Below are 225105 nucleotides of genomic sequence, written 5' to 3' on the forward strand. Positions count from 1 at the left end.
AGCATCATTTCTAACCAGTGCCTGGGGAGGAATCCTTAGTTGCGACTAAGGGAGTGAAATACCCTTGATGTGCCTTACTTTGGTGACACTCTGGCATTCACAGAATTGGTGGTATTACTGCATTTACTTCTTTTTGTCCCTTGATGTATGGAAGTGTTAGTTGCTCCGTCATGTCTGACTCTCTGTGATCCCGCCAGGCTCCTCTGTCCATGAAAGTCTCCAAGAGTACTGGAGTGGGTTCCCTATTTCCAGGGGATCTACCTGACACAGGAATTGAACCGGTGTCTCCTGCATTGCAGGCAGATTCTTTACCAGCTGAGCTACCAGGGAAGCCCCCTAAGACATATATATATATATATTCCTTATATATATATATTCCTTATTATTATATGACATATGTAAATATTATATATTCTTATATAGGTATATATTTTACTTATTTTACATTATCTGCTAAAAGGAAATGAAAGCTGAACGCCGAAGAATTGATGCTTTTGAACTGTGATGTTGGAGAAGACTCTTGAGAGTCCTTGGACTGCAAGGAGCTCCAACCAGTCCATTCTGAAGGAGATCAGCCCTGGGATTTCTTTGGAAGGAATGATGCTAAAGCTGAAACTCCAGTACTTTGGCCACCTCATGCAAAGAGTTGACTCATTGGAAAAGACTCTGATGCTGGGAGGGATTGGGGGCAGGAGGAGAAGGGGACGACAGAGGATGAGATGGCTGGATGGCATCACTGACTCGATGGACGTGAGTCTGAGTGAACTCCGGGAGTTGGTGATGGACAGGGAGGCCTTGCATGCTGCAATTCATGGGGTCGCAAAGAGTCGGACACAACTGAGAGACTGAACTGAACTGAACTGAAGAAAGAATAGCAAATTAGTTGTTTTACCCTTAATTTTGTTTCACTATTTTTGTTATGCAAAGCAGGACCCAATGCAGGTCCAGCTGCTTCCAAAACGAGGTCTTGGAATGGCTCTTATTTGCTCCCTCCTAACGCTTGTATCTTCCCTGCCCATCTCATGCCTACCCAGCCTAGAGACTTGAGGGTCACCTGATGCAGACCAGGCTTGTTGCCCCAGAGTCCTAGTGCCCAGCAACAGGTGGGTGATTAAGAACTGATGAGACTCAGTTCTTCTCATCCAGTGGTGAATGTTTTGGAGTTTCAGCATCAGTCCTTCCAATGAATATTCAGGACTGATTTCCTTGAGGATTGACTGGTTTGGCCTCCTTGCCATCCAAGGGACTCTCAAAAGTCTTCTCCAACACCCAGTTCCAAAGCATCAATTCTTCAGTGCTCAGCTTTTTTTATAGCCCAACTCTCACATCCATCGGAGAAGGCAATGGCACCCCACTCCAGTACTCTTGCCTGGAAAATCCCATGGATGGAGGAGCCTGGTAGGCTGCAGTCCCTGGGGTCGCGAAGAGTCAGACACGACTGAGCGACTTCACTTTCACTTTTCCCTTTCATGCATTGGAGAAGGAAATGGCAACCCACTCCAGTGTTCTTGCCTGGAGAATCCCAGGGACAGGGGAGCCTGATGGGCTGCCGTCTACAGGGTCACACAGAATCAGACACGACTGAAGCGACTTAGCAGCAGCAGCAGCTCACATCCATACATGACTACTGAAAAACCTTAGTTTGACTAGATGGACCATTGTCAGCAAAGTAATATCTCTGCTTTTTCATATGCTGTCTAGGTTGGTCATAATTTTTTTTCCAAGGAGCAAGCGTCTTTGAATTTCATGGCTGCAGTCACCATCTGCAATGATTTTGGAGCCTCAGAAAATAAAGTCTGTTACTGTTTCCATTGTTTCCCCACCTATTTGCCAAGAAGAGATGGGACCAGATGCCATGATCTTAGATTTTTGAATGTTGAGTCCTAAGCGAGCTTTTTCACTCTCCTCTTTCATTTTCATCAAGAGGCTCTTTAGTTCCTCCTCAATTTCTACCATAAGGGTGGTGTGAGCTGCATATTTGAGGTTACTGGTATTCCTCCCAGCAATCTTGATTCCAGCTTGTGTTTCATCTAGGCTGGCATTTCACACAGGGTACTCAGCATATGAGTTAAATAAGCAAGGTGACATCCAGGAGCTCTACAGATACATTGAAAGGGCATGGAGAATATGGTCATCCTGGTAATCGAGGTGGTATGGTAAATGACCCTTAATGACATCATCTGTGTGCGTGCCTTCCACCCACATCCCCCACTACCACAAACTCTACACCTGTTACAGAATCTAAGCTCATATTGCTTGCCACATGACAGGGCAAGAAATTGAGAGAAAAATTGTTTGGGCAATGAATAGAGACTTTATTCAAAATGCCAGGAGACTGAGAAGATGGTAGACCAGTGTTCCCAAGAACTCTCTTCGCAGGGCTGGAATTCAGTCTTCTCTGATAATGAAAGAATGGTGTAGCTGGTTACTGGAATCTTCTTGATGCCTTTCTTCTTGCAGCTTATCCAGGTAGGTCTGGTCACAAGGTTCTGATGTTGTTGTTTGCTTGCTCAGTCGTGTCCGACTCTTTGCGACTCCATGGACTGTAGCCCGGCAGATTCCTCTGTCCATGGCATTTCCCAGGTAGAAACATCCAGTTGGACAAATGTTATTCTCTTTCCAGAAACTTTGTAAATTTATTTTTTAATTGAAGGATAATTGCTTTCCAGAATTTTGTTGTTTTCTGTCAAATCTCAGCATGAATCAGCCATAGGTATACATATATCCTCTCCCTTTGAACCTCCCTCCCATCTCCTGCCCCATCCCACTCCTCTAGGTTGATACAGAGCCCCTGATTCAGTTTCCTGAGCCATACAGCAAATTCCTGTTGGCTGTCTATTTTACATATGGTAATGTAAGTTTCCATGTTACTCTTTCCATACATCTCACCCTCTCTGCCCCTTCCCCATGTCCATAAGTCTATTCTCTATGGTTCTTTCTCCACTGCTGCCCTGTCAATAAATTCTTCAGTACCATTTTTCTAGGTTCCATATATATGCATTAGAACACGATATTTATCTTCCTCTTTCTGACTACTTCACTCTGTATAATAGATCTTAGGTTCATCCAGTTCATTAGAACTGACACAAATGCATTCCTTTTTATGGCTGAGTAATATTCCATTGTGTATATGTACCAGGTTTCTTTATCCATTCATCTGTCAATGGACAATTAGGTTGCTTCCGTGTTCTAGCTATTGTAAATAGCGCTGCAATGAACGGTGGGATACATGTGTCTTTTTCAATTTTGGTTTCCTCAGGGTATATGCCTAAGAGTGGGATTGCTGGGTCACATGGTGCTTTTATTCCTAGCTTTTTAAGGCATCTCCATACCGTCTTCCATAGCAGCTGTACTATGGTTACATTGTACATACGGCTGTACTATGGTTACGTTGCCACCAACACTGCAGGAGCGTTCCCTTTTCTCCACATCGTTTCCAGCATTTACTGCTTTTAGGCTCTTTGATGATGGATGGCCATGCTGACTGGTGTGAGGTGACATCTCACTGTAGTTGTGATTCGCATTTCTCTAATAACGAGCGATCGTGAGCATCCTTTCCTGCGTTTGTTAGCCATCGGTGTGTCTTCTTCGGAGAAATGTCTGTTTAGGTCTTTTTCCCACTTTGATTGGGTTGTTTGTTTCTCTGGTATTGAGTTGTATGAGCTGCTTGTATCTTTTGGAAATTAATCCTTTGTCAGTTGTTTCATTTCCTATTATTTTCTCCCATTCTGAGGGTTGTCTTTTCACCTCCCGTCTAGTTTCCTCTGCTGTGCAAAAGCTTTGAAGTGTAATCAGCTCCCAGTTGTCTACCTTTGTTTTTATTTCTATAACCTTGGGAAACTTATGCTAATTCAAATAAATCAGTCAGAAAGAGAAAAATACATCATGATTCCATTTACTTGGAAATTAGTTTAATTTGGTCAGATTCATAGAGGCAGAAAGGACTGTGGCTGCCAGGAGCTGGGGGCAGGAGGAAAAGGGTAGTTAATGTCTAATGCTTATAGAAGTTCAGGTTGTGGGGTAGGGAAAGGAGTTCTGGAGATTGGGTGCACAAAATGTGAATACAGTAAGCACTGTTCGATGCACACTGACAAAGGTCATGGTGGTATTTAAGGCTGTGTGTATTCTGCCATGATTTATTTTTAAAACATGTGCCCTGGCCCTGGGCTGGCCCTGTCTTAGAGGTGACACTGCCCTCGGAGGGTGTGTCTTTGGAGGACATTATTGACTAGGCCCTGTGGTATAAAGGGAGGAGCACAAATGGAGAAATGAAACTTACCTGCCTTGGGTGCTGGGGGGCAACAGGGCAGGCGTGGCAAGAAGCCGTGCCTGAGCCTGTGCCAGCCGGCTGACCAGGAGCCAGAGCAGCCTCTGTGTCCTACCTAATTGGAGATGACCTGGATCTGGGAGACCCTTAAGAGTGACCTCATCCTACCCCTGTGAGGTCTGAGGTGGCTCCTGTCTCTGCTCTCTATGGTTTTAGCTGTCATCCTGGCGGCAGTGTGGAAACAGGATGCACAGCCAAGGACTCCTCTATCTTTCTCACAGACAGAGTTAGAAGGTCAGAAGTGCTCTCCTGATTTCTGAAGGACTAGGGGGCGGGCACCTCTCTGCTGCCCCAGCCCTGCTCTCTGTGCTATGACAGTCTGTGGGCTACTTCCAGCCCACCCTGCTAATGTGCTCAGAAAACAGTTTTGAAGTTAGTGATGACTTTGCTTGACTCCCTGACCTTCAGAATCCTGTCTACCTCTTAACACCCCATCTCTGTCTGATGCTCACTGCCCACCCAGTCGAGGTCTTAGGGTTCAGAGCACCCAGGTTTGGGACAAAACCCGAGGCTCCCAAAGTCACATGGTAAAGGTGGGCTTGAGCCCCCTCCCCACACTAACCTCTGGTCACAGTGACCACAGCCCTAGATGCTGTGGGTGGAGTCCTGTACTCCCTCCTCTCCCGCACTGCCCAGGTCCCTGTTTATCCTGGTTGATAAGTGTCTGGGAATGAAGAGCAGTGTGGCAAGTTCTGCACGGAGTGAGTCTGGGCCCTCTAAGCGGCTGTATAGTTCCACCATGGATGATATCTAACCCCGAGAGTCCAAGGAGCAAGTGAGTCAGTCTCTTTCCAGCTGTGGTTTCTCCCCTACTTTGCTAATGGGACAATGAGAGCCATGGGCTGGTCTTGGGCAGGAGCATGACTTTCCCTCTCAGAATCCTCTTCTTGCATATGTTTGAAATCCACAGTCCTCCATTTTATAAAACTCACCGGGCTTCCCTGCTGGTCCAGCATTGAAGAGTGCAACTTCCAGGATAGCAGACACAATTCGATCCCTGCTCCTGGAAGATCCCACATGCCATGGATCTACTAAGCCCGAGCACCCCGACTACTGAGCCCTCGCGCCTACATCCGTGCTCTGCTAAAGAGAAGGCACTGCCACGAGAATCCTGCCCACGACTCTTCCTGCTCTGAAGAGTAGCCCCTGTTTCTGCAACTAGAGAAAGCACGTGCACAGCAACAAAGACCCTGCACAGCCAAAAGTAACTAAATAAATAAAATGCTAAATAAACATTCACCTGCAATTCTCAGGAACTTTATTTTCCCTGTTCCCCATGATTGGCAAGTTTACAGTCGAAACATTTTCCCTTGGTTGACATATGGCACAGAGCCCTAATCTCATATCTGTAATAACCGAGGAACCAGTGCAGGTTGGCGGTTAAGAGCAGGATCTCTGACCAGTGCCTGGGTTGGAATCTTTACCCGTGACCTTCGGGGAGTGATTTACCCTTGTTGTGCTTTAGTTTGGTGGCACACAGGCACGTACAGATTAGATGCTATGACTACATTTGCTTCTTTCTGTCCCTTACCCCTAGTGGAATAAGTCTCATGGAAAGTGTACATTTGTCAGTCTCCTTCTCCTGGGGCTGGAGCTCAGTAAATATGATTTGAATGACAGAATGAGTATGGACAAGAAAGGGGAAGTGACAGTGAGTGTGAAGCTGGGCTGGGGTGGGAGGACAAGGGGCAGGAAATGAAAGAAGGGGCAGAATCAGGGGTGGAAGAGGGCACTGCTTGGGACAGGTGACTGTCCTGGGAATGGGGGCCTTGTCCCTCCTTCCAGAGGAGGATAGGAGGGACCAGAGGCAGGGCGCTGTCTGTCCCCCGCCCCAACCCCTGCTTAAGCTTTAGGACAACAACTCCAAACATTTCAGCAAATCCTGCTGCAGTTTCCCTGAGACACTGCGAGATGCTGTCCATGGGGATAAGAGTGGAGAGTTTGCAGGAGTTGGAGAAGGCAATGGCACCCCACTCCAGTACTCGCCTGGAAAATCCCATGGATGGAGGAGCCTGGTGGGCTGCAGTCCATGTGGTTGCTAAGAGTCGGACATGACTGAGCAACTTCACATTCACTTTTCACTTTCATGCATTGGAGAAGGAAATGGCAACCCACTCCAGTGTTCTTGCCTGGAGAATCCCAGGGACGGGGGAGCCTGGTGGGCTGCCGTCTATGGGGTCGCACAGAGTCGGCCACGACTGACTCGACTTAGCAGCAGCAGCAGCAGCAGCTTGGTGTCACTTGGTATTGGCTCCACTTCCCTGGAGAATTCAGGGCATGAGAGACACCTGCCACCTACAGAAGCAGGCAGATTCGTTTCTCTGAATTTCCTGTCACTGGATGGTAGCTAGAGGAAATTAAACTAGATGAAATTAAAAGATGCTTACTCCTTGGAAGGAAAGTTATGACCAACCTAGACAGCATATTAAAAAGCAGAGACATTATTTTGTCAACAAGGTCCGTCTAGTCAAAGCTATGGTTTTTCCAGTGGTCAGGTATGGATGTGAGAGTTGGACTGTAAAGAAAGCTGAGCACCGAAGAATTGATGCTTTTGAACTGTGGTGTTGGAGGAGACTCTTGAGAGTCCCTTGGACTGCAAGATCCAACAAGTCCATCCTAAAGGAGATCAGTCCTGGGTGTTCATTGGAAGGACTGATGTTGAAGCGGAGACTCCAATATTTTGGCCACCTGATGCAAAGAGATGACTCATTGGAAAAGACCCTGATGTTGGGAAAGATTGAGGGCAGGAAAAGGGAATGACAGAGGATGAGATGGTTAGATGGCATCACCGACTCAATGGACATGAGTTTGGTACACTCCGGGAGTTGGTGATGGACAGGGAGGCCTGGCGTGCTGTGGTTCATGGGGTCGCAAAGAGTTGAACACGACTGAGCGACTGAACTGAACTGAACCAAGATGGTAGCTAGAAAGACACCTTATGGAACAGAAAAGACTGGTGCCTTCAGAGTACCTGTGACATTACAAATTCTTGAACACAGGTAAGAGAGAAGTAATCTACTGAGAGGAAAGGAAAACAAAACCTTTGCATTATTAGAATTCCCAAAGAGAGTGCTTACGGAATAATGTTTTAAAAGTCTTCAACAAGGAAGTCAGGGCACTTCCCTGGTGGTTCAGTGGTTAAGAATCTGCCCTCCAGTGGAAAGGACACAGGTTTGACCCCTGGTCAGGGAATTAAAATCCCACATGTCAAGGAGCAACTAAGCCAAGTGCCACAACTACTGAGCTCGTGGGCCTCAACTAGAGAGTCCGTGTGCTTCCAGTAAATGTCCACCTGGAACAACAAAGACCTGAGCAGCACAGCTAAGACCCAACGCTGCCAAATAAATAAATAAATAAATATTTAAAAAAAAATAGAAACTCAGCCTTGGGAGTTCCTGGAGACCCAGAGGTTAGGACACTGTCCTTCCACTGTAGGGCACACAGCTTCCATTCCTTGTCTGGGAGAAAAGCTTCAGCATGCTGAGATGTGGCCAAAAAAAAAAAAAAAGTCAGACTAGAAGAGGTGATTCTTAAAGAGAGAATTGTTTACTACCAATGAATATTTGAGAAAACATTCAATCTTGCTGACAGTAAAAATAATTTTAAAAAAATTAGCTGTGTGTGTGTGTGTGTGTGTGTGTGTGTTCCATGAATCATTCAGTTAGAATTTGGCTGCAGATATCAGGACTCACTCCAGCTAACTGAAGCAGAATGTGTTTTTACACAAGGAATTCCATGCCTATAAAAGCACCCCAGGATTGGAGAAGAAGGTTCAAGGTTGAGTCTCTGGGAATGAACACCCACCCGGGAACATTGAAGGACTGGGCCACCAAGCATGCTGGGACTGCTGCCTTGATCAGGAACCAGAGACACTGGGAAGCCACTCAGGGACCAAACTGCCTTGTATGTCATGTCTGCAGATAAAACGATGCATCTCAGTCAGGTGAGAGCTGGATTCTGACTCCACTGCTGCTGCAGAAGACCTAGTCCTCGATACTGTGCTTGGCAGCAAAGCAGCAGCCCTGTCTCCCTGCCTGATACAAGATCCAGTGCCTTTGCAGAACCGGTGTCGCCAGAGAATCTGGGGAATAGGGTCATTACTCTCTGTCCTGGGGGTTTTCAGCAGGGGGTGAAGCAGAACTGAGTGAGGACGACCCCCACAGCTGCTCCAGAGAAAGGAAATAAAAACACTCGGTGTTGGCTCGGGGCCAGGAAAGCTGAATGCTCCCGCCTTGCTGGGGGGGATGTGCTCTGATACCTCGGTCCCAACCGGCAACACAGAAATGTGTGATCACCGCTGTCACTCCACTCGATTCAGAAATACTCTTTCTGGGAATTTATTGTAAGGAAAGAGTCAGATATGTGCACAAAAATATCTGTACGTGATTGATTTTCATGGTGTTATTCAGGACAGCAAACCTTTAAAACAGGACGAAATCAAGGACTCATAATTTTATGCCCCTGAATAGCAGACATCTATGTGGCCACTGATGCTACTGTCAAAGACCAGTTCACCAGTAAGTGAAAGAAGCCTGGGAGAGTTGAACAATAAAGAAAGCTGAGCTCCGAAGAACTGACGCTTTTGAACTGTGGTGTTGGAGGAGACTCTTGAGAGTCCCATGGACTGCAAGGAGATCCAACCAGTCCATCCAAAGGAAATCAGTCCTGAATATTCAATGGAAGGACTGATGCTGAAGCTGAAACTCCAATACTTTGGCCACCTGATGTGAAGCACTGACTCGTTGGAAAAGACCCTGATGCTGGGAAAGATTGAAGGCAGGAGGAGAAGGGGATGACAGAGGGTGAGATGGTTGGGTGGCATCACCGACATGAGTTTGAGTAAGCTCCAGGAGTTGGTGATGGACAGGGAGGCCTGGCGTGCTGCAGTCTATGGGGTTGCAAAGAGTTGGACATGACTGAGCGACTGAACTGAACCAAACTGAAAGAAGCCTGAGTTCAAGGACCCTCACTTGCACTGGTTCTGTCCAGGAGATTCCCTGAGAACAATTCTGCAGTTTGCTAACATTGCTATCATTCAGTTCAGTTCAGTCGCTCAGTTGTGTCTGGCTCTTTGTGACCCCATGAATCGCAGCACGCCAGGCCTCCCTGTCCATCACCAACTCCCAGAGTTCACCCAAACTCTTGTCCAGTCGGACAGGACTGATTGACTAACACTTTCACTTTTGGTCACAATTGAGTGGAAACAGACCTGGCTTCCCGTCATGGATATCACTGCCCATTCTTATAGAGTTCTTGGCCCATATCCGATCACCAGTGGCTCTACAGATGCCCTGCACCCTGTCTGATAAATAAGAACCCAGTAGGGACACTCATGAAAGGTCACAGCATCTTACTTTTACTTCTTATGATTCTTTGAAGAATTTTGGGAGGCAGAGGGCTTGTCATTTGGGGGACTGACACCCTGAGGCCCTGGAGGGTCGTCTCCAGCATGGGAACCGCTCTCTTCTTCAGTACTGGATCCTGGTGGAGAAGGGGCCTTCTTTTTTGAACCCCACATCCAAGCCCCAATTTTTGCCCCAGCAGAGCCCAGGAGGATGTTGGATGATGTGGAAAGTCCAGCTGCCCCTGGGAAAGAGGACGAGATTAGAGCACAAGGGGACAGGCAGGCCCAGCAGCCCTCAGCAAGTCTGTGGGAGTCAGAAATCCCAGGACCATCTGGAGGCCCAAGAAATAGACATCCCACCTTTGTTCCCTCCTCTACTTCCTGATACCCCAGGATGTCTTGGGGGGAGGGGAAGCTGCACATGGCTGCCCAAAGAGGAGACATGAACTCTGATGGTCAGTCCATCAGCGGCAGGACAGACCCTCAGAAATGACAGGCTGCCCCTCCCTCCACAGCACCAGGCTGGGCCCAGGGAGGGGCCCTATCTATAGGGTTGAGGAGGAATGCCCGCCTCCTGGGCTGCACACCACTCATCCCACCAACCATATTCCCAAGTAGAAGAGGGGACAGTGAGGGTAACACAAAAGACCAGGGGCCCTGATGGCCACGAAGCTGGAAGAAGCACAGAGGCCTCCTTCAGGCTTGGCCTCTTGCCTGAATCCTGAGCTGGTTTGTCACACCCTCCCCATCCTCCTGCCCGGACACCTACCCACGGACTGGAGAGTGGCCACCAGGCTGCCGGCGGCAACTCCACCCCCATTGGCCACGGCGGCCGCTGACATCATCTTCGCTGCGATGGAGGAGGTGGCGATTCCAGCCCCAGTGAAGCCCACAGCACCCAGCACCGCGGGCACAGCCGCCACGGCCAGGGTACAGGGAGACAGGAGATTTGGGGTTGGCCCCATGGGACTGACTACCCAGTTCCTCCCTGACACCTTCCTGTGAGATGATGTGAGGGATCCACTTTGCGCTCCTGAGAGCCTCGGTCTCCAAGGTAAAGGAAGGTTGTAGATGTGGACACAAGTAGGTAGATGGGACCCATATAGGAACCTGAATCCCAGGCCTGTTTGTGCCTCACTTTGGCACTGGATGAGCTCCAAGGATTATAAAGCGGTTCTGAGGAATCCACACAACTCAGCTCACACATTCCCTACAAGCCTTTGGAGAAAACCCTGCCCCAGCTTTCTGGGGAGAAATCACAGATTCAGATAGCTCTAACGCCTTGCCTGGGTTCCCACAGTCTGCACTCGGGAGAAGCTGAGATTGGCAGTGGGTGATGTGAATGGCTTTGCTTTGGTTCCTTATTGGCAAGGTTCTTGTTACCTCAAGAATTCCACCTCTGACCACTTCTACCCCACCCCTACCACCCAGTTCTTGAGGCTCAAGGCAATCTTGGACTCGGTCAAGGCCAGACTCTCCCAGGCGCCCAGGGACAGGGGCACATGGGGCCTTGAGTTGCTTTACAAAGAGACTCACCTCCTCCGATCACGGCTGCAGCAATCTTGCCTGTAGACAGAAGGAACTCCAGTGAATAGCCAGCATTTGCCTTCCCCCCTTGTCCCTGCTGCTGTCCCAGTGGGAAGGGTCCCCTGAAGTCAAGATCACAGGACAGAGCAGTCCCTGTGTGGCTCTCTCCGCTTTTACAGGAAGTCTGATGTTCCGGGGATCAAGGAGATAGACAAGAGTCCTGAGCTCTGTGATGCTCCAGATTGGGAGCGGCACCTGCCTTGAAAGCGTTTCATACAGCTCTTTAACTTCAATACCTTCAATATCATTTTCAGACACTCACACACACAGACACACACAAATCAGAGAAGCATGCTGCTTTTATTTGCAATGGAATAAATTTGACTGTTCTGGTTTGTTCATCTTTCAGACACCCTATGCCCTTCCCAGGCTATAGCTGGAGTGGAAGCCCCCCCTCCTCCAGGGCTCAGCCTATTTGTGACTTTCTGCACAAAGCATCCCTGATTCCACCATCAGGAAATGTGTCTCCTGCTTTGTGGCTGCCTCGCTTCGATCTCTCTGACTGCCACCCTCGTGGGCATCACCTCTCCTTGTCCAGGATCAGAGATGGGGGCAACACACAGAATGAGACACATCTGTTGGCTGCTGGGTACAGAGAAGAGTGAAGGTGTTGGGGTCTCTCCTAGCCCCCTGTGCCCACAGGTGAAAGTTCATCTCCTTCGTGTGGATGAGGAGGCAGCTCTCGTTGATCTGGCTTCTGCTTCTATCCTGGAGAATGAATAAAAGCCATGCCCAGCCCTCAGCATTCAATCTTTAGCCTGCCACATCTAGGAACATCTTCCAGGACTCTGCCACACATTCCCAATGTTCCTGAGCCACCTTCACCTAAAGACTCAATGTGAATCTACTGTGCTCCTGCTGCCACAGAATTTTCCACAAGGCAGTATGATTCTGTATCATTTCTGCTTTTTGAGTGTTTTAAAGTCAAGTATAAATCCTCCTTCTCTGCCGTCTCCCACCATGCCAAGTATAGGCTTGGGAACAAGGAGGCCTTGAAGGAGAATATCAGAAAAAGAAATATGAATGGAGTGCATCTTTGTGCATGCAAAGTCGTGTTATGATCTGAATGTTTGTGTTCCCATAAATTCACATACTGAAACCTAATACCCCATGTGATGGTGTTAGGAGGGGAGCTTCTGGAAGGTGATTCGGTCTTGAATGCAGAGCCCTCTTGGTTGAGATGAATTTCCTAATGAGAGAGACTCCTCCAGCCCTTCCTCCTGCCAGTTCCATTGTTCCTCCCAGCATAGAAGCTCACAAGGATGGCTGTCTAGGAAGTGAGCTCTCACAACACACAGAGTCTGCCAGTGTCTTGCTCTGTGACTTCCTAGGCTATACATGTGAGAAATAAATTTCTGTTCTTCTTAAGACACCTAGATTATGGCATTTAGTTATAGCACCCATAATGATCTACATCAAGACACAATCCACACAGTGGAAAGCAACCTAGAGAATGGGAGAAAACATTGGCAAATCATGTATCTAGTAAGGGACTAATATTCAAGGTATGGTAGATAGAATTCCTATGACAGAAAACTCAAAGAACTCAGTTTAAGATTGGGCAAAGAATTCAATTAGACAATTCCCTCTGTTCAGTTTAGTCACTTAGTCGTGTCCGACTCTTTGCAACCCCATGAATCGCAGCACGCCAGGCCTCCCTGTCCATCACCAAGTCCCAGAGTTCACCCAAACTCTTCTCCATCAAGTCGGTGATGCCATCCAGCCATCTCATCCTCTGTCGTCCCCTTCTCCTCCTGCCCCCAATCCCTCCCAGCATCAGAGTCTTTTCCAATGAGTCAACTCTTTGCATGAGGTGGCCAAAGTATCGGAGTTTCAGCTTTAGTATCAATCCTTCCGAAGAACACCCAGGACTGATCTCCTTTAGAATGGACTGGCTGGATCTTCTTGCAGTCCAAGGGACTCTCAAGAGACTTCTCCAACACCACAGTTCAAAAGCATCAATTCTTTGGCGCTCAGCTTTCTTCACAGTCCAACTCTCACATCCATACTTGACCACTGGAAAAATCATGGTCTTGACTAGATGGACCTTTGTTGGCAAAGTAATGTCTCTGTCTTTGAATATGCTATCTAGGTTCATCATAGCTTTCCTTCCAAGGAGTAAGCGTCTTTTAATTTCATGGCTGCAATCACAATCTGCAGTGATTTTGGAGCCCTAAAAAATAAAGTCTGACACTGTTTCCACTGTTTCCCCATCTATTTCCCATGAAGTGATGGAACCAGATGCCATGATCTTCATTTTCTGAATGTTGAGCTTTAAGCCAACCTTTTCACTCCTCTTTCACTTTCATCAAGAGGCTTTTTAGTTCCTCTTCACTTTCTGCCATAAGGATGGTGTCATCTGCATATCTGAGGTTACTGATATTTCTCCCGGCAATCTTGATTCCAGCTTGTGCTTCTTTCAGCCCAGTGTTTCTCATGATGTACTCTGCATAGAAGTTAAATAGTCAGGATGACAATATACAGCCTTGACATACTCCTTTTCCTATTTGGAACCAGTCTGTTGTCCCATGTCCAGTTCTAACTGTTGCTTCCTGACCTGCATATAGGTTTCTCAAGAGGCAGATCAGGTGGTCTGGTATTCCCATCTCTTTCAGAATTTTCCACAGTTTATTGTGATCCACACAGTCAAAGGCTTTGGCATAGTCAATAAAGCAGAAATAGAAGTTTTTCTGAAACTCTCTTGCTTTTTCCATGATCCAGCAGATGTTGGCAATTTGATCTCTGGTTCCTCTGCCTTTTCTAAAACCAGCTTGAACATCTGGAAGTTCACGTATTGCTGAAGCCTGGCTTGGAGAGTTTTGTGCATTACTTTACTAGCATGTGAGATGAGTGCAATTGTGTGGTAGTTTGAGCATTCTTTGGCATTGACTCTCTTTGGGATTGGAATGAAAACTGACTTTTCCAGTCCTGTGGCCACTGCTGAGTTTTCCAAATTTGCTGGCATATTGAGTGCAGCACTTTCACAGAATCATCTTTCAGGATCTGAAGTAGCTCAACTGGAATTCCATCACCTCCACTAGCGTTGTTTGTAGTGATGCTTTCTAAGGCCCACTTGACTTCACATTCCAGGATGTATGGCTCTAGGTGAGTGATCACACCATCGTGATTATCTGGGTCGTGAAGTTCTTTTTGTACAGTTCTTCTGTGTATTCTTGCCACCTCTTCTTAATATCTTTTGCTTCTGTTAGGTCCATACCATTTGTGTCCTTTTTCGAGCCCATCTTTGCATGAAATGTTCCCTTGGTATCTCTGATTTTCTTGAAGAGATCTCTAGTCTTTCCCATTCTGTTGTTTTCCTCTATTTCTTTGCATTGATCACTGAGGAAGGCTTTCTTATCTCTCCTTGCTATTCTTTGGAACTCTTCATTCAGATGCTTATATCTTTCCTTTTCTCCTTTGCTTTTCGCTTCTCTTCTTTTCACAGCCATTTGTAAGGCCTCCTCAGACAGCCATTTTGCTTTTTTGCATTTCTTTTCCATGGGGATTGTCTTGATCCCTGTCTTCTGTACAGTGTCACGAACCTCTATCTATAGTTCATCAGGCACTCTATCAGATTTAGTCCCTTAAAATATTTCTCACTCCCACTGTATAATCATAAGGAATTTGATTTAGGTCATACCTGAATGGTCTAGTGGTTTTCCCCACTTTCTTAAATTTCAGTCGGAATTTGGCAATAAGGAGTTCATGATCTGAGCCACAGTCAGCTCCTGGTCTTGTTTTTGCTGACTGTATAGAGCTTCTCCATCTTTGGCTGCAAAAAGTATAATCCATCTGATTTCGGTGTTGACCACATCTGGTGATGTCCATGTGTGGAGTCTTCTCTTGTGTTGTTGGAAGAGGGTGTTTGCTATGACCAGTGCGTTCTCTTGGCAAAACTCTATTAGCCTTTTCCCTGCTTCATTCCGTATTCCAAGGCTAAATTTGCCTGTTACTCCAGGTGTTTCTTGACTTCCTACTTTTGCATTCCAGTCCTCTTTAATGAAAAGGACATCTTTTTTGGGTGTGAGTTCTAAAAGGTCTTGTAGGTCTTCATAGAACCGTTCAACTTCAGCTTCTTCAGCGTTACTGGTTGGGGCATAGACTTGGATTACTGTGATATTGAATGGTTTGCCTTGGAAATGAACAGAGATCATTCTGTCATTTTTGAGATTGCATCCAAGTACTGCATTTCAGACTCTTTTGTTGACCATGATGGCTACTCCATTTCTTCTAAGGGATTCCTGCCCACAATAGTAGATATAATGGTCATCTGAGTTAAAATCACCCATTCCTGTCCATTTCAGTTCGCTGATTCCTAGAATGTCCACATTCACTCTTGCCATCTCCTGTTTGACTACTTCCAATTTGCCTTGACTCATGGACCTAACATTCCAGGTTCCTATGCAATATTGCAGTTTACAACATCGGATCTTGCTCCTATCACCAGTCATGTCCACAACTGGGCATTGGAAAAGTATGATAGATTCTAAGAGTAACTGGTTAAGACTACAGACTTCTTCCAAATTGTCTTTCCTCTTCCGCCTTCCCTTGTTTCTGAATGACATTTTAGTGCTATTGGCATTTTAGACTGTAATTCTATATTATATTTTTTAGAGTTTTCTCTCCCCAATTACTTTAATCTCAAGCCCCTAAATCCTAGATCAGTCCTTGGTTATAATTTATATTTATCAATATGGGGAACTGTTCCTTAGGTATTGTTAAGGAATTTGACAACGCAGAAGTAAGGGAAGACACTGTTCGGTGTTTTAACATGTACATATGTTTTTATTTTGCTTGTTTGTTTTTCTGGTAAAATGTCACATAAAGTCAAACTTGCTATTTTAATTACATTTAACCACATGTACATATCTTATTCATTATTTAGTTTATTTCTTTTTGGCTGTGCTGAGTTTCATTGCTGTGCAGGCTTTCTCTAGCTGTGGTGCTCAGGCTTCTCATTGTGGTGGGTTTTCTTGTCTCAGACCATGGGTTCTAGGGCACATGGGCTCAGTAGTTGAAGCTTGGGGGATCAGTTGCCCCAGGCATGTGCGATCTTAGTTTCCTGACCAGGAATGCACCAATTCTCTGACCAATGTCTCCTGCATTGGAAGGTGGATTCTTAAACACTGGACCACCAGGGAAGTCCCTGTACCTGTGTTTGTAATGTATGGTACTTGGAGCAACTTTGGAAGTCTGGGCAAAACTCTAGGTAATTTATGATGTCACAGACATAAATTACTTTTGCCAACTGGGTGAGAAAACAGAGTTTTTCCATACCATGGCCACTCAGACCACTTTGGATGTCAGACGTGTGGATTCCTTTACAAGAAACTCTAGTTGTCTATGGATAGAACCTGGGTGTCCTGAAATTTAACTTGATTCTGACAAAAACTAGAGTTAACCCCATGGGTTAAGGGCTCAAACCCACAAGATTGCCACACTCAGTGGTTCAGATGATAAAGAATCTGCCTGCAATGTGGGAGACACAGTTTCCATCCCTGGGTCAGGAAGATCCACTGAAGAAAGGAATGGCAACCTACTCCAGGATTCTTGCCTGGACAACTGCATGGACAGAGGAGCCTTGCCGGCGGCTACCATCCATTGGGCCACAAACAGTCGGACATGACTGATCGACTAACACTTTCACTTTTGGTCACAATTGAGTGGAAGGAGACCTGGCTTCCTGTCATGGATATCACTGCCCATTCTTATAGAGTTCTTGGCCCATATCCCATCTACCCTGGCTCTACAGATGCCCTGCACCCTGTCTGATAAATAAGAACCCAGTAGGGACACTCATGAAAGGTCATAGCATCTTGTTTTTACTTCTTATGATTCTTTGAAGAATTCTGGGAGGCAGAGGGCTTGTCATTTGGGGGACTGACACCCTGAGGCCCTGGAGGGTCGTCTCCAGCATGGGAACCGCTCTCTTCTTCAGTACTGGATCCTGGTGGAGAAGGGGCCTTCTTTTTTGAACCCCACATCCAAGCCCCAATTTTTGCCCCAGCAGAGCCCAGGAGGATGTTGGATGATGTGGAAAGTCCAGCTGCCCCTGGGAAAGAGGACGAGGTTAGAGCACAAGGGGACAGGCAGGCCCAGCAGCCCTCAGCAAGGCTGTGGAAGTCAGATATCCCAGGACCATCTGGAGGCCCAAGAAATAGACATCCCACCTTTGTTCCCTCCTCTACTTCCTGATACCCCAGGATGTCTTGGGGGGAGGGGAAGCTGCACATGGCTGCCCAAAGAGGAGACATGAACTCTGATGGTCAGTCCATCAGCGACAGGACAGACCCTCTGAGAAATGACAGGCTGCCCCTCCCTCCACAGCACCAGGCTGGGCCCAGGGAGGGGCCCTATCTATAGGGTTGAGGAGGAATGCCCGCCTCCTGGGCTGCACACCACTCATCCCACCAACCATATTCCCAAGTAGAAGAGGGGACAGTGAGGGTAACACAAAGGATCAGGGACCCTGATGACCACGAAGCTGGAAGAAGCACAGAGGCCCTCCTTTAGGCTTGGCCTCTTGCCTGAATCCTGAGCTGGTTTGTCACACCCTCCCCCTCCTCCTGCCCGGACACCTACCCACGGACTGGAGAGTGGCCACCAGGCTGCCGGCGGCAACTCCACCCCCATTGGCCACGGCGGCCGCTGACATCATCTTGGCTGCGATGGAGGAGGCCGCGATTCCAGCCCCGGTGAAGCCCATGGCGCCCAGCACCACGGGAACAGACCCCACGGCCAGGGCTGTAGGGAGAGGATAGATTTGGGGTTAGCCCCATGGGACCGACTCCCTAGATCTCCCTGACACCTTCCTGTGACATGAGGTGAGGGGTCCACTTTGCTCTCCTGAGAGCCTCGGTGTCCGAGGCAAGGGAAGGCTGTAGATGTGGACACACGTGGGTAGGGGGGACCCCTCCAAAAACCTTAATCCCAGGCCTGTTTGTGCCTCGTTTTAGCTGTGTTCCTGGGAACCTCAGGAGTCCTCCCTGGGCTTGAAACAAGCAGGGGTTTGACGGGGAACTGGTGTCTTTCACGCAAGCACAGGCCCACAGTATGAGGACAGAACTGCTCTTCTGAAAAGGTGCTGGGTGGAGGCTTCTGACCTCTGGCCCAAGGCCGCTGGTGAGGATCCCCCTGGGTCCCTACATCTCAGATGGTGCAGGCATAGAACCTTCTGCAACCTGGAACCTTGTATGTCTACACCGTCCACATGGTGGACACACGTGGCACTGAGCACTTGAGACTGGCTGGTGTGACAGAAATGCTTGATTTTCTTTGATTCCAGCCACCGCGAATGACCCTCACCAGTGGATGACCCTCACCAGTGGATGACCCTAACTGGGCTCACTGGATGGGCTCCAAGGATTACAGAGCAGTTCTGAGGAGTACACACAGCTCAGCTCACACATTTCCTATAAGCCTTTGCAAGAAACCATGCCCCGGCTTTCTGGGGAGAAATCACAGATTCAGATAGCTCTAATGCCTTGCCTGGGTTCCCACAGTCTGCACTCGGGAGAAGCTGAGATTGGCAGTGGGTGATGTGAATGGCTTTGCTTTGGTTCCTTCTTGGCAAGGTTCTTGTTACCTCAAGAATTCCACCTCTGACCACTTCTACCCCACCCCTACCACCCAGTTCTTGAGGCTCAAGGCAATCTTGGACTCGGTCAAGGCCAGACTCTCCCAGCCGCCCAAGGACAGGGGCACATGGGGCCTTGAGTTGCTTTACAAAGAGACTCACCTCCTCCGATCACGGCTGCAGCAGTCTTGCCTGTAGACAGAAAGAACTCCCGTGAATAGTCAGCATTTGCCTTCCCCTACGTCTCTGCTGCTGTCCCAGTGGGAAGGGTTCCCTGGAGTTGGGATCACAGGACAGAGCATTTGCCTTCCCCTACGTCTCTGCTGCTGTCCCAGTGGGAAGGGTTCCCTGGAGTTGGGATCACAGGACAGAGCAGCCCCTGTGTGGCTCTCTGCTTTTACATAGTAGCCTGATAGTCCAGGAATCAGAGGAGGATGGACAAGAGTCCAGAGCTCTGTGATGCTCCAGACGGGAGCACAACCTGCCTTGAAACGGTTTCATACTGCTCCTTAACTTTAATACCTTCAGCATCATTTTCTCAAAAAGAAAAAAAAAATAAGTCAGAAAAGCATGCTGATTTTATTTGCAATGGAATAAATTTGACTGTTCTGGTTTGTTCATCTTTCAGACACCCTGTGCCCTTCCGAGGATATAGCTTGAGTGGAAGCACCCTGTCCTCCAGGGCTCAGCCTACTTATGACTCTCTGCACAAAGCATCCCTGACTCTCCCATCAGGAAATGTGTGTGCTGCCCTGTGGCTGGAGCCCCTGGCCACACTGGATTCCAGCAAGCCTGTACCACACTGAATTGCTCAGAGCTCTTGGGTCTGGCAGGGACACCTGACTGCAGCGGGGACTGGGGTGTTCGGCAGTAGAGACCAGGTGTTACAGAGATTTCCGGAACTGTGGGAGTGAGCTCAGCCAGCTCCCCAGGAAGAGGAGCCTTGATGCCAGGCAAGGAGGAAAAGGTGCAAAATCAGCCTTGGGCCCCCAGTCATTTCTGGAAGGTTGTAGTTCCTGGCTCACCAACACCTCTCTGTCCATCAGGAGCCCTGACTTGTCTTGAGGGCTTCTATTTCTGCACAGATGAAATTTCTAACAACCTGGTCTTTCAGTTCTCACCTCCCTACTTCCAAGGATCTTAGACTCTATGCCACACACACCCAAGGTCATACCCTATACCTATGCTGCCTGCTATGGGAAGCACTAGCTATGTGTACTACTTAAATCTTGAAAGTGAAAGAGAAAGTCGTTCAGTCCTGTCTGACTCCTTGTAATCCCATGGACTATACAGTCCATGGAATTCTCCAGGCCAAAATACTGGAGTGGGTAGCCTTTCCCTTCTCCAGTGGATCTTCCAACCCAGGGATCGAACCCAGGTTTCCCACATTGTAGGCAGATTCCTTATCAACTGAACCACAGTGAATTACAATGAAATAAAGATTACAACTCCGTTTCTGGGTCACATGACCCAGTTCTCATTAGTCAAACATGGCTACTGTCTTGGATCACACAAAGTTCATGGTCATCACTGCAGAAAGCTCTATTGGACAGTGGGGCCCTAGATCTTGTCACTGACAAACATTGCTTCCTCCCTGTGATCAACTTCAGCACCCCTCTAGAAACTCCCAGCTCCTCCTTTCACAGATTCTGATTTCAATATAGCCTTCAACAGTTCCTCAACCGCAATGAAATTTTTGATCTCTGTCCAGACACAACTTGGAGATGCTAGGGATTCGGTTCCAGGTTATTGCAATAAAGCAATTATCAGATGATTTTTTTGGTTCCCCATTGCATATAAAAGTTATGTTTATAATATGCTGGAGTCTACTAAGTGAGCAATGCCCTTATGTATTAAAAAATGTGTATATCTTAAGTTAAAAATACTTTATTGCTAAAAATATGAACCAACTCTGCCAACTCTTGGTTGCTACAAGCCTTCAAATAGTTTAAAAAAAAAAAAAAAAAGGATATCTGCAAACTCCAATAAAATGAGATTTGCCCACATTAGTTTCCTGAGGCTGCAGTAACTAATGACCACAAGCTCTGTTCATTCTCTCATGTTCTCCCAGTTCTGGAGGTTAGGGGTGTAGGCAGAGCCCGGCTCTCTCTGAAGGCTCCGGGGAGGATCTTTCCTTGACTTTTTCAACATCATTGTCTAGTGCTTGCTGACAACTCCTGGCTTGTGGCTGCCTCGCTCCAATCTCTCTGACTCCACCAGTGCCACCCTCGTGGGCATCAGCTCTCCTTGTCCAGGATCAGAGATGGGGGAAACACACAGAATGAGACACGTCTGTTGGCTGCTGGGTACAGAGAAGAGTGAAGGTGTTGGGGTCCCTCCTTGGCCCTGGTGCCCACAGGCGAAAGTTCACCTCCTTAGTGAGGATGAGGAGGCACTTGTTGATCTGGCTTCTGCTTCTACCCTGGGGAAAGAATAGAAGCCATGCCCAGCCCTCAGCATTCAATCTTTTGCCTGACAAATCCAGGAACATCTTCCAGGACTCTGCCACATATTCCCAATGTTCCTGAGCCACCTCCACCTAAAGACTCAATGTGAGTCTACTGTGCTCCTGCTGCCACAGAATTTTTCCACAAGGCAGTATGATTCTCTATCGTTTCTACTTTTTGAGTGTTTTAAAGTCAAGTGTAAATCCTCCTTCTCTGCCGTCTCCCAACATGCCAAGTACTGGCTTGGGAACAAGGAAGCTCTGAAGGAGAATTTCAGAAAAAGAAATATGAATGAAGCATATCTTTGTGCATGCAAAGTCATGTTATGATCTGAATGTTTGTGTTCCTGTATTTTCACAGGTTGAAACCAAATACCCCATGTGATGGTGTTAGGAGGGGAGCTTCTGGGAGGTGATTCGGTCTTGAAGCCAGAGCCGTCTTGTTTGAGATCAGTTTCCTTATGAGAGAGACTCCTCCACCCCATCCCCCTGCCAGTTCCTTTGTTCCTCCCAGCATAGACGCTTACAGGGATGGCTGTCTAGGAAGTGAGCTCTCACAACACACAGTCTACCGGTGTCCTGATCTGTGACTTCCTAGGCTATACAAAAGTGAAAAATAAATTTCTGTTCTTTTTAAGACACCTAGGTTATGGCATTTTGTTATACACCCATAATGATCTACATCAAGAGACAATCCCCACAGTGGAAAGGCAACCAATAGAATGGGAGAAAACCTTGGCAAATCATGTATCTGCTGCTAAGTCGCTTCAGTCGTGTCTGACTCTGTGCGACCCCAGAGACGGCAGCCCACCAGGCTCCTCCGTCCATAGGATTTTCAGGCAAGAGTACTGGAGTGGGGTGCCATTGCCTTCTCCATCATGTATCTAGTAAGGGACTAATATTCAAGGTGTGGTAGATAGAATTCCTATGAGAGAGAACTCAAAGAGCTCGGTTTAAGATTGGGCAAAGAATTCAAATAGGCAATTTCCTAAAGAGATACAAATGGCTAACAAGCATTAGGAAAGATGCTCAAATTCAGTCATCATTAGGGAAATGTAAATCAAAACCATGAGATACCACTTCACATCCATCAGGATACTTACTATTTAGAAAACAAAAAAAAACATAAAACAACAAGCCTTGGTTAGCACGTGGAGGAGGGGGCACTCTTGTGCACTGTTGGTAGGAATGTAAAATGGTGCAAGAGCTGTGGAGAACACTATGGCAGTTCCTGAAAACATTAAAATAGAAAATCATATGATCCAGCAGCAAGCCGATTTCTGGATATGATTTAAGGGGTCTTGAAGAGATATTTGCACTCCGTGTTCATAGCAGCATTTTTCACAGTTGTCAAGAAGTGGAAGCAATCTAAGTGTCCATGGATGGATAAATGGGTCATCACCACATGCTAGAGGCCACAAGGGAATACCATTCTGCATTAAAGAGGAAGCTATGTCGTATGGGTGAACCTAGGGCCTTATGCTAAGTGAAATAAACACTGACATGGAAATTAGATTACCTTACTCAAATTATAGAAATAGAAAGAATTGTGGTTTCCAGGAGCTGGGAGCAGGAGGAGACAGATAATTAATGTTTAACATGTACAGAGTTTCCGTTTCGGGAAATGAAAAGAATTCTAGAGATCAAGTATACAACAATGCAAATGTAGTTAACACTATTCAACCTACGCTGACAAACTCTCATCTTGGCAAATTAAATTCTATAGTGTATTATCACCTGATTTAAGAAAAAACATAGATGTACCTTTGGTGCCCTGGCACTAGGCTGTCCCACATTAGAGGTAACTCTGCTCTTGGAGGGTGTGTTCTGGGAGGACATTAGTCACCAGGCCCTGGGGTATCAAAGGAGGAGCACAAATGGAGAAATGAAACTTACCTGCCTTGGGTGCTGTGGGGCAACAGGGCAAACATGGGCAGTGAACTTTGATTGGCAAGGAGCCGTGCCTGAGACTGGGCCTGCCGGCTGTCAGGCATCTAACCTGAGCAGCACCTCTGCCCCACCTAATTGGAGATGACCCGACACTGAGACACCAGTAAGAGTGACCTCATCCTACCCGTCCTTAAAAACAAACCTATGAAGGCCCAGAGAGGGCAAGTGACTGGCTCTGGGTCACTCAGCAAGTCAGAGGCAGAGCTAAACCCTGAAGTGTGGTCCCTCTGATTCTAGAGCATTATTTATTTCATCTCCTGGACACTGTGGCTTTTTTCTGACAGTGTGGCAGAGAGATTCCATCAGGAAGACTGTCCTTACACTGCCAACTTAGCAGGTAGAGCTGAGCAGTGGGTGTGGGGTGAGGATCTGTGGATTGGTGCTCAGAGATACCTTACCTGCATAATGGTAGAAATTGCTGCCTTTCGACTTGGGGGGATCTGTGGGGTCAGAGCCAGAGCCATCTGGCCCCTGATGTGGCCCCTGTGGTGCCTTCCCAGGAGAAGAGCCATCAGAGGCCTGGTTGGTTGACTGGGAAGGTTCTTCTTCCTCTGGAAGAAAGAAATAATGGGGGAGCACACAGCGGGGTGGGCAGCTGGGGAACAGACCCCACACAGCCCCCTCCACCTTTTCCTGAAGACCCCAGAATCTCTGATGTAGGGAGGGGAACTCAGGGGAAGCTGAGCTGAGAGGTGCCAAGGGTGCTTGGAGGTGAACCAGGGAGAAGACAGAGAGAGGGAGGCCCAGCACCAGTGGAGAGCTGGGGGTCCTGACTGCACAGAGCAGGAGGCTGAGGCCCAGGGGGAAGAGCCTTGATGGGCCCAGAGCACCTGGTGGCAGCACCAGGCCAGAACCCAGGAACCCCAGGCTCCGGGCCACCCACCCTCGGGAGCTTTCCCAAGGGCACTCACCTTCCGGCAGCAGTTCTGGCAGGAGGGGGCCCAAGGCATAGCCTTCCCCGCTCTCTATGGCTCTAGCTGACATCCTGGAGGCGATGTGGGAACACTGGTTCTGGATCCAAGGACACCACTGTCTTTTTAGAAACAGAGTGTGAAATTAAAACTGCTCTGTCTGATTTCAGGCTTTCCTTAGAGCTCAGATGGTAAAGAATCTGCCTGCAGTGCAGGAGACCCTGGTTTCATTCCTGGGTTGGGAAGATTCACTGGAGAAGAGATAGGCTACCAACTCCAGTATTCTTGGGCTTCCCTTGTGGCTCAGTGGGTAAAGAATCCACCTACAATGTGGGAGACGTGGGTTCAATTTCTGGGTTGGGAAGATCCCCCGGAGAAGGGAAAGGCTACCCATTCCAGTATTCTGGCCTGGAGAGTTTCATGGACTGTGTAGTCCATGGGGTGGCAAAGACTTGGACATGACTGAGCGACTTTCACTTTCACTGCCTGATTTAGGCTGCACTAAGGTTTCAGGGGGGTATCTTTCTGCCGTTCCAGCCCTGCCCTCTGTCCCACTGCAGCCTATGGGCCACTTACAGCCCACCCCCTTAATCGGCTCAGACCACAGTTTTGAAGTTAATAATGACTTTGCTTGGCTCCCTGATCTCCAGAATCCTGGCCACCTCTAACACCCCATCTCTGTCCCCTGCTCACTGCCCACCTGGTCTAAGTTTCAGGGCTTCATAGTAACCTGGGTCAAGACAAGACCAGAGGTTCCCAATGCCCCATGGTAAAGGTGGGCTCAAGCCCCCTCCGCACACTCAGCTCTGGTCACAGGGTCAGCAGTCCTGATAGAAGTGGAGAGGGAGGCTGAGAGTGGAGTCCCTTTGCTCCCTCCCCTCCCCACCTCCCAGGCCCCCACTTACCCTGCTTAGTATTATTGGGGATCAAAGAGTAGTGTGTGAAGCCCGGCCCAAAGTGAGGCTGTTGAGAACTCCAGCAGGCTAAATAGTCCCTCCCTGGATTACCTCTGACTTCAAGAGTCCAAGAGGGAAGTGAGTCACCCTCATCCCTGGCTTGTGCCACGTAGACCTCACCTTTGCATGCTAATGGGAGGATGAGGGGCGGGGCTTCTACAAGAACATGGCTTTCCCTCTCAGAGTCCCCTTCTTGGATATGTGAGGAATCTCTAGTCCTCCTTTTTATAAAACTCACCTGCAATTCTTGTGAACTTTATTTTCCCTGCCCTCCATGATTTGCAGGTTTACGTTACTAAACGTTTTTCCTGACTGACAAATGGCACAGAGCCCCAATCTCATATCAGTAATAACGGAGGAGGCAGAACAGGTTGATGGTCAAGAGCACCATCTCTGACCAGTGCCTGGGGAGGAATCCTTAGTTGCGACTAAGGCAGTGAATTACCCTTGATGTGCCTTAGTTTGCTGACACCCTGGCATGAACAGAATAGGTGGTATTACTATATTTACTTCTTTTTGTCCCTTGAAGTGTTAGTCACTCTGTCGTGTCTGACTCTTGGTGACCCCAAGACTGTAGCCTGCCAGGCTCCTCAGTCCTTGGGGATTCTCCAGGCAAGATTACTGGAGTGGGTTGCCGTGCCCTACTCCAGCGGATCTTCCTGACCCAGGGATTGAACCCAGGTCTCCTGCATTACAGACAGATTCTTTACCACCTGAGGCACCAGGGAAGCCTTTCTGTCCCTTATCCCTGGTGGAATAAATCTTATGAATAGCATAGATTTGTCTGTCTTCTCCTGGGTCTAGAGCTCAATAAATATGTTTTGAATGGTAGAACAAAGAAGAAGAGGAAAGTGAGAATGTCAATGTGAAGCTGGGTCAGGGAACAAGGGGCAGAAAATGGGGGAAGGGGCAGAATCAGTGTTGGAAGAGGCCTCTGCTTGGGACAGGCTGGGGTGTCTTGGGAATGGAGGCCTTGTCCCTCCTGCAAGATGAGGACAGGAGGGGCCAGAGCCAGGGCCCTGTCTTTCCCCCACCCCCACCTCTGCTTAAGCTTTGGGACAACAAAGCCAAACATTTCAGCAAATCTGCTCCAGTTTCGGTGAGCCGCTGCGGGACGCTGTCCATGGGGCCAAGAGCAAAGAGACTGCAGGAGCCCCTCCTTGGTGTCACTTGGTGTTGACTTTCCTGGCAGAATTCAGGACACAAGAAATATCCCCGACCTGGAGAATCAGGCCGATTGGTTTCTCTGAAATTCCTGTCACTAGAAGATAGCTAGAAAGACAGCCTATGAAACAGAAAAGACTAGTATCATCCGATCACAGGTGACATTAAAAACACCATCCATCCCTGTCTCTTTGACCTAAGGGCTGTGGTGGTCACCCTGGGTCACGGTCTGGGACCCGGTCCCATCTGGGACGCCGGAGGAGCTTGAGAACTGACTGGGTTCTGGATGCCTGGCTCCTTCATGATGATACCTGGACAGGGTTTGGGGACCAGGCCCTGAGGGCACCGCCAGCTGAGATCTGCCTCCTCAACCAGGTCTGGGCACTGTGGGAGGACCCTGATGGGGTGCTTGACCTGGGCAGGGTAACCTACCCCTTCATGTACCTTCTCTCCTCTTAGGCAGGGCCTGAGCCTCAGAGGGCAAAAGTTGTACCTTGGGACCTTGCTCTTCCTGCTTCCTTGGCAGGACAGAGAATAATCTTTGTTTGGTGGAGATTTACAGGAACATAGTGCCCTGACTGGGACCTGACCTCTAGAACAAGGGATCTGACATCAGGAAGGTTACAATAATCAACTACACCCCTCCCTCGTTTTTCCTAGAAAAAGGCTTTACTGAAAGCTTCCAGATTTCTGGATTTTTAAGGCATGAGCCACCTGTCTCCTTCCTGGCCCTGCAAGAAACAGTCCTCTGCTCCAAACTGACGTTTTGATATTGTTTGGCCCCACTGTTTGCTGGGCACACGGACATACATTCGGTTACATGACCTCTTCCTTGGGTTCTATAATTCGCCAAAAGGCTCACAGAACTCAGGAAAGCACTTTCCTTACTATTACTGATATACTACAAAGAGTATTAAAGGATGCAAGTCAACAGCCAGATGGAAAGATACCTCTGATGAGGTTGGAGTACAGGAGTTGCGGTCCCTGTGGAGTCTGGGGTGCATCACCCTTCCAGAGTGTGGATGTGTTATTGTTTCCCAATTGGCAGTTCTCAGAACTCCATATTTTAGGGATATTGATGGAGGCCCCATAGTGTAGGTGTTATGGAATATTAGCTTCATTTTTATCCCTCTCCTCGCCCTGCAGGATTGGGGTTGGGGCTGATCACGGCTTGGTCTTTCTGGTGACCAGCTCCCATCCAGGAGCCCAGCTAGAATCACCCCATTAGAACAAAGGATGTTTCTGTCACTCAGGAAACTCCAAGGAATATAGGAGCTCTCTGTAAGATACACCTATCACTGGTACAAAGGTTTTAGGAGTTCTGTGTTAGGCATTAGGGTCAAAGATCAATATATATATATTTTTTTCCTTATTATTTCACATCATCATGATATTCCATATTACTTCACATCACCTTCTGCTAAAACAAAATGCCAAAATTATTTCCCTTAAGAAAGAATAGCAAATTAATTGTTTTACTACTAGTATTAATTATTTTAGTAATCAGAATTAGATGCAGGTTAAATACTTTGTGATAAGAATATATGGGTGATGTAGTTTCTGCTTTACTTGCTAAACATTCAAATAATGATAGATTTAAAGGAAGTTCCCAAGTTCGTGCAGAGGGGTTCTGGGGATCCTTCACCCAGTTAACTCCATTGCTTATATATTATGTAATGATAGTATAAGCGAAAAGCTAGGAAGCTAACACTGGGAGAAAGAGTGTTTATGTTATTTTACTACATATGTAACCAATATTGCCTCAAGATACGGAACTATTCCATCACCACTGAACCTCTCTCTAACTGAAGCCTCACACTGAACCTCTAACTATCTCCCTAGCCCAGCTTTCCTTATCCCTTGAAACCACTAATCTGTTTTATATGTCTATAATTATGTCATTTTAAGAATGTTATATATTGCATGATGGGCTTTTTTTCATTCAACATAATGCAGTTTAGATCCATTGAAGTTGTGCGTATCAATAGTTTGTTCCTTTCTATTGTTGAGAAGTATACCATGATATAGATCCACAGGGTTTTCCCCCCAGTTTTATTGAAACATAATTGATGTATACCATTGTGTAAGTTATAGTGTGCAATGTGATTTAATACATGTATATATTGCAAAAAGATTATGTACACTGCCGTTTGTTTATCCATTCACCTATCTTGGTTGTTTCCGGTTTTTGGCTATTAGCTATTAAAGCTGCTATGAACTATCAACAAATGGCCCCTGACCAGGTCAGTACTCTTTGTAACTTTTGGTACCAGGTTCAACTACAAAAGTGGAGTTGAAGAGTCTGTTCTCAGCTAGAATCAACTGCTTACTCATTCATTCATTCAACAAATATCTATGGCTCACAAAGTCAGTCAGGCACTGATTAGACATTTTGGGGGGATGGATGCCAAGATAAATCTGACAGGATTTCGTGAGGAGTTTGCAATCTAGGAAGAAATATAAGACAAGAAAAATACATCTCTTTCTCTAATACAGAGCCACAAATGCTATTCAGCACAGCAAAAGCTCTGGGAATCCTGAAGAAGGAGATGTTGAGACAAATTCTTAGCCTGAATTATACTTTATTCAACTGTGGTTACATGTTTGAAACAACATTCTTCAAGGAAATTATTATGAATTTCAAGTTAATTCAATCTCAATGCTTTTATACTTTGAACCACATATTGAGCTAAGGGTCACAAAGCTGGTTTTGAGACAACTTCCTTGCCAGGTCTAAGGCTCTCCAAGCAACTTACTTTGCAGAGTGAGGAAATTTGACAGCTATTGTTTTCTTCTCAGTTTGAAACCAACTCAGAAAGAATGCCATTTCAACATTGTATCTATAATAATCAGGAAAAGTTTTATTATGAAAAAATAATGCACACATAAAAACTTAATCTGACGTCAGACTTTCCATCTCATGTGTCATTCATAACTTCTCCCCTTTCCCCAGCTTACATTTGATTCAGGCTCTCATGTGGAGAGGTTTCAGAAGGGGAAGGGAGACAGAATCTGCTCCTCACTTTTCTTTCCTCTACTTCCTTCCCAAATGGCTGCTTTTGGCAACGTCAGGGTCAACTGAGTAGAGCCATGAGACATAAAGGTGCAAAAAGCTATTTTACTTTAGGTGGTACAGTATGTAGAGGCCTCTTGACTGTCCAATAGAGCTGTCTCTGTCAGGGAGGACATCCAAACAAAAGCTGCCCTTTTCTCTCCAAGGATGTTTTGGTGGTTAATTTTATGCATCAGTTTGACTGGGTCATCATGCACAGATATTTTTCACACATTATTCTACATGTTTTTGTGAAGGTGTTTTTAGATGAGATTAATATTTAATATCTAGACAGCATATTAAAAACCAGAGACCTTGCTTTGCCAATAAAGGTCTGTATAATCAAAGTGATGGTTTTTCCAGTAGTCATGGATGGATGTGAGAGTTGGACCATAAAGAAGGCTGAGCGCTGAAGAATTGATGCCTTCAAACTGTGATGCTGGAGAAGACTCTAGAGAGTCCCTTGGACACCAGGGAGATCAAAACAGTCAATCCTAAGGGAAATCAATGCTGAATATTCATTGGAAGGACTGATGCTGAAGCTCCAATACTTTGGCCATCTGAGCTCATTGGAAAAGACCTTGAAGTTGGGAAAGATTGAGGGCAGGAGGAGAAGTGGGTGACAGAGGATGAGCTGGTTGGATGGCATCACTGACTCAATGGACATGAGTTTGAGCAAACTCTGGGAGATAATGAAGGACAGGGAAACCTAGCATGCTGCAGTCCACTGGGTCACAAATTGCTGGACACGACTTAGTGACTAAACAACACCAAACATTTAAAAAATATTATTATTATTATTATTACAATTTTGCGGTGTGCTGGGTCTTCATTGCAGTGCACCGGTGTGGTTGTTGCTCCAAGGCATGGGAGACATTAGTTCCTCAACCAGGGAGTCAACCCATATCCCTTGCATTGGAAGACACATTCTTAACTACTGGACCACCAGGAAGTCCTAAATGACATAAACATTTACATCTGTGGACTTTGAGCAAAGTAGATTCCCCTCCACAGTGTGGGTGTGCCCCAGCCAAGCAGTTGAAGGCCTTAATACAACAAAAATTGACTTTCCCTCAGCAAGCAGGGATTCTGTGAGCTAATTGCCTTAGGATGCTTTCCCCGAGTCTTCAGCCTGCTGGACTACCTCAGCAGATCTTGGATTCACTCAGTTTCCACAATCACTGTAACTCAATTCCTTAAAACAAACCTCTCTCTATATATGGTATTCTGTTGATTCTGGGTCTCTGGAGAAAGTGAAATTGAAAGTGTTAGTCGCTTGGTCATGTCTGACTCTTTGCAACTCCATGGACTGTAGCCCACCAGGCTCCTCTGTCCATGGGATTTCCCAGGCAAGAATACAAGTGCAGTTTGCCATTTCCTTCTCCAGGGAATCCTCCCAACCCAGGGATCAAATTCAGGTCTCCAGCATGGCAGGCAGATTCTTTACCATCTGAGCCACCAGGGAGAACCCTGACTAATACAGATGCTTTTGTTAGTTTTTTGGAGGCCTCCACTGAGAATCGCTATGTATCTTTTGGACCCCATAAGACAGCCCCCAAGTACCACCTCTGGGACCCTACTTCTAGCCTCTTTCTGGGGAGGTCCCTTTTCCCTTGGCCACCAACCGGCCAAGGTTTGTCAAGGTTCTGTCACGACAACCCTGCAACGCTCCCGAGCTGGGTAGCTGGCCCAGAGGAGACAGGAAACTGTCCTATTATGGAGGGATATGCAGCCTTTCCTCCTCACTCTGCCATCAGGGACAGCTCCAGTCTCGTCATCACTTCCTCTTCAGGCACCACTTAGACACAGACTATGCCACCTAGACTCTTGGGGATACATTGGCAAGTGCCCCCAAGGAATGAGTTAAGCTGTGTCCCATGGTGGCGCTGTGAAGGCTCACTTGACCTGAGCTTGGTGAATTCCCTCCTTGAAACTTTAGGACTTCCCAAGGCCACCAGACATAGAGACAGTCTATGGGAAAAGTTCTTGAGAAACCTGTATGCAGGTCAGGAAGCAACAGTTAGAACTGGACATGGAACAACAGACTGGTTCCAAATAGGAAAAGGAGTACGTCAAGGCTATATATTGTCACCCTGCTTATTTAACTTCTATGCAGAGTACATCATGAGAAACGCTGGACTGGAAGAAGCACAAGCTGGAATCAAGATTGCCGGGAGAAATATCAATAACCTCAGATATGCAGATGACACCACCCTTATGGCAGAAAGTGAAGAGGAACTCAAAAGCCTCTTGATGAAAGTGAAAGTGGAGAGTGAAAAAGTTGGCTTAAAGCTCAACATTCAGAAAACGAAGATCATGGCATCCAGTCCCATCACTTCATGGGAAATAGATGGGGAAACAGCGGAAACAGTGTCAGACTTTATTTTTCTGGGCTCCAAAATCACTACAGATCGTGAGTGCAGCCATGAAATTAAAAGACGCTTACTCCTTGGAAGAAAAGTTATGACCAACCTAGATAACATATTGAAAAGCAGAGACATTACTTTGCCAACAAAGGCCCGTCTAGTCAAGGCTATGGTTTTTCCAGTGGTCATGCATGGATGTGAGAGTTGATCTGTGAAGAAGGCTGAGCGCCAAAGAATTGATGCTTTTGAACTGTGGTGTTGGAGAAGACTCTTGAGAGTCCCTTGGACTGCAAGGAGATCCAACCAGTCCATTCTAAAGGAGATCAGTCCTGGGATTTCTTTGGAAGGAATGATGCTAAAGCTGAAACTCCAGTACTTTGGCCACCTCATGCGAAGAGTTGACTCACTGGAAAATACTGATGCTGGGAGGGATTGGGGGCAAGAGAAGGGGAAGACAGAGGATGAGATGGCTGGATGGCATCACCGACTCAATGGACGTGAGTCTGAGTGAACTCCGGGAGTTGGTGATGGACAGGGAGGCCTGGCGTGCTGCGATTTATGGGGTCACAAAGAGTCGGACACGACTGAGCGACTGAATTGAACTGAACTGAGGGAAAAGTTTCCAGATCACCAGATGGTCTGGTGATCCCCACATGGAAAAAATGATTACCTACTGTGGAGCTGACTTCTCTGCATGTAACAAAAGACCCAGTTTAGCTTGATGACTGGAAGCAGGCCCACCTTCCCCAACCATCAGTGAGCAATAGGCGGAGGCATGAAAACCTGGGGAGAACTGAACCTCCAGTACAGACTGGTTGAGTTGTAAAATGGTAGTCGCTCAGTCCTGTCCGACTCCGTGCGACCCTACGAACTGCAGCTCGCCAGGCTCCTCTGTCCATGGAATTCTCCAGGCAAGAATACTATAATGGTTGAGGGGTCGGTTAAATGCTAAAACGTTTGCGAGGTTCCAGGCACACAGCCGATACGTAATACAGTGCGCTGAAACTAAAGCAAAAAGACAAGAAAACTTGCATTCCCGTGCATAAGCTAGCACAGAAGTCTCCTGGAGGAAGCAGGGCAGACCTCACCTGTTGCGCTTGCTGGAGGAGGACCTACAGTTCAGTTCAGTCGCTCAGTCGTGTCCGACTCTTGGCGACCCCATGAATCGCAGCACGCCAGGCCTCCTTGTCCATCACCAAACTCCCGGAGTTCACCCAGACTCACGTCCATCGAGTCAGTGATGCCATCCAGCCATCTCATCCTCTGTCGTCCCCTTCTCCTCCTGCAAGCGCAGGCTAATTTCACGCGCGCCCACAATCCGGCAGTCAGCCGCGCCGCAGCGAATCAAGTGCGGCGTCTAGAATGGGGGCGGGACTTCCTTCGCTGCGCGCACGCGTGCCTGCATGCAAGCCCCGCCCCGGAACTGCGGCGGACGCTGCCGCGGCACGCCGGTGCTGCGTGTTTGGAGGCGTTTGCTGGGCGTCTGAGGGGGCCGCGGCAGGGTAGCCTCGCGGTGAGTGCCGGAGTCGGAGCGGGGCTGGGGGCGGGCTCTCGCGGTGGGCTCCTCCAAGCCCTCGGGTTCTCGGGACCAGAGAGGGGTGGCCGCCGGCCTTGTCAAGCGCCCTGGCCGACCCTGCTCTGGGGGCCTCTTCTAGGGCCTCCGAATCAGCCGAGCGGGCGTCAGGGCTTGGCTGTTCGGCTTCTCCGCTTGGTGCGCCCGTTAGAGCCTGAGACGAGGCGCCGGTGCGGCGCCGGGCCGGGCCCCAGAAGGAGGGACCCCCTGGCTTACCCCGCGAGTCACACTCCGCGTCCTCGCCCCGCTTGTGCCTGCTCCTCACGCCTCCCCTCGGTTGGTGAGGGTAGTCTGTGATCGCGGCGTCGCGGATGCGGGGTGGGATTGGACCTTCCCTGCACGCTGGCGTGCTTTGCCCAGGGCGCGCGATGCAAAGCGGTTCTGAACGTGCGCCACTTTTTCGTCATGGCGTGACAATCCAAGGAGCCGCAGGCTCTCTCATCCCCATTTTCCAGACGAGGAACTGAGACTCGTGGAGATTAATAACGGCCACCCCAGACCCAGAGCTGACCAGTGGCGCGTCAAGATTCGAACTTAGGTCTCCCTTTGTTTTCCACGGAAGCTATGATTTTCCTCTGCCTTTCTGAAAAAGGGAGGACGTGGATCAAGTTCCAGTCAAACGAGTTGTGCATCAGTGGTTTTTAAATTACTTAAAATGTAATGATTAAAGCTGGCTGGGTTTTAAGTCACTTGGCAACAGCCAGAGTGGTGACACAGGCATTTGACCTCTTGGGGTAAGATTTGAGAGGGAAGAAAGCTTTGTGCACTCAGTAGAGCCGACCTCCTCACGCACCCTCCAGCGACCGCCCCTCTTAGATTCTTATTATGGCTTCAGAATGGCTTGGTGTGGTAGGCTTCACCCTCCACGCTTTAGGTGAGTTTATAGCAGGTAAATCCCTCCCACCTTTTTAAAATATGAACACTCTGAGGTTCAGAGAGGATTGAGCAGGACCTGCCAAGGGCACCCAGGCGGTAAGTATTGGGTCTGAAATCCAAACTGGATCTAGTTCGTCTGTCTTTGCTACACCTCCTGCGTCCTCTCTGTTGTAGGCCTCTCTGTTGTAGCTGCGTGCTCTTAGGTATATTTCTTCTCTTCTGTGATCTTCTCCAGCTGGACGCATCAGTGTTAGAGCCATCTTTGTGTCCCTACTTGTTTGTAAGACCTGATAGCTGCTTAGGAAATATTTGTTGCCTTAGAATCCTTTGCTTCTCAGTTGCCAGTCTAATGGAACATTTTTTTCCTTTTCAGCAGCCATGAAGTTGAAAGAGAAAAAATCAAGACCGAAGCCAACAAACTGTGGCAGATTTCAGAAGAAGGGAATCAAAGTTGTGGGAAAATGGAAGGAGGTGAAGATAGACCCAAATATGTTTGCAGACGGACAGATGGATGACTTGGTGTGCTTTGAGGAACTGACAGATTACCGGTTGGTCTCCCCTGCCAAGAGTTCCTCCAGTCTCTTCTCAAAGGGAGAGTCCAAGAAGAGAAAGGCACAGGCTGTTGGAGAAGAAGATGAGGAGGGAGAGCCTGGCTCTTCAAAGAAAAAGATGAAGTTGAAGAAGAGTAAAGATGTGGAAACTGAAGGAACCAGTTCCCAGAAAGCGTTTGAGGTCAAAGATACTGAGCCAGCGCCCCAGGGAGAGGGCACAATTTGTCCTGATCCAGAGGTAGGGGAGATGGCATCCGAAAGCCCGGCCCAGACTGTACCAAAAAAGAAGAAAAAGAAAGGGAAAAAAAAATCAGAGCCTTCCCAGGGTATTTCTCCAAAGGTGCCCAAAAAAGCAAAAACGTGGATGCCTGAAATGCATGATCACAAAGCAGATGTATCGGCTTGGAAGGATCTGTTTGTACCCAAGCCGGTTCTCCGAGCACTCAGCTTTCTAGGCTTCTCTGCCCCCACACCAATCCAAGCGCTGACCTTGGCACCTGCCATTCGTGACAAACTGGACATCCTTGGGGCTGCTGAGACAGGTAAGGGCATTCTTATCTGGCCAGGGCGAGATTGCTTCTGGATTGAGCTTGTGGCCACTAACAGGCTGGATGGTTGGGAGACTGGGGAATGTTGGGAACATGACCACAAAAGCACTGTTGCATGAAGACTTTAAGAAGTCCGCTAGCTCTGGGTTGAAATGGCTCACTTCCTGAGTGGTGCCCTGTGCAGGTCACTTTATTTCTCTCAGCCCTGTAGACTGCATTATCAAATGGAGGTAGGTAAATTCAGTACCTACATCTTTTGCTGTGTGCTCTGTACTCAGTCGTTCAGTTCTGTCGGACTGTTTGCAACCCCATGGACTGTAGCCCTCCAGGCTCCTCTGTCCATGGGGTTCTTCAGGCAAGAATACTGGAGCGCGGAGCCCTTCCCTTCTCCAGGGAATCTTCCCAACCCAGGGATTGAACCTGGATCTCCTATACTGCAGGTGAATTCTTTACCACTGAGCCACAAGGAAAGCCCTTTTTGCTATGTGGGTTAAGTGTATATGCTTACTAAATTTATACATTTACACAATAGTAAACTGCTAACAAAAAACAATAGTAAACTAAAATTTACACAGTACATTGTAAGTAATCTGTGAAAGTGAAAGTCACTCAGTCGTGTCCTACTCTTTGCGACCTCATGGACTATACAGTCCATGGAATTGTTCAGGCCAGAATACTGGAGTGGGTAGCCTTTACCTTCTCCAAGGGATCTTCCCAACCCAGGGATCGAACCCAGGTCTCCCTCATTGCAGGCAGATTCTTTACCAGCTGAGCCACCAGGGAAGCCCAAGTGATCTGTAAATGGTAGTTTTTTTCAATTCTTGAACCTTTTCTGCATGACTCGGGGGTAAAGTGGGACTAAGATCAGCCCTCTGGAGAGGTAGATCTTCATCAGTATAAAGAAGTGTCTAATTCTCAAGAGTTGTCTACAGATAAAAAGGGCTGCATTGGGAGTTGGTGGGTTTATTGGCATTGGAAGGTTTTGAGTGTGTGATAACCATTGGGTAGATTTTGTAGGCAAATTTGGGCAGGCGGTGACTGTTGAACTAGGCATTGTTTAAAGGTCCCTCATACCCTGGGCCGTCTGCGGCTTTCTGAAGCGATGCTAGGTTGACACCATGGGAGACTAAACTGTTGATGGGGGTAAGGAGCAAACAGACCTGAAACTAGTAGTCCAACTGGACCAACAGTAACCATTAGAAATAACATATGCTATGCAAGCCTCATGTGTAATTTAAAATTCCCTAGGAGCCATATTAAAAAAGGTTTTTTAAAAAAGTGAAGATTAAATTTAACAGTATATTTAACCATTACATAACATTTCAGTGTTAATTAATGTAAAATTATTAATTAGATATTTTACGTTCTAATTTTTATACTGTTTTCAAAATCTGATGTGTATTTTGAACCCATCTCAGTTTAGAGCAGCCACATTTTAAGTGCTTGATAGCTGTATGTGGCTAGTGGCTAAAATATTGTATGGCATAGACCTGTAACCAAAGGAGGGGTGGCTGCTCGCTCCTCAAAAGCCAATGAAGAGGCCAGGTTGGTGGAAAGGAAAGTTTGCTTTATTTTGGATACCAGCAATGGGGAGTGGGGGAAGACTCCTGTCCAAAGGCTGGCTCTCCCCCTGCCACCCCTGCTCTCCCATGACAACCAGTGGGCAAGAACTTTTATAGACAGAGGGAGGGGGCTTCATGCAGAAACAGCACAGTCAGCTCTGACAGACATCTTGAACTTGGTCATTGGTAGTCTGACCAGCCTCATTTTGACTGTTTTAAGTTCAGTTAATTTCAGCTCCAAGGTCTGTCTGTTTCAGTTTTCTTGAGGCCAGTTCTCAGAAATGTGGCAGCTTATACACTGGTGGCTCAGGGTAAAGAACCCATCTGCCAATGCCGGAGATGCAGGTTTCATCCCTAGGTTGGGCAGATCCCCTGGAAAAGGAAATAGCAATCTACTTCCAATATTTTTGCCTGGGAAATCCCATGGACTGAGGAGCCTGGGGGGCTATAGTTCAAGGGGTCACAAAAGTAAGTCATAGTGAGTAAATAACAACAACGTCACGGCTACAGTCTGGTCATCATGCAGTTAACTTCTTTCATCTGGTGGGAGTTTCAGTATCTACAAGACAGCTCACAGGATGTGGCTCAGAATATTATCTGTAGCCCTCGAGAAGGAACTAAAGGTCCTTAACTGTGTTTATTGACTAAACTGTTATTATTTAGTCTTGTTGGACTGCTTTCCTTTTTTTCTGCATTTTCTCACTTTTCTCATTAAACTTACTGTTTGGCTCAAGTTTTTCCACAGATAAAAGGCAGGCAGAGGGTATGATGGGGAAGAACTATTGGGTCCTGCTCTGTTTCAGAAATAGACCATCTAGAAACTTTGTGCCTTAGATTTCTGCAAGAGTGGTCAGGAAACTTGAGGTGAGGTCCTGTATAAAAGTCACAAAGATGGAAGAGGGAGGAAGCCCCAGGAAGGGAGAATGGAGGTAACAGTATTAAAACATTTCTTTAAAATACATCATGCAGTGTGTTACATGCATTATATTGATGAAAGTTCTCACAACCACTCTGAGATGGATGCCATTATTATTCCCATATTACTGAAGAGGAAACTCAGCCTCACTGAGGATAGACAGAGTCCCTAAAACTGCCCCACTGAAAGCAGTAGTGCTAGGATTCTAGACCAGATCTGTGTGTGTTCAGCGCTGCTACAGGACTTGGGTATGTGCAGAGAGGCCTGGAGGCAGAGGCCAGGTGTGAGCCATTGGGTCTAGAGATTGGCGTGTGGGCTTATACCGCAGGTCCTCTCAGGCTGTTTCTCTTGAGTGCTGTGGATCCACAGGTCCAAGTCTCAGAGACAAACTGCTGTAGACAGACTGCTGCCAATGCAGGTAATGAACTTACCCATCACCCCCAAAAGATGTGAGGCCCCGTAATAATCCCGCCTTCCCTGGTCCGCTTCTTGTCCATCCACAGATAACCTCTAATAGTCTTCTTATCACTATAGATTAGTTTGCATTTTCCGGAATTTTAAAATAGATCCTACAAATATGTATTTTGGGGAGGGAGAATCTTGCGCTTTAACTCAGCATCCTTTGAGACTCAGCCGTGTTATTGCCAATACCAGTGGTTCATTTCTTTCCCTTGATAAGCGGCATTCCACTGAATGGATATAGTGCGGTTTGTTTATCTGTGTTGATGGATGGTTCTGGTCTTTCTAGTTTTTGGCGTTCACAAGTAAAACTATCATAAATATTGGCATATCAATCTTTGGATGTATGCTTTGATTCATTGGCTGAATACCTAGATGTGGAATGGCTAGGTCTTTTGTAAATGTAACTTTGAGGAGTTTTCCAAAGTGATTGTACCATTTTACATAATCACCAACTTATGAGTTCGAATTGGTCCATGTCCTTGCCAGTGCTTAGTGTGGTCGGTCTTTAATTTAATTTAGATTTTAAAATTTTTAGTGTTACTTCCTTGTGGCTTTAATTGGTATTTCCAAAGTGACTAGTTAAGCAACATCTTTTCAAGTGCTTAATTGTCATCCATGTCATCATCTTTGGTGATACCCGCTTAGTTCTTTTGCCTGTGTTTTAATTGGGTTGTGGTTTTATTATTGAATTCATTATATATTGTAGACACACCTCCTGTATCAGATATATGGTGTGCATTTTTCTCCCCTAGTTTGTGCCTTATCTTTTAGTTCTCTTCTGAAGAGCAGGAGTTATTATTTTGGTGAAGTTTAAATGATCTTTTACAGATTTGCTTTCCTGAGAATCTTTTGCCTAACACAAGATCACAAAGATTTTCTCCTACGTTTTCTTGTGGAGGTGTTACTAGTTTAGCTTTAGGTTCTGTGTTTCAGTCGGATTGTTCCTGTGTTAACTTCTGTGGTGAGAAATATGGATCATAGATTTGGTTTTGTTTTGCATATGGATATCTAATTACTCCAGCATTGTTTGTTGAAAAACTCTTTCCCCACTAAATTGCCTTCACATCTTTTTTGAAAATCAGTAACAATATAGGTGTGGGTTTATTTCTGGAGTCTTCTCTTTTCCATTGACCCATTTGTCTATCTTTACTGTTTTCCCAACACCTCACAGTGTTGGACAATGTAGCTTTAGTGCAAGTCTTAAAGTCAGGTAGTGTAAGTCCTCCAACTTTGTTCTTTTTAAAAGTTGTTTTGGCTATTCTGGTGACTGCAGCCATGAAATTAAGCGACGCTTGCTCCTTGGAAGGAAACTATGACCAAACTCGATAACATATTAAAAAGCAGAGACATGACTTTGCCAACAAAGGTCCATTTAGTCAAAGCTACGGTTTTTCCAGTAGTCATGTATGGATGTGAGAGTTGGACTATAAAGAAAGCTTAGTGCCGAAGAACTGATGCTTTTGAACTCTGGTGTTGGAGAAGACTCTTGAGAGTCCCTTGGGCTGCAAGGAGATCAAACCAGTGAATCCTCAAGGAAATCAGTCCTGAATATTCATTGGAAGGACTGATGCTGAAGCTGAAACTCCAATACTTTGGCCACCTGATGTGAAGAACTGACTCATTGGAAAAGACCCTGATGCTGGGAAAGACTGAAGGCAGGAGGAGAAGGGGATGACAGAGGATGAGATGGTTGGGTGGTATCACTGACTGAATGGACATGAGTTTGAGTAGGCTCTGGGAGTTGGTGATGGACAGGGAAGCCTGTCGTGCTGCAGTCCATGGGGCCGCAAAGAGTCGGACACGACTTAGCGACTGAACTGAACTGAGGCCCTTTGCATTTCAATATGAATTTTAAAGTCAGCTTTTCAGTTTCTTCAAAAAAGCCAGCTAGTATTCTGATTAAGATTGCATTGGTTATAGAGCCAACTGAGGATGTGACATCTAGACAGTCTAGAATCTTCCAGTCCATGAATGCAGTATATCTCTCCATTTTTTTAGGTCTTTGCTTTTTCTTACTGGTGTTTGTAGTTTTCAGTGTATATACTTCCGTTAGCTTTATCCTTTACTATTTCATATTTTTGATGTTTTTGTAAATAGCAATTTAAAATTTCCTATTTCTGTTGCTAGTAAATAGAAGTATGCGTTTATTTATATTGAGGATGAGATGGCTGGATGGCATCACTGACTCGATGGACGTGAGTCTGAGTGAACTCCGGGAATTGATGATGGACAGGGAGGCCTGGCGTGCTGCGATTCATGGGGTCGCAAAGAGTTGGACACAACTGAGTGACTGATCTGATCTGATCTGATCTGTATCTTGCAACTTGGTATGATTAACTGGTTTCCTGAAGATTACATAGGATTTTCTACAAAGGTGATTATGTCATCTGGTCTGGTTGCCTTTTGTTTACTTTTTTCTTATCACACTGGCTAAAACTTGTGGGCACCATTGCTTTGTCCCTGTTTGGGGAAAAATGTTCAGTGTTTCATCATTAAATATGATGTTAGCAGTAGGTTTATCATATTTAGCTTCTGTCAGGTTGAGAAAATTCTCGTCTGTTTCTAGTTGGAGAAAGATTCTTATCAGGAATTGTGGTGGTATTTTTTTTTAATGCCTTTTCTGCATATATGGGATGCATACTTTTTTCATTTTCAATTTGTTGATGATGATAAACTGAATTTAGTTGCAATATATTATTCCATTTATACATTGTTGGATTTGATTTGCTAAAATTCTGTTGATGGTTTTTTTAATTTTTCTTAATGGGATATTTGTAGTTTTCTTATAATGTCTTTGGTTTTGAAATCAGGGTAATACTGGGCTCAGAAAGACTTGAAGTATTCTCTTCAGTTTTCTGAAGGAGTGTGTGTAGAATTGGCATTTTTCTTCCTGAAACATGTGATAGAAGTCATCTCAGAAAATGGGCAGCTCTAAGGAACAAGGTACTATAAGCAAGAACTCAGCTCATTTTACTCTGAAAAATCATCTGTGAGTTTTTTGAGGCCTGTGATAAAAGCGTCTTCACATAGAGATCACTTATTTGCTTCTGCCTGGGGCATTGTAATTTTGGAATCACTTTAAATTCTCAGCCTGAGGTATTTTGTTTCATTTTGTTTTTTGACGACATAGATGGGCTCCATACACATTCAGAGGCTAGTTTGAAAATGTTCAGGCATACACAAAAGCTTTAAAGTTTCCTTGAAAACTAAGAAAACTTTCTTTCACTACCTCCTCCTTCACCAAAGAAACGTTTTGGAAACGTATTGTACAGATTTCCATTTTTTACCCTTCAGTTTTACGTTCCTCCACAACAGCAACAAAACACTCACAACCCACATCTCACCTGCCTCTTTGGGTCTCATTGTTTGGACATTTGTCTCCAGTTACTGTTGGCCTCAGCTCAGTGCCGTCTGTCGGACGCGCCCTCAGGTGCCGAAGTATACGCGTGTCCTCTGGGTGCAGCGCAGTTGGGATACCGGCCTAGGGTGGAAGGAGCTTTGCATTGGTCAGGGTGGCACTTGGCTATTTCAGGGTCCCTTATTCCGAGTAAGAATAGAACCTCAGGCAAGAGTGTGTACCTTTGTTGATTCACACTGCTTTTGTTTTTTTGTCCTGCTTTTAAGGAAGTGGGAAAACTCTTGCCTTTGCCATTCCAATGATTGACGCAGTGCTACGGTGGCAGGTGAAGAAGAAGCCTACCCCAGCAATAAGTGACACAGGAGCTCCACCTGGGGAGGCCAGTAATGAGGCTGGAGCTGCGTCTGGAGCTTTGCCTGATGAGATTGGAATTGAGGGTGAAGCACCTCCCAGTGCGATTGGAGCGAAGACTGGGCCACCACCCAGCCAGGCAGGAGCCAGTGCTGGAGCTGCCGCCTCAGACCCGGGGCTGCCGCCCCGTGGCGGTGATGGTCACGCTGGTGAAGGACCTTCTTCCCTGATCAGGGAGAAGCCCACCCCCAAACAGGAAGAAAACCAGGTGGAAAAGCATGATGAAGAGCAGACTGGAAAGTTGAAACAAGAATTGGGTGGCCGCACTGCGCCGCCGAAGCGTCCTCTGCTTGGACTGGTTCTGACTCCCACTCGAGAGCTCGCTGTTCAGGTCAAACAACACGTCGATGCTGTGGCCAAGTTTACAAGTGAGGTTTAATTCATTGAATAAATGTTTCCTGAAAGGATCGCAGTGGCAGGGGTGGTAGAGGTGAATGAGCTGTGCGTCCCGCCCTCTAGAGGGAATTTGATTTGCCAGAGAATTAAGCCCGACAGAAAACTGTTTGAGTGACACATTCTTAATTCTCCCAAGGATAACACATAGCTAACACTGTTCTAGCTGCATTAAGCAATTAGTTACCTTACTGAATACAGTGGATACTTGGAGGGGTTTGGCAAACCACCGTTTAGGGGGTGGTTTGTTTGTTTGTTTTTCTGGTAAATAAAGTGCTGCCACACCCATGTATTTGCACATTGTCTATGGCCACTTTTGCACCACCACTGAAGAGTGGAATAGAGGCAGTAGTTGTGACAGAGACCGTTGAGCCCACACACAGGGCCACAACTGTTGACTGTTAAAAAAGTGTGCGGACTTCTGCTTTAGGGCATTAGCACTTAATTTTCTCAGGGAATTCCTTGGGAAAGGCTGCATAGTAGGGGTTTCAAGTTTATAGTAAAAGGAATGATTCTTTACTGAGCTCTTACTTTGTATGTGAGGCACTTGACTAAGCACTTTGCCTGCATGATCCTTTTTGTTCCTCCCACACTGGACACCTTGAGAGGTCCTCCACTGGAGAGGAGAAGAGAACACTAGGCATTAGAGGAGATTGAGATGAATCTGGATTGAGGGGGACGGGCAGGAATTCCCCTGGGAGAAGTCACAGCTGCTGGTCCCATCTTCCCAGCACTGCAGTGTGCCACTGGTCTGCTTCTCCCGAGCCTTGGATGTCACCATGCCTGGGTTCAAATCCAGCGCTACTGTTGCGGGTGAGGGAAAAGAGTAGAAAAAAATGAAGTTGGGGGAGTAGGCCGAGCCTAGATCATAGCAGACCCAGTAAGCCCTCCAGTAACGGCATCAGCAGGCCAGGCCAGCTCTTAGCACTCCCCTGGAGAGGGGAGCTGTGCCGCTGACTGGCAGCCTTTGCTAATCTGGGGGCACTGGTGTCCACGGTGGAAGAAATAAGCAATCAGACTAACACTGTCCCTCGTGTTGTGTGAACATAGGCATTAAAACCGCTATTCTGGTTGGTGGAATGTCCACGCAGAAACAGCAGAGGATGCTGAACCGCCAGCCTGAGATCGTGATCGCCACTCCAGGCCGGCTGTGGGAGCTAGTTAAAGAAAAGCACCCTCATTTGAGCAACCTTCGGCAGCTCAGGTGAGAGTACCTCCCTTTTCCCCCACCCCTTGTTCTGAAGTGGGCCTGAGGTGACTTGGCACACGGCGTCCTCCCTGTCACAAAGTGCCATCATGGGGTACTAAGCCTTGGTACTAGGTACTAGGGACTTGGCCTTTAGAAAACCAAGCATGTGTGAAGGAGGTTAGTTGAGGGCCCTGGTGGAGGTGGTGAAAGTGGTGTTTGTCTTGGGTTGGCTGGGTGGGGGGTGGGCACGGGTAGAGTATGCTGTGGTGACTCCTCTTTCCTGCTACTAACCTGGTGATCACGGGTCTGTCTGGATCTGTAGGTGCCTGGTGATCGATGAGGCTGACCGGATGGTTGAGAAAGGCCACTTTGCTGAGCTCTCACAGCTGCTAGAGATGCTCAGTGATTCCCAGTACAACCCAAAGAGACAGACCCTTGTTTTTTCCGCCACACTGACCCTGGTACATCAAGCTCCTGCCCGCATCCTTCACAAGAAGCACGCTAAGAAAATCGACAAAACTGCCAAACTTGACCTCCTCATGCAGAAGATTGGCATGAGGGGCAAGCCCAAGGTCATTGACCTCACAAGAAAGGAGGCTACGGTAGAGACGCTGACAGAGACCAAGATCCATTGTGAGACTGACGAGAAAGACTTGTATCTGTACTACTTCCTGATGCAGTATCCAGGCCGCACCTTAGTGTTTGCCAACAGTATCTCCTGCATCAAGCGCCTCTCCGGGCTCCTCAAAGTCCTGGATATCATGCCACTGACCCTGCATGCCTGCATGCACCAGAAGCAGAGGCTTAGAAACCTGGAGCAGTTTGCCCATCTGGAGGAGTAAGTCAGGCCTGTGCACAGACTGGCCACTGGGTCCAGGTTGCCAGGAGGGTGGGAAGCTACCTTCTCTCTTGGGAGCCTTATTAGTAGAAGGTAGCAACGGCACCCCACTCCAGTACTCTTGCCTGGAAAATCCCATGGATGGAGGAGCCTGGTAGGCTGCTGTTCATGGGGTCGCTAAGAGTCCGACACGACTGAGCGACTTCACTTTCACTTTTCACTTTCATGCATTGGAGAGGGAAATGGCAACCCACTCCAGTGTTCTTGCCTGAAGAATCCCTGGGACGGAGGAGCCTGGTGGGCTGCCATCTATGGGGTCGCACAGAGTCGGACACGACTGACGTGACTTAGCAGCAGCAGCAGCCCCCAGCCTTTTTTGAAATTTTGCACAGCATGAGGCAGGTTCACTCTCATCTAGTACATTTATTTTTAAAACATATCTCAAGTGCTTTTGACCCTCCTCAAACTACACATACATTATGAAACATCATCCAGTACATATTATTGAGTGTTTGTTTTGAACCTGCTACTGTTCTGCTGCTGCTGCTAAGTCACTTCAGTCGTGTCCGACTCTGTGCGACCCCATAGATGACAGCCCACCAGGCTCCCCTGTCCCTGGGATTCTCCAGGCAAGAACACTCGAGTGGGTTGCCATTTCCTTCTCCAATGCATGAAAGTGAAAAGTGAAAGTGAAGTCGCTCAGTGGTGTCTGACCCTCAGTGACCCCATGGACTGCAGCCTTCCAGGCTCCTCCGTCCATGGGATTTTCCAGGCAAGAGTACTGGAGTGGGGTGCCATAGGGCCTGGTAATAGAAGAGTGCATAATGCAAAGTCTCTGCTCTCAGGGAGTTTACATCCATGTGGAGGGAAAAGTAAGTATATAGCTTGTCAAGTGGTGCTAGGTGCTAAGAAGTAAAGTTACATAGGGAGTTGAGCAGACTGTGGGTGTGTGGTCTGGGAGGCTTTTCTCATAAGGTGAAATTGGAGCAGAGCGTGGAAGAAAGTAAGGAAATGTGACTATCTGAGGAAAACCATTCTGGCCTGAAGTATGCTAAGCAAAGACTTGGAGGCAAGAGCAGATCTGGCATGTTTGAGCAAAAGCAAGGATATCTGCCTGTGTGACTGAGGGAATTAAGTGAGAGGGTGATAGGAGATGAGGTCACGGACCTAGAATATGACCCTATTTAATTCACTTAAAGTAGTCTGTGTTATTGCAGAGTGTGGCTTTATTGATTGTGGCCAGTGAAACCCAGGTTTGGATCCTGGCTCCACAGCCGAATAGGCATGTATGTATCTTGGGAAGTTAGTATCTCTGAGCCTCAGTTTCTTCGTTTCTCAAAGGGAGATATGTACATAATAGTGTTATCTTGTAGAGTGTTAGTAAGGGTTGTAGTATTTAGAGTACTCGATTGTGGTAAGGAGTTGATTATGATAGCTATTAGTTGTTATTAATAAGCTTTCTCTCTCTACCACAGTTGTGTGCTCCTGGCAACAGATGTGGCAGCTCGGGGCCTGGATATTCCAAAAGTCCAGCATGTCATCCATTACCAGGTAGGGACATCGGGGAATTTGTGGGCATCTCCCAGCATTGAGCAGGGAATTTTTAAAGCAAAGGTTGAGGGAGAGAACAGGGAAAAGGAGAATTGTTGGTCCCAAGGCCTCATGCAGCAGAGAATACCACTGGTGTCTGGTGACCAACTAGCTGCTTCCACTTACTTTGGTGAGATTTATTCTCCAGAACCTCTTGACATTGTCTGGTGTCAAATAGGCCCTCTCTTTTTGACTTGGGCAGGCTACGTAATACTGGCAGGTAGGAGTCTTAGTTTCTTCTGTGAAGTGGGCGTAGTAAAGTTTAGCATGTAAAATGATTACCCTGCAAGAGAGAAAAGAGTGTGGTGGTTAAGTCTTGCAAGGTGAAATAGGTTATTATGTGTGAGGAGTTCAGAAAGCCAGGCGGCACTTCCTAAGTCTTAGCTGCTGTTAATGCGGACGTTAATATTCGTGCATGAATCTAGCAAGAATTAGCAGAGAGTGGTGGTTAGGAGCATGGGCTCTCAAACCTCACTTCCAGCCTTTGAATGCTTATTGGCTGCTTCTCAGTGGGTTAGCTTTTGGCATGTTACTGAGTGTCTTTGGTTTCAATGTCTTTGTAAATTGGGAGTGGTGAGGCTGCTACCTACTTCATGGGGTTATTCTGATTAAATGAACTAATGCTGATGGGTCACCTAGCACCATGTAAGTACTCAGTAACTGGTGTAATTATTTCTCCTTTTAAATCCTTGCTTTCTTTTTTTTCCTTTAAATCTTTCACACTTTTAACAGTCTTTGAGGGTGCCAGTTCAGTTGAGCAAATCTTTATTCCTCCTCTTTTGGGGAGAGTCTCGGTCAGTCTGTGGGAAGTATCCAGATGAACAAAATACAGTTCCCAGCCCCTAAGAAATATCAAGTCCACTAGAGGAGGTTAGATGCCTGCAGCCATAATTTAAGGCAGAAGATACTAGAAAGTGGCAAAATAAAGTTGGACAAAGAGATAACTTCTGGTGTGGGAGGTTAGGTTGGAAACTGCTTTCTAAAAGATGTTTGGCATTTAGGGATGGAGAGGATTCAGGCATGTAGAGGTAGGGACAGAAGGAGGAGAGAACGTGTGGTAGTGGGCTGTTGCCGGGCAGTGAGAAGAAGGGGTGTGTGCTCAAAGAGGAAGTGAAGGATGTTTCACTTCCCGCACCATCATGAACCATGGGTTAGGCACTGAATTAAATTTGCCCATTCTGGTCCATTTTAGTTCACTGATTCCTAAAATGTCGATGTTTACTCTTGCTGTCTCCTGTTTGACCACTTCCATTTGCCTTGATTCATGGACCTAACATTCCACATTCCTGTGCAATGTTGTTCTTTACAGCATCAGACTTTACTTCCATCACCAGTCTCATCCACAACTGGGTGTTATTTTGGCTTTGTCTCAGCATCTTCATTCTTTCTGGAGCTGTTTCTCCACTCTTCTCCATTAGCATATTGGGCACTTACCAACCTGGGGAGTTCATCTTACAGTGTCTTGTCTTTCTGCCTTTTCATACTGTTCATGGGGTTCTCAAGGCAAGAATGCTTAAGTGGTTTGCCATTTCATTCTCCAGTGGACCACATTCTGTCAGACCTCTCCACCATGACCCATCTGTCTTGGGTGGCCCTACAGGGCATGGCTCATAATTCATTGAATTACACAAGGCTGTGATCCATGTGATCAGTTTGGTTAGTTTTCTGTGATTGTGGTTTTCATTCTTTCTTCCCTGTGATGGATAAGGATAAAAGGCTTGTGGAAGCTTCCTGATGAGAGGGACAGGCTACAGGAAGTCTGGGTCTTGCTCTGAAGGGCGGGGCCATGCTCAGGAAATCTTTAATACAATTTTCTGTTGATGGGTAGGGCTGTGTTCTCTCCATATTTTGGCCTGAGGCCAAATATAGTAGGGGTAATGGAGACCTCCTTCAAAAGGACTTAAGCCAGCATGCTGCAGCTCCCAGGACTGTTGCAGTCAGTGCCCCTGACCCCACGGCAGGCCACTGCTGACCCATGCCTCCACTGGAGGCTCCTGGACACTCACCGGCGAGTCTGGCTCAGTCTCTTGTGGGGTCACTGCTCCTTTCTCCTGGGTCCTGGTGCACACAAGGTTTTGTTTGTGCCCTCCAAGAGTCTGTTGCCCCAGTCCTGTGGAAGTTCTGTAATCAAATCCCCTGACCTTCAAAGTCAAATTCCCTGGGGGTTTTCAGTCCTTTTGCCAGATGCCCAGGTTGGGAAATCTGTTGTGGGCCCTAAAACTTTTGCAACAGTGCGAGAACTTCCTTGGTGTAATTGTTCTCCGGTCTGTGGGTCATCTGCTCAGTGGCTCTATGGTGGGGCTAATGGTGACCTCTTCTAAGAGGACTTAGGCCACACGCCACACCTCCCAGGTCTGCTGCATCCAGAGCCCCTGTCCCTGTGGCAGACCACTGCTGACCTGTGCCTCTGCAGGAGACACTCAAATCCTCAAAGGCAGGTCTGGCTCAGTCTCCGTGGCGTCTCTGGGTCCTGGTGTGCACACGGTTTTGTTTGAGCCCTCCAAGCATCTCTGGCAGGCATGGGATTTGATTCTAAACACAGTTTTGCCCCTCCTACCATTTTGTTGGGGCCTCTCCTTTGCCCTTGGGTGTGGGGTATCTTTTTTCAGTGGGATCCAACATTGTCCTGTTGACGGTTTTTCAGCAGTTAGTTTTGATTTTGAGCACACAGCCTCTACTCCACCATCTACTGGGTCTGCCTGGAGCGCTGCCCTGGGAAAGACACTGAGCGTGGCCTGGGCTCCATGGAGAAGACTGCTCTTGATTAGTGGTGTGTGGCCCGGTGTGGGGGGCAGTTGTCCACTCCCACGCCACGTTAGCTGTGGATGACACATCCACTGTTCCTGCTCTTTATCGGGATGGCCATGAGAACCTGAACCAGGCCAGGGGGCGGGGCCTGCACAGTGGAGGGGCCAAACCTGGGGACAGTTTGGATGTGGGACCTAGGGAGAAGGGCTTAATCTCTCCACAGGGCTGGCGAGGTTTCTAGCTGACTGGCTGGGAGGGATGAGAGTCCTGCCTTGGGTTGTTGGCCTTGAGGGGACGAGCGGTGTTTGGTGACAGCCACATGTTAACCTCCCAGTTCTTCATTGGTAGGTCCCTCGCACCTCAGAGATTTATGTCCACCGAAGTGGTCGGACTGCCCGTGCCACCAATGAAGGCCTCAGCCTGATGTTGGTTGGGCCTGAGGATGTGATCAACTTTAAGAAGATTTACAAAACCCTCAAGAAAGATGAGGACATCCCACTGTTTCCTGTGCAGACAAAGTACATGGATGCAGTCAAGGTAAAAAGAAAAGCTGGAAGCGCAGTGCTGACGAGGGGAGGGCTTGTGCCCCTCCCTGACTTTGCCGTGGGATTCTTGGAGTACCGCTCTTGGAAACTAGTTCCTAGTTTTGTGTAAAAAAGAAATGGGAGGGCACCATTCCTCGAAGGAGGAAGGAAAGGGTGAATGGCCAGAGTGAGGAGCTTTCTTCATGAGCCCTTCCTTTGCTGTGCCCCGGACACTTCCACCATCAACTGCCGCCCCCCGCTGGCCAGCGCAGCGAGCGTAGCTGGACGGACGGACTGTTGTAGGGAAGTGGGGTCAGTGTGCCTCACTGAGGCAGAAAACGAAGGTCTGTCACATCCCTGAAGCAGATGCCTGTAGTTCCTACCTTTGGGGTTTTACTTGGTAAACATTCACTTGAGTGAGTGCTACTGACTATGGGCTGTCTATCGCGTGTCGGGCACCCAAGCGGGGTGGCTGCTTTTCCATAGGAGTCCACTGGCTCGTGCGGCAGGTTGAAGTTCAGGTGCAGAGGAAGCACTGTGGGCGGGTGGGCGTACAGTAACACGGGTAGGGGATTTAGTTTCCTCCAAGCCTCCAGCAGGCAGAGATGTGAGGAGATGAAGAAGGGATAGAATTCCAGGAATTGGGGGAGCAAAAAGCAAGGAATGGCTCCAGTTCTGTTGGCTCCTCTGGTTCAAAAGGAATGTCAGTTGTATGGGAAAATGAGGTGGGAGATGAGGCGGACAGATGGAGATTGCAGAGAGGCTTAGGAGCCACCGTGCTTCCCGTGGCTCTTCATCACAAGATCTTTGCCATTTTTTTTTTTTTGGTGTTTCCTGTCACTGCGGTCTGAACCCAGTATGCATAAGGAGAATCGAAGTGTTTTGGGAGGAGGATGACAGGGGGAGGCAGTCCTGTGACAGGTTTGTTTTATCCCTGTAGAGTGAGAGCTGGGCCCTCACTCTGCTGTTGGGGTGTTTCCAGGTCTCAGCTCGGCTGTGGAGGTCAGCCATGGTGTCTGGGAAACAGGTTTCCCCTTTGAACACATGTAGATTGGGAGTCTGACCAAGGTGGGCTGCCAGGAAGAGGGGCTGTTAAAGTTGGCTTGGAAAGCTGGCTTTTGAGGTTCATGTGTACACACTCACCAGTCGTGATTACTTTAACCAGAGACCAAAGAAATGCTTTTTGATGGGAGCTGAGGTGCCTCTCTCTGAGCACTGACGTCAAGAGCTTTTTTAAAAACACAACTTACATGAGCCTTTTTTCCCCAGAGGCCTGAACCCTCTGTCAGATGAATACTTTCTCTACCTTGCCCCTAGGAGCGAATCCGTTTAGCTCGACAGATTGAAAAAGCGGAGTATCGGAACTTCCAGGCTTGTCTGCACAACTCTTGGATCGAGCAGGCCGCGGCTGCCCTGGAGATTGAGCTGGAAGAAGAAATGTATAGGGGTAAGGAGCCAGATGGGCTTGAGGAAGGGTTCATTCAGCTTTTAGCTTTGGTTTTTCCCTTCAACTTCTGTCTGTTGGAGCCTCCCCCACCGCCGTGGGCCCCCTCAAAACCAGCAGGATGCCTCCTCCTCCTTTGCGAGAAGCCCTGATCTCAGATGAGCCTAAAGCCCTCAGCCGTTGCCATCGTGTCTGGAGGCTGTAGTTCCATCCCTTGTGTGGAGAGATGGGGGAGGTCAGGGCAGGCTCTGAGGCCAGACTGCAGGTGTTTGCTGCCTATTCTCTTAACTAGCTATGTGACCAGGTCAGGTTACTCAACTCTGTTGTACCTATGCTGTCCTCATTTATAAAACCAGGGCATAAAGTACCTGCCTCATGGGGTTGAAGGACAGGGTGGCCCTGAGTGGTTCTCCTAAACTGTTGGAAGTTAGCCAACACTGGCCTCTGCAGAGAACCTAGGAGCCCTGTCTCCCCAAGAGGTCCAAAACATTTTTTCATCACAAGTATTATCCATCAAGGGAAAGAAAATGCTCCTATGCTGCTGCTGCTGCTGCTAAGTCATAGTAAATGCGATCTATTTTGAATTGTGTTTCAAGGAGGAAAAGTTGATGAGCAGGAAGAGCGTCGGAGACAAAAGCAGATGAAGATCCTGAAGAAGGAGCTGCGCCATTTACTTTCGCAGCCGCTGTTTAAAGATGACCTGAAAACCAAGTATCCCACTCAGTCGGGCAAGCTGCCCCTGCTCACGTCTGCCCCAAGAAAGGGTGAGTCCGCGCTGAGCTGCCTTTCCAAACAGAAGAAGAAGAAAAAGCAGCGGCCGCAGGAGCAGCCACGGCCGAGCACAAGTACAGGCTGACCGCCCCCAGGCCAGAGTCAGCTGGCAACAGCACCGTGTCTGTGCTCTCTGGTTGTATGGGAACCCTTCCGCCTTGGATCTCACCCCAGTGTCCGCTCTGGTTCCAGAAATCCCCCTCTCTTCCACGCCACCCCTCACAGCAGGACAGACCTCATGGCAGATTTGTGTTGTTTCAGAGTACGAATTCTGTGTGCCAGCTTATATATTTCTGCATTTCAGTGTTTACAGGCTTCTTATATGTGTAACTTGATTTTCTCAATTAAAAACAATGGTCAGAACCAACGTGTCACCTTGAGTTTCTGCCAGAGCCGGGGGGCGCCGTCCAGGCCTCGGGCTGCAGCCTGCTCACAGTGTGGATCGAACAGAGGCGGTGAGTTTCGCCGATCATGATGGAGTCATTTCTGCCTGGGTCCCCAACGTGTGTTCCCGCTGTTCTCCATAGCAGAATCCTAGCAGTTTCTTTGCTCTTTCTGCCTCACAGCTGTTGTCTGAGCCTCCTTGGGAGGTGGACAGGGTAGAGATTGCTGCTCTCGGGTTCCTAGAGAACACAGCTTCCTTAACCTCACTGAGCCCCTTTTGGGGAAGCCAGGAGCAGTATGCGGAGTCCGACCGTGAGGCGTGCAGGTTTGGCTCTGGCCAGTCTCCAGCCTGGTCTCTCAGCGTCCCTCCTCTGTATGACAGGATGGTTGCTGCTCACGCTCTCATGCCCCCATTCCTTTCCCCGAGCCTTTGTCCCAGCACTTCCCTTGGCCTGTTTGCCTTTTCCCGTCCCTGAGCAGCGCTGGCCCCTGAGCCCCAGGCGGCGAGGCGCTGGTCCTGTGGCCGCCCGCAGCACTGGCTGCACTGCGGCCTGGTACCTGGCTGCTCCCTGAGAGCAGCCGCTCCCTTTCCCCTGGCAGCCCTTGTGCTAAGATCTGGGCCTGCTGTAAACAGGAGCTGAGGAGACGGGACCTCCCGGCACCACCACAGCTTCGCCCGTCAGTCTGGGTGAGTGGCCACAGGCGTGGGAGAAGCAGACGTTTCTGCACAGCTAAGTCTGGGCTTCAAAACGTGTTCCCTTGGCCTCGTAGTGGGCAGCTGTATCCCCGTAGCCCCTGTAGGTAACTGCAACAGGGTGTTGGCCTGAACTCAGATTCAGGTATCACTGGGTGTGGCTTCGGTGCTTTCTATCTGCTGTATTTATCATTTAGTTTCTGTCAAGGCCCTGGGACATGTCTTAGTACCCTTTGTTGTAGTACATGCTGAGTGGTTAAGACTTGCTCAGAGCTAGGATTAGAACCCTGGGCATTTCCTTGTAGGTCAAAGGCAAATTTAGAAAACTGCTTTGGTTTTTAATTTTTTCTGGTATGCTCTTTTCTTAGGTGTTTTGTTTGTTTTGGCTGTGCTGGGTTCTGTTGCTGTGCGCAGGCTTTCTCTAGTTTGCAGTACACAGGCTTCTCATCCTGGTGGCTTCTGTTTTTTCGTGGAGGAGCCTGGGCTCTAGGCTGAGGGGCTTTAGTAGTTGTGGTCCCGGGCTCTAGAGCACAGGCTGGTTGTGGGGCATGGGCTTAGTTGCCCCGTGGCATGTGGGGCACTGATTTTCCTGAACCAGGGATGGGACCCATGTCTCCTGCATTGGCAGGCAGATTCTTCACCATTGAGCCACCAGAAGTCCCCTGCTTTAAAGGATGTCTCCCCAGCATCACCAGTGACGTGGAGGAGACCGTGAAGTCAGCTTCCGCGTGACAGCTGCCAGGACGGCAGGGCTCTCCCGTTTTCCAGATGGCAGCAGTGGACGGAAGCAGACTCAAGGTCCCTCAGCAGCTCCTGAGCCTTGAGAGGCCTGAGGACACTCGTCACAGGCCAAACAGACCCACTGATGTCCTTTGACATCCTGTCCTTGCCCCCTAACAGCAGATTCTTTTGTGGTGGGATAACATGGTAAAGAGCTGGGTTTTAAAAGATAGGGCCAGCCTCCAAGGCAGTTTTGCTCTCTGACCCAGTGAGGTAAAGCTCTGGTGAGGCCGTTCCTTTGGCACTTACAGCCCAGCCCAAGGACAGAATTTCCTGAGCGGCTGGACCTTTCACTCAATGAAGACACTCCTGCCCCTGCTGATCCATTCACACAGACGAGCCCCATGGGACGGCAGTGTTGATCTTTGGTGCGGGCCAGGTACCGACTATTAAGAAGCCAGGACCAAAAGTTGTTATGGAAACCATTTTAATACTAGAAAAATGTTTTTAATCAATTGCCCGAGGAAGCTGTAGGGCCTGGCCTACCTCCCACAGAAGCAGGGGCCCCTGGGGACCCACTCACGGAGCCACAGTCCATGCCCCTGCCTCCGCTCAGCATGGCAGTGTGTGTGGTCCTTTGACGACTTCCCTCTGCCTGGGAAACTGCAGAGCCACCGCCAAGGTGGCTTTTCCCCGTCTTGGGGTGTTCTGCCATGTCCCATTGGGAAGGGTCTGCAGGGGAAGCATCTCAAATTGTAGGGCACTCACTACACGTGAGGTCACGTGATTATTTTCACACATAATCTTGTTTCACTTGAACCAATAATTCTGTGATGTGTTGGTAATTGTCTCCATTTCACCAGTGTGGGAATTGGAACTCAGGGGGAGTGAAGTGACTTGGCTAAGGTCATATAACTAGTTAGTGACAAAGTCGCGATTTCGAACCCAGGCAATCTGGCTCCAGAGCCACTTTGTGCTTAAAGTAGGAACCAAAAGCGAGGACAGTTCTGTTGCTAAATAGTCACACTGATTTATAAAGTTCCCTTCGGAAGGAAGGTAACACATATGCAGTTGTAAAGACAAACTCTCAAAACAACTTTCCTTCCAGCTTTTGGTCTGCAAAGAGAAGGCATCATGGGGTGGGTGCATTACCCAGGAAGTGGGATCTCCAGCATGACTGGCTGCTGTAGCCGAGCAGGGTAATGTATGTGGATGAGTGGATTTCTTAATTTTGTGTTCCTTAGACTTCCTCTGAATTCTGCCACTCCTTTCCTCCACAGCGCTTTCCCTTCAGAAGCAAGATCTGAGGGCGGATGTGAAGGGAAGAGAGCGGTGCTTTGGGTTGGGCCAGTGGTTTTGTGAAAAATGGGGGAGCAGAGGGCAAGGTCATGACAACAGCCTGCCTCTCTCGGGTGTTCTGATTCTAAACTGATAGCATCTCTTCTGGGAAGAGGGTCCCCCCTCCACCACCCACAAGAGCACTGGCAGGCCTGGAAAGGCACAAACACACCCCGAAGGGAATTTCTCCAGCCTTCTGCTGAAGAGAAAGCTTCACTTTTGTGAATGCTGCACAAACTAGAAATGCAGTTAGGGAGCAGCCACTGCTGATTATACTGTGCCTGACAGCCCGGCCCGAGACCCAGGACGCCTCTCACAATGGCTCAGAGCAGCCGAGGTTGAGCTCGGTGTCCTTCAGTTTGGAAACAGGGATCAATCCATGTAACGTGTTAGCCCACTCTGACAGTGTACTCGTCATAGTGTACTCCTCCCCAGTCCAAGGTGGGAGAGACAGGGAGGGGGAACCCCTGAACCAATTCAGAGATCAGGGTCAGATTTACATTCCTGTGAAGAAGGGACAATCACTTAGCTTGAGCCCGTGGGTCCACATTCCAGCCCAGGACAGTACGGGAACCTGGGCCCCTGCCTGGGATTAAGAGCACCCTGACACCGGTCTTCACAAAGGCAGAAAATGGACGCAGGAGTGCCCTTTGTATACAGGGACTGGGAGCAGTCTGTCACCCAGCCCTGGCGCAGTCTTGGCTGTCGGCAGACACTGCAGTCTGATACTGAAGCACCAGTAGATTCGAATAAATCCTGCAGATTGGAACCTTTGAAGGCCTTGGATTAAGGAAAGCAATTCCACACCCCTGCATTCTCCCTTTCTTCCCAGAGGGGAAGACAGCTTGCTGGCAGTGGCCGCGGCCCAGCCAGGGCTCCTTGAGATCCTGAGACAGCAAGGTGAGCAGGTTATTGAGGGCCAAGTCCAGACGGATGAATGAGGAGGCTGGCAGGAGCCAGGGCTCTTGGCTACCTGGCAGCTCCCACAGTGGTGGTCTCCCCCACTAACACCTGCTCATCTCCGGTCTTTCCCACCTAACCTCTAGCCAGCCCATAAGAGGGAAGGGAGAAAGAAGCCAAAGACAGCCTCAAAAGGCTTGTCTGCTCTGCTCAGCTGGAGTCTGGTTGCATGTGCTGGTCAGTGCCTCCACCTGGCTGCATCGCTAGATCCTACTTCCAATGTGTGTTAGGGATGACGAGACAGCTTCTTGGTCCTCCCGGACCCTCGTCTTTCTCAGTGTCTGTCCAGGTGGGGCTGATGGCAGAACCCTGCAGGGCTGCCCCCCAGAAGGCAGGCAGTCCTGGCCCTGAGGGAGGTAAGGGGCCCGACAACTTGGGCTTCATGCTGATGGCCACAGGCCCCTTTCTAGACTTTGGTATTAAAGTCTTGTTCCTCAAGTTCGGGGTGAGAAAGCACTCCATCGTGAATGTTTGGAAGTACACTGGAGATCTTCAAGTTGGCCTCACTTCACCACCCCATGTGCACTCCAGCAGCTGACTGGACTTGATTTTTTATAGAACTGGTAAGACCTTGAGCTTGAGCTTTTCCTCCCCTGCAGAGAGGCACTGCCTCCAGGGAAAATAAACCAAAGGACATTTTTTTACCCAACAACAGAATGTCAGCGCTGGCAGGAACCTCCTCCAGATGGAGATTTGGACCCAGAGATGGGTAGTGACCTACGCAATGTCTCAGAACTGGGGGTAGAGCCAGTTCTGGCATCCTTGCCCAGAGTTATAAAACATTGGATCCTCCATGAAAATAAATATTAAAAATATCATCACCAAGTTACCAACAGTCCATAGTGAGTAGGCCTTATTCCCAGTGCCTTTGCCCCAAAGGCGACAACGTTCTCTAACTATAGTCTAAATCGCTTAAAAAACTGAAAAGCCATAATGTTCCATTCAGAATGCAGTCCCGTTAGGTGACAGGCTCCACTGCATGGCCTAAAATTAATCAATGTTTATCGGCTGCATAAAGGATGTTGTAGTGGGATGTTTTATAGAGCAGGTACACGGAGGGGGTGGCAGCCTCGGGGAACACGTGGTGGTTCAGGGCCGTGTCCATCTCGTCCACATACTCCACCTGCAGGGCAATGTTCAGGGCCTGGGACAGGGCCGTGATCTGGATGTGGTCACACTCCATGGCCATGGGCTCCACTTCCTGCAAAAGCCACAAGGAGAAAACAACCCAGTTGAGGATGCAGGCCCAGCAGAGGACAGGTGAGAGGTCCCACCCTGGCTTTTTGCCCAGTTGCAGAGCTCAAAACCTCTGCAACTGTGCAATGGTCTCCACAACAGGCCTTGAGGCAGATGTCGACACACGCATTTTCTAGAGAAGGAAACGCAGGCTCAGTGAGGAAGGAACAGATTGAAATCACCAGAATTAAAAGGTTTGAATCTAGATCTTTTTGATTCTGGTCCCCTTGTTGTATGTCAGAAGAACACACCACTTTGAAGAATCTGGAGAGGAGAGCAGGAGTTTTTCAGCTTGGGCTTTCTAATGTATAAGAAACCTCAGAGCAGAAGGGGACTCTATCATAAAGGGATTTCAAGCTTAGGTGCTTAAAGAGGGCTGGGTAAGCAAGTGAGCGAGTCACTGGAGACAGGCAGAGATGGTGACAAGCTGGCTAGTGAGTCCCAGTAACTCAGGCAGCTGCCACTTAGCTCCTGCTGATTGTTGCCAGGCAAGAATAAAGCCTGGGGAGCTGGATCTTCTGATTTTTCCAGAGAAATCCATACATCCATATAAAAACTGCACAATGTTTAAATGGTTGGCAGTCCTTTCAGGTAAACACCACACATCATAAAACATGTCCTGGAGCAAAGATGACTCTGGGGTTGCTACTCTGTCATTTTGTAAACAGTCCAGTCCAAAGGCCCTTTCATGAGACAATCTGAGGCTCAGAGAGGGAAAGCAACTTGCCCAAAGCCACACAGCTCAGGCAGCTCAAGGACAACCTGTTCAGTTTTCTAATCTAATGCTCTGAATTGCCATGTAGACGTGACACCCCAGCCCCCTGGCTAGGGAATGTCGGTGTTAAGGTCTCCTAAGGAGAGAGGGATGAGAGCAGAGCCCAGAGTTGGAGGCCACATCCCAAGCCGGGACCCCGAGGACCTACATGAGCGCAGAAGTCTTTGATGTCCATCTCCTCGTCGATGAAATGTCGGAAGAAGTCTGCACGGTTCCTGATGAAGGCGGAGGTCAGCAGGCGCAGGAACTGCACGATTCGGTCTGAGAAGCTCTGGTCATTGAATACCTTCAGCAGGCTGGACACGGAGCCGTCCTTCTCCACCAGCTCTACCACGCTGTAAAACTGCACCCCCGGGCCCTCAGCTGGGGGCCAGGCAGGCCCTGCCCCTCCCTCCATGAGCCTCGCTCCTTGAAATCTCCACTTTGAAATCCTCAAGTTGAGGCACCAGAATCGATCCATCAGAGATCTCACCAAAGCTGAGTGACAGGGTTAGAGACACTCTGTAGTGAGTCCCTTGGCCCCAAGTCTCCCTCCTCACTGCCATGACTGCGATTCTTACATACAGATTCAGAAGTGAGAGTCCTCCAGCCCCGCACCGCCCCCACTAGTGGGGTCAGGGGGGTGAGGTGGGGAGGCTGGGGCAAGTTTCCAGCCTGACAGCTCCCGTTCCCAAGGAGGTGCCTCCTCCCAGAGGAAGGGCAGGGCCCTGGGCTCCCTGGCCCCTCATGTCCCCGCAAGCCAGAGGCAACCCTCAGTCTTCTGTCTGTTCTGCCAGCCCCGAGGAAAGCTGAGCCCCTCAGCCGCCATGCCCGGGGTTAACTCACAGCGTTGAAGAAGTTTCGGAACGTGTGCTCCTCGAAGCCAGCCACCAGGAGGTCGTTGGGGGTCTGCAGCACACGCTCTTTGAATCTGAAGGGGAAAGCCGGTGCTTTCAGGGAAAAGCAGGGGGCGCCGCTGTGACCGTCAGCTGTCCTCTCAGTCCCCACTCCGCCCCCACACACCTGAGAGTCACCGGAGGTGGGTCGTAGACCCATTTCGCAGATGAGGAAATTGAGGTACCACCCATTCCAAAATATATTGACTCTATCTTCCGAAGGTCTCTTGACTGTCCCGTGGTTCCTGGGGCATCAATACCATCTCTGGCCTGGCGACGCCCAGCCTCCCCTCCCTCCTGGTCCCCACTCCACAGGGACTGTAAGAGTGACCTGCCGCAGCCTTCTCCCTCAGGTCACAGCTTCTCAGCACCGGGGTCCCGGAAGGGCCCCTGCTGAGCTCACCAGCCACATCTCCAGTCCAGTCCACAGCCTCCCTCATGCCCTACAGCCACTCCCCCTTCGCATCTTCACCCCTTGACATCCACTGTCCCCTCAGCCAGGCCTGCTCTTCTCAGAGATGGGCTGAATGTAAAAAACATTGTTTTTTTAAAAAAACAAGAGTATCATCTACGCTCGTGAGGTTATCGTTGTCTGCTGTGTGTGGACGGTGGAAATACAATCTGGACTATAGAGTATGTTGCATACGTCTTCCCAACTCCCTGTTCAGTGAACCCATGATGGTAGCTTGAAAAAAAAAATCATGACAAGAGGATTTAGACCACAGAAATCAACTCACACCACAGGTCAGGCCTCCCGGTCAAACGGCCATTAAACCTTTGCCAGCACTGACCTACTGCAAGATCTGGTCCAGGGACCCCACCTCTTGTCACTGCTCCCACTGCAGGCTGCCAACAGGCACAGCCCCTTCTGGGACCTGTCCTCACCCCCAGGGACGGCGAGGAGCTGCCCCAGGACACAGAGTTCAGCAGCAGAGACAAGACACAGTCCAAGGGACTGGTCCACAGGAGGGAACACCTTCCACACAGAAGGGCCGAGTGGAGAGGCTCAGGGGGACCAGCTGGCTCAGGCCTAACTGCAGCCCGGCCCCTGGGAGGGGAGCCCAGGCTCCAGTGAGGACACAGTGGGGGTTTTCATGAGGGACTCAAGGCACAAGGAGAAAGGCCTGGGAGGCGTAGGCGCCTGGTGGGAGGGCGAGGGGAGGAGAGGCTGGTCTGAAGCCAAATCATCTCATAATCTGGAAGGTGAGGCACTTTTACTTTTGCTGAAAGGCAGCCTGCCCCTGGCTGGGCCGGCGTCTCTGAGCCCGTTTTGGCCAGGGCAAGTGTGGGAAGGAGCGTGGAGCGGGGGGCTGCGGCCCCACTGCTAAGTCGCTCTCTGGCTTTATAAGGCTCCCCTTCTGTGCCGGGTGGGTGATGGGGACAGGTCTCCATGGCGGGCTGTGAAGGCCTCTCTGGCCACTGTTCCCGTGAGGCCGACATGCACAGCTCGGCTCCCGGCTCTCTTGCCTGCGCACCCTCCCATCCCCGGCTACATGCCCATCGCATCCCCACGCTCATTCCTCACCAGTGCCTGCGGGCCTTACAGTGCCAGCCCTGGGGTCGCAGAGACACATGGACCCAGTCTAGTGGGGAACAAACACTCAGGGCAGGACTCCCGCCCCGATGAGGTGAGGGAGGGGAAGGGGGACGGTGTCCGGACTTGGAGCGCAGGTCCCCTCTTGCGCAAGTCATGTAACCTATCCGAGGCTCGGTTTACTCATCTGTAAAATGGGGTGACACCAGCCTGGTACTTCCCACTGGACCCCACCTGGATGGCTCCCAGGCATTTCGGACTTGGCAACCTGGAGCTCCTGATCTCCCCCAGCCTCCCTGTGTGGCAAGAGCTTCTCAGTCCTGATAACTCAGGTCAAACGCCCAGCACTCAGCCTCAACTCTCTGCTCACGCACCCCACTCCAGCCACGAGTGGATCTTGTGGTGTCACCTCCACTCGCTCAGGCCACCTCTACGACCTCTCGTCTGGGCTCTCCAAGATCACACCCCTTGCTGCTCTCAGACACCATCATTTGTGTGTAAGCCTGGTTTTTCCTGCACACAGCAGCCTGCACGTCAGGCCTTTTGCTCTGCCAAACCCTCGGTGGCTCTATCTCATTCAGGCCAACATCCGAGGTCCACGAGGCCCATGAGGCCCTACCCCACCGGCCCCCGCTATGTCTCCAACCCCTACTTAAAACTGCAGCCCCTAGCCCTGGACAACCTGGCTGCCTTTCCTGCCTGATTTTTTTCCCACAACGCTTCCCGCCATCTGACACAGCAAGTACTGTCCGTATCTACTGCCCCTCATTCCCAGTTAGGATGCGAGCTCGACAGGCAGAGCGCTTTGCCTCTCCCGTTTGCGGCTGCATCCCCAGGGCCCACGACACAGTCGGCATGTGGCACCCACTTGGGTGATGGCTGCAGGGAGCAAGAGTGCCCCAGAAGGAGGGTAGAGTAGAAACCGGCTCAGCAGAGGAGTTCTGGCACCAGGATGCACGAATCAACCCCATGTGCTCTGTGACCCGCGGCCACTCTGCACTCTTCCCTGGTGTGTGCAGGAGGGCATCTGATGAGGAAGCCTGGGATCTTCATCGATCCTCTAAGGGCTGTGAGACCTCCAAGGTTAAGGAAGCGGGTCTCAGCATCTTGCTACTACTCCTTGTTACCCAGCAGCAGCGGCAGCTTCTCCGGGAGCTTGTGAGAAATGCAGAGTCCCCGGCCCCAGCCCTCCAGAACTGGAATCTGCATCTAAAGAAGATCCCAGGGGGTCTGCAACATGCTGACGTCTGAGAAGCCCCGAACTAAGCCGAACCCCGGGGGTCAAAGGGAGGATCATGTCCCAGCTGCAGGACAGAGGGGCCTAGGACGGCATCAACTCCAGATCCAGGCTGACCAGGTAGACACCTAGGTTACACACACTCACATCCAAGGTCAGCTGAAGCGATCCAGAACAACGGGCAATGCTTCTTTGTTTTCTCCGTGGAGTGAGGCTTCAAGAACGCACCCAAGGCAAAACTCACTTCACCCAGGCACACTCAGATCAGAGAGTTGAAAGTGCCCACTAGGTCATTTGTCCCATCCCCAGCCGGCCCCTTGGCTGCCCTCACTTCCACCATGAGGGCCACTGGGCATCCCCTCAATGTCAACGCCGCCACTCACTCCCTGGGCTAAGCAGGCTGCACCGAGGTCAAACCCTCAGGGAGGTTCAGGGCTGATCGATGCAGCAGAAACACAGCCTGCCCAGCATCCCTCACACAGCACTCACTTGAGGATCTCCCTGCTCTTGCCCAGCAGAGACTCCAGGTAGGAGTAGCCCAAGGCCCGGTAGAAGCAGTTCCCATCCCCCTTGGTCTTGCGGATGGCGGTGAACCTTTTGCTGAGTTCCTGCGGGGGACAGAGGAAATGTGGGCATCCGTACCAACGGCACCCCCGTCAAAGTCCTGTCAGGGGTGGGGTCCCTCCTCCCCCAGGCAACATCTGCTCTCAGACTGGAGGCCCTCCATGGTGTCCCAACTCTCATCCCACAAAAATAAAAATACGTGGAGTGCGACCTGCCCGAGGCATTGTGAATGGGGAGCCGTGCCCCGCTCTGAAGAGCCTACAGGCTAGGGGGACGATGGACAGCTAGACTACTGTCACAGGAAGACAGGGGATGCACCGGGGGGCGGAGCAGTGGCATCTACACCAGACTTCAGCAGTCCAGGAAGACTTCCTGGAGGAATGGCACCGAGGGAAGTGGTGTGCCTGGTGGGGGCAGCGAGGGTGCACGTGGCTGTGAGGTGGGCCAGGGGCTGCACAGGCAGTAGGAAAGGCCTCCTCGGACATCGCCAAGCAGTCTGGCCAGTCCTCCAAGCATTTCTTAAGAGGTGTGGCGTCCCCACGGCACCCCCTCCAGTTCTGCTCTGAGCTGTCAGCTTCTGCCCCGGCTGCCTCCCAGGCCTGCCTACAGTCAGGATTCTGACAGCCCAGTGTGGTTTCCAAGGGGTCAGGGAGTCCCTGCTCCCACCAGGGTGGAGCTGACGGCCCCCCAGAGGCAGGCTGTAGGGAGGGGTTATACTCCCTGGAAAACCAGCTCATCTCCCAAAGGCTGAGATATGCAGCCCAGCTCTCACTCCTGCCCCAGGAAGGGCTCCCGGCGGCCACAGGAGACAGTCCTGCCCAAGTGCAGGTGGCCAGAGGGCAGTAGGGGGACACCCAGGTTCCTCCTAGTCCCATGACCATTCCTGCATCCTTCAGCCATCTCCTCTTTGTCAGAGTCCGGCCAGAGTGGGCCTTCTCACCAGAGAGCTGCTCACAGAGTGGTTACAAACACTACTTTTATGAGCTTAGGCTGCCTGGCCCAAATGCCAGCTCCTCCACGCATGCGTGGTACAATCGTGGGCCAGCCATTTAATTTCTGTAACTTGGTTCCCTCAGCTGTGAAATGTGGGCAATAAAAGTCCTGACCTTGCAATGCTGTAATGAGGTCAAAAACTGCTGGCTTTTTTTATTTTTTATTTTTTGCAACTAAAGGATTTCTCACTAAGGTAAATACGTCCAACATTGCATTATTCTGGGAGCCCTTTAATTTGTCCAGGAACCTGGTCCAAATGCAAAGCCTTTTTAGCTTCAAAGTGGTACCTTTGTCTCTGCTCCCAACTCCAGCCCATTTCATCTAGGCTCCCCTCCTCCTGACCCTCTGCCTTACCTGGATTTTCCTCTGGTAGATCCTGTTTTCAGGATGATCCCGAAGAATTGATAGAATGTCACATTTTTCTGATATTAGGTTGAAAGATGTTTCACTCTGAAAGACAGAAAAAGGAGCAAAGCTGTGACCATTTCAAAAGCAACCGCAGGACTTTCACCAATAGAAAACCCACGACCTGCTGGTTGTAGGACACAGTGAATGTTACCTTCCCTGGACAGAAGCACCTGCGAGTGTGTGACTGGCAGCCCAGAAGCCAGGCTCCCCGGCAGGAGTCAGGGTCAGCCCCATCGTGAGAGGCGTATCATCTTGTAAGTCCTTTTGTTTTAAATTGTTTGGAAATATTTATTTAGTTGGCTGTGCTGGGTCTCAGTTGCAACATGCGAACTCTTAGTTGTGGTACGTGGGGTCTAGTTCCCTGACCAGGGATCGAACCTGGAACTCTGGCATTGGCAGTGCAGAGTCTTAGCCCCTGGACCACCGGGGAAATCCCTCATCTTGTAATTTCTGAACTGACTCATTTTATAGACTGTAATACATCAGTGCACAAAAATAAATGCAGCATGGTTTAAAAACTTAAATGTAACACCCGAAACCATTAAACTTCTAGAGGAAAACATAGGCAGTATGCTGTTTGACGTTGGTCTTGGTCGTATTTTTTGGGGATCTGTCTCCTCAGGCAAGGAAAACTCAAACAGAAACAAACAAATGGAACTACATTAAAACAAAAGGCTTTTCATCCAGGAATCTATTTCCTGTCTGTGTAAACTTGCCTCTTCTGAACATTTCATACAAATGGAATCATACGATTGGTCTTTTATGACTGATTTCTTTCACTTAACATAATGTATTTAAGATGCATCCATGTTGTAGTACATATCTGTACTTTTTTCCTTTTTGTTGTCAGATAATATTCTATGGTATGAGTATACCATATTTTGTTCCATTTGTCAGTTGATGGATTTTGGGGTTGTTTCCACTTTGGGGCTATTATGAATAAAGTTACTATGAATATTCCTGTTTAGAAAAAAAAGCTTTTGCACAGCATAGAAACTTTCAACAAAAGGAAAAGGCCACTTACTGAAAAGGAGAAGATATTTGGAAATGATATACCTGAATAAGGAGTTAATATCCAAAATATATAAAGAATTCATATAACTCAACATCAAAGATACAAACAACCCAATTAAAAATGGGCAGAGGATCTGCACAGATATTTTTCCAAAGAAGACATGGATGGCCAACAGGTCCATAAGAAGATTTTCAACACCGATAACCATCAGGGAATCAAAACCACAATGAGGTATCACCTCACCTCTGTTAGAATGGCTGTTATCAAAAAGACAACAAATGACAAGGTTGGTGGGGCTTCCCTTGTGGCTCAGCTGGTATAGAATCTTCCTGCAATGCAGGAGACCTGGGTTAGATCCCTGGGTTGAGAAGATCCCTTGAAGAAGGGAACGGCTACCCACTCCAGTATCCTGGCCTGGAGAATTCCACGGACTGTACAGTCCATGGGGTCACAAAAAGTTGGACACAACTGAGCAACTTTCACTTTCTAACAAGGCTGGTGAGAATGTGGGGAAAAAGGAACCCTGGGTGCACTGCTGATGGAATTATAAACTGGTATAGTCATTAAGGAAAACAGTGTGGAGATTCCTCAAACAAATTCAAACAGAACTATCATATGTTATTCCACTTCAGGGTATGTATCCAAAGAAAACAAAAGCACTTATTAGGAAAGATACAGGCATCCCTATGTTCATTGAAGCACTATTTACAATAGCCAAGATGTGGAAGCAATCTAAGTGCCCACAATAGATGAATGGATAAAGATGTGGTGTATAATATGCAATGGAAAATTATTCAGTCACAAAAAAGAATGAAATATTTCTCTTTGCACCAACATGGGTGGACCTAGAGACCATCATACTGAGGAAGTTAAAATAGTGAAAGGCAATATTACATGATATCACTTGCAACGTGGAATCTAAAGAAATGAACAAACATAACAAAGCAAAAACAGGGTCACAGATACAGAGAAGGAACAGGTGTTTGCCAGAGGGGAGAGGGTTGGGGGGAGGAGAGAAACAGGTGAGTGCGATTAAGAGGTACAAAACAGAAGAGATGAGCCACGGTATGAGGTATACAGTGAGCGGAGTATACTCAATAATTATGTAGTATCTTTGGAGACAATAACTAAACTTACCGTGATGATCATCTTGAAGTATAGAGAACTAGTGAATCACTATGTGGGGTAACAGGAGCTAACATAGAGCTGTAGGTCAATTATACTCCAAAAACAAACTCAGAGAGACAGAGATCAGATGTGTGGTTACCCGAGGCAGGGGTGGGGTCACAGGGAACTGGAGGAAGGTGGTCAAAAGGTTCCAGTTACAAACTTCCAGTTGTAAGATAAATAAGTACCAGGGACGTAATGTACAACATGATAAATATAATTAACAGTAGTATATGAACGTTGTTAACAGAGTATAATGGCACCCCACTGCAGTACTCTTGCCGGGAGAATTCCATGGACAGAGGAGCCTACAGTCCATGGGGTCACAAGAAGTCAGACATGGACTGAGCGACGAACACAAGAGAGGAAGTCCTAAGCGTTCTCATCAGAGGAAAAATCTTTTCTATTTTTTAAATTTTGTGTCTTTACAAAGATGGGGGATGCTCACTAAACGTGCAGTCATTGCATGATGTATGTAAATCAAATCCCTGTGCTGTATACCTTAAACTTATGCAGTGCTGGATGTCAATAACACTGGAAGAAAAAAGAATATAGTAACTGAAGTCTATGAGCCTCCATACTGTAAGGAGGCTCCATACTCCCTTTGTCTTCTCCTGACCTTCCTGTCTCACTCATTCATTCCTTCTTCTATTCATCCAAAAATACCCAACCAGTCTGCACCAAGCACTTTGTTGTTCAGTCTCTCAGTGGTGTTGGAGCTGGAAACACAGAGGTTAGACCGTCTAGCACCACCTACTGGTGAAAGTTCATATCGCAGCCCAGCTCTGAGTGGAGGCCAGTTTCCACCCAGAGAGAGAAATCAGGGCCTCTAGACGTGGGAGCTTGGTGGGAGGCCGTCTATGGCGTCGCACAGAGTCGAACACGACTGAAGCGACTTAGCAGCAGCAGCAGCAGCAGCAGAGGGTGGAGACGGAGAAGGCAATGGAACCCCACTCCAGTACTCTTGCCTGGAAAATCCCATTGGCCGCAGAGCCTGGTAGGCTGCAGTCCATGGGGTCGCTAAGAGTCGGACACGACTGACCGACTTCACTTTCACTTTTCACTTTCATGCATTGGAGAAGGAAATGGCTACCCACTCCAGTGTTCTTGCCTGGAGAATCCCAGGGATGGGGGAGCCTGGTGGGCTGCCGTCTATGGGGTCGCACAGAGTCGGCCACGACTGAAGCGACTTAGCAGCAGCAGCAGAGGGTGGAGAAGTCATCTAATGGCAAAAGGAAGACCCAGGGCCAGGGGAAGGGTAGAACATCTAACAGCTAATCTCCCACAGGCTTGTCTCTGCCTCATGTTTTTCCTGCTCAGACGAGGGTTCAGGGCAGTGGGAGCTGCACCCCTGTCTCCACCCCCCACCCCCCACCCCGGGAAAGGCTCTGATTTCATCAGGAATATAATGTTAAAATATAATGTGAAAGCCACTTCTGTTTGTAGTTGAAATAAGTAGCCTTGATGAGAACCTACTGTATGGCTCAGGGAACTCTGCTCAATGCTCTGTGGTGGCCTAAAAGGGAAGGACATTTTTTTTTAAAAAGGGTAATATATGTATAGTCATGAAACAGAAGTAGATTTTTTTTCTGGAATTCCCTTGCTTTCTCCATGGTCCAGTGAATGTTGACAATTTGACCTCTGGTTCCTCTGCCTTTTCTAAACCCAGCTTGTACATCTGGAAGCTTTCAGTTCCCGTGCCAACGAAGCCTAGCTTGAAGGATTTTGAGCATAACCTTACTAGCGTGTGAAATGAGCACAGCTTGTACAGTGGCTTGGACAGTCTTTGGCACTGCCAAAGAATAAGTCCCATTATTTACCCACCTACCTCAGTAAAAAAAAAGTCTTGTTTTTTACACACAGCTGACTTAAAATGATGGCTTGGGTCTTTTTAAATGATGGATGATGACAAAGGAGCACAGCTGTATTGAACACTGCTCACACTTGGACTGTCCCCCAATAAAACCCAACATATGGTCAGGGAAGAGGCACAAACTCAGTTCTATTTGATGAGCAGTTTGAGACAATGTCACTGGCAGAGTGGAAAGCAGTATAAAGAATGAATCCTAAATATGGAGTGACAAGAACTGGGTTGGCCAAAAACCTCATTTGAGTTTTTATAACATAGTATGGAAACACCTGAACGAACTTTTTGGCCAACCCAGTATTGCAGATGGTAGAAAACTGCCAGTCAAAATGAGAACGTGAAAGGTGGGTCAGGAAGGGGACCCACAGGCCTCATACCAGGGAAGCCTACCTAGGCTTTCCACTCGCCACAGTCGTATCATTTTTGCAAAGTAAATAGCAAATTTACTTAGGCTACTTAAAAGTCAATTTAAAAGGAAAACATTAAACAGCAGTTTGGGGGTGGGGAGGGGCTCACACTTGGGATTCAAGAGATCCACCGTCAGCCCCAGGCGTCTTGTCAACTTTCCCCCTTTATCCCCCATCCCTGTTCCCAGCCTGCCACCCCCCACCCTTTATACGTATTCCCTATGTCTTTCAATACATCTTTATAAAAATACCAAGTTGTTTTATGTATGCATGCGTTTTAAATGTGCAGACAAATTATTCTATAGGTATCATGGCCTTTTCTCTTCACTCAATACTATTTAAGATCCACCCTTTTTCACAAATGGCTCTCAGGTTGGTTGCCCTGCCCAGCAGTGGAGCCTTGAGTTGGCTCCAGCGCCCCCTTGTGGTCCCAGGTGTGTTTACAGGGCCACTGGGAGGGGTGAGTGAGTTTCTACTTTGGCACTTTCGGAGTCCCCGCCTGGCACGTCCAGAGTGACTCAAGTCAGCCCAGGTGGCCCCCGTCCCACTTCCCATAAGCATGGCCCCGGTCACATGGCTGGAAGAACAGCCTCAGCTCACTGGCCCATTAACCAGGTACAATACTCTGCATTTGACCTTGGCTGACTGTAATTGGTGGTTTTTTAAATCATGGCCGAAAATTTTCCAGGGTGTTATGGGACAGGGACTGGCCTCGCCTGACAATGTTGCGTCAGACCTCATCAGGTCACTTAAAAGGATTTTAGCCTTTAGCTGCTGATTTGCAAACAGGTGCTAATGAATTAGGTCAGGCAGATAGCACCTCTACTCTGAAACAGTTTTGAGCTGTCAAGTGGAAGAATATATTTCAAAGTGGAGAAGGATGTTTCTCTAATCACTGACTCCTCCCCAGAGACCCCAGGAACTAACCAGATGCACTAGAACAGGGGCTTGGTGTTCAGACCAGATCTGAGTCCTTGTGGGGGTCCTCTCACCTCCTACCTTCGGAAACTATAGAACCAGCAGGTCACCACCTACTGGGGTCCTGCTGACCCTGCCCTTGATCCCCACCCCGCGTCCAGACACCACCCACCTCCAAATGGAGGGAAGGCAAGTTCCCCCCTACTTCCCTCGGTTTTCTCGCCAAAGCCTCTACACATCTAGAACCTGTCCACATAGCCCCAAGAGTTCCTCAACCAGCCTGAGACCAACGAAAAACCAGGTTGACCCCAGCCCTCCACCTTTACCCTCATCCACAGATCCTGCCCCACGGGGGCGGCATTTGAAGTCCCAAAGGCTTCCAGTAAAGATGTGACCTGCCAGGGCCCAAGGGAGGGCCCATTGCCAGCGCGATGTCGGAACTCGTGCCCCACAGCTGCTGCCTGCCCCCTCCCCACCCATGGGAACCCCATGCGCCCAGCACTGTGTGAGCGCCTCCAGGGACCCCCCCAGGAGATAACGGGGTGACAAGGAGCTGCGGGGCAGGGAGGGGCCAGGCTGAAAGGACTGGGCTCTGGCAGCTCGGGCCCGCAGACCTTAAGGCCCTGACCCACAACACGTGTGACCCACGCCCACCCCCTGCCCCTCCGGTGAATTCTCTATGGGCCCCTCCTGGAACAGGTACAGCTCAGGGTTGGAAGCCAGCCCCGGTGAGCTTTCAGGAGAGGTGATACGAAGCTCCACGGGGACGCGGTCCTTTGTCACTTTTGTCACCATACTCCTGGAACAGCTGCTGGTCCCCAGCAGTCACGGAGTACCCGCTGGTTGATGCATTACCTTTGCTGGGAGGTCACCGTATGCCAGGTGCTGAGGATAATCTCACTTAAGCCTCACGGTAGCTCTGTTTTACACGTGGAAACCGAAGCCCAGAGAGGTCAAGCTGTTGGCCCCAGGTCACACAGTGAAGCGATCCCAGAAGAAACTGGACCCTGGCCCCCCAGCACATTAAAGGTATTCCACAGACCTGGTGCCTTTCTGGCTCTCTCCCCCTCCACGAAGAGAGCCCACCTGGCCCTCAGTTGTGCTCTGTCCTCACTTCCTGATGGCTCCTTAATAGCCAGGCCTCAGGCTCACGCCTCTACCTACAATCTCCGCCCCCCCCACCCATGACGTACCCCGCGGTGCCTCTGTGGGCACCCCCGGCCCAGGCTCTGAGGTCCTGGTGGGCCTCTCCTGGGTCCACCCTGAGGCCTGGTGGGCAAGGCCAGCCCTTGGCCTGCCTGACCTTCCTCTGAGGCTGCTCTGCTGGCGGGGCTGACCCCGGGTTGTGAGTCAGCCTTGTTAACCAGGCCCAGCCTCCCAGAAGCCACAACTCAGTGCGTGGTCTGACCTCAAGCTACCAACTCCTCCACAGCAGGGGCCAGAGCCTGCAGCCTCACCACCAGTGGGGCAGGACCCAGAATGCAGTCCGCCGCCCCTCTCAGAAGGTCCCTATCATTTCTAGAGGCTCCCCTGTGGCTCCAAACCTGGCCTTGCCTGCCTAGCGCTGGCGTCTCCATAGTGGGCTGTTTGCACGGGCTGGAAGGAAATGCCTCCTTATCTGATTTTTATTGGAGTTTGGTTGTTTTACAATGTTGTGTTAGTTTCTGCTGAACAACAAAGTGAATCAGCCACATGTATACACATCTCCCCTCCCTCCTACACCCCCCACCCCCGCCCCCCGCAGGTCATCACAGAGCACCGAGCAGAGCTCCCTGCGCTAAACAGCAGCTTCCCACTAGCTATCTGTTTTACATATGGTAGCGTATATATGTCATTTCTATTCTCCCAATTTGCTCCACCCTCCCAGGGCCCCCCCACCCCACCCCATGTCCACATGTTCGTTCTCTATGTCTGTGTTTCTATCCCTGCCCTGCAAATAGTTCATCAGTACCATCTTTCTAGATTCCATATATATGCGTTAATACACAACATTTGTTTTCCTCTTTCTGACTTACTTCACTCTGTATGACAGACTCTAGGTCTATTCACATCACTGCAAATGACCCAATTTCATTCTTTTTTATAGCTGAGTAATATTCCAGGGAATGCTGCTTTAAATGTCTACTTTAGGGTATAATGTACGATGTACCAACATATGGAATAATCAAACACTTTTACTGATGAGCGATCAAAAACATTTGGAGGCCAAAGATTTAGGGGAGTGCTAGTCCTAGGGCTCTGAAGTGGCTTCTTACTGCTGCTGTAACCAATTAGTACAAACACAGTAATTTAAAACAACAGGATTTATTATCTTACATTTCTGGAGGCTCAGGGGAGAACCCACTTCCTTACCTTTGTCAGTTTCTAGAAGCTTCCTGCATTTCTTGGCTTATGATCCCTTCCACCCACTGTCACACCTCCTTCTCACTCTGAGCTTCCTGCCTCTTCCTTATAAGGATCCTTGTGATTGCATCATTGGACCTCCCTGGTAATCCAGGGTGCTCTCCCCATTTCAGGACCCTAATTCACCATACCTGCAAAGCCCTTGCTGCCATGTGAGGTACCCTATTCATGGGCTCGGGGATTAGGATGTGGGTGTCTCCGGGGTGCTATTACTCAGCCTACCGCTCACATGCCCCATCTCTGCTGTTCAGCGCAGGAAACAGGGAAGACCCTACACCTGAGGCCCAATTGCCTCAGGTCAGTTATTGGCTGGCCTTGCAGACAGTCTGGATTCAGATGCTGGTCCTCTCTCATCTGACACCTGGACTCTTAGCACCCTCCTAACCGACCCTCAGACCTTCATCTCCCACCCTGGCCTCTCCCTAGAGATCCAGCCTCAAACACCACCAGCCACCAGGATGTCTGACCACAATCCCCGAATTACTGTGCCCCTAATTGCCTTCTCCCTCCACCCCTGCATCCCCTCCAGGTGTCACCAGATCCTCGAAAGCCCCCCTATCCAGATAGAACTCACACCAAAGATGCGGAAGGACTCTTCCCCTCCTCTCTTCCTGCTTCAGCTCTGCTCCTGTGTCTGGCCAGAGCTTCCACCATCTGCCCCCAGGGAGGTGGCACCAGCATCTGCCCAGTGGACCTCCTGGCTCCCACTCCCGCTCCCACCGTCACCCACAGCACCCAGCACGGGCTCCCACAAAGCGAATCAGTTGAGGGCGAGCCCTTCCCCAGGTCCCTCCAGTGGCTTCCTTCACTTGGGAAAAGACTCAACCTTTGGATGACAACCGTCATCTGGCCTTGCTCCCCTCACTCTCCTGAACTCCAGCCCCAGTGACCCTCCTTATGTTCCTCCAAAAGATATACCCATTTCTACCACAGGGCCTTTGCACATGCTGTTCCTGTGCATGGGCGGATTCTCTGCCTCTTTACATGTGTAATCACCTTCCTTGACCATCTTGTCTAAAGTTGCCCCTCCCCCCAACCCCTACTGCCTTAACTTGCTTTATGTCTTCAATGGGTTCTCTAACATATACGTTCATTTGTTGACTTGCTTTCTATCCCCCTCCACAAGAATGTCAACTCCATGAGACTAGGGACTTTGCTTGCCTGTCATGACCAGATTCCCCAGTGCCTGCCACATAGTAATGCTCCCAAAATGCAGAATGAATGGATGAGGGAATAGATGGATAAGCTGGTCTCTGACTCCAGCCTGGCCATTTCCGGCCCTCTGTCCACTCCACTGCCAGAGAGACCATCCAAATCAACCATCTCTTATTTGTCAAAAATAATTTATGGCCCCCCCCACCACCACATTTGCAGAATAAAACCCAAACCCCATGGCGCAGCATGTGAAGCCCTTTATAGCACATTCTGACCACCCCCCCCCCCAGTTTTTCTAGATTCATCTCTCCTTGCTCCATACAGACCGCTCACCATTCCCAGAATATCCCACTCTTAACCATGTTTCCAGGCCTGTCCCACCCTGACTGGAATACACAATTCCCCAAATGCTTCCTGAAAACTCCTACACATCTTTCAATACCCCATTCAAAAGACCCCTTTGTGAAGCCTTCCTTGACACTCACTGCTCCCTTAGAGTGCATGGGTTCCTGCTGTGCTCCCCAAGCCCTTAGGCTTCTTAGGTCATGACTGGTAGTTCAGGAATTGCTTGTGTCCAGTTCTGTCTTGTCTCAGGCAGTGAGTTCCTAAAAGAGGGCAGGCCCTTGTCTTTCTCATCAATGCCCAGCCCAGCATGGGGCTGGACTAGGGACCCTTCTGGGGGCTTGTTTGAAAAACCAAAGAACAAAGCACAGAAGGGCCCTGTGTGTTTGCTGTTCACATCTGACCCTCACTCTTCACTGAATGCCCTTTGAGTGAGCATGAGACCCCTCACTACCTACAACCTCCATCAGTGGCAGCCCCCAAGCCTTATCCTCACCCAGGCCACTGCCTTCCCAAGGGCTTCTATGTCTTCTACCTGGGACCCTTCCCTAGCTCAGTGACTTTGAAATGGATACAGAAAGAAAACACTATATGTTCCAAAGGCATTCTCCTCTGCCTACCACACACACACTCACCATCATCCATACCACACAGACTCAAAAACATCACCAGTGGGCCCGGCATGGTGCCTGGCAAATAGTAGGTGCTCATTAAATGCTGAATGAACAGACGAGAACACACCATGCACTGCCTCTGCCCCCACCCTCTCCCCATGATTCCCAGAGAGACGTCTTGTTTGGCGAGTTAACCACTTCATTCCTCTCCAAGGCACTACGCCGCCCGTCACAGGGCGCGGGCTGGTGCTCTGACTCCACCTGCCCTCTAACTTCTGTTCTCCTGAGTCCAGGGCAGACGGGAGGCTGGAGTCAGAGGCCTCACTATGCGCCATGAAGGCCAGAAGATCAGGCCCCAGCCCCACTGCCTCACCATGCCCTCGGCTATCCAGTGGTGACTGGAAGGCAAGCCAGCCTTGGCTCCAGGGTGGCTAAACCCATTATTACCCCAGCCCTGGCCACTCCCTTATGGGCAATGCAGAAACACCTCGGTGCCCTTCCAGGAGCAGCAGAGCCAGGTAAACCCTTAGGCCCTGCCTGGAAACAGGAAGTGGGTGTTTCCAGGTGCTCCAGAAATCCTCAGCCACACCCAGCTGGTTTGTCCAGGACAGGCTGGCTCAGATGACCGGGCCACCCACGCCACACTCAGAACGTGTCAGACCATGACCAGGCTTTGACCCGTATCCCAAGCCAGTGGCAGCCCGCAGCGGTCAGTGACCCATTTCCTTACTCAAACCTAGGAGGGAGGAGGCTCTAAGAACTAGGCCCCTGTGCACACCCATTTCCAGGATTCTGTTGTCAGAGGGAAAACCATGGCCAATTATCTGAACCAAGCACTCCATGTGCATCACCTCACGTGATCCTCACAGCAGCCCATTATACAGATGTGCAAAATAGTGCTGGGGAGGGGAAGCGACCAACCAACGCCTCTTGGGTTTCCAGGGGGCGGAGGTGAGATCACCCCTCAGGGCTGTGACCACAAGCCAAGCCACCAGTCCTTATACGTTCCAGGCTCCCTGGAGCAGGGGGGTCAGAGTTGATCAGTTTTAGGCATTCATCACACCTAGTCCTCTGCAGATTGCCTGTGCCCCTGTCTCCCCTCACCCCCAAGATGGGCTGATGTAGTAAAACAAAGGAATAATTCCTGGTGGCTCAGATAGTAAAGAATCTGCCTGCAATGCTAGAGACCCAGATTCGATCTCTGGGTAGGGAAGATCCCCTGGAGAAGGGAATGGCAACCCACTCCAGTATTCTTGCCAGGGGAATTCCACGAACAGAGGAGCTTGGCATGCTGCAGTCCATGGAGTTGCAAGGAGTCGGACACGACTGAGCAACTAACACACACACACACACAGTAATACAAAGAGCACTGGACTGGGAGTCCAAGTCCACCATGATCAGTCCCAGCCCCTCCCTGTCTGGGCCTCAGGGTCCCCGCCTGCCCAAGCCCTGAGCTCAGAGGGTCTCCGGGGCCGTTTCTGCCCCCTAATTCACGTGCCTCACAACTTGAGACAGTCTCTCCACGTGGGTCCTAACTGCAAAGACTTTCTGTTGACAAGCAGGACGGAGAGGATGTCGGGCCACCCGTGGCAACCCCAGGTCCACTCGTGGGGCTTGGGAGTGGGGAAGTCTCTAATGGCTGAGCCCTCGGGTGGGTGCGGCCAGGAGCTGCGAACTGCGGGGCTAGTAACGAAAAGGAGGCGACCCTTAGCCCTGGAGCCTCCCTGTCCCCGCCGTCGGAGCGGCACATGGGACACCAGGGACGAACGCGCCGGGGGCGGGGATCCTGGGCTCTGGGTTGGGTTCCCGTCGCTGACCGTCCACGGGAGCCTTCCAAGAAAGGACCCGGACCCCCCGGTATTCCTGGGGGGCCCGAACGCAGCGGATTTGACACTGGGGGCTGAGCCTCGCGCCGGATCCCCAGTCCCGCGAGTGCACATGCGCCCGGGGGGCGACCCCGCCTACCGCGCCCCCTTCCCACCCCTCCTTCCCCGCTTCCCCCTTAGACCACTGACCATAGTGACCGGAGCCGTCGGGCCAGGTCCCGCCCCAGCGAGGAGCGATCTGGTGCGGGAGGGCGCCGCGGGAGCCACTGGCTGGCTCCGCCGTTGGGTCGGGCGGCGGGGGCCTGGAGGGCGTGGGGAAGAGCGGAGAATACACCCGACCGCTCCGCAAACCAGAGGTTAGACCTCCACTGTGTCCCAGCAAGACACACGCCCCGCGATTGACGTCTGAAGCGAGCAATCAGAAGCTGGGCCACAGGACGTCACAGAAAGTGGGTGGGACTTCACGCGCCTTCAGCCTATGCTTTAGGGGCCATTTGACAGGGGACCGCCTCCTTTTAAAGACACAGAAACCTCTTAACTAGCAAAGGAGTTAGCCCAACCCAGAAAGACAAGTCTTCGTTTGTGAAGGCTGAAGGGCTTTTGCTCAAAACTGTAAATTGACGTCTTCTGAAAGATTGGCTGTGCTATGTGCTAAGTCACTTCTGTCGTGTCCGATTCTTTGCGACCCTATAGACTGTAGCCCGCCAGGCTCCTCTGTCCATGGGATTCTCCAGGCAAGAATACTAGAATGGGTTGCCATCCCCTTCTCCAGGGGATCTTCCTGACCCGGGGATCGAACCCAGGTCTCCTGAATTGGCAGTTAGATTCTTTGTTGGCCCCTCGTTAATTCATAATAAGGTCATATACGTAGTTTGCTCAAGATCAGAGGACAGGTGCTTAGGGAACATGTGTTCAATAATATTAAGTTACCTGCCTGCACGTGTAGCTTCTAAATAATATTTTACCCACTTCCAACTCATGAATCAGTAGGTTGCCAGGCCACCCAATTAATGTTTGTTGAATGACTGAATTTCTACAATCGTTAATTCTGTGCCTCTGGAGTTGTATGGCTATATACGAGGCACAGACCGTGGTCCAGGCTTGGCTGACTCACCCTGTACACAAGCTCATTATTGCTGAACATCAAACAGACGAATATGTATCATTCAGAGATTCATTCACTAGTCCCTGACTGCTGGAGACAGTGCTTTGGGGGTGGGGGCAAGGGGCTCCAATGAATTGTATGTACCCCTTTTATAAGTATTAATACTTCCGGGATTGTGTATTAATTCCCCCACCCGACTCTTACACATCTGCCCTTGGTACCAGGCTAGGCTCTCAAGTAAACAACATCTACATCTTCCAAGCACATATCACTTACTCAGTGGGGAGTTTGGGATCAATCAAGACTCAAGGAGAAATAACAATAAAAGCTAATTTTTTTTGAGCACTTACTATGTATCAAGCACCATCCTAAACTCTCAACCTGTATTATCGTAATTTCCTCACAACTAGTCTATGATGGCAGGTTCTATTATTCCTGTTTTACAAATGAGGAACTAAGGCATAGAAAAATTAAGCTACTTGCCCAAATGTACCCAGCACATGGAAGGATTCAATCCCGGGCAGCCTGACTCCAGAGATGGGTTTGAATTTGTTTGGAGGAGCAATGCAGGTGCTTGCAGGGGCTGTGTACTCCCCATGCCTTTTCTTGCATGTAGAGTTTCTGCTCTGTTTTTGTTTTTTGTTTTTTGTTTTTTTTTTACAGCTAAGGAAAAGCCAGAGAGGTGACAGGCTCAGTGCAGGGCTCATCTAGGAAGATGCTCAGCTGGGATGAAGCCCAGATTCTGACTCCATATCCAGTGCTCAGTGGAGACTGTGTTAGGTGGACTTCACTTGGTCGAGGAATGATTGAGCCAGATGTGGCTCCTGGGGGTTTGGGTGAGGAGACTTTGCTGAGAAGAGCAGGGAAGGGTCTGTGAGGGCACTGCCTGGGGCCTGGTCTCAGGCTTAACCTTTGTCAAGCCCACATCAGAGTCATTTGGGCCTTCCAGAAGGAGGGCTTCTAAGAAGGAGCCCTCATGCTGGGTCATAATAAGCCCTGAGCCCTTGGCCCATCTCCTCCTCTCCCTAGACCACAGCAGCTCCAAACCAAGCTGGCACTGGCCTGTGGAAGGAGCACAGGCAACCCTGGGCCCAGGCTAGCTCTAGACCCTGCGGCTCACGGCTGTGTAGCCTCAGGTGACTTCCAGGGCCTCTCTAGGCCACTGACTCCTCACTCAGTGAAGGAGTTGAACAATTTAGGCCATTAAAAATAGATGAAAAAATATTTCTAATAGTGAAGCTTTTAAACAAAAACACAATCTTACACAGAATCTCAGTACTATGTATAATGGAAACTTTCCTCAACTGGGTCTTGAATGAGCAGAGAAAATGTAGTCTCTTTAGTCTGTAAGTAATCAGACTTCTCTCTTAAGAGTCCCTTGGACAGCAAGGAGATCAAGCCAGTCCATCCTAAAGGAAATCAACCCTGAGTATTCATTGGAAGGATTGATGTTGAAGCTGAAACTCCATTACTTTGGCCACCTGATGCAAAGAGCTGACTCATTTGAAAAGACCCTGATGCTGGGAAAGATTGAATGCAGGAGGAGAAAGGGACAACAGAGGATGAGATGGTTGGATGGCATCACGAACTCAATGGACATGAGTTTGAGCAAGCTCCGGGAGATAATGAAGGACAGGGAAGCCTGGCATGCTGCAGTCCATGGGGTTGCAAAGAGTCGGACACGACTTAGCGACTGAAAAACAACAACAACAACAAAATCTGGTTAAAATCAGGGAGGGGGGAAAAAGCTTCCAAATAGTTCAGCCATTTTCTTTCTTTCTTTTTAATATCTACTTACTTATTCTTCGATCTTCATTTCAGGATCTTTAGTTGAAGCATACCAACTCTTCAATCAGGGATTAAATCTGGGCTCCCTGCATCGAGAGTAGAGTCTTAACCACTGGACCACCAGGGAAGTCCCTAGCCAGTTTTCAGTCTGGGTTTGAGTTGAAATTGTGAACGGTCCTTCTAGGGGCTGCCCTGTGTTCTTTCCGCAATTAACCTGCTCCACTTCTGCCTTATCTCCTCTCTCCTTCACTTCCCCACGTCCTCAATAGATGAGCTTAAGAGGCTGGCTTCAAGTACCCGGAACCCTCCTCTAAGTCTCTGCTCCTCCTGGAAAGTCCTTTTCACAGGCTCCATTTGTCACAGTCCCCCAACCCCACCCCATCCTTCAAATTCTGGCTCCTCCTCCACGAAGTCTCCTCAGATTTCCAGACTGGTCATGAATTCCTCTGAATTTCCACTGCATCGTCTCTGTTCTGCTTTGTCCTTATCCTTTGCAACTGTGAGTTGGAAGGAACAGTAGGACATGTAATCACAAGTGTGAGCAATGGCATCAAGTGTATTTCTGTCATGACTGCCATAGCATCGGTCCTTGTGAAAGGCATGCCTCTCTGTTTCCTCATCTGTAAAGTGAGGGTATCCATACCCATCTCAAAGGGCAGTCAGGAGGACTAAATGAGATGATCTTGAAAAGTACTTGACACCGCACTTGGTATCCAGTAAGTGCCCCATATACATGGGCCTTGCCTGGTGCTTACTGGGGCCTGAGTCCTGTTCATCTTTGCCTAAAAGGGACAGGTAGGGATTTGCATGTAGTAGGAAGGAGTCTCAAGGAAGTTTGTGCCTTTGCCAGTAAGAGAGGGGTCGTCTACCCCCTCCCAAGTCATTTTCCCGAGACTATCTTGGACAGTTCTCAGGCAGCCATACCCCCGTCGGCGGAGATGTTTCAGTGCAGACCCACTTTCTGGAGTGTGTTATCGTCGTGCTGTTTCACGCACTTGACCGTCTCTGCTCTGCGAGCTGCGGACAGGGTGCCCTGCAGGAAGCCCAGGACTCCTGGTTTCCTTGCAGGATGTCAGCACCACCCTCCTGGCTGCTCCCTGCCCCCACCCCTCACATTAGAGCCTGCAACTTTGAGCTGGAAAATCTGAGATGCAAACATGCAGGCTGTGTCGCCGCTGGGGAAGATCAGAAAGAATCGGATCCCTCCTCCCCTCCCCCACCCTCGAGGAATAGAGCTGTGGGCCAGCCCTGGGGTCAGTGGGCTTCCCTGGCTCCCACTCCGAGGGGTGAGGCTGAGAAAAAGGCCTTTATTGTTAAGAAAAACTCTTTCCAGAAAGAACAATGGGACTTGGGGGAATTAGGGTATGGGGAGTAGCGCCTGGATGAATAGCGAGAATTTTCTGGAATTGGGGAAGTGGTGGAATTAGGTATCCCAGAACAAGGGGAAGCCAAGGACTCCTCCCTGAGAGGAAAGTCCTGTGTGCCTGGGGGAACGCCGGACCCTGGCCTGGCTGGCCAAGACTCCTTTGGTCCCTCTCTTCAAGACACCTTGTATGTTTGGGCAGACTGTGACCACCGAACCAAAGACTGCTCGTTCAACATTCAACAATGATTTATTGTGCACCTACTGTGTGCCCGGCACTGCCGTGCACATGTGTGCACAGTACTCGCTGGCCTTACCCAGCTCCCTCTCTGGTGATGATGGGGGGGCAGGAGGGAGCCCCTCAGAAGACAGATTTCATTTTCCACCAGTCCTGGAGATGGGACACTCAGTTAATTTTAGGAGGAAAAAAAAGAACAAAAAGAATGTGGTGTTTCTTGTACCCACCAGGCTGCTTGGGCTTTTCAAATGAGAGGCAAGAAAATCTGTTAGAGAAATAACTTTACAAGGCTCAATTATACAACATAACAGCCCACTTTTCAGTTTAAACATCACCTGCAGCCTTAGGAGGCTAGTCGATAGGCCAGTTTTCCAGGCAACTGCTCATTTGTGGGTTCCTCCCAGGCCTGGGTTTTGAAAGCTAATGTTTCTTCAATTTGGATGGCAAAGGCGCTTATCTCACGCAGCCTTATGAGCTGTGCAGGGAACACGCCCAGTTTCCATGGGAGGAGAAAGGAGTGGGTGTGACTGGCAGAAAGCCAAGGCCACTGGGGGGTGGGGAGGTGGTCCTGAGCTTGCAGGAGCTGCCTGCCCCACCCCATCCTCACATCCCTGGGGCAGAGAGCCTGGCTCCTGAAGGAGGCTGGAACATGTCCTGGCTATGAGACCTAGGGCAGGTACAGGACTTCTGTGATGGGCAGCCTCTAAGGGCCCGCAACAACCCCACCTCGATGTTCATGCCCTTGTGTAATTTCCTCCCTGGGAGTGTGGACTGGACCTAATGACTTGCTTGGGACAGGGTATAAGAAAAATGGAGTGTCATTTCTGAGACTAGGTTCCCCAAAGACCATAGCTTCTGTCTGGCTCACTCTCTCTTCTCTCTCACTTGCCATGTTATAAACTGCCCTGTGGGAAGGCCCATGGGGCAAGGAACTGAGAGAGACCTTCATTCAGCAAACAGCCAATGAAAAACTGAAGGCCTCAGTTCAACAGGCTATGAGGAACTTCATCTGCCAACAGCCACATGAGTGAGCTTGGAAGCCGATTCTCCTCTGGTTGAGCCTTCAGATGAACCCACAGCCCTGGTTGACACTTTATTGAAGCCTTGTGGAGAGATACTGAGACAGAGGACCCAGCTAAGCCATGCCCAGATCCCCAACCCACAGGAATAATGAGGTAGTACACATCCAAGAAGAAAAGCTATGACCAACCTAGACAGCATATTAAAAAGCAGAGACTTTTTAATTTGCCAACAGAGGTTCATCTAGTCAAAGCCATGGTTTTTCCAGTAGTCATGTATGGATGTAAGAGTTGGACTATAAAGAAAGCTGGGTGCCGAAGAATTGATGCTTTTGAACTGTGGTGTTGGAGGAGACTCTTGAGAGTCCCTTGGACTGCAAGGAGATCCAACCAGTCCATCCTAAAGGAAATTAGTCCTGAATATTCATTGGAAGGATGGATGTTGAAGTTGAAACTCCAATACTTTGGCCACCTGATGCGAAGTACTGATTCATTTGAAAAGACCCTGATGCTGGGAAAGATTGAGGCAGGAGGAGAAGGGGACGCCAGAGGATGAGATGGTTGGATGGCATCACCAACTTGATGGACATGAATTTGAGCAAGCTCCGGGAGTTGGTGATGGGCAGGGAAGCGTGGCATGCTGCAGTCCATGGGGTTGCAAAGAGTCAGACACAACTGAGCAACTGAAGTGAAACTGAAAACATCCCTTGCTTTAAGCTGCGTTTCAGGGTGATTTGTCATGCAGCATTTGATGACTAATACAGTCTCTCTTGCTCTCAGCCTCAATCTGCTCCTCTAGGAAGTGGGGTTAAAGATACTCACATCTCTGGGTAATTGTGTGGATGAACTCAGCTCTGGAGGTTCTTCCTCAAGACCCCACTGGAGGCAGAGTAGATGTTCCGTAGCACCATCCCTCGCTTCTACTTTAGTCACACAAATCAAAGTCTAATAGCAAACTATGCAAGTGCCGGGAAGGAAGAGAACAGGGTGCTGTGGGGGCAGTAGCTGTGGCCCTGGCCCTGGCCTGGGAGAGGGGAGGTTTCTTAGAGGAGGTAATTTTGACTGAGATCTGAAGGCTGAGTTGGAAGAGGGTTCATTTATCCTTCTCTTCCCTATCCCCTTGTTAGTCTCTTTCTTAGCACTTTGTGGTTTCCTATCCTAGTACTTATCACAGTTCATGACTGCTCATGGAGAAGGAAATGGCAACCCACTCCAGTATTCTTGTCTGGAGAAGCCCAGGGACAGAGGAGGCTGGTGGGCTGCCGTCTATGGGGTCGCAAAGAGTCAGACATGACTGAAGCAACTTAGCAGCAGCAGCATGACTGCTCATGTGTCTCTGCTTTGAGGAAGCTCCGGGTCACATAGTAGAGCAAGTATGTGGCACAGGGCCTGGAACATAGTAGGTGTTCCAGAAAACTGCCCTGAATGAATGGGTAGGCACAAGACCAGGGGACAAAGCATTAGTGGGAGAGGGAACAGCATAGGTGACCGTCTGGGAGGGGGCCCGTCAGGCTGGCATGAGGAGCGTGGTACCAGTCAGCCTGGAGAAGGAGGCCAGGGCCAGATCATGTAGGCCTTGAGGCCTCGGGAAGGGGGTTGTCTTCAGGGCAATAGGGAGCCATAGAAGGGACAGGAGGGAGAGTGACACAATCAGATATGCTCTTTTGCGAGATTGGTCTGGCTGCTATGAGGTGAATGGGGTTCAAGAGGGCAGCACTGGAAGCAGAAGGCTTGAAGGTCAGAGACGAGAGGGCCAGGAAAGAGTGGACCATATATAGGGACAGAAGGTGACATGGACAGGCCCTGTAGTGACTAGACGTGGGGCGGCAGGAGAGAGAGGGTCCAGGCTGATGCCACGACACTGCACCCTGCATTAGACTGAGCAGAGCTCAGTGTCTGAGTGAATCCCCCAGGACATGAAAAATGGAGATGTTCAGGGCTCTGTGATTCTGCAAACTCTCTAGGTCCCTGGCGAGCAAAGCTCAGAAGAGCCTGGCCTTGGAGGGGGCTGGTAAAAGCTTCTTGAAACTCGAGCCTGTGTTTACAGATAATGGAGGTTGTGTGGGGAGAGTGCCGGCTTCCCCAGTCCAGGTCTCAGGGGTCCCTGAGTTCCACCAGGCAGAGCTTGAAGAGCGGATAAACACGGAGCAGCTTCCTAGATCATCTGCTTTCCTCAAAGATTTTTACAAGGAAGAAAACATTTTGTTTTCTTCCTTGTAAAAATATATAAAATGTTTTCTTCCTTGTAAAAATATATAAAATGTTTTCTTCCTTGTAAAAATATACAAAATGTTTTCTTCCTTGTAAAAATCTTTGAGGAAAGCAGATGATCCAGGAAGCTGCTCCATGTTTATCTGCTCTTCAAGCTCTGCCTGGCAGAACCGGAGAGGGCGATGGCACCCCACTCCAGTACTCTTGCCTGGAAAATCCCACGGATGGAGGAGCCTGGTGGGCTGTATTCCATGGGGTCGCGAAGAGTCGGACACGACTGAGAGACTTCACTTTCACTTTTCACTTTCATGCATTGGAGAAGGAAATGGCAACCCACTCCAGTGTTCTTGCCTGGAGAATCCTGGGGACGGGGAAGTCTGGTGGGCTGCCGTCTATGGGGTCACACAGAGTCGGACATGACTGAAGTGACTTAGCAGCGTGTGTGTGTATATATATATATATATATATATATATATGTATGTATAAAACAAAGTATTACAAAGTAGAAAGCAAATTCACTCACATAAAAATTTCATATGAAAATGCAAAAGTGTGAAGATATTTGGTTTCCCTTAGGTCCAAATACCAGACCCCTGAAAGTCTGAGTAAACTCTTCTCCACCACTGGAGATATTTGGGTGGGAAGGGGGGAGGGTTCTCGACTTTGAGCATGAAAAGTGCTCTAACTTTGACGGCAGCCAGACTTCGGCTCTGCCACCAGATTGCTGTGTGACCTTGAGTGAGTTACTGTGCCTCTCTGAGCCCAGGTATCCGTTTCAGTGGCCCTCGAAGGACCTGTCACTCCCCAGCTTCAAGCAGTCGTTCCTCTCAGACTGGCTTTCCAGCTCTCCCAAGTCTCACCTTTTTGCCACTTGCTGAAGGAGGATTAAAATTTGTTCATTTTGTAAGTGGCAACATTTTGCCTAGAATAATTTCTTACATGAGATCACAGGAAACAGAAAAATGAAGTGAATCTTTGTAGAAATAAATAACTGTAGGTGTACCTACTCTTCCCTCCATATCTTATGCAAGCATTGATAGTAAAATCTAAACTGTATAAAGGTCTTAGATTAACTTTTTTTAGATCAACTTTTTGAAATCTTTTAATATGATGTGCTACACTATTTTGTATGAAAGAAAACAAGAAGGAAAATGTGAAAGTTCCCAATAGATATCATGAGATCTTATTTTTAATCAGAACTTCCCATAAGTGAGCAAGAAGACATAAATAGACATTTTACTGAAGAGGGTGTAAGTTGGAAAATAAGTATACAAATAGATTTTCCACAGCATTAACCAGTGGGTTATGCAAATTAAAATCACAGTGAGATACCATGATGTGCCTATTAATTAGAACAACATTAAAAAGAATGACTCCGCCAAATAAGAGGATATAGAGAAATGGGGCCACTCACTTACTGCTAGTGGGAATGTAAAATGGTACAGCCACTCTGGAAAAGAGTACTGTGGTCTCTTACAAAACTAAAATTATATTTACCAAACAACCCAGCAACTGTACTCTTGAACATTACATCAGAGAAAGGAAAAACTTTTGTTCATACAAACGTGAAAGTGAAAGTCGCTCAGTCGTGTCTGACTCTTTGTGACCCCACGGACAATACATATTAAAAAGCAGAGACGTTACTTTGCCAACAAAGGTCCATCTAGTCAAAGCTATGGCTTTTCCAGTAGTCATGTATGGGTGTAAGAGTTGGACTATAAAGAAAGCTGAGCGCTGAAGAATTGATGCTTTTGAACTGTGATGTTGGAGGAGACTCTTGAGAGTCCCTTGGACTGCAAGGAGATCAAACCAGTCCATCCTAAAGGAGATCAGTCCTGAATGTGCATGGGAAGGACTGATGTTGAAGCTGAAACTCCAATACTTTGTCCACCTGATGCAAAGAGCTGACTCATTTGAAAACACCCTGATGCTGGGAAAGATTGAAGGCAGGAAGAGAAGGGGATGACAGAGGATGAGATGGTTGGATGGCATCACTGACTCAATGGACATGAGTTTGAGTAAACTCTGGGATTTGGTGATGGACAGGGAGGCCTGGCGTGCTGCAGTCCATTGGGTCACAAAGAGTCGGACATGACCGAGCAACTGAACTGAACTGAACTGGACTACACAGTCCATGGAATTCTCCAGGCCAGAATACTGGAGTGGGTAGTCTTTCCCTTCACCAGGGGCTCTTCCCAACCCAGGGATCAAACCTAGGTCTCCTGCATTGCAGGAAGATTCTTTACCAGTTGAGCCACAAGGGAAGCCTACAACAGGTGAATGGTTCAGCAAACTGCAGTACATCCATATCATGGAATATTACTCATCAGGACAAAGGAACAAACTATTGACGCACAAAACAACTCACTTGACTCTCAAGGGAATTGTGTGAAAACAAAAATTATGAGTGAAAAAAGGTCAATATCAAACAGGTTATATGCTGTAAATTTTCACCTGTATAACATTCTTGAAATGGCAAAATTAAAGATAAAAACAGGGCGGTGGTTGCTAGGTGTTGTGGTATTAAGTGGGGTGGGGAAGAGCTTTTGATTATGGCTATAAAAGGGTGGCTGGAAGAATTCTTTTGCTGGGATTTTTCTGTATCCTGACTGTGGTGATGGCCACAAGAATCTACATGTGTGATGAACTGCATGCAATTAATTACATGCCCATATACATTCAATAAAGGCCCGCAAAACTGGGTAAAATCTGAATAAGTTCAATGGGCTGCCTCAGTGACTGTTTCCCGGTTGTTACATTGTGCTCCAGTTATGTAAGACAGCTACCATTGGGGGAAGCGGAATGAATGGCATGCAAAGATTTTTGTATTATTTCTAAATGTTGTAAGAAATGTCTATAACATCTCAAAATAAAAGGGTTTTTAAAACAAACCTTTTAAAAGAACTTCCCAAATCCATCCCATAGAGCTGGTGATAATCTATCCAGCTATTGTAAATAAACTATTAACAGACAAACACACACACACACACACACACACACACACACACACACACACACACACAAGGCCCATCGTGTTTTTTTATTCCCTTTCCTTTTCATCCATCCCAACTCCATATGTTAAAGGCCAGTGAGGACTGAAAGGGCTCTGTGGGCCACTGTGGCTCACTCAGAGCAAGTCTCTGCTGGCTCCAAAAAGGGAGGCACTGTCACTGTCTTGAGTGGGGGTACTGGCTGTCCTGAGGCCCCCTCCTCCCTCATCCCTTGGAACAGCCCAGAGTGATGGGCTACAGCATTTTTACAATCTATGATATCGTGCAGAGAGGAGAGAGGGAGATTTCCCCTGAGAATTCCCTTGGAGGACTCATGAATCCTTGCCTGGTTTAGCAAGTCTCACCCTGGGCGACTGGTGGAGAGACAGCTCACCCTGGATGGTGGCATGGCCCCAGGTATCCATCAGCACCCATGTATGGGACATGGATGACCCCAATGGCCAAGTGGTAGACAAGATCCCTCTGCCTTCCAAAATATCCCTCACTCGGGGCTCCTACGCAGGCCTTAAACGTCTTTTCTCTTACAGATTCACTCCTTTGCTTAAGACTTTCGTTTGTTCATTCATTCCCTCAGTGGGTATAAGAACGCATTCATTCAAAACTTATTTCCTGACACCTATTCTGTGCTAGGCTCCACACTGGGTGCTAGAGTATGTAGTTAAGACATGACTTTTCTGAGAACTTCTCCTTCAGGTGGGGAAGATATAAATTCAAACAATTAAATGATACCTTTAAGGAGGTAAGTACTCTTGAGAACTTTGTACAAGGGGATAGCAACCCAGAGGTGGGCTGTGGGGCAGGGGCAACTGGGGAGGCTTCTTGGAGGAGGTGAGGCTGTAAGAGGATGGAGGAGATGGGCAGGGAAAGGGAGTCAGGGCAGAAGAAACCTACCTCGAAGCACAGGACCCCAGTGGGAGCCCAGGTGGTTGATTGGCTGGCTAGAGACAAGGCTCCTCCCAGTTCCCAGACGCCCCTCCCAGATTCCAGCGGAACCACGAGTCACACCTTCACCGGAGGGGAATGCAACCTTGCCTCAGAGCAAATTAGACCAGCGCTTGGCCGTGCAGGTGGATCCTGAGAGGATCTTGTTAAAATGCAGATTCTCTGCCTTTCTCACAGGCTCCCAGGTGACTCCCGGGACGCAGGTCCCTGGACCACACTTTGAGTAGTAGGGATCTATAGTAGCAACCTCCCTTGATTCCACCTGGCAACTTCATTTCACCCAGCTCTGAACTTGAGCCATTGGCTGCTGCCCTCTAGGTCATGATTCACACCTTCATAACACCCACCCGTCCCACCAACTCTGGAAGGAGACAGATGTGGGGCCTGCCTCTGGGCTGTGTGACCTCAGGCAAGTCTTCAACCTCTCTGAGCCTCCACTGCCTCATCTGCAAAATAGGATAGTCGTTTTCACAGGGTGAGTATGGAGGCTGCATGAGCAATGATGAGCTTAGCAAAGTGGATGGCACACAGTAGCGACCAATGCATGTTAGTGCTTGTACTTGCTCTTTTTACTGCCAACGTTTCCAGTTATATTGTTCCACCTGGAGCCCAGTGGACTTAAGTTAATGTCCCAGCTCAACCACTGAGTGGCTGTGTGACCTTGGACAAACCACACAACTGCACCAAGCAGCGGCTGCCCCTTCTGTAGAATGGAGTTGGGAAACTGCCGCTTTCTAGCTCACGGGTTGTGGGGAGGATCCAGTGGTCTGAAGCAGCATGGGTACCACACCAAGAAGTTCTGACCACGTGGAGAGCCAACAGGAAGCCTAGCTGTCTAGATTTACTCACACACTCCTGCTTGTCCAACACGGAACACCTGCTCTGTGCCCCCTGATAGGCACAGAGATTGAGGGGTGAGGGAGATGCCACTCAGAGCCTCACATCTCCCCATGCACAGGGCTGGAGAGCCGCTTGGGGACCTGGGGCTGGGCATCCTGGCAGCTGGCAGCCAGGACAAGCAAGCTTTGGCACCAAAGGGCACAGAAATGGTGCAGCAGCTTCTGAAGATGCCTAGTAAGATACAGGGACATGCTGGTACCGGGTGGGCTTGGGTCTGAAGACGTTTGAGATTTTTTTTTTAAGTTTTAATTGGAGTATAGTTGCTTTACAATGCTGTTGGTTTCTACTGTACAGCAAAGTGAATCAGCTGTACCTATACATATAGCCTCTCTTTTTGGATTTCCTTCCTGTTTAGGTCACCACTGAGCACTGAGTAGAGTCCCCTGTGCTATACAGTAGGTTCTGAAGACATTTTAGATGTTCCTGTAGTCTGGCCAGCACTTATAGTCTTGAGTACAAGCCTCGAAGTAGCCCGGCCATTCCTGGGCCAAGAACAGGGCTGGGCAGAGCCTGAATCCCCAGGGTGATGAGCTGGGAGTGAAGGCAGAAATGCCCAGAGCCTCTTTTCAGCTGGGGCCATGGCGAGGAAGCCTCCTCCACAATTGTCCTGTTACCCGGTCTGGTCAACTTCCTTACCTGAAGAATGGAGCTCAGATTGGGACATCAGATTTTTAAGGTTAGATAGAGACCATTCAGAGAATGGAGCCACATTCCAGAAAGCAGAATTGCTGAACTTGGAGAAAGCAGTATGCAGGGGCCAAGAACCCTGTCTTCAGAGACTTGATGAGAGTCCTGTGGTTGAACCACCTGACACTCTACTTTGTTCTTAGCGATGTCAAAGGTTAGGATCCGTGAAATGCCAAGAAGAGTTGGTTTCCAATTACTTTAATCAATTTTTGAATAAAGTCCCCCCCAATTATAAAAGTTAACCATGCTTATTGCTGAAACTTTGGAAAATATACAAAAGTATAAAGAAAAAAATGAAAAATTAGAATCTTCCAATCCAGGGTTCACCATTTTTAACATGACAGAACAGAGTTTCTTTTTTGACAGTTCAGTGGTCCTCAGGGACCCAATTCCTGCCCAGCAGGTGGGCTGCTCCCCATATGCTGGTGATTCTTGGATTAGAGACAGCATGGAATTTGAAGAAGTGTGCAGGTGTATCTGACCGCTACTGCTGTGATACCGTGTAACAAACAAACTCCCACTTCACTGGCTTACAATTATAAGCATTTATTTCATACTCAGGTCTGTGGGTTCAGTGAGGAGTGAATGCTATCAGTGAGTCTAAGCTGCAGGTTGGTCTATGTGGGCTCCATGTGGCTTTCATCCCTCTGCAAGCAGGGGGCTCCCACAGGCACATAAGGCCCACTGCACAGTAAGTGTTAAGCCTCTGCTTGTGTCATAATCCACTAACCTCCCATTGGCCAGAACAAGTCACGTGGCCGTCCCAAAGTCAAGAGGTAGAGATGAACACTGAGCCTTTGGCAAGAGTGTGGCTGTAGATGCCTCCATGGGGTGGGGGGGTGGGGCACTTATTCAATCTCCTGCATCTGGTGGGTCTAACACTTCCCACCCGCTCCCCAGGGTCAGGACCCTCCCGTGTAGAAGCACTGCTTCCGCCCTTTAGTCTATTTCCCTCTTTTACATATATAATTTTGATTACACAGTGTTCTGTTGTTTAGTCACTAAGTCATGACCAACACTTTAACAGCCCCATGGACTGTAGCCTGCCAGGCTCCTCTGTCCATGGGATTTCCCAGGCAAGAATACTGGAGTGGGTTGCCATTTCCTTCTCTAGCATTGGGTGTATATTCAACTTTTTAAAAAATGCTTGTTTTCTTTTTTCACTTAGCTTTATACCCTATAGATAATTTCCTTATATTAAATATTTTTGAGAACATGGAATATAATGGCTACAGAATGATAAAGTCATAAAGTTTTGCATGACTGGTTGAAATCTCCCTCTGAGATACTGAGGTTTTATCCAGTTTGGCTGCTATAAGTAGCAATGTGGTGGACATCTTGGTACAGACACTGTTTGTACCACGTTGGTCATACGGTTGGTCTCTAGCCATGGAAGATACCCCACCTCACTAAAGCTCAAAAATTTGACCAAGGCCTGGAAATCGGAGCATGGAATCTCCCCTAGTCATAGAGATTCATTCAGAATGGAGAGGGAGCCTAGGCTTGGCCAATCAGGGATTTGTTTAAAGAGTGACATCTGACCCAAGGTGATCCAATCCGAGTAAAGCCTGGGACTTGCTGGGGGTTTACTGGGAGGAGACACTCTCTCTTTTCCTCTGACTTCAACTTTAAAGGATGCATGCCTGAGGATGTTGGCAGCTGTTTTGTTTATGCGGAGCCTGAGAATGAAGCCAAGATGCAGGAGAGCAGAGCCCACAAACAGACTGGATTCTGTGGCCACTGGGCCCCTGATCAAGCTGTTCCTGAAGCTTGAGAATTCCTGGACTTCTTGTTTTATAAGCCAATACACTCTCTCTTTGGCTTAAGCCAAGTTGAGTTGGACTTTGTCATTTTGAACCAAATAGCTCTGGTTTCATTCACTTAAATTTTTTGACTTAGAATTGCTGAGCCAAAGGACATGAACATTTTGTAAGCCTCTTAAGACCCCTTTTCAGAACGCTTTCCAGAGAGTTTATACAAACAGCATTGCAGTGTTGGAGAGTCTATCTTACATGTATTAGTGTACTAGCTAATATTTTTTTGATGGGCAGAAGTTATAAGGTGTGGACGTCTCTGGTGGTCCAGTGGTTAAGAATCCACCTGCCAATGCAGGGGATACAGGTTAGATCCCTTGCCTTGGAAGAGTCCACGTGCCACAGAGCAACTAAGCCCATGTGCCAGAGCTCCTGAAACTGCATACCCTAGAGCCTGTGCTCCTCCAGAAGAGAAGCCGCCGCAGTGAGAAGCCCTACTGCCACAACTAGAGAAAGCCTCAGCATCAGTGAAGACTCAGGGCAGCCAAAAATCAGTAAATCTTTAACCACATCCACGAAGACCCTTTGAAAAAAAGTTATAATGTGCAATTTTATTTTCAGTCAAGAGAAATATCTTTCATGTTTGTAGGCCATTTTTATTTTGTGATTTATTTTTTGTCCATTTTGGGAACAATTGATGTCATTCTTTTTACTCGCGTTCTTTCAATATCAAAAACATTGATCCTTTTTCAAATTTCTCAGCATTTCCTTGATCTCACCCCTCCCCCATTTTGTTTTCTTTAGACATTTTGCTGTGTTCTGAGGTAGATGCAGCTTTCATTTTTATGTGGTTGAACTATTTTCAGGCATCACTTCTGGTTGCTTTGATGCTTCTGAAAATTCTTCTGGACTAAAGGTAGACGTGGAGCAGATTTTCTTCTTTTTGACGTGGATGTACTCGGTGTTTCACACCCTTTGATTGGAGACTAGTCGGCACTGGAATCATCTGGGATGATTGTTAAAATAACAGATTTTGGGGGCCTCATGGCAGAATTCATAATTTCTGAGAATAAGCCCTGTTTAGCAAGTGTCCTAGGTGGTTTTAATGAATACTGTCATTGGAAAACCACCTCTCAAAGGAATTGGAATATACTATAATATCTGGTGGGAAAAAAGACATAACTTGATCTTTCTGCCAAATAGCCAATTTTCTCAGCTCCAGCCATTAGCTAATAGTCCGCCTCTTCCTGAATGGTCTGTAGAAAGAATGCTCTCACACTTAAAGAAAATTAAAGCTGGAATTTGATGTCAGGTACAAAGAGCTCTCAGTCTTGGAAAATGTCCAGGCCCTCAGGCTCCTGGTGTCTTGGGGTCTCAGGGTCTGGATGTGAAGTCAGATGACATGACATTTCATAAGGTACCTGAATCCACTGCTTTTTTCCTCCAAATGCTCCTGAAGGCCTTTCTCCAGCTAACTTGGAATCCAGGAAGAAAGTGCCTTGAAGGTTCACGGCCACGGCTGAGTGAGGTTTCTCAAAAAAGAGCCTTTTTTTTTTTTTTGACAAAAAAGCCCAGCAAGGATAAACTCCCATGCTCTAGTACATGCCAGCAGCCTGGGAGCACAGGGTCCTTAAATGCAGGGCCCAGTTGTCAATTTCATGACCAAGCTCTGCCCAGGGGAGGCTGGGAGTTTCTAGAAGACTAGGATGCCTGCTGCAAACTTAGAGTAGTGACCAGGTCACTGTCATACCAGGCCTCTGTTCTGATGGCCCTCCTCCCCAGGAAGTGTGTCAAACATCTGAACTCGACCTATGAACACACGCATAACGTGTGCACAGCAGGCAGATTTGGGTACAGAAGGACAAGAGCTCTCCACAGAGCCCCAGTGGGCAAAGCCAGAGGACCGTGCCCTGGGCCCCTAACAGGGTGTTACGTCCAGGACCTCTGGGGAGGTCATATGGGGTGGGGATGGCCCTCCCAGAATGCCAGGACCCCATCATGCTTGCCCCATTGTGCAGATGGGAACTGGAGTGCAGGCAGGGGGCTTGGTGTTCCACATGGAGCAGAGCCCACCTTAAGCATTTGGGATTTGTCATTCCTCCAAAGCAGCAGTTCCCAAAATGTGGTCCTGGGACCAGCCGCATCAACATCACTGGAGAGCTTGTGATAAATGCAGACTCCAAGGCCTGGCCACCCCAGGCCTGCTGGGTCAGAAGCTCTGGATGTGGATCACACTTGATCCTGAAAAGCCTTCCTGTGCAGATTTAGGAAACATTGGCTTAACATGTGCCCACATGACATGGGATCCCATTACATGGGTTCTCCCACAGTACAGGAAAATTAATGAGATGCTTCAGATCTCTTTGGAAAGCTGATGTTGTGGGGAGAGAAAGAAAGCAGAGGGGAGTGGATGTGAGAGGCTCCCTGTGATGGACTGAGTGTTCCTGTCCCCCGCACTCCTGTGTTGAAATCCTCAGCCCGTACAATGGTGTTGGAAGTGGGGCCTCTGGGAGGTGATCGGGTGAGGGTAGAGCCCTCATGGATCAGATTAGTGTCCTTAGAAAGGGACCCCAAGGGGCTCTATCACTCGTTCCACCGCCTGAACCAGGAAGTGGGCTCTCACCAGACCAAACCTGCCAGTGTCTTCATCGTTGACTTCCAGCCTCTAGAATCAGGAGAGAAACATCTGCTGTCTAAGCCACCCAGCATATGGTATTTTAAAAAAGATTTACTTATTTATGGCTGTGCTGGATCTTCGTTGCTGCTTTCTCTAGTTGCAGCCTTATTTCATAGGCTTTCTCTAGTTGCAGTGAGAGAGGGATGCTCTCTAGTTGCAGTGTGTGGGCTCCTCATTGCCGTGGTCTCTCCTGTTGGGGAGCTTGGACTCTAGGCGCAAAGGCTTCAGTAGTCGTGACTCGCGGGTTCCAGAGTGCAGTCTTGGTAGCTGTGGCTCACAGGCTCAGTGGCCTGCAACACGTAGGATCCTCCGGGACCAGGGATTGAACCAGTGTCCCTTGCATTGGAAGGTGGATTCTTAACCCCTGTACCACCATGGAAGCTCTGGCATATGGTATTTTATTATGGCAGCCAGAATGGACAAAACACTCCCATATATGTCCTCCAGAACAGAGTCCAAACCTCACAGCCCGGGCTTTGGGACCCCAGGTGGCCCCCCAGCCCACCCACCATCTCAGACTGCCTGTCAGATTCTTCGTGCTGCAGCCAAATGGGAAGGCCCCTGCCTTGTGTTTCCTTCACTTCCTCCAGCCCTCCCCTCACCTCTCTCTTCTGAAATCTGACTCAAGCTCTACCTGGGATGTTCTCTTGGCTCCAAAGGCCCAAGAGTCAAAAACTTGAAATGATGCTTTCTCTGCAGCACCCTCACCCTTTTGGTGTAAACTGCTCTTAAGACCTGACCCGACATCACCTCCTTTCTTATATTCAGCTTCCCTAATTAATTTAGTGGCCAGGTCCTACTCAGGGCCCCACCTCACCCTCCGTCTGAACCTCCCGTCATCTCTCCCTACAGTACCTGGAGAACATCAGTCCCATGTTGCTTATTGAAGGAATTGCATCATTTTTTCTGAAACTCCCCCATGAAAGGTAACTTGCTGACATGCCACTGTTTGCCGCAAATCAGTTGCTCTGAACTTTCAATGTTTACCTAAGTCAGTCAACATCAGCAGATCCCCAGGGGCTGCGGTGGTCACTAGGATGATTTTACTCCCGTGGCTCAATGACACCAAGCCAGTGCATCCCTGCAGACCAAGTCTTTCCAACCTTGACCTAGGAACTTCAGACTGGAACAGGGACTCCCTTAGACATCCTCACACCCAATTTCACAGGTGGGAAAACCAGCCCCGAGAAGGGCTTTGCCTTGCCCAGTCTCCCTGAGAGTAGCACTCATGCCAGGAAGCTCTGGGACCCTTGGGTGGGCAGTAGGCACTAGCTTGGTATCCAGCTTTTGGGAGCCAGTGATGAGATGCCCCCTACTAACTGAGTTCTCTCCACCCTGCTGTGGGTCAGGCCAGCTCCCATGCATCCTATGGCTCTGGGCGTCTCCTGTGACTCCTGTGTTCCCAATAATCAGACATTTATCCAAAGCTCCTTGGTCTCAGACAGATCCACTCACAATAGTGAGAAATGCATCCCTCAGTTCCGGTACAGGTCTCCAGCTTGATACCACCCACCTGGCTGCTGCCTCCAACTCGGGACCTTCCCCTCGACCCCCTTCGCTTGTCCATGGTCCCAGGCAGGCCTCATCTTGATCCCTGTGATGTGCTTAGTCTCTCAGTCGTGTCCGATTCTTTGTGACCCCTTGGACTATAGCCCCACCAGGTTCCTCTGTCCATGGGGCTTCTCCAGGCAAGAATACCAGAGTGGGTTGCCATGCCCTCGTCTGAGACATCCTCCCCAGCCCAGGGATCGAACCCAGGTCTCCCTCACTGCAGGCGGATTCTTGACCATCTGAGCCACCAGGGAAGCCCAAGAATACTGGAGTGGGTAGCCTGTCCCTTCTCCAGGGGATCTTCCTGTCCTGCATTGCAGGCGGATTCTTTACCAGCTGAGCTACCAGGGAAGCTGCACCTTGGTCCCTATCAGTCCCCAAATGTGGGGAACAGCGCCCCCTCAGCCTCTCCTGGCCTCAGGATCCAATTCTGCTCTCTCACTGCCCTGCCCCCGCCTGCTGGCCACCCCCTCCCAGCCCCGCCCCCTCGACCCAGGAGCCCAAGTGGGTGAAGAAAATAGGCCAAGCAGGTGGGGATTTGGTCGTGATGCTGGCAGCCTGGAGGCCCCGGGCTGCCTCAGCTTAGGCTGAAGCACTCTGAAGTCTGGGTGCTGGGGAAGAGGTTCCTGGGTGTTGAGTCTTCACTCACTGAATGTTTCCTGAAGGGCCTGGAGTAGCTTCTGAGGCCCTGGTTCTTGGGGTTGTTTGCTGTCCAGCACACGATGGGTCCCGTGAGCAGTGAGATGAATCTCACAGTCTCCATTTTGTCCAACATGAATTCCTGGAAGGAAACAGAAATCTCTGGCACCTGACTGGGCACCGGCCCCTGGACACCACTTCCCAGACACCAAACCACCATCAAAGGTTGACCTGCACATCCTTTCACAAGGCCCCACAAGGATGTGGTATCAGTGCCAATTGGCAAGTGAGCAAACTGGGGCTCAGAGAGGTTGAGTGGTTTTCCTGAAACGACACAGCCCAGCAGTGGCAGAGGAGGATGGCTGAGTCCAGGTCCTCGTGTGGCTTCCTGAATGGGGTTGCCTCTTCTCACCACTTCCTCCAAGAAGCCCATCCTGACTGCCCACAGCCTCTCTCTCTGAGGGGCACTCATTTCTTAAGGGCCTGGTGAACTTTATTTCCCCCACCCCTAACTCTTTCTCAGGCATAAGAGTGTGACTCTAAGTCCTGACTGGTTGATTGTTGAGGGAGATCCTTGGGACCCCTTGACATCGCTGGGTAATTTCCTCCTTTTTCTTGGGAAGAAGATGAAATTAATACACTGTGAGTATAAGGGCAAATGAGCCCTTTCTCAAATGTTCATTCGTGTCCAACATGAAGGAGCTACACCCCAGGGGATGCCAAATATGTGGCATTCAGTGTGAGCTGTGCCACGGAGCAGGGTGGCCCTGATACTGCCCATGGCATTCTTGTGAGAAGTTCTTCTCAATTAAGATGCAGCCTCACTCACTGTGGACCATCACTGCCGGACAACACAGGCCATGGCACTTGCCCACCGCCCCCCCCTCCCAACCGCCAGTGTCCTGATAAATCCCATGGACAGAGGATCTTGGTGGGCTATAGTCCATTGAGTTGCAAAGAGTTGGACACGACTGAAGCAACTTAGCAGGCAGCAACAGGTCCCAGAGGCACTAACAATCCTGAATTCAAACTACTCCACTGAACCTGCCATGAACGAGGAAAGCAAGTGACGGCTTAGGATGAAGCCAGTGCTGAAGAGGAAATGGGGAGGGTGGAAGGGACGCTCCTTGTGGTGCCACTGAGCCTGAACCCCACCTAGATGTTGAAATTACACGCCCAACACAAGACATGCTGTTACAAGACTCAAGTAACCTCAAAAAAAAAAAAGGAAGAACAAAGCTGGAAGACTCACTTCCCAATTATAAAACTTACTACAAAGCTACAGTGATCCAGACAGTGTGGTATTGGCTAAGGACAGATGTGAGGACCAATGCAATAGGATTAAGAGTCCAGAAATAAACCTTCACATTTGCAGCCAATTGATTTTTGACAAGGATGAGGAGACAATTCAATGAGGAAAGAGTAGTCCTTTCAGCAAATGGTAACAGGACAACTGAATATCCTTACGCAAAATAATGAAATTGGACCCCCATCTGATACCATATACAAAAATTAACTAAAATTACATCACAAACCTAAACCTACAAATATCTTACAAGAAAACTTAGATATAAATCTTCATGACCTTGGATTAGGCAATAGTTTCTTAGATATGATGCATAAAGCACAAGTAACTAAAATAAAAATATATACGTTGGATTTCATCAAAATTGAAATCTTTGTGCTCTAAAAGACATCATCAAAGTGAATAGACAACCAGTAGAATGAGAGAAAATATTTTCAAATAATATATTTGATAAGGAACTTATATTCAGAATACGTAAAGAATATTTACAACTCAACAGTAAAGAAGACAAATAATCCAGTTTAAAAAATGGGAAAAGGATCTGAGTAGACATTTCTCCAAAGAAGATATGCAAATGGACAATAAACACGTGTTTATGTTGCACATTATTCATCATCAGAGAGATTAAAATCAAAATCACAATGAGAAACCACTTTATATCCACTAGGATGGCTAAACTATCAAAGACAGACCATCGAGTGTTAACAAGGATATGAAGAAACTGGATGTCTCATACTTTGCTCACAGGATTGTAAAATTACACAGCCACTTTGGAAACCAGTTGGCAGTTCCTCAAAACGTTAAACGTAGAGTTACCACGTGAACCAGAAATTCCACACCTAAGCATTTACCCAAGATAACTGAAAAAGTTATGTCCACACAAGTACGTGGCCATGGGCACTTTCTTGGTGGTTCAGTGGCTAAGACTCGCACTCCCAAGGCAGGGGGCCCAGGTTTGATCCCTGGTCAGGGAACTAGATCCCACCTGCTGCAACTTTAAAAGATCACACATGTTGCAATGAAGATCCAAAAACCCCCTGTGCTGCAACTAAGACTCAGTGCAGCCAAATAAATAAATATTTTTAAAGAACATGGGCAATAGAGGCATTATTTATAATAGCCGCCAAATGAAGACAACCCAAATGCCCATCAGTTGCCTACCGGATAAACAAGAGTGGTCTGTCCATACAATGGAGTATTATTCAGTCATAAAAGGGAATGATTTACATAACGAAGACATTATGCAAAGTTAAAGAAACCAGACACAAAATGTATTATTTGGGGGGAGTGGCAAAAGGATTCAGGAATGAGATACTGTGAATGATGGTGCAGTTCTGACTACTGAAAACAGTGAAGTGAGCTCTCTGAATGGGTAAATCTTAGGGCACTGGAAGTAGGTCTCATTAAAGATATTATTAAAACTAAAACAAGGTATGCTGTCATTGGTGGAAGCCAGTCTGATGACCTGACCTCCACTGTTGCAGCATCAGCATTATGACTGATGGGGGTGTGGACGACTGATGGGGGTGGGGACCCTCCCAGTGAGAAGGCAAAGCTCAGCGGACTTGAGGAGAGCCTGAAGTTTAAGACTAGGACACCTCGGTCCTCATCGGGAGCTCATCAGTGCTCATCGGGAGCACTAAGGCTTCCTCGGTCACTGAAATATCCCTCCCCGTGCAAACATATGATCACACCTGTGAGCATCTTGGTGTGTTGCTTTGCAGGTGTGTCAGTGTATGTTTCATGGGTATTGCAGGGTGTTCGGCAAGACCATATGACTATCTGTATGAGTGTGTACCCCGTATGTGTTTGTGTGTGTGTATGTGATGTAACAAAGTGGGACTACACATTAAGACCAGGCAGGGCAGGATTTCCTTTACAACTCTGACCCAGCACCAATAGGTGCTCACTACAAGTTTGTTGAGAGGCTAAAAAAGACCCCAAGACCCTACCGCACAGATGCAGGCACCATGCAGCCAGGGAGGGAAGGGCCAACAGGGCAGCTCACCAGGAGCCAAGGCCCAGGACAGGCTCAGGTCGAAGCCTGCCTGGGAAGCACAAGTCCTCACCTGGATGAGGTCAAGCTTGGAGAAGAGGCCCATGCCCCTGGGCACAGCGTGGGCAGAGGAGCAGCACTGCCGGACCATGTCATTGATGGCCACTTGCACGTAGTTGAGCAGCTCGTTCTGCAAGAAGGGGAGCAGGCTGGGGCCCCCTCTTAGAATCCCCTGCCCCCCTCCCCACCTTGCTCAGGCCAGATAGGCATCCTGGAGCCAGGAGCCACCTTCTCATCTCGGTCTGCACTCCACACCCAAAGGGGCTGGGATGAGTCCCTCCACTCCCCGGAGCCAGAGCATCCTCCCCTGCAAAGAGGGACACAGGATGGACTGGCTTTCCAGAGAGTCCACCCGGCTGGGGACACCTGAGGTCCACACCCAAGAGAGGGGCTTGGTCGGGGGGAATGTGGAGGAACCCAGGGCTCCTCACTCGGGGCAGCTCCAGAGTCCCGCACTTCAGGTCTTCAGAGTCATCATTAGCTGCGGCTTTCTTGCTTCCCACCTTAAAGAGAAAGACCCAGAACAGGCTCTGTAAACTGCGGCCGATCCAGCTCCCCCTCAGGGCTCCTTGGCTGGGAGTAGAAGCCCACGGACTCCAATGCTCGTGTCTTCCAAACTACTCTCCTACAGGGCCTGAGAAGGTCCCACATTCACCGACTGCACCCTGCCCACGTGGGGTGTGCCCAGCACAGCCCTGTTCCCCAGCCTGGCTTCCCCACCTCCTCCCAGCAAACCCCGAGGCTAGTAGGGTGCAGACTCTGGCATGGGGAGGACCCAGGGGGTGTTCAGAGGGTAACTAGTCCACATTCCCCAGCTCAGGAAAGAGAAGCTCAAAGGATTAAACCCAGAAATCTTGGCCCCTGACTTCAGTTCGGTTCAGTCGCTCAGTCGTGTTCGACTCTGCAGCCCCATGGACTGCAGCACGCCAGGCTTCCCTGTCTATCACCAACTCCCAGAGCTTACTCAAACTCATGTCCATTGAATTCATGATCCCATCCAACCATCTCATCCTCTGTCGTCCCCTTCTCCTCCCGCCTTCAATCTTTCCCAGCATCAGGGTATTTTCAAATGAGTCAGGACTTCACACCAGGTGGTCAAAGCATTGGAGTTTCAGCTTCAGCATCAGTCCTTCCAATGAATATTCAGGACTGATTTCCTTTAGGATGGACTGGTTGCATCTCCTCGCAGTCCAAGGGACTCTCAAGAGTCTTCTCCAACACCACAGTTCAAAAGCATCAATTCTTTGGTGCTCATCTTTCTTTATAGTCTAACTCTCACATCCATACATGAGTACTGGAAAAACCATAGCTTCAAGTCCCTTGACTTCAGCCCTGACTTATTCTTTCTGAGCATCACTCTTCTCCAAGGTGAAATAGAATATGAATAAGAATCACTTTATTTAGGGGTGCACATGCCTGAATGGGGGCATCCCAGCTACCTTAACGGCCTGTGGCCTCAGCATCTGCCTCATCTTAGAGAAGCCCTTTGACAACTAATAGCCACCAGATCAGAGCAGTCAATCCTAAAGGAAATCAACCCTGAATAGTTACTGGAAAGACTGATGCTGAAGCCGAAGCTCCTCTAGTCTGGCCACCTGATGCGAAGAATTGACCCATTAGTAAAGACCATGATGCTGTGAAAGACTGAAGGCAGGAGGAGAAGGGGAAGACAGAGGAAGAGATGGATGAATGGCATCAGCGACTGGATAGACATGAACTTGGGCAAACCCCGGGAGATGGCGAAGGACAGGGAAGCCTGGCATGCTGCAGTCCATGGGGCCACAAAGAGTCGGATACAACTCGGCAACTGAACAACAACAAGCCACAAGGGAGAAGTGGGTAAGCGGGGTGTGTGTGTGTGTGTGTGTGTGTGTGTGTGTTGGGGGCTGATATTATGGAGGAGACAGCAGCCCCCAGCTCTTGCCCCACCCCCACTCCACCCAGCGGACTGAGCTCACCTCACAGCTGCCCACGTCTTTCTGGAGGGTGAGTCCGTGTTCCAGCTGCTGCCACTGCTCCTGCTTGCGGTGATACCTCCTCTGCAGCTGGCACAGCCGGATCTTGAGGCGCTGCGGTGAGGGTGGCTGGGTCACTTTGGTGCAGCAGACCCTCCCTGGGGGCATCTGCCCTGGGCCTGGTCCAGGAGCTCAGTGCTCAGGGCGGTCTGAGCGAGGATGGGGGTGGGGGTGGAAAGTTCGGGGATCAGAAAGTTCTGGGGCATCAGAGCCATTCAAAGCACCAGGAGATGTAGGGAAAGGTATGTCTAGGTGTTCTCTGGTGGCTCAGGTGGCAAGGAATTTGCCTGCCATGGGAGACACCCAGGTTCAATCCCATGGTCGGGAAGATCCCCTGGAGGAGGGCATGTCAACCCATTCCAGTATTTCTTGCCTGGAGAATTCTATGGACACAGGAGCCTGGCAGGCTACAGTCCATGCGGTCACAAAGAATCAGACATGAAAAAAAGAAAGTGAAGTCGCTCAGTCGTGTCTGACTCTTTGCCACCCCATGGACTGTAGCCCACCAAGATCCTCCATCCATGGGATTCTCCAGGCAAGAATACTGGAGTGGGTTGCCATTTGCTTCTCCAAGGGATCTTCCCGACCCAGGGATGGAACCCAGGTCTCCCTCATTGCAGGCAGATGCTTTAACCCCTGAGTCACCAGTGAAGCTCTACTGAGTGACAAACACTTTCACTTTTCAGGCCGACTGGGGTTTGAGTCCCAGCTCAGCTCCTAGAACCCTGTTTCACTCTCCATAAGCAAAACCACCTGTCTGGGCCCTTCCGGCTGCAGGGCTGCTGGGAGGACCCTGGGTCAGGGATAAGGCTGTGAAGGCCTCTGGGGCACAGGCTGTGCTGGGCACACTCCCCCGCCAGGCCCCATGAGGATGTGCTGGGGGACACAGGATATACATGACTCCTCACTTTTCTGAGCCCTAGTTTCCTTACTTCGAAAATGAGAAAAATAGCCTGCCTGGGACTAAAGTGCAACACTTGGCTCAGAATTAATATCATCAATATTTTAATGCAATGTTTTTAAAAATCAAAGTTAATGCAAAAAATAATGTGTGATGAGTAAAATATTAAAATTTTCAATAAAGTTGGGATCCAATATTGCACTTGCACACCTCACTCACCTCCGCTAGTCTCAGCTCTAGGAATAGAAGCGCCTACCTTGGGGTGCTGGGGTGGCATCTGAATGAGATAAAGCATGTTAAGTGCTTTTCACAGTGTCCCTTAACTCAGCAGGGGCCACAGGACTGGAAAAGGTCAGTTTTCATTCCAATCCCAAAGAAAGGCAATGCCAAAGAATGCTCAAACTACCACACAATTGCATTCATCTCACACGCTAGTAAAGTAATGCTCAAAATTCTCCAAGCCAGGCTTCAGCAATACGTGAACCGTGAACTTCCAGATGTTCAAGCTGGTTTTAGGAAAGGCAGAGGAACCAGAGATCAAATTGCCAACATCCGATGGATCATCGAAAAAGCAAGAGAGTTCCAGAAAAAATCTATTTCTGCTTTATTGACTATGCCAAAGCCTTTGACTGTGTGGATCACAATAAACTGTGGAAAATTCTGAAAGAAATGGGAATACCAGACCACCTGACCTGCCTCTTGAGAAACCTGTATGCAGGTTAGGAAGCAACAGTTAGAACTGGACATGGAACAACAGACTGGTTCCAAATCAGGAAAGGAGTACGTCAAGGCTGTATATTGTCACCCTGCTTATTTAACTTATATGCAGAGTACATCATGAGAAATGCTGGGCTGGATGAAGCACAAGCTGGAATCAAGATTGCCGGGAGAAATATCAATAACCTCAGATATGCAGATGACGCCACCCTTATGGGCAGAAAGTGAAGAGGAACTAAAAAGCCTCTTGATGAAAGTGAAAGAGGAGAGTGAAAAAGTTGGCTTAAAGTTCAACATTCAGAAAACTAAGATCATGGCATCCGGTCCCATCACTTCATGGCAAATAGATGGGGAAACAGTGGCTGACTTTACTTTTTGGGGCTCCAAAATCACTGCAGATGGTGACTGCAGCCATGAAATTAAAAGATGCTTACTCCTTGGAAGGAAAGTTATGACCAACCTAGACGGCATATTAAAAAGCAGAGACATTACTTTGCCAACAAAGGTCTGTCTAGTCAAGGCTATGGTTTTTCCAGTAGTCGTGTATGAATGTGAGAGTTGGACTATAAAGAAAGATGAGCACTGAAGAATTGATGCTTTTGAACTGTGATGTTGGAGAAGATTCTTGAGAGATCCTTGGACTGCAAGGAGTTCCAACCAGTCCATCATAAAGTCCTGGGTGTTCATTGGAAGGACTGATGCTGAAGCTGAAACACCAATACTTCGGCCACCTCATGTGAAGAGTTGACTCATTGGAAAAGACCTTGATGCTGGGAGGGATTGGGGGCAGGAGGAGAAGGGGACAACAGAGGATGAGATGGTTGGATGGCATCACTGACTCAATGGACATGAGTCTCGGTAAACTCCGGAGTTGGTGATGGACAGGGAGGCCTGGCATGCTGCAGTTCATGGGGTCGCAAAGAGTGAACACGACTGAGCAACTGAACTGAATTGAACTGAACTTCCTCAAAGGAAAAAAAGAGAGAAAGAGAAAAAATGGTGTAGGTTTTCAGTGCTACCACTAGGGGGCAGAGACTGGCTGCAAACTCCAAGCCAGGTCCTTGCAAGAATCAACCAACCCGTCAGCCTCTCTTTCCCTGTTTTCTCCCTCTCCACGTCCCTATCCTCTGTCCCCTCGTGTCCCCAGGTCCCAGCTGCAGCACAAAAATTCATCATGCCATGCCTTTGCCAGGGCAGTTTCTTCTGCATGGAATGTCCATCCCTTGGGGTGAAAGTTGAATTTATTAGAAGATAAACCAAATATGAGAGAGATGACCTCTGGGGGCATTTACTCTGAGACAGTTTCTGTTTGGTGTCTCACAACTGCCTACCAGCTAGGTTGTATTGCCCCCATTTCACAGTTGAAGAAACTGAGGCTCAGAGAGGATCGTGCCCGGGGTCATGGAGCTGGTCAGAGGCTGAAGAGGAATTTGAACCTCAGTCTGTCTGAATCTAGCACTCCTGACTTTTCTACCACAAAGATTACTTTTTAAGTATAAGCTGAGTTTTCCAGGGGACACACCCAGCAGAAGCAGAGGGAAAGGGATTCAGAACAAGGCTCTGGAGTGACAGCCCCACCCAGATCCCCAGCAGCCCACCCCTGCTCCAAGCCTTCTTCTGGGGTGCAGACAGCGGTAGGTGCCTACACCCCAGTTCTCTGCCCAGGGGCATGAGCCAAGCTTCAGGCAGCTGTTACCGGGATCAGAGCCCTGTGGCCCTCCTCTAGAGACTCCAGGCTCTTGTGGACGGCCTGGTTCATCTCGAGGAAGGCCTGGAGATGCTTCTGGATGTCCTGGCTGACTGCGAAGAGCTTCCCGTAGTGCTCCACCATGGCCGCCACCGGGGTTTCTTCCGGCTCCTCCCCTTGGTTGTAGCCTACGGAGACAGTGTGTGGCAGGATGGGTGGGCACAGAATGCCCAGCCCCTACCTGCCCCCTGCAGTGATGCTCACACGGTGGTGGTGGGGAACTGCTGCTGTTAGCTGGAGCCCAGAGTTGAGAAGGCTCCATCACCCACACCTCCTGTCCCTTCAGGAGAAGCCTCAGCATTTGAAAGGCTGCAAGGATTCTGGATTGAATGAGGATTCTGGATTGCTGTCGAGCGAGACATGAGACTCCCCATGCCCTGCCCCATCCCCTGGAACCCGCAGGAGAAACTGCTGGCTGGGGGAGCCTGCAGGAAGAGGACAGGGGTCGTTGCTGCCCTGAGTGAACAGGCCCCAGCCTTGGTGTTTGCTCCTTCTGGGTGGGTTGAACAGGGTTGCATGGCTAGGAAGGCCCCAACCTAGGAGGTTGCTGGCAGCAGCCCTGGGTGCTGGGTCCACATCAAGACCTGTGCTTGGCCTGGAGCCCTGCGCCCCTTCTTGGCTCATTTCTCAAGGCTCTCTGGTGCTGCTCAACCTTCCAATCACACCTCCTAGCAACCCCTGCAGGGCCCCGGTGTTCCAGCACACTGGAACTCACCAGCCCCAAACCCACCACGCGGGGCTCCAGCCTACGTTTGTGCTGTTCCCTCTGCCTGCAGCGCTGGGCCCCTTTGCTGGACACCTTGGAGCTCCATGAGTGGCCCCCTCTTCCATGAAGCCTTCCCTGACCTCCAGGGCAGAGTCCCTGGGGCTCCCACAGCTCCAGAGCACTTAGCACAGTGACTCTGAAATCAGATAGACCAAAGTCTGAGACCCAGCTCCACCACTTCCTGGCTGGGTGACCTTGGGTAAGTCCCTTAACATCTCTGAGCCTGGGTAACACAGTTTCCAGAAGCTCCCACGTGTATGCATACTCAGTTACCCAGTCATATCCAACTGTTTGCAACCCCATGGACTGTAGCCTGCCAGGCTCTACTGTCCCTGGGATTCTCCAGGCAAGAATACTGGATTGCCATTTCCTTTTCCAGGGGATCTTCCTGATCCAGGGATCAAACCTGCGTCTCCTGCATCTCGTTCTTTGACAGGCAGATTCTTTACCACTGAGCTACCTGGGAAGCCCTGGCACCTCGTAAGGAGGACTTATACCTTAGCACAGAGTAAATATTTCATAAACAATAATAGTTATTTTATTATTGATGGTGTAAAGATAATAATATGATGATAATAATACAAATATGTAACTATGACTTCCCTTCCATTTCCTACTAAATTCCCAGCACTGATCACAGTGGATTCTGGCACAAACCACGATCAAACAAAACACAGAAACCCATTTCAGATGTCTGTAATTTTAGCTCCTAAGAGCAAAACCAAAGACAAATGAGATAACAACAATAGCTGACATTTCCTGGGTGCTAGCTGGACGTCAGGCACTGTGATTTGGGGTTGGCCAGAAAGTTCATTCGGGGTTTCCCATTAAATGGTACAGAAAAACCCAAGGGAACTTTTTGGCCAACCCAGTACGTGGTGATGAAATGTGATCCAGGCCACAGAACTCTCATTGTTCTTACTGTACAGACACTGAGAACTTGCCATCCAGGTCACACGGCTGGCAGCCAGGCTGGCTCGACCACAGTGAAACGGGCCTGTGGGTTCCCATGCAGCAGGTGAGCTCGAGGTTCAGTGGGGCCACACGTGCCCAGGTCCTGGGCAGGGAGGTGGTCGCGGAGAGGACAGCCATCTGCAAAAGCTCCATACGTACCCTTGGGAATTTTCTCAAGGACCTTGATCAGATAGTCTTCAAAAACCTTGTGCTTCTCCACCTCCCTCTTCAGCTTTCTCTGCCTGTAGAGTGAACCAGACTTGAGGATGTGGTGTGGAGACCCCCAGGCCATGACCCCTGGCAAGGGCCCATCTCTGGAGCTGTGTGGATCTGGGCTGGACCGGCCACTGTCCCCATCAGTGGGCCACTGACTGCGTCTCTCCACCCCAATTTTACTGCTGAGTAAACTGAGTCATAGACAGGTCAAACAGATGCCTGTGGTCAGGCCGTAAGAAAGGAGACCTGGGGGGAAAAGCAAGGCTGAAACTTTCTGGCGTGGGGTCTACAGAGCCCCTCTTGCAGGCTGAGCAGGTGGCAGATGGCCTGAGCCCCGACTAGCCAGTGATCCAGCCAGGGGCTTCACCTCTCTGCCTGGGTGGGCCATGTGTAACAGGCGTAACTAGTTCCTCACAGGAAGGTGGGGACCAGGTCTGGAACGCCCAGCACATCTGAGGTCGGGGCCCCAGCAGCCCCCAGAGGGGAGACGGCCACATGGACTGCCCAGCCATGCTTGACAGTCAAGGACATCACCAAGCAAGATGAGTCTCCTGCTCTGGGCCCATTCAAGGTCAGCAGTCAAGGGCAGAGGGGGACAGGACCATGGTAGGTATCTCTGAGTGACCGCTGAGTGCCCCAGGGCAAGCCACTCTGCATCTCAGGCCCTATTTTCTCATCCACACCATCCTGAAAAATGCAAGAAAGAATGGTCTTTCCCGCTGCAAATACCACGTGGGGTAAGCCACAGTGCTAAACATTATTGGGGTTGGAAACCCTGTGAGCATATGATAGATGGGTTGGATCTTCTCTCCAAAAAATCACACACAGATGCATCCTTTTGTACCCAATTCAGGCTTTCGTGGGCAGCCTGATATGGAAGGGGCTCTCTGGGCAAGGACCCAGGGCGTCTGCTTGGAGCCAGGACAGCATCCTCGCACGTTGATTTTGGAAGGGCTGAGTTGACAGGTGCATGGGGATGGCCACCCACAGCCCTGCCTTCACGCTGGGAGACTGAGCTTGTGCGGGGCCTGGGGCCAGCCAAAGCCTGAAGTCAAAGAGGGAGAGTTAGGCGCCCCCACCCCTCTCTACTCACAATTCAGCTACCCCTCCTGACTTACTCCAGGCATCCCCCACCCCCGGCCATTTCCTGGCCTTGAGGAATTTTTCCACTGTTTCCTCAGGCATTTTTGCTCAGTCCCAGCCACTTAGGCCACCGTAGGTGGCCCTGGGGCCCGGGCCCGGGGCACAGCGGGGCTTGGGACAACTCGTACTTGGCCTGGAGTTGGCAGAGTTCCTGGAACAGCACCTGCAGGTCCCTGTCCTTGCTGCCGGGATCGCTCGGGCCAGCCTCCTGGCCTGCGTCCCTGGCCGCCAGCATCGCCGCCACACCACCTCGGGTGACTCTGGACGATGGGGGCCGCGTGGGCCAGGCAGGAAGGAGGTGGGTGTCCACGACAACAGCCAAGGCAGCAGCTTTCTCTTCCAGTCCTCCTGACGGCGCTCAGAAGTCAGGTTCCAGTCTCGCTTCCTAGAAAAGGAAACCGAGGTTCAGAGGGGACCCCTGTGATCAGCTTGAGGATGTACAGCAGGGCTGATCTGGACTCCAGTTTCATTAAATTCAAAGTCTGGGGCCTCTCAGCAGTGCCTCCAGCTCTGGAGGGACCAAAGGTGCCATTCTGCAGTGGCATCGTCATCGTCACACCATAACGGGGACTGTCAAGACCCACGGGCGCCAAGATGCCTAGGAGTTTCAACAGGTGCTGGCTTCCAAGAGCATTTAGGAAAGAGTCCAAGGGGGCAGAGCTGGGGCAGGGTCAAAGAGTAGCCCACAGAGGGAGGAGGCTCCTTTGTCATCTGTCTCTCCCCACCCATCCTGCCAACCATTTATGCATTTAACTGACATCATATACTCTGAGCGTCCATAGAGCTAGACCAAGGTAGACACTTGGAATAAGCTCACAGTCAAACTGGGAAGGTGGCCTAGTTAACAGGCAGTTTCAACACAGCCTTGCCAAGAGTTCCTGGGCTGCTCACCTAAGTCTGGTTTGCTAGTTACAGCTAAAAGAAGACAATCTCCCTAAGCGGGCTATTCATTGACCACCTGCTGGGCGAGGCCAGCACATGGGAGGAGCAGGGTGAGAAGGGGAGGGGTTACTTGGTCAGCTTTTCCAGCCCCCAGAGTCAGACAGGGGTCCATGAGCACAGGGAGGAGGAAGGGGCCTGGCTGACTCACTCCGGGAGCACAAAGCCATCGCCAACCTATGACGTCACAATGCTAGCTTCCGTTCTCATGACGTTGTCTATTGCAGGATTCACCTGGGGGTGGAGTGGAGGGCCTGATTCCCTGAGGTCCTGGGGGCCTTTTTCACCCTGGTTCAGTTCCCCAGGGGAAGGGGTGGAGAGGCGTTGGTGACCTCAGGGTGGAGGGGGGGGAGGGTGGACTTGGGCTATTTTTACCCTTCTTTCAAGGCTGATCTTCCTTGATACCGCTACCTTGCAAGTTTCCCAAATCCTACTGGCTTGTCCTGGGACTCCCTTTTTGCCTCCTTTAACCTGATTCTGGGTAGCTATAGCTTGGTACTTCCCTAGGTGGGATAGTCAGCAACCATGGAGGGTTCAGCCTCTCTCTCTTCCACCCCTCTGTCACCCCCCACCCCCACCCCCCCCCAAGGCCAAGGATGAAGCCTGGCCTCGGGCAGGGGAGGTGGGGGAACAGAAGGAAACTTCTGGACCTAAACCTGGTCCTGGCTCTGCCCCTGCCTAATGCTCTGCCCTGTTACCTGGTGCAGGGCCTCTGTCACCGGCGGGGACCTGGGCATGGTGCCTGCCTCTGATACACCTGTTCCATTCACTGCCCAGTTATCTGGCCTGGCCTTCCCCACTGGAGGCCCCATTCAATCAGAGCAGGGGCTCTGCAGAGGGCAGCCTGGGAGGGTCTCACCGGGGAGACCGTCAGGAGGGCCTGCAGTGAAGGTCGAGGTAGGGCAGGGGCTCTGCAAGTGCAGAGACAGGGCTGGGCTTGAGGGCAGGGTGTGAGGTTGGGTCTGTGGCTGGAGCTGGGCAGGGGCTAGGGCTATGACTAAGGCTGGGGCAGGCTCTGGACCAAAGGTTGAGGATGGGGCAACAGCCAACCCAGAGGAGCTGGGTTGTTATTCTGGGATAATTCCCCAGCTTGCACTCTTCAGCATTCCCCTCATGACTCTTCATCCACAGGCAATGGGTTCGGTCTTACCTGGCAGAGGAGTCCACCTGGCAGAGGAGTCCCTGAGCAGATCCCAAGGGAGCTATCTGACCCTCCATGGTTCTGGAGCCCAGAAAGCATTTGTTGAGACCAACCAAGAAACAAAGGTGGACCTGGATCTGGCCTTCGGCTCAGATGAAGGGTTGCTGGTGCTAAGGGAGAGAAGCCCCGGGGCTGCCCAGAGGGTCAGAGCCAGGCCTGGGGATGGGGCTTGTCTGTGGAGGAGGGGCAGAGGAAGTCCCCCCAGTTTTGACAATGTCTGAGATGGTTCTTAAGCTTCCCAGTTGGTAGTAGTGGTAAAGAACCCACCTGCCAATGCAGGAGACATAAGACATGTGGGTTGGATCCCTGGGTTGGGAAGATCCCCTGGAGGAGGGCAAGGCAACCCACTACAGTATTCTTGCCTGGAGAATCCCATGGACAGAGGAGCCTGGCGAGCTACATGGGGTCGCAAGATCACAAATAGTCGGACATGACTGAAGCAACTTAGTACGCATGTATGAGGTGGTTCTTGAAGATAAGAATGAATGAGGATGGACCTAGAGGTGATTGTAGTAAGTAGAGTAAGTCAGAGAAAGACAAATGGCAGATATCACTTACATGTGGAATTAAAAAAAAAAATACAAATGACTATTTACCAAACAGAAACAGACTTTCAGACATAGAAAACAGACTTAGGATTACCAAAGGAAAAAGGAAGAGGAGAGATAAATTAGGAGTTTGGGATTAACAAATATATACTGGTGCTGCTGCTGCTAAGTCACTTCAGTCGTGTCCAACTCTGCGCGACCCCATAGACGGCAGCCCACCGGGATCCCCCGTCCCTGGGATTCTCCAGGCAAGAACACTGGAGTGGGTTGCCATTTCCTTCTCCAATGCATAAAAGTGAAAAGTGAAAGTGAAGTCGCTCAGTCGTATCCCACTCTTAAACAAGGCCCTACTGTCTAGCACGGGGAACTCGACTCAGTTCTTGTAATAACCTCTACTGGAAGGGAATCTGAACTAGAATAGATAGGTACATATGGATAACTGAGTCACTTTCCTGTATACCTGGAACAAACACAGCATTGTAGATCAACTATACTTCAGTTTTAAAAAGAAGAATGAGTGAGGAGAAGTAAGGTGGAAAGGGCATTCCTGCAGAAGGACTGGCAGAGACAAATGTTCAGAGACACACAGTAGCAGACATGGACTGTGAGAACAGTAGGTTTAGTGGCTAAGTCATGTCTGACTCTTATGACCCCATGGACTGTAGCCTGCCAGACTCCTCTGTCCGTGGGATTCTCCAGGCAAAAATACTGGAGTGGGTTGCCATTTCCTTCTCCAGCGGATCTTCCCAACCCAGGAATCAAACCCAAGTCGCCTGCACGGCAGGCAGATTCTTTACCAACTGAGCTACAAGGGAAGCCCTGTGAGGACAGTAGGTGGATCCTTAAAAGCTGAAGGTGAAGGTCAAAGCCAGGATATGTCTGGGGAAGTTGTCAGCAGTATCCAGAGCATCTCCACCAGGACCTTGGGATGCCTGCAACGGAAACTGGCAGGGCCACTCTGGACAAAGAACACATCCGTGAGAGGCTGTGAGGGATTGCACAGAATCAGAAGAAAGGCTGAAGAGCCAGGTTCAGAGAGGACCAGGTCCCAGGGCAGCCCTGGAGATCCAGACAGCAGGAACTCAGGGTATTCCTGTAAATCCTTCCAACCTCTTTACATAAGCTTCTCCATCCTTAAGAGGCCAAGTCCTTAGAGAATGTGCCCAACTGGCTGAGCCTGGGTCATGTGCCCGCCCCTTGGCTTGACTGACAGTCACATCATGGGCTCTACCGTGGGGGCTGAAGATTTCCCAGGGCAAATCCTGAGGCTGTTGACTCTAGAAGGGGAAATGGACCCTGGGCAGGGCTCACTGCACAGAGGCTCAGAGAAAATGGAATAAGGAGTTTGGGCTTTATCCTGAAGGTGATAAGCAGCTAAAGGAGAGACACTGCCAGACTGCCATTTCAGAGCCTGCTGATGGGCTCAGAGTGGAAGGGAGGCAGGCAGGCCAGCCGTGGCAATGTCTAATGCTTTCAGCACACTTGTAAGCACTTCCCACGTGGGAGCTCATTTAATTGCTATTTTGCAGATGGGGAAACTGAGGCCCAGAGAGGTTAAGTAAGTTGCCCAAGGTCTCACCATTGGGAAATTGCTGAGCTATGAAGTTGGGATTCTAGAAGCGTCAGGAAGGTTGAGTTTTGCTGGGACATGGGGTCCTCCAAGGATATAGACTGAGGGAGGCGGCCCTGGGGGAGGCTCCATCAGCACCCCCATCCCCGGGCGTCAAGCCTTCATTTATTAAGGGCACATGACTGACCCGCCTTCTGCTAAAGCAGCTGCCGGAACAGCCTCACCAGACCCTCATCTCTTCCCAGGCTCACACCACTCTGTAACCTCATCTCCCAGCAACACAGGGCCCTAAACCACTTGACCCAATAAAGCCATAGGCAGGGGGGTTGAGAAGGTGGTGGGACCATTCACTTCCCAGGGAGGATTTTATTTTTGGCCTGAAATGTCCCACCCGTGAACAAGACTGGGAGACAGACTGCATGTGGCTCCAGAGATATTTCTCCCTGTCTGGCCATACAGATGGGGCTTCCTGGATGGCTCAGAGGGTAAAGAATTCACCTGCAATGTGGGAGACAGAGGAGACACAGGTCCGATACCTGGGTCAAGAAGATTCCCCTGGAGAAGGAAATGGCAACCTGCCCCAGCATTCTTGCCTGGAAAATTCCATGGACAGAGGAGCCTTGGGGGCTACAGTCCAAAGGGCCGCAAAGAGTCAGACACGACTATGCAGGGCCCCACAGAGCCCTATAGAAAGACAGCCACAATTTCAGGGCACGACGCCTGCTGTGGACTTACTGCTGCCTGGCTCTTGGCCTGGAGTCTCTCTTTGAATTCTCAGCACAAACCTTGCAAAAGGTGGAAGCATGGCTCCATTTTGCAGATGAGAAAACTGAGGATCAATGAGGAGAAGTCACTTGCCAAGGGCACATGGCTCATAATGGGTAGCAGGGCTGGCTGTGCAATCTGTGGGACCCAGCGCAACAGGAAAAAGCTGGACCCCTTACTCAGAAAATTAAGAATTTCAAGACAGTGACAGCAGGCCGTAAAACCAATTGGGAATCTTGGGAGCATGGGCCTTGCACAACTGCATAGGTCCTGCTCGGAATTTGGACCCCGGTCTAGGGGGTCCAGAACCTGTTTTTAAACTCCCACTTCCTTCCAGCCTGAGGAGGCTCCCCGCCCGACACCCCACCCTACCTCCCCCCACCCCTCTCCAGCGAGCTACAGTGACCAGGGTAGGAGTCAGGAGCTTACCTCAGGGCTGAAAGGAACTTCAGAAAAGTGGAGATCAAGGTGAGGGAGGCAGGAAGTGCCAAGGTTCCACCGCTGCGGAGCAGCCCAGGTTCCAGACCTCCCAGGGCAACCTCTATCTCTTGGGCTTCCGGAGAGAGAAATTCAAGGTCAAGCTGTCCATTATAGACAGTTGGGAGCCCGCTTCAAGGGCAGAGACACAATTAAATGGCAATAGAATCCCCTTTTGGAAAGCTTTAACAAGGACAGTGAGGCTGGAATTTGACCCCAGGGCTTGAGTCTCACAGCACAGCAGAAGGGAATGGCAGATCAGGCCTCTGCGCAGAATTCCAGCCCAGCCTACTCTGCAGCCCCCAAACGCCCTGCAACAGGGACAAAGCTGGCCTTCTGCATCCAGAGGTGATGATGCCCAGAACGCAGAGAGTGAGGCTGTGGAGCCAGGCAGTTCGACCAACTGTGTGACCTTAGGAAAAGTACACAACCTCTCTGAGCCTCATTTTCCAGAAATGCAAACTAGAGATAACAACAACCCAGGATTAAATGAAATAATCCACATAGAACATGTAACAGCATCTCATTTTGGTAAAAATAGTGCGTGTGTGTGTGTACAAAGAGGAAACTCTAGAAGGATAGGAAAGCTTTTAGGATCTGATTAATATTTTGGGGACAGAGGATGAGGGGAAACCTTCCTCTAACTCTTTGAGAAAAGCAAGCAGCTCTGCCTGACAGCTGGTAGGAGTTCTACCAGCCTGAGTTTCGCTTCTCGCTCCCTCCAGATCACAGTGGCAGGGCCTGCCTGGCACAGGATGCTTGTCTGAGAGTGAGTTTTCACAGAGGGAGGGCCTGAAGCAGCTGAGCCCTGTTTCTGGGCCTGGTGCCAAGGGCGGCTCCAGGGAAGGGATGGGGAGTCTGTGTAGCTGGTGGGGGGTGAGGAGGGGTGACGGGTGGATGGGGGAGTTGCGGGGTATGGGTGAAGGCGTAGCGAGCGTGAGGCAGACAAGCATAGCGGTTCTGCCAGAATCTTGCTAAGACCCTGCACTGCTTAGATTCCCCACCCCCACTGAGATAGACTCTCAGGTATGTCTCTAACCCTCCCTCCCACCCCAGTCCTCTGAGGTCCCAGCTCCAGCCCTCATCCTTGCTCTGCATCCCCTGAACCCGCCCCGCCCCCCCAGGAAGGTCTCGGGTACCAGAGCTGGGGCAGCCCTTCCGAGGCCGCTGGGCCCTCCGGGACAGAGGACAGGGCACTGGCCGGGGCCCCAGGGCCCATCAAGGGGGCTAGGCCTTTCAATGTCTCTGCCATGACATCTTGGCTCCCTCCACGCCCCACACCCTCCACAGAGTTCAGAGGAACTGCCCTCGAGAAGAGGTGTGGGAAGGGCCTGCTCCAACCACAAGAAGCGAGGGTTGAGTTATTTAGTCACCAAACTGTGTCCAGCTCTTTGCGACCCCATGGACTGTAGCCCTCCAGGCTTCCCCGTCAGTGGGATTTCCCAGGCAAGAATACTGGAGTGGGTTGCCCTTTTCTTTCTCCAGGGGATCTTTCCTACCCAGGGATTGAACCCACGTCTCCTGCTTGGCAGGCACATTCTTTACCACTGAGCCACCTGGGAAGCCCACTAGGGCTGAGGGTCACCCATTAATTATTTCCTCTTTGTCCTAGAACATAACCTTCCCCAGGAAGAGTTTTCAGGGCAATCTGGGGAAACACTGAGGTATAGGGAACAGAAAGGCCTGGGCTCAATCACAGCTCCTCCACACTCCAGCCTTGTAACATTGGCAGGTCACCTCTTAGCTCTGAGCTTCAGTAATGGGGTCATCTTAACGAGGCCCACTGGATCTGCCTTCAGAACCACTCAGATCCATCCACTGGCCCACACCGGTCCAAACCCCCATCTCTGCGACATGGGCCAATGCAGTGACTGTCCCTGCGGGCATCCTACTTCTCCGTCTCCTGCAGGCCAGTCTCCTCCCTGCAGCCAGAGAGGGTTCCTTCAAGAGCAAATCCCCTCTGCCCACTTCCCTGTCTAAAACCAGTGCAATGCAGATAACTGCTTAACCACCTGCTTCCCAGGGTGCAAAGCCATGACCTGTGGTGCTTGCCAATTTCCATGGTGTAAATACTCCCACTGTGGCTGATTTCAAGCTACTAATAGTTTAACAACAGGCAAAAAATCCTGAAGATTTAACAGATGATTGTCAGGAGTGGGCATGAGTTGTCTGCAGCATACCACTGCTTACAAACCTTCCAATAATTACAAAAGAAATTTAAACCCTGGAGGACCAGGTCCCCAGTGATCTGGTCCCCTACCTCAACCATTTTCCCCACATTGGTCTTCCCCTGGCTCACCCCAGGGCCTTTGTACCTGTGGTTTCCTCTGCCAAGAGCACTGTTTTCTCAGCTCTTCATAATATCAATACTTTCTCCCTCTTGCCTTTTTGATCTCAGCTCAGATGCACCTCTCAGGGTGGCCTCCCCTGACCATCTCAAACCCTCTTGACTTCAGCTCACCTTTGGTCTCACCGCATTCTTGTTCTGGGGAAAAAAAAGGGAAAATGGGGAAATTGGGGGAAAAATGAAGCAGTGGCAGATTTTATTTTCTTGGGCTCCAAAATCACTGCAGAAGGTGACTGCGGCCATGAAATTAAAAAATACTTGCTCCTTGGAAGAAAAGCTATGACAAATCTAGATAGCATATTAAAAAGCAGAGACATCACCTTGCCAACAAAGGTCTATATAGTCAAAGCTATGGTTTTTCCCGTAATCATGTAAGAGTTGGACCATAAAGAAGGCTGAGCACCAAAAAACTGATGCTTTCAAATTGTGGTGCTGGAGAAGACTCTTGAGAGTCCTTTGGGCAGTGAGGAGATCAAACCAGTCAATCCTAAAGGAAATCAACCTTAGATATTCATTGGAAGGACTGATACTGAAGCTGAAGCTCCAATACTTTGGCCATCTGATGTGAAGAGCCAACACTTTGGAAAAGACCCTGATTCTGGGAAAGATTGAGGGCAGGAGGAGAAGGGGGCGACAGAGGATGAGATGGTTGGATGGCATCACCGACTCAATGGTTTGAGCAGGCTCTGGGAGATGGTGAAGGACAGAGAAGCCTGGCATGCTGCCGTCTATGGGGTCACAAAGAGTCAGACATGACTTAGCGACTGAACAACAACATTCTTGTTCAGTTCTATTTTGGTCTTGTTACTCTGGGTTGTCTCTCTCCTCACTGGAATCTGATGTCCACCAGGACAAAGAATGGTCCGTCTGGAATCTTAGTGTCTAAAACAATAGTATAACTTTCAGGTGGCTCAGTGGTAAAGAATCCGCTTGCTAATGTAGGAGACTCGGGTTCGATTTCTGAGTCAGGAAGATCCCCTGGAGAAGAGAATGGCAACCCATCCGAGCATTCTTGCCTGGAGACTCCCATGGACAGAGAAGCCTGGAGGGCTACACTCCATGGGGTCCCAAAGAGCTGGACTTAGTGACTGAGCACACACAGAGGAGAATAGTACCAGACACACAGTAGGTGCTCAATAGATGTATGGGTACAAGCACAGCTTTGGAGACACATCTTTGGTTTTAAGTCATGGCTTCCCCACCAGTCACGTGCATAACTATCGTCACGTAATCTCTCTGGACCTCAGTTTCCTCATCTGTAAATTGGGGACAGCAGTGTCTGTGTGATGGAGCTGTGAGAACCCAGAGTACAGTGTCTGTTATTACCAGGGTCTCAGAAAATATGACCAGCCTCTTCACTTGCATATATCCAATCGCAGGGACTCAGTCCCTCCCAGTCACCTTGTCCACCTCTGGGCCACTCTGACTGCCAGAACATCTTCCCTTCCTTACACTGAGTCCAATTATGTCTCCTCATAGTGTCCCTCGTTAAGTCCTAGTTCCTCATAGGAAGTCTTGTGTTTTCATAACCACGCTGTGAATGTTGGAGCAGACTGATGTCACATTTCAGCATGGCACTGAAGGCAGATGTGACGTTCCTCAGTGGCTCCTCTCCAGTCACGAGCTGTCCCATCTTGGCACATTGCCTGATGTCGCTGAGCCTCAGTTTCTTCCTCTGTGAAATGGGGTTAACGTAGTACCTACCTCAAGTGTAGTTGTGGGGATTAAACTAGCTGATTTACACATACACTTGGGCTTCCTTTGTAGCTCAGCTGGCAAAGAATCCACCTACAATGCAGGAGACCTGGGTTCAATCTCTGGGTTGGGAAGATCCCCTGGAGAAGGGAAAGGCTGCCCATTCCAGTATTCTGGCCTGGAGAATTTCATGGACTGTATAGTCCATGGGGTCGCAAGAAGTCACGCACAACTGAGCAACTTGCACACGACCCCCCACACACAGAAAGCCACTGTTATTACTCTTACTCTGCCTGGCGTGGGTCCACTCCCAGAGCCAGAATTTGTGCCATTTTCAGGTCCACAGCCATTTCCGGTTAAGGCCAGGCCCTCTCTTGAATGCTCTGCAGCCAAGCTGGAAAAAGGGCCCGTTCTTTCTGGGTCGCCCACCCCACCTGCTCCCAGCTGTCAGAGCCACCCCCTCACAGTGGACCAGGGGGAGTCTCAGCACTTCCCAAACTCTCCAGGGATTACCTGACCCTGGGCAGTCACGCCATCATTCAGCTCGGAGGCGAGGCCCCGACCCTGGGCCATGATCTTCCCCATGTAAGGGCTGAGTCCCCCGCTGGGATGACTTCTGCTGGCTCTCTGGGTGCTTGGGGGTGTCCCAATGTCCCTAAAAATGCTGGCAGTGGTAGATGAATGGGGCGAAGGAGACCAAGCTGGAGCAGCAAGGAGGAAGGAGGGTGGATTTCTGAAAGCAGGAGGAAGGGGCTCAGGGAGAACCAGGTTCTAACCTGGCCCCACGGTTCCCCATCCCCGGGGCTGTGAATACAGTGAGACATCACACCCTGATTGCGTCACCTGCACAGGTCTAATGACGGCTCTGAATCCTGGGCTGAGAATGGAAGATCATTGCCAGGTAGGTCTGATCTCATCACGGGAGTCCCAGAAAGGCAGAGCATCTTCTCCAGCTGGTGGCAGGGGAGCAAGTCTGAGAAACTTCACACCCATCTGACACCCTGCCCTCTCTCTCCAAGCGTCCTGTCCTAGATGCCAGCCCCCTCGGGGTTCTGCTGTGAGCTCAGAGCTGAGGCTGAGAATTTGGCCATGTCACTACTGACAGCCAGGACCGGCTCATGGGCACAGGGACCAGATGGGCCTTTGTGCATGGTCTTGGGGGCATTTTAGGTGTTGATGCCATGCAACTGGGGAGATGTCGGGGTCAGTCCCCTCATCTTTAGACTGTGTTCTTGCCCTTAGGGAAACTTGATGCTGCCGCATAGGAGAAAGAAGCAGCCCATAGCTCCACCCTTATGGCAGAAAGTGAAGAAGAACTAAAGAGCCTCTTGATGAAAGTGAAAGAGGAGAGTGAAAAAGTTGGCTTAAAGCTCAACATTCAGAAAACTAAGATCATGGCATCTGGTCCCATCGCTTCATGGCAAATAGATGGGGAAACAGTGGACACAGTGTCAGACTTTATTTTGGGGGGCTCCAAAATCACCACAGATGGTGACTGCAGCCATGAAATTAAAAGACGCTTATTCCTTGGAAGGAAAGTTATGACCAACATAGACAGCATATTCAAAAGCAGAGACATTACTTTGCCAACAAAGGTCCGTCTAGTCAAGGCTATGGTTTTTCCTGTGGTCATGTATGGATGTAAGAGTTGGACTATAAAGAAGGCTGAGCCCTGAAGAATTGATGCTTTTGAACTGTGGTGTTGGAGAAGACTCTTGAGAGTCCCTTGGACTGCAAGGAGATTCACCCAGTCCATCCTAAAGGAGATTAGTCCTGGGTCTTCATTGGAAGGACTGATGTTGAAGCTGAAACTCCAATACTTTGGCCACCTGATTCGAAGAGCTGACTCATTGGAAAAGACTCTGATGCTGGGAGGGATTGGGGGCAGGAGGAGAAGGGGACGACAGAGGATGAGATGGTTGGATGGCATCAACATCTCGATGGACATGGGTTTGGGTAAACTCTGGGAGTTGGTGATGGACAGGGAGGCCTGGCGGCTGCGATTCATGAAGTCGCAAAGAGTCGGACACAACTGAGCGACTGAACTGAACTGATAGCTCTGTCTATGCAGGCAGAGTGTAAGTGCTTCAAACCCAACCTTTCTTCTAGTCAGGGGTGACTGGAAATGCCTGTGATCTGAGGGACACATTAGTCCGCCAATTAGGGGCCCTGTAAGTGGGATAACCAGATTTAGAAAGAAAAATACAGTGCACCTAGTTAAATTTGAATTTCAGATAAACAGCAGGGAATTGTGTAGTGTATCTTATGAAATAACTGGGACTGCTATACCTGGACAGGGTTTCCCTGATGGCTCAATGGTAAGAATCCGACTGCCAATGCAGGAGACCTGGGTCCAATCCCTGGGTCAGGAAGATCCCCTGGAGAAGGGAATGGCAACCCACTCCAGTCTTCTTGCCTGGAAAATCCCATGGACAGAGGATTACACGGGACTGGTGGGCTACAGTCCATGCAGCCACAAAGAATTGGACACGATTTGGCAACAAAAACCACCACATCACTTCGACTAAAGGAGTATTTATTGTATGTCTGAAAGTCAAGTTTAACTAGATATGCTGTATTTTATCTATAAGATACAGCAGGCATATGCCAAAGGTTGAATGAAGAGGAGCTGATGAAGGACAGAGAGGTGGGCAGGGTCAAGGGTACCAGGACAGACTGAGGCACCCGGAATTCAGGAACAGTGGGAAGCTGGCACCGTCCCAGGGAGGAAATGATGACCTGGAGCCTGGTGAGAAGCCTCCCAAAGAGCCACAGCCATGGAGCCCGGAGTCCCTGGGAACTTGGGCCCAAAGCAGAGGAGGAGCTGGACAAATAAACACCGGACCTCTCCCCTGTCCCGCCTGCAATGAGGGAGAACTGGGTTTGATCCCTGGGTTGGGATCTCTTCCCCTGGAGAAGGGAAAGGCTACCCACTCCAGTATTCTGACCTGGAGAGTTCCATGGACTCTATAGTCCATGGGGTCTCAAACAGTTGGATACGACTGAGCAACTTTCACTTCACTTCACTCCCCTGTCCCGCCCACCTGGCTTCCCATTGGCTGGACCCTGTCAAAAGCCAGAGGGCAGGGGGCCTTGGGTGATGCCCTGGTCAGCCTGCCAGGCACTGACGGGCAGAGCAGGGATCTGAGAGCAAAGGAGCAGTCAGTACAGTGTGGATAGGAGACCAGGTCTTCTTAACCTACCCTGGGCTCTGTCCCCTTGATGAGACTTAGAGAGGACTTTCCCAGCAGGCTGGACAGCATGGGACAGAGTCACAGATGCTATACACAGGCCCCCGGGCCTCCAGGAAGAGGCCTCACGTGCAGGCCAAGCAGACATGGCCAGATGTCCACAGGGCCCTTCCCCCGTCAAAGCATGGCTCCAACTGGCTCCAAGCTCACCGGGGTCTCTGGCCCTTTGCGTCCAAAGCTCTTCCCAAGACTTCTACCAATTTCAGGACCTCTGTTCTCCTGCTCTCCAAGGCCCCTGCTCCAGGTTGGCTACCTCCACCCAGACTGGACGCCCCTGCCCTCCCCAGTAGGCTCACTGTCTGCAGCTCCCACCATTCATATTCGGAGCCTGACTGTCCTTCCTGGGAAATGCAGGCAGGTGGTCCCGCACCCACCGCTGCCCCCATGTGCAGGGCTGGTCCTCTACAATGCCCTCCTCAGCTGTCTCCTTCCTGGGTCCATGACCTTCTCTCTCTGCTGTGTGGAGCTGCTCCCCAGCTCTGAAGGCCCAGAATGAAGTGGGAGTTGCACCCACCCCAAACTTTCATCCAAATATTTCCCAACCAAGACCCTCTTTCTCTGTCTCTCTTCCTCCCTCACTCCCTCCAACACCCCCCTCCCCACCACCACCATATACATACGCTCTAGGCAAGAGAAACTTCCCCAGTTGCTCCTTGCCATGTGAGAAGACAGCCAGCCACCCACAAGCCAGGAAGTAGGCCCTCACCAGACACTGGGTCTGCCGGCACCTTGATCTCAGTCTTCCTAGACTCCAGAATCCTGGAACCTGTGACAGCCCCGCCCCAAACCTGCAGGTGATGCCAGATTTTAAGGGATGTCAGTGCAACCTGGGAACCTGGGTCGCTGACTGAGAAGCAAGCTACCCATCCCCTGAAATGCTGACCTTGGACCGATACAGAAGAGGAATAAAGGCCCATCTTGGCAGCCCCAAAGGAAACCAAACCATCCCTCCATCGTCTCCCCCACAGTCCAAGCCCTCAAGCGTGGCCTGCCCAGCTCTGCTGGCCCAGTGCCTGCCTTCTCTTCCAGCCCACGTCTGCCCTTCCCCACACCCTGCCCTCTGGCCAGGCCCAGCTCCTGTGGTTGCCCAGCTGGCCACTAGCTTCAAGCCACAGGCCTTGGCTCACGCCTCACCCTTGGCCTGGGATACCCCACACCCACCTGTGCACCTAGAAACTCTGCAGAGACTCAAGGCAGCCTGTTCCTCCTTTGTCGGATGGTCCTGACCCTCACGCTAACCCCTTCCCCTCCTTCTTCCCGGCCTACTCCCCTCTCCCACTCTTCCTGACTCGTCTCCCTTCACTCTCCCTACTGCAATTCCTGACCCCTGCTCCCTGCCCCCCGAGACTGTGTCTCCCCAGGGCTCAGATGTAGCAGTTCTACAGCAGCTTCTGGCTCCTGGTGGGTCTCATGGCATTTAGTTTGTGTCTCGAGAATAAAAATAGAAATAGTTACAGTCACTGAGCTTCACACAGCCCCGCCCTGAGTGTGGGTTACTTGCTCAGTCGTGTCCTACTCTTTTTTTTTTTTTAGTTTTAGGTTTTTTTAATTAATTTATTTATTTTAATTGGAGGCTAATTACCTTACAATACTGTAGTGGTTTTTGCCATAAATTTACATGAATCAGCCATGGGTGTACATGTGTTCCCCATCCTGACCCTCCCTCCCACCTCCCTCCCCATCCCATCCCTCAGGGTCATCCCAGTGCACCGGCCCTGAACCCCCTGCCTCAGGCATCGAACCTGGACTGGCGATCTATTCCACATATGATAATATACATGTTTCAATGCTATTCTCTCAAATCATCCCACCCTAGCCATCTTCCACAGAGTCCAGAAGTCTGTTTTTATTTCTATGTCACTTTTGCTGACTCGCATATAGGGTCATCGTTACCAGAAGTCTGTTTTTATTTCTATGTCACTTTTGCTGACTCGCATATAGGGTCATCGTTACCAGAAGTCTGTTTTTATTTCTATGTCACTTTTGCTGACTCGCATATAGGGTCATTGTTACCATCTTTCTAAATTCCATATATATGCGTTAATATACTGTATTGGTGCTTTTCTTTCTGACTTACTTCATTCTGTATAATAGGCTCCAGTTTCATCCACCTCATTAGAGCTGATTCAAATGCATTCTTTTTAATGGCTGAGTAATACTCCACTGTGTACATGTACCACAGCTTTCTTATCCATTCATCTCCGATGGACATCTAGGTTGCTTCCATGTCCTGGCTATTGTCAACAGTGCCTACTCCTTGTGACCCCATGGGCTCTAGCCTTCCAGGCTCCTCTGTCCATGGGATTCTCCAGACAAGAATACTGGAGTGGGTTGCCATGCCATTCTCCAGGGGATCTTCCCGACCCAGGGCATGAACCCTGGTCTCCTGCATTGCAGGTGGATTCTTTACCATCTGAGCCACCAGAACTGCCCTAGACCTTCTCATTTAAGCCTTATCCCAACCCCATGAGGAAGGTGCTCCTTATGGTTCTTGACTTGCAATTGAGAACCTGGGGCCCCGAGGGGGCTAAGCCTCCCAGCAGTTTCAGGGGAGTGGGGAGGAGGAGACAGACCCTCAGCAGACCACCCGCACAGCACCTACTCTAACCTCTCACCAGCCGCTCTACAAAACCTGCCCGAAGGGTGAAGGGACAGACCACCGCCGATCCTGGCGGGTCCAACACAGCCACATGCAGACAGGTGGAGTGGGAATGGGGCACAGAGAGGATGAGGCTGCAGAAGGCATGGGAGAGGGGCTGCCCACAGGGGCCTTGGAGAGCCCACCAAGGAGTCCAGCAGCACGTGTCAGAGGCAGCCTGTTTTGATTCTCCCAGGATCCACGTGCCCCCAGGGGACGCAGCACCCTCATCCCCGACAGGCACCTGATGGCAAGGGTCAGGAGCCAGGCCACTGGGCACTGCAGCCTGTAGACTATCTTCAGGCCCCGAAAGTCCCCTCTCCCAGGACGCGTGGCATGGCAGACACCTGATCCTGCTATTTAGCGTTGCTGCTAAATAGAGGGCGGGAGGCCCAGAGAGAGGGACGAGCCTGAGGGGCCACCTGACCAGCTGGGGCCACCCACAGGCCCCGCATCAACAAGAGGAGCCCAGGGGTTGGCAGGCATCCTCCAACCCCCCCTCCCCCGGCACAGCCCTGACTGCTGGCAGGCGCCGGTGTGCACCCAGGTCACACGCTCTTCAGTGGCCAGGAGCGATGACAGTGCAGTTTGGAGGGGACGCTGGCGGACTTGAGTGGCACCAGGAGAACTGGAAAGTAGAGGGGAAAGGAAAGAACAGAGACAGAGGAGAGTTTTCCTTCCGGCACCTGTAATAACTGAGTCAGCTTGGACTCGGAGACTTGTTCAAAATCATTGTTGTCCCTTTTTTTTTTTTTTTTTAATTTCTGGTTTTGAAAATATTTACATAGGCTCAATTTTAAATTCCAACTGACTTAGAATTTTTATTCTCAGAGAGCAAAGAGATGTGGGTGCAGCCGCTTATGGCTGCTTCTTCTGGTTTCAGAGGCTCTCGGAGTCTGCAGGGGCCTGGGTTCCTACCAGCTCATGGGGCAGCGCCGTTCTTCTTTCCTCAGGGCTCCAGGGAGAGGAAAGGTCTGCATGAGGTCACAGAGAACTTTCCAGAAGGGCCCAGACCAGCACCCTGGTGGCTAGGCCTGAGCTCTTTTCAGAGTGCTAGCTGCCTCTCACCCAACACATGCACACACACAGAGGCACCAAGAAAGAGGGAGGTCCAGTATATGCTTTTAGGAAAAAAGAGACATTGACAGTTATCTAGTGTTTTAGACTTGCTGCTGTCCTCTTTAGTATAGTGGTGAGTATCCCCACCTGTCACACAGGAGACGGGGGTTCGATCCCCCAGTGGGAAGGCAACACGCCCTTTGGGGCTTTCCTGGTGGCTCAGCAGTAAAGAATTCGCCTGCAATGCAGGAGACACAGGTTCAATTCCCTGGAGAAGGAAATGGCAACCCACGCCAGTATTCTTGCCTGGGAAATCCCATGAACAAAGAAGCTTGGTGGGCTACAGTCCATGGGGTCGCAAAGAGTCGGATGTGACTGATGCGACTAAACAGTTCCTTGGCCAGTGGCCCTCACAACTGGTGGATTAAATTCAGCTCTTCACCGAAAGAAGGTAAGTTATGTGTAGTGTCCAGATGATCTAAGCATCGTCAGTGTGTGTGTGTGTGTGTGTATATGTGTGTATGTGTGTGTGTGTGTGTATGTGTGTGTGTATATGTGTGTGTGTGTGTGTGTATATGTGTGTGTGTGTGTGTGTATGTGTGTGTATATGTGTGTGTGTTTGTGTCTGAACGCACCAGCTACCAGCAGGGACGCCTGGCCCTCGCAGGGCTGAGTCCCCCCTTCCCCGCTGACCGGCGGACCCCAGGCTTCGTGGGGATCACTGAGGCTGTTGCTTCTGCTTTGAACTATGGCTGCCTTTGCCTCTGCTGGTGACCTTCAGGGCCCGTTTATGAGACCGGTTCAGTGAGCCTTCCCTATAACAGTCTCAAGGTATTTAAACTCCAAACACCTGGCCCTCCTGGTGGCAATTATTCCTGAAATCCAAAGCCATCCTTGGGGAGCAGGGAGAGCCCTGGTCACTCCGAGCAGACCTCTTCCTAACCCCACAATCCTCTTCCTTCCACACACCGTCCCTCCAGCCAGGCTTCTCCACCACTGCACCGCGCACATCTGGGCTCTTAATTCTTTGCTGGGGAAGCTGTCCTGAACACTGAAGATGTTTGGCAGCATCCCTGACCTCTCCCCCACCAGATGCAGTAGCACCCCAGCATCCTCACTTGTGGCTACCAGAAACGTCTCCAGGAATTGTCAACTGTTCCCTAGGGGAAAATGTCCCCAGTTAAGAACCACTGTTTTCAACTAACCACCATTCCCTCTGTCTCTGTCAGGAAGTTTAAGCTAATAACAACACCTAACATTTATAAGCCTTCATCCTAAGGAATATATACAGGTGTTGTTCAGTTGCCCAGTCGTGTCCGACTGTCTGTGACCCCGTGGACTGCAGCACATCAGGCCTCCCTGTCCCTCACCATCTCCCAGAGTTTGCCCAAGTTCATGCCCATTGCACCGGTGATGCCATCCAGTCGTCTCATCCTCTGATGCCTCTTCTCCTTCGGCCCTCAATCTTTCCACAGCATCAGGGACTTTTCCAATAAGTTGGCTGTTCACATCAGGTGACCAAAATGTATACAGTAGTTCCCTCTTAGCCAAGGAGGATACATTCCAAGGCCCTCAGTGAATGCCTGAAACCATGGATAGTACTGAATCTATATATACTGCTTTTTCCTGTACATGCGTGCATGCATGCTGAGTTGCTTCAGTTGTGCTCGACTCTGTGCAACGCTATGGACTGTAGCCTGCCTCGATCCTCTGTCCGTGGGATTCTCCAGGCAAGAATGCTGCAGGGTTGCCACACCCTCCCCCAGGGGATCTTCCTGACCTAGGGATCACTTTTTGTCATGTCTCCTGTGTTGGCAGGTGGGTTGTTTACCACTAGGGCCACCTAGGAAGCCCACATACATTCCTACGATAAAGTTTAAATTTATAAATTAGGAACAGTAAGAGATTAGCAACAATAAGCAATAATAAAACTAAACAATCATAGCAATGAAGTGAAAGTCATTCAGTTTTTTCTGACTCTTTGAGACCCCCACGGACTATACAGTTCATGGAATTCTCCAGGCCAGAATATTGGAGTGGGTAGCCTATCCCTTCTCCAGGGGACCTTCCCGTCCCAGGAATCAAACCGGGGTCTCCTGCATGGCAGGCGGATTCTTTACCAGCTGAGCCACTTGTGATAAAAGATATGTGAGTGAAGTTCCTCTCTCTCTCTCTCAGAATAACTATTGTACAAATTTAATGCCCTTTTCAACTTAACTAAGTACTTGTCACACGCTGTGGCTGTAACTTTCTCAATTTGAAGTTCGACAGCAAAACTAGTAGCAATTCCTTTATCCTTCTTCACAATTTCACAGATAGAAGATTTATTCTCACCCTAGATCTTAGCAACCTCATTATACAATTTTTTTTTTCTCTCCTTATTAATTTGTGTGTTTTCACCTTTTCACTTAGAAGCACTTTACAACTTCTCTTTGGCAGATCCAAATTACCAGCATCAATGTGCCTGCATTTTGGCTCATTATTAAGTAAAATGGTTACTTAGTGAACACAAGCACCGTGATACCTCGACAGTCAATCTGATAACTGAGATGGACACTGAGTGACCGACGCCGGGATGTGATGGACAAAGGGATGACTCAGGTCCCAGGAGACAGAGCAGGATGGTGTGAGATTTCATCTTGCTACTCAGAAGAGCTTGAAATTTAAAACTTATGAATTGTCTATTTCTGGAATTTTCCATTTAATATTTTCAGACTGCGGTTGACCGAGGGTAACTGAAACCATGGAAAGTGAAACCGAGGGTAAGGTGGGGCGCCCACTATATATAAAATTTAATCTTTGCAGCTTTCCTGGGAGGCATAGGTACTATCATTTTTTCCTCCCACTTTATAGATCAGAATGCCAAGGCTCAGAGAGGTTAAGTAAGTTATCCAAGACCACACAGCTAGAAAGTTGTGGAGCTGGCAGATGACTCCGGAGTCTTGGTTCTTAGCCACTTGGCTCTGCAAGGGAGACCCGGGGCAGTCACCTTACAAGCGGTTCTGTGCTGAGAGTGGCCCCTACCTGACCTCCTGGAGTGGGAACAGGGAAGCACAGTGACATTGACACCCACGTTGCCTGTGCTTAAGCCTCCAGCTCGTCACTGGAACTTGTGGTCTGTTGCAAACCACAGTCTCCCCACCCCGAAGCACTTCTGGGAGCCTCCAGGAGGCAGCAGGCATTGTAAATGTGCCCAGAGGACATCCAGCCTCCCTTTTGCCATCTCCCTCTAACGTGGTGGGGTTCCTGCCCACTTGCCCAGCAACTTGGGTTTTTGTGTCCAGGGCATGATGTGATTATCAATCTCTATGGCCACACCATAAGCTTGGGAGGGAGCTGCGGAGAGGCAGAATTAATTTCTGGAAGCTGCGGTTTCTGCGAAGCCTCGCCCTCTCCAGCCTCATATTCCCTTTTCTCAGAAAAAGGATGCTGGTGCGGATGAACCGTGAGGACCTCCTGCTTTGGACATTTCTTCTTCTGATCTTTCGGTTCTGGGACGTGGTGGTGTGGCTGGACGTGTCACCGTCACCAGGAGCAGGTGAATCCCTGGAGGGTCTCGCTTCCTCCATGAGGATTATATGCCTCCCTCTTGGATGGCCATGCAGGTGCCTGGACCCCTGGAGGGGCTGCTCAGTGGGGGTGTCTGCATCCCTCCCCAACCCCGGGATGGCGGGACACCCAATCTACTGCCTGCCTCCTCATCAGCCCCGACTCCCTCCCAGAACCCAGTTCCGCCCTCATCACAGCAAGCCCAAGCCTCCCTGATGACATCTCTGCAATGTCACGTCTCTGGCCACTTTGCCTTCCCTGAGGGATAAGGCAAAGATGAAGCGGTCAGCAGCCCGACAGCCAGCTGCCCGGCAGAGATGCCAGCCTGTGACAGCTGCGTTTCTGGAGTGGAGACTTTGTTCCCTGCAAGCTCCACCTCCAGAGTGGCTGACCAGGGACCGAATACAAGAGGTACCTGCCCTTCCTGCTCCATTGCAGTGGTGGAGGGAACGGCCCAGCGACCTGGCCTCAGCTCTGTCTGCATGGTGCTGGGCCAGCCAGGAGAGGCTGAACCCGGCAGGAAATGCATTGTCTGACACAGCCTGGCTCACCCCTGGGCAGGAGGGCCAGCTGGCTGCAGGCTCGCCCTTGTTGGGAGATGGGTTGCCTTCCCTCTCACCAAAGGGCAATAGAGAGCTCCCAGCTCCACTCGAAACATGTTTATGTTCATGGAAAACCTGTTCCCGGCAGCTAACAAAGCTCACTCGAGCTCCCAAGGGTGATTCAGGCACGATGAAATCAAGCCCTGGAAGGGGCCAAGCAGCCTGGCCAACACAGGGGCCAGCAGCTTCCAGGATGGATCAGTCCAAGGCCCACTCACTGGTCACCTGAGCCTGCTTGGCCTGTGGGAGATGCCCTCCCGCTCTGCACACACAGACCCTCTGCAGGGGGCAGGTGGGGTGGAAGAAGTCCCATGAATGAGCGTCTCCTGAGTGCGGGGCCTGGGGTGGGATGTCTGAGTCCTGGGATCTCGTCCAATCCCCTAATAGTCATGGGAGAGAAGAGTCAGTGCTCTCCTAGCCTCAGAAGATGAAAGTGAGATTCAGCGAGGTGCCGGGCTGTGGGCAGTTCCCGCAGCAAGCAGGGATTAACCAGCCGTAGTGCCTATGCTGGAAACAGGACAGGATGATGATAACGGGTTGCCCCAGTGAAGTCCTTCCAGTCTCCGCAAGGAAGATACTGTCCGCATGGGGCTGACCAAGCATGTCCCCGCCAGCCCCAGGACCACCCTCTGTTAGGACATCCTCCAGAGCTAGATGCTCCCTGGAGAAAGAGCTCACAGATGGATGGGCCCAGGGCTGCAGGGCTTCTGCTGCAGATGGTTGTGTATCCGAAGGCTGAAGCCTGAGAGTTGGGGTAGACGCCCTTCCTCTGTGTCTCTGGGCAGGGTAACTCAGTGCAGCCCGCCAAAGAGGGTTGGCCATTTGTACAATGGCGAGTGAGGTTTACAGCAGGGAGTTGTGAAGCTGGCTGTCTTGCTGGTCTGTCCCGGCTACTCTTGTTTGAGGGTCAGTCATGGATGGTCATGGCTCCAGGAAGCCCCAGGCAGCTGAAAAGAGCCCAGTGTTCCACAATGGAGTCTGTGTCTTGGATCTGCTCATTGTGATGGAAACCCTTACAAGATCCTGTTGTTCCTCCCTCACATGCCCACGGGCTGTTAGGGGAGCAGGGCGGGATCAGACAGCCCTTCTCCAGTCCCCAGGGGTCCTCAGGGGTGGTGACCCCTCATCCTTGGGGGTGTCACCTCCATATCTAGGGTGTGATGGGGTGTGAGGCTGACCTGCCCTGCTCTCCCATCTAAGGGGTGACGTCATATGCTTACTCTGCTCTCTGAAAAGAAAAGTGAAAGTGTTAGTTGCTCAGTTGTGTCCGACTCTTTGCGACCCCATGGACTGTCAGGCTCCTATCTCCATGGAATTCTCCAGGCAAGAATACTGGAGTGGGTCACCATCCCCTTCTCCAGGGGATCTTCCCAACTCAGGGATCGAACCTGGGTCTTCTGAATTGCAGGCAGATTCTTCACTGTCCGAGCCACTCTGCTCTCTATAAATAGGCGAACGGTCTTCTCTCCAGGAGTCTGCCTTGGCCCCCTGAGCTGGGAGGTTGAGGAGGGTCCCGATTGCTCCGGAGGAAATGAGCTGTCGGTCAGCCACAGCCCAGAGGGAACCGTGCTCATCATAAGGAAAGGAGGAGAGGTGGGGACTTCTCTCTGCCTTCTCCTCGCCCCCTCCGTCTTTTCTGTAGATGCATCTCTCTCCCTCCCAGGACCTGGGGCTTTCGTCTGCCCTCCCCACCCCTGCCGTCTGCCTTTCGTCCTCTCCACCCCAGCACTCTGCCCAGGGTGTGGATCTGACTCTTTCCTGTCCCTCTTCATCCCTTGAAACCAAAATAAACTGATATCAAGAGGCAGCCAGGGCTAGGGGCCAGCGCACCAAGACCTCAGGGGAGCTTATTTTAGCTGGTGATGTGCCGGCACTGGGTCCAAACTGTTCCAAGACTCGGCACTGAGTCCCACATCCCAGTTCACAGCACCCTCTCCCTCTCCTCTCTCTCTCTCCTTCCTGAAAGAGGCGTCACTGTCATATGGAATATGGGAGCTGGACTGGCTCCCTCTCTGGTCTTTACTAGGCTTGGGGCTCTATGAACTGCCTCCCTCCCCCCAACTTTACTCATCAAATTCAGATTAAAATAAACATGGAGGGAAGCCTGAAAGGTCTGGGGTGTGTGTGTGTGTGTGTGTGTGTGTGTGTGTGTGTGAGCGTGAGTGTCTATGCAGCCATGAGCCAGGATGAAGCTGCCAAACGTGACACAGCCTTTCCCAGTTTAGGCCCAGGAGCTGTGTGGCTTCCATGGAGCCCATATAGCAACAGTCATTTAATGAGCACCTACTATGCACCAGGCATCATTGTAAGCCCTGATCCACAGCAGTGAACAGAAACATTATTCCAGATGGGACAGGCAGGCAATAAATAACGAGTGACAAATAAATACATCATAACTCTGGGGGAGGGTGATAAGTGCTATGGAGATAAATGAAGCAGGGTAAGGAGCTAGAGAGGGAGGGAGGGGAGGCTCTGTGTGGGATCAGGAGAGAAGCCTCCTGGTGCCATCTGTGAGCCCTGGGGTTTTCTCTTGGCTGCCAGGCCTTCTTTCCATTGCTCTGCAGGTTGACCAGTTGTTTGGTTTCTGCCATCTGTGCTCCCATTGACTCTTTTCTGTCTCTGTATAAACCTTCCCTGGAGGACTGTTCCACAGGACCATCTATAGGGCCTTGCACAAAGGCTCCAAATATCCCTGGGGTCAAGACCTTTCAGAGGTTTGTGTAATTTGTAATCTAAGACACGTAAATGAAAACCTCAGTGAATTAACAGTATTGCCCATCAGAATGGATAATGGGAGAAAAGGTGGAAAATGCCAAGTGTTGGAGAGGATGTGGAGCACCTGGAACTCATGCATACAGACTGTGGGAGGGTAAGTTGGTCCAACACCTTTGGAAAACCGGCTGTGTTCCTGCAGCTGAACATACACTGATTTTATGACCTAGTGATTCCTGTCTTAGGTGTTGGCCCAGCAGAAATGGGCATGGATATTCACCAACAGACATGTTCTAGAATGTTCACAGCTACGAAATCCATTATAGTCCCAAACTAGGTATCACCCAAAGGACCATCAGCAGCAGAGTGGACCAACCGAGATACATTCAGAGCATGGAAAACCACACGGCAATGGGAAGGAACAATCTAGAGCTACATGAAACAATATGGACGGACCTCAGAATCTCTGGGGTAGAGGCAGGTATGGCTAAGTTTAATAGGACTCTAATGTGCAGTTTAGCTTGGGAATCGACATGTTAGCCCAACTTCATTTTGGAGTTGACTGACCTGTAATGTGGACAGACAGGCCAACCTGGGTCTCAGACTCTGTGGACCTTTATCCATAGCATCAAGCCTCCCACGCGGGATGAGTGAAGGACCAGGGGAATAGCAAACATTCACCGATTTATAGTCAAAGCTTTGTGGCGCTCCTTGTTCTGCTCCAGCATTTGATTTCTTCATTACCTGGAGGATAGGGGCTTCCCTGGTGGCTCAGATGGTAAAGAATCTGCCTACAACAATGCGGGAGACCCGGGTTCAATCCCCGGGTTGAGAATAAGCCTGGGAGAAGGGAATGGCTACCACTCCAGTATTTTTGCCGGAAGAATCCCATGGACAGGGAGCCTGGCAGGCTATAGTCTGTGGGATCACAAAGAGTTGGACATGACTGATTGACTAACACTTTCACTTTGGGGAGATAGAGCTACAGCTAAAAGCATCAGTTTTTGCATCAGGCAGACATGGTTCAAATTGCTAAACTGTCACTTATAGATTTTGGACAAACTCCCCAGTCTCTCCCAGCCTCGGTTTTCTCATCTGTGAAATGGGGGTAATGATAGCACTCGGTGCAAGAGTTGTGCGGGAGCAGACAGAAGACATTGTCATATATGAGTCAAAGTGTGTCTGGCCAGCCCCCTCCCGTTGCTGTCCACACTCGATGCACTTTCTGTTCCCTGTGATGCTTGACGCACAATTCGGGCTCTTAATTTTCAAAAGCTGAGTGCAACCATAGGCAACAGAATTTGGAGACCGAGTTTCTCCAGCTTTCTTGACTCTATGAGGTGTGTCTGGACTAGGAGGGAGAGGCAAGAGAGAGGGCCACCTGAGAAGGGGCCCTGTCCCTGCCCACAGCCCAGTCCTCCCAGGCAGGCCAGATCTGGGATCTGTGACATAGAAAGCAGTGGCATCTGTGCCCTACATCTGGCAGGGATCCCAAGGAAGCAGTAGGACTCCAAAGACACACTCCATGGAACCTGCTAGAACTTCTTCCTGCCGAGAAAAATCCCCAAACAGTAAAGAGCCCCGGACAGCCCCCTCTTCTCTTGCATCCCTGTCATGGCACATGGCCTAGGGGTGCTATGTGTGAACTGACCTTTCGGGGTCATCGGCCACAGTGGCCTGGGGGAACTCTCCTAAGTGAGGGTGAGGCTAGTAGCCGGGAGACAGCCTGGGACTCATCATACCCTCCTGTCCTCAGCCCCACGTCAGCCTCTAGAACACTGACCCGACTACAGGGCGCCCTGAACTCGCTGAGATTAATTTCCAGATGGAATATGCAAAGTGAGCCACGCTCTGGGGTCACAAGTCCAATATCCTGCAAGGGGAAGTGGTCTCTGAAATGGAAATTATTTTCCATTTAGAGGAGTGGACCAAGTGACATTTCCAGCTTCCCCCACTCTGTAACCTGAGGTTTGAACGCAGACGTGGGCATGTGGGTGCCTGGCATCGTGCATGCTCAGGGCGTGTGGCTGTACGTGTGCAGTCTTTGCCACCCAAGGCTAACATTTTGGGCCACTCCATCGAGTCCAGAAGCAGATCATTTCTTCCCTGGGCCTGGAGAAAGGGCTCCACTGCCCCTTCCCGGGGCTTGCCCACAGGCTTATTCGTTCATTTGCTCCCCTGCCCATCCCACAGACTCCAGCAGCTGGATTCCCACCCTGGGACCCCTAAATATCAGGCTCTGCCACCTGCTACCCACAAAGGCCCCAACAGTGAACCTGCGCATCCTCGCTTCCCTCTTGTTCAGCCTTCTTCCTCCCTGCCTTCCTGCCTGCTCTCAGTCTCCCTCCATCCCCTCTTCCTTCCCAGCCTCCCCGATTCCCCTCTTTCCTCCTCTCTTCTCTCTCCATCCTTTCTTCCCACTTTTCCTCTTTTCTCTCTCTTCTCCTCCCTTCTCCTCTCTCCCACACTTCCTTCCTTGCTCTTGCTTGCAGCTTTCTCTCCCAGCTCTGTGTCTCTTACTCTCTGCATCTCTCTCCTCTCTTGCTCCCTCCTGGGGAGTTCCAGAAACATACCCATATATGGCCTCCGTGTCAAGGATCAGAAGTGATGACGTCACAGGAGAGCCAACGCTCCGAGATGCTCTCTGAAGTCAAGTCCGTAATTGACGCGGCCTGGAGGAAACCAGGATCGCGGCTTCCTCGGTGCAATCTTTAAACAGGAAATCTGAGATTCATAACATCTTATAGTTTGGCTTGCCATCATTGGTCATGCGATGGGCCCGAAATAAACTCCCTGCTTCAAAGGAGAGCGTTTCAGAACTGCCTGGCAGAGCAGCCAGAAGCCCAGGGCCAGGACTGAAGGCAAACTCAGGGAGCATGTTCTGAATTAAGACACTCAGGAAAAATCCTTTTTCTTACCCCTGAATTTTACCCTTGTTTCAGAGCCTAACAGGTAATGCATGCTTTCAACTTTCCTATGCAGAAAGACTGCTTGTCGGGCTGGGACTTAACCGCTGCGGTGTCTATTCATAGCCTCTTAGAGTCAAAGTATGTTTGTGTGTCTCCCTCTTTCTCCTATTCTCTTGAGTTATTAAAGCAGGCTGGTGACTTTTATTTTGGACTGGGGGCACAGAGAATCAGCCGTTTGCATGTACTTGTCCAATCTTCCGGAGGATTCTTGCTCAGAATATCATTCTACTGTGTACTTCTAAAAATGGCAATGCAGAAGGAGTTATCAATGATGCTATTGTTGGTTCTATAGGCCTTGGGCAATGTCTGTATCAAACAAATGACTTTCAGAAATGCTTTTAGGTTGAGGGAAGAGATATTTTCATGCATGGGGGTGTTAATTTCATGTGCCATTTATGGAGCGTCTATGGAACATCTATGTATGGGCAGGATTGTGTATATGTGTGTGTGGGGGGGGGGTGGTGGTGATAGCAACCTTGGATGCCACGAGCTATATTTGCAATAACTTGAGGTTTAAGAGAGGAAATAGAATCTGCAAACAAAACTAAGATATCACGTAAAGAATGAAAAAGGGGCTGTGTGTGTAAACATGAGGACACGTTCAAGGAAGTGCTGGCCTTTGAAAAGATGGATGGATGTCTCAGGTGGGCAGAGAGTGGGTGGGACAGGGACTTCCAGCTGGAGGATCAGCTCGGGCAAAGGCAGACAAGCTGGGGTGGGTCTGGGGAGATAGTAGGGAGAGCCGTGTGGTTATAACAAAGAGTCAGGAGGTGAGAAGTGGTGGTGATGCTGGAAGGGGAAGTCGGGAATGGGGGTAGGGGTAGGAGATACTGCTCCCACCAGGCCAGGCAAGAGGATGGAACACATTCTGATTATTTTTGAGCAGAGGAGCAGTGGGGAGGATCTGACTTCAGGCAGCTCCTTGCAAAGCTAGGGGAAAGAGGAGGCAGGGAGGCAGAGACCCTTAGGTAAGTCATTAAGGCCTGAGTCAGGGCAGAAGTTGAGCCCCCAGCACAGGATAGAAGAGTTTGTCTCAACAATGGGAAAGTTTATGCACGAGGCAGCAGCTGAGGGAGTTCACAAGTGCCCAGGCAAAGCCAGCGGGGCCAGCGCACCAGCCATAGCCCCCGGTTGGAGGCCCGGGGCAGAGCGCAGTGGGGCAGCCAGGGCGGACTCCAGTCACTTCTGCAACAGTTGGACAGGTCCCGACAGCTGATGGCAGGCCTGTTTACAGCACAGCCCCCTCCAGGACTGGCTGCTGCCACCACCTGGCCGCCTTCCAGGTTGCATCATCCATTCGTGCACAAACAGTCCAGCCCACGAGGGCCTGGTAGTGGGGGAGGGCGTCACCTTCTTCCTCCTCCTTGGGGTGGGGACCGTGTGTGATCCACCCCTGGAGACCTGACAATGAATAAGAGCACTCGTACCCCTGAGCCTTCACTGAGCATTCACCGTGAGCCGGGCGCTGGCCCAGCGCTTGTGGTACTTCCTCTCACTGACTCTTCTCCTGGGCAGCATGAATTAGAGATGATGGTCACTCCCATTTCCCAAAGGTGAAAACTGAGGTCCCTAGAGGTTAAGGGTCTCATCTAAAGCCAGAGAGCTAGGAGGTGTTGGAGATGGGACTCAAATCCTGGCCTCTTAGCTGATGGGCCTCCAGTGCCCACAGCCTAAGCCATGGTCTCTGAGGTCCCCCAGGGAACCAGCACGGCAGTAAACAGACCCGTCCTGGCACCAATGAACCATCATAAGGTGCCATACAATGTGGACAAGCTGGATCCAAAAGAGTCTTCCCAGAGGAGGCACAAAAATATCCCTGGACCCGCCCACTGTCCTTCCACTGCTGAGCTGAAGAGGGTTAGGCTGCCCGGAGCGGGCAGCTGTCACAGGACTTGTTTATTTCTTTACTTTTCATCCTCAGCACCTTCTTTTGAACCAATTAATGCTTGGGAGTATAAAAGAGTTGTTAAGAGCTTTGTGGCCGAGGAAAACGTTTCGGGAAGGTGATGGTAATACAGAACTCATGCTCAGTCACTCAGTTCTGTCTGACTCTTCATGACCCTATGGACACTATAGCCCACCAGGCTCCTCTCTGCATGGGATTTTCCATACAGAAGTCAGGTGATTCCTAACCTGCCTGAATTGTTTCAAAAAAAGGAGACAGAAAAGAGGGGTAGAAAAGACAGAGAAAGTAGAGGGAGGAAAAGAAAAAGATTTAAGCAAAGGCAGGAGAACAAAAGCAAGCAAACAGACAATCAAAAAAAAAACAAAAGGAGAAGGATCCTAGCTGATTTTGGAGTGATCTCGAAAAGATTTCCAGCCAGCCCTGCATGTGGTTAGGCTGGGTGAGGAGAGAGAGGGCTCTGGGAGGGCACCCCTGCCCACTTGAGGTTTTCTCTTCTGGAGCCTAGAGTTAGAGCTTCCAGAACATTCTACCACCCAGGGGTCAAGATGAGAAAGAGTCCATGTCCTCCGGGTGCCCAGAATAGGGCTGGGCAAGGCTGTACTTGGGCTTCCCAGGTGGCGCTAGTGGTAAAGAACCTGCCCGCCAATGCAGGAGACATGAGATGTGGGTTCGATCCCTGGGTGGGGAAGATCCCCTGGGAAAGGGCATGGCAACCCACTGCCTGGAGAATTCCATGGACAGAGGAGCCTGGTGGGCTACACTCCCTAGGGTCGCAAAGAGTAGGACACGACTGAAGCAACTTAGCATGCAAAGCCATACTTGGGCTGCATGCGAGGGCTGGAGCAACAGTGATCAGAGGCTCAGACCTACACCGGGGAGCCCAGCCCCTTCTCATCCCCAGCCCAGGCTTCTGGCACAAGGCAAAGCCTGGCATCCACTGAGCCCTGGGCAGAAACCGGGGCGGGGGTCTCAAGTACTCATACGTGCCAGACCTGTATGCGCCCAGCCGTTGCTGTGGGAAAAAGTGAGCAGGTGGGCCAGGAGGGGCATGGGAGGGGGCTAGCTGTGCCAGGACCAGCCCCTTCAGGGCTGGGAGGTAAGAGACACGTCCTCCACTTGGGAGGCTGAGCAGAAGGTGACCCACAGGACCTGGGGACTCAATAGCATGGGACCCAAATATATAAAATGGAAACTTGGCATTCACTGATGCTTTTCTTAGCTGGTGCTCATGGCCCCACCTCAGGCTGTGGGCCTTTGGGCCTGTGCAGAGTATGTGCTTCTCCTTGGAAAATGGAATATTTTCCAACAAAAAAGAGGAAAGAGGTTTTTCCCTCTTGTTTTTTCTTCTTCCCTGTCTCCCCCTCCCCCTATTTCTCTCCCCCTGTTTTGGGGGTAGCCTCTGCCCGCAGTTTGCAACAATCAATACATAATATTCTAAAACGTCATCAGGGTCCTAAGCCCTGGTAAGCGATTCATCCTGATTCAGGTTGGCAAGCGGTGCTCAGCTCGTTTAGGACAGTCTTGGACTCTTCTGTGTACGCTGGACACAGAGGGTCTGGAGGCATGGTGGCGTGGGAGCGGATGTAGCTTTGGGCACGTTCAAATCCCTGTTCGTCACCTCCTTCCTTGATGGCTTGGGCCGGTCGAACCCTGTCTCTGGGCTTCAGTTTCCCCTCCTGGGCTATGGGTCAGCAGTGGTCAGGTAACCGTCAACAGGTTACTCAGTAACAGGTCAGCTCAGTAACCTCCAACAACGCTCATGCAGCCTCAGAAATCTAGAGGCCTAGCTCCCGAGGGAAGCCAGGAGTGTGTATGTCACCTGCATCAAAGTTTCTGAGATCAGAAGAGCTGGGAGGGGCTTTAGAGCTTTAGAGTCTGAACAAAGGCTCAAATCCTAACAGCTGTGAGGCCCCAGACGCCAGCAGCCAGAGGCTTGTCAGCACTGCCGGTTGCAAAGGCCCACCCTGGGGCTCTAACCTGGGCCCCTCTGGGGGCCAAGCAAGATGGCCTGGATTCCACTCCCGCTCCCCCCAGGGCCAGGTCAGCCCTTAGCAGAGACTTCCAGACTAACCCCTGCCCACTGCCCTAAGCGTTCAGTGTCAGAGAGTCTGAAGAAAACAGGGGCAGGGGGGCTCTCTACCACTTACAATCTGGGTCTCAGTCTCCCCATCTGGGCAATGGGAAGAATCCTCCCCCAGTGCAGGGGTCTTGAGAAAGTCAAAAGGTGCAGTGTGTGAAATTGGCCAGAAAATGGTGCAGGGACCCACAGCACCGGCTTTTTTTTTTTTTTTTTTTTTTCAGTTAGAGTGTAGTTGATTTATGATGTTTCAGGTGTACAGCAAAGTGATTCAGTTATACATGTATATTGGGTTGACCAGAAAGTTCAGTAGAGTTTTTCCATATCTGAATGAACTCTGGTTAACCCAATATATGTATTGTTTCAGATTCTTTCATTTATAGGTCGTTACAAGATATTAAATATAGCTCCCTGTACTATACAGAAGGTCCTGTTGTTCATCTGTTTTATACATAGTGGTATGAGCACCAGCCTTTTCTATGGTTTAGCTTTTAAAGCCTTAGGACCCGAGAAGGGAAGAGATGCTTTAATGTTTTACAAACAGGAGTCTCCAGCTAGAAGTGTTTCCTCAGATTTCCCAGGACCCCTCCGGATCTGGGGCAACAGCAGATCAGAAAGATTAAGCTTCATAAACTTATTGGGCTTCACAAGAAGTGGAGTTGAGAACCCTAGGGGCCAAGAAACAGTCCAGGCCAATTCCTCACTTCCTCATATGGCCCCAGGCTCACCAAGCAGTCAGAGGTTAGGACTGCCTCAGACTAAGGTCATGGAATGTTTGGGACGCCCTGGAATACATCGATAGACAATTATATACTTATATAACATATACGTATATACATTTATAATATATTAATATATGAAAGTGAAAGTGTTAGTTGCTCAGCGGTGTCTGACTCTTTGCGACCGCATGGACTGTAGCCTGCCAGGCTCCTCTGTCCATGGGATTCTCCAGGCAAGAATACTGGACTGGGTTGCCATTTCCTCGTCCAGGGGATCTTTCCGACCCAGGAATCGAACTCAGGTCTTCTGCATTGCAGCCATACTCTATCATCTGAGCCAAGGAAGCCCCCTTTGAATGTACACGTATGTGTGTGTGTTTATATATATGTAGTCTTCAGTTTAACCTGGCCCTTTATTCAAAGCTTACAAAATGACTAAAATCTGTTGGTTACATGGGATGAGGACTAGGTGTGAAGTCAGAAGGTGTAGCCTCTGGTCTCTTTGTCAATTTTGCCCTGCTCTTGCCTCAGTTTCCTCATCTGTAGAATGGGAACAAAAACACCCTCATCATAGATCTACCACGTGGCTCAAGCGGACAACGTTCAGGAGAGTGTAAATTAACTGCAAGGGGAGGCATTAGGGCTGTGGTTCTCCCAGTGCTTGTTGCAGTGTCTGAAACACAGCGCTTTGCATAAGACCTGACTCAGACAGTCCACACTCATACCTAAAACACGTAAGTCGACCCTGCCTGAAACACTCATCCAGCCCTTACTACGTGCCATCCCTATTCCAGGAAATAAGTGCTCGCTAGACACCCTCTATTGTTGTTTGTAGGCGGTCACCTAACACATGAATTCAAACCCAGGATTAGAAGGAGTGGGACGGGCTGTGGGTTCTTCCAAAGTTCCCAGGACAGTAGGTCATGTACGCAGGAAGGGAGGAGGCGGCGGGAGGGGCCCTGGGGAGTGAGGGATTTGGAAGTGGTGGGCAGAATCCATCCTGCACCCAGGCTGGGCTTGGGGAGGGCATGACGATCTCCCTCCTTCCCAAACACTGAGCCCGTTACTCACCCCCGGGCCCGCCCAACAGGGTCCCACGGGGCTGCCTGGACTAATGTCCCTCCTGATCACAGCTGAGGGGAAAGCGGCTCACACAGAAACTGCCAACCGGGAAGGAGTTCCGGGTGACAGCATCCGGGCAGGAATGAGTCAGAGCAGAGAATCACAGCATCTCAGGAGCGTGGACTAGTGTTAGCAGGTTTTCCTGGGCCACTGGCCACGTGCTAAGTGGCCTGCTTCATGATTATACCTGTCACCTTGTTTCATCTGACTGTACCTCTGTAGACCAGATGCTGCTATGCCTCTATTTGACAGAAGGGCAAAGTGAGGCAGAAGGGGTGGGAGCAACCTGCTTCCCATGACACGGCCAGCTGGTGGCAGAACCGGCTTTGAACCCAGGCAGTCAGACATCTGCGGTCATGCTCTCTACCAAAAGCAGGGTCTTCTCACCATAGCTGTGCTTCCAAGGTTTGACCAATCATTCATTCACCTGCCCGTCTGACATTTATTAAGTACCTACTGTGTACCTGGCCTTGGGTTAGGTCCTTGGGTTATGGCATGAATATGACATGCCCTGCTCTATGGATGCCTCTGGACTCCCGAGGGAGCCAGGCCCACAGAGGACAGTCAGAGTACTAGGAGACGAGGGGTGCCCTTGAGGTAGCTCAGGGCTCCTCAGCCATCAGATCGGGGAGGCTTCCTGGTGGAGAAGCCACAGGAAGGCATCTGGGACAGATAGTGAGTGGACGAGGAAGGAAAGGGAAGGCAGATGAGCGGAGGGCTGGAAGTGGCTTATCTGGGCTCTTACCTTTGACTCAGGTCCCCAGCAGAGTGGGAGCTTGGTGCCCTGGAAGATGACTGCCAGGCCCTTTCCTGTCCCCGACACTCCCAGCCATGCTCCCAGCCCCAGTTTCTACTAAGACATCAAGAAGCCACTCTTCCCACCCCAAACAGCCACAAAGACACCACCCCATCTGTGGGAACCCAGGCCCCTGCCGGCTCCCAGGCAGACCCTGGCTGTCAGGGAGCCTGGATTTGTAGGGAGGGGAAGGAACCAGAGGAAGAAGGACCACTTTTCAAATGCTATTATTTAATCCTCACTTCAGTCTTGCAAGGGCCCATGTTTCTATGCCCATTTTACAGGTGTAGAAACTGAGGCCCAGCTTGGAAGAGCACCGACTGTGGATGGGCCAGGCATTGTGCTGAGTACTTTACTGTGTTAACACAAGAACCCCTGTCACAGCAACTGTTACCCCCATTTTACAGATGCCACCTAGGAGAGGTGGGGGTTCCCCTGGAGCCAATGTTTGGGGACCCACAAAGGAGGAAAAGAGGGCCCCTGGAAGCCTCGGTCTCCCCTATTCCAAGCTGGCTTTGGATGGGCCACGCTCAAACACTGCTTCCACCGCAGGCCCCTAGCTTGACTGGCAGGGCCCACTGCACTCTCACTTTCCCTGGGAAAGGGCTATTTTTATCTCAATCAGCCTCCCAGAGGGTCCTGTGAGACCGCCGGCCTCTTTCCTGGATGCAGGCCCAGAAGGTGGCCCAGCCCCCAAGCCAAGGCCGCAGAAATCAAGCTGAGCAGCACGAAGATGGGGAGAAACTGAGGACAAGAGAGGGGCAGGGCATCACCCAGGACCTCACCTCCTCACCCCCCACCCCCCCCGTCACTCTGCCATGAAACAGGTGCTCTTATTAAGCCCATTGTAGGGACACCACCCTCATGGCAGAAAGTGAAGAAGAACTGAAGAGCCTCTTGATGAAAGTGAAAGAGGAGAGTGAAAAAGTTGGCTTAAAGCTCAACATTCAGAAAACTAAGATCATGGCATCCGGTCCCATCACTTCATGGGAAACAGATGGGGAAACAGTGGACACAGTGGCTGACTTTATTTTGGGGGGCTCCAAAATCATTGCAGATGGTGACTGCAGCCATGAAATTAAAAGACACTTGCTCCTTGGAAGAAAAGTTATGACCAACCTAGATAGCATACTAAAAAACAGAGACATTACTTTGCCAACAAAGGTCCATCTAGTCAAGGCTATGGTTTTTCCAGTAGTCATGTATGGATGTGAGAACTGGACTATAAAGAAATCTGAGTGCCAAAGAATTGATGCTTTTGAACTGTGGTGTTGGAGAAGACTCTTGAGAGTCCTTTAGACTGCAAGGAGATCCAACCAGTCCATTCTAAAGGAAATCAGTCCTGAATATTCATTGGAAGTACTGATGCTGAAGCTGAAACTCCAATACTTTGGCCACCTGAACTGACTCATTGGAACAGACCCTGATGCTGGGAAAGATTGAAGGCAGGAGGAGAAGGGGACAACAGAGGATGAGATGGTTGGATGGCATCACCGACTCAATGGACATGAGTTTGAGTAAACTCATGTTTACTCAAACCTGAGTTGGTGATGGACAGGGAGGCCTGGTGTGCTGCAATCCATGGGGTCGCAAAGAGTCGGACATGACTGAGCGACTGAACTGAGCTGAACTGAACTAAACAGGTAGAGTAACTGAACTTCTAATAACAGGCAAAGCTGTGATTTGAACCCAGCCAGTGTCCCCAGAGGCTGTTCCCTAACAGCCCCTCAGGCTAAGGCTGAGGAGTCCCACCCACCTCGGGGAGACACCCCCGTGTCCTTGGCGGCAGCCCTAGCCTATGATGGGGAAGCCCAGTGACGGGGAAGCAACCAGGCATCTCAGGCTTCCACACCAAAAGCCGGGTCCAGTGCTAGGCCCGCTACGCCTGCGCCCTCTTAATTCTACCACCACCTCCTCACAACAGTCCTTACCAGTGACTCTGTTTTTGCACATGAGGCTTCTAAAGGTGGGGAACTTACTCAAGGCTGAGGATCACCCAACCAAGTACTAACCAGGCCGAGATCAGATGAGATTGGGCTTGTTCAGGGTGGTGTGGCCGCAGACAGACTGAGGATCTCAATGGGAAAATCAAGAGATGTCAGGTCCCACAGCGAAAATGGGGAAGCTCCTCTCCTTCAAGAACCTTCAAGGTCAACCCCCATCTGGGAAACTTCCCCTGCATGGGCTGAGAGCCTGACACCGTGCCCACTGTGCAGATGTCAGGCTGGAGGAGGATGGCAGTATTATCCCTGCCTGCTCACAACCCCATGAGTGCTGCTTACCTGGATCCGTGTCCCTGAAATTCCCAGAAGGAGCACTGGCTTTGAGGTAGGAAGCTTGGGCTCCAAAGCCCTATGTTCCAGCTGCCTGTCCTCATGCAAACCTTTCCCTTCCCCTTTCTGAATCGTAATTGCTTCATCCATCATACCCATGTGTGGGTATCAAGTACGTAGGGACATCAAGTCCTTGTGGAAGGCTCGAGGATGCATAAGATTTAGTAAGTTAATTCAACAAAAAACGTTCTTACTTTCTAGGGCTGTTGTCAAGGCAATGTCATGAGATAAATGATAAAAGGGAAAGTCTCTGGATGCATCTCACCCATGGGGGTGGGGGATGGGGGATTGGGGAGTCTGGCATTAGTTGCCGGAGATGGCAGCTCCAGGTGAGCATCACCTAGCTGCCCTCGCCTTCCTAGAAATCAGGTCAGGGAAGGGGTGCTTGCTGGAGCTGGGTGCTGTCCAGGTGCCTCTGAACCACCCACACCAGGCTGCAGAGCCAATGGCTATCTTGGGGTGAAGGACTGGAGGGGTCTCCTCCCCACTGCCCGCACCTACCCAGCATAGGTATGGCTTCCACAACGTGGTGAAGTGGGTTGTCTTGTTCCCATTTTTACTGATAAAGGAGCTGAAGCCCAGAAGGGGAAGTGACTTGACCAAGGTCACAAAACTAGTAAGTTGAAGAATTGAAACTAGACCTAGAGTTCCTGACTCTCAGATCTGAGATCCTTCTACTCCTACCTGAGTCCCTATTCCCCCTGCTAAGCTCCATACCTATGGAGAATTTGTTGACGTGGCCATAGGGACCCCCAGGGACAAAGAGTTTGGGCTTCACTAGCACAGAGCTGACCAAACACCTCAATGCGCTGCAGAAATTTTAGAACAGGAAGAGCCCTTGAAAGCCTTCTAGCCAAAACCCTCCTTTTGCAATGGGAAAACTGAGACCCAGAGAGGGACAGGGATGTGGCTGAGGTCACACAGCACTTGAGCATCAACTTGGAGACTATAACTCAGGTCTCTGACTCTTAGTCCAGTGCTCTTCCCCCTTGCCACTGGCCTGGAGCAGAGGTATGCCCTCAGGTGGAGGCATCAAAACATTAGGCCAGGCACTGGGCGTCAGTACTTCCGGTCAGGTAGCACCACAGTTATTGAGTCTCTGCCTTGTTCCAAGTCAGGGGTAGAGCTGGACTCCAGGCCTGGAAAAGCCAAGGCAGGGACCTTAGGCACAGGGTAGCGAAGGAGGCATGGGAAGCAGGGTCTGGCCCAGATGGCTGTGGGGACCACCTGGCTTCATAGTGCCAGTGACAGAGGGCAGGATCTAGTCCATCCCACCATTTAACAGATAGAAAAACCAAGGGCCCAAGAGAGGAAGATGCTCATGGCTGAGCTGGGAAATTTACCCAAGTCTCTTTGATTCCCAGTCTTGAGCTATTTATACAATAAGCAAAACTGATGTTGCTGCTGCAAAATAATAATAATGGTAGAGGTAGGAGATCAGGTGGAACTTCATAGGCCAACAGTTGTTACTCTTAGGGCTGTGACAGTAATTGTGTGTGTGTGTGTGTGTGTGTGTGTGTACATTCAGTAGCTAAGTCATGTCTGAGTCTTTGGGACCCCATGGACTGTAGCCTTCCAGGCTCCTCTGTGCATGGGATTTCCCAGGTAAGAATACTGGAGTGGGTTGCCATTTCCTTCTCCAGGGATCATCCCAGATCAGGGATTAAATCCAGTCTCCTGCATTGGCAGGCAGATTCTTTACCACCGAGCTACCATGTAAGCCCCGGTGACAGTCATGAGAAGAATACCTACCAAGGACTCAGCCCGTGTCCTCATCCCTTGCCCCTCCTCCACCCCGGACGGTGCTCCCCTGCCCGACTTGTGCTTTATCACTGCTCATTCTGCCAAGTGATGGCTCCCAGTCCCCTGTGGAGCTCTTAGAAGAAGAGTGATACCCAGGCCACACACCAGAATCCAGAGATTCTGATGTAATGGGTCTGAGATGAGGTCCAAACACAATCCTTTATAGAGAACCAATTTTATATACTTTTAAAGTAGATATATTATTGTGGTATAATGTACTCACAGAGAAGCGTACAGATCACTTGAATGGCTCCAAGGATTCAAAGAGAACCAACCAATAGTAAACCACTTAGATCAAGAAATAGAAGGGACTTCCCTGGCAGTCCAGTGGTTAGGACTTCCGCATCCCCAATGCAGAGGGTGCAGGTTCGATCCCTGGTCAGGGAACTAAGACCCCACATGCCTCAGGGCCAAAAAGCCAACACATAAAACAGAAGCAAAATTGTAACAAACTCAATAAAGACTTTAAATGGTCCTCATAAAAAAAAAGTCTTAAAAAAATACTGTGTGACTGGCCCCCTTCATGGTCCTTCTCACTTTGTTAACTCCTAAAGGTAACCACTCTCCATTGCCTGTTCTTGAACTTTATACAAATTGAATGGTGTGTGTATATTCTTTATTATCCAATTTCTTTTGCTCAGTTTGGCTCATGAGACTCATCCTGTTATTGTGTACAGCGGCGATTTGAGTGTTTCAATGATGTATACTATCTGTCACGTGAATATACCACAATGTAGTAATCCATTCAAATGCTGATAGACATTTGGGGAGTTTCCACGGGGGTATTATGAACAGTGCTGCTATGGATATTCTTGAACTTACCTTTTTGTACACAAGTCTCGGACATAGAGCCTGGAGTGGGGATTTGAGGGTCAAAGGAAATAAATATGCTCAGCATTAGCAAATGCCATCCCATTTTGACACTCCTGCCAGGAGTAGGGAGCATCCTGGTTTCTCCACATCCTCTCTAACCCTCATCATTTCCCATCTTCTCTTGAGCCATTCTGGTGGGTATATAGCGGTATTACATTGGAGTCTTAATTTACATTCTCCCCAAATACTTAGGAAGTAAAGTGCCCTTACCTCTGGTGGTTGGCCATTTAGCTCTTTTCTTTGTGAAGTGCCTGGCATAGACTTTTGAGTATCAGTTATCTAGAGCCACAAGAATCCTACATAACACAGCACCCCCAATAAGAATTCATTCTCAGGAACTCCTTGGTGGTCCAGTGGTTAGGACTCCATGATCTTAACGAGGAGGGCAGGGGTTCAATTTCTTGTTAGGGAACTAAGATCCCACAAGTTATGTGGTGCAGCCAAAACAAGAAAAAAAAAAAAAAGAGAGAGAGTTCACTCTGGTATTCTGCGTCTGCAGGTCGATGGGCTGATATAGGCCAGGCCAGGCTGGGCTACTCAGCTTCAGGCTGCAGGCCCACTGGACACAGCTCCTGTATGCGGGTTGGGCTAAGGCTGCCCCAAGTGGGTTCACTCTGGGGCCCAGCTAAGGGGCAATGGCTCCAGGGGGAGTCCTGGAGCTGGCAGAGGAGCGAGTGCCACTGCCCATGCGCGTGTCAACTGGCTGCTTATCATGTCCACCAATATTCACAGGCCAGAGCAAGCTACAAGGCCAAGCCCAAACTCTGCGGGGAAGGACAGGGGAACAATCTGCCTTCGAGGGGAAGAGGAAGGTGAATATTTGCTGAGCAAACCAAATTACAGCCTTGGTATTTTGCATATTTTTTTAAAAGACCTTATATGACTCCAATCTTCAATCAAGGCTCAGAATCACTGACCTAGAGTCACACTGCATGTCAGCCAGTCAAAACAAAAGTCAGGCCTAGCTGATTTGGCCTCATTTCCTTAAAGCAGTTGACTCAAGCAAAGTCCATTTCACCTTTAGGCTTTTTTTTTTTTTTTTTTTTAAGAAGACAGTCCCTGGAATTAACATGGCAAGTGATTTCAATGACTGATTTTTAACTAGAGCATATGATTCATCTCTAATAATCTCAACTCTAATACAGGGCAGAGAAGTGGGGAATAAGGTGTTGTGGATAATTGGAAGGAAGGAATGTGAACACAGTTGTGTAAGTGCTGTGACGGCAGGGATTCTGTTGTTGGTATCGTTGTTATATCACCAATGCTTAGAAGAATGCTCAGTAAATAATCTCTCAATTAATGATGCATGCATACATGCATAAATAGGCTGTCTGGGATGGAAAAATAAACCGTGGATGAGTGGATGGTTGGTTGAATACATAGATGTATAGGTGGCTGAATGTATAAATGACTGGGTGGGGGACAGAAATACATCAGAGGTTAAATAGTGGAGAGATGGGTGAATGACTGGATGGTTGGATAGACAGATGAGTGGATGGATAGGAGCATGGATGGTTGGATGGATAGATTATTAGAAGGTTGGACAAATAGATGGTGAGGTGAATGAATGGGAGGGTGAATGGATAAATGAGTGGGTAGGTGGACAGCTAGATCCAACAGAGGATGAATAATTGGACAGGTGGGTAGTTGGTTGGATGGATAGTCAGGCTGGCAGACTGATGAATAGAGGAGTGGATGGATGGATGGATGGATGGATGGATAGGTGAATGGGTGATTGGGTAGATCATATGACAAAACGAAAGGATGAAACATGATTGTGTGATTGCTGCAAGAAAGCATAGCCTTCCCTGTGTCTAAACACAGCTACTTTCCAAACTCTTAGTTACCACGATGGCTTTGATCTCCTCACAGAGTTTTCTGGTTTGATGCTTGCTCCTCCCTGCTGAGTGTCTTCTGGAGGCGGAGGTGAGGCGTGGAAGAGGATGGCCACTGAGATCAGTGCTCGGGGCAGACCGCGCGCCATTGGGCAAGAGGAATACAACCTGTACAGCAGCCTGAGCGAGGACGAGCTGGTCCAGATGGCCATTGAGCAGAGCCTGGCTGACAAGACTCGGGGCCCAACCACCACTGAGACCACTGTGCCCACACGTGTCAACCGTGAACCCGCCCACTTCTATCCATGGACCAGGTGAGCAAGGGGCATCCAATAGGGTGCAGATCCCAAACACTGTTAACCCAAGACCACAGTAGCCTGGTCTCTAAGCTGTATTTTCACACTGTAATGACTTACAGTTGTTATCTAAGCTTATTGAGCTCTGAAGGTGCCAGGCACTGCCCTGGGTGCTCTACGCACTTTGCCTCATTTTATCCTCTTAAGGACCTTCTAGGAATCTCTGTGCTATATTCCCATTTTAGAGATGAGGAAACTGAAGCTCAGGGCTGAGTGACTAGTCCAGGGTCACACAGCTGGCAGATTGTGTGGCAGACATTGAACCTATCTGGTTCCAAAGCCCATAGCTTAGTCTTGCATCACTGGCTTTATGATCGGATGCAGTGGAACTGAGGTGCTGAATCTGGCGAGTTTACAACCCTATCTATGCTGTCTCCCTGGAAATACATGTCTGAGAAGCAGTAATATTTGCCTGGCAAAGCCATCTTGCCTTCTGTTCTGGCTCCCCCGTCTTGATATGACCTCATCATCCCATTAGCTGGATCATCTACAGCAGCGCCAGGTTGCATCAGTAGAACTATGATGTGGGCCTCAACTGTAATTTCACAGATGCAATTTGACTATCCCAAGAGCCACACTAAAAAGTAAAGAGAAACAGATGAAATTAATTTGTATCTAAAATACTATCATTTCCAAATGGCATTAATATGAAGCTTACAAATGAGATATTTACATGCCCTTTCCTTTCAAGTCTCTAGAAGTTAGTGTGTATTTTACGTTCACAGCCCATCTCAATTCAGACTAGCCACATCTCAAGGGCTCACTAGCCGTACGTGGCTACATGCTGGACATGTAGCATGTCCAGAGACAGATCTAGACACCTACCCCCTTCATAGGAGATGAGAGGCAGGGAGGTAATTAGGATCTTAAAATGGCACTGGATCTTATAATGCTTTTAGAAAAGAAGCATATACATTTTAAAAAATGCTTTTGCTCAGCATGGAGTCCAAGTCAAGTGTGTATTTGCAGGAATTTTTAAAATTTTTATTTTTATTATTATTTTTTAACACCAGAAACATTTTGTAATGGGGTATAGCCTATTAACCATTGGGGTATAGTTGTGATAATTTCAGGTGAACGGTGAAGGAACTCAACCATACATATACATGTGTCCATTCTCCGTGGGGATAGGAAGTGATATAACACTGTGTGGGTGTTACCTTGAGGCATGGGCCTCAAATCTTATTGTCTTCAACAGCCAGTTGACTTCCTGTGTGACCTCGGGCAAGTTACTTAACCTCTCTGAACCTCAAACAATAATAGTAATAACAGCAGAAACAATAAACAGGCTTTCTGATGCCCAGAACCAGTGGATAGGGATGAAGGTAGGTGATGGTACACCTTGACCCTGTCCCCTGATGAAAGGGTGACTTTGGCCTTTTGGAGGCTAGACCACTTTTGCCAGGCAGGCTGAGCAAAGGCCTGGGATGCCCACCACTCAGGCGTCCCTTCCCTAAAGGGGCAGGCAGGCATAAGGAAGTCCCATCCTGGGACTCAATCTGAAATGCGGAAGTCCAAAGCCAAGATTGCGGTGGCTCATGTTCTAGAAGCCCTGGTTCCTGTTCTGGCCAGTTCAGCCTAGGTCAGACCACACATTCCTCTTTCTCAGGGGGATCAGATAGAGAGAAGAGCATCCTCCCCTCATCCTAGCTGCAACACAAACCATGTAACCTGGGTCCAGCTCTGCAGCCTTCTCCTCAGTGTGGGAACCACCCCCAGGAGTCCTGGGGACCCTTGAAAATATTAGCACTGGGCCCTGACCTCCTTCTTCTTCTCGGGGTAGGAAGTAGAGGCCCACTGTGGGGTGTAAACATTTATCCTGAGAAAAAACCTCTCACACAGCAGGGAAAGGACTTATGCGGGGCCACGTGATCCTCACCTAAGACCCAGGCAGAGTCGTGCAGGGCAGGAGGACTGAGCCTGCCTCTCTGCACCCTGGAGGTGACCTGCGGCCGCCTGGGTTCTGTTCTGCCCTTTCGTCTCTGAAAGGAGGCAGAGCTGCTGGGAAAGCAAGTCCCTTTCATGGGATTTTTAATGAAATTCTCCTCTCCTGCCCTGCAAGCTCAGCCCACAGGCGTTCACCTGACCCTGAGAGAAGCCACAGAAGGTGGTGGATGTCTCAGGGTCCAGTTTACATGTGACAACGCAGGCGCCCCGCAGGTCCAGGACCCAAACCGAGGTCTGACCCGCCCTGAGTTTCAGACACTTAGCCAGCTGTGCTGATGCTACAGAGGTCTCTGTTTCCTGTCCCTCCTCCACTTCCAAGGGCCTCTTCCCCACTGAGATTTAGGGTCCCACCCCAACCAGAGACATATGGACTTGTGTTCAGACACAGCCTGAGAGTAAGTATAGGGCCCAAGAGAGTCCTTGAACACATTTATCCCCGAATATCACCGTGTCCATCTAAGTGCACCCACAGCATGTCTAGAAGGCGGGCGTCACACATGTCCTCAGAGGCTCCCCGTGACCAGCCCCTCTTCATCTTTGAGCAGGCTCCCCGACCAAGCAGGTTGCATTTTTACTTTCCTGGCTGTTTACTTCGCTGCCCTGACAATGACTTACAGCTTCTATCTTTTTATTTCTGCTGTTCACCTGTGAACTCCTTGAAGGCCGGAGCCTCACTTGTCTTCCTTCCTGTGAGGCCCCATGTCTAGCACATGGGGCTTGACCTGTGGCAACACCGCAGAGCTCTTTGTAGGCGGATGAATGGGTGAATGCAGACCTGAGTGAGGCGGTGGCTGATTAGACTGGAAAGAGAAGTGGGTGTAGAGTGGGTTTGGATCCTTCCTCTGTCACTACTGGCTGTGTGACTTCAGGCAAGTGACTTGACTTTTCTGAGCCCCAGCAGCCTTATCCCTAAAATGGTAATAACAAAACTTGCCTAGGCTCACCTGGCACCTTTTCTTACGAAAAGCAAATCAGATGAGGTAGGTGTTGAAGTCCCCCGCAACATCCTGCCGCCTGAACGACTTCCCCCCACTTCCTCCCTGCAAACCCTGACTGCTCATCTCATGACAGCCTCCGTTTCCTGGACAAGCTTTTGTGTCACTGTAGGAAGACATTATCTGGCCTCCTGAGAGTGTCCCCAGTGACTCTGTGTGACCTCCTCGGGGACAGGGAACAGATATTACTCACTTTTGTATCCTCAGTTCAGTTCAGTTCAGTTCAGTCACTCAGTCATGTCCGACTCTTTGCAACCCCATGAATTGCAGCATGCCAGGCCTCCCTGTCCATCACCAACTCCCAGGGTTCACTCAGACTCATGTCCATCGAGTCAGTGATGCCATCCAGCCATCTCATCCTTGTCATCCCCTTCTCCTCCTGCCCCCAATCCCTCCCAGCATCAGAGTCTTTTCCAATGAGTGCCTGGCAAAGAGCCTGGATCACTGTAGATGCCCAGTGAATGTTGTTATGCAGATCAGTGTACTTTGAATCCAATAAAATTCTCTAGAAATACAATTTATTGCTACCTGCTTGTGACCAAAATGGCAAATGTGGACATAAAGGTCAACTGGTGCTTTGGGATCCTAGAAATGAAAGCCAGCTCAGCATTTCAGAGAAAATATAATATTCCCTCTTAAAGTCATTTTCCAATTTGCTTCTCTTCTACCACAGGATAAAAGGTTGAACCATGATCCCTGAACCCAACGTAAAGGGTTTGGCTTGAATATGTATGACGATCATTTGCCAAACCTTGGCCCACTGAGGACTCCCTGAATGGAAGAGGAACTTCCTATCCAATAAAGAAACAGGATTCATGCACTCATGAAGCAGGAAGTCCAGGGTTACCGATATGAACCAGTTCAAATGGGTCTAGAAGGCTGGGTCTTCCAGTTTTCAAACTTCTGCATTTTATTTAAGGTTACATTTCTAAGAAAATGAAAGCATGAGGCAGGAACTTGCTTGAGCTGATGTATGCACAGCTGCAAACAATTCAAATAAGCCACTTTTACTATACAACTATGATGTTCCAGCTTCATTCTTGGCACTTGTATGTAAATCAGGCCTGGTCCCTGCTTTCCCTAAGCTTGCAGTCTAACGAGGGCAAGGCTCAGAGGTACATAATGATCAAATAGGATAGATGCAACAAAAAGGCTTGCTTCAGTGTTAGAGGGACACAGGAAGAGTTGATTTATTTCTTAGTCTAGGAGGTAGGCTTTGCAGGATGAATAGGAGTTCGTCAAACAGGCTAGAGGAAGTAAACCTCTCTGAGCCTCAGTTTCCTCATCTGCAAAAGGGAGCCAATTATATTGCCTTCACAAAGTGGTCTAGAGGATGAAATGAAGTACTCTGTGCCACGTGCCTATCATAAGACTCAGTATACAGCAAGCTCTCAATGAATCTTAGCCTTCGATGGGAAGGCAGAAGTTGCTGCAGTCGGAACTCACATTCTCCTCTACCTGTGAGTCCTCTCTGGCCAGCCCAGGAAGGATGAGTTGGCCAGTGGATGAGAGGGAAGCAGAACCCTCATGGGTGGCATGGGCATGGAGGTAGTGACCTCATGTGAGCTCTCCTTCTCTGTAACCATGAGTACAGAGGGCTGGTTCTCCAGGAATCTGAGGTCTTGGCCTATAACCACACACCACCAAGATTGCCATAGAGGGTATTACCCTTTCAGAGGTTTTTTTTGCTTGTTTTGTAATATTCATTGAAATTCATCAAGCAACTACTGTGTGCTTCCCTGGAGACTCAAACAGTAAAGAATCTGCATGCAATGCAGGAGACTCAGCTTCGATCCCTGAGTCAGGAAGATCCTTTGGGGAAGGGAATGGCTACCCACAGCAGTATTCTTGCCTGGAGAATCCCATGGACAGAGGAGACTGGCAGGCTACAGTCCATGGGGTTTCGAAGAGTCAGACACGACTGAGCGACTAACACCTGACCTGTGCCAGACCCTGTACTCGTGACACCTGTGCTGGACACAGGGTTCGTGTAAGGACCAGATGAGAGAGCAGGTATCGGATGCTGCTTGGTAGGGTGGCAGGCACAGGGAAGAGTCTTGTTATTAGCACCCTCCGCTATTAAGATGCCTGCTTGCTACCCGCATTCACCCAGGTCCAGGCCAAATTAACACCCTTCCTGGGACTGGCCTGGGTGTCTCGTTAACTCCGACAGGACTCGCTGAGAAGTTAGGGGACCTTGTCATCACTGCCCGGCTCCCCACTCTCACCGAGCCTGACCCGTGTCTGAAGCCAGGATCAGGATGGGCTGGATTCCAGGACAGGGACCTGGCTATGGTGACACACCCCCAACCCCGACCTGCCCGCCCACACAGAGGACGGGCCTTCCTGGGCCCCTTCCAGGTCATGACCTGTGCCCACATCCTGCCAGGTCCCTCTCACCTCGGATGACTCAGCCCTCGTGGTTTTCTCTGCTGGGAATTTCCCTGCTCCAGACCTGAGGGGAAGTGGGGTCAGCAGGCTTGATCAGAAAGAACATGGAACCCAGTTGGGGACCCCGCACGCTTTCCAGCTCTGAGCACTCACCCTATCTGCCCCTCCAGCCCAGTTAACACCTGATTTCAGAGCCCCCAGAGCGTGTCCTCCGGCCTGTCTCCTAGCCCCTCCCCTGCCGCCCGGTGGTGGTGGGTGTCCTGGCCCCCCAAAACTGTAGATCTCTGAACATCTTGAGGATCACATCAACAATCTGCACCGCCCAGGGCTTAGTGCAGGGCGTGGGACCAGCAGGAGCTGGGAAGGTCTCCTTGAAACAAACCTGGTCTGTCTGTTTCCTCCTCCGCCTGTGGGAGCAATCCGCGCCCTGCCTCCATCCAGGGAGCTGGGAGGATGGAAAGAAGGTGCTGCCCTGAGACTTCATGAGGGAAAGTCACCATCACCACCTCACTGCCACCCCCATCAGCCTCACCGTCCCTTTCTTGCTGTTACTTTTACGCCATCAGTGAAATGTCCTCATTTCAGGGTGGGAGTGGGCTGCTATCAATGCTTTTTACCTGGCTAAAATCAGTCTAACAGCAAAAAGTGATGAGGCCACACATGGACCCATGATGAGAGCGACTGGGTCCCCAGGACCACGCAGATGTAGAAGCCCAGGGCTTTGTCATGACCCTCGGGCTGGGGACTGCCGCTGTGCCCAGAAGTCTCCCCTTTTCAGGGCCAGGAGTAAAGAATATACCAGCCAATACAGGAGACTCGAGCTTGATCCCTGAGTTGGGAAGATTCCCTGGAGGTGGAAAAGGCAACCCACCCCAGTATTCTTGCCTGGAGAATCCCCGTGGACAGAGGAGCCTGGCGGGCTACAGTCCACAGGGATGCAAAGAGTCAGACACGACTGAGCAACTGAGCACGTATACACGCAGCAAGTGCAACAATGATGCTGAAGCAGCAGCTCTTGGGGCTGGGGGAGAGGACCCTGGCAGGCCCAGGCTCTGCGCCCCCTCCCCAGGACATGGCCTTGGATGTGTATGACCTCCTGAGTCTCCACGTGAGCTCACTGCAGTGAAAGCTCCATGACCACCACAGCAGCGAGGGGACCCCCGGTCTGGTCCCGCCTCCTCATTTTGCAAAAGAGGAAACTGAGGCACAGAGGGGTGGGGGCTTGTTCCCAGTTGCGGGGCTTGTCAGTGTGGTGGACTGAGGGCCGGAGAGAGGATAAAGGGGTGGGAGAGAGGGAGAGACCAAGGCTCTGGGGAATAGAGCCCATCGTCAGAGTTCCACGGACAGGCAGGCGGCAACTTCGCAGCTGAGTGTGGGCCTGGGGCAGTTTCTCACTTCTTGGAGCCTCAGCCTCCATGTCTAGACAAAGCAGTGGCATTGGCACCCACTCTAGCGTTCGTGGCATCACACTCGGCCTCACAGTGCTCAGGAACAGGTATGGGAGAAGGAAGGCGGGAATGATGACCGTGCTGCAGTGATGAGCCGCGTGGGACAGGTGCTGGCGTCCTGCCCGTCTCTCTGCCCCTCACCCTTCCCCGTGTCCCCACCTGGCTGAGGGTGCCCACAAAATCTGCAGGGCCTACAATTCCAGCACCTCCGTGGCCCACAGGGGGCTGGTCACCTGTACCAGCATCCTCCCCAATCCTTCAGGGCACCCCAAGAAGGGCACAGGAGATCAGACTGGGTCCTCTAGGGTGTCCATGGCCCCAGGACCCCCAACCTGCTGGAAGAGGGGCCAGCAGATCCTGTTCCCATGACAACTCCAACCAATTCGGATCTGTACAGAGGCCACCACCCCTCCTTTTGACCCTCCTGTCCTTACACAGGGAAGCCTGGTGGGCTGCCATCTATGGGGTCGCACAGAGTTGGACACAACTGAAGCGACTTAGCAGCAGCAACAGCAGTCCTTACAACAGCCTGGGGTGGGGGTAGGAAAACTGAGCCCAGAGAGACGAAATCATGATATGATCAACGGTGGACACCTGTCGAGCCCTGTGCCCGGCCTTCTGATAAGCCCTTTACACCATTCACGCACTCAGGCCTCACCAGACTGAATCCCAGAGAAGGGGTACCTGTTCAAGGTCACACAGCCAGGAAGTACCAGAGCTGGATTTGAACCCATGTCAGTCTGACTCCAAGCCCTGGCTCTCATGACCCTCATGCATCCTTCTGATGTGCCCTCTGCACTGTTTGTTCTGACCCTGGGATGGCAGGACCCTCTAATGAGGAGCCAGCGAGGTGGGGGTGGGTCACTGACCTGGCTTGGCGCCCCAGCTTTGCTCTCCTTGTCCCCCACCCCGGTGAATTTCTTGTCCATCTCTTGTTGGGACCCAGCCCAGCCCGCCCCGAGACTGAGGGCTTTTCATCCTGGGACCTGCCACTGACTACTTCTCACATCTTCTGGGTGAAGAATGTCACCTTGCTTCATATCTGCCTCCTGCGTGGTTGGCTGGGGAGGGGGACCTGGGGCGTGGGGTGAGGTTAACCTCATTGTTGTCTTATATGGTCATTTAAATCTCCCAGGGCTTCCTCCAAGGGCCAAAAATAATCTGGAGACACAGCAGCTGCGTCCAGACACAGGGAGGACCCGGCCATCTGCTTTGGTTCAGAGCCCTGTGTCTGTCTGTCAGTCTCCCCCGCGCTCTCCCTCCATCCTCGTTCCTGCCTCCGGCCATGACCCGCTTCTCATACACGGAATACTTTTCCCTCTTTCACTCCTGCCCTGCACCTTCCAGGTCCGCTGTGTCTCCTGAGAGCGCCCCGACCTCAGCCCCCAAGGGCCTGTTCCAGGAGGTTATGCAGAAATACAACCGCAGCAAGTCCTCCCAGCTGGCGTAAGTGCCCCCCGCCGTGGCCCCCAGACCATCCAAGCTCACTCTCCTCCAGACTGGGGTTGGGGGTGGAAGGCAGGCCCACGGGCCCCAGGAAGGGACAGCTCTCCCCCCCAAGACACACACCTCTTCCAGGTATGTTCCCCTGAAATTCAGAGGCTCCAGCCAAGCCGGGCTTGGTGGTCACAGACTCTATCCCCCAGGACCTGCCAGCTAGGCTGAGCTTGTGATTAACCCCTGGGTGCGCTGCCCCCTCCAATGGGCCCTGTGTACTGGAGTCACCCCACAGGGCTCTGAACCTGGGGACCCAGCGAGAGGGAGACTGGGGAGACAGCCCCAGGACCCCAGAGGCTCAGAGCTGAGGCTGATGAATCTGCCACTCGTCTGACCCACTTCCCCCCTGCCATCAGCATGGGTCTGTCTGAACACATCCACAAAGCCCACACCCACAAGTTCGGTTTTGCTTTGTTGCTTTTATTTATTAAGTGCCAGGTGCTAAAACAGAGAAACAATCTGAGCCACAGGAGGGGCTCTCTTTGCCTAGTACTAGGATGCCAGGCTAGGCGTGTCCTTGAAAACAGCTCTGTGTGAGTTCTGTCTCTGCTCCCCCATATCAACCCTAGAAGCAGCTAAAAGCCAAAGAGGGGTCCCATCGCTGGAGACCCAGTATCCTTGATCAGTTACGTTGTGGGGAGGAGGTGACTGGCCAATGCTTTACTTTTTCTTCTCAGCCCTTCGCAAGCCCTATCCCACCTCTTCCTTGGTGCTGCAGGTAGGATTGTGATTGTCTGGAAAAGTGAGACCAGCTTCTGGTCTCTGCGCTGCTGCCACTTCCTGCGCAACTGTCCACGAGTCGCTGTCCCTCTCTGAGTCTCTATCCTGCATTAGGACAGAGTGGCCTCCAGGGTCCTGTGTGACTTCTTAGTCTCTGATGGCCTGACACCCCAACAGCTCCCCCCGCCCTCGAGGCGGGCACTCTGGCTGAGCTCACAGACAAGCCAGCGGTGTGTGTGCCTGAGCACTCCCGGGTCCTTGCACCACAGCTGGACGAGACCCAAGCTGGGCGGCAGGTCCTGAGAGTGTTCTCTTGACACCGCACACCACCAAGGCCACAAGAATAGCCAGCCCTCTTCCCTTCCACTTCACCCGGGTCCCACAAGAGACCTTCCGGGGGAGACGAGACACCTACCCCACCGGGGCCTTTCCTGACACCAACAGGGGCTGCTCTGGCTGCTCGTAAGAGGAGCTCGTCAAGGTGGTAGTGATGGCGTTGATGGGGACTCCAGGGCTTATCTGGTCAGTTACCCATCGTCCTTGCTGGATCTGTAACTTAACCGGCATCTGTGCTCTGAAGCTATTAATAACCAGAGAGGCTGAGAGCCGGGAGGAAGTGCTGCTCTTGCTGCAGGAAGCAGCTGGGAGGGTGAAGGGGCTGGCCCTGCAGACGCTCCAGGCCTATCTGGGCCCCTGACAGGGGTGAGGGTCCTGGGACAAGGCTGGCCTCTGGTCTCACCTCCTCCATCCGGCAGATGGGAACATTTATGCAGCATGTTTTCCAAGGGTGGAACCATAGCAGTCGTGGTCCTCACTGACTTTCTAAGGATGGAGGAGGTCAGCTCAGAGAATGAATGAATGAATGAACAAGTGAAGTGGCTTGGATGAGTCAAGCTAAGAAGTTATCTTTTACCTTGGCCCTGGAATCTTTTTGACGTTCATGAGTTTTAAATTGTTGACAGCTTCAGATGTATTAGTCCTCCAGGCATTTAAATCTTGTAGCAGCTAAAAGTTCTAGGGGTGAGGAGAAGGATCTGGAGTAAGGAAAAGGGTTGGGAAGACCCCAGAGAGATGCTCAATGTGAATAGTCCCACTCTGAGGGGTCTGTGCTTTCATCTCAGTGCAAATAGGCCCTGAGGTGGAGGCATTTGGTACACTCAGGAGTGCTACATGCAGGGAAGGTGTTTAACTATCATTAAAACTCCCATGGGGCTGGTTATCCATCACTTTGGAGGCCAGCGCTGGATGTCCGACTCCCCTGGTACAATGGTCTCGGTGCAGCAGAGCCAGGCACTGAAAGCTGCAGGGACAGAGGGGTGCCCTAATTCTCTTTTGGCCACCAAGGAGCTCCTTGTAAAAGGGACCCTTGGTTTCCATCTATGGAGGTGAATGAGCTTGCCATGTTTCTAGTAGAGTTTCCCCCTGTGGTGCCCAACTCAGAGGTAAAAACATGGAAACGCTCCAAGTTCAGCGGGGCTCACAAGGGTATGGAACACAGGTGAGGCCTGATCCAGAGCCCCCATATTTATTCTCATAGGTTGATTTGCCTCCAAATAGGGCTTCCCCGATAGCCAGTTGATAAAGAATCTGCCTGCAATGCAGGAGACCCCGGTTCTATTCCTGGGTTGGGAAGATCCATTGGAGAAAGGATGGGCTACCCACTCCAGTATTCTTGGGCTTCCCTTGTGGCTCAGTTGGTAAAGAATCTGCCTGCAGCGAGGGAGACCTGGGTTCGATCCCTGGGTTGGCAAGATCCCTTGGAGAAAGGAAAGGGGACCCACGCCAGTATTCTGGCCTGGAGAATTCCATGGGTATGTGATCCATGAGGTCTTGAACAATCAAACACGACTGAGCAACTTTCACTTTCACTTTCATGCCTCCAAATGCTCAAAGGAAATCATTGCAAAGTTGTTTTGAATGAGATGCAAATAAAATTCCCAAAGAAACAAGCAAAAATCTAACAGGGAAGAAACTGCCTTTTGGGAAATAGAAGAGATGAAGGAGTGAAAGAATTAGGGGTTTGTTTGGTTGGGTTGGTTTTTTGTTTGCTTGCTTAGTGGCAAGGTATGTGAGATTTTAGTTCCCTGAATGAGGATTGAACCTGTGTCCCTTGCAGTGGAAGGGCGGAGCACTAACCACTGGACCCTAGAGAATTCCCTGTTTCGGTTCTTAAATTCTGAATTCTTCCTCCTCCCTCCCTCCCTTCCTTCTGTGTTCTTTCTCGCTCTTTCTTTCAAGCAGCAAATATTTATCAAGCACCTGTTATGGACCAGCCACTGAGCTGGGCCCTGGGAATCAAATCATGAGGGATAAAAGAAAGATACAGGCGCTATGGTCTTGAAGCTCACAGTCCAGTGAAGGAGACAGACAGAGGGTGGGCAAATGATCAAAGATGTGTAAAGACAAGTGATGAGTCGATGGCTTATGACCGGAGGCAGGGAGAGGCTGCCACGGGCGGGCAGGCCAAAGAAGCCGTGATGGGGCTAAGAGCTGGAGGGGCCAAGGTCAGGCCTGAGGTCGGGGCAGGCTTCCCAGGGCTCGCCCGTGTGGGTTAGGAAGGATTATTCTCATCGAGAGGACACAGCTGCAGGGGCTGAGCACCTGTCCCAGTGCAGCGGGGACAAGCAGGGCTGTGTGATCCCATGGCCAACCCCTCTCCTGGCCCTGCCTCCATCTGCCCCGGTCCTGAGGAATGACCCGCCCCTTGCTTTTACAGGCCCGTGGACCCTGTGATAAAGGCCATCAAGGAAGGTGATGAAGAGGCCTTGACGGCTATGATCAAGGCGGGCAAGAACCTCTCAGAACCCAACAAGGAGGGCTGGCTGCCGCTGCACGAGGCGGCCTACTACGGCCAGCTGAACTGCCTGAAGGCCCTGCACCGAGGTGAGGTGGCGGGTCGGGCTGCGGCCACAGGTGGGACTGGGACCCATGGGTGGTGGCACTTTCCTTCTGGAGCTTTGGCCCACAACGACTGTGATGACCGAGGGCAAGGCCAAGGTACCACCCCCCCTTGCAGAGTTAAAGTCAGCACGTTGGGAGGGAGGAAGTGACGTGTCCCCCGCCTCCCCAACTCCGCCCTCCCCACCCCATCCTGCCACCTCTCCACCCCTCCAGGACAGGAGAGTCTAATTCCTAGAAGAGGACTGAGGGAGGGCTGACTTCTGGGAGCGCCAGCTTGTCCCAGAATGTTGCAGGAGTTGATCTGGTGTGGAAAATACCACAGCTGTGCCTGTGCCCTGCCAAGGCCGTCTCCAACAGCTGTGAGATTCTGGGCGACTCATGCCTCCTCTCTGGAGCCTTGACTTTCCCCCAGGCTAGATGAGGGTGGGGAACACCTGCAGGCGGGATCTACCTCTGCCCTCGGGGATCCAGAAAGGGACCCCAGACAGCCCACCACATGCCAGGGCAGAAAGAGCAGCAGTGACTGGTGGGAGTGTGAGGGAAGGCTGGGCTCATTCGGAGAAGGAGGGGGTTCAATCAGGGAAGGCTTCCCAGAGGAGGTGGCATCTGAGCTGGATTACTATGACTGGGAAGCTGAAACAGCCTGTTGAAAGTGGCTGAATCCAGGACCAAGAGGAAGAGGGCTGTCTGGTTGGTAAATTCAGGCAGAGGCCACACGTGACTGTCCTCAGAATGGGAGGAAATCGGGACCAACTCTGTGTTGGAGGGAGAGATGGGTATCTTCCTCCTTCATGAATTTCCTGGTCTGTCCTCCACAGCGTACCCGGCAGTCATCGACCAGCGCACCCTGCAGGAGGAAACAGCCCTTTACCTGGCGACATGCAGGGGACACGTGGACTGCCTCCAATTCCTGCTCCAGGCTGGCGCCGAGCCCGACATCTCCAACAAGTCCCGAGAGACACCGCTCTACAAAGGTGAGCCCAGGGGTACAGGCTTCCCCCAGGAAAGGTCCAGAGACTGAGTGGCTATCAGGAGGATTTGCTTGCAAGGTGCACAACCCTCCCCACTGGGGTCTACTATGATGGCACGGCCTTATTCAGGTGTATAACTTACATAACTGAACCACTCAGTCGTGCATGTATTCAGGCAATATTTCCCAAGTTCTCCAACGGGCCTGGCACACTGAAGACTCAGAGATGAAAAGATATGGTCCATGCCCATCCAGTCCGGTAGACATTGATTCAAAGACGATATACATTCTCAGTCAGCTACTGGCACCGAAGAGCTTGACACAAAGGAGCATGGGGGAGGGACCAGGATGTGAGAGAGGGCACCCCCATAGAAGGCGGTCCCAGATCTGAGCCTGAACAGGAGGGATTCACCGGCTGGACGAACAAGGGGAACAGCATAGGCAAAAGTGAAGAGGCATGAGAGGGAATTTGTTGCTCCAGGATTTTTGAGAAAATGAAAACCTCCAACTTACTCAATATGTCATCCAAGGACAGTCACCAGCTGCCCTAGCAGTGCCCAGAGTCAAAATCCGAATAATCATAACAGCTGGCAATTATCAAGTGTTTACTATACCCCAGGCTCTGTTCTTTTTTCTAACCCTCACATCCATCCGCATATGAAGTAAGCACTGCTAGCTTCCCCAGTTTACAGATGAGGCCTTAAGGCACAGAGAGCAGACAGGAGGCATCCAGGATCACACGGCCAGGAAGGGCAGACCTGGGATCTAACCCTGAGGGCTGGATGCCAGCATCACGCTCTGAACTACTCCACTCTCCAGTGTCTTGGTTCAACCCACCCCAGTGTTCTTGCCTGGAGAATCCCGGGGACAGGGGAGCCTGGTGGGCTGCCGTCTATGGGGTTTACACATGTAAACAATCAGTTTCGGGTCTTGCAAAAAGGACAGGACCTCTACACTTTGAAAAGCGACAGAAATTCCCAATTTCCCATATGTCTGGTCTCTAAAACCTGGAATATCCCATCAGCAGCAGGAACCGGGTCCACTGCAGACCTGTGGTGGAGGTGTCTTCCCTAGAACTCATGTCCCCTGGGCGCCGGAGCCATCACCCAGAGCCCCATCTGTCCCAGAAAGAGCTCCCAGGATGCTGAGTGACTCACAGCTGAAGCCTGAACCCTGATCCTGCATGAGCTCCACCCTAGAGCCTTCATATCTTGCCCCACTCCATTCTCCCACAGCTTCCTCTCGGGAAGGTTTCGTTACCTGTGCTTTACAGGTGAAAGAGCCCAAGGCTTAGAGAAGCCGTAAGCTTGGGGTCCTGTTTGAAATACTACACAGGCAGCCCCTCTTCCTTCCTGTGCATGTGTGTTCAGTCAATCGTGTCTGATTCTTTGCCACCCCATGGACTGTAACCCACCAGGCTCCTCTGCCCATGGGATTTCCTAGGCAAGAATACTGGAGTGGGTTGCCATTCCCTACTTCAGGGAATCTTCCCAACCCAGGGATTGAACCTGTGTCTCCGGCATTTGCAGGCAGATTCTTTATCACTGAGCCACCTAGGAAGCCCCTCTTCCTTCTCCCCACCTCCCTAACTGAGGAAGTTTCCAGGGGAGGTTAATTTGGACAAGTTCTCAGTCTCCCTTGGAACAGCTCTGCCAGCACTAAGGCTACATTTAGAGTCTAGAGCCAGATAAGGCTTAAAAGGGAGGTTTGAGCAGGTTGAGAAAGACTTGATGAGCTGCACTCAGAAGACAAATTTTAACTGAGTAGCCTCTGAGCAAGTGTTTTGAGCAGGAATATGACACTGCCCTCCTCTTCTTCTGGCCTCGTGGAGGACTGAAGCAGGTAACACTGGAAAGGGAGATGAGTTAGGGGCATTCTGGAACCTTCCAGGGGACAGAGACTCCAGACCTGACTACCTGGATTCGAATCCCAGTTCTGCACTTACAGTGTGACCCTGGGCAGGTCACTTAACTTCTCTGTGCCTCACTGTCCTCCTCTGTGAAAAGGGATAACACAGCATCCTTTAAGGGTAGCTGGGAGAACTAAATTAATCACGTGAAGTGCTTAGAATAGAGTGCCGGTGCATAACCAGTGCTACACACACATCAGGATATTATTGCTGATTACTGTTACTATAGTTGTATATCCTAGGTTTAGTGAAGGGCCTGGAACTTAGTGCAGACTCAGCAGATATTTGGTACATGAATTCACTTCTGGCTGATGAATGAATGGTTGGATGGACAAATGAATGAAGGAAGGCGTGGCTGCCCAGGTCCTGCCAGGGGCCCCGCTGACCATCTTGCTTCTTGCTGGGCACAGCCTGTGAGCGCAAGAACGTGGAGGCAGTGAGGATTCTGGTGCAGTACAAGGCGGACACCAACCACCGCTGTAACCGAGGCTGGACGGCTCTGCACGAGTCTGTTGCTCGCAATGACCTGGAGGTCATGGAGATCCTGGTGAGCGGAGGCGCCAAGGTGGAAGCCAAGAATGCCTATGGCATCACCCCCTTGTTCGTGGCCGCCCAGAGTGGGCAGCTGGAGGCACTGAGATTCCTGGCCAAATACGGTGAGTAGTAAGGGTCCCTAGGTTGTGGAATACCCAAGGGGCACAGCTGGGAAGGACCTCAGGTTAAGTCTAAGGGAAAGCAAGTTTAAGTGCCACCTATGGACATACTCCGGAGAAGGCAATGGCACCCCACTCTAGTACTCTTGCCTGGCAAATCCCATGGACAGAGGAGCCTGGTAGGCTGCAGTCCATAGCGTCGCTAAGAGTCGGATACGACTGAGCGACCTCACTTTTCACTTTCATGCATTGGAGAAGGAAATGGCAACCCACTCCAGTGTTCTTGCCTGGAGAATCCCAGGGACGGGGGAGCCTGGTGGGCTGCCGTCTCTGGGGTCGCACAGAGTCGGACACGACTGAAGCGATTCAGCAGCAGCAGCATGGACATACTCTGATTGAGTGACAGCATCTTCCGGGAGGCTGTGTTAAGAAGGATTCTGAGGTTGTGCCTAGGCTCAGCTGGAAACAAGTTGAGATCCACCAGCAATGCCTGCAATTAGGAACACACTTGGAGGGGTGTGGTACACCTGCCCCGTGTTAGCCTTCTCTGACCTAGTCCAACATCCTCATTTTACAAATGAGGAATCTGAGGCCCAGAAAGAGGAAGCAACTTATCTATCTATAGTCACACAGCAAATTACTTATAGACTAACCAGACTCTTAGTCTCCCAACACCCCAACAACTTCTCTTTCCATCACATCACCCTTCAGGGCCAGAAGGAACTTCAGACATTTAGGTTCCCTCCTTGCTTTATATGGAGAAGGAAATGACAACCCACTCCAGTATTCTTGCTTGAAAACCCCATGGACAGAGGAACCTGGCAGGCTACAGTCTATGGGGTCACAAAAGAGTCATACACAACTTCAGAACTAAAGAACAACTCATTTTATAGGTGATGAAACCAAGGGCCAGGATGGGAAAGTGATTTGTCCAAGGTCACACAACAGATTAGTGGTAGAACTGGGATTTAGACCCTGATCTTTGTACTCTTTGCCTCTTAAAAATCTTTGTTCATTTAATGGGATAAAAGAAAATAATATTGCCTGGATTATTATGTCCCAGTAACAGAAGACTCTGAGACGATGGCAGACGTTCTTTTGGTTCAAAAGATCATAATATTCTGATTTTCCCCAAGAACTCTTTTGATTTCTCTTCTCACTCCCATGGGAAGTGACCTTTCCATTAGAGAAACAGACACCAGAGCAAGCCAGACCTGGGGGCTGAGCTGGAATAAGCTTTCGAGGACCTGCTGTGTGACAGGCCCCGCACTACACATGAATGCAGAATAGGCCCGGGGGGTTTTCTCTGTAGCCTAGGAGGCAGGGAGTGGAGGAGACTGAGGCTCAGAGAGATTAAATGATTGGTCACAATCGGAGCCTGGATTCCGACTGCCATCATCTGACCCCAAACTGCAAGCTCTTTGCACTCCACCACCCCACCCCAGGGCTCGAGAATTTCCATCCTGGGACTTGGCCTGAATAAGCATCCATTTACTCAGCACGTGCCCAAGCTGTTGGGAAAACAGACCGAGGGCACATCCTTGCCACTGGGGACAAATCTGCACTGACCAGCCAGAGGCCAAAGAGCACAGGCAGGGTCCTGGGAGCCAGGCAAGGAGGCTGGACAAAGGGCCAAGCGCTCAGCAGGTGAGAGGAACAGGCTAGCACTGAACATCTGCCCAGCTCTCCTGCTGACGCCCTGAGTCAGAGTCTGTTCCCGTTGTGGGCTGAGTCCATTTGCAAATCCAAATATTTTTCTTGTGTGAGCGGGCGGCTTTGCTGGCGGGAGTCCAGGCTTTCAGGGAGCAAGTCTTCCAGAGCTCAGGGGTGTTGGAGCCACTTGCCAATTCTCCCTCGGGTGGAGGCAGGAGCAGTGCCTGCCTCCCAGCCCTTAGTTTTGGGGAACTCGTGTTTGCTGAGCACCCTCTCTGTGTCAGGCTCGGGTGGAGAGGTTGTCTTAGTCCACTCAGGTGGCTATCACAGAATAAAACAGATTGGATGGCTTATAGACAACAAAGGTTTATTTTTCACAGTTTTGGAGGCTGGGAAGTCCAAGATCAAGGTGCCAGTGGTCTCAGCATCCCATGAGAGCCTGTTCCTACCTCCTAGACATCCATCTTCTTGTGTTCTCACATGGTGGAAGGGGCAAGGGAGCTCTCTGGGGTCTTTTCTATTAGGGCACTAATCCCATTCATGAGGGCTCCACCCGCAAAACCTAATCACCTCCCAAAGGCTCTACCTCCTAACACCATCACACTGAGGATTAGGGTCCATTTGATTCTTGGGGAGACATACGTGTTTTTGTCTATAGCAGATATTTAATTCCATTATCTTACTTAGATAACTTCACAGTAACCCTGGTTGCTAGGTACTATTTTTCTCAGTCAACAGAGGAGAAAACTGAGGCTTCTAAAGGTGTTTGAGGCTATGGAGCTTGTAAAACGTGGAACAGAAACTTCAGCTGCTGTCTGTCATGAAAACCTGTGATATTTCCACTAGACCGGAAACCAGTCATCAAATATTAAATTTATCAGAGAGCTTGTGATAAGCTGACTACCCAGAAAGGATCTGTGGTTTAACAGATACTTCTGATTTCAGCCCTTGCTGATGTTTCACTGCTATATCATTTCCATTTCCTATCAGAATAGGGGTTGGGGAACAGGCTGCACTTCTGTCTGCAGAGAAACCCCTGCCTTCTCTGTCCATCACCACCAGGAGATGGAGCAGATGTAGGAGATTGGGCTGAAGGGAGACCATCGCCAGACTGATGCCTCCTTCTGGCAGCACGGCGTAGTGTTTCTTTCAGAGCAGACAAGAAGCCATGGCTGTTAATAAATTCCTCTCTTAATCCTTGAAATGGAAGGCATGCTGCATACGTGCTCAGTCACTTCACTCATCTCCAGCTCTTTGGGACCCTATGGACTGTAGCCCACCAGGTTCCTCTGTCCATGGGAGTCTTCAGGCAAGAATACTGGGGTGGGTTTCCATGCCCTCGTCCAGGGGATCTTCCCCACCCAGGGACTGAACCGGGGTCTCCCACATTGCAGGCAGATTCTTTACCATCTTAGCCCCCAGGCAGAGAAGAGCAAATAAATCCTAATTAATAAAGTTATTGGGGTTTTTTCTTTATGAGGAGGCTCTGTGCCCCCCTAGAACTGTGAGGGCCTTCCTCAGGGCAGGATCTGGATCATTTTAGGTGGAACGAGCATTAGGAGCGTTGTCTCTGCCATCAGAACATCTGCCAGGGCTTCTGCCATCAGACCCTCTGGGTTCATGCTTTGGCTCTTCCCTTATGAGCTGCAGGATCTGGGGCCCGAGATCCTGCAGAGGTTCTCTGTGCTTCACTGCAAGAGACATAAGAGATGCGGGTTCGATCACTGGATCAGGAAGATCCCCTGAAGGAGGGCATGGCAAGCCACCCCCGTATTCTTGCTTGGAGAATCCCGTAGACAGAGGAGCCAGGCAGGCTATAGTCCATAGGGTCACCAAGAGTTGGACTTGACTGAAGCAACTTAGCACACACACACACAAACACACGTGCTTCAGTGTTCTTGTCTGTAACATGGAGATAAAGTTGTTACTGATGGCATGGGGTTAGCATATGTTGTGGACTCAAAGAGATAGCACATGTACAGCTCCGTGTGTGTCTTAGTTGCTCAGTCGTGTCTGACTCTTTGCAGCACTATAGACCATTGCACGCCAGGCTCCTCTATCCATGGAATTCTCCAGGCAAGAATACTGGAGTGGGTTGCCATTCCCTTCTCCAGGGGATCTTCCCAACCCAGGGATCAAACTCAGGTCTCCTGAATTGCAGGCAAATTCTTTACCACATGAGCCACCAGGGAGGGCCCAGCATAGAGAAGTGGTTGGAAATCCCAGCATCACTATGGCAGTTCAGGCTGGCGGCCCGGGGTCTCAGTGTAGCAGAAAGGAGCTGGGGGTCCTCCGGGTGATCCAGTGTGTCAGGGTGGTTACGGCAGCAGCGCCCAGCCCGAGGTGGGCGTTACATCAAGGACAGTGACCGGCCTGATCTCTCACCAATCCGCCTCTCCTTCTCCAGGCGCTGACATCAACACACAGGCCAGCGACAGCGCGTCCGCCCTCTATGAGGCCTGCAAGAACGGGCACGAGGAGGTGGTGGAGTTCCTGCTGTCACAGGGTGCGGACGCCAACAAGACCAACAAGGACGGCATGCTCCCGCTGCACATCGCCTCCAAGAAGGGTAACTACAGGTCAGCCCAGGCCCCGCCCCCAGGCCCCGCGGCTCCTCCCACTTCCCCACCCATTCCTCCAAATGCCCCGCCCACTGCGGGGTAGGGAGGGCCGGAGAGTTCAGGGCCCAGGGCACGGTTTAGGTGGAAAAGTGGAACACCACCAAGCAGTTGGCAAGCTAGAGTGAATGCTTACAACAACGGCAACAACAATAACAGCAAACTCCTATGTGGCACTTAGCAGCACTTTACATTATAAACATATTTAATCCTTTTAACAACTCTATTTTTCATAATTCCATTAACAGATATACTGAGGTAGATATGATTACCTTCTTTTTTTTTTTTTTTTTTCAAAATGAGGAAGCTAAGACACAGGAAGGTTGAGATCACTCAGCTTGTAAATGACAGGAGCTCACTTGTTCCGAACCTTATGTCAACCAGATTCCACATAGGAAGCCAGATAGGGGATATTTCTGTTGGGGACGCAAAAATAACCTCTCAGGCAGTAAGCAAGGATGCAGGGAACATCTACAATAATACAAATAGCACCATGGGTACTAGCTAGTTTTTGTTGAGCACTTATTATGTGCTAGGTACTTTGAAAGAGATGAAAGACGCCAAAGCTCTCAGGGAGCAGTCTGGTGGGAGGGAAGATGCATGCGTGCACACACACACACGCAGAAACATGCTCATGAAAATGAAAAGGCACGCAGGGCTGAGTTGCATGGGGGTCCTCGAGACGAGCGTGGGCTGGAAGCAGAGGTGTGCTAGACCTGGCTTGTGCAACTGCTGTGAGCTGATTGACCACCTTGGTAGTCTGAAATCGGCCTTGGTGAGAGTATTTACTTCATGGAAACTGGTGATTGTTAGAAATCAGAGCCCCCTCCCCCCGAAGAGCAAGCTGTTAAACTTCCACCAGTACCACCACTAGCTGGAGGGTCAGGAGAGCCTTGCCCAGCGGGTGGAACTCCAGCTGACCATGAAGGATGCATGGGCCCAGTAATTTCCACATGACCAGTGTTCCCTAAACTGAGCATTCACAGACTTTCTTCCTGCTTTTAGATGTCTATACCCTCACTTCTTAGTATGGTCCCTTAAAGACATTTTTATTTTAAATGAATTTATTTTCAAAAGGAAACATTTATCACATGATTAAATTGTTCAAATTACCAATTTACAATTAGTAATAATAATAAAAAAAACCCTCTCACCTATAATCCCATCTCCTGTACCCCAGATGACACACTTCAGGAAATGCAGCCCTGTCCCCAACAGGGAGAAGATTGTGCATGCTAGGGGGTGTGGGTGGTCTTCGCTCAGGAAGATGGGGGTGAGAATGACACCCTGGGGAATGGAACGGAGACACAGGAGACAGAGCTGACCCTCAGGGCTCCAGGCCCTGCTCTGCAGGTACCCACACAAATGACCAGCCACGGATGCCTCGCCGCCCCATCCATGCACACAGGAGACCTTGCCTACTCTGGGCCACGTAGCAGGCTATGAGGCAGAAAGATGTGGGTTTCAATTCCTACTGAGGCCTTAGGGAAGTTATTTAACCTTTCTGAGCCTCAATTCCCTCCTCTGTAAAATACGAAGTAGTTGTACTGCCTGGCGGGGCTATTGTGGGGACTAGTGAAATGGATGCACATGTGTATAGAGTAGAAATAAAGCGCCCGGCAGAGTGCAGCACACAGTAGGTTCTTGCTGGGTCTGTGTTCTCTCTCATGTAGGAAGGGTAAATTACATCATTTTTCCGTGAAGCCAGTGGAAGGACAAAAGCAACTCAAGTCAGGCAGAGGTGATGGGCAAGATAGCATCTCACTCTCCAGTTGCAAAAAGATCCAGCAGTAGTCAACAAACATGGCTTATCTTAGTCTGACTCTAGAAAGATCCAGAGAGAAAGAGAGAGAAGGGTTGACCCTCAAAATCTCCTGGTCCACTGGCTCTCCAAACCTGCCTGTACAGCACGGTCACACTGGGCTTTTTTTAAATGACGCCTCCCAGACACACAAAACCGGAATCTCCAGGAGAGAAGGAGCCCATGCCTTTATCTTTGAAAAGCTCCCAGCCAACCAGATACAGCCCAGTCAGACCTTCAGGAGGAACACTGATGTAATCCAATCCTCTGCAATGATTTTGCAGAGGAGGGACCAGAGGTCAGAGATGGGAAGTGGCATGCCAGAGAGTGGCAGAGCAGGGACTGTCCTTGAAATCGTTCAATCACACCCAGTGCCTTCAGCCGGGCCCAGGTGCCAGCAGTCTGGCCTCAGCTGGTGGAAAGTTTGAAGGAGCACAGGGCATGCCTAAGGCTGGCCAGGGAGCAAGGCTGGGCCTCTCTGGAACCACCTATGTGAATGATGTATGCTTCTGGAAAGTCTCCTGCTTGAGACTTGTGCTGACCCCCAAAGCCATTTCTCTGGTTATTCACCCTCCATTCTCAGATCCCAGGTTCCTCTGGACCCCAAGAGTGAGAGGACCAGGCTGCAGTTTGGGGGCTGCCCTACAAAGGGGTAAAACCAGGTTCCCAAGGGCTTCTGTCACCTGGCAAGGCCCCAGTGCTGCACTCACCCCGGGGCATGTGGCATGTGGCCCTCTCCATGCCGTCCTTCCTTGGCTGCTTGGGGATCTGCTGTGACATTCTCTAGGCTTTCCACACTCAGCTGCCTGCCAGGACACCCTGCCTGTCCATGGGATGGAAAGTGGCTCCAGCAGCTGGAGTCCGTGTTCGCCAGATGGCGAATTCAACACATTTACTGCAGAGCGTGACATTTAGGTGTGGCTGAGAAAGAAGCCACCAAGACCCCAAAGTCTTAGGCACCTCCAAGATATACTTTTTCTTAGTTTTGATTTCCAGTTTAGCAAACGCAACTTTTGAGATTAAAACTCAGCACCAAGTGAAAGAAAGTGAAGTCACTCAGTTGTGTCCGACCCCGTGGGTTCCTCTGTCCATGGGATTTTCCAGGCGAAAATACTGGAGTGGTTTGCCATTTCCTTCTCCAGGGGAGCTTCCCAACCCAGGGATCGAACCCGGGCCTCCCACACTGCAGGCAGACTCTTTACCATCTGAGCCACCAGGGAAGCTAGCACCAAAGATAGATTTATTAAGAAACTGTTGGTATTAGACAAGAGCAGATGGCCCAAGGTTCCTTTAAACTGAATTTAGAATAGCACTGCAACCACTGGTTCTCAACCTTGGCTACACACTGGCACCCTGGCGAACTCTTGAAGCCCCGAGGCTTGGGCCACAGCCTCAGAGATCTCGCTGAAAGCAATCTGGGTTGGGGCTGGGGCTGCAGATGATTTTATGAGGCATCCCAGGAGAGAACCAGTATCTTAGACTCAATTTTGTGGCTGACATATAACACAGACTTGCCTTTGGACTTTACTTCTGGCCTCCTCATTTTAAAATATACTTTCTCTTTTACTTCTAATTAATATTACCTTTGCAAGACCCTTAAAACTCTTTCTGAGAAAACTGCTTCCCTGCTCTAGCTCCCAGGAGAAAAGCTGCAGACTTTCCCCCATAGGGACCCCTCATGGACAGAAGTTCCACTATGCCCTTGGGGACACCCTCAGGCAGATTCTCCTCTGTGGAGTCTTTTCTGGCTCCACACAGCCTCAGAGGAGAGATAATGCCCCCAACACACACACACACACACACACACACACACACACACACACACAAAGCTGGGTTGAAACACCGCTGCCCAGCGTTACTGAGAGCGGAGCCATTTGTGAACAGCTGGTTCCCTTGTGAAAGTCAAGTCCATGGTCAAATTTACACTGAATGCTGGCAAAGGTCACACCACCATGACCTGGTGACCCAGGAGGCTGAGCTGGTGGGTGCAGCCTCCGTGCCGGGGAAAGAAGAAGAGACAGATGGGACACTGGGCCTCCCAGACACCAAAACTTGTACCAGGCAACAGGCACCTTTGCTCTCTACTTAAGTTGCATTTCAAGCTCCTGTGGTCTCAGGACCTGCTGTGGGAGAAGTGGGAAGGTCCCAGCCTTTCTTATCAGGTCCAGCCCTCATTCCCCTGCCTTCTTCCCACCAACTGGGCTGGGGGAGAGGAATGATGACATGCAGTGGGGCCACCAACACCTTCATTCTGCCTGGGCTTTGCCATCCACCTCCAGGCCAGCCTCACTCTCTCCTCCCCGCCCCCTGCCCCACATTCAGGTCTCATTTTCACCCTCTGTAGAATGGGAGGCTGGACACATTGATGTCCAGGCCCACACAGCATGGCACACTGACTCTCAGCTTGGCCGTGTCCTACAGAAGTGGACAACAATTAGATGATTTCATTGTTATTAAGATGATGCTTCTGGGACCTAGGCTGCCTCCAGTCACGTTCCCACATTTCTGCCACTTTGCCTTGGTTCGACAGGGGACCACTGGAGACCAGCTGTGACCTGCCAGATCTCAGCTCATCTGGCCAGCGGCCCTGGGCAGTCCCCCTCGCTGTTTTTCCCGTGGTTGGGCACGTTACGGCTGTTACAGAGCATTTGTCAGCGATGGCTGCGGTCCAGGGTGAGGCCCCGGCCCTGCCTTTGACCAGCACCTCTACAGAGCAAGGTCAGGCCTCCTGAGCCTGCACAAATAGAAATTAGGAGGCAATTAGCCCCCCTGGGTGTGTGAATTTCCTTTTGAGGTTTGAGAGGCAGATTTTAAGCAAACACAGCATCACTAACCAAAATAATACTTTCCACCGAGATCCTAACGGGAGATCCCTGGCATCAGATTTCCAGGAAGCCAGAGGCCCAGGCAACCCAAGTGTCCAGAGTGAGGGAGGCTTGGAAATAGATTTGGTGCACCTGCTTGCCCTGCCGTGGTCACCTCCTTGAAGCCCACCCGAGGTCACCAGTCAGCAGGGGTTGGGGAAATTAGGGTCTGGAATCATGTCAGTGGCAAGAGCTTGGCAGGCGGCAGGGGTTTAGGGAAGAGAGCAAATACAAGAGGTCAGGAGTCCTGGGGTCAAGCCCCAGAACGGCTTTATGGCCTTTGAGCCGTCGCTTCCTCTCTCTGAGCCCCCTCTGTTATAAAGAAGCCCACAGACCCAGTTGGGCAGCCCCACTGGGCCGCAGTGAAGGTAAAGTGGGTCAGGCAAGTTAATGCATTGTAAGGGGTTCAAAACCCTGTGACATGGCGGCTGTCACCTGACCGCTAGCTACACAGGAAGTAGGGGAGTGGCTAAGAGTGTGGCTCACTCCAGGACAAGGGGCCCCAACCTCGGGATCTACTGCCTGATGATCTGAGGTGGGGCTGATGCAGTAACAGTAGAAATAAAGCGCACAAGAAATAGAATGCGCTTGAATCGTCCTGAAACCATCCCCCCCATCCCCAGTCCATGGAAAAGCTGTGTTCTGTGAAGCTAGTCCCCGATGCCGAAAAAGCCGGAGACAGCTACTCTAGCGGGAATCAGACTACCTGCCTGCATCACCTTCTACTGGCTGTGTGTCCTAGGGCAAGTCACTGGGTTTCTGTTTCCTCATCTGTAAGTGAGATTAATCCTAGTACACACCTCATAGGGCTGTTGGGAGGATATATTATAATAGATCACTGTAGGTTAACTGCCGAGAACACCACCTGATTCAGCAGGAGAGACCACAGTCAGGACTGGCAGGAATCTCCAGCCTCAGCCACAGCTGATCAGCCCTCTCCAGGCCACAGGCAGGGCAGCGAGCCTGGGAGAGGCTAGAATCAGCCTTCAGGGGAAGAGGCATTGAGATCCACAGGACAGGGGAGGCGACTTCACGGTCACTGAGGGCTGACCAGGCCCTGGGGCAGGAGTGGTTGGGACAGACACGTTTGTCCCCTCCTGTCCCCCAGGACCTGGCGGCTTCCACCAAGTCCTCGGGGCAGCAAAACAGAGACACAGGATACCTCAGGCCTGGAGTCAGAGGAAGGGACAAGTCCCGGTTTGTGTCTCCCAACATATGGCCTGGGCAAGTCCCCTAACATCACTGAGCACGGATTTTCTCATCTGAAACAAATGTGCATGACCAGACACACTTTATGGGTTGTTGTGGAGATTAAACCAAATAATGCGTGTGAAGCCTTTGGACGGTGTCCTGGCACATAATGAGCCCTTGGATAGGGCTGTCCCCGCCCCCCAAGCCCCCACCGACCTAGGCAGGGCAGGGTCTGCACAACTTCATGTTTTCCCACTCTAGGTCTGGGGGCCTTCCAGTCAATTCCTCTAGAAAACTGAGCTGGGAGTGGGCAATACCCCTTAGCCTGAAAGAAGTCAGCAAGAGATTCTTGAAATTGCCCTCCGGTCTGGCTGAGATTTTTTTAAAGGGCTCAGACTTTGGAGGCTTGTGGCTCAGCTTCTAAAGAATCCACCTGCAATGTGGGAGATCTGGGTTCGATTCTTGGGTTGGGAAGATCCCCTGGAGAAGGGAATGGGTGCACACTCCAGTATTCTGGCCGGGAGAATTCCATGGACTGTATAGTCCATGGGGTCACAAAGAGTCATACACGACTGAGTGACTTTCACTTCACACTAACTTTAGGGGTTCTGGGTTTGAAGCCCAGCTCCACTCGTTACCGGCTCTGAGGTTTTGAGAACGTGGTGGAAGCTCTCTGAGCCTCAGTTTCCCTATCTGTAAAGTGGACCCCCCCCCCTCCACTGGTAATTGTTGAGACTGGCCGTCTCCACGGCGCCCCCTGCTGGTGGGCCCTGCCGCTCCCACGCAGTGGTTGACAGCGGCCGAGCCTGGACCCCTCCGCTCGCCCTGCCGGCGGGTCCGGTGCCGTGACCCGCGCGTGCCCGCCTCGCCCGCAGGATCGTGCAGATGCTGCTGCCGGTGACCAGCCGCACGCGCGTGCGCCGTAGCGGCATCAGCCCGCTGCACCTGGCGGCCGAGCGCAACAACGACGAGGTGCTCGAGGCCCTGCTGGGCGCGCGCTTCGACGTGAACGCGCCGCTGGCGCCCGAGCGCGCGCGCCTCTACGAGGACCGCCGCAGCTCGGCGCTCTACTTCGCGGTGGTCAACAACAACGTGTACGCCACCGAGCTGCTGCTGCTCGCCGGAGCCGACCCTAACCGCGACGTCATCAACCCCCTGCTCGTGGCTATCCGACACGGCTGCCTGCGCACCATGCAGCTGCTGCTGGACCACGGCGCCAACATCGACGCCTACATCGCCACACACCCCACCGCCTTCCCCGCCACCATCATGTTCGCCATGAAGTGCTTGTCGCTGCTCAAGTTCCTCATGGACCTCGGCTGCAACGGCGAGCCCTGCTTCTCGTGCCTGTACGGCAACGGCCCGCACCCGCCCGCCCCGCCGCCCTCCAACAGGTTCAATGATGCGCCCGCCTCGGACAAGGCGCCCAGCGCGGTCCAGGTAGGGGGGCGCGCCGCGGGGACTGCGGCCAGGGCCAGCGGGCTCCCGAGGCTGGGGGGACTGGAAGCAGGGCGGACCCTCGGCAGGGTGGACTGCACTTGGGAGGCAGCTGGAGACGGTGGTGAACAGGATTTGGAGGCAGTGTGGGCTAACGGTTAGTGCACTTTGGAGGGCGTGTCAGCTGGCGTTTAGCACCCATTGGAGGCAGTGGAAACTCAATGGTTAACATGCTTTAGAGGCAGCAGGACTTAGCGGTTCACAGGAGCATTTCGGTCCCCTGTATTAGGGGAGGGAACAGTTCGGCAGGCGATTGGTGGGGAACCCTGCAAAACTGAGGGGTTCACCACCCCCAGCAAACCTACACCTGGAATATCATGGTGATGGACCAAGATCCGGGTAGAGGTGAGAACAGGCCTACTAGAAGAGCAGGTGAGCTGCAGAAAGTCAGTGACCCCAGAGGCAAGACCTGCCCATGGTGTGACTTAATAAGTCAAAGTCCAATGAACAGGAAGTTAGAGGCGCTTCCCTAGTGGTCCAATGGTTAAGAATCCACCTTACACTGCAAAGGACACTGGTTCCATCCCCGGTCCCAGAAGATCTCACATACCACCGAGCAACTAAGCCTGTGAGTCGCAACTATGGAAGCCTGCGTGCCTAGAGCCTGTGCAACAAGAGAAGCCAACACAGTGAGAAGCCTGCAGACTGCAATGAAGAGTAGCCCCGCTTGCTGCAACTAGAGAAAGCCTGTGTGCAGCGACAAAAACCCACCAGAGGCGAAAAAGATAAATCTTTAAAAAGGAAGTTAGAAACACTCTTCTCTTAGAGATATTAACAATGGCTAATGGCATCACTTATGGGCCATCTTCTATGTGCAACGAAGTTAATGTTTATATTGCCTTAATTCTCATAAAAAAAACCCTTCAAGTGAGTGTCATATACCCATTTTCTAGACAAGGAAGTTGAGGCTTAGGGCGCCCAACCTGCCCACCTCCCACTTTTGGCAGCAGAGGCCTGTGTTGATGAGAGAGGTGTGGATCTGGAGAGCTGGATTCTACCCTGGGCATGCATGGTGTCTGTGCTCGGACGTGTCCCCTGCCCTCACTGGCTGTGGGTTCCCGCCTGTAGGATGGGCTTGCTGAGGCAGTGCTTCTTGATCCTGGGCATCTCAGCACTGGTGTGTGTTCTCTTTCAGTTCTGCGAGTTCCTGTCTGCCCCGGAAGTGAGCCGCTGGGCAGGGCCCATCATCGACGTCCTCTTGGACTACGTGGGCAATGTGCAGCTCTGCTCGCGGCTGAAGGAGCATATTGACAGCTTCGAGGACTGGGCTGTCATCAAGGAGAAAGCAGGTACGGCCTGTCACTGCTGCTGTTGCTGGCAGACGCCCCTGCCTGACTCAGGCCCAGGACTTGGGGCCTGTGACTGCTCCTGACATTTCATGAGCACCTTCTCATGCCAGGCTCTGAGCTGTGTGTCACATCCAGTGTCTCCGTGATCCTTTGTTTTGTAAATGAGGAGACCGACCCTCACAGAGATTGTTACTTGGGCAAATGTCTCATCACTAGTTAGTGGCAGAGCAGGGATTCAAATCCAGATTTGATCCACTAAAGAGTGTGTTAAACAAAAACCCCAGCTCCCTGAGGGGTGTCAGGACCTTGTCCAGGTTTGTGGGCCACTGGGAAGCTGTGTGGTGGGTGGAGGAGGAAGTGATGGGCGCGGGCATCTCAAACTGTAAAATGCACACGAAGCACCTGAGCATCTTATTTAAAATGCAGAGTCTAACCTGGCAGGTCTGGGGCAGGGCCTAAATGTGTACATTTCAACATGCTCCCAGGGCAGCCCCGGAGCAGCACTGGTCTAGGAGGCAGGCCCTCAGAGCTCTGGAACCAGGGGCTTTCTGGGTGATCGTGGGCAGGACGCCCCTCTGGACCTCAGGGCCCCTGTCCAAACAGAGCAAGCTGGACGTGCTCAATGTCTGGCTCCTCCAGCTCTGCCAGCCTGGGGTGTTTGCAGGTGAGATGTGCCTGGCGCAGTGAGGTGGGCTTTGGCCACGTTCCAACAGCTGTGTGCAGAGTAGTTGAGGCAGCCTGGCTGTCAGGCCAGAAATCCCTCTCAGGAATTGTGGAGCTCACCTGGGCAGGTGAGGCGTCAGGAAGAGTTGCACTGGGTGCTTCAGCTGATACTGAGGATATGCCTGTCCCAAAGAGAACCAACTGCCCCAGGGCTTCCTCTGGGTCTGAAGGGCACCGTCCCGTCTCCAGCTGTTTGTCGATCACGTAGCACAGAGGCTGACTCGCAGGAAGTTATTTTTATCCCACCGATGCTGCTGCTGTCCCCAGGTGAGAATGCTGCCTCGTTACCTGTCCAGGGGTCCCACAGCCCAGTGCCCAGTCTTGCTGAGTTTCTCCTTGATCCCCGGGCCCCTTTAAGTCTAAACTTTCTGGTAGGATTTTCAATTTGCACAAATGCCTGGGAGCACTTGAATTGAGGCCCTTGATAAAGTTACTGGGAAGGCGATGGAGGGGGCGTGGAGAGAGAGACCCATGCCGGGGTGACACAGGAAGGAGGGGGGTATTGACTTGCTTATTGGCTGGGAGCTCCAAATTCTCAATAAAACAGTCATTGAATTCATAAGTGGTTGCTGTCACTGGAACTGGCCACTAGAGGCCACTAGAGAGTAGAGCGGTTCTTGCTGAGAATCCCACCCCTCACTTTCTCCTGGACCTGCCCTGCCTGGGAAGGGTAATGAACAGCTAAACTGTCCCTGGGGGAAAAAATTGCAGAACGTTTTATTGTGCTATAAACATTTATTAACAAGAAGAACAAATAGTTCTTTTCATTTAATGCTGTGTTGTTATCAGAGACTCCAAAGTAGGGAACACAACTAGACCATTTAGGTATGACCTAAATCAAATCTCTTACGATTATACAGTAAAAGTGACAAATAGATTCAAGGGATTAGATCTGATAGACAGAGTGCCTGAAGAACTATGGATGGAGGTTCATGAGATTGTACAGGAGGCAGTGATCAAGACCATCCATCCCCAAGAAAAAGAAATGCGGAAAGGCAAAATGGTTGTTTGAGGAGGCCTTACAAATAGCTGAGAAAAGAAGACAAGCTAAAGGCAAGGGAGAAATTGAAAGATATACCCATCTGAATGCAGAGTTCCAAAGAATAGCATGGAGAAATAAGAAAGCCTTCCTCAGTGATCAGTACAAAGAAATAGAGGAAAACAATAGAATGGGAAAGATCATATATCTCTTCAAGAAAATTAGAGATACCAAGGGAACATTTCATGCAAAGATGGGATCAGTAAAGAACAGAAAAGGACAAAAAAGGACAATAAAGGAAAAAAAGGACCTAACAGAAACAGAAGATATTAAGATGTGGCAAGAATACACAGAAGAACTATACTAAAAAGATCTTCACGACCCAGATAACCACAACTGTGTGATCACTCACCTAGAGCCAGACATCCTGGAATGTAAAGCCAAGTGGCCCTTAGGAAGCATCACTATGAACAAAGCTAGTGGAGGTGATGGAATTCCAGTTGAGCTATTTCAAATTCTAAAGATGATGCTGTGAAAGTGCTGCACTCAATATGCTGGCAAATTTGGAAAACTCAGCAGTGGCCACAGGACTGGAAAAGGTCAGTTTCATTCCAATCCCAAAGAAAGGCAATGCCAAAGAATGTTCAAACTAACACACAATTGCACTCATCTCACACACTAGCAAAGTAATGCTCAAAATTCTCCAAGCCAGGCTTCAACAGTATGTAAACGGTGAACTTCCAGGTGTTCAAGCTGGATTTAGAAAAGGCAGAGGAACCAGAGATCAAATTGCCAACATCTGTTGGATCATCAAAAAAGCAAGAGAGTTCCAGAAAAACATCTACTTCTGCTTTATTGACTATGCCAAAGCCTTTGACTATGTAGATCACAACAAACTGTGGAAAATCCTTCAAGAGATGGGAATACCAGGCCACCTGAACTGCCTCCTGAGAAATCTGTATGGAGGTCAAGAAGCAACAGTTAGAACTGGACATGGAACAACAGACTGGTTCCAAATAGGGAAAGGAGTACATCAAGGTTGTGTATTGTCCCCCTGCTTATTTAACTTATATGCAGATTATATCATGTGAAATGCCAGGCTGGAAGAAGCATAAGCTGGAATCAAGATTGCCGGGAGAAATATCAATAACCTCAGATATGCAGATAACACCACCCTTATGGCAGAAGGTGAAGAGGAACTAAAAAGCCTCTTGATGAAGGGGAAAGAGGAGAGTGAAAAAGTTGGCTTAAATCTCAACATTCAGAAAACTAAGATCATGGCATCTGGTCCCATCACTTCATGGTAAATAGACGGAGAAACAGAGAAAACAGAGAGACTTTATTTTATTGGGCTCCAAAATCACTGCAAGTGGTAACTGTAGCCATGAAATTAAAAGATGCTTGCTCCTTGGAAGAAAAGCTATGACCAACCTAGACAAGATATTAAAAGGCAGAGATATTACTTTGCCAACAAAGGTCCATCTAGTCAAGGCTATGGTTTTTCTAGTAGTCATGTATGGATATAAGAGTTGGACTATAAAGAAATCTGAGTGCCAAAGAATTGATGCTTTTGAACTGTGGTGTTGGAGATGACTCTTGAGAGTCCCTTGGACTGCAAGGAGATCCAACCAGTTCATCCTAAAGGAGATCAGTCCTGGGTGTTCATCGGAATGACTGATGCTGAAGCTGAAACTCCTCTACTTTGGCCACCTGATGCCAAGAACTGACTCATTGGAAAAGACCCTGATGCTGGGAAAGATTGAGGGCAAGAGGAGAAGGGGACAACAGAGGATGAGATGGTTGGCTGACATCACTGACTCGATGGACTTGAGTTTGAGCAAGCTCTGGGACAGGGAAGCCTGGCGTGCTGCAGTCCATGGGGTCACAAAGAGACGGACACAGCTGAGTGACTGAACTGACTGACTGACTTTCATTTAATGCTGCATTGTTGATATCAGAGACTCCAAAGCCAGCCAGGATGCCAGCTTTGGAGGCCCTGTGTGCTCTGCCCGCCAGCAGCGTTTTGCCTTCCCACAAGCTCAGCCTTTGCTCTGCTGAGAAAGGGGCTGTGCTTCCCAGGGCAGGCTCTGTCCTGAGATCAGAGGGCAGTGGAAGTGTCAGAAATGCCCTGATGGGGCGGCTGGAGAGGCTACACTGTGGTGCCCTGGCCTCTCCACCCTCCCCACGTTCCCTCTGCATTCCTGTCTCCCCTGGGCGGTCTCTTTGGCTTGGCACTGCTGCTTCCCCTGCTTGGACTGCCCTGCCTCCGTCCCTCACCTGGCAAATTCCTCCCCACCCATCGAGACCTTTCTCATATGCACCATCTGGTATGGAAGGCTTTCCCCAAAGCTCCTGAGTGGATACCCATGCCTATCTGTCCCAAGCACAGGGCCAAGGGCAGTGAAGGGGTCAGCGTGTGTGTGTTGAATGAATGGATGGATGGCATTCTTTGATTCATCAAATGCCTTCTCTGTTCCCGGAGCTAAAATTAATTACCCCATTCCTAGATGCATCAGGCCCAGTTCTTACACCCCTCTCTCCGCCCCCCACCCCTTAGCTGAGAAAGCTCCACTTAATGTAAGTATCCCTGGCAGCCTCCTGGAAGAGGCGGCCTGGTAGGATTCTGGGACCTGCTCAGTCCCTGCCCATTGATCCTGACTTCTCTGCACCTCCTAGAACCCAGAGCTGAACTGGACGCATGGGGTCACTTAGGAGGTCATATTTACTGAGGCTGTGAAAAAGGGCGGGGTCTGGGCTGACACGTAGAGGAGGGAGCTCAGGACAAGCTCCAGTGCCAGGCATGATTCTTGCTAAGCCCTCACCTGTGAAATGGGTTTGCTACCTGCCCTCCTTGCGCTTCCCTGGTGGCTCAGTGGTAAAGAGTCCATCTGACAATGCAGGAGATGTGAGCGCAATCCCTGGGTCAGGACGTTCCCCTGGAGAAGGAAATGGCATCCCACTCCAGTATTATTCTCGCCTGGGAAATCCCATGGACAGAGGAGCCTGGTGGGCTACCATCCATGGGGTCACAAAAGAGTTGAACACGACTTAGCAACTAAACAACAACAAACCTGCCCTCCTCCTCCCTTGGGCTGTGCAGATGAGTGGAGGATGACACCTGTGTAGTTGGCAGGGACCATGAGCGGGGGAGTCAGAGCATCTCCTCTCTTAGCCAGCCACATGGGTCAGGTGCTTCCCACAAGCCAGGGGTCAGGGATGCAAACCCTCTGCTGGGTGCAGGCGACCAATCAGCATCTCTCTTTCTGTCCTTTTCCCAGAACCTCCAAGACCCCTGGCTCATCTTTGCCGGCTGCGAGTTCGAAAGGCCATTGGGAAATACCGCATCAAACTCCTGGACACGTTGCCGCTTCCAGGCAGGCTGATCAGATACCTGAAATACGAGAACACCCAGTAACCAGAGCACGCGGGGGAGGAGCAGCGGCTCCTCAGATGGTTTCACTGAGTCTCAGGACAGCGGTGTCCCCAAATCCAGGGGACCTGGGGACAGATGCGGCTGGGAGCCGCCGGGCTCTCAGATGTCTCTGGGCCAGATCTTTGCCCAGAGCAGAGGACAGATGTGTCGAGCAGGACTTCTCCTGTTCCATGTTGGCTTTCACTTGGATGAGGAGATCCCAGACCTGCTCTGCCATTGGGAATGGCAGAAAGCTCCATTCCTGGGGCTGGGAGGCAGGACCAGGGTAGAACTTGGGGTGGTCAGGGGAAGGCAAGGGGGCCAGCAGTGAAGCCCTGACCCCACCTCCAGGCTATGGCTGGAGAGCTTTCTTTCTGGGGTGATTCTGTCTTTGCTGGGCCACCTCACTGCAGAGCTGCCCCGTGCCCCTCCCCCTGTGCTCTGTGAAACTCTCCACTTGACTCTGAGTTCTCTCCCCAAAGCTGTGGCCCAGGGGAGCAGGGTGGGAGACCTCGGGCCCAGAGGGCTTCCTTAGGTACAATAAATGTTGCACAGATGATGCCTTGCCCAGTGAAGTTTCTTTAACCAGCCCCCTCCAGGGCCTTGAGGTCCTCAGCCCTGCTCCTGGTGGGAGTGAGGGTGGGACCGGGGGCTGGGACAGGGCACGTGGAGCCCTGATCGTGTCACTTTGGTTTGGACTTCTGAAAGGCCCCAGAGCATGTGTCCTTCATACACCAGAAGAGACCCGACGGCCCGAGGAGAGGGGGCAGCTTGCTGCCCTGTGATCGGAGCTGGCAACGTTGGTTTCTCTCTCCTGGTTCCATTGCCATAGAAACCGGAGCTTCATCACAAACAAGGTCTCAGAGCCTACAAGTCTCCTGACACCTGGCCTTGTCTTATGCACATGTTCCCTGGCACTGTCTTCACGTCTTAACTCACCCATTTGGCGACAAAGGCTGAGACACAAGGGGAAAGCCATCTAAATACTTGCTCCTGTGAGCAGGTGCCGGAGGGAGGCTGTCGTCAACCCTCACAAAGGCCCCACACTAGAGAGGCAGGAAGCCAGCCCTGTGCCCTCTGCAGCATCCTCCCATCCTCCCATGACTTGGGGGGAGCCGGGCAGGAGCCGCCAGCCTGCTTTGGGTGCTACAGGTGAGAGCACTGAGGATTGGCACTTAGGGCACTTTCTCAAGGTCTGAGTCTCTCTTACAAAACCCTGTTTGTTTTTCCATGGAAGTCACAGTCAGTCATTCTGGAGAAGGAAATGGAAACCCACTCCAGTGTTCTTGCCTGGAGAATCCCGTGGACAGAGGAGCCTGGTGGGCTGCAGCCCATGGGGTCGCAAAGAATCAGATGTGACTGAGTGAGCACGCACAGTAGCTCATAGGCACTGTCTTCCCCCACATGATTAAAGCCACTCAGGTGACACCAGAACAGGTGACCTTGCTGAAGAGCCTGCTCGGGCCTCCCCTAGGAGAGGCTTAATGGAGATCAAAGGTTATTTATGGCCTTTGCTGGTGAGCAGCTGGGAGGGTTGCAAGTGCACTCGTCCAAGGCCTGGCTTTGCCTGGGCTTGCACCTCTGGGGCCTTGGGTTCCCAGCCTTGTGGCCCTTGGTGGCCTTTCTGGCTCTTACATCTTGGCTTTCCATGCAACCAGTAAGTTCCAGTGCCTTCCTAAAGAGGCCAAGTCTGCCAATAGCACCTTCCAGCCAGGGGTTTGGGGGACCTGGCTGCTTCTTTCCCCCTCCTCCCTGGTACAGGTGGGAAAACAGGCCCAGAGAGGGGAAGGGACTTGCCTGGGTACACACAGCAAATCCCCGGGGGTCCAGCCCAGCAGTGCTCGGCTAGAGTCTCGTGCTGTCTTGCTGCAGAGATCCTGAAGAAATCCCAAAGGAAGCCTGCATCCTCCCAGACAGGGGATGTTCAACCCTGGGGTCCAGGGGAAGTGGCCAAGGAGGGCTCGGCGCATAGTAGGGAAAATCCTGACTGCAGAATGCCTCCTCCGACCAGGAGCCAGAGGGCATGGTGGCAGTCTAGGATGGGATGGGACAGAAAGATGCTTGGGTGCGTTTGGGATGGGGCTGGGCATCAGGCAGGCTCCAGCACTTCTCGGGTCACCTTATGTCCTAGGGGGTCCTAACAGACAGGGGCCATGGATATCGGGCAGGATGGGGACACTGGTCACAGGGAGGTCTCCCCTGGAGGAGGTGAGGCTTGAGGAGATGGCAGGAGGTGGGAGGGAGGGCTCAGTCTCTGCATTCAGCACTGTGTGTGTGTGTGTGTGTGTGTGTGCACGCACACGCATGCATGCTCAGTCATGTCCAACTCTTTGTGACCCCATGAACTATATAGCCTGTCAGGCTCCTCTGTCCATGGAGTTCTCCAGGGAAAAATACTGGAGCGGGTTGCCATTTCCTTCTCCAGGGGATCTTCCCGACCCAGGGATCAAACCCGCATTCTCTTGCATCTCCTGCATTAGCTAGTGGGTTCTTTACCAGCTGAGCCACCAGGGAAGCCTGCATTCAGCATTGGCACCATCTCTAGCCTGGGAGGCCCTGGAGTCACCTTGGTTCTTAGAATATTGTTATACGTCCATACCAGTCAGTCACAGCCACTGGTCGGGGTCCTTCCTCTCCAGTGCCTCACCCAGGCATGGCCTTTGCAGGTTCCCCTCCCAGTCCCCCAACCACCTCTGCATAACACAGCAGCTAAAGGGTTAATGTCCCACTGCTTCCAGAGTCAATCCTGATTGGTCGGTGCTCAGACTGTGCCAGGGGTTTCCTTTTTTGACCATATCTGCTGTCAAAAGGACTGTACAGCCCACACTCCCATGCTTACCTAGCCCCTGGGAGGATTTCAGCCTCAGAAATGTGTAGACAGCCTCACCCAACAGTCCAAGTCCTGAAAGTGGCTCCATGTCGTGGGCAGAAGCACATGTGACCCAGTGCTGTTTTGATTAGGGGAGCAGCTACTTCTGCAGCGGCAGCTGTCCATTTATTTTGATACTGAGGATTTCCGAGGTGTGTCTTTTCCCCAGCTTGCTTCCACGTGGGGAATTATGATGTCGGGTGCTTCTGTTGAGTGGCACCTTGGTAAAGGTTTCTGCTTCCAGACAAGGCGCCCAGCGTGGGACTGAAGAAGAACCACCAGGTATACCCCCTGGGAAAGGCTGAACCCCAGAGGGGCTGTGGGGGCCCAAGCTCCGAGCACTGGAGCAGCACCCCAAGGAAACATGCCTCCCAGAGCAGGGCTCCTTCTCTAAAGGAGTCGGCTGGTTCGATGGCCCCAGAACCCATTCCTGTGGGCCGCCCAGTCTATAAACATTGAAATATTGGCGTGGAAGGACCTAGACACTTAGTCAGATGACTAGGTGACTTTGGGTGGGTGCAGCTTTTCATCCTTTGTGCCACGCTAGACTGCCTGGTGCTCTCACCATCCCCACAGCTACCCACATGGCAGCTCTATTTTCCTTTTTTTTTTTTAATTTTCAATCACATTTTTCAGATGAAGAAATTCTGGCACAGAGAGGTCAAGTAACTTGCCCAAGGTCACACAGCTACTAGGTGGCAGGGCCAGGATTAGAGCTTTTAACACCCTGCCGTACTGTGTGGAAGGGCTGAACCTTATCACAATGGGTCTTGCAGGGACCTTTGTAATGACGTGCAAGTCGGAAAAGAGGGGACCTGCCTCCTCCAGGGACCCTCTCTAAGAGTGGAGCAGCCTGAGGTGAGGGTCCCGGCCAAGGACTCCTTACCCCATAAACCAGACGATCATGCAAAACAACCCTGCCTGTGTCATGTGGCCTCACGGCTGTGCCATCCTCTGAGACCATCGGACATAAAACACCAGAAACCCACCCACTTTCCCAGCGAACAAGCTGCCCCATCCCTGGGGATGCCTCACTTCAGGGGGAACCTGAAGGCCCTTAGCAATCACTAATTCTGAGTCCTGTGTTAGGAAGGATTCTGAGGCCATATCTGGACCTGAAAGGGAAGCATCTGTGACCAGTTATGAGGCTCACGTTGGATGCAGAAGTGGTGGGTGCATCTGATTGCTATCTTTGCTCTGGTCCCTCCTTTACGGAGGGGCTTCCCAGGTCGTACTAGTGGTAAAGAACCCACCTGCCAATGCAGGAGACATAAGAGATGCAAGTTCAACCCCTGGGTTGGGAAGATGCCCTGGAGAAGGAAACGGTAACCCGCTCCAGAGTTGGACATGACTGAGAGACCAGCACGCATGTACTACTTTACAGAGGAGGAAACGGAGGCACAGAATGGGGAGTAACCTGTTCAACATTCTGCTGTTGATGTGGGTGTGGAGTCCCCTGCCAGGCTGGCCCCCTGCCCCCGTCCCAGTCGTGAGAACTGTGCTTTGAGGAAATGAGATGCTCAGCCCCTGTGGCAGTCCCCACGCTCTCAGCCACGGAGCCATGCCACCCACTGCAGGATGGGTGGAGGCCTCCAGTGGCTTGGCTGGTTTGGGTGCTGTCGGGGCCAACCGAGGGCCGCTGCCCACGAGCAGTGCCCCTCCGTGTGCATGGTCGCTGGCAGAGGCCCTCATCTTTCCATTGATGGGCGCCTAGTGCATGCCAAGGGCTGCATCAGGCCCGGGAAGAGAGCCAGCGGCAGGAGACCTAGGAATCTGAATTAACTAGAGGCGATGGTGATGGAGATGACAATGATGGTGATGACTTTGAAACAACTTGGTCAGACAACCAGTTATTTTGTCCACAAGAAGCCCCATTCCTGTTCAGCCTGACCTTCCCCTCTGACCAGGGTCGGACGTGACTGCCTTGGCCCAGCCTCTGCTCTGAGGCTGTGATGGGGTGGGAGGTGCCACCGAGGGTCCTGTTCTCATCTCACCCCTCATCCCGCAGGTGGGGCAGGGAGGCCTGGAGAGGAAGGGTCCAGCCCTACATCCCACGGCAGAACCAGGAGGACAGATTCACCCCCCACCCCCCACACATACACCCCAGTACCAGCTCCTATTCTCCAGAGCAGTTTGGGCCCTCTGGGGCTCCAGGCCTCCCCTGGCCTCTATTTGCTGAGATGGGGAACCAGAGCATTCCTTTCCCAGGAATCCTCTCCACCCTCCTTCAGGTTGAGCTGTCAGGCTCCCAGGCCCATTCCAGGCATCACGGAGGCCTCTGGGCCACTCTGGGCACCGTCCCCCACCCCCGACAGCCTCTGTAAGCAGCCCTCCACCTGGGCATAGCCAGCATTTCCTAGGCCGGGGGACTAACCAACTTCATGAACCCAAGAATGTGAAAACTGCAAAAGAAATGTCTTTATTCTCTTAACCTTCTTAGTATTTACAAAGAACAAGAACAAGACTGAGACTGGCTTACACAGCAGGTGGCAGGTGAACAGGTGGTGTAACGCTGGCTTCTGGGGTGGCTGGAGGGCCAGGGCAATGGCCCCGGCCACCTGAGGTCTGCACGGGCACACGGGTGATCTGTCGGGCTCTGGCCTGCTTGAGGAGGGGCTGGCCTCAGGAGGCTGTGCGGACTGGCTGGACGGCTGCCCGAGAAGAAGCCCCTGCCCCATCCTGCCCTGTCCTCCTCCCCCCGATGCAAAGGGATGGTTCTCTCCCAGCCCACTCCTCACCAGAAGAGCTCGCTCCTGGGGGTCCCCGATACCCTGCAGGCCAGAGGAGGGAGCCAAGGCCCTCCCCACCTGGCTAGAGGTAGCCGAAGACATTGAAGACGGGTGGGGGCACAGCCGGCTTGGTGGGGATGGGTTTCAGAACCACAGGTCTGTACACTTTCTGCCCCGGGCCCTCCATGTCCTTGCAGAAGTGGGCCAGCTCGCCGGGGGAAGCTGTGCTTTTCCGCCAGAGGCCCAGGCTGGGCATCGGGCTCTGGGGCAGGGCGCCTGGAGGGCTTGGGTAGACGGGCTGTCCATGGTACTGGAAGGGGCAGCAGCTCCAGGCACTGACGCGGCCCACCAGGGAGACCCCAGGCATCTTGAGTGGCTCCTTTTCAGCTGGTGCCCTGGGGGAGGTGGGCACCGGGGCGGTCTCGGGCCCCAGGGGCTCCAAGCCTTTACAGTGTTTCTTACCCTCGTAGGGAGGTCCCTCCCGGGGTCCCAGTCCCCCCTCCAGCCCCACGGGGTAGCTGTGGGTGGGCCGTGGCTCTTCCCAGAAGGAAGCAGGCAGCTGTCTTTTCCTCATGGGCACCTGGCCAGGCCTGGCAGCTCCTGGATCCGGCCCATGGAGGGTCCGCTCCCTAGAGAGGCTTTCCTCCCGGTCCAGGTTCCCCAATGCCTTCTCCTTGCAGCCCCCACCCCCGCCGGGGCTGGAACCGTGGCCAGATTCGAGGGGCAGCAACCTCCCGGGCCGGTCCTCGGGCCCCCTTTTCAGGTGAGGTTCAGCCCCTCTGCCGGGGAGGCCCCGCGGGAGCCGGGAATACTTCTGGGAGAAGCGTTTGAGCTGCTTCTGCAGGTACTTGCGGTGGTCCACCGAGCGGCGGCAGGGCGCGGACTTGTCCAGGGCCGCCTTGATGTCGCTGGACGCCAGGTTCACGAAGTTTAGCAGCATCTTCACGTCACTGTCGGATGCCATCACCAGAGCGCTGCTGCACCGGGCTTTCCATGAAGAGGCTGGGTTCTCCAGGCAGCTGGCAGCTCCAGGGAAGAGCACAGAGCCAACCTGGCGAGGGACACAGCAGCCATTGGTGTCTCTCTGAGCATCCACACTCCACCCTCCCCAAAGGCTACATGGCTACAGACAGGAGTGGTCCCCACCTCAGCCCCCCTCAGGCCTAGACAGAATCCCTGGGTCATGGGATATCCATTTAGGCTGCTAAGCATCTCCCAGAGCCTATGGGATGCAATGGGAAGAAACCCATTTCATCTTCAACAGGGCTCCGCACCTGCAGGTGAGGCTGAGACAGGTCAGGCAACTTGCCCAAGGCCACTTGGCCCTACCAAGTGGCATTGCTGGGGCGGGAGCCCACCAGCAATGGTGCGTGGCTCCCCACACACCACGCTGCCCGCAGGGCACGACTTGCCAGCAAGGTTTTCATTTTCTGAGCCTAGGCAGCCGCTCTACTTTAAGGCAAGGCCAAGCCCCCTGGTTGCCTGGCGGTGCCCTCCTCCTCCCACTCCCGCCCCCAAGTCCTGCTAGCAGCTGCCCCCCCACCTCGGTCCCCACGCTCCACCCACAGGTCTCACGCAGGACAGGCAGGACCCCTGTCTGGCACTCAAGCCGAGGCCTGCCTGGCGGGCTGATCGCAGGCTGTGGGCAGCAGGGGCTCCCCCGTAGAAGCATCTGCAGCAATTTCATGCCTCCTCGGCCACCACCCCGCAGCCCCCCGCCCCTCCCCCAGGCCCCGGCCAGCCCCACGCCCCCCACCTAGTGGGGCCTGAGCCGCCAGGGCCTCCACACTGACCAAGAGTGCGGGGGCCCGGGCCCCCGCCAAGGTGGCCCGGCAGAGGTTTCCCCCACGCCGCAGACCTGGGCCAGGCCTGGCGCGGCCGGCGAGCTCCGTGGTCCGGCTGGAGGCAGTTGTGCCGCCCTCGAGTGGGCTGAATGGAGGACGACGGGTCCCCGGAGCTGGGGGGCCCTCAGGCCAATCAGGAGCGCCTCTCCAGATACAAAGCATCCCAAGCAGGCGGCGGCCCCGTTCCCACATTCTTTGCCGTCACAAATTGTCACCATGGGGACCATCACAAAAAAGACAGCTCCCAAATGCAATCATTTCCCGGTAAATTTCTACCCTTCAGCCCACTCTCCCTTCTCGGCCTCCACGCTCCTCCTCCCCTTGACCTCAGTTCCCTGGTTTCTCGAGGGGGCGGGGTGTGTTGTGTGCGTGCGCGTATGTGTGTGTGTGTGTGTGTGTGTGTGTGTGTGTATTTAAAAAGTCCAAGATTGAGGAGGGCTTGGACCCAGAAGAGATGGGCTTGCAAACCTCCCCCCAGGACTCCGAGCCCGCACCGGCCATGCTCCAGTGCAGACAGACAATCGGACGGGGTAAGCCAGGGCGGGCTGCTTTCCCCGCTGTCCTTGAGTGTTGAGTGGCTCACTTGCGCTGTCTCTCTCTCTCTCTCTCCCCCCCCGCTTTCTCTCCCTCCCCACCCCCTTCCCAAGGCATGGGCACTGGCGGGCCTGCGAGGGCGGGCGGCACGCTGATGTTGGAAAGGTGGCCAGGGAAGGGCCCTCTAACGAGGTGCTGGGATATCCATGGGAAGGGGGCCGGAGCTCTCAGGAATCTTGTCTTTATGTTTGCTTCCTCAATTGAGCTGCACAAAGCCTGAATTGCCCATTCAGTGAGGCCGGACAAAAGGTTGGCGTTGCACGGTCCCCTAGCATTTGTAGTCAAACAGTTAGGGACTTAAATCGAGTCGTCATGATGGAGAAAGAGGTGGACAAAGCCCATAGAATTGCCATCAGCAAACATTTTCCTGTGTCATATTAGCCAGTCTCCATGGCTCCCCTTGGCCTGGGGACAATGGCACAAGTTTGCACACTTGGCTACTGTCACCGTGCCAACGCCGGCGGGGTCGCAAGCAGGGCCGCTCCGAGCAAGCAAGGGAACCCGGGGCCGGCCGCTGGCCCTGCCCACTGACTGGCCCGAGGGAAGGTGAGGCTGCAAGCTGAGGGAGACTGCCTGGGAAATCCGGATGGGTGAGGCCTCCGTGCCAGCCAGCTGGGTGGGTCCCCGGCATGCCACCCTCTGCCTCTTCTTTCCTCTCCTCCTCTCCCTCTCCTTCCCCCTCTCCTCTGCCACCTTCTCCTCCTGCCCCCTAGCCAGCTGACACCTTGACATCACAAACTAAAGTGCCAAGGATGCTCTCCATAGCCCCCTCCCCACCCCCAGTCTGGGAGCCCTGGCAGGGCAGGACTCACCCACCAGTGATGCTCCCACCCCTTCCTTCTGGCCAGTGGGCAGCCACTGCCAGTGCCAGGTGCCTGCAGGCAGCACGGGGGCTCCAAGTCACCCCCACTCTGGCCTGAGGGCCCCCACAGGCTGAATGAGGGGTTTGGAGGAGACAGTTTAGGCCCTCTTCCCCTGCTGCTGAGATGAAGGCTTGACCCTGGGCTGCAGCATCCCGACTGTGGGCCCCTATCTGCAGCAGCCTCTGCCTGCCCGAGGGGTAAACCACAGTTATTTTACCCCCCTGAGATGTAGGGGTTTTTTGCTTCTGCAGCACCTTCCAGCCCACCCTGACTGGTAGAAGCAGGAGACATCCTTTCTGCTCCAAAGTGCCCTGCCCACACGGCTGGAGAAAGCACTCTGCTGCCCGAGGTCACCCGGTTAGGCTCTGGAGCAGCTCTCACCATGGCTCCACACTGCCTGCTGCCGGGGGCACCCAGCCTCGTATGAATTCCAGCCCCTCCACAACCTATAGCCGGCCCAGGAGCCACCTTCTCCATCATTCTCTGCTGGGAGATTGACCTCAAATTACCCCAGCCCCAGACCCGCCTGGCCTCCAGACCCTCTGTGCCTGCTCCTGCCAGCCTCTCTGTCTGGAAGGCCTTCCCTCCTCTAAGAGCGTGGGGATGCTCTCTGTACACTCCGCTCAGATCTCAGCTTCCTCCGAGAAGCCAGCGCGCCTGCAGTCCCTCCAGCCCACCTGACACCTCCTGCCCGTGACGTCATCCCCATCCACCAATGATGGACTCCCATCCCCAACAGGTCCCGGAGCTTCGTGGGACTCGAGTCTGCGTCTTTAAAAATCTCCAGAGCTCTTAATAGGGGCTGTTCTTCCACCAAATAAAGGAGAGAGGTGAGCAAGGAAGGGAGGGAGAGAAAAACAGGGTGAAGATAATGGAGACTTGTAAAGCACCTGGTCCCCACTGAGACACACGCACTTGGACCAGCTCACGTGGCCCTGGGACAGCTCCGAGGGTGTGGGTGTGGCCAGCCCAGAAGGGCAGCACAAGAGGCAGTTAGTTTCCCAAGCGCCCACAGCTACTAACTGGTAGAACTTGAACCTGAAGCCAGGACTGTCTGTATACAAAGCCCATGTCAGTTCCACCAGGCCATGACGCTCCCCTGAGCTTTTGGGTTGGACAGCCTCTCAGACCGGGTTTTCTGCATCAAGTCCTGGCTTCAGCTCTTCTGTCCTTCGTCAGGACGTGACTCTCAACTTCTGACTCAGGAACATGGGAGCTACAGCGATGGGCGATCAGGCGAGGGGAGGGCTGGCAACTGTGGCTTGAACTGTGGCCTGAGAACCTGAACCACCACCCTGCACAGACCCAGCCCCACCCCAGGCCTCAGGCCACACCTCTGGGACTGCCTGTGGCCCTTGCTGAGGAAGCATTCTCCGTGATTTTCTGATGGCCTGTATACACAGGTGGAAAGACATCACTGAAAATAATCATGCCTCGCTCTGGAGAGAATTCCCACAGTCATTCTCTCAGTGTGGTCCTGGGTGTGTGCAGGGAAGCAGTTGTTGTCCCGTTTACAGCGGGTGACACAAAAACAAGCTTCGGACTTCTGCTTCTTGGGCCCAACTCAGGCAACCCTGTCCCCTCAGCACTCTTCCAGGCCCAGCTCAAACATCCAGGAAATCTTTCACCAACGTGCCAGCATTATACATGCTCTCATCCTCCATTTACAGATTCAAAGATGAAGTCTAACCTCCTTGGTTTAACACCGAAGGCTGGCACAGAGGATTATTGTTGTTCAGTCGCTAAGTCATGTCTGACTGTTTGAGACCCCATGGACTGGAGCACGCCAGGCTTCACTGCCTCCTTGCTTGCTCAAACTCATGTGCATTAAGTCAGTGATACCACCCAACCATCTTATCCTCTGTCAGCCCCTTCTTCTCTTGCCCTCAATCTTTCCCAGCATTAGGATCTTTTCCAGTGAGTCATCTCTCCACATCAAGTGGCCAAAGTATTGGAGCTTCAGCTTCAGCATCAGTTCTTCCAATGAATATAGAGGGTTGATTTCCTTTAGAGTTGACTATTTTGACATCCTTGCAGTCCAAGGGACTCTCAAGAGTCTTCTCCCGCACAATTCAAAAACATCAATTCTTTGGCACTCAGCCTTCTTTATGGTTCAACTCTCACATCTGTACATGACTACTGGAAAAACCATAGCTTTGACTCTATGGACCTCTGTCGGCAAAATGATGTCTCTGTTTTTTAATATGCTGTCTAGGTTGGTCATAGCTTTTCTTCCAAGGAGCAAGCGTCTTAATTTTGTGGCTGCAGTCACTGTCCGCAGTGATTTTGGAGCCCAAGAAAGTAGCTTCTCACTAAATGTTTCATGAATTAAGTACTTTGGCCATCCCATCACATAGAATTTACCTTGTGGACTAGAAGCAACTGCTTCCTGTCTAGTATTATTGTTTATACACCCCACCCATCCAGCACCACCTGTGTGAACTCCATGAAAGCAGGGAGCTTGTCCGCTGGCTCATTTCTGTATCTCCAGTGCCTAGAATGGCCCTGGCAAAGAGCAGGCCTTCACAACAGACCCTTGTGTCTGCCATGCTTGCACTTGATGACCAATTGTGTGCTTGCTCCATGTGTCTTCAAACAGGAGGCACTGTTTCACAATTGCGACCCCCTACACCACAGCAGGGGCTCTAGAAAGCTCTGTTGAAGGCAAGCCAACGGTGCTGACTTGGACTTGAGGGTCCCGTCCCAACCATCTGCTGTCAGTGCCATGGATCTCCCACATTCCAGTTGTGTTAACTCCGCCTCAAATTTATCCACACTGTTCATCACGAGGGACTCCATTGAGCACCCACCATGTGCCAGGGACCAGAGAGGCCAGAGTGGGCTCGCTTGGCTTGCTCTTTTGTTCCCAAGGCAACTTACTACAAAACAGGTCAACTTTGTCTTGATGATTAAGCACCCATTTTCTGCCCATCCGCCAGTGAAATGAACAACACCCTAACTTTTCTCTGTTTCTTAAACTACTAGTGGCCACCCTTACAGAATCTCTAGATGTCATCTGACATGGCCCTCTTCTGGAGTTAGCTGACCCAGGTGCAACCCGAAACTGAAAACTAAAGGAGGCATTTGGCCATGTCTTGTGCCAGCCAAGCCAGAGGGAAACGAGGGAGGTGATCTGGGGGCAGTGGGCTTTCAAACTGCTTTTATGCAGACAAGCCCATTAAAAAATATTGTGTAGGAGTCCAATATGTAAAATAGCGGCAGTGGTGTGCAGTGAACACAGATTGATTTTTGCACACACAAATGCATGCTTCCTATTTATATTGCAAACAGTAGATCAGAACAAGGAAGTTGTTTTGATGACAGGGGATGTTGAAACAAGGGTTTATAGATTACAATCTGACATCAGCTGTACTGTCCAACCACCCCAGCTCAGGAAACATACAAAGGCCACATGGAGGGCGAGGGCACAGTGGTCCAACCAGCACCTCTGTGGATGTGTGATGCAGACATCACAAGATGACTTATGTAACCTCTTTATATAATGGGAGTATTTCTATCAAAGACCAGCCTGAGGCTTGCTGTCAACTGTAATCAGAGCAGACAGGCTTCCTGCTTCCTTGGAATGGGAGGTGTGGGGTTGAAATTTGGCTGCTGAGCCGCGGGCTTCCTGTCTTGGCGAACCTTGCCTCACAACTGAGGCTGAACATCGGCATGGCTGGGCCCTCAGAGTGACTGGAGACCTCATGATGACCCAGGAGAAGTCACAGCCCAGCTCAGACAGTCCCTGTGTCCCTGGCTGCAGTGACAGGGACAAATGTCAGTGTGATCAAGTCCCATATTGGAAGCAATTTCACCACTGGCTTTGGAGACAAGATCTCTGAACTCTGCCTATAGCTGGCTGTGTGATCTTGGACCAGCCACTCACCCTTTCTGGGCCTCAGTTTCATGGCTGGATTATATAAGTAGTTCTCAGCCTCCATTTTTGCACACACAGACATTGGTGAGGGGCTGGTGTGTCACAAGTCAGTGTTATTTTCAAAGGTTCCAAACTTAGCAAACGTGCTTTTTCTTAACATAAATTAGAACAGAGTAATAAAGTTAGATGTACTCCCTTGCATTCCCCTGTGCTTTCTTGAAAGTGATATGAATGAGCTGGTAAGTCTGACAACACAACTTTCAAGGAAGAGAGGATAGGGCATTGAATTTTCATTCATCATGTGGGGTCTCAGAAAGATCAGGGTTCAGGAAAGAATTTTATGCTGGATGAGGTGAGCACAGACATCTGTGCCTTGTCCTAGGTGTTAGGGGGAATGTATTCAGTCTGATGTTAGCTATAGGATCTTTGTAGATGCTCTTCATCTAATTGAGAAAGTTTTCTTTTATTCCTAATATACAGACATTTGTTTGTTTTTTTAAAATAAATCACAAATGTGTGTTGAATATTGTCAAATGATTTTTTTCCATCAGTTTATATGATCATGTTGTTTTTCTTGTTTAGCCTATTGATATGGTGGATCATACTGATTGATATTCAAATACTGAACCAGCCTTGCATTCCTGGGGAAAATATCCTATTCACTTAGGGTGTATAATTCTTTTCATATAAGCCAAATATAATATGCTAATATTTTGTTGCAGATTTTTTTTATTTGCTCTTCTCTATGTTTATTGAATGTATTAGTCTATAGGCTTGTTTTTTTGTAATTGTTTTTCCTAGTTTTGGCTTCATGATAACACTGGCCTCATAAAATGAATTGGAAGTGTTTCCTTTGCATTTTTTTCCCCTAGAAGGGTGTAAAATTGATGCTAACTCATTAAATGTTTGGTAAGATTCTCCCATGAGAATATCTGGGCCTGGGGATTTATTTTGAGGGAGATTTTTAACTATGGATTCAATTTCTTTAATATTTATAGAGTTACTCAGATTATCTCCTTCCTACTGGATGAGCTTTGGTAGGTTGTCGTCTTTCAAGAATGGATCCATCTCCTCTAGGTTATTGAATTTATGTGCACAGTTGTTCATGTTATTCTCTTATTATCCTTTTGATATCTGCTGGATCTGCAGTACAATCCCATTTCATCCTTGATGCTAGTGATTTGTGTCTGTTTTTGTCAGCCTTGCTAAACAATCTTATTGATCTTTCAAAGAACAAGCATTTTATTGATTTTCTCTATTGTTTTCTGTTTTCAGTTTCATTGATTTCTATTCTTTATTATTTAACTTTCTTCCTTCTTCTTTGGATTTGTTTTGTTTCTCTTTTTCTAGTTTCCTGAACTTAGATTATAGAGACTTTCTTTTCTAATGTAAAAAGTTAGCACTATAAAATTTCCTCTCAGTGCTGCTTTAGCTGCGTCTCACATATTTTGACATGTTTTATTTTCATTTTCAATCAGTTCAGTGCATTTTTGTATTTCCCTTGATACATCCTCTTTGACCCTGTGATGGTTAATTTTATGTGTCAGCTTGACTCGATTACAAGGTGCCCAGATGTCTGGTTAGTCATGAGTTCAGGGTGTGACTGTCAGGGTGTTTCTGGAAGAGATGAGAATTTGAAATACTGGACTGAGAAGAAGGCATTGCCCTTCCCAGTGTGGGCGGCACCACCCAATCTGTTGAGGACCTGAATAAAACAAAAAGCAAAGGAGGGAGGATTTATTTCTTTCCCGTTTCCCTGCTTGAGCAGGGACATCAGTCTTCTCCTGCCATTGAACTGAACCGGGACTTACATATTCAGCTCACCTGGTTCTCAGACCTTTGTACTCAGACTGGATGTACACTACCAGCTTTGCTGGGTCTCTAGCTTGCATTTGGCATACTAAGAGATCATAGGATCTCTTAGCCTCTATAATTGCATGAGTCAGTGCCTTATAATAAATCTGTCTCTCTCGCCCATATATTCGTGAAGTATGTTTTTTTTAATTTCTAGCACCTAGAGATTTGAGGAGATCTTTCTGCTATTGATTCTGATTTGACTTCATTAGGGTCAGAGAACATACACAGTGTAATTTCAGTTCTTTTAAATTTGTTGACGTTTGTTTAATGAGCCAGGATATGGTCTATCCTAGCAAATATTCCACAAACACCTGAAAAGAATGTATATTCTGCTCTTGCTGGCTGGAGTGTTATATGTCAATTAGATCCTGCTGGCTGATGATGCCGTTCAGTTCTTTTATATCTTTGTTGGTTTTCTGTTTAGTAGTTCTATCAGTTGCTGAAAGAGGGTTGTCTAAGTATTCAACTATAATTGTGGACTTGTCTTCTTTTCCGTTCAGCCTTATGGGTTTTACTTCATATACTTTGCAGCTCTATTTTTTGATGCACAAACATTTAGGATGGCTATGTTTTGTTTCTTGGTTGATTGACACTTTAAGTATTACATAATGCTTCTCTTTATCCCTGGGTAGTTCTCTTTGCTCTAACATCTACTTTGCAGCTAAGCTGCTAAGTCGCTTCAGTTGTGTCCGACTCTGTGCGACCCCATAGACGGCAGCCCACCAGGCTCCCCCGTCCCTGGGATTCTCTAGGCAAGAACACCGGAGTGGGTTGCCATTTCCTTCTCCAATGCATGAAAGTGAAAAGTGAAAGTGAAGTCGCTCAGTCGTATCTGACTCTTAGCAACCCCATGGACTGCAGCCCACCAGGCTCCGCCGTCCATGGGATTTTCCAGGCAAGAGTACTGGAGTGGGGTGCCATCGCCCTTACTTGGTATTAATATAGCCACTCCTGATTTTTTAAAAATTAATGCTTGCATAATATATCTTTATTCATCTTTCTACCTTCAACCTGCCTATTACAGTTATATTTGAAGTGAGTCTCTTGTGGGACAATATGTGATTGGATAATTTTATTAATCAACTCTGCCAGTCTCTTCTAATTTTTATACCATTTAAGTTACATTAACTGATGAAATGTTAGGGATTAAATCTGACATTTGGTCATTTGTTTTCTGTTTTTTTTTTAATATATCTCTTTATATAGTTTTTTTCTTTTTTAGTGGTTGCCCTACATATTTCACTGTACACTCATAACTTGTTATTTTCAACATGTTACCATCATTTTACTGTTGTCTCAGATCAGTGCTTCTCTATCTGATGCCAGGCCCTTCCCCAGACCAACAAATTCAGAATCTTTTATTGTGTGGGATGAGGGAGGTGAGTCAGACCCTGTTTTCTTTTTTTGAACCAGGTGATTCTAATGTGCAGCCAGGCTGGAAATTCAGTGCCTGGGTGCTCTCTGCGACTCCTTCCAGGACAGATAAATTAGGCAGGTGAAGATTCTCAGAGAGCCTGGAAACATGTCCAGGTCCAAAGCCTCGTTATAGTTCCAAGACCAGAACTCACTTAGTACATTAAAGCACCACCCTTATGGCAGAAAGCAAAGAACTAAAGAGCCTCTTGATGAAAGTGAAAGAGGTGAGTGAATAAGCAGGCCTAAAACTCAACATTCAGAAAACTAAGATCATGGCATCCAGTCCCATCACTTCATGGCAAATAGATGGAGAAACAATGGAAACAGCAAGGGACTTTAATTTTGGGGGCTTCAAAATCACTGCAGATAGTGACTGTAGCCATGAAATTAAAAGATGCTTGCTCTTTAGAAGAAAAGCTATGACCAACCTAGACAGCTTATTAAAAAGCAGAGACATTGCTCAGCCAACAAAGGTCAATCTAGTCAAAACTATGGTTTTTCCAGTAGTCATATATGGATGTGAGAGTTGGACCATAAAGAAAGCTGAGTGCCAAAGAACTGATGCTTTTGAATGGTGGTGTTGGAGAAGACTCCTGAAAGTCCCTTGAACTGCAAGGAGATCCAACCAGTCCATCCTAAAGTAAACCAGTCCTGAATATTCATTGGAAGGATTGATGTGGAAGCTGAAACTCCAGTATCTTGGCCACCTGATGAGAAGAACTAACTCATTGGAAAAGACCCTGATGCTGGGAAAGATTGAAGGCAGGAGAAGAAGGGGACGACAGAGGATGAGCTGGTTGGATGGCATCACCGACTCAATCAATGGATGTGAGATTGAGCAAGCTCTGGGAGTTGGTAATGGACAGGGAAGCCTGGCATGCTGCAGTCCATGGGGTTGCAGAGTCGGACACGACTGAGTGACTGGACACTAAAGCAAACTTGCAGATGAGGTTAGGAAGAAGACAGACACGTGTCTGTCTCACCAAGGAGGGCTCTGCTCTTTGCCCGTGCTCAGTTTCTCTAGAGTCAGTGCCCCCGGCTGTTCTGGAGGCTGGCCATTTACAAAACACCTCGGTCACTGAGTGAGCATCAGGAGATAGAGGAAAGGCTCGGGACCCTTTGCCATGAGGCTTGGGGCCAGATCCCAGCCAAAGAACCAGCCTTTTATCATTTCCTTTACAGATGGTCATTGGACACCCGTTGTTCGCTTCCATCCCCGTTGGTCACTTCCTTCCCCATGCAGACATCACCAACAGATCACAACACCCTCTCCTGCTGACCCCTGCAGCGGCTCTGCACCTTTCAGCAGCCTCCACTAAACAAATAAGGTAAAACCTGTGTTCAATCCCTACCCAGCTTACGGGCACCTTGAACTCTCTTAATCTGCTTTATATCATGTTCATTTTTTCACCTCCTACTGCCTGCAATCAAAGTCAGCTTGGGACACACTTATCAAACACCTCATTTTCTTATAGATCTAGCTTTCAGACTTCATTGGCTAATGAATTCCTTCTGGTCAGAATCACTGTCCACTCGTGCATTCTCCTGTTACATGGTTATGTATCCTCTATTCAGGGGCTGAGCAGCAGGTGAGACTTGGAGACATTTTAAGGAAAAAGTGAAGGGTAAAGCCCCTTAGGGAAGCACTCTGGGAGATACACCTGGAGTGGAGGCTGGCTCCACCATCTCTTAGCTCTGGCACTTTGGGCAGGTCAGCTAATCACACCGAGCTTCAGTTTTTCTCTCTGTGAAATGGGGACATGGAGAGTTACACAGGACTCTTCTAAGGATAGTCAGAGCCCAGTGGTTTGGTTCCAAAGTATTTAATGAGCACCTACTATGTGCAAGGCATTCTACGAGGCACCAGAGATGTCAAAATGAATAAGACATCCATGCTAACAGCCTAGCAAATAGACCTCTTACTCTATGCTGTAGAGAATGTTCCCAAAATGTCATCTGTATCAACTCCTTCGTAACAAGCTGCCTGTTGCTATCATCCCCACTCTACAGATGAGAAGACTGAGCCACAGGCTGACTAGGGGACTTGCCCAAGACATCACAGCTAGAAGAGGTAAAGCTGGAGTTCAACCCCAGCAGATTATCATAGTTTTATGATAATAAGCTCTGAGCCTCAGGTTCTTCATCTTTAAAATGAAGTTCCCCGGCAGGGCAGATAATGGGAAGTAAGAAACATCATCTTTGAAAAAGACTAACGAGGTGCCTGGCTCATAGTTGATGCCCTTCCCTCTCCTTTGCTTCCCCTCTGTGCTGGGTCCAAAACTGCCCAGGTGACGTCCACGTTGGGCATGTCTCACCCGTACAGGGGCTGATGTGACAGGAGTGACATGGAAGTAGTATCTCAGTGCCCCTGTGGACGCCCCCAGTGGACCAGGGTTTCACTTCTCACCATGAGAGATCCCATTCTGGTCCCTGCCACCCTCCGCATGCCCCATAACTTTGATTGTACCTTCTGGTGCCTTTCTGATGTGTCTCTTCACCTCACCCAGGACACCAGCCCAGGATGAAAAGTCCGTTTAATCTCAACTGCCAACTCGGATTTGATTGGTGATGGCTGGCGGGTGCCCCTGGAAAGATTCCGAGGGCCCCTCAGGGCTCAGCAGTTAGAATGCCCCAATCAGCTAGTGATGTCTTCCATGGGCCTGCATTAGCTAGGTGTCTCTGGATCCTATTTGAGATCACAGGATGCAAAGCTTGGCATTCTGGTAACCCATCACAGGATGCTAAGGTTGACATTCTGGTAACCGAGTCTCTGGGGTTTTCATTAAGGGAACAGGGCAAAGAGAAGGGAAGTGACTCCCTAAGGACTCAAGTGCTCCCACTCTCCAGGCCAGAGTTCACTGATTCAGTTCAACAAACTGAGACTGGGGTGTTAGGAATGTTGGAGAATGGAGCCAGTGAGAACTTTAGTGCAGTGGAGGGGGAAGGTTGCCCCGGGGAGTAGGGCAGGATAAGGCAAGAAAGGAAGTTATCCTTCATGTATATTTGCATGCATGTGTGCTAAGTCGCTTCGGTCACGTCTGACTCTTTGAGACCCAGTGGACTGTAGCCCACCAGGCTCCTCTGTCCATGGGATTCTTAAGGCAAGAATACTGGAGTAGGTTGCCATACTCTCCTCTAGAGGGTCTTCCTGACCCAGGGGCTGAACCCGCTTCTCTTACGTCTCCTGCACTGGCAGATGGGTTCTTTACCACTAGAGCCACCTGGGAAGCCATATTTGCATGCAGTAGGAGCATAATAAAGTCTTTCAAATATGGTTCAGTGAACAAACTAGAATATGGAATGGAGCAAAATGATTGGTTGGCTTCCGAGCCATCTTGGAAACTCAACAGTCGCCTCCCAATGTGTAAACAGCAGGTGCCTCCGCAATGCTTGGCCCTCCTGGCCACAGCTCTCCCTCTTGGCTGCTTTGCACAAACAACACACTCTCATCATCAAAGAGGAGCCTTTGCCCCCTGGGAGTGGGATTTCCCCAGAGAAAGGTGGTGGGGCAGGGGCCTGACGCCCCTTGAACACCACAACGTGCTGAGAGTTTTATACCTGCTGTCTTATTTAATCCTCAATGAACCAATGAATGAATGAAACTTTCTGAGATGGGAGTTATCTTTCCCATTTGACAGGTTAAGAAACTGAGGTTTGGGGAGTTAGAATTCTTACTGTCACTGTACTGAGCAGCAGAAGAGCTGGATCTGACCTCAGTCTGCGTCTACACCACTGCACCCCTCAGAAATGGGGGGGCATTGTCCCCTCTTGTCTTGTCTGGCCTCTTGGATTTTCAGCCCTGTGCTTCCCACCTGGAGCATCTGCTCCTCTTTGGTCCTACACAGTGGACTCCTTTTCATCATCTAACTTTCACTTCCTGACCTCTGATTGCAATTCTGTATGTCACTCAAATCCAACCCAAAATACATCTTTAAAGGATTCTCTGAACAAAGTCTTGCTACAGGAGAGGAACAATTACATAACAAGCAAATGGGCTCTTCAAGCCTGCTCTGTGCATTCCCTTCCCAGGGTCCTTCACAGGTCCTGAGTAGGTAGGAGGGGAGTAAGAAGAGTTACCACGGGACTTCCTTGGTGATCCAGAGGTTAAGAATCCTCCTTGCAATGCAAGGGACACAGGTTCGATCCCTGGTCAGGGAACTAAGATTCCCACATGGAGCCCACACACCACAACTGGAGGATCCATACACTGCAGTGAAAGATCCCACATGCCACAGCTAAGACCCCAAACAGCCAAATAAATGAACAGACAAATAAATGAGAAGAGTTACCGTGGTGAACGCAGTGCCCGCTCATCTCCACCCCCATGCCAGACCTGAGCTCTTCTGGCCGACATCACCCCCTTGTACTGTGTTCCTGTGTTTGTTTCATGGAACCACAGTTCTCCTTGCTTTTCCTCAATCACCAGGCACTCCGTCTTTGCATTTGCTGTTCCTCTTTCAGGAACTCCCTTCCCGCCACCTAGTTATATAAATAAAGTTTTACTGGGACACAGCCATGCCCTGATCCATCTATGCTGCTTTGGGGCAAGAGTGGCTGCGACAGACGCCAGAGGGCGTACAAAGCCAGAAATATTTACCATCTGGTCCTTTATAGAAAACTGCCAACCCCTGCCCTGGATCTTTGCAGGGTCCACCCTTTCACCTCATTTATGTCTTTATCCCCCCCATCCTCCTGCTGCATTCTCTGCTTTATTCTTCCCCATCACACTCACCTCCACGAAGCCCTGTGGATATTTACTCACCTGCTTTACTGCCTGATGCCACTAGAGGTCAGTCACACGGAAGGCAGGAACTTGGACTCCTGCTAACTTGATTGTCCCAGTGCCTAGAACTGTACCTCACCCGTGGTGCTGGAGAAGTAAATTCTCAGTGAATGAATGTTTCCCACACTCCGGGACACTGGTCTGGCCCATACCTCTGGGCCTCTGACTCAGTTTCCTCTGCCAGGTCTCTCCCCAGGGAGGCTGAGTCCCGTTATGAATGGATGCAGGCCCCAGGGACACTCAGCCTGGGTTCAGGCAAGCCCTGTACCACTTCCATGTCATGAAGTTCTCATCATATTAAAAAAATTTTAACACATTCTAACTTGGACGGAGGTGCAGAAATGGTGATGCTTTAAATGTTTACATGTGACAGAATAATACTCTCCTAACACAGAAGGCAATAGCACCCCACTCCAGTACTCTTGCCTGGAAAATCCCATGGATGGAGGAGCCTGGTAGACTGCAGTCCATGGGGTCGCTAAGAGTCGGATGTGACTGAGCAACTTCACTTTCATTTTTCACTTTCATGCATTGGAGAAGGAAATGGCAACCCAGTCCAGTGTTCTTGCCTAGAGAATCCCAGGGACAGGGGAGCCTGGTGGGCTGCTGTCTATGGGGTCGCACACAGTCGAACACGACTGAAGTAACTTAGCAGCAGCAGCAACACAGAAAAGCTTTGCAATATAATGGTGGAACTTACACGATAGTTACAGAGTTTATTTTTGCTTTTAATTCAATTCAGTTAAAATATTAATTAACATCTATTACAATAAGATAAATAATTAATTTTGAAATAGTTAAAGTGAAGGTTAACTTAGGTATTAACAAGCAGTGCCCGGGAGGACACATGTGACGATGTTAGAGAGTCGCTCTTTCTTTTCTTCTTTCCTCGATCCTATGAAATGGTCATCTCATTGGAGGGAATGTACAAAGCCTGGACCAGAAAAAAAAAATCCAAAACCTCACTGCCGGAGCACTTCCAACTCCCCCTGAGACACCTGGAGCAGTGTAGAAGGGTCTCTGCCCTGCCATCAGCTCCCCCTCCACTCCCAGTCAACCTTCCCCCTGGGGTCCCTGTGAGTCCCTATCAGACACCCCATGTCAGGAGCTTCCCTTGAGACCAGTAAGCCCTGGTCAGAGTGCTACATCCATCTATAAGGAGACACGTAGGGGCGCAGGTTCACTCCCCAAATCCTCCACCACCGCGGGGCAGAGGATAGGAGCGGAGCCCTGGGGCAGCTGGATCTTCTCCTGGGAAGCTGTTGGCCCAGAGAACATAGTTTTTGATGGCTAGTTGAGTGGTGGTCATAATTTCTTCCGCAAAGACAGTACATTTTGCATTTTGTTTTGTTTGGGTGTTTTTTTTTTGTTTTTTTTTTTTGGTCATGCCATGCAGCTTGTGGGATTTCAGTTCCCTGCCCAGAGACTGAACTTGAGCCATGACAGTGAAAGCCTGGAATCCTAACCATTAGGCCACCAGAGAACTCCCACAGATAGTGCTTTAAATTTTTGGCCACACCATATGGCATGTGGGATCTTAGTTCCCTGACCAGAGATTGAACCCGAGCCCTCTGCACAGGGATGGTCGAGTCTTAACCACTGTGCCACCAGGGAAGTCCTGACAGTGCATTTTGTATATGAGCTCACTTAGGGCTTCCCATGGAGAAGGCAATGGCACCCTACTCCAGTACTCTTGCCTGGAAAATCCCATGGACGGAGGAGCCTGGTGGGCTGCAGTCCACGGGGTCGCTAAGAGTCGGACACGACTGAGCAACTTCACTTTCACTTTTCACTTTCATGCATTGGAGAAGGAAATGGCAACCCACTCCAGTGTTCTTGCCTGGAGAATCCAGGGACGGGGGAGCCTGGTGGGCTGCCGTCTATGGGGTTGCACAGAGTCGGACACGACTGAAGTGACTCAGCAGCAGCGGCAGCAGCAGCAGGGCTTCCCAAGTGGCACTAGTGCTAAAGAACTGCCTGCCAATGTAGGAGACATAAGAGACGTGGGTTCGATCCCTGGGTTGGGAAGATCCTCTGGAGGAGGTAATGGCAACCCACCCCAGTATTCTTGCCTGGAGAATCCCTTGGATGGAGGAGCAGGCTATGGTCCACAGGGCCGCACAGAGTCAGACGCGACTGAAGCAACTTAGCGCTAGCACTGTGGCCGGAAAGCCTGGCCAACTGGCTCTTCACTTCCCGTCTTAGCTGCCTGCCATGGCCCTAAGGGCTCCTACGAATCTCTTTCTCTCCAGCAGACACCTTGAACCATAGGACAGAAATAGCAGGGACCGTGGAAGCCATGAGAAACCCATGGGAGTTAGGGGAGGGGGGCGTGCCCAATTCTGCCACTTACCAGCTGGGTGACTAAAGACAAGCCACTCAACCAATCGAGCCTCAGTTTTTCCTCTGTCGCCTAGCAGCCATGCCCTTGGAGGAGCCCAGATAACACAGGCCCATGCTTAGCACATGGCTGACCGGTGGTCAGCATTTCCCATTCATTTCATCAGTCCAGTTCAGTTCAGTCGCTCAGTCGTGTCTGACTCTTTGCAACCCCATGGACTGCAGCATGTCTGGACAGGCTTCCCTGTCCATCACCAACTCCTGCAGCTTGCTCAAACTCATGTCCATTGAGTTGGTGATGCCATCCAACCATCTCATCCTCTGTCATCCCCTTTCATTTCATTTCATCTGACCTCCTTATTAATCAGGTGAGGGAACTAAAGCTGAGAGGTGAAGCGGCTTGTCCAAAGCACCCTGGTGAGCTCGTGGCATGGCTAGGTCAAGCTTCCTGACTCCGAAAGCAGTGCTCCCACCCTCTCTTTTGAGCCTTTTTTTCCTGCACTGTTGTTTGGCTACGAGAGGAAAATGCGGGCTTCTTCTGTGGGTGCTCGGCTTTGGCCTCAAGTGACCACAAGTGGGCGCCCTCTGAATTGTTCAGAGTCTCCTGCGTTGCAGGTGAGGGAGACTTTAGGTCCTTCTGCTCCGAAGTTCATGGTCTCCGCAGCCCAAGTTCCCACCCCATCAGGCTTCTGAAGGGAGCCCTCCACGTCCCACCCCATCCAGCACCTTCCAGAGCCCCTGCCCACTTCCTTCCTGCCCCCACCTCCCACCTCACACCCCAGGAAGATCTAGTCTCCATTTCTGAATAGATTTGGGATACTTGGAAGCCCCTCCTTGTTTCTGCTGAGCAGCGGGTTCAGGATCACATTGATGTTTGTTCATTGCTTCCACCCACACCCGCAAACCTCTACCCACTGACATCTGCTCAGTACTTGCTGGTAGGAGGGCGCGGCCAGGCCTGGGAGATGGAGCAGGGCCCAGGGGAGTCACCTGCCTCTCGGAGGGAACGTTCCAGGAGGGGAGGGGGACTTAGTTACAACACCGATGACAGGATGGACTTCCGTGCGTTACGGGGGTGAGGGTGGGACCCCAGGGCGGTTTCTGGAGGCTGATTCTCCTGACTTGCATTCTCAAAGAAGCAAAGGAGTTGTCCAAGTAAAGAAAGCCCCTGGTTCAAAGAAGTCACAGGGGGAGACCCATGCCTTTGGGTGAGGATCCCCATTCTGGACACCTCTCCCCATCTGTAAATGGGAATAACAACTCATGCCTACTCTGCCTCCTCTTAGAATGAAAGAGGATACAATGACTAACAATGGAAGCAGGCTGGAAATGCTAAAAAAAACCCACACCAACATTGGTGTTAAACAATATATTGCAGCGCCAGTGTTTTCGCCTTTCACGAGGCTCTACCCAGTGAGCCTCCAGTTCACGGTCTCCAGCGTGCGCCCTCCCTTCCTTGACCTGCTTGCAGATGCATTTCCTGGGTCCCTAATGACAGTCCGTGCGGGGCTCCTGCTGCTGACCCCACCAGGGCCGCCCTTCCCTTTTCCTTCCTCAGCTTCCCCTGAGTCATTTTAAGTTTCTCATATAAGGCCTATTAGAATAAAAGCAGGAAGAAAGACAAGCCAGGAGACCATCCTGCAGCTCTTAGAAGATTAAAGTCTATGGAAATGATCCCAGGTGGCTATGGGCACCGTGCCCCCTGCACCCTGTGGCTGCCGGCCAGGAGGACCCGACTCTGGGGTGAAGAGCACTGTTTGAATGTTGGCATTGCCAAATAACACCCCTTTTCCATCATTTTAGACTCACAGATTACAAGCTAGCTTCAAATTCCATTTTTCCAAAGAGTCCTTCTGGTCTGGGGCAGGGGTGAAGTGAGAAGGGAGCCCCTCCATACCGTAACCACACCCTCCTTGGGTTCAGTGGACCACTTTCAAGGACCCCAAAAGCACGCTTACATTCCAAAGCCTGTGATTCACTTGGCTTTGCGTTCTCTCCTCGCCTGGCCATGCATCACCAAGTATGCACTTCTCCACTCCTCCCAAAGGCATTCTCCTCCTGGAGGGCAGAGTGGAACCATCTGAGATCTCACTCAGATGAGTGGGGAAGCATTATCAGAGACCAAGCGGCCTCTCGGGGGGCTCTGATTGACCCGGGAGCCCTCTCCTCTGCCCCGGGATGGGAAGCCTGCTGAGGGTCCTGGGCTCTGGGTCCAGGATCAAAGGCTCAGCAGGGTTTGGGGAGGGCCTTTCTCTCCCTGGTCAAGGAGGAGTGGGACCACCACCCACTACTATGAGAAACTGGAGGCTCGTATACCTATCAGGCAGCCTTCTGAAACCTCTTCCTAGGGAAGCCGCCTTAAATGCCCATTTTAACCAGATTTCAAATGGCTTTGAAGGCTGAGATGCCCACATCTCATTCAGATGTATGTGACTGTAAAGGAGCGTGGACTTGGGGACTTCCCTGGTGGTTCAGTGCCTAAGAGTCCATCCCAGATGCTGCAACTAAGAACTGGCACAGCCAAAAAAATAAAAATAAAAATAGTTTTATTTTAAAAAAGAGAGTGGACTTGGACACATGTGAATCAGGAAGTGAATGGCTGGAGTCGACAGTGTTCCGGGTCCTGGGCCAGGGTCAGCCCAAGTATCAGCTTCCTCTCTCTCTGGCTTGGCCACGACCTCCTCCCCATCCTCTCTAAGCTTCTTCTCTGCTCCTCCCTCCCAAGAACACACTCCAGGTACCTGAGCCCCCAGCCCTGAGGACTCTTGGGTCATTCCACCCGACACCCAGCAGAGGCACTCCCGGGCACTTGCTCTGTGCCCGGGCTTCCCCGGGATGCTGGGACACAGCAGACACCTAGGAGAGCCCAGCCCACTCCATCATGTGCAAAAGACAGACCCTGAACACATCCAAGCTTCTGGCCTTGATTCCCAAGCAGGGGATTAACAGGGGCCATGAGACAGGTCAGGGAGGGCCTTTCTGGGGAGGGGACATTTAAGCTAGGACCTGAATGTCAAGGTGAGAGTAGGTATTTCCCAGAGAGAGAGATGCATGGGCTTTCAAGAAAAGGGTAGCAATCAAAGGTAACCCTTAGATCTTTGACCCGAGCAAGCAGATGAACAGAAAGGATATTTTCTGGGAAAAGAAAAGCAGAGGCAGGAGTGAGTTTGTGGGAGGAAATCCAGAGTTCAGGTCTGGCCACCGTAAACCTGATATGTCACTTAACATGGATCTAGAGTGTCATGAGGGCAGGTAGAAACGTGAGCTCGGATTCTTAGGGGAAGCACGGGTGTGGGAGACCATGATGGACCAGTGTCTAAGGCCTGGGAATTAGAGGAGATTGCTGAGTTGTGCCCAGGTCTTAGAATTTATCATAAAGGTGACTGAGTCACCACACAGAGGCCAATCCCATTGAAAGAAACTTTAATGAACTCACAGCTCCCCTAGAAACAGGAAGATAGCATGCCAGGCACAGTCACAGGGGAGCACCAGGGCTGGTGGGTCAGAGGCAGAAAAAAGCAAGGGGAGGGCCTAGGCCGCAGCCTTCATTGGTGTTTCTGCAGACAAGGCAGGGCCAGGCAACGAGAACAGCTGGGGCCTGGAGAGCTTGAATAATTCGGGACGGCGTAGTGGGCTTGGGGCACAGGGGAGATCTCTAGCTGTAGGCACTGGGCCTGGGTGCTGAAGTGGTGGGGGGGGGGAGACCAAGAGGGCGGTTGGGGATGTGGACGCAGGCTCGGCTGGAGGGTTTGTAATATGATTTCCACACACCTTGGAGAGCTGGATTGCAGGGCAGATGTGAACAACTTTGGAGCTGAGTTTGGCACTTGGATTTATGGATGCCACAAACAAGTGACTCCACCAGGAAAGTCAACTGGGGCCACGTAGAGGGTGGGTTTTTAAAGGGGATCCCACTGAAGCCAGGCCAGCAATTAGACGAGATTTGCAGAGTACCGAGCAGGGTCAGCAGAGGTGAGGGAGTCAAGGGCGCCTCCTTTGGGGATTTGAGTTGACAGATTCTTTAGCAAATTGAGGCTTGGACACGGAGTCTGGGAGGGAGCTAGACTACAGCCTGAAGGCTGGTGGGAGCGGGGAGAAAAAAGGGGGCACTCTTGTCCCTTCTGGGCTCATTTCCCTCTGCCATCCCCCACCCAGTGTCGAAGGGCTAGTTCTCTGAAGTCATGTGGGGCAGTAGAGCCAAAGTCTGCACTCCAGGACTTTGGAGTCTTCATGCTGCCCTTTTTCTCCTTTGCAGGTATCATGCCCTCCACCTGTTGCACCCCGACTTCTTTCTGGAAAACGCCTACTCATCCATCAAGACACAGCCCAAGTATCACCCCCTCCAGGAAGTCTCCCAGTACTTGCCATTCGCAGTTGATTAACTCCTTGGAGCTCCCACAGCACCCACTTGGGCTTTTCTCTGGGTTTCTATTACTCTATACTTGCATCTCCTTCTCTTCCCCTCAGGCTGGGGAAATTACTTCCTGCATGCTAAGTTGCTTCAGTAGTGTCTGACTCTTTGTGACCCTATGGACTATAGCCTGCCAGGCTCCTTTGTGCATGAGATTCTCCGGGCAAAAATACTGGAGTGGGTTGTCATGCACTGCTTCAGGGGATCTTCCTGACCCAGGGATCAAACCTGTGTCTCTTACATCTCCTGCATTGGCAGGTGGGTTCTTACCCACTAGCGCCACCTGGGACTTCCCTAATTGCTTCCTAGGTGGCCCAAAGGAGATCATGTGCCCTTAGTCCATCCAGGGGCCTCAGGCCCCCTTGAGAAGCAGGGTAAACAAAGAGCGAGTTAAGCTGTCCCAGCCCCTCCCAGACTACAACGTGTTTCTAGGCATTTTAGGTAGAAGGAGGAGGTTGTCACTACAGGAAGGGAACTTGACAATTAGAAACACAGCCAACGCCCAGATGCCCATGGACAGGCAGGGGTGTATTTTTTTTAGTAAAATCTCATGTCTGTAGCGTCAGGCAAAATGGCAACAAGAAGGCTTTTTCATGACTGCACGAGTCTTAAGATGCTTCCTGATCTTTCGTTTTACAGATGGGGAGGCTCAGAGGTGGGAGGGGCCTGACCAGGTCACCAGGCAGTGCCCTTCCTCCCGGTGCTGGGGATGGGCTTGGCTCTGAGCTTGAAACTGGCACGTCGTGGCCCACAGTGGCTTACTAACAGCAGCTCAAACTACAGAGCAGCTAGAGGGAACCCTGGCACTTAACACTGAGGGTGGAGGGTGGGCAGCTTTGAGTGTCAGCTGGTCACCTTGCAGTCCAGACAGGTCCAACACCCTATGACCCCCTTGTTGGCCTGGGCAGCGGGAGATGGTGCCCCAAGGCGCCCCCTGCTGGAGGAGCAGTTAAAGGACTCGGCCCCCAGAGCCGGCAGGACACAGGCTTGCCACTCTCATCGGCTTCCAGCCCCGCCTGCGTGGATTCCAAGTTCACTGTGTGCGAGTGGGTGTAAGAGATTATCCTGGAAGAGACTTCACTGGTCTCCGCGACAGAGTAGGGCTCTCCAGGAGGGTGTCAGCACCCAAGTGGGGAGAAGTAAAGCTTATACCATGAGGAAGGTGCAGCAGCAGCAGTCCTGGCCGGAGAGGACAGCCGGTGAGTGGGGCTGAAACACCCGGGGGGCTGGCACACACGGGCCGGAGACCAGAGTCCAGAGAAGGGGCTAAGGCAGGCAGGAAGGCCAGGTCCTTGCTCCTTCTCTGCACACTGTGCATCCTGTACAGAGTCCCACTGGGAGACGTGGCCTCTCCCCCGCCCCCCTCTGGTTGGTCAGGAACCCAGCCCTCACCTGCCAGTCTGGGCCTCGGGGTGCTCCCATCCAGGGGCTGGAGCCTGTCCTGGACACAGACTGGAAGGAGCACGTGGCAACCCAGAATCAGAAAGATGCGGGGCATTGTGGAACCTGCACTTCCTTCAGAGAGACGAGCAGACAGCTGTTCTACGGCAGCTTTAGAGAGAGGAGGGGGTACTGCCCAGAGACAGGGCTGGAGGTGGAAGCAGAAGGCATCCCTGTCTGTCCACCTCCTCACGCTCCCCAGACTCCCAGGCAGGGTTCCTGGTCAGCTGGCAACACATGACAGACGCTCCAGTGGGGCGTATCCATCATATGAGGAGACACAGCAGTGATTTTTCGCTTCTTTATCAAGGACCTTGGGTCTCCTTGGGTCGTCTCCGATTTGGTGAGAAGCCTGGTCTCCCTGGCTCTAGCAGGAAGGATGTCACCATGAGTGAAGATGCAGGAGAAAGGAAGGCAGTGCTGGTCTGCTTCTGGACGGATCATTCATGATACGCATGGTCCAAAGGGTAAGCCTCAGACTCCAGACTTGAGCCCACCCTCATGATGTTACCCACGTGCCTGGTCCCCTAAAGATCTAGAATAGAGAGTAAAAAGTGACTGTCACTCCTCCCCTGCCCCAGCCTCCGAGGTCCCCTCTCTGTGTTATTGTGGTTGTTCAGTCACTGAATCGTGTCCGACTCTTTGAGACCCTCATGGACTGCAGCACGCCAGGCATCCCTGTCTCTCACTACCTCCCGGAGTTTGCCCAAGTTCATGTCCATTGAATCCGTGATGCTATCCAATCATCCCCCTCTCTGTAGGTAGCTACATTTCCAGTGTTGGTGTATATTTCCAGAGATGGTCTAGGCAGCTCCAGCTGCTTGTGTGGACAAGAATATTTTCCAACTCCTTCTGTTTGTGTACACTTGTCCACAAAGGGCAGCACACTCCTTCTGACCATGAGTCTGTGCTAACATTTTCTACTGACTTGACTTTAGTGATCAGTCCACAGCTGTATGTAAATGAGCTCCTGCATAAAGACAGGCGCTTAACTGGTCTCCCCAGCCTGGTCTTCCCTCCCTGAAGCCACAGTTGTGTCCGATACTAACTAAAATGATGTGTTACATACTGCTGCTGCTGCTGCTACTAAGTCGCTTCAGTCATGTCCGACTCTGTGCAACCCCATAGATGGCAGCCCACCAGGCTCCGCCGTCCCTGGGATTCTCCAGGCAAGAACACTGGAGTGGGTTGCCATTTCCTTCTCCGGTGTTACATACTAACAGTGGTTAATTCAGAGTAATTCAGGTACGTGATGTCATCATTTTCCTAAGAGAATTTTTCCTGTTTGTTAAATTTTCCCAAATTAAAATGAGGTCCAGGGCCCAGAGTCCAGAGGACCCCAGCATTTGGGGGACAGACTTCCCTGGTGGCTCAATGGTAAAGAATCCACCTACAAATGCAGGGGACACAGGAGACCCAGGTTCGATCCCTGTGTCGGGAAGATCCCCTGGAGAAGGAAATGGCAACTCACTCCAGCATTCTTGCTGGAGGATCCCATGGACAGAGGAGCCTGGTGAGCTACAGTCCTTGGGGTCACAGGACTCAGACAAGACTTAGTGACTAGACAACAACAGAGCCCAGAGCAGTCACGCCAGCTTTTGTTTGTCTGGGGCTTGATGGGGCCATCGTCAAATATGTTGGCAAAGGAGCAGTTGAAGAGGAAGGGGAGCTAAGGATAAGGAAGGGGGCAGAGAGTATGAAAGAGTCAGAGAGAGAAAGGAGGGGGAGAGGGAAAAGGGTGCCTTCTCCAGGGTTGGGCCGGGGCCCCTTAAGCAGAGTCTCCTTGAGGATAAACCATCACTTCTTCCCAGGTTACAAACCAGGCAGCTTTTCCTGCTCCAGCTTTCGAAGAGAAGCAGACACGACTTAGCGACTGAGCACACATATAAAAGTCCATCTTGGCCCATATGTTCATCTCACTCCAGGAGATTCTCTGGAATGGAGAAAGAACCCAAGTGGCAATTGTTTGTGGTGAAAAGCAGCAGAAGAGAAGTCCCGTCAGCTGGAAAGCGTCGGAGCCTCAGCGAGCGGCCCCCTCCCGCAGCTGCGGCGCCTCTTATTAACACAGACGTAATGACATTAGGCCGCCTGATTAAGTCAGCAGCCCTGGGCCCTGCCACCCCTCATCCCAGAGTTACAGCCTCATTTTTCAATTATATTTTAATTTGAACATCTACAGAGAACGCCTGGCGAACACAGGAGTCCCGGAGGAGAGCTGGGCATGGTTCAGCCTGTCTTTCCCTCCCCCCTGGAGTGGACGAAGCACATTTTGCAGGTCTGGGATCTGGGTCCTCTTCCCAGATCCTGAACCTCAGACTTGAGAATTCTTCCAGCCCCATCTGAGTGCCATCTGTTGTCCTCAGTCATGACACAGGAAATGTTCAAGCCAAGAGGATTCCTCAGAGATCAAAATCAGCCTTTTCACTGACAAGTGGGGAAATGAAGTTCCCAAAGGGCCTGGACTTGCTTGGAGCCCAGCCAGACCCAACTCAAAGACTCTAGATTTCTAAACCAGAATCCAAAGAAGCAAACACCTCAGATGGATGTTGGGCCCTCTGTAGAGCCATCTTGCTGCCGTGATAAATGGAAGGGCCTCTGCCACCGAAGGGTGCACAGACTGGGGTCCAAGGGCTGGTGCTGGTCAAGCCCCTTATGGCCTCCTGGGTACCTGTCTGCAGTTCCCAGGGCCGCCACTAGGTGGCCCCAGGCATCGCCAACCAGCGCTTCAGGGTCCAGTCGGTTTCCACCCACTGGGACTGGAAGAGTGCAGAATGCTCCTGCTGGTCTCCATCCTCCCCTCTCCTTGTAAATTGAATCCGCCGAACACTGAGAGTTCAGGTTCTAAATTTTCAGCAGGTGCAGAAGCACAAGGACTGGAGGGAGAGGCCTGCTCAGGTGTCCTGAGCATGTCTCCTCTTATTTCCGAGTCTCCCTTACGCTTCCTTACTCACCTTACACACCTGTGAACAGGTGTGTTAATAGCCTCCTGCCTCACAGAGTTGTTATAACAATACTGGGTGTGGAGCCCCGTGGGAATGGCAGCCCAAAAGTTCCAAATGCCAGACCAGAGTCACATCCTCTGGGAGACTGTTGACAAGCACAGCCTGGGAGCCAGAGTCAGAAGCAAAAGGTCTAGAGCAGGCAGATCCATCGGTGAGGGTCCTCCCGGCCAGCAGGCAAGCAGGCGGAGGGGAGTACGTCTCGACACAGAATGCTCACGAGGGCGGGGTCCTGACCCTCAGCACTGGCCCAGAGCTCTCCCCTTGCACCAGAGCCGCCTTCCTCCAGGGCAAAAGAAAGGTCACCAAGACACCTTGCAGCACCCTGCACTCATTCTGGTGGGAGGCAGACCATGCAAACGCTTGCAGCCCTGCCTGGGAAGTGATGGCCTCGCAGTGGGACAGGAACCTGCGGGGGTGCTGTGATCCACTGTGAGGCGTTGGGCAAGGCAACGGCTTCCAACCACTTCCAGAAGCCCGGTGCTTGTCCATGATGCACTCAACAAATGAAAGCAGACTTCCCATACAAACATCACTCTCATGCAAGGCAGGCTTTCCAGAATGTTCTGGGAGTAGATGTAGCATGACCGTGCAGAGAGTTCAGCCGCAAAACCTCAGGCCTGTGTCCTGCTGAGATGCCTTGGGGTAGTGGATAGATGGGGAGTCTTTGTGCTTTGAACATTACCCTTACCAGAGAGTGGTTTGGGGTTGATGTTTGGTGGAGGGAACTCTCGAGCTGGGTCTTCGAGGAGGTGAAAGGATGCCCAGGAAGTGAGAGCACGTGTGAAAGGGACAGAAGACTGCCAAGGCCTGATGAGGCCACACACATCTGATAAGGCTGGAGAGACGGGAGCAGAAGGTGGGCAATGGTGGGGTAGTCTCACGGGGGCTGGACCTGGAAGGGCTCCTAAGCCAGGCTGAGCTGTTCAGATTTTGCACAGAAATTCACAAGTACCTCTGAAGGCTTCTCACCTCCTTGAGGGCATAGACTGGGGGACAGGGAGACCAGATGGCAGGAGCAGCAGGGGGACAGAGCAGCGGAAGTGACAGCAGAGGTGGGAGGCAGGGCCAGACACTGGAGATGCTTAGGTCGCGGGATCTACCGGACATGGGTCCACAGCAGCAACGGACAGGCTGAGGACTGCAGAAAAACCAGAGTGGCCAGAGGGAAGGAGGAGGGGGCAGGGGACAGGGTGCCCGGCAGCTGATGGTGTCTGGGTGTGAGAGGCCCTGAGAGCTTGTACCTGTGTGAGCCTGGCTTCAGGACGGCCCCTTAGGAAGATGGATCTGGAGCAGAGGGAGCAGGAAGGATTGGCAAGAGGACCCAGAGAAAGGGTAGGGAATCAATGTTCAGGGAAAATTCCCTCTGCAGTGGCACACAGAGCAGATGGACAAGGATGTGGAGGTGGGTACACAGCCAGGACTGCAGGGGACACAGGTGGAATTCCAAGGGAGAGAAAGTAAGGGCAGACTCACAGAAACTTCCAGGGCCCCAGAGGGGTCTGCAGAGGAGTCACTCAAGAATAACTGGGAACAACTCACTGTGTGATCATATGCAAATCCCTTCTCACCTCTCAGCCTTGTTTTCCTTATCTATGTAGTAAATAAAAGGGTGGATGAGGTAAGGTCCTGAGAGTGTGGACCTTCCTGAGTTGTCTAACTAGAGTATATTCCTACTTCTTAAGGAAAACATCAGCTAGCAAGATTGATGGGGATGTCTACACAGCATATAGGCCACTTCTGGACATGCCCTCTGAACAGTCATAGAAGTCTATTTTGTGTAAGTCCAGCCAGGGCTGCTGTGTACAGTTGCACAGGCTAGGCACTGCACAACTCCAGGCACTGCCATCTCTTTAGACTAGAGCATGAGGGAGGCATGCAAAGCAGCCACTCTGCTGAGAGCATCCTGGCTGTTCCATGGACAGGCCCCACATAGAGCAGCTGCAGTGCCTACCCCTGGGAGCCTGGAAACTATTAAAGTGGTTGGAGAGACTGGGAAAGGCCATGTATCAGGCAAGTGAGGACCTGAGTTCAAGGATGACCTGCTGTGTCACATGGCAGGCCTTCCCCCTTCTGTCTGTTTCTCTGTAAAGTACCTGGGACAAGTGGGTCTTCAAGGCCTCGTCCAGCTTGTGTTCCACACTTCTCTGTGGAGCTTGCAGCAGCCCCCACATGGCTGATGCCGAGGTCATGACTCCTGCCAGGGTCCATGACAGACTCCAGCACTGAGGGGCCACGTGGCCTCTCCCGGCCCCTCCCTGCTACTCCTGGAAGCTGAGACTTTTCCATGGGCCTGCATGCTGCAGAGCAGACCCTATGCTGGGCCCAGTCCAACCCACATGCTCCCAGGAGCCCTGGGAACTCACTTCCAGCCTCAGTGGCTTCCTCCTGGCTGTGGCCATGAACCAGGGCTTCGTGACTGCCTTGGCTGCCAGGCCAGCATTAAATGTCCAGACTAAGCAGTTGATCAAGAATCACATGACAGCTGGGCAGTTCTTGTTTAAACCATCAGTATCGCCTTTACACCCCATGAGTAAAACCTCTGGATGTGCTGCTGAGAAAAGCACACAGGGCCTTCATCTTGGGGACCCTCTAGCCTATGGATGGGGTTGGTGAGATTCACTGCTTCGCAGAAATCCAGCCTCATTACAGAGCACCACTTAACATAATGCATAGCACGCACGCATACTTTACAGTCCGTAGAGCCCTTTCCACACTCATTAAGTCACTCGACAAACACCAAGGCCCTTTCTGGGTTAGCTCACAGGGGCCATGGACATGAATCCGCATTGCTCAAAATCATTCACAGAGCACCTGCCTCAGAGCTCATTAGAGTCTCATGAACAATGAGCTTGGAATTATTTTCAGCCCCATTTTGCAGAGATGGAAACTGAGGACAGGAAGACTGAGGGACTTAGCCAAGTGCTTGTGGCTAGTCTTGAACACAGGCAGCAAACTCAAACCCTCGGGTTCTTTGTTCCACCCCAGGTGCTGGGACCTGGGTCCAGCACCTTCCCTTTCTGGGCCTCAGTTTCCTGGCCTGTCCAGTGACAGGGACCCTGTAGAGGTAACACAGCTGTGATGTCACAGATCCTTTGATCCTATATCTGCCATGGGTTTGACAAGCAAAAGAGTTAGCTTCCAAGATCAAGTTGGCAGACAGAAAGCTCTAAATCAGAACAGACTCTGCCTGGCAAGCCAACCAGGCCAGCAGGTGTTCAGGCCAAGACTGAAACATGCACAACTCACTTTATAAACTATAAACATCCCGCAATCCGAGTTCCAGCTGTCTACTACCCTGCCTGTGAGCTGACGTCTGCCGGCTCTGACCCAAGTTTCAGCCCCGAAACTGGCGTTTCATTTCTCCCCAAAGTGTCTCACATTGTAAATCAGATGCTGGGCTATGGAGGGGAGCGGGGAGACTGTCAGAGGCCAGACCTGGCCACGCTGTGCACAGGGCGGAAGTGGCAGAACCCCCAGAGGGTGAAGGAGAAACAGCGGGCCTGCTCGCAGCGATGGAGCTCGAGGCTCCTGTGCACCTGGAATCTGCCCATGAGGCCTCAGTGCTAGGCACCAGGTTGAGAGCAGTGCGTGAAGTTAGAAGCAGCTCGCTGTTAAACCATCATAGAAAGGAAAATATTTTTTTAAAAGGAAAAGGGACTTCCCTGGTGGTCCAGTGTCTAAGAAGCTGCAGTCCCAATGCAGGGGACCCAGGATGGATTCCTGGTCAGGGAACTAGACCCCACAAGCTGCAACGAAAGATCACGCTTGCCTCAACTAAGACCCATGCGTGCGTGCTAAGTTGCTGCAGTCGTGTCTGACTCTTTGCGACTCTATGGACTGTAGCCCACCAGGCTCCTCTCTCCATGGGATGCTCCAGGCCAGAACACTGCAGTGGGTTGCCATTTCCTTCTCCAGGGGATCTTCCCAACCCAGGGATCGAACCTGCGTCTCATGTCTCCTGCATTGGCAGGCGGGTTCTGTACCACTAGCACTAACTGGGAAGCCCAACTAAGACCCAGCACAGCCAAATTAAAAGAAAAAAAAAAAGGAACGTACACATATATGTATGTATATAACTGAATTACTTTGCTGTACAACAGTAATTAACACAACATTTTAAATCAACTATACTTTGGTATAAAAAAAATTTGTGAAAGCAAGTTCAACTTTCTCATTAAAGATTATTTGCAAAAAAGTAAAACATAAAAGTAAAATAAAAAATAAAGCAATTCAGAAACTTTTAAACTTTGTACAATAAAACAAAAGCTAAAAACAAACAGAAACTTAGCAGCCTCCGCCTGATGATTTCCACATGCCCATCCAGAGCCACGCCCACTCTCCCTGCCATCCCGAGTCCAGCAGGGGAATCGCTGGATGTGTTTAAATGACACCTCGCCTCTGCTTCCCAGGGAGGCCCCACAGGAGTAGGCATGCGCGTAGGATCCGGGGTGCCAGACAGTGAGGCTGGGTGTTCCTTCCCCTGGCTCTTTCCTGCAAAGAGGGCAGCATGAGTCAAGCCATTCTTTCCTATGGCCTCTCCCCAGGTTGTGGTAACTGCTTCTTCTCCTTGCCCCTAAGGCTCCCAGCTGTGGCCAGCCAGAGACCCTGCTCCACCCTGGTTGATTTGCCTTAGCCCTGCCCACAACTTTGTAAATGTCCCCTCTACTAAATTCACATTCTCTTCCACATATGCTACATATGCTATCGGATTTCTACCAGGAGGCTCACAGACACCACCATTTACTGCACATCATAGAATCTAGGGACATCAGCTTTAAGATCCACTATTACTTCTATGTCTCACTAACAAAAGATAGACCTCTGTCACAATGATGACACAAAGGAGACTCGTAAATTATGACACTTCTTTGTCATCTTAAAATGTTTTTATTTCATCTTTGTTGAAACTTATTTAGACCTAGAGTTTTTTATTTAATCGTGTATCACCCTTGTGCATACATTAAAAGGAGAATCAGTCAAGGTATTTGCAGAACTTCTCCATACCTAGAGCCCACCTTTGCCTCAGAATCATGACGTCCGTGTTGGTCCACGTGGTGCTGACTCAGGGCTGTCATGGGCACTGGTGATGCAGTGCTTTGAGAGGAGTGCTCCGCTATTGTCCCTAGCATTTTTTTCAAACCACTACCTGCAATATGCAGATTTTCATGTGCATGTGTGAGCAATGGAATCTACATTAGGACTCACACCTGTTAGCATCAACTGTACATTTATAAACGGTACACTGGTAGCTTGGACAGTAAAGCATCTGCCTACAATGCGGGAGACCCAGGTTCGATCCCTGGGTCGGGAAGATCCCCTGCAGAAGGAAATGGCAGCCCACTCCAGTATTCCTGCCTGGAGAATCCCATGGACCGAGGAGCCTGGTGGGCTATAGTCCATGGGGTCGAAAGAGTCAGACAGGACTGAGCGACTTCTCTTCATTTTAACCACTTTACCCAGCTTTACCCAGCTTTACCCAATGATCTATACATTCAAAGAAATACCAGTAAAAATCCCAGCAAGTTATTATTTGGATATCACCGAACTGGTTCTGAAGTTTATTTGGAAAGATAAAAGACGCAGAACAGCCGACATAACACTTAATAAGAACAAAGTCAGAGGACTGACATTACTCAACTTCAAGACTTATTATAAACCTACTGCAATAAAGACAGTGTAGTATTGATGAAAAAATAAACAAATAGATCAAAGGAACAGAAAAAAGAATCCAGAAAACAGACCCATACATGTATAGTCAAATGATCTTTGACAAAAGAGCAAAGGTGATAAAATGGAGAAGGGATGGTCTCTTCAACACACGGTGATAGAGTAACTGTGCCTCCACATACCAAAAAATAAAAAGAAAGAAAATAAAAAACACAAAATTAAAATAAATAAATTAAAAAAAAGAAAACAAAAAACACAAAAGGATCTAGATCATGGCCTTATGCTTTTCATAAAAATCAACTCACAAGGGATCACAGACTTAATGTAAAACAAGACCATAAAATTTCTAGAAGACAACATGTGTGATCTTGGGTTTGGCAATGAGTTTATAGATACATCACCAAAAGCACAATCCATGAAAGAAAAATCGATAACGTGGATTTCATTAAAATGAAAATGTTTGCTCTGTTAAAAACACTCATAAGAGAATGAAAAGTAAACTACACTCTGGTAGACAATATTTGCAAAACATACCCGATAAAGGACTAATATACATAATACATAAAGAGCTTAACAATAAGTAAACAAAACAACCCAATTTAAAAACGGGCAAAAGATCTGGATAGAGATCTCTCCAAGGAAGAGAAACAGATAGCAAAGAAGCATTTGAAAAGATGTTCAACATCATATGCCACTAGGAAATGCAACTTAAAACAACGAGATACCACTACACACCTACGAGAATGGCCAAAGTCTGGGACACTGACATCAAACGCTGACAAGGGTGTGAAGCAACAGGAACTCTCGTTACAGGTGGGAACGCAAATGTTACAGCCACTGTGGAAGACAGTTTGGTGATTTCTTACAGAACTGAAAGTCTTCTTACCATACGATTAAGCATTCTCACTCCTTGGTGTTTACCCAAAGGAGGTGAAAATTTATGCTCGCACAACAACCCACGCACAAATGTTTATAGCACCTTCATTCCTAAATCACTGAAACTGGAAGCAACCAAGATGTCCTCCAAAAGCGGAAGGGATAAATAAACTGTAGCACATCCAAAAATGACTTATTATTCAGTAATAAAAAGAAATGAGCCTTTTGTTGGCTCTCTGACCTCTGTCTGCGCCCCTAGGTGACCGTGCCTGGACTGATCTGCTGGAGAAGAGGCAACCTCGAGTGGCAGAGATGAGTCATGCTTTTGAGGCCAGTTCAGACCTCCAGCCAAACCTCAGGAAATCAGCCAAGACTGGCTCAATCAACAACAGCCCTGCCAAATAAAGACTTAGGAGAAATAATAGTGGTTGGCTTAAGCTCCTAAAATTTAGTTTTTTTTTATGTAGTCATAGCTAACAAATTCAAGTATATTTCTTTCTCTCATATTTGCTATTGGTTTTCTTTGCATGGTTATGTTTATAAACAGTTGGGTAACCTGCTGTTTTTCACTTAACTTTATATCCAAAGTATGTTTCCATGAAAGTACATGTCTTTATGATCATCATTTTAATAATTCAACAATAAATAGCTAAAACAAAGGATTGGCAAGCCATGGCCCCTGGGGCAACTCCAACCTAGCATCTGTTCTTATAAATAAAGTTTTATTGGAACACAGCCTTATCCACATCTATGGCTGCTTTTGCACTATAATGGCAGGCAAGTAGTTACAACAGACTCTGTATGATTCGGTCAGCTGAAAATATTTATTATCTGACCCATTTCAGAAAATGGGTCAGAAAATATTTCAGAAAATATTTATTATCTGACCCATTTGCCCACCCTGCTTTAAACGTGCTTTTGACAAATTCTTTTCCGATGGATTGTCATGGAAGAGCCTGCCTTTCTGTGTCCAGGACAGCATTCAGTGTTTGGGTACTTTTGTTTGTTTGCTTTTGTATTTACACATTAAAAAAATGAGAATAAAAAAATAGTATTTTCTTATTTTCACTTGAATTTCTTAGACTATTGGTGAGTCTGAATTATGTTTTCATTTTTAAATTGTTTCCTAAGTCACTTCTTTAGAGAATTCTCTATTGCTCATTTATTTACTGAAAGACATGTTTATTTGTTTTGTTGGCCAATTTGTGTGAGCTCTTTCTGTAACTGAAATATTAATACTTTTCTCACTTATTTGTCATAAGTCCTAAAAAAAAACCCTTGCAAAGGCATTTCTGTGATTAATCCCTCAGGTGTCTGTGCAATTCTCTTAACCTCATTGAGCTCCAATTTCCTGATCTACAGGTAGAAATGGTTGGGGTTTTTTCCACAGTGTTCTTCTGTAAGCGTGATGAAACCTGAAAACCACTGAAGAACTGAGAGTTATTATTGGTATTATTATTATCCATGAAAACAAGTTGGCAGAAATTTTAAAACATCCAATGCATTCTGCCTGATTTGAAGGATGATATAGAACAGTGGTTCTTCAGCTGTATTCCGTGAACCCTAATATAGCAGTCAGGATTCCTTCCGTTCTAAGTGAGAGCAAGCCGAGCTCAACAGGCTTAAGCAAAGTAGGAAATCTATAAGCTCAGGTAACTGTGAAGTGAAGGATTGCATTTGTGCAGGTAGAGCCAGATCCCGGAGTCCAAACAAGGTCTTTAGCCCTTGTTTGCTTTTTCTCCATCTCTTGAGCCTGCTGTCCTCTGACTTGGCTATATTAGGAAGTCTCTCGCCTGTGGATGCCCACAGATCCTGCCTTCCGCTCAACCAGCCAAGCAAACCCAGAACAAAGAGCAGACTTCTGATTTGATGCTCCTAGGAAGAGTTCCAGCGCTAGACCCTGGACCAACCCAGGTCACGTGTTTTTCCTAAGCCAATCACTGCAGACAGAGTGTGGCACTGGCTGATTGGCAAGGTTGGGTGCATGGAATCCCTGTCTGAGAATGGGTGAGGGTGGGTCCACAGAGGAAAATCAGAGTCTGTTATGAAAGAGGGCACGAGTATGGCCGGGCAGAAACTAGATATGTCTGCAGGTGCCTGGGGGGGCCACACTGGGAACTGGCAGGCCAAGGAGTATGGGGACCCTGCTCTCCTCCCGGATTTTGGCCAGATTACCTTCCTGTTTATCTGTTTTATATAGTGGGCCTGATGCTAAGATTTCATTTGGAGAACAGCTGCTGCTGCTAAGTGAGTTTGGACGTCTGTGATTTAGGCAAAGGGAAACATGTCCAGAGAGGGGGCTGTGGATGTGAGGGCCCTGAATCCACTTTTTGCAAGGGGCCATTGAGGAACCAGCAGCCAGGAGACTCTGAGGACACAGGTACCACATTCTTGGAAGAAGCATTTATTGATCATCTACTGTATGCTAGACCTGAGATGACAGTGGGAGCAAGATAAAGACCCATCCTGGCAGGGGACTTGCATTCTAGTTTGGTAGACAGCAACGTGTGACTAGGTAAATTTTGTATTACAGCTAAACAGTCAAGGAAATCAACCCTGAATATTCGCCGGGAGGACTGATGCTGAAGCTCCAATAATTTGGCCATCTGATGAGAAGAGCCAATTCATTGGAAAAGACCCTGATGCTGGGAAAGACTGAGGGTTGGAGGAGAGGTGGGTAACAGAGAATGAGATGGGTAACAGAGAATGAGATGGTTGGATGGAATCACCAACTCAATGGACTTGAGTTTGAGCAAACTCCGGGAGGTAGTATAGGACAGGGAAGCCTGGTGTGCTGCAGTTCATGGGGTCACAGAGTCAGACATGACTTAGCAACTGAACAACAACAGCAAAAGTTAAACAACATTGCCTGCTGTGGAGGAAATGACATAAGAGTGATGGCATTAGAGGACACTTTACCTAGGATGGTTGCTCGGAAGAAGTGACATTTGAACTGGGATCCTTGAGAAGGAAACCTTCAAAAAGTATCCTGGTAGAGGCAACAGTAGTGTAAAAACCTAAGATGGGTGTGCATTTGTGCATTTGAAGGACAGACAGCTTTGGAGCAGAGGAAGTAAGGGGAGTGAACTGGTGAGGGTGCAAAAGGAGCCAGAGCCAAGTGACAGAGGATGTTACAGGCTTTGGAAGGAGGTAGGAGCCCTGGTCCCATATATGGAGGTAACCAAGGGAGCAAGCTGGTTCTGAGAGGCCAGAGCAGTGTGGGGCTTCCCCGGTGGCTCAGTGGTAAAGAATCTATCCGCCAATTCAGGAATCTCAGGTTTGACCCCTGGGTTGGGGAGGATCTCCTGGAGAAGGAAATGGCAACCCACTCCAGTACTCTTGCCTGGGAAATCTCATGGCTAGCGGAGCCTGGTGAGCTACAGTCCACGGGGTCACAAGAGTCAGACACGACTTAGCTACTAAACAATAAGACCAAGGTGTGGCTCAGGGGGCAGACATGACAGCTACCAAAAGAGAATTTCCATCCCAGCGCACTTTCCCATTACTCAGAGTCCTACCACAGAATGGGTGGCTTGGAGATGAGCTCCCCAGCCCCAGAGGGATGCAACCAGGGTGGACAAAGGCAGAAGAGGCAAAAACACAGGGAGTGGGCAGATTTCTGTGACATCGGTGGAGGAAAACAAGCGAACTCAATAATAATGCTTAACAAAGTTTACGGTGGCAGCGGACCCACTTGAAACATTTTAGCAGCAGCCCTGCTGTGATCAGAGCAATCTCTGGAAATGATTTATTTACATATAAAAATGAGACATTTCCCAACAGCCTCGCAACAGCCCCTGGGGTGAAGCTCTCATTGGACGGCTCCTCCCCCAGGTCCGGAGACTTTGCCCCTCGTGGGCTCCAGCCTCTGCGGGGGGCTGATTGCCTCACCCAGGGGAGGCGGCGGCGCCAGCCCAGCTGGTGGCAGTCCGGAGAGTTACTTCTCCAAAATAAACCCCGCATAAGCGTCTAGATGTGTGGCTGAGCATGAAGCACAGTCACATTTTTATTCCAAGAATGCAAATGAATCCCTGAGGGGCCTGGAAGAGGCAAAAAGGCCTTGACCCAGAAGCACTTTAAAAAAAAAAAAAAAGAAGCCTGAGCTGGAACCACCTAGTTCCACCAGCTCAGGCCAGACTTGGGGAAACTGAGGCTCTGGAGTCAGTTCAGGGAGTCACAGAGTGAGGAAAGGGGCAGACCGGGCTGGAGCCTGGCTACCCGATGCTTCCCACCCAGCACACGATTGCCCCATCAGGGCTCTGTTTCTTTGCCCGGAGGATGCTCCTCAATGCAGGCAAGTAGTAGCCTGGAAGGCCAGGCAATGCAGATTGTCCTCTCAAAGGGAGGCACTCAGCCAACTTCCTCTGAGTCCGGGCTGGGTACCAGGGACCCAGCGGAAGAGGGCCAGCTCTCAGCCGCCTGGCAGCAGCATCTGCTGGAACCTCGTCTGGATGCTGCAGTCTGGACTGGGTCCCTCCTGCGGCTCAGGAATTAGCAACTGACCCAGTGGGGGAGGAAGAGGCCGCTTCCATCCTGACTGTCCTTGCCCCATTGCTCCTCAATACCCCCAACCCCACGGCATTAGGCTCTCTGCTGGGTTCCAGTCACAGCAGTCTTGTCCCTACCCGGAGCCTGACACACAGCAGGTGCTCAAAATGGGTTGCAGTGACCTGAACCTAGCCCACACAGACCCCCCAGTGATTCATCCTGGCCTGGTGGGCCTGTGAGCGGGACCTTCATGGTTGTTGCCCCCACACCCCCAGACTTCCTCCACCAGGAGGGTGATCTCTTCTCTTCCCTCCCTAGAACAGAAGACACTCCAAACATTTCCCACTGGAGCATCACAGAGGCCCCCAAAGGTGGAGGATGCCCGACCATGAGGGTGAATGGGAGCTTCTCCCTCAAGGGGGCAGTCTCCTCCTCTCAAGTGGAGGAGGGTTCTTCACCAGACAACCTTCCTTTCCCAAGACACATCTCAAGTTTACTTTAAAGTCTGGTCTTTTCCATTTGGGGCTTCCTTGGTGGCTCAGATGGTAAAGAATCTGCCTGTGATGAAGGAGACCTGGGTTCAGTCCCTGGCTGGGGACGATCCCCTGGAGGAGGGCATGGCAACCCACTCCAGTAGTCTTGCCTGGAGAATCCCATGGACAGAGGAGCTTGGTGGGTTACAGTCCAAGGGGTCACAAAGAGTCGGACACGACCGAGCGACTAGCACGTACTTTTCCATTTAGAAGAAACACAGTGCACCCCAGGCCCCCACCCCAGTCTCCCTTATTGTCATCGTGCTGAAAATTACCTAACCTCTGTCCCTCAGGCCTCAGACCCAAAAGCCTTTTCAAAATTTCACTATTAGGGTTTACATTCTTTATTGTCCATGAGGGAGGCACTCTCCTGACTGGATCCTGTGCATCCTGGTCATTTGCTGATGGAACTGGGCAGGCAGGGGCTTGCCCACAAGTCCCTTCCCCACCACACCCAGAGCAGAGATTCCTGGTTTTCCCCAGGGACCTGGCACTGGGCTAGGTGTACCCCCAGGGGCCTGCTCATGCCCCCTCCTGGTACTGATGACCTCAGGGCACAGTCAGATGCTCTGCCAGCCCTGCTTGGCCAACACGTTCCCATTTCTCTGCTGGAGCCAAGTGCCCTCTTCCCTATTCTCTGGAGAATAATAACTCACTTTAAACGAAGAGGAGGATGACTTTGCAGCCACCTCTACCAAGCCTAGCAGTTGAGTACCATCTGGATACCAATTTGCATCATCATTTCCCCTCATGAAGGCCTCCTTCCAGTTGCAAAAAGTTTGCTCAAGGCCAAGGCACATTTGGACATTCCTACGTCCATTCATTCTTACTACCTCCTCTGAGCCCAGTTCCTGTAACAATAATAGTTACCATGAGGGCCAGGTGTAACGTCCCAGCCCACAGATGAGGAGACCATCTCAGGGCTCTGAGAGGCTCTGAAACCAGTGCAAGCCCACCCACCCTAGGAGCCCTGGATCTGAGGTTTTAACCAAGACTGATATCAAAACCTGGGCTGTGACCAGTGACAACATCACCACAGCTGCACAAAAGACATTGCTCTGGAGACTAAGCAAGATGAAGGGCAACTGGTCAAGGGTCTTGAACTGAACAGATGCTGGCTGTCCCCTTTACTGGAGGAGCAGGTAAGGAGAAGCCGTATCAGGGGACGGCCCTCCAGAGCTGACTTAGGGACTGACAGGGAGGTGATACCATGGCCCGATGGAATTCCAGCCAAAGACAGGCACAAATATCGTGCCCTGGGAATTAGAGGAAGGATGGTTTCTGTTAGCAGAGGGAATCCAAGAAGGCTGCATGGAGGAGGGATCATTGAGTGGCCTTGAGGAGT

General features: G+C 50.4%; 7 protein-coding genes and 2 long non-coding RNA genes across 19 annotated transcripts; 4 read left to right on the plus strand and 5 right to left on the minus strand.

Annotated features, from left to right (window-relative positions):
* Positions 1-9662: 9662 nt before the first annotated feature.
* LOC102409849 (interferon alpha-inducible protein 27-like protein 2A) lies at positions 9663-10651 on the minus strand. Its single transcript, XM_044932980.2, has 2 exons — positions 10441-10651; positions 9663-9913 (listed from the first exon to the last, which is right to left on the minus strand). Exons 1-2 carry the CDS (start codon positions 10634-10636, stop codon positions 9684-9686), a joined length of 426 nt encoding a protein of 141 aa, XP_044788915.2. The 5' UTR covers positions 10637-10651; the 3' UTR covers positions 9663-9683.
* Positions 10652-16015: 5364 nt separating this feature from the next.
* On the minus strand, positions 16016-33048 carry LOC102407663 (interferon alpha-inducible protein 27-like protein 2). Of its 5 annotated transcripts, none has more exons than XM_025271674.2 (6): positions 32904-33048; positions 24142-24259; positions 23629-23781; positions 18997-19026; positions 17841-18002; positions 16016-17310 (listed from the first exon to the last, which is right to left on the minus strand). In XM_025271674.2, exons 1-6 carry the CDS (start codon positions 32937-32939, stop codon positions 17081-17083), a joined length of 729 nt encoding a protein of 242 aa, XP_025127459.2. In that variant the 5' UTR covers positions 32940-33048; the 3' UTR covers positions 16016-17080. The 5 variants fall into 5 exon arrangements, with proteins under 5 accessions (XP_025127459.2, XP_006060807.3, XP_006060806.3 ...); XM_006060745.3 differs by having other exon boundaries at positions 32768-32907; XM_006060744.3 differs by having other exon boundaries at positions 24142-24263; positions 32768-32907.
* A 2-nt stretch (positions 33049-33050) lies between these two features.
* Positions 33051-51796, plus strand: DDX24 (DEAD-box helicase 24). 2 transcript variants are annotated; one of them, XM_006060741.4, is made up of 9 exons: positions 33051-33192; positions 34502-35221; positions 41792-42304; positions 43380-43533; positions 43841-44356; positions 45832-45907; positions 49043-49231; positions 50536-50665; positions 51259-51796. In XM_006060741.4, the coding sequence occupies exons 2-9, from the start codon at positions 34507-34509 to the stop codon at positions 51516-51518; spliced, it is 2553 nt and encodes an 850-aa protein (XP_006060803.2). In that variant the 5' UTR covers positions 33051-33192; positions 34502-34506; the 3' UTR covers positions 51519-51796. The 2 variants fall into 2 exon arrangements, with proteins under 2 accessions (XP_006060803.2, XP_006060804.2); XM_006060742.4 differs by having other exon boundaries at positions 33056-33192; positions 34505-35221.
* A 1905-nt stretch (positions 51797-53701) lies between these two features.
* Positions 53702-75267, minus strand: OTUB2 (OTU deubiquitinase, ubiquitin aldehyde binding 2). 2 transcript variants are annotated; one of them, XM_044932828.2, is made up of 6 exons: positions 75055-75267; positions 63098-63193; positions 61676-61794; positions 58366-58450; positions 57689-57883; positions 53702-56730 (listed from the first exon to the last, which is right to left on the minus strand). In XM_044932828.2, the coding sequence occupies exons 1-6, from the start codon at positions 75055-75057 to the stop codon at positions 56524-56526; spliced, it is 705 nt and encodes a 234-aa protein (XP_044788763.1). In that variant the 5' UTR covers positions 75058-75267; the 3' UTR covers positions 53702-56523. The 2 variants fall into 2 exon arrangements, with proteins under 2 accessions (XP_044788763.1, XP_044788762.1); XM_044932827.1 differs by lacking the exon at positions 75055-75267 and adding an exon at positions 68852-69031.
* Positions 75268-94581: 19314 nt separating this feature from the next.
* Positions 94582-132626, minus strand: CCDC197 (coiled-coil domain containing 197). 3 transcript variants are annotated; one of them, XM_025271735.3, is made up of 8 exons: positions 132498-132626; positions 106700-106956; positions 105372-105454; positions 103442-103620; positions 100071-100181; positions 98544-98615; positions 98126-98242; positions 94582-94892 (listed from the first exon to the last, which is right to left on the minus strand). In XM_025271735.3, exons 2-8 carry the CDS (start codon positions 106804-106806, stop codon positions 94689-94691), a joined length of 873 nt encoding a protein of 290 aa, XP_025127520.3. In that variant the 5' UTR covers positions 106807-106956; positions 132498-132626; the 3' UTR covers positions 94582-94688. The 3 variants fall into 3 exon arrangements, with proteins under 3 accessions (XP_025127520.3, XP_044789321.2, XP_025127518.3); XM_044933386.2 differs by lacking the exon at positions 132498-132626 and adding an exon at positions 112024-113090; XM_025271733.3 differs by lacking the exon at positions 132498-132626 and adding an exon at positions 107463-107973.
* On the plus strand, positions 123352-126612 carry LOC112580936. The gene is made up of 3 exons (XR_003105383.3): positions 123352-123512; positions 125501-125823; positions 126481-126612. It is a non-coding gene; the product is annotated as an uncharacterized LOC112580936 (long non-coding RNA).
* On the plus strand, positions 132541-180730 carry ASB2 (ankyrin repeat and SOCS box containing 2). The gene is made up of 10 exons (XM_006060736.4): positions 132541-132876; positions 146395-146671; positions 154842-154940; positions 158428-158594; positions 159431-159586; positions 161902-162147; positions 166205-166376; positions 173147-173711; positions 174904-175057; positions 180038-180730. Exons 2-10 carry the CDS (start codon positions 146466-146468, stop codon positions 180172-180174), a joined length of 1902 nt encoding a protein of 633 aa, XP_006060798.1. The 5' UTR covers positions 132541-132876; positions 146395-146465; the 3' UTR covers positions 180175-180730.
* A 5077-nt stretch (positions 180731-185807) lies between these two features.
* On the minus strand, positions 185808-187758 carry FAM181A (family with sequence similarity 181 member A). Of its 3 annotated transcripts, none has more exons than XM_044933389.2 (2): positions 187628-187758; positions 185808-186820 (listed from the first exon to the last, which is right to left on the minus strand). In XM_044933389.2, the coding sequence occupies exon 2, from the start codon at positions 186731-186733 to the stop codon at positions 185852-185854; it is 882 nt and encodes a 293-aa protein (XP_044789324.2). In that variant the 5' UTR covers positions 186734-186820; positions 187628-187758; the 3' UTR covers positions 185808-185851. The 3 variants fall into 3 exon arrangements, with proteins under 3 accessions (XP_044789324.2, XP_044789323.2, XP_044789325.2); XM_044933388.2 differs by having other exon boundaries at positions 187563-187692; XM_044933390.2 differs by lacking the exon at positions 187628-187758 and adding an exon at positions 187336-187468.
* Positions 186210-216067, plus strand: LOC102404643. The gene is made up of 6 exons (XR_006640396.1): positions 186210-188143; positions 189810-189900; positions 197403-197548; positions 207599-208953; positions 209505-209661; positions 211006-216067. It is a non-coding gene; the product is annotated as an uncharacterized LOC102404643 (long non-coding RNA).
* The last annotated feature ends 9038 nt before the right edge of the window (positions 216068-225105 follow it).

Source organism: Bubalus bubalis, chromosome 20 (assembly GCF_019923935.1).
Source record: "Bubalus bubalis isolate 160015118507 breed Murrah chromosome 20, NDDB_SH_1, whole genome shotgun sequence".
Classification (NCBI taxonomy): domain Eukaryota; kingdom Metazoa; phylum Chordata; class Mammalia; order Artiodactyla; family Bovidae; genus Bubalus; species Bubalus bubalis.

Excerpts from the sequence above, each read along its gene's own strand:
- CCDC197 (XM_025271735.3), bottom strand. The coding sequence starts at position 106,806 with ATGCTGGCGGCCAGGGACGCAGGCCAGGAGGCTGGCCCGAGCGATCCC. Across the intron at positions 100,182-103,441 it reads GCCACAGGGCTCTGATCCCG|CGCCTCAAGATCCGGCTGTG; the intron begins GTAACAGCTGCC and ends CCCTCACCGCAG. Across the intron at positions 98,243-98,543 it reads GGACTCTGGAGCTGCCCCGA|AACGAGCTGCTCAACTACGT; the intron begins GTGAGGAGCCCT and ends CCCTTCTTGCAG.
- LOC102407663 (XM_025271674.2), bottom strand. The coding sequence starts at position 32,939 with ATGAGATGGCTGGATGGCATCACTGACTCGATGGAC. Across the intron at positions 24,260-32,903 it reads GCATCACTGACTCGATGGAC|TGGTGTCCTTGGATCCAGAA; the intron begins GTGAGTCTGGGT and ends CTAAAAAGACAG. Across the intron at positions 23,782-24,141 it reads GCCAGAACTGCTGCCGGAAG|AGGAAGAAGAACCTTCCCAG; the intron begins GTGAGTGCCCTT and ends TCTTTCTTCCAG.
- OTUB2 (XM_044932827.1), bottom strand. The coding sequence starts at position 69,016 with ATGGGGTTCCCATGGGTGGGGAGGGGGCAGGCAGCAGCTGTGGGGCAC. Across the intron at positions 58,451-61,675 it reads AAGAGCAGGGAGATCCTCAA|ATTCAAAGAGCGTGTGCTGC; the intron begins GTGAGTGCTGTG and ends TTTCCCCTTCAG. Across the intron at positions 56,731-57,688 it reads TCAAAGACTTCTGCGCTCAT|GAAGTGGAGCCCATGGCCAT; the intron begins GTAGGTCCTCGG and ends TGGCTTTTGCAG.
- DDX24 (XM_006060741.4), top strand. The coding sequence starts at position 34,507 with ATGAAGTTGAAAGAGAAAAAATCAAGACCGAAGCCAACAAACTGTGGC. Across the intron at positions 44,357-45,831 it reads CAGTTTGCCCATCTGGAGGA|TTGTGTGCTCCTGGCAACAG; the intron begins GTAAGTCAGGCC and ends TCTCTACCACAG. Across the intron at positions 50,666-51,258 it reads GGAAGAAGAAATGTATAGGG|GAGGAAAAGTTGATGAGCAG; the intron begins GTAAGGAGCCAG and ends TTGTGTTTCAAG.
- LOC102409849 (XM_044932980.2), bottom strand. The coding sequence starts at position 10,636 with ATGGGGCCAACCCCAAATCTCCTGTCTCCCTGTACCCTGGCCGTGGCG. Across the intron at positions 9,914-10,440 it reads GGCCACTCTCCAGTCCGTGG|GGGCAGCTGGACTTTCCACA; the intron begins GTAGGTGTCCGG and ends CCTCTTTCCCAG.
- FAM181A (XM_044933389.2), bottom strand. The coding sequence starts at position 186,733 with ATGGCATCCGACAGTGACGTGAAGATGCTGCTAAACTTCGTGAACCTG.
- ASB2 (XM_006060736.4), top strand. The coding sequence starts at position 146,466 with ATGGCCACTGAGATCAGTGCTCGGGGCAGACCGCGCGCCATTGGGCAA. Across the intron at positions 154,941-158,427 it reads AGCAAGTCCTCCCAGCTGGC|GCCCGTGGACCCTGTGATAA; the intron begins GTAAGTGCCCCC and ends TTGCTTTTACAG. Across the intron at positions 158,595-159,430 it reads CCTGAAGGCCCTGCACCGAG|CGTACCCGGCAGTCATCGAC; the intron begins GTGAGGTGGCGG and ends TGTCCTCCACAG.